This window comes from Zonotrichia leucophrys, chromosome 13 (assembly GCF_028769735.1).
Source record: "Zonotrichia leucophrys gambelii isolate GWCS_2022_RI chromosome 13, RI_Zleu_2.0, whole genome shotgun sequence".
Classification (NCBI taxonomy): domain Eukaryota; kingdom Metazoa; phylum Chordata; class Aves; order Passeriformes; family Passerellidae; genus Zonotrichia; species Zonotrichia leucophrys.
Genome location: NC_088183.1, coordinates 9,967,480 through 10,244,062, shown reverse-complemented (window position 1 = coordinate 10,244,062; position 276,583 = coordinate 9,967,480). Strand labels below are relative to the sequence as shown.

The following is a 276,583-nucleotide window of genomic DNA, read 5'->3' as shown; positions in this document are numbered from 1 at the left end:
TCCCATTTCTCTCATTTTATTTTCAGTGTTGGTAGTGAAGCTGGTGGAGGGGAAGCTCTAGGCTTCTGCTTGGAGGACCAAAAGAGTGATGAAGTGTCGCTGAAAATGAAGGCCTTTGTCGGGGATGAGCTACTTGTCGGTGAGGGGAGACTCAGACACTCAATATGAGTGATAAGCAAATTCCAGTTTATTGAAGAGAGCATCAGACACTTATACAGCGAGTAATAAGCTTATGAATATTCTGTAAGCTAAGCAATCTATTGGTTAAACTATACTATCAACTCTTCCTCATTCCTTAGGGGTTACATCTCTCTTTTCTCATGTCTCTTTCACTGTTTGTTCTTATACTACAGCTAAGCCTCAAGGACATGCTATCAACACAGGTGCAGGACTTGGAATTAGCCACGGTTTTGTACTTTTCTATTCTCTAGCAGCTAAATTCCCAACAATGAAGGACCTGGTTTTAGGAAGGAATTCTTGCCTGTGAGGGCGGTGTGGCACAGGGTGCCCAGAGCAGCTGTGGCTGCTCCATCTCTGGAAGTGTCCAAAGCCAGGCTGGACAGGGCTTGGAACAACCTGGGCTGTCCCTGACCATGGTGAGGGGTAGAATAAGATGAATTTTATGAGCTTGACATGGGAGTTGCTGTGCAGGTGCCATCTAGTGTGGGTTTCCCAGGCTGCTACTGCAGGCAAAAAATGTTTCAGAGGGTTTGAGGAGCAGCAGCACCCACAGCTCCTCATGGGTGCTGTTCAGGTGGATTTGCTGTTGGTTTCCCAGCTCTTTCATGGTGGGATGCTGAGAACTCTTCTTGCCTCTGCAGATTTGTGCTATGGTACCTGGTCAGGCTTTGTGCTCCCTGCACAGGTTGTCATCTCCCATGGGCCCCTTTCTCTCACCTGTATCATCGTGTGGCTGCCCTGACTGTGCCTTTTATCAACCAGCCTGGCTGATGCCTTGGCCATTGGCCTTCACTGTCTGCAGAGGGAAGTAATTAAATTTAGTAGAAGTCACCATCCATTTTACAGCAATAGTAATTAAATGTAATTGAAGTACGACTTCTAAACAAGGCTGTATGGTTTTTTTTCAATGAGATGTTTCACATCAAGAAAAACAAATAAGTATCCAAGGACATGCAAATGTGGTGGGTGATGTGAGCCTGTGCTCTTACCTGGACTCCCTTGGCAGTGTCCATTACCAGGGACACACCTTTGCCCTGGCTTAATTGAACAAGGCTGCCACTAACGGGAGGGAGAAATCTGCTGGTGTTCAAGCACCTCGTTTCATCAGCAAAGGAAGGTTTTAAAAATGAAGGCAGCAGCAGAAGGTAGGGAAGCTGTTGTATTCCGGATGCCTTGTCTCTGGAGGAGGCTGTTCCATTGCAGATCTCCTCACTGTGGGATGAGGAGGTTAGTGCTTCATCTCCTGACTTTGCTGTAAAACCTTTGCTATGCTGTAGAGACCTTCCTGACCAAAGCAGTTATTAAAAGTAACTTAATTGTCAGGAAATTACACAGTTTAAAAACCAGGCCTTCGGTGGGGTTTTCAGAAGTGCAAAAATATAGTCAGATGAAAATTACCAATTAAAAAGACTCAATTTGGTCATGGCTCTCCTCCTCCAGCCTAGGGAAAATATGAACCAAGAGATTCAGTGGCTGATGCTTCTGCTACCTGTGCCCTTTCCTGCCACATGGAAACGTCACCTGTGACCAGAGGGAGTTGTCCTGTGCTGATGGGAAGAGGGATGGCAGCACTGGCACCTGCTCTTGGGTGCCTTGGGTTGTTTGAATGCATGAATGTCACCCTGGAAGGTGTGAGCTGGGCCCTCATGGGGTGTTAAACATGCAGCACAGCCCTGGAGCTGTGGAGTGCTGTGGGAGATCAGACAGCTGCAGAAGCTGGGCTGGGCAGTGCGGCCAACATTTTGGCCTTGGTGCAGTGAAGGCTGAGGGAGAGATAAACTCAAGGCAAGAACAGAAGGGAAGGCATCATGTCTGGTGATGCTGACTGCTCTGATGAGAGGAGATAACAAGGACATTGCTGGAGAAAGAGTTTAACAGGGACATTGCTAGTGTAAGAGGGATTATCGAGAAGATTGTGTTTCTAAAGGGGACTGGGACAAAGGGATCTGAGTGGAAAATGTTTGTACAAACATAGTGACCTATAAATACTGGCAAACTGGTGTAATAACTGGCTTTTCTTTGCCGGCATAAGCACAGTCCGTGTCTGTCAATCCCCACAGGGTGTGTTTTATTTGCAGGATTTATTCCTCCATGGGAAGGGAATGCTGTGTGGCACCACGCTGATCCACAAGGGGCAGTGACGCTGCTGGAGAACCCACTGCTGACAGCAAAGGTGGGGAGGACTAGAAATGTGCTGGGTTAATTTTTTTTAATCTGAATTATTATTATTTCACAGATGGCTGAACAGGCAGATAAAGAAGTTCAGTGCTGTGATTTTTGTGCCAGTGGTTTGGCACCAGGTGTTTACACAAGTAATGCAAACATGAATGACTTGGAGGTGTCATTCTTTGTTTCATCTAATCCTGTCAAACAAACCAAGTGCCTGCAGGGGACACCGCAGGGTGCCTGTTAACCCAGATCTGTGGTGCTGGCACTGATTTTGGTTTTGGGTTGGTTCTGCCCTGTGAGCAGCCGTGTGCCAGGCAGGGGTTCCCGCTCTGTCACTGCTGGCTGCTGGGACTGTGTGTGGAGAGTGTCAATAGCCAGCCAGGCTTTTCACTGGGCAAATGATGTGTGGCCAGCTTGAATTCTTCAGATCAATAACCCAGTGACAGGCAGCTTGAGAGCTTGGAAATAGCATTAAGCCCGACACTGCTGTTTTGCGCATTGCAAGGGATCGAAGAACACCAGGGCCTGAATTGCAGAGCTCCATCACTGTGTCAGGCTGCAAGCGTGAATATAAAGTGCTGTGGAAGAATGTGTGGCCTCTTTGAAAGGTGAAAAGGAAATGTTAACATTTGGACTTACCAGCTGCTGGGGAATGGACTTGGGAGCTGGGAGCAATTTCCACCAAAGTGCCATATCTGGTCACTTTGCCCATCCACCAGCTGGAAGAAGGACAGGAATATAGAATGTTTGTGTTGGAAGGGACCTTACACCAAGTTCCAACAGCCTCCCATGGGCAGGGACACTTCCAGTCCAATAGGAATTGAGGTTCCTAATCTCCCTGGGTAGAGAATGCAATCCTTGTACATTGCAGTATCTGTTGTGAGCAGCAGGGAATTTTCTTCCCTTATGGGCAGGATCCACAGGAATTTCCTTTTCCACTTAGGCTGATAATATTTGTTATGCAACAGAATACTGTTTAATCTCTAGCTGGGATTTTTTTCATCCCCCAGAAGAAACACCTTTTTTTGCTCATGTTCCTGAAATCCATATGTGTAGTGAGTCAAGCATAAAGATCGTGTGGCACAAAAAGCTGATGTAGAGCTTACAGGGGTGTTCTTGATTTTATTCCAGGTCTTGCATTTAATCCAGTGTAGCTGGTTCTTAAATGCTGCCTCTTCTGAAAGATATCTGAAGAAATGTAAATTTGGAACATATTCTCTTCAAAGAACAAATAAAACTGCTGTACCTGCAATGGTTAAACTATTGTTGCAGCCTAGGGTTCCTCTCCCTCTTTGCATTTTAGTTACTCTGTTTACTGTTCTATTAAAAACTACCAGTGGTTTTAAAGCATCAATTTTTTGGCTATGGGAAGCAGATGCCTAGGGAGGAATTTTAATATTGCTTTTGCTAATTGCTGGGAAGAGAAAGTTAAGCAACATAAGCAGGCATTGAGTAGAGCTGGCAGATGACAGTCATTACAGACAGAAAAGTCTGGTGTCACTTGTGAGAAGGTTTAGTGTAGCAGTAGTAAAACCAGCACAGTGTCATTAGAGTCTTTATAGGAAAAACATTTCAGAAGCTGACTCTGAATCCCAGTGAAGTCTGTGCAAACACTCCTGCTCACTTTTAAAGCCTGAATAAAATCCGAGATGATTGCTAAGCTACTCGTAATGTCTCCAAGGTCAGAGGAAACTCCCTGTATGGGCTTATCCGTGTAAAAGGAAAAAGAAAACACTCAACCAAAAAGCCAAACCAACCCTGATGCCTGAAGAAACAGCATAGTAAAAGCCTGCATAAAAAAGGGAAGTTTGGGTAGTGAAATTGTGATGGAATGTGTCTGTTTTCCCCATGGAATGTGAGCTTCTCTACCCAGCTCAGCAGTTGAAATTACTCTATTGAATACATGTTGTCTTGTGTCCTTGTTATTTTGTCTTCACGCTCTGTCTAAATGTATACCTCTATAATTCAATACATATGTATTTGTTTGAGATGTTGCAGCATTTTAATAGATGTGAACAAAGGTTTTCCCCATCCCTACCGTCAGCAGCCTTTGCTGACTAATCAAGACGCAGCCTTGTCCTGCTCTGGCAGCCTGAGGGGGTTTGTGCAGCTCTGTGGGGTTTTGTCATTCATTTGGATGCTTTGCCAGTGTGTTGTGTACCTGGACAATGTCAAATACAGATTGCCCACAGCAGCATTTAATAGACTTCCTGATGTCAATGGAAAGTCAATAACTCGAGATCTTAATTGCAGGACATGTCTGGGTCCTGGCTCATGGATGATATTTTCTGTGTCAAATAACTTCAGATATTTGGAACAAAACTAGAGTATTGTTTTCTCTATGGCCCTAGGAAAGAAAAATAACATTTTGAGAGGCAGTGGTACAGAGTATTGTTCATTTTTTTCTGGAGAAAGAGCTGCAAGATGGGTCATTTTCTCAGCACAACGAAACATTTACCAAATTGTTTCAGTAAGTCAGTTTTGTAGAATAAAATGAAAAGCATTAGAGAATTCCCATTTGTGAGATCAGAAAGGAAAAGGTGATGTATAGACAAAAATACTGATTAAAAGCTACATTCATCCTTTTGAGAGGAATGCAAAATATGCTGGTGTGGCATGTTCTGTGGGGGAGTGTAACCCTTTTATGTAGTTGATTATTGAGCTAATACTATCCTTAATCAGTCTACAATTGAATGTAAAACTAGCTGAGGCTCAAATTCTCTGATTTTCAGAGCCCTGCACTAGAATTAAATCCTGGCAATTTGTCAAACCAGGGCTGGAAATCAGCAGTTTTAAATCCCCCAAAGCTGTTTCCTTGTGTGGAGGAAGGAGGGGCAGGAGTGCTGATGGCATCTGCCTTTTTGGTTTACAGCTGGAATCTCAGGCAAGTGAGACCCCAGGGCAAACCTGTGAGCCTAAGGTGTAAGTAAGGATGCAGCTGGGCATGGCAGGGACAACAAATAGGAGCCCTGATCTCCAGGGTGAGCATTCTTTCCTTTGCATATGTACTAAATCCAGAATTTATTGTGGTTTAGGAAAAAATAAGAATTTCAGAGACAGTAATAACCAGAGCTAAATCCAGCTATTGATGTGGCCAGTGGTTTTTGGCTCTTGACCCTCACCCATGATGCTGGCCAAGCTGCTCAGACCAAAAGATGGCACTATTTTTCTATTTCACTGCAAAGGAAATTCCTCTCTAATCAGATTCATTCACTGTTGAACCTCTCTCAATAGCACTATTTTCTGAGGCTTTACATACAGCCAAGTCCATTATTTTGAAGGCCAAATTGCTGCCAAAAAAATCTTCAGCTAAAAAATATATATCTATAAACTAATAACACATCATCCTGATGAATGATAACACAGGGGAGGACTTTTTCTCTATTATTAATGGCAAATGTTTGTTATATTGTTATGTTTAGTCCAAGAGGCCTTGATAGAGAGAGGCTTTTCAACATGAATGGTACTTCAACAGGCATTTTATAAATTTTACAAAAGAAAAAAGATCTCTGGAATATTGAAGCTTCCTCTTGATATTAAAGAATGGAAGCTGCAGGCTGTGGGAGAGGGATCAGATGTGGGATCAGTGCTGCCATCCCCGGGGACGGGAGAGCAAAGCTCAGGGTGCATTCAGGGCTCCCCCAGGTGGGAGCACACCCAGCACAGCCCTGAGAGTCCTTATCTTCAATCAATTCCGGTAGCAGCTAAGAAGACTCCAGGTCTTGCTGCAGGTGAAGGCTCCTGATCCTCAGGCCACTACAAAAGGTTCCTTCCTCTCAGCAAAAGGCAGGAGTGTGCACCAGAGCTGAGCACGGGTCCCACAGCACCTCACCTCTGGCTACACAGCTGGATGAATTATTCAGGGTCAGCACAAGATTTAGACACTCCATCATGGTGTGTTACTTTGATGCTACTTTGGCTGCCCTTCCTCTTCCCAGGGCAAGCACCACGACATGGTGTCATGGAGCAGGGTCCTCTGGGGGCACTGGGGTGTTCTGGTTGCTGCATTCCCTGGAGGACCAGCTGTGACATGGCATGGCTTTCCTCAGCATGGCTGGGATAACCAATGGCAGCATTTTTAGCTTATATGAAGTCCCTATAACTGCCTGATACAGCCCAAGAAATGAAAATTTAAAGCAGAAGGGAGTAGTAACACGGGGCTGAGTGATCAGAAGAGACTCCTGTTCCCTGGTGAGGTCACTTAGCCCAGCTGCTTAATTGGAGGTGATAATGCAGCATACATTTCATCTGGCAGTGTCTGTATTGCAGCTTATCAAATAGGCTGAAGAGCTCAAGAATAGCAGAACAGCAGACCCCAGCAAAGACAAAGGGATGAGAACAAAGTTCATTTCATTAAGAAAATGCAGGAATAAAGGAACAGAGCTTTTTAGACCGGCCTCATTAAAAGCCTAGGCAAATTAGTGACATTATGGTTTATTAAATATTATTATGCCGAGGACAAAAACCCTTCCTACAGAATGCTCACAGCAATGGAAAAAAAAGTAAAAAAAAAAAAGGAAAAAAAATCTATGAAAAACTGTGTTCTCACTTAAATGTTGCCATGTAATGTAACCCTGAGATCTCTTGGTTTTAGATTTTAAAACATTAGAACATTTACTAAACATAAATCTGGAATTGAACTGTCCATGCTGAACTTGAACATTTCAGCCAAATATCTTGGGAGGTCTCATAAGTTCAGAGAAGCACCAGCCAGTGAAAATATTTTCCAAGAGTCCATTTGTGGGGAAGAGTGTCACAGATTTTTCTTTTTCCTTTCTTTTTTCCTTGAAAGCTAATTTGCAGTGGTACATGTGCGAGTGCATGCATATTGATTTTATTAATTAAAATTAAGGATGTACAAATCTGCCTCTGTGGAGGCTGTGGGGTAGGGAAAGGGAAGGTTAATCACACTTAGCATTTCCTGCTGCCCATGCTCAGGATTCCCTGCACACAGGAACTGTGTGTCAGCCCTGATTGGGATGCAGAGCTCCTTCTGCCCATCTTCTGTCTCTAGACTGTGGCACACATTGCGAGGAAGATAAAACAGAAATAAAGATCCCTTGACCAGCTGATTGCAATGCAAACTCAGAGCTGTTTGGCACAGACCTGGGCTGGGCACAGACCCACTGTCATCAACTAGAAAAGGGAGAAGGGCTTTGAGCTGCAAACACAGACATTTCCTAAGCACAAACCAGGTACTGTGAGGTTGGTTTGGGGCACAGAGGGCAGAGAACAAATCTGGTGTGAAAAAAATGAGATTAATACATGTGAAATACATCTCATTAATATATGTGAAATCTCATTCATTTTAGCTGATTCTGATGACAATGCCTGCTGATGTGCTGGAGTGGAAGGGCAGTGGAGGATTTATGGTTTGTTGCCACCAAACTGATAAAGGGGCCATGAGTAAGTAGTGATTGTTGCTGTTTACCACACAAGGTCATAATTTCTGCTGAAGACTTGGACAGGCTTTTCTTAGAGCTGACTCACACATGAAGCTGCAGTGGGATTTTCAGGTCTTGTGCCCCACTGGAGTCACCTTCTGTCTGGCTCAGTTCAAGTGAAGTCTGTGCTGGCTGGCAGGAGGGTGAAGTAGCAGGTGAAGGATGATGGAAAAGGAAGGCAATGCTCTGCTCCATCTTGACTGGCTAAAAGCTGTCTGCATATCTGTGGATGAAATGAAAGGAGTCACAGTATTTGGTCAAGAGATTAACGCATCGTCAAACCACAGAACACCTGAACAACCTGGTCTAGTGGGAAGTGGAGTGCCCATGGAAGAAAGGTTGGAATGAAGTGGTCTTTAATGTCCCTTCCAACCAAAACCATTCTGTGAGTGAAGTACCTTGTGTAGCTGATGATCTGTATGTGCAATGTGCATCTTCAAGGGTTTCTATTTTACAGAGGTAGTGACCTCTCTGGTCACCTCCTGTAGAGAGGGTAAAGCTGGATGACTTTGCTGGATATGGTTGCTCTTATTTTCCCACCTTGTCCCCAAGTCATGTGGTCAGAGGACCAGCTGGACACACAGACACAAGCACACAGCAAAGGATAGGGCTGGAATGTGACAGAGATGTCACTTGTGCCACTGGCTGTTACAAAGCCCAAATGAATTCTTACAGAGGTTGACAAAAATAGCCTCATTTGCATTCATTTCAAATCCCATGAGGTGCCTGTCTTCATTTCTAGGCACCTAAATACTTCTGCAAATCTCCCTCCTAATGCTGCGTGAGCTCGGGACTGATCTGGCACATCAAACTTCAGCTAAAACAGGAGCTCCTAGATCTGAGCAGCTCCTAAAATGAGAAGCAGAACTTCTCTAACATATGCTGAGGTCAAAATTGCTCATGCTAGTGAGAAAGTAATTTCTGGAGATATGCAGATTTTTTATTTTTAAATGCATTTTTAAGGGCTTTTGTTGCAGTTGTTTTTTCATTTATGCTATGGCAAGAGGCAGAAGATATTTCTATCAGCAGTAACACATTGGGAATTGTTTGGGTCAAATAATTTCACCCTTTTGTTAAACATTGCTTTTGGAATATTATCACATCCATTGGTAATATTAGCAATCTGTTTATCCAGGTAACTGAGAGGCAAATAAGGCCTGCCAGCTTCTCAGGAAGACAAAGACAGAGTGGAGAGTGTTTATATGATCCTGCACAGAAATTTCTTATTTGTTTTGATAAGATATTACAGAAATCCAGAGGAGAGATTGGACATACAGCTGTAAAATACTTGTCACCATGAAGCAATGCCCACTCTCTGTGCCTGATGGGCTGCTGTTGGCAATTCCAGTCCAGATGGGTGGCTTGGCTAGAGGGATCCCTGTATCCCTCAAATCTTGATTCTCTTCTGTGCTGGCCCTGGGGGTGTGAGGATGCTTGAGTGGGTGCAAGGGCAGCTGTTCAGGGCCGTGCTGCCTCATTTTTTCTGGGGCGTGAAAGGGGAGGCTGATTTTTTCTTGTCTTGATCAGCATTGCAGTGGCTTTGCTCAGAGGTCTGAGCAGGTCTGCTGGGTACAGAGCTGGCTGTCCTTAGCCCAGCTTATTCCCACCTTGGCATCAACAGCAGTGCTGAGAGAACTCTGCCTTTACTTTTTTTCTGAGTACTTTCAATGTTGCTGGAAGCAGTGTAAAATGTGTTAATGAATTTGAACTCCACCCCTCCCCCCCAAAAAAAAAAAATCTAAGAATGAAAAATTGTGGCAGTGGTCACAGGGGTTTTCAGGTGAAGGGAGAGATGAGAATGTTGACTGTATGATCAGAAGGCTTGATTTATTATTTTATGATATGTATATATTACATTATAACTATACTAAAAGAAATAGAAGGAAAAGGTTTCCTCAGAAGCTAGCTAAGCTAAGAATAGAAAAGAAAAGAATGATAACAAAAAGCAGCTTTCTCGGACTCTGTCCAAGATAGCTTGGTGCTTCATTGGCCATTAATTATAAATATCCAAGATGGGCCAAGCACAGGTGGACCTGTTGCATTCCACAGCAGCAGATAATCAGTGTTTAAATTTTGTTGCTGAAACTGCAGCTTCTCAAAAAGAAAAATCCTAAGAAAAGATTTTTCATAAATGATGTCTACGACAAAAAATTGCTTAGAATCTCCAGTCAAAGCAGCAATGCTACAATGCCAATTCTGCAATTACAGAGATCATGTACGCATGAGTGATGAGACTTTTACATACATGAGAAAGAAGAAGAAGGTCTTTTAAAATACAATTTAGTTTTACTTCATGATTATGTAGAACCAGGATGATGCATCACAGAGATATCCCTATGCTCAAGTATGAAATTGTTTGAACATTTATTTTTATCCAGAAGCAGTACCTCGAGCAATTCTTCAGAAAACTCAGAATTGACTAGAATTATATTAGTCACATTTTTATTACAAAGACAGTAATTTATGCAGGTGATTTAGAAGGTTTTGATTTTCATCTCTGAAGACCTGAAGGGTCAAAACATAAATCAGAGTAGCACATGGTAGTGCTGAACATCCAGGTTATAAAAGTACTAATAATTATGTTTTAGTAAACCCTTAAACAGTGTTATGTGGAGTGGAGAGTCTGTAGCCCTGGAAAAAGAGGTCATGAAGCAACTGATAGTATGGAAGAATAAATAAATATTAATTAATAAAAATAGCATATTAATTCTTTTAAAAATTAACCTGGGAATATGAGTCACAATGTGGCCTCACCACTTATAAAAGCAGAGACATCATCACTTTTTGCAGCTTTGTCTGAAGGAGTCAAACCAGATTTTTACCCCTTGGAAGGTAAAATGTCCCACACATTTAAAGAGTTATTGTTTGCAAAGAACTTAAAATGTTGTTTCTTTTTTTTTTTTCCTGCAAAGAACTTCATATGAAAGGTACTGAATGTTGTAAACAGGATCATTATTCTGCAAACCACTGTGTAAAAGATGCAAATTGCCTTTTGTCTGGAGTGAAACAGGCTGTTCTTGCCAGTCACACCTGCTGACTCCTGAGACTGAACCTGGAGATCCCTGCCCATAATAAAAATAATAATCCCAGACAAGAGCTGTTACAGGTAAGCCTGCATTTTTCCACTGTGTGGAATGGCATAAAGACTTGATAGCCTCAAACATTACTCTTTTGTTTTTTCTCCAAGGCACAGGCTTGAAAATAACAGTTTTACAGAATCATGGAATCATAGAATGGTTTGGTTTGGAAGGAACCTTAAAGATCATCTCATTCCAGCCCCCTGCCATGGGCAGGGACACCTTCCACCAGCCCAGGTGCCTCCAAGCCCCATCCCAGGAGCCCTTATATTCATTTTGGGTGTCCTCTTCTGGGCACCGCTGACACAAACATGTGAAGACAAGGACGTCTCAAAAGCACAAATTGCTTACTGACAGTATTGGATTGCTGGGTAGCCATTTGCTTAGGGCAATTACCACTAATTATTTAACAGAATTGGGAAAGCAGAAAAATAATCCATAAAGGGTGCTAGGGACACATTACTGTGTGATAATGGGATTTTACAAAGACAGACAAAAAGTACTCTGTTGTAATGTTTGTAGATGTACAAAAACAGATACAGATTTTTGTTACTTCTGATATTTCATGATAAAAATCCTAAGTACTGCCTTGTATTGAGCATAAGATTAGGTTTTGGCTGATATTTATTTATGGAGGAAGATCTTCTTGATAATTTAGAAAGTATGTAAAGTGCATCTAATTTTATTCCCCCAGATACACACATGAGATTCTGTCTAAGCTAAAATTAGCTGAGTGGTTTTTGTCTAGACCATCTGTAGATGTAATTTTATCTTGCAGAGTACATGCACACCCAACTGTAGCATATAATGACTTGAGTCCCTTGTCCCCTCTGAGGGGCAGGAAGGAGAAAATGCTCCATCTCAGATCTGTGGGTTGGATTTTCCCTCTCTCTTGGTCAGGGTTTCTGCTTTCTACCCCAGTTACCTTCCTTGCCAAATGACCTGAAGTCAGGCTTATGGGGGCTTGTGACTTTCTTTTATTGTCCCTGCCCTTTTCGTCTGTAAAAGGAGTGTCATGAAACCCATTTAGATCACACAGCTGCTCTGAGGACTATTGTATTTAAAGAGGTTTTGGACTGTCAGTTGAAAGAATGTCCAAGTATTGACTGGTGTTAGTTCTGGTCTTTACTCAATTTTTGTAATTAATTAAGATGGCAGCTGTGTTTGGGGAAGAGTTTGATCCCATGAAGCTGCAAGAGCAGGAGTGGCTGAGCTGGTCCAGTACAACCCTGCCAGCCCTGCCCCAGCCCTGAGAGCCCACAGGGGTGGCTGGGCTGTGACCCCACACCACTCCTCCAGCCCTGCTTGTGCTTTGCTGGGGGTTCTCCAGGGGGCTGCTGGAGCTGTGGGTCACTGCTGGGCTCTGCTGCTCCCCATTCCCTCTCCCAGGGAGGGCTCTTGTCACTGAGATATTTTCTGAAAATCCCTTTGCCAGGATTTTTTCTCCTGGGAAGTTGAGAGGCCTCGGAAAAGAATGAAAATAATAATTATCTGATTGTTTGGTAATGTGGTCTGGAGATCATTTACCAACAGGTGCATCTTTGATTTGTTCTGTGTAAATTGTTTTTAATTAATGACCAATCACCATCAGCTGTGTCAGACTCTGAGCAGTCAGTCATGAGCTTTCCTTGTCATTTTTGTTCAGCCTTCTGATGTATCCTTTCTCTTTCTTTAGTATAGTTTTAGTATAGCATTTCTTTTAATATAATATAATAAAATAATAAATCAACCTTCTGAAAACATGAAGTCAAATTCTCATCTCTCACTTCACCCTGAGGACCTCACAGCACCACAGGTTGTCATCTCCTACTGCCCCACTTTCCTACCCATGGACATCATGAGTCTCACTGAGGTTTTTGACAGTTTCTTGCTGCACAGCTAGTGCCATTGCAGAGCCAAGCAAAGAGAGAATGGGTTATTTTAGAGCAAACCATGGGTTACTGATTGCTTTCTTGTATGTCACTCCAGCGATCCTAGAATCATGGAATGGTTGGTGCCTTGGGAGATGCCTTCAAGATCATGTAGCTCCAATCCCCCTGCCATGGGCACTGGCACTTTCTACTAGAACAGATTGCTCAGAGCTCTATCCCCAGAGAAGAAGGAGGCTCCAGTAATTATAATATAGCAGTAGTAGTAATAATAATAATAACGACAACAATGACTATGTAATGTTTTCTGCTAAATGGTAGCCTAATTGCTTTCAAAAGTTAGTTAACAAGCCTTAATTACAGCTTTTTAAAGCCATGTTTTCATAATTTGAATTGTCATTCCAGCAGTTCACTTTGTTGGAGTCTATTAGGAGAACAAGAAAAATCTCCTGGTTTAGTCCTGTTGGTAGTGAATGGAATGAAGCCAGTGGATTGCACTGTGTGAGGGAAGCTGATCCCTGGAGAAGTGTTTGTTTTTTGCCAAGATAGAAAATGCTGCTGGATGAGGTGTCTGTGGGCACTGCTCCCATATGTACAGGCATTTTGCATGAAGCTGGCCAAACTTTGTTTACTGAGCAGAGCTTCTAATGCAGTTATAGATCTCAACTGCTGTGCACCAGTGCTGGACAAAACCCTCTGATAATGATGATAATCTTATATTTATTACCTATTCCCATGATTCAACATACAAAGTCTTTACAGAATTGCAGCTAAAAAGACCATTGAAGTCATAATTTCAACTGTGGTTCATCTTTGCACCTTGTGCTTTGGACAGCTTGAGTTGCAGTGAGGGCACATGGATTGCCTGGAGTGAGACAGTGACACCACCTCAAGGTGGCAAACAAAGGAAAAAGGAGCAATGCAATGAGCTGGCCTAAATAAGGGGTATCTCTTCTGTGACTATTAATTAAGATTGTTGGCTTGATTAAGAAATCCTTGATAGAGGGATTTAACCATATTGATTTGATTTCTTTGTTTGAAAATTGGGGGTTTAAAAATCGTGTACTTAGGGATTTAATTCAATCTCTTGATATCAGGTGTTTCCTAGGTAGCACAATCAGATGTTTTTGACAGCCAGCATGTTGTCAGAATGCTGCCACTTTCTTCAGAAGGTTATGCAAAACAGCTACGTTACCAAAATTAAGAAAACTGAAATATTAAAGTGTGGGGATTGGACTCAGCTCCCTGAGAACAAGACTCTGAAATGCTTTTTATAACCTCCTGCTTCACTCTCTTCATATTGACTCACATCATTATGCAAATGCCATAAATTGCAATAAAATCAATTAAAGGGCTATTGAGTCTCATAAAAATATGTACCCATTAGTTTTCTGCTGAGACTGTATTTCTGCTCTGCTTCCTTTGGGCAAGGCAGAGAGGAGTGCCCAGCTCTGGGAGCCCTGGTGCCACCTGCCCCCAGTGCCAGAGCCCAGGTGAGCAACGTCCTGCTCACATCCTCTGGGCTGAGAATGCACACCTGGGAAAGGGCTTGTGCTGGGTGCCAGGGAGTCTGGAGAGGGATGTTTAATAAATGCATGGAGTGACAGGACAAGGGGGAATGGCTGCAAGCTAAGAGGTTTAGGTTTAGATTGGATATTAGGAAGAAATTCTTCCCTGTAAGAGTGGTGAGACCCTGGCACAGGTGGCCCAGAGAGGCTGTGTTTGCTCCATCCCTGGAAAGGTTCAAAGTCGTATTGGAGGGGACTTGGAGCAACATAGTTCAGTGAAAGGTGTCCCTGCCCATGGCAGGGGTTGGAACTGGATGAGCTTTAATGTGCCTTCCAACCCCAATCAGTCTGTGATTCTGGGATTTCCAGCCCTGCTCCAAAATCTGACCATGCAATCTCTTCTTTTCTAACCATGAAACTGCACCCTGAAGAAAGGACCTGACACACCTGCCTGCAGGCTGCAAGAGAAGCTGCTAGGAGCCATAATTGGATAGAAAATGTGGATTAAGAAGTAAGTCTTTAATATTTGTGTTTCCTGGAGAGTTGTATCCTGACAGTGCTTAGGGGTTTGTTCTGTTCCCTTCTCTGTAGTACCTTTGTCACAGAGAGCCCTGATTAATTTCTTAGTTTTTCAGGATCTGGCGTTTCTTTCATCACGCTAGGGCAAACTCTACCTAGAAAAAAAGAGAGCTCTGCAGGATACTGTGCAGAGTCTGGGTTTTACATTGCTTTGGGGAGAATTCCTGTAGCTAAAAACTTCACTGCCAGGCTGGGAAGGCTAATGCCTTTTCCTGCAGACCACAAGGACTACGTCACAACAACATAAAAGTGATGCAGCAAATCACTGCAGTGCTCTGCAGTGCAGAACTGCTGCCATTTTTCTGTGCAAATAAGGTTTGCATGGACCTAGTTGGTACCTGAGCTCAACAATATCCCCAGGCAAACTCTTCTATTCAGTCTTACTGTGCAAAGAAAGGAAGTCAGCTTTGTCTCATAATTTTGAAAATACAGAGGTCATGATACACTGGGAAATACCACCCAAAAAAGGCAATACAAATTCGATGAAGGGAGGTTTATGTAAAAAATGTCTGTGCCTCTAACCCAAGAACCAAGCAACATTGTTCACAGAGTGCTACTTTGAAGGAATGTTACTTGAACATGATTTAATGTAAAACTGTTGTATGCACCTTATCTTATTTGGATTTAACAAGGCCTTAATGTGAGTGTCCAAGGCCTGACCCGTCTGAAGGGTAGCTTAGGAGAAAGTGCAATTGCACTATAAATAATTCACTTTGGTGCCTTGGCTACCATCCACTATAGCCCTTTTGATACCCCATAAACTCAAATGTACCATGCTATTTCTCTCCATTTTAAACTGCTCTCCCAGGGAAAGCAAATGGAATAGCACCATCAGACCATATGCTGTGGAAACCAGGGAGGGCATGAAATTGCAGAGGTACTGACACGTGCTGGATTTTTCTGGCTGTTAAATTCATGTGATAAAACACAGCTCATTCCTCCACCTCTGTGTGATATGCATCGAGAAAGTTTTAATACCACAACTTCTTTGTGGGCTGCAATACCATCTGGAGTGAGGATGGAGAGTTCTCCCTGGATGTTTTGGTGAGCAAGGAGTGTGCTGGTGCTTGTCCTTCCTCATCTGCTGCTGAAATAGAGAGAAAAGGAGCCAGTCCCACCTGATGGGCAGCTGTCCTTGGCTCAATAACTTAGGCATGATTGTTTCTGAAGTCCTATGTTTGCAGATCTGGCAGAATTTTAGGAGAATGGTGAGTGCTTCAGACAAAAGATGCAGCTCTCTTTAAAGTATTGCAGTGTCCTTGCTTATCCCACATGGTTCTGCTCTGTGACAAAATTTTGGAGATGTTAAACCCAGCTCAGTTACTGTTGTGGAAAGAGAAGGGAGAGCTCAAGCCCTGAGCAGGTGTTTGCACCAGAATACTTTATCCATCTACATTTGGATTTGGTTAAAAAAGGGGGGGGTTCACCACAGCCTGTCTGCAGAGTCCCAAAGTTATCACCATTATCTGGTTTCTCTCTGCTCTTTCCCTCCTTCCCTCTCTCCCTCCCTTCTGCTTCGTTCTGCCAAAGGTTAGTGAATGGATTTTGGCTTATGCAGGAGTGAGAGGACTCTGGCTCGTGGGCACCTTGAATTTACTGATAAGGAATCTCAAATGAATTTTCCCCAAGTTATGAAATGCATGGCACCTCTAAGGCTGTTGTCCCATCTGGCAGGAGACCTGGAATCCCCACTCTGCCTTGTACAAGCCTCCATTAAGCAGTGTAAAATCACTCTATTTATAACTCATTTTAGGGTCTAAATCTCAGGATGAAGCTGAAATGACTAGAGCTTCCTGGAAGGCAGCCAGGATTTGTCTTGCCCTTTTCATTTTCCTCTTAAAGAATAAAACCCTCAATTAGGACAGAAAAAATAAGGCAGGGTGGGGAAGAAACAAGCTAGTGCTGAGAGGGAGAAAAGCTGCTCCTGAGCCAAAAGCTTTTTTTGAAGGTTTTACAGATAAGAGTTTGCCTTGGGGCCTGGTGTGGAGGGGATATCTTGAGGGATGATTTTGGGATTCGGTAATCCAAACCCCTTTCTAATCAGGCCTGGTATTCCTACTCCTACTGTACACTGGCCTCCCTTCTCTTACTGTTAAATTAGTTCTTTTTTTCCCAATTTCTTGAGTTATTAATTACTGCTAAAATGAAGTGTGAGAGCTGAGCTCCATGTGTGTCATTTGATGGCAAATTCCAGGTTAAGCTGAAAACAATTTCCAGACTCAAGGAGCTTCTAAATACAGCAGTGACTCAATTTCTTGGGTTTGCAGTAATTTCCGTTTGGTTTTTCACTGCAGACTGTTTTCCTCAGCTGATTTTCTAACTAGGCTCTGCCCTCCAAACCCTGAGAATCACATATTACACCACAAGACCCCTCCTCTCTCCACTGCAGCACCTGCATTTAGTGCAATTCTTTCTGGACTTACTCATTTGCCTTGGTTATTACTGAATAACGCGTTCTCTCACCACCAGCTCCTTCTGCTTCGTTCTGCCAACAGTGGCAATCCAATGTTTGTAAGGTAATTGCAGCTTCTGTGACCTGTGATGTGAAAAAGGCAGTGGCAGCATTGTGGAATGAAAGCAAGAGGATGAATTGGACACTGAGAAGAGAAAATGTACCTGTTTGCAGACAGTCAAGTAACCAAGAAAGGAGAAAAATGAAAAAATTGGGGGTTTAATAGTCTGGTAGATTGAGCAGTGTGGAGGTGAGTCTCTGTCCTCTGCTGCAGGTTCAGGCTGGGCTCCACCAGCATCCCTGGCACCCCCTGGCTGGTGGCCTCTCAAAGGCCACCATGGACATGTCACCTCTGAGTGGCTGACTCTGTTGATGTCTGCACCAGTTAGATCATCTTTGGAGACTGATGCTGATGTTTCTAAAGGAAAGCAGGCCCTAGGATGACGGGGATAATGATAAGGGACTTGAGAATTTTGCAGGACACTCCATCCTGCTTCTGACAACAGCATCACTTCTTAATACATTGCTTGCTTTACTGTAGCTTTCCTATAAGTTTTGGGATCAAATGGGCCCCAAATGTCCCTTGACCCAGTGTGCTTTTCCTCCACTTTGTGTCTCAAGCTGCAAATGTCACATCCTTCTGTTGCAAAGTGATAAATCACTGCTGCCTTCTGACCATGGAGATGGTGGAAGGCATGATTAAAATCCTGTTGTTGCTGGCTTGCAGCAGGTTTTTGACATGTTGAAGGAAGCAAGCTTTGTAATGGGTTAATGCCCCTTTTTTCACAAGCTTAACATTAAACACACACTTAATAACTTTGTTTTCTCAAAGTGGGGGCCTGTAGTGAGTGACTGAGAGCTGGACTTTTCCAGGCTCTTTGCTTTCACTGACTCTTGCTATAATGCTGTGGAAAGTCATTTAAATGTCTCCAGTATGTAAGTTTACCCAACTGTAAAATTGGGTATAATAAGGCTTGCTTACTTTACAGCTGAGGTTTAATTCAATAATGTTTGTTGTGAGTGTCAGATCTCATCTAGGAGGTATAATAGGAAAGGTGTTATAAATGGACAGCACGGGGGGATGTCCATTAGCAAAGCCATTGTTAGAAGGAAAATCTCGCTGGAACAGAACACAGAAATCAAACAGCAGCTGACAAAATCAGATAATGATCTTGTCTGTAAAACATAACCCTCCAGATAATGAGATGAAGGTGTTAGGAAGGGAGTTGGTGTGACAGAATGACAAGTGTCACTAAGTGCCTGGAACCATCCTGTGTGCCAAATTCAAACCCATCCCACCATTGTGGCTGCTGGGATGGACCTGCCTGGCCCTGCCCAGCCCTTTGCCCTCTGCACTTCTGCTCAACGTGGCAGGAAGACTTGTTAGAGTAAAGCAGAAACCACATGGTGGGTTGGGAAATCTGCCTGCTGCACATTCATCTAGACCCCAAAACCACCAATAAGAGCAATACACTTATTTTAGCTCAGCTGCCCTCTGGCAGCTTTGTTATGCTGAACACCCCTGTTGAACAGTGGATATAGTTTGTTTGAAATGCACATTTATCACTTTCATGGGTGATTTATAATATGAAGCACATTCAAGGAATAAGGATTGTGGTTTGTCCTGCCATAAAGGTTTTTGTTTGTGTTTGTGGTCTCAGTGCCTGTTCACTGCAGAGACAATGACGGGGGGGTTGTGGGAGGTGGTGTTCTGCTGGAAGCTGTTGGTTTTCATTAAACTCCTCTGTGTTATGTTAAAGGCTGGGGGACAGCCAAGCTGGCACTGTCTTGCTTGGCACATGGAAAAATTCATTGCATCAAGGTGACAAAAGTCCAAAAAATGGTAGTGATAGGGTGATGAGAGATAAATTGCTCTGAATAGAGGTGACAATAGAATCAGCTGTGGGCAGTGTTCACTGGGTGAAATCCAGCTCTGCCACACCCAGAATCTGGTTCCAGCATAGACAGGCAAATGTTTTCAGAGTGGTTTGGGTAGCCATCCTTGCTTTTCTTCATTACTCAGGTGTAATCATTAATCTAAATAATCTAACTAAGGATATGAGGACCCAATTTTGACTGTACCAGGGATGGTGTGAAACTGATGCCATGCAAGCCAATGTGTCTCCCCAGGACTGCTTCTGTAGAAGCAAAAGCCCTATCCAATGCTTTAACCAAGAAGTTTCCAATTTGGCTATAATTTGGCCAACAATTACTTTGAAACATGGAAACCCTGAGGCCAGATAGGCCTTTCTTATCCTCCAGCACTCTGTGGCTTTCCTGCCTTTGGTGTTTTCTTTGTTGTGTTTTGTTCACAAACAAAACTGCCTTAGTCCAGGTGAGTATTTTAGGTTTATTTTGTGAATCATGTGGTTTTCAAATCACTTGGTGTGAGTTGTAGTAATGTCCAGAAGCTGTAGCTGTTTAAATTATAATTATCAGATCAATCAGGCAATCTGGAAAAGGTGCTCCCAGAGAAAAAAAATCATTCTGGTTCTGCTCTTCTAATGAACTCAACAGCTACTTGCACTTACTGTATATTACAGACCTTTCTTTGACTTTTATATTTCATGCTTCCACTACATAGCTCTTTGTTTCCAGTGTTAGGAAAATGTGGCCCACTTCTCAAAAATTAAGGGCTTCTAAGGGCTTTAATTAAAGCCTGACTTTCTAAAGCATTTCCTCTACTAAGGAACACATCCTCTGCTTCTCTTTCCCAGCCTCTCCACAGCGGAGAGCTCTGCTGGGAAAGGGCTGTAACACTGACTTTGATCATTGCCATGTTACTCATAAAAATGTCTCCTCTGTAGATTAATCTTCCCCTTGCATGTTGACACAAGCCAGGGACTCAGTGACTGGATGGAGGGGGGAGTTCCCCTGTGCCTGGCTCTGCACTGGGCTGTGCTGGGGACATTACAGAGACCCCTGAAAGCTGCTGGCCAGGGACACACTGAAATGAGCCTGACAGATCCTGTGTAAATGCCCTGCAGCCAAGCCTGCCTCTCACACACACGGTGGGTAGGATAAAAGACAGTCAGTGGATAAGAGAATGGCAGGCTAAATAAGCAGGCAAAAATAACAAGTTTCAATTCAGCCAGAGCTCAGATTTCAATCTGAGAGCACAATGCATTTCATTGCATTAAGGGGCAAGGGATAAAACAGGTCTCATCTCTTTCACAAGTGTAGCACATTGGACATGGAGATCAGTCAGCAGCCCCTCTGTGTGTGAGGAAAGGGCTGGGCCAGCTGGGGCCTTTAGTGACACAGGGCAAGACCCAGAACAAGACCCAGAACTGCACTGTGGCTACAGGGACCTGGCACACATGAAACCTGCCCTCTGGGGTGATGCTGATGGTGCCATGGAGCTCCAGCTGTGTCTGCAGGCAGAAAGAAAGCAGGAATGCCTGGATATGCCAGAGGCATGGTACCCAGCCAGAGTGGTTCCCAAGAGATGGCTTAAAATTGAAGAGAAATCAAAGGTCTTGGAGATCAGGAATGGGCTGAATAATACTGCTGATAAAGGGAGCACCACAGAGCTCTGACCAACAATTCCTTAGCTGTTTCTCCTTATGCTGTTTCTCTCAAAACATTGTTTCTATCATGGCAATCTGTATAAAAGTGCTGCTGCTTCCCATGCTTTCTCCCTCCTTATTTATTTTGAATGTTGCCTAATATTTATCTCACTATCCAACTGACCTTTCACTTTTTCTCTTGTTTTAAGAGAATCTCTGGACTCCCTTTGTCCTTGGAATGGTGTTGGAGAGCCCACGTGTGCGCCCCAGTCTGTCTGTGCAGTTCATCCTGTTCCATGGGAGCACTGAGGAGCCTTCAGCTGCCAGCCCAGCTCTTTCCTCCTCCCAGCCTGGCAGGGACCAGCAATGCCCATGAGCAGGTTGTCAGAGGTGAAACACAAACTTTTATGCACTCTCTGTAAGTGTTAATGAACCTTGTAAAGCAAAAGCTCAGTGAAGAATATCAAGCCCCAGCTGTTCTCCCAGGGGAAGATAACCTGGCAGAAATAGCACTGCTGTTTCCTGAAAGATTCTTCTATTTCTAAGGCTGGTGTGGATATATAGGAGGTGCTTGCAGAGGGAGATGCTTGCAAAGGGATTGCTACCCTTGGAGCACAATCTTCCTTCCAACATGGTGATGTTTCCTTTTAAAATTGTCTTTTTTTCTCTCTTGCTCTTATTTTTCTTCTAAATTCCTAGTCACTGCCCTCAAGTGTTCTTTCTGATGTCCAGGAGGGGAACCCAGTTTTATCCACCCCACAGAGGCATACTCACAGAAACACAGGGTAGGTTGGAAGGGAGCACAGTGGCTCAGCTGGCTCAGCCTCCCTGCTCAGGCAGGGCTCCCTGGGCACCCTGCACAGCCTTGCAGCAGATGGTTCTGCAAGGGCTCCAGAGAGGGAGAGGCCACAGCTGCTCCTCCCACAGCCAGACTTTGGAACCAGTTTGTGAGCCTTTTCTGGGCAGAATCAGGTTTCCAGTAGTGCATCTCACTGTGCTTCTGGAGAAACTCAGAGTTTTGTTCCCTCCCTTGACTCACTAGAGCTGACATAAACACTGCAGCTGACATTTCTGAAGTGATCACAGAGAGCACTTGGAGCTGAGCTGAGCTGAAGGGCAAGGATAAGAGAATATCCATTGCAGCAGAGGATGCTGCCAGGTGCAGATGGCAAGTCCTAGGACAAAGGCAAAATGAAAGATAGAGGAATGGAGTGACACTAAAAGGAAAAATCTCTCTATTTTGAAGTCAATAACAGAAATGTTAAGGCTAAGCAGCCTCTCTGAGTTAGTTACTAATAACCTACAAATAACAATGAATTGACACTGCTAGCCTGGCTGCTTGCAGCTCTCTTGGTGAGTATCTGTTGTGTCAGTTCAGATGCACATCTTTATTTGGGTTAAGTTAGAAAATTTTGTACAGCTACCCACTAGTTCAACTGTTCAAACAAAAAATTTTCTTCTTTCACTCTAATACTTAAGAAAACAGGAACCCCTTTAAGTTCTTAGAGGAAAAAAAGTTCCAGCTTTAGATAAAATATTTTTGGCATCACAAAAGATCTACTATCATCAGTTATTTCTTTATAGTTATGAATTGTCACTGTTGCAATTTTTACATTGGATATTTCTAGAGCTATAGAAGATAATTCTTTCTGGTTCTGTTTTGTTTTACTAAATTGCAAGTTGTGATTTAAGTTTCTGCATTCAGGTTTATTTCTGTCTCCCACTGGGATAATATAATCAACAATAATTACTATCGCTTTCATTTTTAAGAGAGGATTGATGAACCAGTTCACCTACATATCCTGAATGAAGTTAAATTAAATACATATTTTAAATACATATTTTGATAGTTCCTTTTTTTTTTCTTTAACAGCAAAAGGATATTATTTAGTACAAGAACCAAAGATGAGAAATCCCAAAGGTGAATTTCTTTATGTACAAATTTCCAGGCAGTAAATGAATGATTACCCTTTAAGTGAGGATGGATTCTAATCTTTATTCTGCAGATGAAGTGCCCATAGGTTAGTCATGAGACTGAAAAAGGCATCTATGTCCTTCATCTTATGAAATCTTATGAATTATCTGACTGGGGATCACTAGATGGGCTTCAACACATCTTGAATGCGTTTGATGGCCCATATGTTTAAAATTTGTTCATGTAGCCATATGTTGCAAACTTCCCCAAATGCTGCTACTTCTTATTTTTAGGCTGCTTTTAAGTTTTAAGAAAATGACAGTCTAATGTTGTGACCCCTGTTACTTCAGGCTGTGCCAAACATATTGAAGTCAGCTACTCCACAGTGACCCCACAGAGATGGGAAGTGTAGGAGTGAATGTTAGGGAGGCAGAGAGAAAAGCCTGGCAAGTTACTGCAGTGAGGAAAATGGAGACAAGGGTTTGGAATGTGCTGTGATTATTATCTTTCTCTTCTCTTGCTAATAATTGTGCAAAAGGTTTTAATTCAGAAAGGGAGGATATTATAGTTGATAACCCAACTGTAATCTCTCTGTGTAAAATGTTGCAGATCATCAGCGTACAAGTCTCTCCATATGCACACCACTATAATTTTATATTCTCATCTTTAAGGCTTGTTCATGCTCTTGCATGAATTAAGTCTCTTTCAGTATAAATAATTAGATTATGGACCTCTTTTAAGGTTATCACCTTCCTTTTGAACAAAGCAGATTTGAGTTTAAACTCAGGAATTTTCAGTTGTCACTTCCAAAGTGGCACCCACAGGTGAGCCATGCTGGACCAATTACACAACAAACAGATAAAGAGGTGGTAGGAGCTCCCTCCCACACCTGCCTGTGCTTGCAGTGGCTACTGAAGCTGAATGAATAATGCAAAATGTGTGTCTTTTCTTCTCCATTTCCTGCTGAAGAGCACAGTATATGCTCATGTTGGGAGGGAAATGCCATTTTCCCATCTCTTTGTGCAAGTACTGAGCAACTTACACTGGAACTGAAAGGCAGCAACACAAAAGTGTGCAAAGGAAATCACTTTCTGAACTCAAATATTTTAGAATATGAACCATGGCAATATAAAATGTCTAATCCTTCTATTAGTGCTGAGTCTTTAATCTAAATACTAAGTGGAAATGCTGTGTGCAAAATTTAGACCAAGGACTTGAACCTGATAGGGGATTACCTATCTGATATGACAAAGAGAAATAACCAGTGTTACTAGGGTTAACAGTCAAAAAAACTTTCTGGAGGGAGATTTAAAAGCTCATGCTTCTGAATCTGAATCAGTATTTGTCCATGTCTGAGGTAAACAAACATAGAATCAGAGAATGGTTTGGGTTGGAAAGGACCTCAAAATTTACCTGATTCCAATGCCCTGCCATGGGCAGGGACATCTTCCACTATCACAGGTTGCTCCAAGCCCCTCTCAGCCTGGCCTTGAACACTTCCAGGGATGGGGCAGCCACAGCTTCTCTGGACAGCCTGTGCCAGGGCCTCCCTACCCTCACAGGGAAGAATTTCTTCTCCATATCTAACTTAAATCTCTCCTCTGACACTTTGAAGCCATTTCCCCTTGCCCTGTCACTCCAGATCCTTGACAAACTTCTGCACAGACACAGCACCTGGATAATGGCTTTGGTTCAAGTGGGACATCAACTGCAACACTGATTAAATGAGGTTTAACACAGCAATCAGTTAATAGGTAAGTGCACTGTGCCCTCTGCACTGACACCAGAGAACCAACACTCTGCTTTTGTGTCTGCCTGACTAAAGCAGCCTGAAGATAATTTTTCAGGAGTGAGTTAGAGTCACCATAACACAATTAGCACACTGCCCCAACATATCAGGGCCTCCAATGCTTTAAATATTTTGCAGTTTTTCTGCCAGTAATGTCAAAATACGTTTCTTTGATGCTTAGGCACGTTTCACACACTCGCCATCAGACGGATACATCTGAACAAACAGAGAAAATTAATTTATAGAGCTGTTAGTAGAAATGTTTGGAAAACATAAAACATGATTTATCTGCTATTTCCTATAGCAGAGTGAAGCTCTACATGTTCTCTGCTGTACTGCTTTGTTCTGGCCATCCCTCATGGCTCCCTGGGGCTTGGCTGGCCCAGGATCTGACTGCTCAGTTCTGACAAAATTGGGAAGAAATTTATTTTTAAATTTGAGTCATAATTTAAAATATCCTTGGGCAACACTATGAGGCTTTGGGGACTCTTCTGGGGTTAGCAGCTTTAAAAAGCCTAGAATAAAATTATATTTTATTTAACTCCATTTTATATCAATCAAACTATTTAAAGAACAGGTTTTGTTGTTGGTTTAGATTTTTATGCTGGAAAAACACTATTCAGACATCTCTAACAAAGAAAAAAATTGCTTCAGCTCCTGCTGCAGGTGAATATCTGCCATTTGAAGATCCATCCTGGGATGAAGCTCTGCCCAGTGATGGAGCAGGTCAGTCCAAGTATCACCACTCAACGTGTCCAACAACATGAAATCAGTGCTGTTCTCCCTCAAAGAGCTGGCTAAAGGTGTGCAGGTCTGCAGGTACCTTTGGAAATGAGGGCTCTGACCATAAAGGCAGAGAGAAAGAAAGAAGCGGCTGGGAACTGGAGGTGAGATGGGAACTCTCCTTCCTCCTCACTCTTGTGATGCATGGACCAGCTGGGTGCATTCTATTTTGGGTGAGAATTGTTTGAGATTTGCTGTGTTGACCTGAAGGCAATTTTTTTCTCCATCTCAGACCTGAGGGAAAACCCAGTGAGAGGAGTTCTGCTGGGAATTATATATTGGAATAAAGGTGAGTGTGTGTATATATATATATGTACATATGTATGTATGTGTATGCAACTCCTGAAAACCCTTTTGGCATCCTGCAGAATTTGAGCTGAGAACAGCCCCCCCAGACAGTAGCTTTGATTTATGCCTTGCAGAGGCACCACAGTGCAGCAGGAGCTCAGCTGAACCCAGGAGATATTTTGCAGGAACTGCTTGCCACAGGGGCACCTCATGTAGGCGTGCTCTGCAGGCCCCCCCTTCTCATGTGCCTGGGGTTTGTTTGGGCTCTGGGAGCTCTGGCCGTCATGTGCTTCCCTGCTTGGTTCCTGGAAAGTCCTTTCATGTCTCTGGCTCAGTGTGCTCAGGCACAGGACTGCCTAGTACCTCCTGGATAAGGTTAATGCAGCTTAGGAGGAGCTTCCCAGTGCCCTGGGATAAGTGGTGCCACACAAATGCCAAGTACTTTTATATAATAAAGCACTTAATAACTAAGTGTGCCTCTCAGAGAAGAAAATCCATGAGGAACTCTGCAGTGGAGAGGGCACTTGGTTTTCTATTGCTGTCAGTGCTCAATGAGTACCCTGGAGAACTGTTTGAAATGAGTGTGGTATCTTCCAGGGAGATCAGGGTACTTCCAGAGGGGTTTTGCTCAGAAACCTGTGAAGTTTCTGTTCCTGCAGCTTTTGACAGCTTATAGCTTTCTCTATTTCTGTCATAATCATTCATTAGGTTTTGTCAAACTGTTCCAATTGCTATAGCAACTCTAATGAAATCTTGCTCTCTAAATAGCCACGCCAATTTTATCAGGTCAGAATCTGCCCTTTCCAACTAATTCACTACCTTTTGAATGTACTTTTCTCTCTGTAGTGAGTTTGCAGCCAGAAGGAGCCAATTATTAACCCAAATATTTTTCTCTTTTCAGCTTAAACTAAATGTAGGGTTTTTTTTTTTTAAATCATGTGTGTAGTCCACTAATGTTTCTGGAAAGACAAACCCTCTGGAGAAGCAAGGCAAAGCCTGTCTTGTTCCTGTGATGCTCCTGCTGGCTGACCTGAGGATTTGGAGCAAGGCTATGAAAATTCACCATCATTACAATCCAGCACGAGTAAGATTTCTCTGAAATGCTCTATAAATCCGGGGAGAGGGTGTAGTGCGTATTTTATGATAAAATCTCTACTATTTCACTGCACTAAGACCTTATCTGGCTTGAATTCAAGGCCCCAACAAGGCAATCTATATTATATTTGCTGCACCCTGAGGCACTTAGCCACCCCTTTCCCATGAAAATCCAGGACAGAATTTTGCAGTACCTTTGTTGGCATGTGAGCAAGTCTATAATTGAATAGTAAAGGTCTCTTTTTACTACATTCCTTCTGGAATAATATCTACTGTGCAAAAGCAAGATTTTCTTCCAGTTTCTGCCAATGAATGAGCTCTTTAGGGTGTTTAATTTAAAATAATTTGTTTCAGTTTATGGGTTGGAAGGAATAAGATGAAAGTAAAAGATGAGTGGCACACTCTGCCCTGAGTTTCAGCTGCAGCCAAACAGCATCAATAGATATTACCCAGCTGGACAGAGATTAAATTATTCTCTTTGGCTGGACAAAGAGGTTTTTGCTAAACGAATGACTGAAGCCATACCTATAAATGACAGCACCTTAATAATAAAACCACCATATTTCACAAGTTTTGAACAGAAAGCAGGGAAATGTGGAATGAATTCGGCAGCTGAAATAGTCTGCCTGATGTGTATTGAGGTACTTTGAAAGGGTATTGTGAAACTTCCATTATATCTTCCTGCATTTTACATGAGCAGACACCTTCCTCTTGCCTAACTTGTATATGTTTCTCCACAAAAGGAAATGAAAAAACTTTTTCCTTGCTATTGGAGAAAAATGGTCAAACACCCTCTGAGACAGCTGCCATGTCCCCAGATCAGAAAACTGCCTAATAAGCACAATGCTATGAAGTCTGGGCTAAAGTACTGTTTTCATTTTGCTTGCAGACCCTCATCAACTTCAGCACTAGAATTTCATTAGGGATGGAATTTTTGAAGATATTTAAGGAATGGAGTGGAGGCAGAGCCCCAAGTTTTGCTAATATACCATGCAAGTTTCATGCTTCACTTTTCCCCCTGTTGCTCATATGCTGTACTGCCCTGCATGCCCTGCTCCCACAGTTTTTGTGGCACTTTGTGTTGATTGTGTGCCCTCTGACCCCTGTGCTGGCAGAAGACTCAGCACAATCATTTGGGTTCAGGCTGGATATTAGTAAAAATTTCTATACTGAAAGACTGATTAAACATGGGAACAAGCTTGAGAGGAAAACAGAGGGGTCACCATTCCTACAAGTGTCCAAAAAATGAGTAGAGATGACAATTTGTGATATGGTTTGGTGGGAAAAGTGGTGTTTTGTCAAAGGTTGAACTTGATGATCTTGGAGATCCTTTCCAACCTTAATGATTCTGTGATTCACCTACCCAGAGGATGGCATAACCCAAAATGTCTGTAGAACCTTGCCCTGTGCTCTCAAATAGGTATGAGGAGTTTGGGGGGCAGAAGCAACACTCATTTATAATGGTAAAGTGTGATCAGAATGCAGCAGGACTCAATAACAGAAGTAAAGTTGGGTTGGAGAAGCAAGGGGATGTTGGCATCCTGGTGGAAATGAGGAGTCGCTTGCCTGACAGCAAGAACCCCTCCAGCTGATAACCTTGTTGAAGCTGCCCTTGGTACAGCACTCATTTGGCTGCAGCTGTTTTTAATTGTTTTCCACTCTCTGCTAGGGTTTCCATCACCCACCCACACACTCTGTATTTAACCAGCACACAGAGCTTTCTGGAGACCAAGATTTGTGTGGCTCTGGGGACGCACCATGTAAATACCATCCAGACAAAGCCTGACTCTAGTGGAAGTGGTGCAGGTGAACATATGTGTTTTGTAGAAGTCCAGAGCTTAAGAATTGCCAGAACCATTATTATTTTACATTGCAGACCCATCAAATGAAAGGCAAAGGCTGCAGGCAGGGGTGTTCAGATTTCTCTGTGGGAGCAGATGCAGAGAGAGGCCTGCAGGGCAAAGTCAGGAGGATCATTCTGAAATCGAAGCGGGGCCTGATTAAAATGGGAATATTTTGATGCTGAGGGGTTTTAAGTATAGGACATAGTAAAAAGCCAAAAAAGATCTCCAGAAGCAATGTACAGATTCAAATGATGATACTTCAGTGACTGGAAAACATGGCCTGCAGTGAAAGACAAGAATCAGATTCCAACACCCTGAGGTTGGCAGCATGACAATGACTGGCATGGTTAAGCCAGACTTGGAAATTCTTCTCAGAAAATCACACTGCACTAAATTCTTTTTTCTCTACTCATGTGTTCAATCAGAAATTTGTTCACTAAATATTTTATAATAATCTCATGTCTCCTCAGAGTCTTACAGAAATATGTTGGCACTTGGGAACTTTGCTTCCCCACGTTACAGAATTTTGATTCCTTTTGTAAGTTTCCTGAGCTTATTATACATTTAATACGCTGCTCTGGCTGACTATATAATCTGAAATTTCTGCAGTTAGCAAATGCTGCTCTGCTTTAGCTTCTGCTGATCTTGACAACCAACCTGCTCACATCACTTAAATCACTAATCCCATGAAATAACTCAGTGTCAGTCTCTAGAGTACATAAAAACCCCAAACAAAACCCTCATCTAAAATGTAATGTCAATCACAGAGAACAGTTATACATTAAATTTTTGCTATGGGGAAAGAAAAAGCCCAAACCTCTCAATTTCACTCATAAAAATCTTTTTAGTTGCGAGTTTTTAGAAAATGCTGTCTAATTCAATGCATTTATGATGTTAAATTACCATTTACCTGTAACTCACTGTTACCCACAGCCATTAAATCTTCCTCAGCCTATGTCTGCCTCCTCAGGGAAGAAGGTGATAGCATTACTTCCCCTCCAAGCCAGAAAGCAATAACTTCTTCCCAGTATTTTTTTTTCTGAGAAAGGCACTACAGAGGAATTGAGACATTTCCAGTATTGAAGATTACTTGAAAATAAGTGTTTTGCTGGCTAAAATAATTCCCTTGGCATTTTCCCTTTGCCAAACCACATTTACATTTCTAGCCCTATTTAACTAGAATTTTTCGCACATCTGTTGCAAGAAATTAAGAGTTCATATTCTGGATATTGTGTTTCTGGAGATAACTTCTGAAACTAGGAACATTTTCCCAGACAGGAGGCTCTCCCCTGTAGACCCTGTCTCTCCAGGATTCCTTAGGGATGTAAAAGCTGTCTGGGGGTAAGTTTCTCATCATTAAGATTTCAAGGGACTTGTGTGCAGCTTCTTTTTTCTTCTTAAGTGTCAGCAGCTGAGCACAGATGTCTGATTGGCAACAACTCTGAACCCAATTAACCCAGTTAATGGCACTAGAGCCCTCCATGAAGTGAGGGATTTATGCAAGCAGAGGTGGCACAGCCACCCACCCCTGTCGTGTGCCCTTGTGCCACTGAGAAAGGATGTGGAGGTAGGAGCCACCAAGTGATTAACTGTTATAATATTGTTAATTAAGCACCAGTAGGAAGCTTGCCAGAAAAATAGAACTAATCTCCATCTATTTCTGTATACATCTATTTCAGTCCAGCATCTGGGCAGCAACTTCAGAAGAAGTGAACGTGAAGAAAGATGAGAGTCAGGAGGTGTAACCCTGCCACGGGGCATACACTGAAGTGAATGTGTGACAAATTCAAATCAAACAGCTCCAGAATTTCACTGGGTCACCCATTTCTGCACCCCTGTGGTGGTGGTTCTCATGGATTGGAGACCAGGACAGCAAACTGGAGCAGCCAGGAGCTGTAACCAGTCTGGCCAAGCAACTTGAGGTGTGCTGATTTGCAGGATTACACTTACAACCTGCTGTTGTAAATCATTGAATGGTTTCTCAGCTTCACATGGACTGCACAAAGAAGGTGAAAGCAAATAGCTGATCTTTTAGGGAGGTCTTACTGCAATCCCCTCTGTCCATTCTGCTTGGTTAACAACAGCTGCAGCTTATGTGTGTTACTGATGGATCCCTGCAGTTTTATACAAGTGCTTCATTTGATTTTCCCCAAATTAACCAGCTCAGGACTCCTGCCACTCTATTCTCCCTGGAATTAAACAGCTACTTTTTTTCTGTGCTGTTCCATGAGGCCCATTTTCCTGAGGGTTAACCTGAGCAGTGGAGTGCTGTGGGAAATGGCACAGTTAGGGAGCAAACTGCTGTTGCAGAAAGAAATGTTAAAGCCATATTTCAGAGGAGATTTTAAGAAAACTACAGATAATATCCTGACCTGTGTTATCCACTCAGATAAAATTGAATGTAATCCTACCCCTATCGCTACACCACTAAACGTATTTAAAGGAAGAGATTTATTTCCCCTCCTATCATCCTTCTGTTCTCCCTTCTTCTCGCACTCCATGCTACTTAGAAGTTCAGAAATGAATATTTTAGCAAGAAACTTCTGCTCACCCCCTCATCTCTGGGAAATTTCTGGGGTAATGTTCATGTATTTCAATGCTTCCTTTCCTCTACTATTATAATTCAGGACTTCAGGGATCTGTTTTGTAGGCAGGCTTTAAAGGTTACTCCCTTTAGTACCTCAATACCTCTTACTCTAAGGTTATTCTGCCATTTTTTCTCTTAGAAGTCTTCAATTTTTGTTTTAAATGACAAATTTCTCTTCTAGCCCTTTGAAGAAATCTTGTCATTTCGCCCTGCTTTTCCAGCTCTTTGTGTTACCACATCTCATTTTGATCACAACGAACTGCAGCAATTATTACAAATGCTTTAGATGTTCTGGTAATTTGCAACCAGCAAGGAGTGTCAGCCATGGTCAAGTAAGTCTTTCTGCATCTTCATCAAAATTCAGGCTGGACCCTATTCTTGCCATTTTGAATAAATTTTTTTGAATAACTGAGAAATTGAACCTTGCTAGGACAATAATGCTCATTATGTAAATTCTAATCCAGAACAGGCAGCATCATTTGGATTTTGAGTTGACAATTTTCTCTGATTCTCTGCTTTCAGGACAGCATGACCCAAGACTTCCTGCTGAACTGAGATCTCTGCATCCCTTATCCCTGTGAAAAGGGCAGAATGTAATAATTTTAATGTTTGAATTCATGATTTGTTGCTTAGTTACATATGTCATGAAAGAAAAACAGTAATAGTGCATGATTTATGTAACTAACTGACAGTCCAAATATTAAGGCTTGAACATTAACTATTCATATCATGCTTATATGAGCTATTATCTATGAGGGGAATATCAAGAATAAATTCAACATTTTCTCTTGAGCATTTTTAAGCAAATAAATCATTAGTTAGTCTGAATACTTGGCTGTGTTTTACAATTAAATCTTTAAGTGTCATTGTACATAGGGTAACTCTTGGCTTGAAATTTTCTCACCATGGTGATGGACAGATTCCGCTCTCTAAATTCTGCATATTAGAGTGAGAGTCTGTACAGGGACAAAGTGTGCTTCAGGAAGGGAAAGGATTAACTATTAAAGTAAAATGCCTTCAGTTCCTCAGGGGAATAGTGAAAATGCATTTTCCCTTGTACCCAGTACAAAATATCCCCAGCACAATAGGAAAAAGAAGAGCATATACTTGGGAAGCTGAAAAGAAATGCCTTCACCATGACAAATGTACAGCAGCACTTTAAAAGTACTGCCTCCTGAAATAGGGAGATTTGCGGAATAAAGAGCAAATGCATTTTCTCATTTCTTCAGATGAAAAGGTACTAAGATTTAAATTTTCAATTGAATGCGATAAATTCTTCTTTTTAGGAACTAATCTATAAATTGAAAAGATTTATCAATTCCCCTAAAATGTACACTTTCCCATAATATACCAGGCAGTCTGTTCTGAGCAATCATCAGAGACAGCCGAGCTGCTCTTTTGTGTCCATTTTTGCACAGTCTTGCTGTAGTCCAGGAGTTTGATGCAACATCTAATGAAGTTATTAAGAACATTTCAATAGAGACTGTATCAGGCCTTTAAACACTAAATATAGTTTCTAAGTGCAGCTTTGTACAACCTCCCATTTGTTTTTATTAATTTTAAGCTTGTTCTGTCCTGCATGTTAGGAAAGGATTTACACTAATCTGACAAGTACTGAATGATTTAGTTTAAATTTCTGGCTACTGCTTTAATGTCTGGAAAGAAGACAAATCATGTCAGCTTTGTTATGTGATAGAATTGAAAAACTGGAATTTAAGCAAAGTCTCAGCATTTTTCTTGTGATTTTAGTTACTTTACAAAGGCAATTACCCTTCTGCATCTTCATATATGTGTGAGAACAGTGCAAAAGCCTTCTTTCCTCAGCAGCGCCATTCTGAGGTGTGTCATTGAAGAGAATCTTTCTTTTCTCTTTCTTTCTTTCTTTCTTTCTTTCTTTTTCTTTCTTTCTTTCTTTCTTTCTTTCTTTCTTTTCTTCTTTCTTTCTTTCTTTCTTTTTCTTTCTTTCTTTCTTTTTTTCTTTCTTTCTTTCTTTCTTTTCTTTCTTTCTTTTCTTTCTTTTTCTTTCTTTCTTTCTTTCTTTCTTTCTTTTCTTTCTTTCTTTCTTTCTTTCTTTCTTTCTTTCTTTCTTTCTTTCTTTCTTTCTTTCTTTCTTTCTTTCTTTCTTTCTTTTCTGTAGATGGGACACTTTGCAGTATGGTTTATTGGACATGGAGTGTTAGGTCAGAGGTTGGACTTCATGATCATGGAGGTCTTTTCCAACCTTAGTGATTATGCAGTTTAACTTACTACAAGATGCCGCCTTGAGCATTTTTGTGCATGAACTGGAATATGTTTTTTCAGCCAAATGTAATTTGAACTAAGAGTCATGGGGTGGATAAAGCAATGGTATTTAAGGAATTGCGGCCTTGAACCAGTGCAGCCTGCCAGCCCCATGAGAGCAGCTCTGCTCATTCATCTGGAATTCTGGAATTCACATGGAGGCCTGAAGTAACATCAGTGTTTTCCAATGACTGACTCTTGCCTAAAGAGCAGAGTCATTTGACCATAATAATCAAACCTGATATTGACTTCATGATGAACAGGACTCTGTCACAGGGATGTAAACAATCTGGGAGCTGGTTTGAACAGATGAGCTCCACCATGATTCAGCAACAAGGAAATATACCTTACCTGCCAAAATACACATTCACACAGTTTCTGAGCTGGCATCATTCAGTATGATGAAAGATAAAATTGTTAGGGGAGCAGGCTGCCCTCAAAGAGCCAGGGAGGCTAGGACTGTTCTGCACAGCAGAACTTGAGCATGACCCAGAGTTGGGTTGGAAGGGAACTGGAGGAAGGAGGTGGACTCCCCCACCTTGCTTTGTGGAGCAGGGAGTGAAGGAAAGGACGGGCTGCCCTTTGACAGCAGGAGGTGAGAAGGACAAACACCTTTTGGACACTGTAATCTAGGGTGGAGAGATGTGTTTGGCAAAGAAAATCTGTTCCAAGATACCTATTCTCTCCATGTCCATCTGAGGGATGTTACTTAAGGTTGGAATCAATGAGGTTTCACTCCCTGTGACTGATTTCAGCCTCAAATGTAGAGTGAAGACATAGGGAAAATTCAAGGTTACTGGACAGTGTGAATTTCTTTTCTTGGCCCATATATTTTTCCTTGGCAATAGGAATACAGTACAGTATTATGTATTTTGAAGAAGTTACGGACCTGTTTGGAAGTATAACATAGAACTTGTCTGTGAGTGACTTAGGCTTTAGCTTCAGTGTCCTCAAAAGCTGTGAATCATGACTTTTTACTCCACTTCAAGGGTCAGTACTCTGTCCTAGTCTCTACTTCCTTCTTCAGAAAAAAATGGTGTCCTATCTCTCACCAGTGAGGTTTTCCATTCCTGATGCCATATTGCTTCATCCTCTTTGGTCTTGTAATGAATGTCTGTCTGTTCCTTTGTCTCATTTCCCCTCTTTGCTGTTCCCCCTTTTCCAGTGCTTGATTACAAGGGACTAAATTTGTGAAGTGTATTTAAATGCTTGAACCTTTTTTAAGCACCTGACTGACTTTTTTCCCCTACTGTGATGAGGATGTAGGCCTAAGTGATTAATCTGTCTTCTGGAATAATGACAAGAACGTTGCATCAGCATGAGAGGATCTAACCTTTGAAAAATTCCCCCAGGAACATCCACTTCTGCTGGGGATTTCACTGCCAGTCAGAGCAGTTAATCAAAAAGGCAAAGCTGATAACACTGCCAGAAGTTTTTGCCCCATAGAAGTCAGAGGATCAGTTAGAGACTGTCAAATGTAACATATGGCATTATTAATATGAAGAATTTCAGATCAAAATGGGGCTTACTGTCCCAGTGACTGGGTCGTGTGGAAGTGGCTGAGGAAAAGGGGAGCCTTCAAGTGGAATTTTTAGAGGAGAGTGCTTGGGCAGACTTTGCAGAGTCATTAATCTCAGTATTTCAGGAGGATGAGAAAGTGCAAGGTAGGAGAGGAGATATTCAATCTGTAATACTGGGTGTGTTTCAGCATGTGGCCTCTGAGCTGCTCAAGATGGGGGAAGCCTTTCCCTTCTGGTGAGCAGTGTGGGCTGCAGGTGCCTGGACAATGCTGAGGGACAGGGTAGGAGCCTACCCAAGCACCCATCAAGTCATCTTGGCTGCTTGCAGTGCCAAGGCACCAACAGCATGAAAGACAAACTTCTCAGCCTTGCCCGCAGTATTTTTTCTCCTCTTTTTTAAAATGTCACACTCTGAAAACATGGGCTCAAACCATGCAGGAAGTTGCAGTGCCTGCTAAGAATTCATTATGCAGTCATCATCTTTTCATAAAGCCACAGACTGTTTATTTGTTTAAATATTTGTTTTGTTTTTTTCATAGAAATGATCCCAATCCTTATTATCTAAACACGCTGTGTAATTTCATCTCTCATCTAGTGGGACAATGCTCTAGTACAGCTGCCTGGAAAGCTGGCAGCTTAGAGAAATATTCATAAGGCATTCTTAGGAGCCTAAAAATGGCTTGGTAACCTATGGAGCTTCAGCAGCTTCTGTTGAGTGCACAATTTGTTTGACAAATCCTGTCTTATTGTGTGTGAATTATCTACCAAGAAAAGTTGTTTTTAAAAGCATTGGTTAACTTTAAATAATTTCTCAAGTCTGTTAAGTTTTTCTTGTGGCAGCTTCATGTCAAGATATTTCTTTGAGTGCCGAAGGGATGTGCTGGGCTTCTGATAACCCCTTATTCCTTGATTGACCATAACCCTTGGAAGAAAAATTTGCTGCACATGTTTGGCTTCAGAAATGTCTTTGCATGAGTTTCCTGGGCAGGTCTATGCCTGTCCCTGGTACTCTGGGCACCCCAAGGACCTGGATCCATTACCCTGGCCCAACTATGGGACTGTGAGTGGGTAGGGAGCCACAACTCCTCACAGGGGCTGAGAATGAAAAGTGCAGAACTTGGTAATAGTTTTGCTTATATAAGCTCAGTAGCAGATTTCTGTAATCATTTTAAAGAAAAATTGATTCTTATTCTGCTGTGTTAGATGTTTGTATTTAACTTAATTTAATTTTCTTTTATTAAAGGCAGCTAACACACAAAAAAATGATGATTCAGGTAAAGTGAGCTGTTTCCATGTAACTTTTGCAAGGAGCAGTATTGCTGCCCCACTGGAGAGGAGTGAAGGGCAATTAGCAAAGTAATTAACAACATAAATCTCCATTCCTTTTTACCTCTAATAGCTGTTTTTGACAACAATACCAGTAGGTATTAGGTTTTGGTTGGCCATAAGGTTGGTTTTGTGGTGTTTTCTTTTGATGGACCAGATTTTATTTCTGTAATGGTATCCCTGCCCCAGCAGTATTAACTGGTCAGCCACAACTTTATTTTCTCTTATTACAAGCAGGAAAGAAGATCTGTGACAAAATATCCATCTGGAAGAACTCTTTAGTACCAAGACATGGATTCATCCCATGAACATTGTGACCTTTCCCTTCCCCTTCCTTTCCCTCTGTCCTTCTTACCATTGTGTCTCTGACCACTCTCTATAATTGAGCTATGAAATAAGAGAAGATTTCTCTTTCCAGGTAAAGTGAGATGAAGTGTTCCTCCCTAGAGTCCAGGGAATCGTTACTTTAATATTTTTTGCTTGATATAGATAATCCCTCAGCAGCAGAAGGGCACTGCTACAAGCAGCATGTGTGTCCTGGGCCATCTTCTTTAACTCCCTCATTGTGAGGGATCATTTGTAAGATAACAGGAAAAGACCATTTTCCCACCAGAAGGTTTTCCAGCTCTCAAATTGGTGATTTTTTTTCCTCATTACATGTCATGGGCTGTTCATCAGCTCCTGCCTGAATTGCAAAGTAATTTTGAAATGTCTCAGCAACTCACAGGCAGCGTGCCCTTGTACCAGGGGAAATCAGAGAGTATTTACTTCTTCAGATACTTTCCCTCATAATGTAATCGTGCAGCTTTTCAACAAGGATTTAAAATACTTGTTGACACAGCAAGGATGGTCTGTTCTGCTTTTCATCCTGATGATGCTTAGTGTCTTTAGGGGCTGCTGTATTCCTCAAGAGTCTAAACTTTCAAGATTTTAAAGCTCTTTGCGCTAATAATATTTGTCTTATAACACTGTATTTAAAAAGACAAGAGTGAAGTGCACCTGGGGAAGGTTGTACCTGGAAGATTGCTTCTGCCACACAGAGCAAAATACCAACTGTTCTTTATGATGTAAGACCACTTAACTAAAATTTGAAGTGGCAGATTGCATTAGATTTTCTCAAGATAAAAATCGTCCAGTGTGCTTTTTGTGATGTCTTTATTTCAGTAACATCAGAGCATCAAAATATTACTGCCTGCTGATCATCTGATAAAAATCATCTAGTATGTCTTGAGTGAGACAAAATTGAGTGCATAAAAATGTTCCTATTTTCAGCAAATCCTTCCAGTGATAGAGACACTAATTTGGTTACTTTAAACCTTGTTTCATTACAGAAAGGGTTTGGCAGCAGACCTGCAAGAACTAATTCAGTATGATGCAGGAGACCCACTCACAGTATTTTTAGTTAAAACCAATGGGGATCAAGAGTTTATCCTTCAAAGTGTGATGCACAATGCATAATGTGTGGCTCTGGTGTGGGACTGAACTCACCTTGGGTTTGCTGTCACAATTATCTGGATGATATATGAACACACAGGGCCAGCTCAGGGCTGTGTGCTGGCACTGGGAGGGGGCAATGAGACCCCACCAGGACTTCAGCACCATCACAGAACCATGACTGCATTTTTTTTACAAGGACATATAGTCACAGGACAGGGGGGAATGGCTTCACAGTGACAGAGGAGAGATTTAAGTTAGATATGGAGAAGAAATTCTTCCCTGTGAGGGTGGGGAGGCCCTGGCACAGGTTATCAGAGAATCTTTGGCTGTCCCATCCCTGGAAGTGTCCAAGGCCAAGCTGGGCAGGGCTTGGAGCAACCTGGGATAGTGCTCCTGTTCATGGCAGGCGGTTTGGAACTGGATGAGTGTTAAGCACCCTTCCAATCCAAACCATTCAATGATTCTATGATTCCCTGGGAAAAAGATATTTCCTGAAGCCCATGGATCAGTTTAAAATACATCTATTTTCTCACCTCACACGCTGCTAAGTGTGGCTGAAGAGATGTGGAGATCACTGTCTGACAGCTGTTCTTCCCTCATTGCTGTGGAAGATTTATAACAAAATTTTGCCCAGAAATGACTAAACAGCAATGGTCCATCCATCTGCCTCATGGATCCCAGATGGAGGGAACTGACTTGTCCCATCCTGTGTTGCTACAGTGATGCATAGTGTGAGATGTCAGACTGCACAGTGACTGCTAAGATCAGTGTTGAAAAAGGGAGATTTCAAACAGGGATTGCTTGGACCTTCAGTTAATATTGGATTCATGTCTGGAGCCATGGCTGGAAAGATCTGTAGTGTCTCTTTATGTACATAGAGGATAATGCTCAGAAAGTACAGGAGTGCTTTTTTTTTAAAGGCTTTCTGGAAATTATCACAAAGTTGACCAATATGGAACAATTAAGGTTTTTGCAGCTGATTGTGCTCTACAGCAAGAAATAGAAGCTGTTTTCACTCTGAATGTGTGATACCACTTTGGGGTACCTGGCCCTCTGCACATGGTGCTGAGGTCTGGATCCACAGTCATGGCCCTACCCACAGCTGCAACTGGTGATGGGCATCCTGTTTGTCAGAAGAAGAGACAAATTGTGGGATATTTTTCAAATCCTTCCAATGTATCTGTGAGCATGAATGACACTGTTTTTATCTCACTGGGTGTTAGAAGAGCTACCTTTTTTATATCTTTTGGTTTTCAGCTGCATCTCTTCATCTGAGCAGAGAAATATTTCTCATGCACCATTGCACAGAGATAAACCCACTGTGTCTGTGTCTGTGTGTGGGGGTCTGAGAGGTGCCAGTGTTGCTGGGAGCCTGTGTAATACATGATTTTTGTCTTTATGTGAAGACGCACCCATTTAAAATCTGAATTAAAATATGCTGTGCAGGGAATTAACAGAGGAGAGAACAGACTGGAAGCTCCTTCTTGGAGGCAACACTTCAAGTATTGGAAAGGAAGAAGAAATTGCATCTGTAGTGGTGGGACCCTGACCTGGTGCTGTTTGGGGAAGGGCAGTGGTGCCAGGGCTGGCACAGTGAGCAGGGCACAGGGGTGGGCAGCCACCCCCATGGGCACTCCAATGGCTTGTTTACTACTGGCCCTGCGGTCAACCCCAGTGACAAAACAGCAGGATGAAAAGAGGAAACAGGATTAACACCAAAACAAAATATCAGGTGGAGAATTAATCATGGAAGGAAACTCTCTGGGTTTATTACATTGAGCATAAATTTAACCTAGGTGGCATTACTGAAACCAGATGAGTAGATGGGTATGACTGGAATGTTAAAGTCCCTTTTTTTAGGATTTATTTAGCAAGATGTGATTGAGTTGAAGGGGAGGGATAGTGACATGGCAAAGAATCTGCTTCTTGTTGGACAGCTCAGAAGCAAGTGACATTTTGGCACTAAGAGTTAAAATACAAGAGGATAAAGTACAGCATTGGATACTTGCTATAGATGCTACCAACCCCGAATCACACCCTCAGAATAAGCTCAAGCGGCTCAGCTTCCCATCTCCTATAACACAGCCCCTGTCATGCTACAATAACATACAGGCCAGTAAAAATTAGAGTCTGCTGGGTTTTTAAGTGTTGAATCCCAAGAAAATGCAATATTTAGATATTTTTTTGACAGACTTGGAAAATATAGTCACCCAACAGCTATGTAGCACTGGCTGAATGAATGTCATTGTGATTCTGCCATTTCCAAGCTGGGTCTGGTGTATTTATGGGTACAAATTCCACAGCACATGTGTGTGCAGGTATCTGCAGAGCACACACACACACACACACACACACACACACACACACAGAGGGCATTGGCACAGCTAGGGTCAAGAAGCCGGTAAGGACTTAAAAAAAAAATCACTGTGAAGGAATTTAAACCATTCCAATCACCATTCATGTTCCTTTTATTTCAAACCTATTAGCAGACACTGGGGAATTAACAATTAGGTGTTCAGAGACTAAAGGATAGGTCAATTTAAGAATAAAGAGGTTGATTTTCCAGCAAAAGATATCAACAGAATCTCATTTAATTCAATTCAAACATTTCATTTTATTAGAGGTAGATTTGCTATGGTACATATCTCTGGTTATCCCCATAAAGGGACATTAAGGGCATTTTGCCATTAACTCTGCAAGGGAAGGTGAAATAGAAAATACAGCACAAGAATATCCTCTTGAAATTCTTATGTATCTGAAATGTTATATTTACAGATTCCAGGAAGATTAGCTGTCCATATGGCAACAAATTGTTTTGTGTGTATAAAGTATATACACGCGCAAAAATTTGAATACATTTGGGGATGGTGCTACTCCTGTTCTTCTCTGCCCTGTCCCATTTCCCCATGTGCCACTGGTCCCTGGGCAAGCCCTCCCTGGTGCTCACAGTCCCTCTGGCTGAGCACTGGGGAGTGTTCTCATTCACTAAAAATTGCATTTTTGTGTGAAATTTATTCCAGCTGTTTGCTCTTGTTGTCCTTATTTTCATTAATGAGGAGAAAGACAGGTACCAATCCTTGCTGTGCTGAATCAAATGTGAAATGGTAACTTGGGAAGATTGAAAGGCTTTCTAATGCTTTATCAAGTCTCAAACTGTTTCTGGTTCTGTCTTAAGCTTTAAATATTTGCATTAAAATCCAGATTGCAAGTAACTGTCTCAGAAAAACGTGAAACAGGAATTTTAAATGGAAATGTGGAATGGAAAATGTGGCATTCTGGAGCTGGGCTTATCTGAGCATGCAGCAAAGATGCAGTTGTCTGCTAAAGCAATGACTCTGCTCAAAGGACATTCAGCAGGGCAAGCTGGGTGCTTTTTTTCTGCCTGGAAATGCAGGCTGCCTTCCTGCCATCTTCCCTTCATAATGCATTTTAATCAAGTCACAGGATGGTGAATTTGCAGTCAATCCAAGCCAGGAATCTATAATCTTATTGAAAATTATTTTTAAATAGAAACAATTTAATATCTTTTTATAAATTTATGTCCACTATGTTGTTGGGATTTAATATGAAACCTGTTTTCTGTGCACCTGGATGGAAAGTGGATAGATAAAATCTGCTGGAATGATTCAATTTGTTTTTTCCTGGTCATGTGGGGTGTGTTCATCGTGTTGATTGCTGTTCAAGGCAAGCACATTAATGAAGCACCTTCCCTTGCATTCTCCATAGCAAAATCACATTAGTTGAAATAGCTTGCACACAAGTGGCGCTGTATCATATATAATGAGGAAATAATTAAAGAACCAGACATTCCCATCAAAATGTGTCACTGTGAAAAGGAGCCAATGCTGTTGAGGTCTCTGCCCTCTGGTTCCATGTTTTCCACCTGTGAGGTGAGCAGGCAGAGGAAAATGACAATTTTGCTTGTCATCCCCAAACCCCCTGGTGTGATATCTTGCAACAATAAAGCACTGGCACAATCATAGAGCACAGGCAAGGTGGGAGCTGAATGTGAATGTGTTTGATGAACTCCTTTAAATGATGGTGTGGACATGTGGGGTTGCCTGCAGCAATCAATGCTGCAGGAATTGTCTGTCTGAGCAGGGCCCTTGCACCAGCTGAGACAGGATACCCTGAGGGGCAGGAAGGACCAAGGTGAGTTCCCCAGCCTGCATTTGCCATTGTAAGATTTTAATTTTGTCTATATGACATTTGTATTCCTGAGGCAATGGCATGAAGCTGTGTCAGGGAAGGTTCAGGCTGGATAGTAGGAAAACCTTCTTCTCCCAGAGGGAAATGGGAACAGGCTCCCCAGGGCAGTGGTCCCAGCACCAAGCCTGGCAGGGTTCAAGGAAGATTTGGACAATGCTCCCAGGCACAGGGTGGGCTTCCTGGGGTACTGTGCTGGGCCAGGAGCTTGACTCAACCATCCTTGTGGGACCCTTCCAACCCAGGACATTCCATGATTCTATGATTTTGTGCATGTCCAGATTTCCAGTCTCTCCTTTACACCCTGGGGGCATTTTCCTGCAGTCCTGCGGGGATGACCAGCTGCTCTCATGGGTTAGTACTTCTGGTGTATGCAGACATGCAAAAATCAGACTTGACCTAAAGCCTAGGAGCTGGGGAGAGGGAGCAGAGGTGCCTGCTGTAACACAGCACCCACACTGCAGGGTAATGGGGATTTCTGGGGACTGTGGAAAGGGTAGAATGAAACCAGTGAGTTAAGGTCAATAAGGCTGGGAATAAAGCACAGAAAAATCATGGTAAATAAAAGAACTGCTGACAGCAATGGGAAATGAATAATTTCATACAGCAGCTATTGCTGAAAACTCTTCCAAAGGACTGGTGGAATTACTCATTGTGCTAATTCAAAGTTACCATCCAAAGTCCTGGCAAGTGCTGATAAGAGGAAGATCAGCACAACTCACAGCTACCTGAAAGCACTCAAAAAAGATGTGGAATAGCAAAGAGATGTGGAATATGTGCTGGGGCAATGTCAATCTCTGCAGCAGTGGCAGTGCTGGGCCAGGGGCAGTGGTTTGGTTTTAAGGTCCAGGCTGATTGGGGACAGGGTACAGGAGCTCACAGCCTGCACTGCCAGCCAGGGACAGCTTCATAGAAGAGTCTCCAGAAAACCAAATTATGGTCAATAGTTACAAAATCAACCTTTTTATTTCCACCCACTAAGTCTTTAAAACTGTCGTTAAAACAGCTGATAATCACTGCTGTAATTAGGTCATGCTCTACACCCTTGAAGACAAGCAGTAAACCTAAAAGAAAAAAAGGAGCAATTGTTTTGGGAGGCATTTATACCATGTGTTTAATAGAATCACAGAATGGTTTGAGTTAGAAGGCACTTCAAACTTCCCTTGTTCCAGTCCCCCTGCCATGGATAGGGACACCTTCCACTGGACCAGGTTGCTCCAAGACCCATCCAAGCTGGACACTTCCAGACATGAGACATCCTGTGAAATTCCAGCAAAACAACCTTAGCCAAAATGATTTTTTTTCATATCCCTTGGTTATCTCTTCCCTGGGTTCAGCAGCCAAACTGGGAATGTCTGTGCTGGTTTTGGTGGTGCAGAGGGAATAACCTATGTGTCATTGCAAATAGCTCCAGGTTGTCACAGTAGATAATATCTCCAGGTTTTATGTAAGTCATTTGCTTGTTATGATTTGGAAAAGTTTTCCACTAATTAAAGAGACTGTAGTTTTCCACTAACTAAAGACACTGTAGTTAGGATACATTATTCTTTGTATATCTTGTATATCTTGTCATTTACACACATATGTCTCTGTGTGTGTGTTACATACATATATACATATACACACATTCATGCATAAATGGCAGCTATTTGAAGGTAATGCCTAATGTATATTTATTTTCATTATGCTCTTTTTAACATTTTCAATTTAACCGTACAGGAAGCCCAGGATAAAGAGGCAGGGCTATGTGCAGAGCAATTCTTTGCCTCTCCTTTTGTGTTTATACACAAATTTATATAATGCAATTAAAGAATGAAAAAATGCCATAGTATGCAGGTAAAGCAGTATTATTTTTTAAAAAGCACATGCAGTAAATAAAAAAACAATATTCAGACTAAAAGGAAAGTGAGAAGGAATGTTTGTTTTTATCTGAAATACCATAAAATCTGAGGAAATTTTTTTGAGTTTATGTCACCCTCTCCACATATAATCAAGGATTTATGAAACAAAGCAGGATTTGGGGCAGAGCTTTTGTTTCATGTCTTCTTCTTGGCTCTCTTTATCCTTTTTCATGCCTCAGCAACCTATTTTTTATTTAATTTTCCCAGAGCAGTCAAAGACAAAATGTGGATTAGAGCCCTGAGAGCAGCTGAAGCCTGCACTTGGGTAATGGCATTGAGAGTAAAAGTGTCCAGACTGAGGAGATTGCTCAAAGTTTTACTAGACACATGTGAAAAATATAACTCCAGAGATGATAAATCAACATTATTACTGCTGGTTATTATTAATTTAGGTCGTTGGCCTTTAAAGAGGACGTTGCTGCCTAACATTGGATGTTGGAAGGTTGAGCTACAATGCAAAAATGGGATTCGGAATGGTGGTGAATCACGAAGGAATTATTATAGAGAAAAGTTTTAAAAGCATCCCTAAGGAACACTGATCTTTCCTCTTCTAACCAGAAGTCCTCACTCATGGCTAGACCCTTTAAACTCTAGACTGATCTACATTTGCCTCCCTTTGTTGTGACCTTGTTAAGTGGTCTGCAATGATAATGCAATTGCAGATACTTTCAAAGATAACAATAATTCAAAGATAACTGATTAATTATTGACAAACAAGCCCACAATAGCTCTCTGCAGTGTGGAGCAGCTCAGGCTGGGTATGGTTTTTCACTGGGAAGAGAATGTGGTGGTCTCTCCTGAGTCTGCCCACACTGCCTGTGCCCAGGGTTGACACCAAGTTTTCTTGTTTAGAAAATAAGTACTGCAAGTTCCTAACCTTTGTATTTTTAAAGTCACTTCTGTTTATTATGCTCATAACCACTAGACCAACTACATTTGCATTTTGGCCTTGGAGAAAAAATCTGTACATTTATTTTCATTAAGAGGATAATTTCGTTCTTGTACGAAACAATGCAGCAAAACATCAGAGTTACCCTGAGTGATCATTGGGAGTGTGGCTGCTAATTAGTGACTGATTTGAGGAACAAAAAATCCACTTGGGAAACATGATAATTACCCACATATTTCTTTGGGTCAGGCAGCCATGTTACATCAAACACTAGATTTATTATTCCATTTAAATAATTTTGAAATAATTAAAATTGTGTTGTGCATCTAACTGAGCAGATCCAAAGTACAAAATCATACATCTAAATTATGAACTGAATGGAGCATTGCCCAAAACTATGAGTAGTGAAGTACATTTCTACTTCTGAGGCAAAAAGAAGTAAATATACATTTTCTACATCACAATTTTCCAAAATATTTGCTGTTTTATTTCCATTTGTTTTCCTGTGCCTGAAAATGTGCTAAAATATAGGTCCAAGCAGTATTGGAAAAATGTCAGTATCTCTACATTGGTGGTTACCTCCATTTCCAGGTATACTTAGAGACAATAGCTGGGCTAGGGACAGAATTGCCTGATGACAGCATTGCAGGGGATTTAGTTTATTAATGCCAATATATAAAAATTTCTATTGATATCAAAGATGCATGCTTATTGAGTGAGAATTACCAAATGTGTTCAGTCTCAGAGAGAATCCAGTGACTCTCATCTCACCTCCTAAACCCTAATTCTTAGGATTGAAGTAATATGTGATTTCATTTCTGAATTTCTAAGGGATGAACAAAAAATGCTTGTGTTAAACTCAACAAAACAACATTTTGGGAAAATAGTTACTTCTAGATACTTCAAAGCAATCTGAAAGCTCACTGCTTTAATCTCATACCAGTAGAATGGCAATAATTTGGAAGATGTCCCAAATAGAGCCTTGTGATGAAATCACCAAGTTTGTGGGTTTAATCTCCATATAGGCCATTTACTTTAGAGTTGGACTTGATGATCTTTGTGGATCCATTCCAGCTCAAAATATTCTTTAATTCTACAAAATTTTCTTCTCTAATTTTCTCTTCTTCAATATATAGCGAATCCTCTGAAGACGCTTTTATAAAATACGTATTTTTTTTTTCTGGGTATAATCCACTGATCTGGAAGCACTGAATTTTGTTCTGTTTTCAGTGAAAATGGTATCAGTAATGTTTGCAGGAGAGAGCATGTGCCACATCTACTCATTTTTTGAACATTTCCAGGGATGGTGACTCCACTCCACCACTTCCCTGCACAGTCTGTTCCAATGCTTAACCACTCTTTCTGTGATTAAATGTTTTCTAGCATTCAACCTGAGTAACAGGAAACAAACCAGATGAAACAAATATTGTTTTAAGTTTGTAAAATGGATATCTATTATTGGTTTTTTAAACATGGTTGTGGGGGACACAGTCACAAACCAGGCTGGGCACAGCATCACCCACTGTACCCCCCTGTGGTGACAAATCCATCCTGTTCTCAGAAGTCAGGGAGGGCAGAGGGAAGGTGTGAGGAGATGAAGAGAGCAGAGCTTCACTGGTGCTCACAAGCTGTGCATCTCCAGCAGCCACCCCAGTGCTCCCTGGGGTGACCCACAGGCAAGGCACAGCAGCATCTTTCTCCCATTTCAGGATTTTGATGTTTTCCCCCCAGTTTCCACCAATTCCACTTTTCTGCTGCTCTGCCTCTCCAGAGTTTTTGCTGACAGAACAGAATGCTGGTAGCAAACACATTATTCATTGTGATTGAATGCCTAGTAATTACGTTATATTTTTTTTTCATTTCTCAAATTAAACCTCTTTGCTGTTATGAACAGATGTTAAATTCGGGACTGTTGCTGATTGTTAGTGTGACACACACATGAAATATTTTAAATGAGAAGGCTGATTGAATTTTAAACATACTGATCATACTGGTGGAATTGAAAGTAATTGAAACAGGGAATAGATGAAATGTTTCCAAGAAGAGGAGACAGAGGTGGGGTTTGCTTTTCAAAATCCTGATCACACCAATCATGTTAAATTCTGCAGACTAAATACAGTAATTTGCTGTATATTATAATACCAAACCTGAGACTTACATGGTTGTTACTTCAAAGTGGCAGTAGAAAAGGATTTTAAAAATAGGGCAAAATCTATTTTCAAATCAAGACTTCAGATATTACTCATGTGCTTGTAGGAGCTTAGGAGCTTGTTGGTTTTTTTGGGGGTTCTTTGTTTGGGTTTTTGTTTTGGTTTAGTTTTGGGTTGTTTTGATGGTTTTGTTTGTTTGCTTGTTTTTGTTGGGTTTTTTGTTGTTTTTGTTTCCTCAGCTTATTCAGTAAAGTCACATTTCAGGAAATCTGGCATTGCTACCATCCAGGGATATTGCCACCATGCAGGCTGAGCTGGCTTTTGGAGTTCTTTCACTTGCAGAAAGCCCCAGATCCCTTTCCCAGCTGGAGAAGCTGATGGCTTCACTGGGCTGCATGTACGTGTAACCTTTACCTGTGGAACTGTTTTTATTTTTTGTTTTTTACTTCTGTGGACAGATTTATTTGCACATGTGTTTTGCAGAACAAAATAAGCACCCTATCAATGTATTTATGAGAAAATTTTCTATTTTATTTGCAATGGAAAACTTTGCAGCATTACATTTTCCAGTCACCCTATTGCTCTGACACCTTTCTGCTGGATCAGTGAAAACTCTGGGGTGTTCATTGGGACTGACAGATGGGTTCTGCTCCCACACTTGCCCTCACACCCCACGAGGTCTGGCATGAAGTGTGCAGTGTCAGTCCCACCAGTCTATGTTGCACATTTTCCAGCTATTGGAAGTTGTTGAGTGTCTGTAGATCACTTTGCTATATTTGAATTAGCCAGATGCATGTGTTACATGTAGAATTCTCTAACCTGACTTTGCAGGATGTATAGCATACGAGGCATGAAAGATCTGAGTTTGGAAAGTAATGCACTAACAGCTACAATTAACCTCCAGAATCCTCAGGTAACCTCAGAGTGTTAGCTTTAAAGCACATTGCTTTTAATTAAGTTTAGTGGCCAAGTACTGCTTTTTCTAAAACATTTTACTGGCATTTTTTCTGCAAGAAATTGCTTGAAAGTCTGAATGCTGGTGCCAGCTCTACCCCGTGTGACCTAATGCCAAGAGGTAACAACTCAGGGAAAGAAAATCCAGATTGAAAAAGCCATTTCTGAGCAGGGATAACTTTTATTTGTGCCAAACCACTTTTGTGTATGCGGTTTCCTCTTATGCCTGATATAATTTACAGATTTATAACACTTGCTGTACTTAAAACAAGCAAACCCCCATTGAGACTGCAAATCGTTGTTGCACTGAGTGATCCTTGACAATCTATTGTCCCTATATGTGCCACATTAAAGCAGCCTGGCATTGGTACTAGAGAAAGTCTTCTGACACCCGGTGTCTTCTGGGGCTGTCATCCTTTATTATGTTCATGATCCATGGAGGAAAGGTTGCTAATAGCAGACATTGACCCACTGGTGGTAATTGCTGTGAAAACATTATTCAGGCTGATTATGTTAATGACAGAAGGATGAGGCACTGCCTGAAGAGTTAGTACAGCATCACCAGAGATGCTTTATTTATTTAACTGATTGATCACTTAAAGGTTTGTAAACTGCCTTCTCAGTATAATAACACCGCATAATCATGTACATACAAATTAAACAATCCAGAGAGCTAAGGCAGAGGGGTTGTTGCAGATCTGATTTTCATGTAAAATCTCAAGATTTTATGGGCTTATTTACATAACAAGTCATGGTCTAGTCTCCTTTACCAGCATCATCTTGACGTGGAATTGGCTTCAGCTATAAATTTTTATGGTTTGAAGCTAGTGGAATATAAGAGAATGGCTCACATATTTTAGTAATTTGAAATACATTTTTTATTGAAGAAAACAGCATCATTTTCTTCCAGCAGAACAATCTCTTCCCTAAAAATATGATGCTTTCACACTTTCCCAGGGCAAGGTTATGACTTTTCTCCTTCCCATTAATGCCTGCAGACTGCTCCTCCAGGTGTATTCTCCTCTTTCTCACCAAAAATCCACTGCAAACCTCTGGGTCTGAGCATCCCTGATCCCTTGAGGCTGGGGGTAAGTACAGGTCACCCTGCTCTCAGACTGGTGAAATCCAAGAAGATAAAAAGATTTTTCATAGACAAGGTGTAGGATTGACATGCCCTCCAGCTGGAAAAGTACAGTCAGAATATTTCTCAGTGAAAATGGTTCAGTAAAGAGATATTAGTGGTTGGACTTGATGATCCTAAAGTTCTTTTCCAACCAAGTAATTCCATGATTTTGTGATCTTGAAGGTCTCAACCAAATTTGCTGACAGCAGTCTCTAAACCAGACGTGGCTGAGTTGGTGAAGAAATTACAGAGGGAAGCTCTGAGCAAAGCTGGGAGAGTGATGCATCGCTGGCCCAAAATGATGGCCAAGCTTCTCTGCCTCAGGATCAGCCCTCAATGATCCCTCTAGGCTGAGCCTCCAGGCTCTCAGCTGCCCTCATTACACATTGACTGGACTTGAAATCCAAGGACAGCTACTGCAATGCCCTTTGTACCATCTTAAACTCATTTGATCACGGCCAGAGGGCTGGAGAAATAGATAATAGATTTTCATGTTCAGAGGAGGCCATTCCCCCTGTAACCTCTATATATGTTTCTACAGAATTCGACATCTTTTGAATATTATTGTGCTTGACAAATCTGACAAAATGGCTGAGACCAAACTGATCTGAAGAATTTTCCCTCTCTTTCTTCCCTCTTTCATGCTGAAGCATTCCTGTTCCTTCTGCTCTTCAACCTAAGGCAATTTTTGCATTTGCAACCCCTACAGAGTTACACAGAGGATACATCACAATACTACACTGTTTGACAAGTTTTCAAATAACGTGGCCAAAACTTACATCTATTCATACATCAGTCTGTATTAAATCTTTTCTGCACCTTTTTTAGCTGTTATGACTCTGAACTTCTATAAGAAATAAAACCACGAATCCTTTACAGATGACACAAATAAATAAATCTTTGCTTAAACATTCTTTAGAAAAATCAGTGTGTGATTGCAAAAAGTCTCTAATTGCATTTCTCTCTCATGTCAGAAAAAAAGACAAACCAGATGTCTGCTGAGTATTCAAAGGCTGAAAGAGAAAGCAGGTTTACTACCTTATTTTCCATCTTATTTTTGCTATTACAAAGCAGAATGGGGAAAAACCCAAAGCAGAAGTTAACGTTTTGCCTCAGTTCTCTGCACCTTCCCAGCATCTGTGTTGCTTAATAAAAAGAGCAGTCAGATGGACAGATGAGTTTTCATGGCTCTCTTTGTTCTACAGACTGCAGGGGGCAACATCTGTTTCTCCTGATCCTTTCTCCCCCTTGAACAGGAAATTAAATACAAATTACCCAATTAAAGTAACCTGAAGAATTAACTTAATTAAAAATGAGGAAGTTCAGGCTGGAGTCTTTTCTCCTCTGTCCTTTGGAAGGTTAATGTGGCTGAGGCTGGGCTGGCGGGAGATGTCCGAGGCTCTGACAGAGCTTGTGCTTGGGTGCACGTCTGCATTGCCAAAGCTATTCCAGTGCTGCCAGCTACTATTGATTAAACTGTGTTTGATATTGCTGTTGGGGACTGAAGGGTGCAAATCAGCTTCATCCCTGGCTTTGAAAAGGCAGCGATGCTGTTGCAGCTTCCCCGACCAGTCTCCTGCATGAATACTGACACAGTCCCCTCAGCTCAGAAAAGAGTAATTAAAAACCTAGTTAAAATGTTGGTAATTTGAGTATTTCTGGGGAGAGCCTGCTTCTCTGAACATCCCTGTGTGAGAACCACATTCTGGTATTCAGAGCACAAATCATCTTCTGTAATAAAAATTCAATAGCTCTCCCCAGAACTACCTGTTAAAACTCAGACAGTAGATTAAATATTTACTTGTTCTTTCTCAGGATCCTCTGGCTCAACAGAAGAATTTAAAGAGGTACTAAATGCTGAGGAGCAGCTGGGCAGCAGCAGAGCACCCAGGGCTGTGGGCACAGGGTGGTGGTGGCTCCCAGACAAGCCCACAGGATCCAGGTACCAAATCCCCACATCCCTTCTTTGCACTTAGACATTGTAGATACTGCATAAACCCCTCCTTGGGATTTGACACTATGGTCTGGAGGATCTGCTAAGAGCTGATTCAGCAGAGTGCTGAAGCCTGTATCTAAATTCCCCTTAAAAACCACTGCAGTGTGAACAAGAGCTCAGCTCATGTGGTGTGAGTGTGGATAGGTTTAGGTTTGAGCATTATACCTTGGGGTTATACCTTGGGCTGAAGAGCTTTGAACCAGAGACTGGTTTCCTACAGTTCCTACAGTTAATTTTTATAGGCTTGAGATACAAGCAGTGTGCAGGCACCTGAACTAGTAATTTTGCTATTTGAAAATAAAATTAACTGGGATTACTGACTTTCACGTTTTCCCCCATTTATTCTCAAGTAATATCTATGCAGCCATTGAATATTTTGTTCTATTTCAATTAATTCAAAACTGATGTGGCCAAAGCAATTGTTTATACTGTTAGGGCCAGCTAATGTTTCTTTGTATTTCCTTATTCATTGCAATTACTTGGCCTGAAATAGAGGTTTGATTGTCATGTAAACTACTTTTCAAATGCACTTCTGAAGCACAATAATATTGGAGTGGCTGGTACAATATTTTCTAGTAGTGTTAGTGCAAATGACAAGATAGAGTGGGTGTTAATAAGGTCAGACTTTCAATGGTAACCCACCTGAGTGGTGCTTTTTTGTGTGCCTTGTAAAGATGGATTATAAACACACACAACAGCATTAAAAAAGCAATTCAGATACAATGATCTGATTTCAGTCAACCATGTGAACTTTATATCTCACATCTTTTATTCTATGTACAGTTTCCCTCCCTCTTGAAGGGCTTGCTGTAACAATTGAGCAGTGTACAGAAAAGCCTGAGATCTGAACTAGGCACCTCCTAAGCTTGTTTTTGCAAATTAATATGAATTTGTTACAGGAGCTTAGGAGTTATGCAGGCTTCTTTGGAGATGGCTGGCTGAAGGTCAGTGGATATGTCGAGAGGTAATATAGGAGAACTTTGGTGGACTTGCTTTGCAACTCATATTTTTTATGTATTCTATTTCATAAAAAAAAACAACAAAAAAATGAACTTCAGTGCAATGTACTTTGGAAGTTAATTGGAGCAGACATTCAAGTCTTAAGTAAATCAGCTCTGTATCATTTGACACACAACATTACTTCGATTAGTATGACTTTCACCATTATCTAGACAGATGAAACGATGTACCATGCTAATCAGAATATTAAAGTGACACTAGCACTTATATATTATGAATATTTACTCAACAAATGAATGCATGATAAATGAGATTGGTCTAGAAATCTTTCTCAGTAGAGAAGATGTGGACTTTTTTCCCCCTCAGGAAATTCTTTTTTGTGCCTAATCCAGTTATCAAATTTTCAGTGCATCTTAAGCTGCTTCCTCCCTCCCCCCACAGAGTAGTTTGTGTCTTAGCTCAAACAAGGTTTTCTGCACATACAGGAATCATATGAACTGTTCTGAAAGGCCCATGAGGCTGAAAGCTGTTTTGAGAAGTTTATTTCTATGTATTTATATATATATATATATATATATATATAGTATTTATAGTCTATGTATATATATATATACTATATATATAGTATTTATAGTATATATTATAGTATATATTATAGTATGGATAAATAGATAGATAGATAGATAGATAGATAGATAGATAGATAGATAGATAGCATTTAATGTATTTTACATGTATTTTACACAGCACTTGACCCAATCACAGATAGTGGGGCCCAGTCTGGAGTGTGAAGTCCCACATTCAAGCCAATTTTCACAGTCAGATCATTGTGATCACAGGGTTACTATGTGGACCATCTAAAGCTGGACAAGTTCAGGTGCAATGTCAGTACAGACAGGCCTGTGCTTAGGGCTGTGGATGCACATTTTCTCCCAAAATGACTCAGGTTCCCTCTCCTTGGGGCTCTTCTTGGATGACACAGGTAAAGTACATGTCACCATCTGTGCATAAGGCTTGTACTTTCTAGGTAGGTGGCTGCCAGCCCTCAGAGTGTTTGCAGTTGTAAGCTTTCTGTGAATTTTTCTTGGCTCAGTTTTCTGGGGAAGAGGTATTTTAACTCAGAGAAGCTGTGGGTGGTGCCTCATGCCTGGAAATGTTCAGGACCAGGAGCAGCCTGGTCTAGTGGAAGGTGTCCCTGTCCCCAGTGGGGATGTTGGAATGAGATGATCTTCAAGATCCCTTCCAACCCAAACCATTCCATGATTCTAAGAACAACAGGATTAAAAATAGCCTAATGAGGACGAGATGAATAAAAGCACATTGACAAATGCTGACCTTGAGCTCCACATTGAGGCATGAAGCAAATTTTACTTTGAAAACTCATAGTCAGAATAAAAGTGAATTGTCAGAATCAGAGCGAATCCCACTTTTGCCCCATCTGCTTCTGTGGACACCACAGAATAGAGGACACCACAGGCTCTTCCCATCCACCAGGAAAAGGGGAGAAAATACACAGGGATTGGCTCCTTGGTGCTGAAAACCCTAGGAATTTTTACTAATTCTGGTCTAGCATGGAATAATCTTCTGGAGGTAAAAAAAAGGTCTTTTTATGGCTCATTTCTGGGCATAATCTTGAAATATTATCAAGGCCTCTGGTCCATAATCAGGGCTACAGCTTTCAAGGTTTCAGTGCATTATTCCTGGGTCACTTGGCCATCACAGGCCCTTGTGCTGTGCGTTGAAAATGCAGCTGGCTCCCTTGTTGGTGTACAGCAATCATAGCGACCTTGTACTAGCATTGTCATGGCCATTTCTCAGCCATCCATCATGCCAGGATCTCAGTGTCCTTACACAGAGCAGGTGACACCTTCCAGCAGCTGAAGAACTTGGATTTCATTACCTAGAGCTCAACTTGGACTGCATTATCTAGAGCTTGACATGAAGGGTAACTCTCTAGAAGTTCTGTACTTAAGGGTAAATCAAGTGTCTGCTGGATTTTTCCACCATGTACATCTTAGCGGGGAGCTTTGTTGTGTAGCTGGCTGTGATGTGGCTCCTGTGCTGATTTCTTTATCTTTGCTTCATGATGTTCAAGTTCGTTCTTCCCAAAGCCTTTAATCTTCTTGGATGGAAGACATTGGCTCAAAGTTGAAGGTGTTGACACAAACCATCCATACACTCAGTAACCCTCACTGGGACTTGCCCCAGAGGCTACAAAGAAGGAAAAAGAGATTTTAAGAGCTCATAAAGCTCAGGTACAAGATTCTTTCTTCCCTATTAACCTGCCAAGGACCTTCTAGTTTCACACACAGCAAACACATGGATGATGCAGCCCTGTGCTCCTGCTGGGTGCTGTCCCTCTTTCCCACTGTTATTACCAAACTTATGCCCATTAATCCTCTCTTGTTGAGTTCCTCTTAAACAAGAGGAATCAGAAACTGCAAAATCGAGAAGCAAGTAAGGCTCATTTTCTTGGTGTGTGATGACCATTGACAGGGTTTGCATGTGTGACTGACATGGTAGATTAATTTATAATAAAAATGCAACTTTCACATAAACGACATCAGGCGATATCTTCAGTGCTGCGCTCATCTGCCTGAAGGGACAATGTGGTTTTCTATTACTGCTAAAATGCACAGTAGTGTTGCTCGGCTGATTTGGTTTTATTTTTATATTGTGCTGCCAGTTCAGTCAGAAATCTAGGCAAGCTCTGTCAATGCCAATAAGGAATCCATCCACCAAAAAACAGATTTCTTCCTCATTCAAACCATGAGGGCACCTAAGGAATCACTGGCCCCTTCTGAACACAATGCATAGTCATGGTAACTTTGAAAAAGCTGAAGTGCATGGATTGACATGTGCCCTTTAATACATTCTTTTGCCCAACTGAAAATGGATTAATTGATCTTTCATAGCACCCTTTGGATCTGGAATTGTAACGTCACACCCACAGCAGAGTAGATACTTTTACAAAGAACATCCCTTTCTGTCATTCCTATTTGCCTAGTTCATTAAGTTTACAAATCTCTGGAAAAACTGCCATTCTCACATACTCAAGGCACTGAAGAATTTTCAGAAGTCACATTAACTCATGTTTTTGCCTACAGACCTGAGATGCTCCCTATAATTGCATCCCTGAGATAGTGAGTATGAAGAGATTGACTTTTTAGTGCTTGATTTTGTGACCTCAAGGATACCCTTTCAGAACACCTTCTGGTTTGCCATTCCTTTGGATGGGTGTGGAGATGGAGTTGTATTTCCTTTGCCACATGTAGAAGTGGCCTAGCTTCCATGCTCTGTCTTACCTTTTTTATTACAGTTATCTTGCCATGGGACAAGAATGCAAGACGAGCCGAGCACAAGTTGATTCTCCTGCTATCTCATTGTCTGCAGTACATAAATCTTGAAAAGTGTGCTTTGAATAGGAAAGGATACCAACTTAATGATACATTTACTCTAACTACGGCTGGGTGTGCACAGAATCCTAATGCCTGCTGCAGACTCTTCATGGTAACAGATGTTGCTCTCTACTTATAAAGTAAGTTTATTGCATTAGCTGCCTGTAAGCAGTTTACTCTCTAGAAGATTCACAGAGTAAATTAAAATTATCTAATTATTTGATATCTAATTTAATAGAGAAATGGTCTTGATCTTCAGATATTACACATATATTATTATATTACAAGGCAGTATGGCAGAGGTCCCTTTCTGAGCTCTGAGCTGCTAGTGAATAAGAGAAACTTGTACTCCCATACATGTATATCTAGACATGGGCTGCAACAGCCTTACCAGGGAGAACTCACTGGGCTGTGGCATTTATTTATTTATTTACTTTATTTGTATATATTTTATTTTGCTGTTCATCCCTGTCCCTCTGCCTGGTCACCAGGCAGAGTCCTGCTGCTCCCAGCAGCCCAGCTGCCCCAGAGAGACATTTGCTGTGACATCTCTGATGTGCTCCTTATCACAAGGTCCATCTCCTGCTGGGTCCCTACAGAGCCTTTGCAGCACAGAGCAAAAGGAATGCTCCAAGATGAGTCCAGCCTTTGTAGGCTTAGCTGATGGCTAAAATTGTGTTTATTTATTAATATTTAAGTAATTCTCCAACACAACAGACCTTTCTGCTTTCAAGCTGAAGAAATGCCACCTCTTTCCTGCTCTCAGCTCCTGGCTCTTGAATTGGGGTGAAGGAGGCTGGGTCCATCATTGGGTCGCTCCACAAACCATGATCAGTGTGGGTTCAGAGGGGGCTTGGTTTGGGGCAGAAAGTCCCACTTTTTCTTCATGGGGAGAACAAGTGAGCCCTCTTCCTATTGTCATGCTAATGTGTACATCTTATCCTGCAATTTTCTGAGTCATTATGACAAATGGCTCATGCTGATGTCACTCATTTCCCCAAGGATGTCTCAGCTCTCCAGCCAGCATGTAGCAAGCTGCAAACAGTATTTCAAAATGAAAAATTGCAGGTGTTTTCTGGATGTCATCCAAAGGAAGGAGCGTGGATTTCAGGCAGAAATCAAATCAGACCACACGGAAAGATCTCCCTGAACACCCCAGACAGCCAACAGATGGTAGTTGTGACATTATGAGTCAACCTGCACACCTGGGAAACCATGGCCAGGAGCTGCAGAAGTGTACATTTAAATTAAGTCTTCCATAAAATCTTTTAATAAGGAAGAGCTGAAACAGCAGAAATGCCTTGCCACAGACTTTGGTACTGCAGCAGAAATAAAGAACATTTTCTGCTTCATGCCATGTCCTGCCTGCTAAATGTAATGATTATCCATATATTTGGAGATGCACTTGATTATCTATCTATCTATCTATCTATCTATCTATCTATCTATCTATCTATCTATCTATCTATCTATCTATCTATCCTATTATTAAACTACAGTAATGGCTTTTTCTAGAGTCAATCAGAGGAGCATTTTGAGGTTATGTTAGCTGTAGTTAATACTTGAATTGTCTTTACCAGTTTATTCCATTCTGTACATTTGCTACAGATGCTGGGGAAGTCCTATATTTTCTCCTTATCCCTCTCCCCATCTGACATTAATATATCCTTAGCAAGATTCTTATATCTTTGGTTAAGCCTGCTGGATAAATATAATTTATGTAGCCTTCACTGACACTATGTGTTTCTGATGATGGAGAAATGAATAATGCAGTTATGAGAGGAGTAACTCATGGGTTACCTGTAACTCTGAGTGAGTGCAGAAATGCTAGTCTGTATTGGAGCCAGGGCTGACATAAACAAAAATTTCCAAAAATGAATATTTGAGTGTTTGGGTTGATGCCTGCTGATTATCCAACTTCTTTTCACAACCAAAATGTAGCTGCTCATAAAAACCGCATGAAAATCTGAAAATGTATATAAAAAATGGCAGAAATGTGGGAGGTTTTTATTGGGAAAAAAAGAGTAAATATAATTTGAATAAGGATTGTGTATTAAGGCACAACACTTACCCATTGCTGCTTCTTTTTCTTTGCAGTGACTACAGTTCAAATTCAAGTTTTATTTGTGAAAACACTGTCACAAGCTATTTTGGCTTTAATACAGCAAGGAACACAAATCCTACATTTGTAGGAGAATATTTTGTGTTTGGCTTGGCAAAAATAGCTGCATGGAAACTGTGGTCCTGGATTTTAATGAACCTTGTTGTTAATGACAACTGCTTAATATTTTACTCGTATATTCTTTTGGGTTCATTTAAACAGCAGCTCGCCTAAGCACTGCAGAAAGACATAATATGATAAATTAGGCTAGGTCAAAGAGGAGAAATTATTTTAAATGAATACAAACATCTAATTTGTCTGGGCTTCTAATGAATTGAAATGCCAATATTACTAGAGTTGACAGCAATGCATATTCTAGTAAATTCAGTAAATTCTATACTGAACTTTCCTTAATTTTTCCTATTCCTTTTCACGTGTTTAAACATCACATCACTGTGGTGAGACCCACTCTGCTGAAGTGGAACCAGTTTTCCTGTCCTGGGGTACCTATGGGCCACCTTTGGGTTTCAGTCACACACACAGACACCCCCTTCCTGGTGACTGAGGTGTCTTTGGGACCCCCACGTGCCTCACACAGTGCAGGAGCCCAGGTTTCCCCCTTGGTGCTGCAGCTCCTGTGCTCCCCCAGCTTCCTGCTCCAGAAACAGCCCCAGAGAGTCATAAGTTTCATTGAGCAAATATTTTTGTTCTGAGGTGAAAGGACTGCAAATTCCTGAAGATGCCAGGTTGACTTTATTGTGAGATCTGGGAACTGGCAGCCCGGACCAGGGCTGGGTGGCCCACAGCTTTTTCTGACATTGAGTTTTCAGCAAATTCAGAGCATGCTCTAGACCATCCCAGCCTTCCCAAGGAGGTGTGAAAAGAAGTGCAAATCTTTCCTTATGTCAATTCCATCCATCAGTTGGGAGGTTCTAGGCAATGGTCTGAAGGGTTTCATGGGCAAGTGGTGCTACACAACGAGCATTCATTAACTGCCTCTCTCCTGCAACACCACAAATACATTATTTGCCCCTCGTGAGCAGTAATGTGCATTTTCTCATGGGCCAGTTTGTATTAACACCATTGCCACCACAGCCCCTGATTTATCAGTCAAGGTGTGCTTTTCAGTGAAATTTACAGCCTGGCTTAATAGTGTGTCTGCTTTCTGTTTGCTGCAGATGATAATTCAGGGATTTTCTCGGCTCACTCAAAGAAACACTTGGAAACCAGAGCCAGTGGGTTTGATTTTATTACTGCAAGGATTTAAATAAACACAAATTGATTCAGTATCATTGCATGATGTTGTGGGATGACTGTATCAGCCTCCCTCCTGCTTTGTGACCTTTTTAAGGATGTTTGACACAAACCTGGTTATAGTTTCTAAAACCTGTGCTTTATTCAGAGTCATAGAGTCACAGAATCATTTGAGTTGAAAAAGACCTCTAAGATTATCCAGTCCAGCCATTACCCCAGCACTAAAGACCACCACTAAACCATGTCCCCATGTGTCACATCTACATGCTTTTTCAGTCCCTCCAGGGATGGTGCATTCCCAGCTTCTCTGGGCAACCTATGCCAGTTCCTTGCCTCCCTCACAGGTGGATATTTCTTTCTAATAACTAATCTAACCCTGCCCCCTGTTTGTTGGAAACAATTCCCCCCTGTAGCACGTTGGGAGTCAGCCTGTAGCTGTAACTGCAGTAAAGCCAGCACCTTCCCTGCTGCCCTTTTTCCTCCCACACTTGCCCTCTGCTATGCCTGGAAAAGCAGTGGATGAGTGCCAGTGGATGAAGTGCTGTGTCCTTTGCGTGATGGCTGTTACTCTCAAACATTTTTTTCCTGCTAATTTACCAGTGCTGTCACAGACTGATGTAAGAGCCGTAGCTATGGGGAGTTTGTTAGAGCATCCCTGAGCCCCCAGGGCCTCAAACAGGAGAAAAGAAGCGAACTGAGCTCGTTGACCGTTAACACAAATTGACTGCTACTTCTGCTGATGTTTTCAGCATAATTCATTGCAGCTTGAACTTGTTGACTATCTGCATAATTTCTCCTTGAATAATTTTACTGCCATATGGGATGCTGCAGACCTTGAGTTGCTGGCTTTGCACACAACCCCTCTGCACATTAACGAGCCTCACTTGACGAGCGGTGAGCAGCAACCTCCACATCCCTGGGACAGAGCCCATGACTTCTGCTGATGTGCTTCAGGGAGGGACGGTTTTTTAACCTCCAATCTGTTATGAGAAGCTCTCAGGAGTGGTGATAGTCCTGCTGACACAGCCTCTGTGCTCCCATATGCACCTCTGTGGGATTTCAGGTCTCTCCAGACCTTGGGGCAGGGCACAAAGGGCTGCCTGTGTTGATGAAAGGAGTTTTTGGGCTTCAGAGAAGATTTTAGCCTCCAAAGCTGTCAAATTGAGTGTTTTCATCAACATTGATTTAAGCTTCTAAAGTAAAATACTGTTCAAGAAAATGAGCCAGCTTAACCTTGTTATACAGGCCAGTTTAGGAATTTTTTCCAAAAGCTCCTGGCCTTTACCAGTTAGCCTTAATGCAAAACTTAAACTCTAGGAGTAACCTCTCCATTTAGCAGTGTTGACAAGCTAGGCTGTCTTTCAGTCCAGATTTCATGTCTTAATTAAATGGAATTTGTTTCAGTAAATAGTGCTTGTCAAAAGCAGGATATTTTTGCCTTAGGACTATTACAAAGATCATATTAGACATATTGATAATTAGCAATCTGTGTCTCAGCATTACAATGGCTCCATGTAACAACAGACTAATTTTTCCCAAGCCAAAATTATAACTATAAATTACACAGACATGTCCAGCTAATCTTAAAAATAAACCCACAAAGCAGCAGTACAATGTGCTTCAGAACACTGGGAGCTCACCTTGTTCAACTCTATTGCTTTTAGAAGAAGTTCTGACACCAGAATAAGCTGTGGAGGGACCGGTGCCAGGTGTGGTGATAGCTGGTTGCACCAGGGGAAGTTTAGATTGGATGTTAGGAAAAATTTATTCATGGAAAGAGTTGTCAAGCCCTGGAACAGGCTGCCCAGGGCAGTGGTGGAGACACCATCCCTGGAGGGATTTAACAGAAATGTAGATGTGGCACTTAAAAACATGGTTTAGTGGGGGCTTGGGAATGGTTTGGCTTGATGTTTTATCTGCCCTATTGGTGTTAAAAATTGCTACCAATGGGTGATTTTGCCACTGTGGTCCACATGTGAGGAAAGAAAGGGCAATGTATCTCATTCCTCTGTTAAGAAATAGAAAATTATGGAAAAATGAAAAATAAATTTTAAAAAAATCACATCAACAATTTTTAGGATTGAGAAAATGCCTTGCCTTGAGAGAAAAAAATATACATAGCAAATCATTAAGAAGCCAACGCGTCCAATGGACTGAAATAATTTTACAGAGAGAAAATACTTAGAAATTTTGGCTGTGGGACAAAGCTGGCATCCTATGTGCCAATGGTAGGATGCCAGAACCAGCCAGCTTCAAAGCTGAAGTTGTGTTTTACACAGAGCTGACTTTGTGCTGAGCCAGCTTGGGAAGTGGAGAAGTGCTGAGGGAGCAGGGCTGGCTGGCCCTTGCTGTCTGAGTCAGGGTGGGCACCTTCCTGGAGGAACTCAGCTGTTTGGACACTGCACGCGATGCTGTCTGCGCTGGGGCTCGATGTGCTCAGGGCTGGAGAAAGAGACCAAGCTGAAGCTGAGCTGCCTGGCAGGACATGGAGCAGTGCACATCAGTCACCAGGAAGAAAGGGGTGGGGAGAGGGCTGGCAGAGAAGTTTTGGGTGCCCCAGCAGGGCCAGGCTGGACAGGGCTTGGAGCAACTTGGTGTAGTTGAAGGTGTCCCTGCCCATGGCAGGGGGCTGGAATGAGATGAGCTTTAAGGTCCCTTCCCACCCAAATGATACTGTGATTCTATGATAATAAGGCAGTAATTAGCCTCTCTTTGTGGCCCGACAACTCATCAGATGTCAGCATTTTTGACGCTATTTTAATTATAATTATATTTGATTCAATATGAAACTAAGAAAATATGAAACTAAACCCAATGCAACATTCCAAATATAGAGGAACATCACATAGCAGCTCATATGAAACTGTCTGCAAAACAGGGCTGATGTCCAGCTGAGGAAAAATCATTGTTAATGCTCAGAACAGCTTTGACAGGTACAGAAGGAACTGGCTTGCAGGAGCAGCTGTGCCAAATAGGATGACAATTAAAAGTAGGAAATAGAGTTGTTCAAAAACCCCTACCACCCCAAATTCCTAGCCAATGCCTTATTTAAAGAAAAAGAAAAGGGAGCTGCCAGCCTGGTTCTCCTGCCTGACTCAGTTCAACTCAGGCTTTGCCAACCCTAAAAGCAAATCCTCTGAAGAAATGATGAACTTTCCGTCACAGAAACTCCAGCTTCTGAAAGCCCATTAACATTGAGTTTACTGTAGCCTTAAATAAAACATTAAAAACTCTGTCTGCAATACCCCTTGCAGTAAACTCCTCTCCAGGTAACTCCACACCCTGCTGTGACTGCAGGTGATTGCAGCGCCAGCTGTGGTCACACTCTCTTTTAATTGAAGAGAAACTGAGGAACACACAGCTCAGGGCTGGGTTATCTGGTGGCACAGGGGTGATGTGGCCATCAGGCCGTGCCTGGCACACCCGTGTGCAACAGTGGCAGAAAGCTGTGCTGACCTGGGAACTGGAGCCGCGCTTCTGGAAATGCCAGTGGTACCTGACCTTTGGAAATTGGGATGCTGCTGGTTTGATTTAGTGCTTGTCTTGTTTACGAGGCACAGCTGGCTCTCTGCTCTTGCTGTGCTCTCTGCCTTCATCTGATGGCTTTGGAAAAGTGTCAAAGACACCATAGACTGCCAAAGGTTAGTGAAGTGCTGAAGTGCTTAATTAAACAAGCCTCTGGGATGCGGCAATTTGCTTGATAGGAGAACCACACCAGGACTCTTTTTATTTATTTTTGTTTTCTTCTAAAGTTAGTACTGTGAACTGGATTTATTTTTTCTTTTTCATGCATTTTGTTTTCAGCTACAAGCATTTTGAAAATATGACCCACAATCCCCATATTTCCTAAACTCAAGATGAGACATGGAAAAGCCTTTTGTGCGACTCAGATAAGTTTTCATCTTTTTTCATGATTTTCTGGAATAAGGGGCAAATAAAATCACAAGGGAATAGTCCCCAAAGGTGGAAAGCTTCTTTAGTAGCCAGTCACGTCTGTGAGGACTGTAAGTCACCTGAGCATCCTGTGCCAAGGCACCGAGGGTCATTAACAGCACTGTGAAGGCACCACTACATCTTCCCTCAGGGCTGCCTGGTGATGACCTTTTGCTGCCACAGAACTGAGTAATTGGCATTAATTCAGCTGGTGCAGAGAGCAGATTGGGCCAAGAACTTAACAAGTTGTACTGGTCCTGCCCAAACCATCCTGCTCTGCTTGTACAGGCTGTAAATCTCACAGCACTGTACTGGGCAGCCAGAACTCAGGGTATGCTGGCCAATGCATTAAGCTGGGCTGCACAGCCAGCTCACATTGCATGGGATAAAAAACATAAATGAATGTAAGGTCTGTATTTGCAGGTCCTTCATCAGATGGCCCCAGCCCAAGCTCAGTCAGCCCCCATCACTCATACATGACTCCAGGTCAGCACCTTTGCATTTTTTGGGGCAAATCCTGTTTTCTAGCACACGTGAGCAGATTTAAGATTCCTGCCTGCCTGTCATTCTTCTCTGTTTTCAGGCTTATTAAAAAAATCTTTATAGCCTTGTTATTTTATTCTTTTAGAAACAAGTGTTAATAAACCAACCAACCAAACCCCCAACCCTCTTGTTGGAGGCAGGATAAAAAAGAGTGACATTTCAGGTGTGTTTTTCTTCCACTAGCAGAGAGGAGCAGTCCATTCCTTGGCTTGCAGTGCTTGGCTGGGAATTTGTCTGGGCTTCCACACCACACACCATCACATCACCTTGTGTATTAAAGAAACACATGAGTCTTCCTGGTCTCCAAATGGAGAGATGTCCCTGTCTTTTATTTCAGTCTACTTCAAAAAGTTAACAAGGGATAGAATATAAATAAAAATCCCTCTCTGCAGAAGAGGTTGGGGGAAGTTTGCAGCAGCCAGGTGAGTGGGACACCACAGTGATGGGCAGGAGCTGTGCCCACATCATGTCTGAAATGCCTTGTGCTACAGGTGCACAAAAGGGAAATCAGATGTGACAGGCAGAGAGGATGCACTTCTGTAGGTTGGAGGGGAGCTTGCCAGGCTGGGAAATGAGCTCCAGTGAGCAAACAGCAGCACTGGAAGAGCCAATTGCAAGACTGATGTCTGTTTCCTACACACGGACTTTGGTGGGGTTTTTTTGGTTTCTTTTGGGCCCATGAGAAAATGCACAAAGCAGAGAGTGAAGTGATGGGTGCTGGTTTCAGATGGGAATCCCATAAAGAAGGCCAGTGCTGCTGCTTGCCTTGCATAATGCACTTCCTTAAGAAAAGCAGGATTTACCCCCAGGTTTTCTAAGAAAGCAATTACTGGAGAGTGAGGCAGTGAGTCATAAGGGTACAGGGCAGAAAGGGAAATCCCTGAGTCCTGGGGGTCAGTGAAGGGTGGCAGCTGCACCTGTACCCTGAGAGAGAGTCACAAAGCCTTGTACAGGGAGGGACAAAGGTGGTCTTAGGGAAAAAAATACCAAGGCATTACGGCTTGCCCACATCTCTTATGAATATCCAGGTTAATGCATATCTGTCTCTCCAGCCTCTGTTCCTGCTCCTTTTGTTGACCTGCTGTAGGGTCATACGGGGAATTAGCCATTATCTCCTTACAGAATGAGATCTTGACCTGTTTTATCTGTTTTACACAGCACCCAGTGCACTACCAGGCACTCAGGCAATTAAGACCTAATCATGCTATAAATCAAGTAAATAAGTACCTGTCAACAGGTCGTCAGGACTGGTGTTCCTCTTGGGCAAAGCTGTGTTCAAGGAGGTCAAGGCAGCAAAATGGCCCAAGGCCTTCAAGGCAGTGTTTTTCAATAGCCCCTCATGAAATCTCTTTTGCAGGGGGCCCAACCCACGCTGCCAGTTCCCATCTCCCACCCACTCTGCAGACAAGCCCACCAAAATATATTGGTACTTCTACTGATTTTTTTAGTGGTATAAAAAAATAAAGTATTTAATGATAAGAATATGTCAACCATGGCAGATTCCAAATGAGGGACTTGAGAGTTTTGCTTCCAGTTTAAAAGTGGATGGCTTCTGAACAGGAACTTCCTTTAAGAAAGTGAAAATATAGAGAGAAATACTGAGACAAACCAGCATTTCTATCCTACTGCAGTTTAACCTCAGTGATGAATGGCAAATGCATCTGATCTTGACACTGCAGTCTTAGTGGGCAACCAAGGATTATTTTCCCCACGATTCTAGTGTCAGAACATCCTACTGACATATGAGTGTATAAGTTAATGAAAAGATCATTAATTCAATTTAGATCAATTTTGATTAATCACCATGATTAATTAATAATTTAGTAACTAGGAATTAAGTGTGAATTGGTGGAGAACAAAAAGGATAGTGAAAGAAATTGCCCACAAGGAAATGTAGTCTCTTTTTGACAAAGCTGAAAGGCAAATATGAGTTGAAACATTTTTTTGAATATATATAAAATTTCTGTGTTGTAAAAAAAAAAATATCAGAGTAACAAATGTGCAGCACTTTAATGTCAGATTTGACTGTCATTGGAACTGTTCACAAGTAGTGTGGACAATCTAAATTATACTTCATTTTCTAAGTATGATATATAACCATTAGGATACTTTAGAAAAACACATCACCGGAACTTGGGCTGGAGAGGGAACAAAGGGAACATCTTTGGAAGGTCCATGTGGGATTTTTTCAAGTGAATGTTATTCCAATACTTTGCAATAAACAGGAAAAAGTGAGGTCTGTTACACATCTTTCACAGCCTATATATAAACCAGCCTCAAGAATATTTACCTGAACATATATATACACTTTTTTTTTTTTTTAAATATTCTTAAAAAAGTAATATTTGCTTGATCTATGACACAATGAACATCTCTACAGGGAAAACTTACCATAGGCATAATAAAATACTCAAGAAGTCATAAAAGATAACACGAGAGCAGTGTTTGGCCTTGGTAAAACACATTTAGGATGGCTGCAATGTATGGATACAACTTTGTTCAAGAAAGGAGCTGTGCATATTTAAAGGTACTTACAAAGCTGGTCTTCTCCTTTCTTTGACATGGGATATGTTTTCTAATGGGATGAATACAAAATCATGGACACCATGCATTGCTGAAGGAAATCTATGCCCATCTGTCTCACATGTCTGTGTTGCAATGATAGAAGAGTCTCTTCTAACTCCTATGGCTCATAAGTGAAAGAAATGTAGGACAGCACACGGATGTTGAAGGACAATTTCAAGGACTCCATGGTTAATGAATTCATAGGATTCAGCTCCCCTTCTTTGTCTGTTGGAACAGATTTTTATATTCTCTATAGAACTGAAATGGTGTAAAATACCTCAGGTCTACAGCCATGCTAGAATGCTGCTCTTCTGATAAAGTTAAACACTTAAAGCAAAGATTGCCAGTGTTATTCTGTTTCCTTCTTGCTTAAAATCCCTCTGTGTATGTTGTGGAATGGGTGACTTAAAGCATCTGTGGAGGGAAATAATTACACCACTACCTATCACTGCACGTGTTCAAAGGCAGCTTTTTGCAGACTCTGGGCAACAAGGTCCTTGGCAAACAAAGCTGGGTCTGTCCAGAGGCCAATGGGTGGCTCCAATGCTACTGATATTTTACCTGCAGAGAGGTTTCACCCACCTGAAGACCCCATTATCCAAGTGATGGTTACAACTGCTTGGGTGGCACCACTTCTTGCCTGGCTCTGCTGCCACAGCTGCTTTTGCCCTCCTTACTTCATAGTGATGGATATAGAAAGTTAGAAAAATGCAAATAGAAAAGTTTTTTATATCTTCCAAGTGTGCAAATAAATGGCTGTATGTTTTTATGGGGACTCGACTGAAATTTCTCAATGCCAGCTGTTGCATTCTTGGATAATTCAGCTGCTTTTACATGAATGTCTTTGCTCATAACTAAAAGATAATTGACTATAAACAAGTACTATAAACAGAAAGGAAAAAAAACAAAGAAAAATTGTTTCCTAGTTGTTCTGAAAAGAAACAGGCAAATTAAGGCTATGACTAGAAAATGAGTGAGTTTTCTATTAAAAATAACCTCTGTTATTTTAACTGTTATTTTATGAAGAACCAAGTGATTCCAGTGCTCCTAAATGCTTAATGAGGGAAACCAATGATTTCTAGAACTGTTGCTGTCTCCTATGGGAATAACCATAACTAATTCTCTACCCCCACAGAGTAGATTTTGCATATTGTTCCCAAACTGACCACACTCATGAGCCGTTGAAAGACTAATGCCACCTTCTCAACAAAATTGTTTACATAAACTCTGACTCCCCCTGTCAGTATTTTCCAGCTTTTACCCAGGCCTGGATGGGTAATGGCCTGGATATTTCATGGCAAATTTCTCAAATACAATCACACAAATGTGCACTGGAAGAGGGGGGACTCATCCCATTGCCTTCAGTAGGACCAAGAGCAAAATGAAGTGCAGAAGCAAGCGAGCTGACAGTTACTATTTCTGTGATGCCTCCTTCTGAAATCACATCAGTGAACCCTCTCAAAGCCATCCTGCAGAGAAAACTGATCAGTTTTCATTAAATCGCTTTCCTAGGATTCTCTGGGTTGAAAACTGCTCTGATGTTTACTTTCCCTCATCATCCAAAGGTGAATATTCAAAGGTGAATAGTCCTCGCTGCTGCTGTCTCCTGTGCTGGGGTGGGGTAGTCAGTGCAGCCAACAGGCAAGGGATACAGGGAAGAAAACTGATGTTAGGACAGAACATAAAAGCTCCTCAGTAAGGAAAGTCAAAATCTGTTTTGTTCTACAGAATTATTAGGTTTCGTGGCTTGTATGATATCTCAGTGGAGATATTATTTGCTTCCCAGCATTTTTCTCATAACCACAAATCATACCCACAAATAAAAAATATCCCTTCAAAACCACTTCCTATTAGCAGAGCATACTTTATATTATAAAACTTGCAAGTAGACCAGTGTTGTACCATGAAGCCTATACAGCGTTTTTTGTCTTTTTGTTTTCCCAGTGTAAAAATATACAATGCTACTGCTCATTTCCTGCAGTGTAAAGGTCCAACTGGTCCTTGCCTGCCAAAGGCTCCACTGCTACTGCCCTTTCATACCTCCCCAACCCAGACCACTGTGTTTCCCCTCCTTATACCTGAAACCTCACAGCGTAACGTATTTTGCCTCCCATTTATAACAAACAACGAATCTTTAGCTGGTGTAATGAGATACTGTCCAAACAATCCACTGTCTTTCATAATTCTGTTGTTGCTGCTCCAGGGCCAGTCTTTGGACGCGATAGGGTCCTTTAAATTCTTCAGTACATTCATCCTCCCCGTTGACAGCTCCACAAAAAGCACATCTGTTTGCAAATGTGAAGTAGCGTATATATAGTACTGATTGCCTTCAGTGAACGAGGGCTGAAATGTCAGATCGGACACGTGTATGTTTGTTTTTAAGTCATAAATCAACTTGATTTCCCCCTGGACGCTGAGGGCCTGGACGGTGATGGCGCCGCTGGCGCGGTCGGCACTGACCAGGTAGCGCCCGTCGGGGGAGACGTGGGGCGCGCCCGCCACGCGGCCGTTGGGGCCGACCACGGCGTCGGTGACGCTGTCGATGACGAGCTGCAGCGAGGCGGCCCCCGGGCGGCTCCTCCTGCACTGCACGAAGTAGTAACCACCCAGGTGAGTGTAGGCCATGGCCTGAGGCACGCAGCCGTAGGCCTTGAGGTGGATGGTCTTGATGTGCGTCACAGTCTCCAGGTCGATCTTGTGGACCGCGTGCTTGGAATGGTTGAAAATGAAGCCAAACCTGAAACGGAAAACAAGGCACTGAGGTCACCTTTGGAGATGCGGTGACAGGCTTGAGCAAAGATAAAAGTCAGCAGAGTTGGGGACATTCTATTGGTTGGTTCTGGGAGCGTCTGCAATAATGGGGACCTTTTATTGGTTAGTTTTGGAAGTGCATGCAACAATGCTGTCTCTTTTTGTAAGAAATGTCTTGTTTTAGTGCCTCTAAAACATCCTAGAAGGAGGGATATATTTAAGTTCAAATTAGCAACCTGATCCTGGAAATTTGGACATTTGCTTAGCTGTTTGAATTTTTGAGAGCCGAAATCTTCTATTGGGATTTAAAGATTGGGCACAAAATGTTGGGATATGCAAATGAAACAGCAGCTTTATATTGGGAACTTATTGGGAAGACCAATTTCTATAGAAGTGAAATCAAGTTTTGGGTGTTCAGTCGGCTAACACTGACCAGGTTTGTACTTAATCTGTCTGAGATTACAGTAATGAAATTCAATATATACGAAAACATTCAATCCCAAAATAGAAAAGCATTTAAAACAAAGCATATTGGTTGGGGTCAGAGAGTAATTATATTAATAAATAATTATAAGTAATAAATAATTATAAGTAATTATATATAATAAATATAGCTGTGTACAATATAATGTATAACCACTGAATGAAGACCATATCTAATCTCATCTCTTAACTGACAGCACCAGAGGGAAGCTGTGGTGTGTGTTTGGTACCCGTGGTGCCTGGGAACCACTGCAGGAGATGGCAAGGCTGTGGTGCAGAGCAGACTCTTAAAAACCATCCTGGCAGCCCAGGGAAGGTGTAAAGTATTTCTTGAGGAACATAACCAGGGTGCCCTGAAGATAAGGGGTCTTCATTTTCTGTCTCAAGACAGGGCAAAAAACAGTGAGCAGAGGATAAATGTTCCATAAAAGATATATACTGCAGCACATCTGACCTTTGCTGAAGACAAGAAAAGGTCAAGAATAGCCAAGAAAGGTTTCTGCTTAATTTGAGAGGGAGCCCTTAGAAACAGCCTGCTTGTGTTCCACTGGATTCACTGACACTGACTTACAAAAACTAATTTTACATCAACTGTATTTTCATCCATTCAATGCAGACAGAGGGAAATGAAGTGAGTGCTTAGTGTTGTATCTCTTCCTCAGAAGATGTAAAATTGCCTTGTGAAATGTGGAGAACAACGTGCTTCTGTGCAGAAAATACATATTTTGCTTGAAACACTAGGTTTATTTCTTTATTCTTAATCCATCTGTCAATGAGACACTCAGCAATGATTTCACTTCTAAAGGATGAGCCAGTGTAGTGTGTGATCCCATGAAAATCACTGGGCTAAGCCTTTCATTTCCCCATTATTCTCACATCCATTAGAGGCTTCACAAAGTATCTGCAGTGGAGAGTCGGAGTGCACTGTGTGTGTGGAAATTGGATATGACACTTGTATTTCTCCTGGATGAATGAATTTTAAGTACACTTTAAAAAGTGCCTTCCCTTACAGCTCTTTTTTTTTTTCCCCAAGACTTCCTTAACACTTGGCCAAATGCCTGAAGAACTTAAGAAATTACCTTTATCATAAACTCCCGTTTAAAGAAGTGGGTCAGGATATATTTTATGTGCCCACAGTTGCAGAAGAGGCTCAGCCCTTTCATGAAATCTGTGATCTGAAATCTCAAAGCAAACCTTGTACTTAGAGAGTTTTTAATAGACAACAGTCTACCCTTGGAACTAATAAAAATGGACACATTTCTAGATATCCATCTAAAATAAGAGGCAGCTGAAATACATATGCAGGAGTATTTGCATACAAACATTATTTGGCTAGTGGAAGAAATTGCTTAAATGTTCACCTTCCTGGGAAAGGCTGGTACTGCCATTTATTGTTTCTGAGTGGAGAATTTAGAAAATCATCCCAATGAGTCCCATTAGCCTGCAAGCAATTATTTTTTTCTGTGCTGAGGGTGAGAGAGAACAGACAAAGAACTGGCCCCGAACAAATGCAACAGGAGATCAGGACTGCATCTGCAGCTTTGCATATGGAAAACTATGGACAGTAATCTATATTTATTATTTCAGCCGACTAATCACACTGAAGCAAAAGGACAATTAAACAAACAAAAATGTGTAACTGTTCCACCTTCCTGTCTTTGAATTCAATTCTCACCTTCTCAGCTCAGATTTTAACATTCAGCAGAGTCATTCACCTCCTAGCACTACTATTACCCATAATGAAATTGTGAAAGAAAACTGGAAATATGAAGTAGAGAGAAATTACAAATGACAGCCATGAGGCATGCATCATTATTTAGTGTTTCAGCAGGCAAAATTATTTATTTTGGAACAGATTCAACACATAATCATTTAAGTTTAACCCCTTCTCTCTCGGTGTTTCCTGCAGGAAACCTAAGATGACTGTAATGAGTTACATTATGTTTTTTGAGTGTTTAACTTAGTTAAACTATATAGAAGACAGAAGATAGTTAAACAGTTGTTATAACATGGAAATAATAGTATAAATTGCTGTGCAGTTATCATCAATTTTGATAATGTTAATGGGAGGCTTCCTGTGCCTGCTGGGAAGCAGCCAGTATTACTCCAGGTTATTAGTATGTTAGTTACACAACCTCATTAACCACTACATCACATTAACATTCAAAACTGATAGTTCATGGAGGTTTGTTTTTTTTAATCTGCAGTGCATACAATTTTTCTGCTCCAGCCATAAGGCTCACACAGAAATCCAATACTTGAACAAGCTGGGAGCATGTGAAAGAACCACATTTTATGCTTCAGGCAGAGTACATATTTACCAGTTCAAGCAATATATCCTTGACACAGATTTCTGCTCAGATCCACAACAGTTTTGTGGCAAGGAAGGTGATTTTTGGGCCATCAAATTCCTGGCACAAGTAAGGCAGGGCAGTGTGCCATAAGCTGCAAGGAGGGATGGCTGACTAAGGTGAGGTTTGAATGCTTGTGCATGGTCTAAGGGAAGTCCAGGATTGTTTCTTGCTGTTTTACTGATTAGCTGAATAACTACTGGCAATTTCCTCAACCATTTCTTCACTTCATGTGTGAAAATGGGGATAAATGTAGTTAAGATTCATTACAAATTTATTTATTCCTTCACTCATTCATTCACTCATTCATTTTTTCATTCATATCTGTAAAGTGCTTTAAGGTTATGTGAAAGGAGCAGCATGGTCACCATTATTATTCATTAAAAGAATTTCTCACCTAACATGATTAATAATAAGATTTGTAGGTGGTATAAAAAAATCTTCCACTCCTTCAAAGGGTGTGTGGATAACATGTGGATCCTCTCCAGTGCTTGCCTCTGGAATCACCTACAATAAATACACACAAGGTTGAGCACAGGATAAGCACTGAGTAAGGCAGAAAGGTAAATACAGATTAGAGACATGCACAGCACCAAGTGGCTCCTTCCAGGCTAGACTCAACTGACTAATGATTTCCAAACACTGTTTGGTGCGGTTGTCTTGAAAAGCTGTGCTAGCAAACAGTATTTGAGGCATGACATTTGTAAGGTAAGTATACAACTTGACTCCTGTAAGTTGTTTACATCTCAAGAATGAGCAGTCAAGCAGGAGCTGAAGCAGTATGACAACAGTAGGACAATAATAATTTATCCCTCACTGTCTAAAGTAAACATTCACTCCATGGTCATATTTATTAATCTCACTTAAATGCACAGTGATAATTTACCACCCTGAAGGATCAAACACTAACTCACAGCAGTTAATTATCACTTTGAAAGAGAAAAACTGTTCATCCATCAATATAAAGTCCAGGGAGGAGTGAAGAAGCTCCCTTTGGCTGTCCCCTGGTCCTGCCCTCCAGCACAGCACAGATCTCCATGGACAGGGGAACTCAGCTCCTCCACTGCTCCAGAAAGGAAAAAATCTCAAAAATTAAAATGTTAAATGCTCAAATTGTTTGCTGGGTTTAAGATGACTTTAGTCCATTCATTAGGACCTTCTGCTGCTCTAATCTGCAGCAGTTGTTGCTTTGAATTTATGGCTACATAACTCATGAAAGACATGCTAAATCCCTAAAAGGTTTATTTCAGACAGCTGTTCTGGTCATGCCATTTAGATTTCTTCCAATTAGATTTCTCAAGAAGGATGCCCAGCCTAGCACAGTGCTTTCAAGAGGCCAGAAATTTGCTTCCCACAAGCCAGTAATGGCCAAACAACAGCATCCCCTTAGCTGGCTGCACAGGCAGTTTGATAAATCCCTGACTTCCAGAGGAGTGGAAATTTAGATCAACCTCTGCAGCAGCATCTTCATTAAAAGAAAGTATTTTATTGCATTTCTGCAACTGAACACTGCAGGTTTTAAGAAGGAACTTTGCCCAATTAGTCACTGCCCACCTTTTAGGAAAAAAGGTCAGAAAAAAAGAAAGGATCTGCTGCTGATGATACTAATCTCATCTCTATGTGTGTAACTGCACATCATAAAGATAACAGAAAGGACTATCTGAGACCTGGAACCTTCTAACAAGTTCCCAACTGTGCAGATGGTGTGTTCTCCCTAATAATGACATGCTTGTGCCATCTCTCCTTTAATTACAGAAACTTCTCACAGCTGGATGGATGAAATTAAGTCAGAAAGGGTAAAAAGAGCCCATTTTGTCTCCTTATACCCTGTACAGGAAACTCACATCCCCAGGTGAGACAACTTGGTGTTGCTCCCCTGGAAACCTTCATTTATGTGCCTCCATTCTGATTTTGGCATCTTTTCCTGAAATTGCCTGTGATGAGTAGCTGGTCCAGTGTTTATTATTGACAGTCAGCACTGGATGGAGCATGTGGATGGTAGGGATGGCTCATCCCATCTTCATGGTGCACTATATCCCCAGCAGAAGCTTTGGGTAGCCCCACAATTAATGCAGACTCCAATTTGTTGGTTTTTAGGTCAGAAAGCACAGCCCTCTTTTTCTCTGCCTGCTGGGAAATGCTTCAATGCAGACCTAGCAGCAAGCACTTCTGGCAGAAGGAGTATTCATGTGACACCTCTTTCCAGAAAGGGTGGGCAGCAAGGGTGGGCAGCCAGAAAACCACCACCAGAGAATGGGATGTCTGGATGGATCAAATCAGATCCATCAGCTGGTGTCAACTCTGTCATACATCATACAACATCATACAGCAGCAGAAAAATGCCCCACTAGATGGCAATTCTCCATGTTCTCTGTGCTGTCAACGGAAGAGTAAATCTGCTAAGGTGATCCAGAAGTGGAAGGTGATTTGGGTGTCCAAACTCATGTGCAGTGCTCAGTCCCAGTGTCACTGCAGGTCTGGTGGTGCTGAGCATGGAGGAGTTCCACAGATATCACTGGCACCCCTAAAATGGAATCACTAACATCCAATAACACAATTTGTCCCTGAGGTTTTACTTCTCTTGGTTTGGCTTTTTTCCTTCATGCCCTAAAGAGCCCCTTCTTGCATTTTAGTGTGAGAGACTCACAGAATCACAGAATTGTTAGGGATGGAAAAGCCTTCTAAGATCATCAAGCCCAACTATTTCCCCAGCACCGCTAAGCCCAGCACTGAACTGTGTCCCCAGATGCCACATATACATGTCTTTCAATCCTTCCAGGGACAGTGACTCCACCATTGCCCTTGGCATCCTGTTCTGGGGCTTGAGAAAGTCATCAGTGAAGAATTTTTTCCTAATACCAACCTGAGTCTTACCATGGCATAACTTTAAGCCATTTTGTCTTGTCCTGTTACTTCTTACATTGGGGAAGAGACTGACTTTTATCTGGCTCCAACCTCCCTTCAGGGAACTGTAGAGACTGATAAGTTCCCCCTGAGCTCCCTCACCTGCTCCTTGCCAGACTTGTGCTCCAGACCCTTCCCCAGCTCTGTTGCCCTTCTCTGGACACATCCCAGCACCTCAAAGTTTGTCTTGTAGTGAGAGCCCAAAACTGACCCCAGGATTTGAGGTGCCTCAGCAGTGCTGCAGAGCACAGCACTCTTGTCCTGCTCACAGCCAGCTGCCAGCCCTTGCTGCACAACTTTTTGGCACTTGGCTCTGTCACCAGTCTTAAAACAAATCAGACCTTGGCACAAAGCAGCCCTGCTGTCAGCCTGTGGCACAGTCATTGCTCAAAAACAAATTAAACAGCAGGAAAAATATGTGAGGATGGACAGAGGAGGGATGAATTAAACACACTGGATATGCAAATGAAACAGCAGCTTTATATCCAGACCATTAAATGTGGCTAATTACCTGCAACCCACCAGCCACCAGTGTGTTACCAGTGATGCTGAGCCCAGGAAGAGCAAAGGCTCCAGGGTGTAAGGACTCACCTGCAGTGTGGGTGATGATTTCCTCATGTCCCCCCAGCTGAGCACCCACACTTGGTCGTGGGACTTGTCATAATGTAATTTGGTTGGTAATGGGTCCACATCCAAGGACTTAAAGAAACCCAGAGAGAGTTATTTACACAGAGACTCAAATGAACATAACAAAGATCACATCAGTTCCCTGCAGGCATTCTCATGCACCACTGTTATGTTCCCTGTGCAGCTTTGCCTTCAAATCAAGTGGGGGATCAGCAGCAGGTGAAAAATTTGGCTGTTTGGTGCCATTTTCTGGGTAGACATCCCTCCATCCTCTGCTGTTCCTTACAGCCAGAAGATCAAGGGCCAATTTCTGCCTGAATTGTACCCACACCAGCTCTTCCCATTTATAAGCATACTCTCCAAACTGCTTATGACCCAGGTCAGGCAGCTAAGCCAGGAATTCAACCCAGTGTTATTTTACCAGACTCACTGTGAGCTTGGCTGCAGAGGCAGCCCTGAGACTGTGATCTCCAGCCCACAGAGGAGTTTATTCTGCCAGTGAGGTCACACAACAGTGAACTCCATGTGATGCCACTGGTCAAAGCAACACAGGCCCAGCTCTTTACTGATCAGCAGATCTTTGCCCAGCAGATCCACTGGGCAAGGATCTGATTTTTTTGTCCTATATCAAGTCTTTTGTCATCAGTGAATAATGTGTTCACTTGTAAGTACCTGTATGGCTTTTTGAGTCTGGATATCAATTATCATTACTCTGTTCTGCTTTGGCTGTGTCACATAAATGTACTTGTCTCTGACATTGACTGCTGAAGCCCAGAGGCAGGACTGAGTGTCTTCACCTTCCACTCTAGGACAGATCTCCTCCTGAGGGGTTAGAAAAAGAGAAGGTTTAATTTTTACAACTTCAGGGCCTGGAGCAGCAAGAAGCTTAGTCTTGTAAACTGCAGGGAAAAAAAATCCCTGGGGATTCCATTAGGATGATATTTTTCCCCTTTCTTTCCTTGAAAACATGAAATAATTAATTTATCAGGTACCACACTGCAGCCTGGCTCTATGCAATGACATTAAACAGCTGGACCTCCTGCAAACCTATACTGAATTTAAATAACCACAGAGCCTATGGATTGATCTTTTGAAGCATGCTGTGGTTCATCAAGACTTGCAGTGCTGTCAGCATTTATTAGCAACAGAACTATCACTCTGAGCCTTGAAAAAACAGTGATTTACATTAATTGAGTCACTGATTTATATTTTTCATAAAGTCTTCATTTTCTGCACAGGAGTTTGAAGAGTCACTTTTGGTCTCACCAACAACTCCTGCATGTTTGCTACTTCTCATTGCTCTTCCTACTGTCAAGATGCTTTATTTGAAAGAGCAGTTGTGTGGGAGGAAATGGGGTAAAATGAGAATGAACACATATAAATTTCAGTGAGCACAACTGTTGATTTCAGACCTTGTGTTGCATAATATTAAATAATGGTCCAACCTACCTAAGGGAAATGTGATTGGAGCTGCATCAGAACTTGTTCAGGGAAAGAGGAGGCACAACAAAAAACAATGTCAGCATTGTGTCTGTACTGGAGGCATAGAATAGAATAGAATAGAATAGAATAGAATAGAATAGAATAGAATAGAATAGAATAGAATAGAATAGAATAGAATAGAATAGAATAGAATAGAATATCCTGAGTTGTAAGGGACCTACAGCATGTGCAACAGTTATGGATAGAAAGCTGTCACGTCCAAGCAGCACAGCTCTGCTGGCTGAGTGTCATGATGGAGACCATGAGTAAGGTTTGAAGATAAAAGACTCAATAACTTGGCTGCATTTTCCTTTCTGTTCCTCCAGCCAGGCTGGGAATCTATGCTAAAAGCGAGAAGATGACACAAAAGCCCAGACTGGGGCTTCCAGGAGCCATTCGTGTAGTCAGGCACCTGCCAGCCTTCACACAGCCCTCCTCATCCTCAGCTCTCACAATGCAGCGTCCACTCAAGCCAAGGGTGGATGTCTACTGTATGTATTTGCTACTGTCTATGTAGCAAACATCCAAGAACAGTAAAATGGAAAAGGGAGTAAAAAATGTCAGTTATCCCCAGACCAAGGGAAGGGTCCTTGGAGATCTGTAGGAATCCCTCATATGTGTCTCTGAAGAGTAGCCAAGTGATGTTAAAAATCCCTCTCATGCACACCAAAGTGCTGACACGATTTCCTAAGCGCCCTCTCTGTTTTGTTCTTTTTGATCTGTTTCTCCAGGACCACCTCTTCAATATTTACAGTTCTTCAGAAAAGAAACACAGGATTTCTGTCTTTGTAAAGCTTAGGTGTGGTTTAATAGCATTAAGTCTATAGACTAGCCTTGGGGTGAGCATCAGTCTGGATTTCCTCTAAGGTATATTAAAAACTAGTGGAAAAAACTCAGTATCAACCACAAATTTATTAAGATTTAGAAAATACTTCCTACACACCCATAAGATGCAGAGCTTGACCCGACCTGCAGGGCTCATGACAGCAATTCTAGCCTTTGATTCCTCCCAAAATTGAAATCAAGGCTGAGCCCTTTTTTTTAGAAGAGCCACATTCTTTAGCCACATTTTCAACTTCCCCTTTTAAAAATTAGAAAGCAAGGAAAGGAGTGACTAAAAAAGCATTTCTGGCTGTATTTCAGCACCTGTGTTTTTTTTAAGAACTGTCAGTTTCATGAGGATATGCCTGCTGTATGTTCCTGTGCAGGAGTACATAGCAGGTCACTGAGAACACTGACCTCTCAGAGCCTCCAGGCACGTGTTATCCCACTGGCCATGTTGAGCTCCACTGCCTACAAGCCAGTGCTTGACATTTCTGACACCTGAAAAAATGTTCCTTGTAATTCCTAAAGCAAGGGTTAGGTAAATTCAGTGCAGACACAAAAGTGCCCACAGCAAACACAGACAGTGCAGTCTCTCTCTCAGAGCAGAAGATGCAGAGGATCTTCAGGGCACAACCATTTTCTGGGCATTCTTATTTGCCTCCCTGCTGCAGTTTAACATAGCAAAGCACTTCCAAAGAGCAGAAAGTGGCCCAAAGTAGCTCACTTCTTTGCCTATGGAGCCATCAGTAAAAGGAGCACCAGTGAATGATGTGCTCATCTCTCTGCTGTTGACTTTTGTACCTTCCCTAAAGCCCAGTTACAAATTTGGGGCGTGGATAAGTAAACAGATCAAAAGGACAAATGAAAATCTTTGCTTTTGTGATAACTAGCCAAATTCTCTGCAGCGTGTCAGTAAATCCTCCATGTCAGCCTTAGAACTTATGTGGATCCCCTGATTTTCAAGAGAAGATGCGACACCTCAGGGATGCTGCATGAAGCGCACCAAGCTCCAACACCCCTGTGGCAAACAGGTCCTTTAGCAATAACAACCTTTGAAGAGATTAAGAGAAAGTTTCCCAGCTGTCAGCTGTAGCTGCTGGGTTCAGGACTTACATAACTTGAGAAAATCCTCTCTTCAGGCCTGATGTGTCTCCGGATTTCACATTCGTTTGGCTGAAGGACGGTGATCCCATCATCAGAAAAGACATAGAACATATTCCCAACACTCAGGCCTTAAAGGGGGATAAAGAAGAAGGAGTTGAATTTTTTTTTTTTGCATGCATCCATAGCTGTCAGGACTTTTTTAAAGAACTTGTCGTCCTTTCCCGACAAACAAAATCTGCCTTACATAAAAGTTGGTCATTTGGATGCAGTTGGAGCATTCACAAATCAAATTTTATGTCACAACAAGGGCTTCAAGGAGTGAAGAGGTACAAACACATTCAAAAATGCATTGCCTTGGTGGCGGTAGTTGTACCAAATAATTATGGCTGGGTCTTGTAAATAGGTACCAAGACAGGATTTGATCCCAAGAAGCCTCTCTGTTGCACTGCTACCCCCCTCAGATTGTTAATTTGTTTTCTTTCTATGATTTCATTAAAAACAGCTTGACAATAATTTGAGAACTGAAAGACAAGCTTTAGTTAAAAATAAAGTGGAGGTCATCCTGTTACAGGCAACTTGACCTGTGATGTTAAATGGAAGTGTTTAGCATCTGTACCATAAATGAAAATATATAGATTTCTTTATTTCCTTAAAATATAACTAACTACAGCCACCAAAATAAATACATTTTTGAAATCTTGCAAACTGTAATTCACAAATGTGGAGTAGTTCAGCATTGCATTAGCACTCATTTATCCAACCAGGGCATTCCAGGAGATTTGGAAAACTGGCTGATTGTCATTGCTTTGCCATTAGGAGATTGTCTTTTATCACTTCTGTCATGCTACATGGAATTGCAGTGACAAGATCTTTAAGAAATGTTCAGGATCCTTTCAAACCCTCTAGTTTCAAAGATCCAATCATTCCATTTTTTCACACCACCACCAGTAAGTGTTTGCAATGACCACTGTCACTCCTAGCAGTGTTGATAGCGTACTTTATCTGCCAACAATATGGTGATGCTATAATTTGTATCTTCTAATTAATTCCTTTTTTCCCATGGAGAAATAAAGTCCCCAATCTATGGCTCTGAACAGTGCTCAGTGCTAAAAATTCCCTTTGCTGGTCCTGTGGTGGCAGCTCTAAGTACTGCTCACAGAGACAGTGTTTCTCACATTTCTTAACTGTCTGCAAGATTGAGATCTAAATCATCACAGGAAATCTGACAGTAAAAATAGGGATAATTTTGACAAATGCATTTTTGGAAAATGTTGTAAAACACATTGTATTTAGTAAGGCTAGAAGGGTGTTTTTGTTGCTAAGCCCCTTTCTTTTGATGCCAAATAAGTAATTTCAGAGAACAATGTGTCAGCATGTGGTGTTTGCTGTACTGACATGGTTCAGGTTGAGTCTCTGAACCACAGCACAGAAATCCCCCAGTTAGGGCTCAGGTGGGTACAAGAGCTGTGATCCTCAAATGTGATTGCACAAGGCAGGATCATGCATGTAGGGAAAAAAGCTCCATTGAGAGTTATTTCATTGACTAAGGGTTATTTCTCCCCAAGTATATTGGTAATACATTTCATGCAGGCACTTTGGGCCAAAACCTGCGCTCCCAGCATTCACACATCTCCCACCTGCTTTAGTGGGGTTTGATGAACACTCAGAGGGCAGAATTTGATCCTGGCCTGGAATGAGTGCTGACATTTCATGGGTAAAGGATTTTAATCCTCAGAAGTGAAAACAGGCAGGCAATCAATTATGACTATTGTGAGAATGCTTATTATTATTTTCATGCACAAGAGCAGTGTGATTTTGTCTGATGATCCTATTACAATGAGGGTGTATTTAAGAAGACCATAATTACCCACAAAAATACTTTGATTAAAAATTTTACCCCAATAGGTTTAGAGCCAGAGACTTGGCAAGTTCTACTACTTATTTTACAGTAAAATGAGTCCAAGTTTTGTGCAGACTGATTAAAATATACTACAAATTCCTGAGAGCATTCAGTTACTCTCTTTTTAAAAAAGTTTGTCAGTTAAAATTAAACCACTTTTTTTTCCTCACAGATTGGTCTTCATATGGATATTTAGACCAAACAGGATTTTACTAGACAAACTAGGTGTTTTATCATGACTTATGAAACATTTGCCAAATCTTGGTTGGGGTACATCCTAAACAATCTCAAGGTCATCAGTAGAACAGACTCAATTTTTTATTATACTGATGCAACTCCTGGGTGCAGGGAACTGGGAATTGTTTCAGTACAGAGGTGGGCAATGAAGTATTTTGTGTTTTTTATAGTAGTGAGGCAGGTACTAAATTGGGAACTCAGGGACTAATGAGGAGTTTTGAAAATTTTTTTCCTTTTGAATTGAGGTCATTTCAGGTTAGATGACACAACTAGTTCAAAACTTAAAGGCATTATGAAAGGTAAAATACTTCACCTATATAGCAAAATATCTCTAATATAAAAAAAAAAAAACCAAAACCAAAACATTAAGAATGGGGAGGGCTTTCTAAACATAACAGTTCTTATTTGATCCACTCCAGATGAAGTTGGCTCTAACAAAAAAACATGGGGAGGACACCTGATATCAACAAGAACTTATTTGAGAAATACAGTGTCTCCATCAGTGTACATTTATACATCCCTCCTTTGAGATCAAAGGGCAAATTTTTCACCACAGAATACTCTCCTCTGATCTTATACTCAAATAGTTTTCCTCAACTTAATTTAAATACTTGGAAATATTTTAGAACTTACATTTGGTAATGAAAAGGCTTTCAGCTTTTTAAGTGCATACACTCACATAACTGCTGATTGCCTGCTGGCACAAAATGCCCCTTTTCTCCAGGTATTACGTAAGCAATGCTCACTACAGAAATGAACACTGTCATGAAAAAAAAAAATCTCTGCTTTGCATTTGGGCTACTCATGGTTTTCTCTGGACAAAATTAAAAACTATTTGTACATTGAGTAAATACTGCATGTGCTCCAGCCCCAGGTTTAACTGGCTGGTTGCCCTATGTGCATTCATTTCTTAGGGCATTGCTTGTGCATGGTCTGAAAGGTTCTGAGAACAAACTGACAGACTGACTTTTAAAATGACCAAATACTTGTGTAAAAAGTTTGACTTTCAAAAGTTGTTCTACACCATATTTTGTTTAGGCATTTTCCCAAGGTTTTAATTACTCCAGACCTTGTGGGGATGAGTTAGTGATCATTTTAAAGGAGCTCAAACCTACCAATGCATCTGTTAATATTGCTACTTGCACATAGTAAGGAATTGACCGAATATATTAAAATATAAAACCAAAAATGCAATTCCTGTCTTCCATTTATCTCTGTGCCAAGATTTCACAAGCTGAAGTATATTCTAGAATGAATGTGCCCATCACATACTACAGAACAACACAAGCAGGGTAATAAATCTGCTTTACAGGTGCTGAATTGTTTAGGAACATCAATAGCAGACCTGCTTTACTGGCCATGGTTTGCCTCAACATTGTTCATACTTTCGTTTAAAATGTGCAAGGTTGATAAGCAGTAAGTCCATCTCTTTAGCAAAATTATAATAAGACTTTCTGTAACCAACTTCTCAGCTGTTCTTTAAATATTCCTCTGCTTCTACATCTGGTAGGATTATCCAACTACTTTCTTTAAAAAGGAGCATAAGGAGCACTTTATATAAACAGCCATGGAGCATCGTGCAGGTGATGCTGCACTGATGAGATGCATTAGAGATTTCATTTCCAAGCAGAAGGGAAATAGCAGTTCTTAGTGCCCAAAATGCCATTTACAGGAACACCAGCAGTGGTGACTCCTCACAGCCCTGCACCAGCCCTGCAGGTGGGGTGTTCAGAAAGAAGTGCTGGGGAGCTCTCCTAGGTGACTGAGCCACTTCTCTGACCTCAGAGAGCTGCATTTGCCTAGGGTTGGAAGGGACTCCAGAAATAAAACAGTGTATTTGCTGTATGTGTCTGTGGCCAACAGTGGCCACAAAACCTGGTGACCAGGTTTTGTCACCATGCCCTGGCACCCTCCTTCTGCCCCCAAATCCTTTGTGCCAAGCCCAAGCTACCCAGAACCTTCCTGCTGAGGCTGGAAGCCCAGCTGTTGTTTAGAGGCACTACTGACAAAGGGGCTTTGCCCCCTCCAAAAGCAGAGTGAGCCTGAAGCCCTTCTTGGAGCAGCAGGGTGAGGGAGTTTGGGGGTTTGCAGGGGGAGCAGTGTGAGGGAGTTTGAGGGGTTTGCAGGGGGACATGGCTGAGAGCAGTTTGCCACTGCACAGCAACCCTTCCCACTCAGCTTGAGGGACACCAAGGTCTCAGCTGCCTCACAAGGAGCTGGCAGATGTGAGAACTGGTTTACATCTGCACCTGAACCTCAGAACCTTCCTCCAGGGAGTGGTGTCCTGCCCACAGCCCTCCAGGAGCCCAGGGTCACAGGGTCCCCTTGCACAGCTGGGCTACTCACCTACAGAGCCAGATGGACAACCTGTGTGAGAGCCCCTTGGGCTCTGCATGATGCTTCTTACTGGTATTTTGGAAATTATGACAGCACATGCATGTACAAAATAAGGTGATTTTAAGGCCCTCCATGATATCCTTGAGTCAATTAGCTGCTCAGGATGGGTTTTTGTTTTACTTTGGCTTCCAAGATACACAGTTGACGACCTTGTGAAGGGCACACTGTAAGTTTGATCAAACCAGAGCTCTTAACTGCCAATTAAAACAAGGGGAAATGGGGCAACCTTTACCCTGCATTGATTCAAAGGATAGAGGGAAGAAAACCTGTTGTGGTTTGGATTTTTGTTTTGCCTAACAGTCAAGAACACAATTTCTGTTGCTCACCTAGAAAACATCAATACATGCTATTGAAAAGAAAGAACTTGAATTGCTTGCTTAAAAATGCAGCATATTGAATTTATGCCTTACTTGTTCAATTATGGTAATTTGAGAGCACTTTTGACACTTGTGTGATTGCTAATGCAGCTTGAAAATCTCAGGCTACTCACATTTCTGGCATTATATATAAAATTCATATTTTTATATATTTTATGGTCATCTATTATTTTATAGTGGGAAAATGCAAGAAGTTATAGGTGCAAGAGTGACATCTCTTATTTGAATAATTTAGCTTTTAAAAGTCTGGTCTGTACTTAATCTGGTGACTGTGAAAGTTGATAGGGTTAGTGGCAAGTCAGTGGAGAATGGCCCATCATGGAATTATTAAAGCAGACAAGCACATTATCACTACAACAAAAGAACTTTACTGCAGTACCTTCCTCTCGCCACAGTATGTTTGCAACTGCAGCATCAGAATATTGGGAAAGCCAGAAAATAATCAGGAAAAGAAAAAAAACAACAAAACAATGTCAAAACTTTCATTGTATCAAGTAATTGAATAAATACTCATGTTTACATGAACTGTTCAATTGGTGAAAATTTTGTAACATTCATTCAAATAAAATACCAGGAAAGACAGAGAGTTCTAAACACATTTGCTCCTTCTAGAGACAATTAAGAAACTTTGACATGGGAAAAATCCTTCCTGAAATGAAGACAGCTGTGCAAAGATCAATGACCTACTAAAGAGGAGCTGTTACCTTCAAATGCAGCTGCAGGTATGGCACAGCCTGTGGTTTTCTGTGCAGGTTCAATGAGGAAACACAAGGTGGAATTACAGAATCATTAAGGTCGGAAAAAACCTCTAAGATCATCAAGTCCAACCATTAACCCATCTCTGCCAGGTCCAGCAGCATCTTTCAGAAGAAGCCTGAGGCTGGCAGCCACAGCAGCTCCAGCAGCTGCACCCTGGGCTGTGGTGTCTCTTGGAACTTCAGGCAACTGCATTCTTTCAGGATTCACACAAGCTTTTAAAGTACACCTGCGTTTGAATTTCTGTTCCAGATAGATCCAATTATTTCTCAACATACTGTAATTTCCCTTACTCAAGTATTCAAGGGAAAATGACCAGTATTAACAAGAGTATATAAATCTAGTTAATAAGGAATAGGATATCTTTTCCAAAGATTTTCCTTGAAAGCTCATATTTATGGGTAACTTTGTTTCAATTCTTGCTCTATATTAGCAGCCAGAAAAGCAGTAAAAATCCCATTTGCACCTAGACTTTTAGTATCACCATAAACCCAGGTAATCTCCCAGGCATTCAAGAAAGCAGAACTGGGAAAGATCAGGCCTCTGGGAGCTTTTCTATGGGACAACTAATCACCTCCTTCAGCAATTCTATTTTGGGGTCAGTGTGGTCAAGACAACGCGGCTGCACTCCTATGGGAGATGTGGGAGGAGCAGCTGGGAGGCTATTTGTCTTTGAGGTGGAAGATGATTTCACACTGAGGGAAACCTATTTTGCCAGTCAGTGATGTAAAAACAGGTAAAATAATTTAATCATGACATTTTTCAGATATCTAAATATTCAAGAATTTTGACTGGTAACTGGCTTCAAAAGAAGCCTTATACAGAAATCAATGAGATTTATAGAATGTGACAAAATATTACATCTTGGATTCCCTGATATCTGAAACTATTGCCAATTTGTTACTCCAATAAAGCTGTTACCCATCACACAACCAGTATAATTCTGGCACATCTTCCTGGACATGATTTTACCTTCTCTGAATGATTCCTACCCCCAAAAAGTGTCCAATCCTCTGATCAAAGTGTCATTACCTGCATGCAATAGCCTGAACTAAATTACATTAAATTAACTTACATGTATGCCATCACATTCCAACACTATTTAAAGAAAGAAATACATGGAAAATTGAGCTTACGGGTCTTTCTCGCTGAGTCTTCGATGAAAAGGGAAGAAATGTCCTCGTCCACTCCCACCTCATTTTTGGCAATGCAGGTGTAGGCACCAGTGTCTTCATAGCGAACACTGCTGATGTGGAGTTCACTTCCATTTGCTGTAAGAGAGACACTCATGGACAGTGCTCCTCACTGCTGCTAATTGCTGTCCCTGCCTTAATTGCCCTCCATCACCACAACCCCCCAGTGAAGGCTCAACAGGGTGGTTCCACCCCACTGTGTTTCCTCCTGTGCAACTAGAGGCTTTTGGGGATTCTCATGGGAGCTGGTGTCTTGCTCCTTTCCATCAGCACATACACCCTCCACACCAGAAAAGAACAAAGAACAATCTCAAGTCAAACTATAAATTTCCTCTAAAGAACAATCTCAAGTCAAACTATAAATTTCCTCTAATTTATTTCTTCTTTTTGTTAGAAAAGTGTTTTGGCTTTAGTAGAGAAAAATTAATTTTGGTTTTGCAGACTGTTTTTCGTCAGATCACAAAAAAACTTTGGTTTAAAGGGGTCTCTACAGTTTCTCCTACCATTTTTCTTTCTGCAGTGGGACCAATGGCTGAAACCTTTGGAACATGTTGAGATATTGTATGTGCCATGCAGCAATATCAGTGCTACCAACACAGGCTGAAGGGCACAATCTACCAAAGCCAGACTGGGGCATGTGTTGAGGATGGGGTTATAATTTTTACACAGAAAATTGCAAATTAATGTTTTTTCCTTTTGCTATGCCTGTTGCATCCTCATTTGAATGGGGACCTAGAGGAGTTAAAAGCCCAATTCCTTCAGCAGGGCTGAGTGGGAGAATGACTCTCAGCTGACTTGCATCCAGTGTGGGCTTAGACGTGAACAAATAATTTAACGAATTTCTCTTCAAATAATTTAATGCATTTCTTTTCTCCTGTGCTGTACACAAGAAGCAAGGCAGTGAAGAAACAGGCAGGCTGTCTTTGAACAGAATGCAATTACCACTTACATCAATCAATAGTGTATTTCCCAGGAAATTCACAGGAGAAAGAGATAAAAAGAAAGAACAGGGGTTTTATAACACGATTTCCAACAACTGTGGCTTAGCAAAGTACAAGAACTTCTGGTTTAAAGTGCAAAATAATCCTCCTTAATCCCTGCCTACAATACTTTAATTAATCAGAATTCTGTTCTTACCGAGGAGCGATAGCTGTTTGGATAGTTTTGGCATGATATCAATGCCGTTCTTCAGCCAGGTAATGCGGGGATTAGGGATCCCTTCGGCGTGACATTTCAGGCTGGCTGAAACACCCGGCTCCTGCGCCTGCGTCTCGGGGTACACGCGGATCACCGGAGGCACTGCGGGGGCAAGGAATGGGGAACTGAGAATTGGGGACTTGAGACTGGGGAATTGGGGACTTGAGACTGGGGAACTGGGGACTTGAGGAATTGGGGAACTGGGGACTGGACTTGAGGAATTGGGGACTTGAGGAATTGAGGACTTGAGGAACTGGGGATTTGAGGAATTGGGGACTTGAGGAAATGAAGACTTGAGGAACTGGGGGCTTGAGGAATTGGGGAACTGGGCACTTGAGGAATTCGGGATTTGAGGAATTGGGGACTTGAGGAATTGAGGACTTGAGGAATTGGGGAACTGGGGATTTGAGGAATTGGAGACTTGAGACTGCGCAGGGGCTGCAGAGCCACTGCTGTCCTGCAGTGTCACGAGGGGCTCTGAGCTGAGAACTAAGCTTGGTCTGGCTGTCAGTGCAAGCTACATGAATGATTTTTCTACAGCTTGACTTTGGGGGCAGAAAATAGAAAATAATGCTTTTCCAAGCACTGGCATGTGAGAGAAGCTGAGGATGCCCCATCCCTGGAAGTGTTGAAGGCCAGGCTGGATGGAGGTTGGAGCAACCTGGTCTAGTGGAAGGTGTCCCTGGCCATGGCAGGGGGTTGGATTGAGATGATTGAGATGGTGTCTAAGATCCCTTCAATCCCAAACCAGTCCGTGATCCTATGATTCTATAACAGAAAAGAGTAAACTAATATACCGATGCAGGGAGGAACCTTGTGATCCAATTCTGCATTTAGACTTTCACTGAGTGACTAACTGAACTTAACAGCTGGATTAAAACCTAACATGGGTACTCACATATTGAAAAATTAAAGCATAAGCTTCAGATATTCACTGAATCCAGGAGGGAATTTGAGTTCTTGCCTATGAAAAATAACTTAATCTTCAGTATTTAATTATCCATCAGGAAGTGGACTGTGTATTCATTACTTCTTATTCTGAACAAATAAAGTGTTTATCAATTACTTCTTTTCACTGAGAGGTTTTTAAAACATGACTTACCTTGTTCACAAAGGCACTCCTGAGCTGTTTAATATACTCCACTGGCAGAACTACTAATTATATTACAATTTCAGAGATGTTCATTGATTTTCAATCATCTTTCCTTCACTGCTCAAACCAACAAGGCTTAATACTACCCATTAACTATTTCTTAACAATTTACTGACTTGCTTTAAAAAAAAAAAATTGCAATACTGCAGCATCAGTGAAAGATACCAGTAAGACTCTTTCATCTTGAGGGAAAAATAAAAGGAAACGTGAGGTTGTCTCATACCATGGCTGATGGTATCTCTATTTCACAATGAAGCAGTCAACTTTTCTATCAGATTGGGAGATTTTGAGATTAATGATGTAGCTGCTGAAAGCTGCACAGTTTTATAAAACCATGGCCAGAGTCCAATGTGGATCTGGCCAGCCTGGATGGGATGCTACTAGTAACATTTTTTGAATGAAATGATTGAGTAAGTGAGGCCCATTGAAGGCCAACATGATTTACTTAGACTCACAGCTGAAGGACAGTGTGCCTCCTACAAATGCAGAGGAAAAAGATTTACAGTATTCAAGGCCTGATTCTCAAATCCTGAAATCAACTGACTTGGCTGAGATCTCACATGGCCACAGGCACCAGAGCAATTTCACTCCAAGCCAAGTGTCTTCTCACCCACCAGCTCTCAGAGACAGAGCCCATCCCAGTCATCACCTATTTAATCTCTCAAAACCACTGTGGGTTGTTATTTCCTTAATATTGTTTGCTTTAGGCTTTCCTGCTCATCTGGGCAGCTGTGTCAGCATTTCCCAGGCTGGCCACAGAATCAGGGCTCTGCAAACAGACTGAAATTTCATCCCTCACATTTTTGCCTCACACCTTGATAGCCTGCACATGAATAATCCACCTATTTTACCTGGATGGCTGCAAACACAACAGATTTATACTGCCAAAGGTAGCTCACAGGTCCTAGACACTGAATCAATGCTCTGCATGAAAATTAACTTAAAATTATAGCAAGGTATCTTTTCAAGAGTGATTAATAAGGAAACTGTTTGTTTTCACCTACAAAGAGTATGTGCTTCACCTCCATTTCTGCTCTCTTTTCCTTTTCCTTCTATTTTTAAACTTTTTATTTCTTCTCCCTTGTCTTACATAATTCACTGCACAGGTAAATTATTTCATGCAAATGCCTTGTGATAACAGCAAACTGCAGAATATATTTTTATTGTCCTTGCTACAAATTAATACATTCCAAGTAAGCACATTAAACTTGCAAAGATTTCAGTTCCAGACTTTGGGATATATGGATTACCTTTTGCTTTTTCCCTTGGTGAATATATATCATTGCTAACCATTACTGTGTCTGCAGCCAAGGGCAATATAAAAATGCCATTATCTTAAGCAAAGTAGGAAGAAAGAGGCATTGAAACAAGCATGAGATTGGGTAGATTGCCTACCACTGCATACTGAGCAGCACCTCACTGGTGAGCAGACCAATTCATTACTACAAAACAGCTCAGGTGATAAAGCACACGATGAGCACAGATGGTGCCACCAAGGCCCAAAGACATCCATTGCTGCTGTAGGAGCTCTATACTCCAGGGTGTAGCAATAATTAACAGATTAATCATTTACTCGAGATGTTTTACATTTATGATTTGAAAGGAGCTTGCAGCATTTTATGTTTTCTCCTGAAAAGCCACATTAATGAAACATCTATGTTTGTAACATCTTCCTTACTGGAAAATTTGTCCTATTGGACCCTTATAATTGGGCTGAGGATCAAATGGCTTTTTTAAAACTATTTCCAAGGAATACAATATTCTGATTTATGCTGATGTTTTCCTGAGTGCAAGGACCAAGGAAAATGATGCCCTACACCCAGCAATCTCCTACACTCAGTAAATCTCTTGATTTACCAAGAGACTTACCAATTTTCATAGTTGATTACTATTTTATGAGATTCTTTATCCTCAGGACCTCTTTTTTCCTTTTGAAAGTGCTAAATTGCTTCCTCCCAACAGTTAGTGTACATTGCACACATTTCCCAAGCAATATCCATACATGGGAGAGAACAAAACTTTCCTGCTGTTCTTGGCTCCTCCTGATCAAAGATACCAGAATGCAAGATGAACTTTTCAGTCTTAAACTGTTTAAACATTGCCTTTCAGCACTATTGGAATAGGAATCCCACAATTTCTTTTCCTCCAAAGATGTTAAGGGCAAGCTGCATAAATACACTGACTTAAATTTTACCAGTAACTGTGAATCCTAAGATTGATGAGCTCAACCAAACCTCTCCCATCAAACAAACTGAATTTCACACGTCCAGATGTAAGCCAGCAGGTTGGGGCATTCACCTGGTGACCTTCATATTTTCTGCCAAAGAGGATTCTCATCTCTGCTTGTCAAAATAAGCATCTGGATCTACCCATGTTATTTGGGATATCCTGAACCATCTGAAATAAAGGGAAACACTGTATAGCATTCAGCAGTTGAGCAGTAGTAGAGCTCCAAATCTCAGAAACATTTAATGTTGTCAAAATTGGGCTGCAAACTTTCTATTTAAGCTTGTATTTCCTTATTGTCTATATTACCTAATCAATGTAAGAATCTAGCCTAATGTTCTAAAAAGAGACAAAGAAAAAAAATAAGCTAAAGAGCATTTAATATGTTGGATAAAAGCAGAGGAAGTGAGCACATGTAACTAGGATCAAATTCTTTTGTGAGATCACTGATGTGTCTCAGAAGGAACAGTAAGACAGGGCCCAGGTGGTCTGGAAAAGGACCAAAGGATGCTGGAAGAATCACTCCAGCTTTGAAAACACTGGATTATCTGAAAAACATTCTAAAAGTTATAACCTGCCTGTAGAGACACAGCAGTCTTGGGAAGGGTGAGGGATAAACCCTTTTACTTGTAGTTGGATCTTCTTTCTCTATTCTCTCCCAAAAGCCAATGGGAGATGTGAAAAGAAAAATTCTGATAATTTTCACAAAATAAAAAGCCCCCAAGTTTTTGATGTTGAAAGTAGATCAGTGCCTCCCTAGAGGAGACAGGCGAGCAGATACACCCAAGTTCTGGCTGATTTGCTTCTGTCACATTCTCTTACCATTCTAGTCCAACACAAGAAAGCAACAAAAACCCTTCCATGCTGAAGATGGAGTTTTTAGTTTGATACAGACAGACAGAGACAAGCCCCAGTGCTGAACAGAGCCCATCAACTACACTTAGAGTCTCAGCATCTTCACTCAATTCAGCTTGGCTCAGTTTCTTCCCTCTACTCCTGTCAAGAGAAATTCCTCAATTTGTCCTTTAAGTTACTAAAACTGAGGTTTCTTTCCCTGTGAAAGGCTCTGCCTTGGGAACCCTCCAATGTATTTGAAGGCAAGCAATGTTCTCCTGCCATCAGGGCTGTCACCCCTGCATCAGCTGCTGGAGGAAACTGTGACACAGGCAGAACAGGAGGGAATAGACTGATGTGGGCAGCCACATCAAGAATTGCAAAACCCCAGCTTTGCAAAGCCTAATGGCTCACAAGGGAATATCAGATGCTGTGAGACAAAGATTTCTAGACCCTGCAGTGTTTTCTAGCAAGCCTGAGTTGATACCAGAATGCAGGGCTTTTTATTCTGTATTTAGTGAATATAGAGCATATTAAAAAGCCCACACAGATAGTGTTTTTTGTATAACAGGATTATTCTTTTGGTAAGAAAGCCCCCATGCAGCTATGGTATGAAACTACCACTTAAAAAGAAAATGTGATCTTTCAATAACAAGTTAAATCTAAGTGGCAAGCGTGAGCATGGAACAGATCACCCCCTCCCCACACTCCATTAAGCTCTCCTCTCATTCTGGTTTAAGTTTCAAAGCCTTTGGGCCTTCTATTCTCAGTGCTGATAAAGTCTACATTGTTGTCTGCCAACTAAACTCCATTCAGGCCTCATAATACATCACATAATAGACATGGGATTAAGTTGTTAGCTGGCTTTTCTTTCAACTGCCATTCATCAAACAAACAGCACTTTGAGGAAGGAAACCTATTTTCTCAGCTGCAGCAAACACGACTTAGTTATCCAGGTTGCTGAGATTTACAGTTTACTTTCTCAAGAAGATGGCAAATTATTATGTAGAGACATTTAGTCAGCTTTCATTCAGATCAGCCAGATACTTTGTGCTCTCCTCCAGGTACTTGTGTGGTGGGGGGAGCACTTACACACGTCCAGAAGACCTGAGCTGAAGTCAAAACAAAACCTCAAAACAAAACCACCATGGCTCCTCTAAAGATGCACAAATATCCCTCTTTACTGTTTCTCCTCTCACTGCTGACCTCTGTGTCACCTTTGTGACCTGCTCTACCAGCTGAAAGCTCTCCTTTGTGCAGGTCAACACACATCTAGAGAAAGGAATACTAGTTTTCCTTATAATATATATACCCTGTAATAAAGTTACTGTATTTTCCTTAAAAATAAATGCTTTCATACCAGAGTACATCCCAGAGTGTACATCCCATTTCACACCAGAGTGTAACCACAATTAGTAATGGTGCCCCTGTCCCGTGTTCTGTAGACACTGCTGAGCACCATCAGCACATGTGAAAAGGGGTTGGAAGCTGGAAAATGCTGTTGCTGCTGGGGAGGTGGATACTCTGAGGGCTGGTCCCTTGATGAAATGCTGGCTTAATCTAATGTAATTTTAAACTACATCCAACTGAGTGAGTTTGAGGTCAGGAGATAGATAGTGAGCACCTGAATATCAGTTCCACCAGGCACAAATGCAGTCCAGGGGATGGAGGTGCACGAGAATGCTGGAATTGTGTGATTCTCTCACCTGTAAAATTATTTGCCCTTATTTTGCAATCCAGTGAGCCAGTGTAAACAGCCCTCAGCAAACCAAGCTCAGTACAACCAAGTAATAACCTGGATATACAGCTGGAAGTTAGCTGCTTTTGGAAACACTGCTGTATTTATTTAAATATCCTGGGCTATTTCATGCAACAGAAACGATTTTCTGGAAAAAGAAATTATCGAGGCTACACTTCTGTTGACAAAAGTAGTAATTACTTTAAGAGATGCTTGGAAAGGCTGCTCTTAACTCTATGAAAATGTCACTGACAGCTTGTTTAACAATGAAGATACCTCCTGAAGCCCAGGTAATTATACACATCCCCCCTTGACACTTTTATTTTTGACTGCCTGTGTGACAGTGTGAGTGAGCAAACCCCAAGCTGCATCTGCTCTCGTGCACAGATAATTTGGGCTGTGGCTTTACACATCTCTGTGTGAATGAGGTTAACACACAACTTTTCTCAGGGAATGTTTTCATGGAATGTCACATATGCCATTTACTAACCATTCACCTGAAGGATGTGGGTCTGATACAGCTCCTCATAGCCGTAGGCATGACAGGTGTAATTGCCCATGTGAATTGTTGTTACCTTGGTGATGTAGAGGGAATCATCTTCTCCAAAATCCTGAATGGAACAAAAGACAGGAAAGGTGCCTTATTATTTAGTAGCAACATTTTAAGCACTACATGAATGGATACTACCTGCACAGAGGTTTTGATAGCAATGCAGCCTGGGGACACAGCTTGAATTTTGAACAGTAGGCTATAAAGTTCATAAATCAACACACAGGGAGAAAATGAGCAGCGATTTAAGAGTAAGGTAAAGTGACTCATCTGAGAATATGAACTTTTGTGCTTTGTTGCTAACAAGGCGCTTTTTGCACATAAAAAAGATGGCCATTTCCAGCTGTTTAATTTATGGGGGAATTTAATATCTACCTGTTAACCTCAGATGCATAAAATGCTAACATTTGGGTGGGTTAAGGTTTCCTTTATCTGTGCTGGTTCTTAGAAAATGCACTGCAGCTTTGAGACCTGATGAAAAAGAACTGAAGCTCTTTGTTACTTATCTCAGACAATATCCTAGGCAGGAGACAAGGAAGAAGACAAAAAGCCTTTTCTCAAACATACCTGTTTAGTTCTGTAACTGCTTAACAAGTATCTTTATTCATCCCCTTCATCTTTCTAGTCCTGCTCTTGTGTTGTTTCAATTTTTGATTACAGATGGGAAGGATTGAGTTATTAGACACATTTTTGGCATTTGATTATGCTGTACAAGCACCCTGCTTAGGAATTTATTTGAATTCATTATTTATTTAATAATTTCAATGTTTATTTACTGAATTATAGCTAAGAGAACCATAGCATTGATGGCTAAATGAAGCAGCTTCTCTTGTTACTCCACCAACCTTCAGACTCTGCATCTTCAGAGTGTTTGTGTTTCTATGCAAACTGTGCAGGATACATTTTGAAACAGCTCATGAGCTGAAAGAAAGATTTTTCTGTAATCATCCTCACGTGTGAAGCATGTCAAATTGAACTCTTTGAGTAATTTAACTACAATATTATGGGAAAATTCAACTTTGAGTCAGGGTGGCACAAACCCAGTACAACAGGGTGAATGCTGGAGAGTGGTTCTGCTTATGTAAACACAAGGATTTGTTTTCAAAGCTCCAAAGTGCAGCTGGAAGCAGCCTGCAGCCCAGGGTGTGCAGGGAAGCCCTTCCAGGAGGTGCTGCCTGCTGCCACCCCGGTGTCTGGGACATGCAGCAGTGAGGAGGTGACAGCTCAGTGCCTGCTCTGCACGGCAGCACCCACCAGGGGGGACAGACTAAACAGGAACATCACTTTGATCTGCTGGCTCAGAGTCCAGAACTTGGGTGCTGATTCCTTTGTGCTGGAGGAAGGGAATCCACACACACACACAAGTTCTGATGCTGCTCCTTCCCTGCTCACCCGTGGTAGCTCCAGCTCTGTGAGGAACCATCCACATCCCCCTGCTGCTGCCAAGCCCTGCCCAGGACCCAGAGATCACAGGCTGGGGCTGTTTGATCAGCACATGGGCTGATTTCTAAACCCAAACCTCCTGGGGCTCCTTACATCTCACATTTGCTGCCTGCTCAGGGTGCATGTGCTTTGCAGTTTGAACCTTCCTTTCCAGACACCACACTTTGAACATTTTTGACGGAAGCTGTGATTGTGCAGCAGACGTGCAATGCCAGCTGGCTCCCTTCAAGAGAAGCACAAAACAGCCCATCTCCTGCAGCATGGATTGATCTGGCACTACTTCTGTCCGCTCAGGAACCTTCTCCAAAATCCTCCGTCTGGCATTAAGAAGCACATTCATGCCCCACCTCTCAGTGGCAGGTCAGCACTGGCAGAGGGGAGAGAATTCTGAGAGCTTGCCTAGTTTTTAGACAGGCAGGTTGAAAGTGAGCACTGAGGAATAAGGAGTTTACTGGCAGGACACAACCCTTCCCAAAGCACAGACCTTCACCTGAGAGGGCACAGACGCACCCACAAGAATAACCTGGTTCTGCTGGTTGTGCTGCTCCCATGGGCAAATGTGTGAACAATTATAAAGAACCAGAGTAAATCCACAGATTATCTGAAATGCATTATCTATAATCAAAAGCATCTAAGATATTATTGTCACCTTGGTCTCAGGCATCTATGCTGTGGGATAAGCTGGTTAAGTTCTCCAATACATTCTTACAAATATCTACTCAAAAATCCCCATTTCAAGCATTTGCCTGTTTTTTGGTCAATTAGATTTTTCCTGATGGAAAGCAAAGATGCATGAGTAACTGCTAATGGAAAATACACCAACTCTGTACAAATGATACTTGCATGAGATACATGAAATTCTTGCACTGGAGGGGACTTAACAACAGTTTTTGTAAGTTGAAAGAAACTAAAATTGAGTTTTGATTAAGAAAAGCAGCATGGCTACTTTAACAGAATAATTTAGTCCAAGGAATTGTGGAAAAACAGGATAATATAATATTCTCTATTTAACTATGCTACTTCCTTTAAAATATCACAGAAAAATATTCTGAATGCTTGGTTTGTGCTCTGTAATTGTCTTTTTAAGGATGATTTGTTTATTTCCAGTGCATACTGGAATTATATTATTATATTATAATTATGTATAATTATATTATATATTATAATCATATTATGCATACATAATAAATGCATTAATATAAGCAAAAAACCCTTGCACAATTAAATAGGTGCAACAATATTGTATTATTAACTTCCTTTCCAAAAGTGTTTTTCCTGAAAAGCAGGGCTTATACTGGTAAAAGCACAGTTTGTGACTTTTAAAATCTATTTTCTGACTTGTGGTGTTTAAAGAAAGTTATCAAAGATGATTTAGGTCAGTACCATATCACCATGTCAGGCATAGAAGGGAAACCCTGTATTAGAACCTGCACTCAAAGAAAATTCATATATAACTACACAATTGTTAGGAATTGAAAGTGTTTAGGAGTGGGAAGGAGAAAGTGATGGTGGCATTAAATGTTTAACACTGAACTTTTTGTTGCTGTAAAAGCAGACTGAATTCTCTAACAAATTAATGACTTTCTGTGTGTTTATTGCAGCTCATGGTTTTCTCCCCGTGTTTCCCTGTGGATATAGTTAGCACATTAGGATTGCACTGTTTCATTTTATATCTATGGATGCATTCTTATGCACAAGCACTTTCTTTGTGTATTTCATAAGGGTGTATTTGGAAGTGCTGTAAAAACCCAAGCCCTGGAGCATTAAGAAATGATGAGTCTTTGATTCCTTAATAGCCTCTAACTCCACATTGTGCAGCCAGGAGTGCTGTGCTGCAGCTGGAAGCTGTGGGATGTGTTTGGGATGTGCCCTGTATCCCCCTCCGTGCTCCAGTGCCCCTGGGAGCTCTGGGAGCTGCTCACAGCCCCTGCCCTGTGCTAACGGGGTGTGAGTGAGCACTGACAGCTGCTGAGCTGCTGCTCTGTGTGCCTGGCACGTGGATGGGGTGGGCAGAGGGAATGGGAATAATTCACCATGGGAAAAAGCAGAGGAAATAATTTCACATGTTTTGACTCAGTTCAGATGGCTTTTGCTTGTTAAGCCAGTTCTCCAAGTCACCACAAGCCTGAAAGCAGACAGAGCAGAACAAAAACATCTATAAAACTGATGCAACATAATTCTTCTCTCCCCAAATCTATCCCAGCTTTAAACAGTATTATCAGGCTATCAGGGAGGCTCAGCAATTGCTGCACACCCCAGGGAGTTGTTATGCCCTACTTGACCCCAGTAATGCCCCACAGTGAACTGAAAAGACATTTAAATGTATGATCCCAAGAAGAACAGGTAAACAGTAGAAAGGCAAAACCGGAAAGCTCTGAGATATACTTTGGTTTTCCTCATTTACCTGGAAGGTGAATCATCATGGAATCATGGAAAGGTTTTGGTTGGAAGGGACCTGTAAGCTTGTATAGTCCAACCCTCCCTGCCACCTTTCACCAGACCAGGTTGCTCCAAGCCCTGTCCAACCTTGAACCCTTCCTGGGATGGGGTGTCTCTGGAATGGATGTGGATGCTCAGGGATGAGGCGTCTCACCATTTTCTTGTGAAGAGGAAGTAGGAGAAATGATGAAACTGGAGGGAGTACCCATCTAACCCCACAGAATCATCAGCCCTAAATCAAAGCAGCCAGATAAGGGCAGGGTGTTCTCACCTCTACCTTATGAATTTCATTATAAAGTAATTTTTCAAATAAAAATAATTCAGAAAGCTATGCTTATAATTTCTCATAATTGATAAAGACAACTAGTGGCAGCTGATAAATTGACTTCTCTAGCAGTTTGCATCACCATCTTTCTCCCTTTTTCAAATAAAAAGTTCTCTGTCCTTCATGAACTCTTTTCATGTCTTGCATTTACCCTTCAACCAAATGTTTGATTACATGACCTCAGAATATGTTTTATCTTTTCAAGATGTAAAAAAATGCATCACCCTGCATTTTACATTGATAACAGCTTGGTAATCTATAAAATATATTAAAAAAAAAGTTGCTCTAAATAAAAAATAACAAAGCAGATCCTAGAAAATGGATATAATTTTTTTTTTGGTACAGTATTGCCTTTCCTCTCCATCACTACTGATTACCCAAGGCATTGGTCTTTCCAAACACAAGATTTTTCATATTTATTTATCCCATTCCCATTCTAATGCATTCCCTGGTCATGCACCCTGCTGCAGTTCAGGGACACCGTGCTCAGAGATGTGTAAAACATTGCATATTACTTGTAAATCTCGTTCACATTCTGTCTCAAGTGAATTCCAGCCTGTGATTGTAACAGCACAAATCTCCTGCTCTGACACTCAGGAAGGAGCTGGCAGAGAGGAGCCACATTAACCCTGGATGCTGAGCTGGCTGTGGTGCCACAGAGTGCAGGGCACTGCCACCCACCTTTGGCCTGTTAACATGCTAACATGCCTTAGGGTTGTTCCAACATTTTAAGCCCTTTAAATTTTTTGTCAAAGTTTCCTGGTTTTCAGGAAGTTTGAAGAGGAGTGAGCATAGATGCTTGTTATTTTTTTGGTTAATTTCCAGTTGCTTGAGAAAAAAACCCTAAACTTGACATCAAACCGTAAACAGGAAGAAGAAACAGGAAAGTCAATCCCACTGACATGAAGGCAGAGATTCCCCACATCCCCAGCTCTCAGGGAGGGCACACTGGCACCAGGCACCCCCCAGTATAGCACTATGGGTTACACTCTCCCTTGCTCGAGCCCTTTAGACCCACACAGTGATTTAAATCCATCCAAGTTAGATGCTGAATGCTCCTAATAAATACTGGCCAGGAGGGAAGCCCTAAAGACAACCAATACCCTCTCACCACGATGGTTTAAAGTGTTCATAGCAGAAATAATGGCAGAGGGAATGAAGTTCCCTGTGTGGTTCCTCTCTCAGGAGATTTGCTTTCCTAATACTATTATTACTCCTACTACTAATAAAAATTCACTTCATTTTAACCCCTTGCATTCCAGCCCAAGGAAGCTGGAGACCTCAATGTGGTTTCAGTGCCTACTGACAAAACCAGTCCTGGCAAAGAGACTTGCTGGTGCCACCAATTTTCCACCAAAACCCCAGAATGGTTTGGGCTGGAAGGGACCTTAAAGCTCATCTTGCCCAATCCCTGCCATGGGCAGGGACACTTTCCACTATCCCAGGCTGCTCCAAGCCCCATCCAACCTGGCCCTGAACACTTCCAGATGAAGAAAAACACCATCCTGATCTCAGAATCACCAGCAAAACAACCAGTTTAACTAGTTCACACTAAAAAAGCTTGCCTGATCCTCAGTGTCCTAGAAATCTCTCTCTGATAATGTTTACAGGATTTTAAAACAAAATGTACCCAAGCATTTAATGAGATCATTATTATGCAAAATCTACAACAATGGCTATCACTTTGGAAATGATTTCTCCTTACTAATGAAATGCCTCTGATCTTTTTTACAATAGATTTATGAGTGATTCATATAAAAATGATAAAAACTAAATTAATCATGGGTCCTTAAATCACTTTCTTTGATGCTTTTAATAATTCATTTCTAGAGACAAGCTGAAAACTTATGCTTCATTAATATTATTTGTTCTTGGTTTTACACATCACTTTAGTCATTTACATGGAGAGAAATTCAGCCTTAAGCAAATGCTAGAATACTGTTGCAAACATAGCCTGATGGGGCATTAATTTATCTTTTCTTGTTTTTCTGCTCAAAAAATTTAACACAACATGCTGCTGAATCAAAAATTTTTTGCCTTGAAAATATGGACATGAATTTCTTAGATAGTTCTGTAATTATAATATAACAAAAAAATGGGTATGTTTTACATCCTGAGAAACTCAGAGAAAACACTACAAGAAAAATGAATAGTAGGTACATTCCTCTAAAAATGCAAGTGGATATAATTTCTGTAATCTTCATTATGACAAAATGTGAGACTATATATTTAGAATATACGGTCAGTAGTAATTTTGCACTTAACCTCTATTTTAGAGCCTGTAAATACATTAAGAAACTATAAGCAATTTTGTAAACTTTGATTTGAAAGAGAAAAAATTTGGTTGTAAATATCCAACTTTGTGTAACTTGCTCCCATCACTGCACCACTGCAGTATCTAGGATGGCCCAGGGTTTGATCATTTTAATGGCCCTAATTCTATTAGAAGGGAATTAATGGGGTTATTCACACATGAGCTTTTTATTATTTAACAGTGAATCTGCATGAAAAGAATCAACATGAATACATTGTCTTCATACAGACTATTTTAATGAGAAAACTAATCCCAGTGACTTGCACCTTAAAGGTTGGCTGTTTGCTTTGGGTTTCAAATATTATACCTGGAAAGGGGACATTTTCATGAGCATGCATGAAATGTGTCTCAAGACAGGTGGGCACAGCTCCTGTAAGGGCCATGGGATGCACATGGAGGTGATTTCCCAGGGGATGGGGAAATCCAGCAGTCAGGGCTGTGGTCTGGAGCTCTGGGCTTGTCCCTGGGTGGGATGTTTGGTGACAGCAAGGCTGTGCTGTCCTACCTGACACAGCAGAAATTAAGAACTCTGTATTTACACAATTTATATTGTGTAAATATAAATATATGAATTCTATTTTTGAACTAATGACCCAATGCCAGTGTGAGTTAAAGTGTACAGATAAAACTGAAATGAGTAATTAAAGACACTAATGAGTTTAGGCTATAGCTACCTGCACTACACTTGTAATTCACCAAATTCTTATCTACCTCTTCACCATATTTGTTTTCTTATGGTAATCTTCTCTTTCACCATGCTTCTGAAGGAGCAACTTATATTTATAAATTATATCAACTTGCACATGTTTCTCTGGAGATAATGCCAAATCATGTGAAACAATACCCTATAAATACTATATGCATTTGACTCCATGAGGAGTTTATTTTATTTTCAAATTGAGGAATGCTTTCATAATCATATACTTGAGAAAACATATCACTTGTTCCTAGGAGGCAAAAGTATATTATTTTGAATGATTACACATTTTAACCACTTCACTTTTGTAGTCAGAAATCAATTTATAGCTATAACAAATTTATCAGTTTCAGCTACATTATAGTTATTTTCTGCATGAGAAAAGTTGATGTGACTTTATTAAAGTGGAACTGCAAAGGGACTTCTAATGGATAAATAATATGGATGGGTAATTTATGGAGAAATAATATTTTTATGCTAAAAGCAATCTTAAATGTTTGCAAGAGAAACTGTTTAATTACATGTACCATTAGGATGCCTCTTTTGCAATAGCTATGTGACAACTCATTAACAGAGCTCCCATAGACAGGACATGACAAATTGTTACTAGTTGCTTATGAAAGCTTCTGATTAAGAGAGCAATGAAAAATAATAAATATTTTGTTGCCAATCAAGATATCACATAAAAGTGATTTAACTAATGCAGTTAAACAACGAGGCTTTATAGTTATTCTCAATCTTTCAGTTCAGTGCAAATTTAGGCTTATCTAGGTTTTTGTTGACTATCTCAGTCCCTCCCAGTATTACCCTGAAATGCAGGTCACCTTCTCAGATCACATTTGTCATGAATCTGGAGAGAATAAAGCAACAAGGGACACTTCAGCAAAGCCTTTCCTCTGATGCTTTTACACCTGGCTTGGCAGGATTCTGTTTTTTCAGACTTGAGCTTCTAATTTCATTTGATTTCTTGAATTAGCATTTAGAAGAGAAAGAGTTTAATTGAAATATAATACCAGGACTTTTCCAAGTGTGTGACTATCCTGTAGGTCTGTATGTGATTAGCAATGTGCCAAGAGCAGGGAGGATTTTCTTGAAGTTAAAAAGGTACAATTAATCTCCTGTTGCACTTCCAATTAGCCAAATTGCCAACCTTATTGTGAAAAGCAGAAATGCAATTGAGTTTCTGCTTGAGGCGTACTAAAGGAAAACTGGAGTAATTTAATTAACTACCTTCAAGTACATTAAGAAGCACACTACTTTCTGCTGTCAGGGCCTTTAAATGGATTATTGTTTAATGTGAGTTTGTGTACCCACGTAAGGCTGAAGCTTTGAACTGTCTGCTGCCACCCCCTGACCTGAGCTGTTTGGTGTTTAGGAAAAGACCAAGATGAATGGAGGGATGGAGCCTCTCTGCTATAAGGGAAGGCTGAGAGAATTGGGATTCTTCAGCCTGGAAAATAGAAGGATTAAGGGTGACCTAATTGTATCCTTCCAGTACCTGAAGGGAACCTACAAGAAAAGTGGAGAGGGACTTTTAAACAAGGGCATGTAGTGACAGGAGAATGGGGCATGGATTAAAAGAGAGTAGGATTAGATTAGATATTAGGAAAAAATCCTACCTGTGAGGGTGGTGAAGCACTGACACATTTCCCATAAAAGCTGCAGATACCCCATTCCTGGAAGTGTCCAAGGCCAGGATGGATGATGATTTTGGAGCCTGGTCTAGAGGAAAGTGTCTCTGCCCATGGCAAGGGGGTTGGGACGAGATGATTTTTAAAGTCCCTTCTAACCCAAATCATTCTGCGGTCTATGATAAATAAAAGGCTGCATTCAGCAGCTGAAGGACCATCCCTGCTGCCACCAAGTGCTTCAGACATGCAGGGGCCCATCCTCAGTAGCCAGAGAGTGGACATGCCTGAGCTCAAGCATCCTACATAACACCCACCGTGGAAGGGGGAAAATAAAACATGGCCAAATTGTGCCTACTCAAGCAATCAGACCAGAATACAGACAGCAGTGTATATACAGAACATAAAATATTTACAGAGTGTAATTAAAGATGAAAAAGTTGTGGAGGTGTTCATTAGACTAGAAAAGTTGATGTTCACTAGTAGCAGGTGTTATATGACAAGGTGATAGAGATCATAAACTGATATGTGGCATATTCAAATTGAGGCACAAATCTTGTTTTTTCTCCTTGTAACAATCTCAGAGTCTCTTCTGTTATAGTTTCTCAGTGATACACTAGTTGAAACCAATCAAAAAGTGATGTTTTCTTTGCTGTATTATACTCCATGGGAGTGGTGAATGATTCAGGAACCATCTCATGTGCAAGGACATAACTCTGCCTCTTAACATAGAATCACCAATAAGAAACAAAATTGCTCTAAGCAAACTAGAAATCCACTTGGGCCGGTGCTAAATTACGTGAGGAACTGCCATTTCAGTCTGAAACCGTATTCAACATTCTGTTTAAAACAGTAGGAGTTGCAAATGAACCCTCAGAGCCAACTACCATGAGTCCTTCAATAATGTGTTTCTACTCAGGTTCTTGGACTGTCATTTTATGTCCAGTTCACACAGGAACTTTAATTCTTTAAGATGTCATCATAACCAAAATTTCCTAAATGTAAACTAAATACATGAAATTTTCATTATTTTTGGCCAACAAATCCTAAGACTACTCTTTAGCCTTCAAAGGCTCTGTTGCATTTCCACGTCAAGCTCAAAGCAGTGACAAGAAATACAAAAAAAAATTAAAAAGATAATACTTGCTGTGATGAAAATAAAAAGATGTTTAGATCATTTTAATTACTAAGTTTGTGCACACAGTAATTGCCTATCCATGGTGCACATGATTTTCCTGCTAAGGAAGAGTCAACAAATAAAGCACTGAGATTCTGTGTGTATTTCTGTCCCATGTGCTGTAATTTTCACATTTTACTGCAGAAGAATAAACCAAAGATTTTTCCCATTTCAGCAATCCTGGATTCACAACAATTTAGGGAGCTATAGTATTGACTGCAACAACTCTGAACTGAGTGGTTATCAAATTAACAAGAACTGAATAAAAATATAAATCAACTCTTGCTGCAGTGTAATTAAAATAAAACCTGATTTACCATATACTTTAATGAAAAGAGAAATGAAATACAGACCATATTTTTTGTACACTACTTTTCACTCTCTCTGTAATTAAATGTTATTAAATAAATGAGTAAGTTTATACCATCATTCAGGTATTGTCTTTACTACCAACTATGACTCAGAGATCAGACCAGCACTGTGAATTAAAAGAGATTCATCTTCCTTCCTGTGAGGGCATCGCCACACCCTGCTGAATAATCCCATTTTTAAACCGCTCGTCAGAAACAACAGCGAAGGAATGAGAGAGGAGAACTGACTCAAAGGCAAGAGAAACAGGAGGATCTGAGATAAAATGGATTATATGGTTTAAAGAGAGGAGAGATCCATAGCCACCACAAATGTTTCATCTTCTTGATGAACTTGTTTCATTGTACTGGGAAAGATACCCCTGAGGTGTGAGTGGTCTCTAGAGCTGTTTTCCCCTGAGTTTTGAGGTCTTTGGAGCACAGGTTCAGACCAATGAAAGAAGCACCAATGAAAGAAGCATAATTTCAATTAACTTATTCCAAGTACTCCTGCTCTCCCCTGCGCATACTCTGCTTTGCTTTTATTCCTGAGACATACTCACATAAATCCTAAATATTGCACCAGCTTCCGCTTTCCATAACAACAAGACAAAAGCTGCACCCTTACAACCACCACCTGCTAAAGGGGGCCATACTCAGGGTTGTGATCAGACAATGACAGGAGAGCTCAGGACGTACGTTGATGTCCTCCAGGTCGAGGAAGTTGAGCACGACGCCGTTGCGCTTCCAGACGATGGGCGGCCGCAGCGCCCCGCGGATGCCGCACGTCAGCACGGCGCTGAGGCCAACGGTGATGGTGGTCACGGTGACCCGCTGCTCCTCGGGCAGGCTCAGCTGGACCACCTCTGCAAAAGGCAAGGGAACAGGCACAACATCAAACACCACACAGGGAAGCTGCTCCTGCCCTCCCCTCTCGGACTTTTGTTCTCATTCTGAGAATAGCTTTGGACGATTTTGGCAAGGAGATGGGGTACTTATGCTACACCAAAAAAACCCCATCAAAAATAAAGCCAAGTAAGAGACAAATTGAATCTGTCTCAATGAAATTCCCTGCACCCCTCTCCTGAATCATTTTAGCTGTAGAATAAGGGCACTACGATGGTCAGCTGGCCAGCCTGGCTGCTGTACTTTATACTTAGTAGTTTATACTTAATAGTTTAAAGCAGTCAGAAACAGAAGGACAAACAAAGGCTCTCCAGCTTGAGACCATCTGGGCTTGTTTCTCTACAGCACTCCTCTCTACAACACTTTTCACTCCACTACCTCTCTTTGGTAGGAAAGCCTCTCAAAGGCTCTCCTACCAAAAATGGTACCTCAAAAGGTACCATTCTTGTACTTTTAAAAGGTACAAGGATGAGTCATGTTTGTTCCTTGAGGAAGAATTAAGGTTAGACTGCTGCCACTGAAATATAGATAAACGTAGTTTCAAACTGCCTAAACACTGGAAGTCACCAAGCTTGAAGACTTGTTTACCAAACACAGCCACATACGGCACCTGAGATACAGATGTCCTAAATATAAAAGCTTTCTAATATTTTATTTAAATTAAAATCCCAGTTATTTTGACTTAAGTATGCCACACAAAAGAAATTCCTGAGATAGCAGAAAAAACTGAAAAACTCACCACCATCTCTCTGAAACCATACTATGTCACATAGTTTCCTTCTGGCCACTGACATGAGATGCGGCTGCACCTTTTGCCATGTGTGGTCACACAGAGAGGTCAGACCTGATACCAGAACTAGCCTGGGTGCAGATTGCCTTTATGTAGCATTCTGGCAGCAGTGACAGTGCCTGGGCAGTCAGGCCACATTGTCCAGGCTCCCCTAACCACAGCTTTGTAATTCACAGCATGGCTTTTGCTTCCTCTCATTCCCAAGCTCTGCAGTAAGTAAACTATCTTACAGGTAATTTATGAAGACTGGTCTTTTAAGGTAGTGGCCCGTTGAGAGGAACAGGGAATGTTCACAGCTGGTGTTACTTTGCTTTAGCCAACTCTAAAACCTGGGTTGGGGAATGAAACAACCTGTCCCAGCACCAACAGTACTCCTTCCTCATCTCCACTGGCAACAGCAGCAGCAAAACATAAGAGAATGATGCTGCCTCACTCCAGGTCATGTGCTGTGGGGAAAAAAAATCCCCTTCAAGCAGTGGTAACATTGTAAAATGACATACAGGGGTCAGGTTACTCCCTGCCATCAACTGGTAAAGTTACTCTTCATCCTGTCCACTTACCTCACAACTCTGTCATTATATCCAACACAAGATCTGAATGTCACTTGCATGGAATAAAAATGAAAAAAACCCCAGTATCGACATTTGCAAGCACAATTTTCCACCTTTTCACATATTATCTAATTGAAAAATTGCTTTAACACCTCTTGAGTAGCAAACCTCTTAAATCTGTCACTAAAATATTTAGTGTATTTCAGCATCCTTGGGCAGCCTGGACAGAGTCAGTGCTCTGGTACAGCAACTGATTGTGAAGAATTAGTGCAAAACCTGCATGTGAAAACATACTCCAACAGCTCAGCAGCCCTTCTCTTCTGCTTCCTCCACCTAAGTGAGAAGCTAACGTGCCACAAAGTGTTCACCACTGTGGATCTGAGGCTGACTTTGGGCTGCAGTGTCCATACAGCATTGGTGCGTCTGCCAGCAGTGAGCACTTCTCCCACTTAAAATTCCCAGTGCTATTTCAGGAAGAGTACAAGCTGCTCCAAATAAAAGGCAACTACAGTTTTGATAGATGGTTGATCAAAATTAAGAATGTTTGGCTAACGTGGTGCTACTATTTGTGTTATGGTGGCTCCCACAGGCATTACATGAGAAGACTGACACAGTCTGACCATCAAACCTTAAAAAGCAAAAGGGGAGATGAAGGAATATTGGGAAGACAACATTTAAGATCACTGAACGGGTTAACTACTAAGCTGGGAAGACATAACTTGTGAGTAAATCACACTGCCTTTGGGTACCTGCAGGAAGAAATCAGGGATGTGGCAAGTCAGGGGCAGTGGGCCATAGGAGCAGAGATGCCCCAGGGAACCACTGAATGGTTTGGGCTGGAAGGGACATTAATGACCATCTTTGCAACCCCTGCCATGGGCAGGGACATCTTTCACTCGACCAGGCTGCTCCAAGCCCCATCCAATCTGGCTTGAACACTTCCAGGGATGGAGAGTTCATCCCACCACCCCCACCCAGCTGCCTGAGGCATGTAAACTGCACATAGGGGCTAATAATGTAGTTATTTTCTACATAATGAAGAGCTTCTTTTAATGAATAAAATATTTGGAGTGCACTTGACAGGATAAAGAACTGATAATTACAATAATTTGTAGCATGCAGTAGGGCTAATGAGGACATCTCCTCTTGAGGAGGAATGAAATAGAGGGCCATTCATTTACAAGAGAATTGTTTTTTCATCTTACTGCTGTTTTCCTTAATTCCCTCTGCTGTTTTTCATGGTGCCTTGAGTTCCCTGGCACATGCTGGGCTTCCATAAGCTCCTTCTTCAGCAATGGATTTTCAGTGCTCTCTTGCAGTGGAATTTAAGGCTTCCTGCCCATCTTACAAACAATTGCTAAAGAGGCTTTGGCTTTTGCTTTTTAGAAGCACAGTAATGAAAAATACATTAAGGTTTAATTAAGAAGACACCTTGCACAGCTGCCATTTTTGGATTAACCATATGAGGCCAAGAGATGAGTTTTTTTATGTTAAAGCATGTAATTAGCACAGACCACTTTAACAATACAAACACACTCCTTTTTAGAGCATTTCTATGGAGTATATTTGACAGCATCTTATTACCAGTACATTTGAGGGACTCTAATTAACATCTAAAAGCCTTTCTACTAATACAGAATTATTTTGTGTCGTTTCAGTTATTGCTTTTTTGTTTTCAATAGAAAAAGATTTCCTTATACAAGCAGGTATATTGGGGAGGAAACAGGGTTCCCTAAGATGATGTGAGGGCTGAGCTTTTTAAAACTCTTTTAAAAGATTCAATATTGTATTAAGTTTTAGAGCTTAGACACTGCTGCTGTTGGTTTATGTGCAAAAATTATTCAAGTCACCATAATGATTTTGTGTAGAGCTTCTAGATTAAGTATTGAACACTGTTCATTTTATTTTTAAAAACCTTTAGGAGATAAAAGGATTTTTACCATGGGTATAAAACTGAACAGAATAGGCAATACTCAAAGGGTGCTCATTTGCAGAAGAAAACAAGCTGGAATTGAATTTGGTACTAAAATCAAGCAATGTTACGTTCATTTAGAAATCCTGCAGGATGAGGCATCCAAACCATTTTTCTACATTCCACAGGTTCAACCAGTATCAGTCCTTGCTGACCCTGGTTACCAAGCTGTGTCAAACCTCATACTCTGGGATTTCAGATGAAGTAGCTCCTCAGCTCATTCCAGCTGGAAATAAGTTCCTGCCAACTGTTCTGCCATCAGACATAGATACTATCATCAGAGAATGGGGTGCTATCATTCTTCACTCAATTTTTAATAGTTCCAGACAGGGGTAAAGCCTTTGTAATGGTCCCCTTTAAAAGGGAATTGGTGTAAGGATGTGCCTGTGTATCAGAGGACTGTGACTAATCCCTGATCATGTAGATGAGACACCAAATGTGGAACAAAGTCAAGGTCAGTGAAAGGCAACCAGGACACCACAAACTCTCCACTGGTGATGGCAGCAGCTCAGTGCCTGAACACCTTGTGGTTTGGAATTAGGGCAGTGCCATCTCCAGACCCTTATTCAGAAGGGTAAGGGATCCCTCCCTGCACGCTGGGGGTTAGTGCCAAGGGGTTATTCAGGGGAGGGACCACTCTTGTCCATCCTCTCCCACCTTTCCTGCCTGGTGTGATATTCAGCCCGAAGCACTGAGCACCTCTGGTGACCCAGCTGTCACCATCTTGATGCTCTTACATTAAACTTCTTGCAATACCAGGTCCCACAGTGACATGTGAGAATGTGAAATCTTAGTAATTCCTTTCCTTGTAAAAAAGTGCCAAGATATTGCTGAACATTTTCCTCTGTCCCTTCTCTCCAGTGTTATTTAAGCTGGAGTTACACTGCACCTTCACAAGCTCTGCATACTAATGCAGCAGGTATTACCTGTTGTGCTGGTTTATCATGGAAATCTTTTTCTCTCCTGTCATTTGCAGCCCACCAAAGGCAATAATAATTTCACAATGAAGACATGTATAATTGAGGTCATTACAGGGAGCAGCCTGGAATGAACATTTATGGAGAAAACCTCACTGATGTAGCATGGCATGGAGATAATTTACCTGGTGATGTTGGGCACCTGCCTTTGCTTGTGCTGCACTACCTACAGAAACAGATTTCACACTTTAAATAGTGCTTAATATCATGAATTAGATATCTTCCCTTAAATCTAAAGAAAATACACATTTCAATGCATTGCTGCCACCTTCAATCATTGCTACAGTTGTTCATGGATATCTTGCCTTGCTGAAACAGAGTTTCATAGAATTGCAGAATGGTTTGGGTCGGAAGATCATCTCACTCCAATCCCTTGCTGTGGTCAGGGACAGCTTCCACAAGACCAGGCTGCTCACTGCCCCTCCAGCCTGGTGTGGAACATTCCCAGGGATGGGGCATCCACACTTTCTCTAGGAATCCTGTGCCAGAGCCTCACCACCCTCGCAGGGAAGAATTTCCCCATAATATTTAATCTACTACTGTTCTATTGCTTATGAGACAAGGCAATACTTTTAAAATCCTGTAACTCATCCTCAGAAGGGAGACAATGAACCAAAACTTAGCCTTGTTTGATGTTCAACAGGAGAATGACTTTCAAAGAAAGTCTTTAGCACTGATTCTTGCCCCCAAATTAATGCAGAGAGACCTGTTGTTTGTGAACTGAAGCATGGGTAACAGCCCTAAATACATCGTGTTTCTCCAGCAATGGTTCAAGTCAGGGGTGATTTAATGGGATGGAAACTTTAGTGTCTACTTAATTCCCCAAGTCCTGCAGCTGTGTTTATGCACTGCATTAGTAAAATCTGTTTATTGCCTTGTGGCCATGAAGGTCAGTGGTGATTTTAGCATTTGTTTCAACAGATAAAAGAGTTCTCCAGCTGAACACATTCTCAGGTGAGGAGCTAACCGAATCCAGAAAATGAAAAAAATAATAGAACATAGTTAAAAACAGGATATACCTTTTATAATTACTCTTTTCTCCAATAATTTTGATGAGATGTATTTGGCTCTGCATAGAGTTTGGAGAAATTTTAGACCCTCTTAAAGCTAAGCCAACTGCAGCGAATTGATTTTAAAATGACAATGTTATTTGTGAGATGCATTTCTAAACATGAAAGTGAAGTTTGGCCAGCCAAGGAGGGACTCTGGTGATGCTGTTGGGGACACATTGGGATGGGATGTGGGGATAGACTGGGATGGAATGTGGGGACACAATGGGATGGGGTGGGATGTCATCTGATTATTCACAGCAGGAAGAGGCTCAAAGCAATGAAGGATGATTCACACTGAGTCTGAATCTGTACAACATTGTATAATATGCTTATAAATTGCTCATATTAGGATTTGATTTAGTTTCTACCCTACTGTACAGACCAAATAAATGAATTAGTAACAACCTCAGTACACAGATTACCCTGGGTTTGCATGCCTTTGCAAACCTCTTCCACTGGCTGTTTTTAGGATTATCTCCAGAAGAAACATTGCCATGCCATCACATTTTGCTGGTAATTAAGGTTCAACAAGCCGGTTTTACCCAGACACATTTGACATCTTCTCACCTGCCCAGAGTCAGGTGAAAGGATTATCCATCACCCAGTGAAAAAACTCCATTTTCTGAATGCCAATTTAGAATTAGAGGAAAGCCAGTCATGCTACTAAAATTGTTTATGTTATTAATTAACGCCCTTAGAGTTGTTAATGACCATGATTAAAGTAGTTCACAATTAATGAACCCAGAGAATTCCTACAGCTCCCACGTCAGTTCAGTGCAGGTGACTGGGGATGAGGTTTCTGGCTTTATAACCTGTGAAAAACACCACCAGGAGCTGGCTCTGCCTCTGGGCACCCTTGGTGTGACCCAGCCCTGCCCAGCTGCCACTGTGGAACATCTCAGGAGCTCAGTGTCCCTCATAGAGACATACCGCTAAGGATTGCAAGCTCAATTAACGTGAACAAGAAAATTATTTCTAAAGCTGAGTAGAAATGTTCATATCTCAGCTTTATTTTGTAGCTGCAATTATTCAGGTTCTTAATGTAATTTATGAATCCTCAGGACTTTTTGTGGGCTACTTCAGAAAACATTTTACTGTAAATTCTCTACTAAATTACTAATGCTGTTTTTTAAGTAATAAAAAGCCATAATTATATATCTAGCAGAATTTAGTACCTGAAGCACTCTTCTGTCATTACTCTTGATGGCCAAGGCTATGACTCCCCAAGGTAGGTCCCAACCTTACATTTGAAGCTAAACCCCATCTTGTTGTTGAATTCAAAATAAATTTGTGCATGTCTGCATGACACAGCTCTGGTGTGGTGGAGAGACACTGTCTCTCATCTAGCCCATGTCACCGTGACTTTGAACAAATGTAAGAGAAAAACAGCCATTGAAATAATTAAATATTATGATACCTTTTACTTTTCTTCAGCAACTGAGTCCATAAAATACTATTGATGACATTTCATAGAATGGTTTGGGTTGGAATAGATCTTCAAAGCTCATCCTGTCAACCCCTTCCCATGGGCAGGAACAACTTCCACTAGACCAAGTTGCTCAGAGCAGCTGATTATTTATATAATATGTCACAGAAAATAAAGCATAATTTGAAAAAAATATTTAATGTAAGAGTTTGGGCCAGCTTCTAAGGGGATTAGAACTTCACAGAGACCACACTGTCCTGTTTCTGTGAAATACCTGCGTGTTCCTCTGGAAGTGAAGGAATGCCCAGGGGAAGATGAGCATCATTTCCAGCAGCTGGATCTGAGATTTGGAGGTTGGTGCCATGCCTGAGAGGGTGCCCCAATCCCCCTCTGAGCCCACCTGGGACCCTGGGTCACCCTGCCTGGCTTGGGGATCTCTCCCAAGAACTGAGTAGAGAGAATCTTCAGGTGAGTAATTCCGAGCCACCTGCACTGGAAATGTCACATCTGGAGAGCCAAACTCTGTTCAGACAGCTGCTTGAACAATTATCTAAATTACACACAAAGTCCTCCCAAAATGATACATATCTAAGAAAAGAAGTCCAGTTCTCTCATATGAATCTGAATCAAGCATATTCACATTGCTAATAAATTGGCTAAAAACTGTTTATATTGACTTTTAACCAAACACAGCTTTTTTATGTACTTTATTCTAATGATCAATTTGTTTTTCTTTTTTTTAAAGGAAACAAGCAACACACTTTCCATCACAAAATCCCATCACTGTCCTCCTGCTACTAATCAGAGGGAGAACATTGAGTTTGTGCAGGAAGGGATAATTAATTCATTCTTGAAAGTACATGAATAAATATAAGTTGTTCAGTGCTTAATTATCTAATCTCCTGAGGGTAGTGATGGATTCATTATGTAAATAGGCATAAGTAGTCTATTTTGGAAAAAAGTTTACATAAAAGCATTTGTTTTTATTTTAAATTCCTATTCCCACAGATTGAGAGCAATGTTGATATGATTAATTTCTGATAAAATATTCCCATGTTGTACCAAGAGCATCCTGCTGAGACTGCAGCAGCCATGCATTTCCCCAGCCACTTTATTAATCTGAAAAGTAAAATTGCTAATGGTCTAACTGGCTCTCAGAATTCCTTCAGGGAGTCATAGAATCACAGAATGGTTTTAGCTGGAAGGGACTTTAAAGTTCACCTCATTCCACCTTCCCTGTCCTGGGCAGAGACACCTTCCACTATTCCAGGTTGTTCCAAGCTCTGTCCAGCCTGGCCTTGAACACTTCCAGGGATGGGGCAGCCACAGCTGCTCTGGGCAACCTGTTCACACAAGTTTACCATGAGACTGAAAAGACTTGTCTCTTTTTCTTAAAAACAGTTAAAAATCACACTACAGGGTCCTCCTCTGACTCTTTCCAAAAAACTGTGGGAGAGCAGAATTAAAACCTCTCACTGACCCCACTAAAATATAAAGAACATTATGAGTTTTTGGGGACAGATGTGAAGCATTGCAGCTACTCTCTGAGTTTCACATTTTCTATCCTATTGAGACTGTAAGACACAATTAGCATCAGTGGTTTCATTGCCACAACAGCATTAGTTGTCTCTTTTAAAAGGTTTATTTCAGCATTTTCAGGAGTTAAAAAGTTTCTCCAAATCCAGAAATTCCTTAGCTTTGAGACTGGGAACTCTTTCTCACAGGCAGGCTCTGTCAAAACAACAAGACTTTGAACAGCCACTATCTATATTTAAACTATGGTATTTCAGAGTTTCAGAAAAAAACCCCACTAAACTTATTTTTGTAACTTTTCTAAGTTACAACATCTGAACTGATTTATATCTGATTTAAGGCAGAAGATGATAGCTTCTAGTGGAGGATGTGGCATGCCAAGTTTCTCCCTGGAGTGAATTTTTATGGATGCTCTATAAACCCCCAGGGTTTATCATGGAAATACTGTCAGAACATTAAGTTCAACATGACTCGTGGGAACCACTAAGATGTGTACAGAAATTACTTCAAATATAGAGACAAGTCAGGCCATAGGATATTTGGGGATCAAGAAACATTCACCTATAATTTACAAAATTTACAACCCCTGAGTCATCAAAAATTGCCTTATCAAACTGCTCTGATATTTCATTCTCTGTCCATTTTCCTTTGAGGTCCTGGCCAGCATTTTGCAATGAATGTGATGCATGGAAAAATGGATGAACCAGGAAACAAGGATTCTAGAAACTAACCCTGCACTTCTTCTAAACCTCAGATTAAGGATTTGTAAAGAAATCCCAAGCATTTAAAATCAAATATGCATGTTTCTTTCACATTCCCACATTTATTGTGTTCCTAAACAACCAAATCAGGGCAAGCACACCTTTGGAGTTGTAAATAAGCATTAGTAATGTTTTTCATGGAGCTTTCACTGCTTTCTATGGATGAGTGCAAATTTAGCTACGGTGATTATCTGGATTTTGCATCTTTCCTGACTAAAGCTACATTCAGGATCCTTAAATGCAAGGACTCTGCTCTCCTGTGCTCCTGCCAATTCCAAGACACAACCTACATACTTCAGGTGGGATGGGGCTTGGAGTAACCTGGTTTAGAGGCAGATCTCCCTGCCCATGGCAGTGGGGCTGGAACTGGATGATCTCTGAGGACCCTTCCAACCCAAACCAGCTGTGATGCATTTCTTCTCACCCTGAGGTGCTGCTGGTCCTGCCTTGGAAGGTGACCAGTTTAATGTGTGTTGCAGTCTGGAGATGGCACAAACAGCACAAATTTGGCTAGTGGTGATCCTGCAAGGTTACAGCAAGGTTGCTCTGCAGCAACATTTATCCAGCTAACATCTTGCATTTTCAAAACATTTTAGTTGGTAAAAACTTTGGCATCAGCACTCTCACCATGCCCTTCCCTTATTCAGACTGAAGTTAAGGAGAAAGTCAGGAATGTGCAGAGGAACAGCAAAGAACCAGGTAATTCAATGGCATTCCTTTCAGGAGGGGATGGTGCAGGGAAAGCAGATAGTAAAGAACAGTTCCTAAAGAAAATCCCTGGTTTCCTGCTATCAGCAAGAAACACAACATTGTTTTTTGAGGGCAGGTTTAGTCCTGCTTAAAGCCTTCTCTGCAGAAACCCCTGCAGAGAAGACCCTTTAACTGGTTAATTCATCAGAACTCCAGTGCAATGCTGGGCAGGCAGCTGGACCTTGGGACAAGATTTGGAATCAAGGTGGACAACAAAAGGTATGGAAGGGACCAGTAAGGAATGGGTAAGTACAGCCACCAAAGTGGCTTCTTCAGTGGAGCAGAAATCTCTGCAGAGAGCTCCAGATAGTGTCAAGCTGTAGTCATAGCAGGAGAAGCAGATTTAATCTTTGTCTAGACAGTTAAACCCTACTCTGCCTCAATTTCCCCCATGTGAAACCTCTCCAGGACATTCTAGGAATAAGGTGTCTGAAAAGATTTTTTGGAACCATGATAATAGGTGTCACACAAATACCCACAAGCATGTTGGATTTCTTATTAAAGCCTCTCTGAGGTTCACAGATAAAATCCACATATGAAACTGAAATTTAATTACACAAAAATACTTTGAAGCTGAGATTTGAAGCCTCTGCTGCAAGAAACTTGAATTCCAGTAAAAAAAAAAAAAGATAAATGCTGCATCCTTGAAAGTAACTGGAAAAACAAATCACCTGGACTACCATATTAAAAAGCATATTGAAAAGCAAGATATGCTGGCAAAATGTGGCCAGCTGTACTTTGTGTACCAACCTGACACCAGCATCTTGAAACTTTTACATCTGCAGAGCAAAATGATTTATGGAAGCTGTTCTTTATCATTCAGGCTTATAAGTCTTATGTCACATAAAACCCCTTGGCACTGGAAGAACATTCTGATTGTGCTGGGAAGCGGCTGCAGGAGGGGGAGCAGTGACAGCCTCCATCACCTGGGCTGCCCAGCACCCTTCTCATTCTGCTGGCATACACCAGGTTTGCACACAACAGGCAGGATTTAGTTAGAAAGCAGCTATTCAACAATTTTATTTTTCTTATCTTATATCCTCAACCTTATTTTCAACTATTCAAATGCAGCTCGGAAGGCAGAAATGATTCATTGCTCCCTGGATTTTTCTGTAACACCCTTCACCATTAAATCGTCTTCAGAAATGCTCGTGAGCACCTTTGACATGTTTGCTTTAGCTGAGTTATGTGGCCTCACAGAGGGATTATTTGCCAAAAAAGAACTTTTTAGCCCTTCTGCCTCATTGCTGCTCAGCATGCTCCCAGCTCTGACCTGTCCAAAATCTCCCATTCCCGCTGAGCTTCAGTCACCCCACCTCACTGACTGGAACTGTGAGTGACAGCCCTCACCAGCCATCCCATGGACAGCTGCTGCCCCTGTCCCTTCCCCACAGCCCCAGCAGAGCTCCTGCATCCAGATTTGATGCCTCCCAGGTCCAGCAGAGGCTGATGGAACAAAGCAAGGCCTGGTCCTGCTCCTGCCTCTGCAGGGACAGCCCCCACCACTTCTCACCAAAGGAATTTCTCTGACAAAACCAGAGAAGCTTTTCCCCGAGTCTGTGCAATCTGCACCTGAGTTTGCATCTCAGAACTTGGCCCCATTTGTGCTGTGGGCCCACCTCTGATCTCCAGACCATCAGCCTGCTTCAAAACATGTTTCATCAACTCTTCCAACCAACGGCATTTAAAATCATAGAAACACAGAACCACACAATGGTTTGGGTTCAAAGGGACCTCAAAGAGCATCCACTTCCACCCTCCCTGCACCTTTCACCAGACCAGCTTGCCCCAAGCTCCGTCCCACTTGGTCCTGAACATTTCCAGTGACTGGGCCACTACAGCTTCTCTCTAATGGGCACATTTCCATTCCTTCTTCCTATGAAAATGGTCTTTTAAGTATTTCCTATATTTTAACTGTTTCCTTCTCAACTGCCATCAACTGTATCTCATTATCTCTTTCTGTGTGACATTAAATGGCTCTATGCTACCCACACCTTCTCCCAATACAAGCAAAGAATACAGGGATTTCTCTTGTACTGAAAGAACAGGATCCTAGATCCCACCATTTTGGTGAGGGCTGCTAATATTGACTTTTTAGGCCGATTGCAGTAGATACATGCCTTGTTTACATTTAATGATTACAAATTAAAATCAGCTCAACGAACATTTGAGGAATGCACAGTGCACTATATATAATGAATTACTGTTGATTAGGTCTATAAATTAAATATCAACACAATCTTTAAATATACATTTAATTTAAAACACACCAGAAACCCAGTGGGCCAAATAAAAGACTGTTTAATGCTAAGTTATTTGCCAGCATAGCCACCATATGCCAAACACCACAAATAACAGCATTCATCACATCAGGAGTCTGGAGACAGCTTCTTTTTAAGATCTTTAGCACAGCACTCATCACAAATATTGTCAGCCAGATGCTCTGTTTTCCCAAGAAATAATGCATGCCTAATGTGAAGAAGAGCCCAGAAATTCTTTCAGAATGCATGACCATGTGCACATCAGAACAACCATACCACAGAAATGGTTAAACATTGTCCATCCTCAGAGATGGTTCCTGGCTGAACATGAGCCTTCCTCACCTGCTCCAACCAGCCCTTCCTCTGGGTCTCCTTCATGAAGAGACACAGAAACAACATCCACAATATATTTATTTACTCACCAGATGTCAGATACAAATTAGTACATCATAAAGAGCCAAAACATCAGCCTTGATGGCTCAACTGCTTTTGAAATATCTTATTTAAGTTAAACCTTGGTGACAAGAAAACTACAACATCAACATTAAAGGTAGTTACTGCTCACAATGGTAATGTCAAAGTTAAAAATTTCCAATGCAAACCCCTCAGCCAATACAAGTATTAATAAGATCAGTGCTTGACTTGTAGATGCCAGTATTTATTATGCATTCTGGAAATTATGGCTTTGCTAATGAAATGATTTTCACAAACACAACATGACATTCATTCACTCAGATATAACACATACCTGCAGGGCATGCAGTGAAAAGCCTTCTGCTGTACTTTAATTGAGGCATAGTCCTTTGTGGCTTATACCCCTTCAAAGTAATCAAATTCTACATTTTTAATTGGTTCAACTGTGTTATTATTAATTTGGTAAACAATTAATGGTAATTTATGGAGCTATTATTTCATTAGTCCCAATGCTCTTATAGTGGCACACATGATACCTGACAAGGTTTGGTTTGGATTCTACATGTGAGCCACAGACATAAAAAGGGCCCAGCCATGGCCAGGGCTTCACAGAGCAAAGCTGTGTTCAAAAATATATTAAAAATATTTTAGAAATGCAGTTCATGCCCTGGAGAGCTGCAATGAAAATATGCAACAAAGCCAGAAGATGGAATGAGAAATCAAGGCATAGTTAGAGAAAATTACTTGTGTTGGGCAGAGCAATCCTTGTCTCCCTACTTCTGAGCTGTACTGACAAACCCCCAAAAGAGTCATAAACTAGTGTGGGAAACATTGTTTCTTCTTGCTGAATTCTGATTTTGTGTCTTTTCACTCTGAAAAGTGAAACCAACTCAGTGACCAACTCAGCTACCAGTATCTGGGATTTCTCTGTCTCTGGCAATACCCCAGGTGAATAGGAATACACAGAGTGCTCCTGTCAATAATTCTAGATGGAAGGGATTTAATAAGCATTACCTAGATTATAGTATTTAAATAGGTGACATGAATATTCTCTCATTTGTGTTATGTCTCATCTTTTGCCAAAACCCTAATTTCTCTATTTTTTCTGCTGTTTTTTCCCTTCCCCTTACTAAGACTACACTGAGCAAGACAGCAAAATGCCAAGACATGGAATTGAAAAGATTGCCTCTGATCCTACAAAAAGGGCATCCTGTAAGTGAAAATGCCTCCAACTAGCGCCAAAAGCTGAGAGACACTGCTTTTTAGTCCAGGTCAGATGAAGGAGGATGTAATTTTCCACCCTGATTTCACTATAAGAAGGAGATGACAGTGCTCCTGCCATGAGTCAGGCAAACCTCACCTCCAGCCATGGGCAGGGTGAACTTTTCAGGAAAAATCCCTCAGACATTCTGCAAAGCAGTGCTTGGATTACACAGGCTCACAGCACAGCAGGGCTGTGGTAATGCTCGATAAACCTCTCCAGATAGATTGGAACAAAAGTGTAGGATGAAGCCTGTACTTTTTCCTGAAAATGAAAAGCATCAGTGGTACCTCAAGGTACCACCAAGTTGTGCCTGTGACTTACACAGGCATCCTTGCTCCTTCCTCTACCTAAAGCTATTGCTGTAATTTTAAACCCCCCGCTGAAGATTTGACTGTCTCACTCAATGCACTGCAAATCAGGAAAACTCAGTGTAAATCAAGAGCAATGTGCATACAGGAAACATCAAGGATGAAGTCAGGGACATACTGTGGAAAAGGGCTCTTAATGATTCAGAGTAATATATTTCAGATGTTTAAGCAGGCAAAATATTCAAAAACTGCAGTAGAACTGCTCCTTTCAGGCTGAATGGGGCCTCTATTCCCAAGTTATGGAAGACAGCAATTAAAGGAAGGAGAAAAGCCAAGGACACTAACACAGAGCCAACACTGCTCCCCAATATTTTCATGCAGAGCGGCACAGAAATGCTGATCTTTCGTGATGCTGCCTACTGTGGTGTGGATACATGGTTAACCTATTTTTCCCTCCTTCTTCTCTTAGCAATATCTGAGAGGGAGTGAATTGCTCACTGGAACTCGCTGTATGTTTGAGACTAAACCATCCTTATCTGCTGCAGGGTTACAGAGGCTGGTAAAAGGCACAGGGATCCCTTCTTCCCAATCTCCCATGAATGTCAGGCACATCAGCCCTGCACATGCTTGAAGACCACTCCAAGGTGAAGTCTGGCTGCCACACCTGCCAGAGCACTGCTTGGGCAGGAGAGGAGAAACCTGCATGGAACAGTATCTTGGGGTGACAGTTTTGGGGACACTTCAGGTGTAAAGCAGCCTCACTTCAGGACTATGTGGATTACATCACTGAATCTTATGGTTTGCTGCAACTTGCACTGGGAGACACCAGTCTGCACATGCTCAAGGCATGAGCAGCATCCAGCGTCCAAGAACTCAAAAGAGTATTTCATGAGAGAGGAGGATGTGAGTTGTTTATGCTTGGTGATCAACACCGAGTGGGAGAAGCTGGCATTTGCCCAGGATGTCAAGGTTAACAACACTTCTATTACAAAATATTTTATGGGTGAATCTTAAATGACTACAGATGGTCAGGTGTTGATTTTGCATGTCCTTTGAAAGACACTACTGTCAGCAAAACAGTGCCTTCTAACCAAATTTTGAAGTTCAATACTCTGTCAGCAAGGAAGAGTGTTGGCTCTTTAACTGACTCATCAAAATACTGTTTCTTTAGTTACCTCTAGTGACTTTCCATTTGAGTACTGCTCTGTGGCTGGCTCACCAGGACAAGAATATCTGCACAATTCATAGCTGTTTTTTTTTTCTCTCCCCAGTAATATTACTTTATGGAAAGAATGTAAAAATCCTTGCTTTACAGATGGTGAGGTGAAGCAGAGACAGACGTTATTTAGCTGCAGTCACACAGCATATCTGAACCAGAACCAGACACATGCCTTATTTCCCAAGGTTACTCTTCCAGCCTCTCCGAGATTACTTTATAATCCCATTATGGGTGGAAGAGCAATGTACACACAGCTGCCTCCTTGGATTGCTCCTCTTGAAGTGTGAGCAAGGTGTGAGTGCTCAGTGATCGTCATGCCCTGCTTTGGCCACGGCTCCTGTGGGGGTTTGCAGAAGGGCAGAGTGGGGAAAGTTACCACTGAACCTGAAAAAACAGCCTCAGAGGAGACTGGGGCTGGGCTAAAATACACAACCACTGAACTAACAGCCTGACACCACAAGAAATGTCAGCTCAAGACTTTCTGCACCTTCACGCTGTTACATTACAGTTATAAGTCATCTGAGCTGGTATTGCTGGAGTCTTTTGATCCTTGCTCAGCTTTTCTATGTGCTCTGAAGAGAAGCTCCCCCTCCCAAGAGAAAAACAGGATGTGCCATCCCATGGCCATATTGTCTATGGGACAAGAACAACAAATCACCTTCTTTGCTGTGCTGCTGCCTTTCCTGCCTGTTTTCTACTGCAGCTGGAAGCTCTCCTAGGTCCTCAGTTCTCATTGAGAAGAGGGCCCTGTGTCCTAGGGAGGGTGGGGTCCCAGCAGCACTGCTGTGGGGTGCTCTGCTCCTCCTGGGCTCCCTCCCAGCCTCATCATCCCAATATTGGTGTCACATTTATCTGAGTGATGCATACAAACAGAAAATACAATAGACTAACTCATTTATTTCCACTTGTTATTGATGACCTTTCATGACTTTCACAACTCCGCCTCGCTCTAACACTCATGAGTTATGGGGTCATCCATAACTCAAGGAAATAAATGAAGTATCCATCAGCCTTTTGTATATCCCCATTTATTACCTCTTTTATGACCAACCTTTAAAGTTTTATCCCCTAGTATCTTGTTTTACAGTGGTGTAACATTCAGATGCAGGGATATATATGAATCAGGCCAAAGCATTTTCACTGGGTTGGGTTTCACTGGAGAAGAGCTGTGGTCATCCACAGGTACAAGGGCTACTTTATCCACACCATCAGACCATGTCTGAACCTCTATAATGCAATTATGCCAATGCTCAGGCTCCTTTGTTTCTACTAAATGACTAATTCACCTCAAGATCATTTGTGGAACAAGCTTATCCATGGAAATAACAAGATGCATCATATAAATTATTGGTTCAAAGGTTTGGAGATGTTTGAGAGCTACTTCTAGAGGGTATGATGTGTATACAGGGTTGCCTAAAACATGGTGAATAATAATCCTTTAAAAAACTTCAGCTGCAGCATTTCTGAGCAAGTGCAGTGCTGCTTTACAGAATACCTTTTGTCTTTGACCTGTCAGTAAAATGCCAGAATACTTAAATCAGATGGCATAGTAAGTCTCAAGGTAATAATTAAAATTCTTTGTCTGTATTTATCACAGGAGGTGCTGTGCCCTAGGTCAGTTCTGCAGGACAGGGCTGCCTCTGTGTACACCCTCATGGCTGTGCCAATTCCCACAAAGGTGCTGCAGCTCCTTTGGGACCATGATCATAAATCATGAATTGAGCCATGGCCAGTGCTGTCCTGGGGACAGCCATCTATGAGGCTGTGGGCAGAAATGTGGAGCTGGATTTGCTGGACTTGGGGCAAGTGATGTCCTTTCTCCATGCAACAGAAAACCACTAAGGTCTTGAATAATAGAATTGTCAAATTGGAAAAGACCTCTGAGATCATCAAGTCCAAATGTCAACCCAGCACCACTACAATATTTACCACTAAACCATGTCCACCCTGTTCACATGTTTTTTGAACCCCTTCAGGAATAGTGACCCCACCACTTTGCTGGGCAGCCTGTTCCAGGGCTTGTCAACTCTTTCCATTAATAACTTTGCTCTAATAATTCTAATAACTAACCTAAACCTTTCCTGGCACAACTCGAGGTCACTGAGGTTAAGCAGTTTCCTGAAGAATGGCACAGATTAAACCATGAAGAAGACTAGAGCTGTCTCCAGAAGTTTTGTGTGACAAAGAAGCTGCAGGTGCAGAAATCAGGGGTTGCTCAGTGCAGGCAAAGGTGAAATAACCAGCCCCAAGCACAGACCCATGGCAGGAGCAGCTGCTGACTGAGGCACTTGTGCAATTCTCGGCAGGCCGTGAGGGTTAATTTATTCATCTATTTTGAACAGAAACTTGTAAGACCACCAGTCAGTGCACAGCAAGAAAGTCAAAGCAAAGCTATTATGCCATAAGAAGACAAACGAAACCTTGTGACTTGTCTTTTTGATTGCTATCTATAGGTAGTCACAGCAAGGAGCAGTGTCACTGCTCTGTCAAACAGATACTACAGCCCCAGAACCAGCCCAGGATCAGAGAGGTTGAGGGTAGGGCATAAATAAAGGACATTTCCTCTTAACTTATAAGGAAAATGCTGAAACTGCCCACTGAGGCTTTCAAAAAGTGAAAGAATGGAGACCTGATAACACTGATATATTGCTGCACTTCCAAGGAGTAAGAGAGTGCTATAATAAGGAAATATGGTCAGACTTCAGAATCCAGAACAGCCTCACAAAATAAAACAAACAGACCTTCAAAAATATTTTTTTCAGGCAATTAACTGAAGTCAAGAATATGAAAGGAGCACTGTCTTCTTTTTGAAGGGAAGGCTAGAAAAGAAATTGAAAAGACAAGAAATTGTCTCTGAATCAGCTCAGGGGACTCCCTTCTGTTGACTTTGTGGAGAATAATTTACTCTACAAATTCAAATGTAATGTCCTTCCTTAGACCCAAATGAAGGTTCACCCTGCCTGGACTGCAGGGAGCTCCCCCATCCCAGTTCCTGCTGAAGAGCTTATTCCACACAGATCAGAAAGTGGAGGGAAGAGGGGACAGGGGACTTGTGCCAACCTTGAACCATGCCTGTGACCTGATCCTAGAAAAAGAATGGAAGAACCACGATCCCCTTCCTGAAAGGATTGAAAATGAAAGAATACCATGTGCTTAAATAACCACAGCTCTTGGGAACAAAGACGAGGAATACAACCCCCTTCACATAAGAAATTCCCACTGCAGACCACACTTGTTTCACTTGAACTGGGAAAAAGCATTTCCTCAAGTTCTGTGCAAAACTATTCCTTGCTTTGCCATCCAGCAGCTTCCCAAGTAACATTTCCCTGCAAGTCCAGGGAGCAAAGGTCTGGAGGAGCTGAGCAGTGGAGGACATGGCTTGCTGAAGACTTTATTGGCAGTAGGGTACAAGTCTTTTACAACCCTTTACAGGTGAATGGGGAAAACTCAATAACACTCACTGTCATTATTGAGTATAGTTATTAGCTTTGAACGTTTTCTAAAGTAAGCCTGTCATTAAGACGAATATCTTGGTAATGGTAGGAATTTCCCAACTGAAGCATTAAAAATCCTGCAATGCCTGCATCATTAGCTGACTTGGAAGGCTCCTCCACCCTCTCCAGCTCCATGTCACAATGATCAGAGCCACCCTCATCTCCATTCATCTGCTCCACATCCACCCTGGAGCCCTCCCCATCGTGATTCCTACTCTCCACAAAGCCTCTCATGGCTCTGCCTGTGTGGGTCCTTTCTGTCTGCAGACAAAGAGCATCTCGGCACTAACCTGGAGTGAAGGAGAACAACATCAGGAAAACTGTATGACCCCCACAACTGAACTTCCTATGTAAGGAAAAGACAACCAGAAAAAACAGGGAAACTGGATAAAACCATGCTCTCCTGAATACAGCCCAATCATCAGCTAGATGTTATCCCACTCTGTGCCCTCTGCAGCTCTAACCTTTTTCTCAGCCTGCTCCTGCTACTCCTCATAACAATATCCTCAAAATTCCCATTTCCATATCCCAGTTTACTCTGCCTTCATTTGCTGTCATTTATACACCAAAATTACACTATCCAAAACAACAGAGTAGGTGACTGCTACTGTGATCTACACAAAAAATGTGATCTACAAATCAGGATTTTGAAACTGGAGGTGTCCTCCATAATGAACAGAGAAAACAGTTGGAAGCACCCATTTCTGACTTGTGGAGGCAGTGAAAGCCCAAAGTAACCAAGGTATTAATTTAAGCCCTTCAGTCAGATGTCCTGGATAAGGTGGGATGAAAAACAGGTGCCTCAGGACACACTTACATCACCTTTCTGTAAATAAAAACCCACGTTTTCCATTACAAAATGCAATAAAAGTAAATAAATATTTTATAGCCCTGAGGGGAGCTGACATTTTTTTCTCCCTGCTAGGGTGATGCCAGCTTTGTACTCCCTGTTTCAGTACAACAGAAGTAAATATTTTCAGTATTTGTATATGCTATCGATGGAATTCAGGTTCATACCAAATGTTTGCCAGCACGTATCATAGAATTGTGAGCATTAGGGAAAAATTATGACTTACTGAAATAATTTAACATTTTAAACATATAAGTCATGATTCCTATTTTTCTTAGCTTGACTTTTAAATTTATCCTGATAATCAAAACTTTAATTTTGACAGAGATATCAGTCTCTGCTCTGGTAATACCACCTGGGGACAGCAAAGATCACCCTGACGTTGAAATGACCTTGGCAAAGTGACTTTTGTTGAAATAACTGGGCTTCTCAGGTTCTTCTCAAAATAAAAGAAATACATCTTCTGTAATGTAATTTAAGAACTAGCTACTAGGCTGTGGGTAGTTTTGATTTTATTGATATTAGTTTAGTGAACACTGTATATTGTAAAACTGATAGAGTGGGAAAATGACTTCACTAGATTATCAAATTTGATGGAGCTGGTTGCTGACTGCAAACCTAAGTATAGCAACTATCACCTAGGAAGGTACTCAGTATTTCATTGTGGATTTTTTAATGTTTCATATTCAGAACAATCCAAAACACTGGCCCTGAAAACAATAAAATATGCTTGTGCAATACTGCCATTTATGTGCAGTTACACTTCATTATCCCTGTAATCTAACATGGTGGCTCAAAAGGAGAAGGGGAACATTTTCTGAGTGATTTAGCAGGATGCTTTAATGATGTATTGAAAATGAACATTGACCCTATGTAATAGGTGCTAAACTGACACTCTTAAAGCACTCCATCCGTTTCACTCAGACTGACTATCCTCCTTAAATCATCCCTGTGTCATTTTTATGATGCAGATCCATCTACTGAGACTATGGGACTGTGAAATGTCATGAAAAAAAGCAATAAGAAAAAAAATAAAATTAAGTTGCAGGTGGCAAGTATTAGCATTTCAAATATGTTCTGTTGCATTACACTATTATTCCATCTCTGTCAAGGGGCAACAAGATTCAATTCTCACCTTGAACAGCCCGAGTTGTTGAATGCATTAGCTCAGGGCATGAGAAGCTCCTGTGCTAGCTGAAGGGCATTTAAAAATAAAGGTAAAATATATTTAGGACTAAATTTGATAGTACACAAGGGTCAGCCTCCCCCTCAGAGGACAAAACCACAATTCCTTTTTTTCTTCTCTGTTGTGTTCCTTAGCTCCCAGGCTTTTTACAAATTAAAGCCTTGAAACTTTCTGCTCACCAGAAAAGCTGAAATAAAAGGCAGAGGGTCAAGGAGTTAATTGTAATCCTAAAGGTCAGGCTCCCCAGCTGGCAGGGCTGGCACTGTTTATGCAGTGCAGACTGAGGACACCAGGACAGCACAAAAGTGCATCCCTTCAGCTCATTTCTAAATCCAGCTCTAAGCTGAAGGGAGATACCTGACTTCAGGTGCAGCCCAACTGCCAGGTTTAAATCCACTACTGCAAAACATCCAGTATTAAACTGTAGCAGTAATATTTTTTTTTTTTTCTGTAGCAGGGACTAAACACTGGGCATTTTTCTAATCTTGTTACCAAAAGCTTCTGAGCAATTCTTAATGCAATTTTTAGAAAGCAAATAAAAACTACAAATTCACTTTCAGCAAGTTCCTGGCATGGAGTGTTTCAGTGCCAATGCATTTGGATTGGCAAAGGTGGGACTGGAAAGAAAGCCTCTGTGGGAAACATTGAGTGGATTCTGCTCCCAGCCTCATGCACAAGGCACATGGGCAACCAGAGCCCCACAGCAGTTGGGCAGGAATGGAAAGCTTCATCTTTTTCCCAAACTCTCCTCTTTTCTTGCCTCATTTGCCCTTTCATGGCACCTTCTGAAACCACGTTATAATTTCAAACCCTTGTCCCTATTCAACTCCTAAGAAGTCTTCTCCTCCCATCTCAAGTTTTGCATCTCTTCTCCTTGTGACCAACACTGTTCATTCCACAGAACTCATCACAGGCTGAGAGAGTTGGGGTTCTTTAATCTGGAGAAGAGAAGCCCCCAGGAAGATCTTAGAGCCCCTTCTAGTACCTAGAGAGCTACAAGAGAGCTGGAGAGGGACTTTGGACAGGGGCATGGAGTGACAGGTTAGGGGGAATGGCTTTAAATTGGAGGGGGGTGGATTTAGGTATTATTGAGATATTTAGAAGAAATTCTTCCCTGTGAGAGTGGGGAGACCCTGGCACAGGGTGCCCAGAGAAGCTGTGGCTGCCCCATCCCTGGAAGTGTGCAAGGCCAGGTTGGGCAGGCCTTGGAGCAACCAGGTCTAGTGGAAGGTGTCCTTGCCCATGGCAGGGGGCTGGAATGAGATGAAATTTAAGTTTCCCTCCAACCCAAACCATTCTGCAATTCTGTGACCTTCAAGGAGGCAGCTGGAGCACAGCACCTGCTGCTCTCCTCTTGGATCCTACAGCCTCCTGCTGCCCCTGTGCCTCCAACAGAGGCAGCTTCAGTGATCTGAACAAGGATTCTAAGTCTGTCAGCAATCAGGGGATTGGAGCTATTTCCACTGCTCACAATTAAATTTATTTTATTTATTTCTAACAGTAAATCTGGCATACTATGATTTTCAAGGCCTTGAACTGGTAGCCTCTGATGCTCCCAGTTTATGAATGTGTGAATTCCTGTATCTATAGATGCACACGTGCTTACACACTCCTAAGGCACACATCAGTTTAGACACTTCCCCCTAAACCTGTTCCATTCCCAGATGGAAATGCACAATAAACACTTTTGCTTTGCCTATTTGTGCAATGACTGAACTGGGAGTGATTCACTCCTACAGTAAGGAATTTGCAAAACACATTCTAACTGTTTACTACATCAAACAGCTTAAATTATGACTGCACTTTATCTTTCCATTCACAGAAGGCTGGCTCTTCCTTCACAGGCTTTCATCTAACAGGATTCTGAGTGTGCTGCTTCTCCCGTGACTGGGAGCAGGAGTCTTCAGTCAGCAATTTCTCTCCTGGAATAGTTTTTATTTCTGTGGGTTCTGGAGTACCAGTTACTCAGCAGTAAACAATCACTAACCAAGCTGGGGCGATTAAAGATCAATTAAGGCACAATAAATTTTATAACAGATTGTGGCAACACAAGGCTTTTGTGCTTCTTGGCCTAAGGACTAAACCTCATAGATGGAAAAAGACTGGAAAAGTCAAATGATGAAGAGTTTTTCTTATTTTCCTGGATTACTCAATGGAAGATGGTTTATTTGGTTACAGTAAGGAGGAAAAATGTGAAGAAGGAAGGCAGAAGGTGGGAAGAGACCAGTATTCTCCATTCTGTGCTACTAGCACAGTATGTTGTCCTTGAGTTCCCTGAGGAATGCAGTTAAAGTTGTGTCCTTTACTCCTACTGAAGTCAAGCAGGAAAAGGCCATTCCTGGACTTACATAAATATAAAATATTATATATCTCACATATAAAATTACTTCAAAGGCAGCTGCATTTCTGCTTACAAGAAGCTGACAAGGCGCCTAACACAAAGCAGGCTCAATGGCCAGTGTGATATTTGTCTTACCTGAACTTTCCCAGCAAATGCTTTACCTGTCAGTAATTAGCACAATGGGTGATTGAATTGTATGAGCTCTACAAAAGCACAGGGCAGGGCTGTTTAAGTGAGCCATCAAATGTCCAGGGCAAACAAAAGTAATCTCCATCATACTGGAGTCAACCTGCTATAACCACATTCCCTGCAGCTCAGGTATGCCACCCAGGGAGAGTCACCAGGGCACATAAACAAGTTTAACTCATTCAGAAATACCAACAAAACCCTCTCACTCCAGAGGATTTTAGCTCTGATGCTGAGTACCCAGTCCTCTCCCAGAGGAAACTGGGGTGGAACTAAGGTTTTTCCATGTGACCATTACCTGAGTACTCTGGTAGCCTTATACAAAATATATTCTAGCTAATGACTGCACTTAAGGAGGTCCCCAGTACTACTGCTGTTGGGGAGAAACATTTAAAACTGGCAACAAACACTTCAAGCACACATCAGAGAGGAGCTTTATGACTCCACAGAGCTAAACAGCAGCAAATTACTTGCCCGTTTTTGAGAATCTATGGGACATATATACATATGGGCCTTTTACCCAGCACCAGTATTAGTATTTCAGATGACTCAGGTTTTAAATATATTTTATTATCCTAATATTCTTATTATTGTAATATATTAGTCAGATTAGATTGCAATTCAATTAAAAATTTCATCTGGAGATAATTTATTCCATTCTCATTACTAATGGAATATTGTAGCCTTGTTAGCATTTTCATATAGTAATGCAACTTGCTGTACTACTGCAGAAAAATATAAGTTATATTTCATCCCTTGACTGTCATTGGAAGAGCTGGATATATCTTGCTTTGCATTTTTTCTGCCCTGTGCTGAGGGAACATTTAAACTGGGAGTTTGTTAATGTATCAACATCATGTGATAGTGCTGGGTGATGCACCCAGGACCAGCATCAGGGTGGAAGCAGAGTGGATGGACACGGGGCCCTCCTGGGCAGCTTACATTCATAATGACCCCAGGAAACAGCAGGATGTGTAGGCAATAATAAGAATATTAGGATGATAAAATGGTATTTAAATATTAAATGCTTAAAAGCAGTAATGGATAAAAGGCCTTCAGCAAGTTATTCTAAGATTTTCAAGTCTTCTGGTTATACAGGGGGTTGAGGGACAAAGTGGAAATTGAAGATAGTGCCTGCTAGGTAAAGGCTGCTGATAGAAGTGCAGCTGTGATAAGCCTCAGCAGCAAATCTGCCTTGTCCACATGCCATTTATAGGTGCATAAAATAAGCTTTGCTGCTACAGCTTATAGCAGCCCTCAATGAAATACCTATCCTGGCAAAACACAAATGTGCTGAGTCCAATGCATCGATACTGAGGCTATTTCAGGTATAAAAATATTACAAAACCCTGGAAGGGCAGAATGTGTCCTGATCAGTGGTCTCACTCTCTGCAATGAAAAATAACCAGAGACAGCTTCTGTGCTGGAATAATTTCATGTAAATTACAGAAAGAAGAAAAGTGCTGGTTTTAATTCCACTTAGCAAGTCAGTGGCATCAGATCATGTCCCTCAATACTGGCTGGACATCCACAGACATGTGGAGGCTGGACAGAGGGGCGAGCAACACCTTTGGTCCCCGATTTTGAGAATCAATCACCCAAAATTTCCACTCAGTCATCAGCAGTGCTCATTGCCTCTTCACCCTGGGTGTGACTGACCTATGCAGTGACTGCCTTGTGTGACAACACCTGCCCCAAGTGACAATGGCTCGTGGTGCTCCCCAGAGCAGGGGTGCAGAGCACCTGAGAGCCACAGGGCAGCCCAGCTGCATCCCACAGCAGGTCTGGAGGGTGAGGATGTTGCACAGCTTGAGCAACAAGATGCACACACTCGCTGTTCTTAACTGATGAAGGGCACTTCATGGTAATTTGCATCAGATATTTAAAAAATGCAAGTTTAATGAGTTTCTGTAAGCTGGAATCTTGCAGGTGTCAGGAGAGAAGCACATGGATTGAGCAGAGCAATGTTATTTCTGCTGCTGGGGTTTAGACACAAGGCTAACCAGACCTCCTCCCATCCCCACCCCTCACCTGCTGTGGTGAACAGGGCTGAGATATTTCCCTGCTCTTTCCTAATTAGAGGCAGATAATCACTGTGACAGTGATAAATGTTACTGAACATAGTAAATTTAATGTTACAAATATTATGGTGTGGTTTTTACTGCTGGGTCAGAGCCCTCTGTGGCAAATTTAGCACTTGGATTATGAAGGAAGGTTTTAAAGATTTTCCTTGTAAAAAGCAACAAAACACCAGAAAAGGTTACTCCAAGGCTCATGGATCTAATTAGCAGACTGCTGCTTAAGCCAAGCACACCTCCAACTTTCTGGTTATATTCTTGCATGGTGTTTAAATTCCAGCAGTACATGTAAAGCAGCAATTTAGCATTAACACCCTGCTGGATATTACAGACTTACTTTCATTTAGTTTGCATGAATACAGAGAAACCCCAAATCCAGGAACAAATACTGCACATTACTTGATAGGTAAATTACAGATTTTTGGAGGCTTTTTTTTTCCTAATTACATGGCCATGAATAAAACGATTTTATAACAAAAAGGGATGCAAGATCCCACAGTACTTGAGTAATGCCAATGGTGCCAGTGTGATGCACTGGTGTTTGCATCCCACAGAAGCCTGTGGATGTTTCCTCTAGACATATTCAACCCACATCAGAGAAGGATAAACTTTCTCCAGTTCTTTGCACACAAAAAGACCAAACACCAAAACCAAAAGCTTGCACAGCCCAAGAAAGATTGGGGAAAAAGTGCACACTGAGCAAAAATGGAGTAAAACTCCAAATTACCAGCAAGAAAATAGCACCCAGGGGTAGCACAGGATGGGAAAGGGAAGTGCTGATAATGGCTCAGTAAGGAAAACATCACAAAATCCTCTCCCATATGGAAAACAGGAAAAAGCATGGTTTTACTTTTACAGCACTATATTAAGACCCAAAGCAGGGATCAATAATATTTAATTAACTAGCAGCACTAGAATTCTAAAATTATTGAAGTTAAGGTTTTCCTTTAAATATGGGCAATGTCACACTTGCAGGAATACAATGCCTCTCACTGCTTGATGGTCCCAACTTAATAGTCCTAAATATCCACTTTTCTATCAAAATCCTTGAATCATAGCTAAACACTGATTAAGGGACCAATTTATGTCTTTCTCTACATTATAATGCCATGTATTAGACTGTTGTGAACAGAGAGAAAAGATTACTCAGAACCTCCTTAGGTTCTGTGGATGTTACATACAATTTTAATTTCCCAGACCCTAAGCAGCTCATTTCCTCTGCCCAGGACTTGCACCTGGGTTAGCAGCAGACCTCTGAAAACATCTAATGAAGGATCAATAGCAAAACCACATCAAATCTTAGCAATTATTTCCTTTCTCACTGTAGTTACACTATTAATGTCCACCCCTTGGAAGGGACTGTACATGCTACTTGAATGGACAATAAGGTAATGCAATTAAATTGACAGCTCTGTGTGTGGCTCTTATAGACTAGAATAGTCTAAATTTCAATTATAATAATTTAATGTAGACATTACCCAAGCTAGCTTCACCTTCTATAGTTATCTCTTCATTTTAAATTACTGCAAGGTAACATATACAGATGTTATCTACATGCTAGCGAAAACATAATTTTGAATAAAAACCCACTGTAGCAAACCTGTGCAATGAAAGCTGGTGTCACTGAGAAAATAAATCAGCAGATTGATTCATCACGAGGCCAGGTCCATATCAGGTATCTCTTTCTCTAAAGTTTTGCATTTTTAACTGTGGTACATCATCACCATCCCACCCCCCCATTGAACTTGCCTTTCTGCCTTTTTACTATACCTGCCTTTTACAACAGAACTTTTACAAAGTGACCTGCCTATTTCATTCATTTAAAGTCCCCTTTGCTTATTTTCTTAGGAAAATAAAACTTTCCTGGTCAGTACAGCCCTCCAAGTGAAATCTGCAGCACAGCATGAACCCAGCAATGCCAACAGCAATAGTGAAGCAACCTCAGGCTGCCAAAGAACGCACACAGTTCCAATATTCAAATTATGGTTTGATTTTCAAGTTTTAACGAATTTCCCAGTTAAGTTATGCGCATACAAAAAATACCAAAAGGCACTGTTAGACTTTGGGATGGAAGATAACTGCAAACACATCTACACATCTTTTAGTCAGGAACATATTTCCCAAATAATGACGTGGTAAGAAAGCTAATGTAATTAAAAATAATGCAATATAAATGGTTGTGGAAATTTAATATTCTAAGAACACCTTATTTCTTACTCCACTGGAAGTGGTTTGTTGCTTGATTCAGATCCAGATGGCACAAGGTTTGCAAATAAACCAAAACACACAGCACTGGTATTTCAATAAATAGCATGATACAGAAATAGTATTTTGGGACTATTAATACTGTTGAAGCAAAAATATTAGTGTTGGTATTCCACTAATTTTTTTCTGGAATGCTTTAATGATTTCCAGGTTTTCTGTGATTTTATCTTGCTCTTTTTTTGTTTAACTACCACTTTGTACAAGATACATAATAAACGTGTGACTTTCCAATGAAGTCCCTGCCTGGCACAGAAAGATGTTCACTTAGGATGAGTGAACTTAGTTCATTAGAATTCAATTTTCTTTAGACAGCAAAAGAAGCAGGAGGGCACAGCAGCATCCTCTGACTGGTCTGCTCTATCCAGTTCAGAGTGTAAATTTTTACCCCATCAGCCCAGCTGGCAAAAGCTCTCTCAAGTTTATACCACCTATATGTATAGTAATCACTGATACTGGAGGAGAGCACTTGCCTTCACTCCCCATGGTAGGATTTTTGCCCCAGGCAGCTTTTCCCACTCTTTGCAAGAACAGTTCTTGCAGTAGTGGCTCTTTAACACCTCAGGGTAGCAATGAAATGTTGGAAAGGTCATCTTGGCTCTTGGCCAGCCGTTATTACCAGGAGCAAGAACTCTGCCATGTCCTTCAGATGTGTGTGCTCCTCCCAGCCTTTGAAGGTTTCTGAATTTTAAATTACTACAAGCCTGATTTTATCGAACTGGAGGAATTAGAAGAGATTTTATGAGATTTACAGAGGGACCACAAGCCACTTGGGAAATAGGCCACCAGGAACTACACGAAGTTGAGCAAAGAAAATTGCCAAAGATGGAAAAATGATGTTCGTTCTCACAGGACAGAAAGACCTGACTCCCTCAACCCAGAGACTGTGCTCTCTTTGGGCAGTTTCAAGGAACAGCTTAGGTATAGACTCATGGCAGCTTCTGACAGGCTCTGAGACCTTGTGTTACCCTTTCCAGAGCAGCCCTGCCACATCAGCACCCACTGCTTCACCAAGAGAGAAGAAAGCTTTTGTCCAAACCTGGAGTAAAGTGATCTGGTTAAAAAAGAGGAGGTGTATCCAAAGGTCTCTGCATGCATTTCAGATATGCAGTAAATTTCCCATCAGCACCGCCATTCATCTCTCCCTTGTCATAGAGCTGTGTGCATTCTTTACAGATAAATGAGAATGAAATGTAAACTCCTCTCAGATGAGTATGATATACAGGCTGTCTCACTGGGGCTCTGCAGCAAGCATTTTATATAAAACAGCCTGTGAGGGGATGGAAGAGCAGCTACTTCTATTTTGTGGAGACACTCATCCCTGTCTGATACAGAAATATTATTACAACAGGGCCCAGCTAGAATTGTTCATAAAGTTCAGAATTTTATTTCAAGTGCACCAGTCTAATTTCACAGATGTACACATGAGTATATGAATTTCTGCAGAGACATGATGTTAGCCCAGTGATATTGAAATTTATTAAAGAGGTTCTAAAATAGCAATTTTAGTATTTCTGTTCCTGCAGGAATGCTATCAAATGTTGTCAGTATGAATCAGTTGGTTGACCTGGAGATTTTTGTTGATGAAGAATTCAGTGAAGTGTGCACCCCCACCTCATCTACTGAGCACTGTGCTCCACATGCTCAGCTCCTACCACCAGATGTAGGGACAAAGATTTGGGCAGCTGGGGACACCCATGGATTTGGGGAGGGAGCACTGAAAGGCCCACAGGAGGACTGTGGGGAGGTCCCATCAGAAAAGGATGCACATCTTAAATAATTGGCAACTGAGTTCTTCTCAGAACTTCAGAGGAAAGACAAGCAGGGTGCTAAATAACCAAACTGCCATCTCTCCACTCCTCCAGTTGCAAATTGAGAGCTTTCCATGGCAGCCCCATTATTAACACTATAAATCTGTTACACGTTTTATTCAAACATGCAGACAGGGATCCACAACCCTTGTGACAGGTAATTTACTTTAAGGGACCTTAGAGGAGAAGCCTTGTAAATCAGTTTGCCATTTTAAAAAGGTAAAACTCTCAGCTGAGATGGAATAACTTAAATTATCTTTCTATGTATCTTAGATTGGTGAAGAATTTTGGGTTTAAGAATTATGCTGAGATTTTATTAGTGCCTGGGACACTAGGATAGTTTGCTGCACTTCAGTGCTCCCTATGCTATGAGAAAAGATATCCAAAATAATTTATCATCTGTAATGTTTGCACCAAGCATTTGTTCTCATTGATCCTTTTCACGCACAAATGGAAAATAAAGATATGAATGCATTTTTCTGACACATGCATTTTTTTATTTCTGATCACTGAACAAAGAAATCTGATTTCTCTCTTCAGTCCGCAGAATAAACTCCTGAACACCAGGCTTTCCTATTTAAAGATGGCACAGCTCTTCATCCTGAGCTGGAATAAAGACATCCTGGGCATTTTCCTTACTTGTCCCTGGGTTTGTACCCCGGAACCTACACTTGATTTGCAAATTTAATCAGTGTACAGCACTTACACACCTACAATTTGGGCTCTGTCTCCCAGTGTACCACAGCAGATGATCCATATATTAAGGCCCTAAGCAGGATTTGATGAACTTGCCACAAATCAACAACAGCTGAAAAAATAGGGAGGATTTTGTGGCTTCACTCCAGGCAGAATTGTGAATTGGGATGGTCCTTCTATTTTTTTCCCTAGATCTGGCTATTTATTCTCATTTGGCTATTTATGAACAGTTACTTTTTAGTATCATTTGGATTTTTATGAAACTTCAGGGATGCCCAAGCAGATCTCCATCTCCCACTGAGAAACCACTTAAAATCTGCTCTCACTTCCGAACTCCCATCAGATATTTACATCATTTTGAACGTCTAAATGCACATGAAAACATGATCTGTATCATGTGGTGCTGCCCTCTAACTCTTCCCAGAGCAAAGAGTGACGACCAGCAAGACGTTCTGGTTTTCAGAACTATATATAAAATGAATTCAATAATTATGCTATGCTGAGAAACTGCTTGGCAGGCAGAGCCAGGCAGGTTGCAAGAGAAAATGGATATAAACCCACGGTGTTGAGAAGAGCAACAAAGGTTGTTCATGCAGAATATTCCTGTCTGCAAAACAACTCGAAACACACCACCAGCCATCACCCAAGGTCAGAACTTAGGCCATTAGGACCATCTTTTTTTTACCCTTCTACATAAAACAGTAGGGGTAGGTAAACCTTATGATCTCAGCCTCAGAGTAAACAAGAACAACTTTCATTTCAATAATCATATTTTGTGGGTTTTAATGGAAAATGGAGAAGTAAAACCTTCTCCAGCTCAGTGCATGCCTGTGAACAGCTCTGCTCTCTGCAGTGTCATTTCACATTCATGAAATAAATGAAATATGTAATTGGAAAACTTGAAATGAATTTTAAACCCATTAGCAACAGCATAATATTTACCCTAAATGACAGTGTTTCTCATGAGATAAGAAAAGGCACAGGGTCCTACAGCAGTGGTACTGTCCTGGAATGAATGAGCAGGGAGGAAGCAGCTGTGGGTTACATTGCAGGCTCTCACCATCAGGGCTGGGATCCGGAGGAGAAAACAGCTTGCAATCCATACTTGGCAAAGAATTCCTCACCAAAGAAAAAAGCAATTTATTTCTACAAGTTCTACAGCACTTCATTTATGAAAAGACAACGCCACCAGATTGCCAGAGTGCTTTGGGTCTGTCTTCAGAGCTCTTGCCTCTACATCAGCAAATGTTTCTAAGAGAACACATGATACAGACACTTGAAATAGATCCATGTTTGTGTAGAAGGTTTAAACAGGCTGACTTGGAATAATATGGAGGACTGCTGTATTAATATTATGAATTCTTCAAGTACCATAAGAAATGTACACACACAAATATGTACACATATATATGCCACTTAGTAAATACTTATCTTCCACTGTATCAAGGCATTACAAACAGCCCAGTGCTGTGTGCGGTGCAGTGGATGTGACCATCCTGCTGTAAATAGTTCACATTTGTGCCACCCACAGAAGGAACTAACAATCCCACTAATTACATCAGGAAATTAATTGTAAGGTATTTGTAGTTCCATACTGTGGCTTTGTGCAGGTCAGACCACCTGGAAAGAGAGTGAGCCACCTGTACAGTGATTAAGGGATGTGCCCAGGAGTAAATACAGACCAGCTCACAGGATGGATGGGACAGTGTCCAGAAAGGCTGTGACAGGAGGAGTCAGAGCCAGCAATGCTCAGTACACATGAATTTGGCTGTTGTGTATCAAAAATAAACCCCACTATGCAACAACACCCTAATGTGGAGCTCAAGAAACCATCAGCTGAGTCTCACAGAAGTAAGAGGTGGAAAATTAAATCTGTTTCTTCTGAAAAGATCTCTGACCTTTTAGACTGAGAAGTTTGGATGTTTGGGTTGCACACAGAAGCAAGAAGACATGAACTGTACATCTGCATAAAGAGGTATGGGTATTAGGAGAGAAAAGGGCAAAGGTTAATGTAAACCATATTTATAAAAAAATCTCTTTTTTCAAATTAAAAAATATATTTTAATATTTTAATAGATTTTTAATAGATCTGGTTTATGGGTGATGGGCAGTTAATGCCATATACTCATAGTAATAAATATTCCACAATAATGTTAAAAGGACAGGATGAAGACACATGCTCCAGGGCTCCATCTGAATTTCTAAAATTTAAGACTAAATCAATTCTCTGTTTACAGCAATCAGCCCATTCCTGGAGGGACAGAAGTGTTCTAGCAAACTACAGCTGACACACACAATGAACAATTCAATTTCTTCAAGATTCAATAAAAGATAATCTGAAGGGTGAAGTTCCCATTGCTGACAGCTGCCAGGTGAGAGAAGGGATTTACTTTTATTAAACACAGACAAAGAACCAACAGGTTTTTATACACTGGGATCTAAACAAATATATGCTGACGAGTTTAACATTTTGGAGGGGGTTTTTTGTTATTAATTTTTGAGTATTGTCTTGGTTAATTTTTCCTTCTTTTCTGCAAGGTTATAAATCAACAAAGCCAGGTTGGATGGGGCTTGGAGCAGCCTGGGATAGTGAAAGGTGTCCCTGCCCATGGCAGGGGGGTGGAATGAGATGAACTTCCAAGATCCTTTCCAACCCAAAACGTTCTGTCATTTCATGATTTGCTATTGACAGTAATGAGCTGCTGTGCCCAACAGATCTCATGGCATTGACCTGTAATGTTCACTCCTGTCTTACAATGAAACCACAGGCATTTCCCCACAGGTAATCCTATTCCAGGCCTACACAAAGGGCTACTTTTATACAATCAGGAAACTCACACTTTAGTTTTCCAGAATTTTTTTCCCTCCACTGCCACAATGGAGAGGTTGTCCCTCCTCACCCAAACTTCCAAGCAAATCCTTGCAGAGCCAGCGAAGAAATAAAATACCATGAGGATGGGCAACTTTATATTAGGCTGCTATTAATGTTAAGTCCATGACAAATCCATTAAGTCCTGTAAAGCTCCATAAATAGCTTGCCAGGCTGTAAGAACAGAATGGTCCAAATACCTTGTGCAGCAATTTATACTCCTATATAAAAGATCTGCTTTTTGTGTTAAACCTGTGACTAGAATGATTTAAAACTACATTGCAAAATACACTGTTCTTCCCATTTCCCAGCTACTAAAAATATTGTTTTTAAGGTATTAATCTCTAAGAAAAAAAGGCAGATATTTTGAAAGTTCTCCAGCAAAAACTGTGTTTGTAGCAATTAAAAAAACCCCCACAACACAGCAACAAGCCAAAATCAAAACCTCACTTCAAAACTAATAATATATAATACTTGGAAACTGGCACTTCACCCTTTTACTCAAAATATTGCTGGACATCTGGAAGTTATTAGATACAGTAATAATTTCTACTTTGCCTCCAGTCTACATTTTTCCTCTGGGTCACTCATGAAACATTTTTAATCCTATAAAATAGAAGCCTAAATCAAAAAGTATCGATTCCAGGCATCTTCTTTTTTTTCTCTCCCTGACTGAAAGCACTCTCTCTGCTGAGCCTGTTCCCTGCATGTCTCCATTGCAAACTCAGGTGCACACCACGATCCAGATGTGCAAGACACAGAGGAACAGAATCCTTGGACTGGAAGGGTCCCTAAAGATGATTTCATTCCAACAGCCCTGCCATGGGCAGGGACACCTTTTACTGTCCCAGGTTTCTCCAAGCCCTGTCCAACCTCTCGTTGAACAAGGGATGAGGCAGCCACAGCTTCCCTGGGCGACTTGTGCCAGGGCCATCACCTTTTCACTTTAACCACCCCCAAACTTGGCTGAAATGTTACCCCCTTAAACAAATCTGTAGGTGACACTTCACAGACACAGAAATATTGGAAAGAAAGTAAAGTTTGAAGGTAGGACTCACAAAGTCCTAAATCAGTCCTACAGTATTAACAGTGAGCAAAAGGCAAAATATCATCATCTGGATTAATGTGAAACTAGGGTAGTTCTCAACCAACTATAAATATTAAAATTCTCATACATCTTCTCACAGTCCAGGTATAAATTATGACTACTTGGCCAAATTCCAGTTTAGTTAATTACAATATCACATAAAATAATATCCTGTCTAATTTAATTGGAGTATGACATAATAGGGGATTTATATTAATCAGAAAATTCTGGAATAATAATTCATTTAAAGAGCAATTTCATTACAGAATTCTATTAGTGGTAGTTTTCACCAAAAATGTAAGCTGTAACAACCATTTTATTATATTTTTGCAGCGATCTGTCTTTGGGTTTTATACAATCCTCATTCCTGTAGCACTTGAGTATCTTCTATGTGAAATCAATAGCAATATCAAACCCCATAACTGGATAATGAAGTTTCTAAAATGACAGCAGAGCTGAGATCTCTTCTCTAGCACCCATACTCTCTTCTGCTGTCATTTTAATTTCAGGGTTTTGCTTGTGTGGTTTTCCTCATGTTGTTTTTGTTGGTTTTTTTTTACAACCACACAAACACTTGTAAAAGAAGTCTTGCAGAATCTGACACCAGATCTGATGCCTGGAAAGCATTGGGATTAATTTCTGTCAGGGAGCTTTTAACAAGTGGATCAAATCCTTAAAAAGCAATGAAATCACTGCTGAAGCCAAGAGAACAGGGTGATGGGGTGAGAGTTTAATGGAAGGAGGAGAACATGTGTTGATAATACAAAACTGGAAATTAGTTCATGGCAGCAAAAAGAAGCATGGAAGAGACTGCGTGGCATCACTGTCCATGAGAGCAGCCTGGTGGCCATGAGGGCCTCCCATCTCCTGGTCATGGAGAGCATGGCAGCCCTGTGTCCATCCCACACAGACACTGCCTGCACACCAGAAAAGCTCCACCGATTCCAACAGCATTGCCAGTTCAGTTATGCTACATGTCCCTTTGCAATTAAACACCTCAAAACAGCACCAGTGCACCAAGTGATGCTTTTTGGGCTTGGTTCTGTGGGGATGGACAGATGGATGCCAGCTCTGATCAGGGCAGCACCAGACCTCTGAGATGTACACTCTGCTGCTGGGCTGCCTATGATACACCTGACACACCAAACTGGGGCTCCAAGCTGAAATTCTGAAGCACATGAGGTTATTAACCCTTCTGTAAAACATCTGGCCAAGAGATCTCCAGTGCTTTGGGCAGTTGGTTCCCTCCTGTGCCAGGCTGGGCTCAGGCATCCAGCCTGAACGAGGCACAAGCCACAAGCTGGGTAACAAAACCCCAGGATTTGTGTGGCTCAGGTAAATAAATGCAACCCAGAAGAAGTGGCTGCTCTCAAAGGTTCACAGGTGAAACAAAAGCTTGGTGACAGCAGGTAGCAGCACAGAGTGTGCTGGGAGTGGCATGGCTCCCACGCCAAATACAGATATTCCCCTTTTTTTTAATGCAGGCAAAATCAACTTTATTATAGGAAGAAGCTTAGATAATTTCTTCACTGAGGTTAGATGCTTCTTTGACTACACTGACTGCTACCTCCAGCAATAATGCCTTCAATCCCCCTGGGCAGGGTTTGATGGCACAGTAATAAAAATGTCTGTGCCCTGTTTATACCTCAGGGGCTCCCCCTGCAACAGCAGTGATGAACAACATATTTGATTTTTTCCTAGTATGGAAACACTCTTGCCTGTCATCCCTATTTGCTCTTGGTTTCTTTCCTTTATTTTCATGGCTGGAAAAGCAGATTTTACAGTTTGCTGGGTGTGGCTGGCACCTCCCAGAGGGTTTGCACATAGCCATCAGCACTCTGGTCACTGAGGTACCTCTTTGTGCAAGGCTCTCTGCATATCTGTCCACCTGAAAGGGAATTCAGACCACATCTCTCCAGTGAAGAACCCTGAACATCATTTCTCCATCTTGATTACCCAGCTCTAAGGCCCATCTCATTTACATCAAGTAAGACAAGAGGATTCTGGCCCCCAGGGAACCCAGAGCCCAAATTTCATTTCATTTAGCCTGCAGTCATAAGATTTTTTTTCCTGTTGAATTGTTACTGTTAACATTAAGATATATGACCTACCAAATATGTTTAAATGACTTTTTCGTCCCCATCATCACCAGGAGAAAGATAACAGGATCTGTCCAATCTATCTAAATAGAGATGGGAGGGAGCTGGGAGGAGACTGCAGCATTTAATGAAGCAGCAAAGAACTGAGGCTTTCTATAGAGGTGATAAACACTAAATAAGTAAATAAAAAATGGCAACAGTAGCCTGAATGCCTAATTACATCATCACCATAGGCCTGTTTAAATCAGTTGTATGGGCTTATTCTCTCTGGTTTCTAGGCAGACACAAGTAATCCTTAAATGATGCAGTCCTCTGACTGAAGAACAGCAACATTTTATTAGAAATATAAAAATCTGCCAAAAAAGCTGCACAGGCCCATAGGCCACCTGTTACCTGCCACCAGAGCAGATTGCTACATCTGAAACATGTGATGAAGGATGTGGCAGAAGAAATCCCACCTCAGCCTCAGGACACACCCTGCAGGTTCTCACCATCCCTTAGCTTGGAGTCCAAACACAACTGGTAAGTATTTACTTCTTCTTGTGAAATATACACTTAATATGATTAATCAAGGCCACAAAACCTTGATGGGAAAGATGCTACGTTATTTGATGAGATAATGGACAAAGGGAACAAAAGACAGAGAAAACCATCTACTGCTGTTGGATTTGTAGAAGTAATGTATTTAAGAAAGAATAGGGAAAACATTCTTGAATTTCCTTGTTAGACAATGCTTCAGACAGCCCAGACCCCCACTGTGTGCATTCTTTACCAAAACAGGGGCACAGACCCAATCCTTATGCAAGCCAGCATAAAATGGATTCTGAGAAGACCACAGAAAGTTGTTCTACCTGAAATCACTCAAAATAATTGGTTTTAGCTTAACTTCAATCTACCAGAACATCTCATGCCTGTATTTAATCATCATATTAACCAAAACAAAGTAATGAAATAAGAACAGTTTCATACTTATTTCAATTAGTCCAGCCAGGCTGAATCTAAAAGGTTCATGGAACCAGATTTCCAACTTTCATTCTTTATTTTCTGCATGAGATGATGCAGAAATTCTGAATGTATCGTCACACAACACTTAGCATTGAACAAATTTAGATGACTCAGAAATTTCAATCAACTTCTAAGAACACAGGAGAGCATCTGACTGTAGTGTACAGTTTAGCTTCATACAAGAATACCCAAAGTCAATTGGCTTTCCCAACTCCCAGTTTTCTCTACACCATGTGAACAACCAGGGCACAATTCTTGCCCTGGGGATTCTGTGGTGTGAAAGACTTTGCCATGTTACAACACACACCAATTTAACACAACTGTGTCTGTTTTATTTTTCTCTTTGTGGAGAGAAATATATGGAAAAAGAAAATGGTTTGAATTGTATTTTTATGCAAATGCAGTAAAGATAAACTCCATGTCCTCTCTTAACATATTTCTGCTGGCCCACAGGTGTAATAAAGAGCTGACTACTGAAAGCTTTCCATGCCCTCAAGTAAAGAACAGACTAAAAGAGAAATTATTTCTCTAAACAATTCTAAGCAGTCAATTTGTTAAGCAACAATGCAAGGTCCCTCTGCTTGGAGCAACAGAGAAATATCAACAAGGCTGCAAGCTGCCACATAGGCTGCATCAGGATTAATTGTTTTATATTACAATCTCTGGAAGTAGGGAGAGCAAAAGAATTAAATGGGACTTTATGTTTTCAGCCAGCAAGGGTGCTGTTCAGCCTATTGGCTTCTGTAAGTGAAGAGACAGCTTAAAGGAAGATGAGTCTGCCTCCCTGCCATATGTACCCTCTTGGAATATGAACAATCAACAATAGGCAAAGCAGAGCTGAACAGTTTGAAACACAGCTGTGGTGAGACATGTTTAACCTGGACTGGGGGAACTGCTCAAAACCCTGTTTTCAAAAATCTTTCAAGAAACAGGAACAGATGATTAATAAAAGCCCTGTGAAAAAACATCATGTCCAACCAGGAAAAGTAAAACATGGGTTATAGCAAAGTCATTCTGCTCTTACTGTTATCACAAACTAACACAGTGAGAAGGGAACTTAACAAAAAAAACCCCAAAAACATCTGAACATCTGATTATGCTGCTGAAAGAGCATGTCTCAGCACTGGAACTGAAGCAGTTCTGATTTATCCAGCAGCAGCCCAAGGCAGGTTGGTTTGGCATCTAAGATGACGAGAGCTCCCAAGGATGCTCCCTGCCTGTGGGAGGTTTGGCAGGACCTCATCCGTGTGTTCCCCCATGTGTACCCAGGCAGTGAGCTTGTTCTTCAGTGCTCCCCTCACCTGGGATAAAAATGCAATTTTTTATTTCCTCCTCAGTTGCTTTTAATGATATTTGGCACACTTTAAATTTTTGCATCTCAAGAAATGTGACTGGAACTAGTACATAGACCCAACAATTTTAGGGGAAGTGGGAAGGAGAGATGAAGCAAATAGCTACCTGGCAAATGCATTAAAGTGATCAATACTGAAATACTGCTGCAAGATCCTGGACTGAACCTTTCCAGACAGCCCATCAAGTTGGAAATGAAGGCTCCTTCCTGCCTCCTATAGGAGAGTTTGCTTAGAAAAAAGTAAAATCTTTCCATTTGCTGTTTCCAGCCAGGTAACATGATGGAAAAAGACCCCATGTACTGCCCTGATATGCAGGTGATGTAAAGGAATATTGCTGCTTTTGAAAAGAACCCACTACAAGGCAAATGACAGGTGGTTCACTTCTATAAATTCAGGTTCACTGATTTAAGGACACAGAGCCTTGGAGCACAGATGCTACTGTGTTCTCTTCCTTACTATGTTCTGCAAGAAGTGCTATTTTTCTGGGAGATAGCCAGGACAGTCCCATATTCTGCAGGGCAGAGTTACTCAGTTCTACCTCTGAGGTTTTTTCCACAGATCCTTTCTTCATCTGCTCCTGCCACTATTACAGCAGATTTAGCTGCAGAAGAGGGTAATACAGCTGTTCCCAGACACCACAAATATCACCCTGCAACAATCAGGGGAGCCAGGCAGCTCCTGAGTGGCTGCAGCCAGCTGCCACCAGTACCCAGTGCAGGAGTGCCACCAGCCCACCTTGTGCCACAGCTCTGCTCCGACAGAATCTTGCTTAGTTATGAACACCAGGAGCTGCCTCTTTGCCTTCTTCCACACAACCAACCATGCTCTCCTTGCTCCAGCCCTGTCCTGTGAGGCTGCTCCTGTCCTTTCCTGAAGGTGCTGTCTGGAGGCAGCAGTCCCCACGTCCTCCTCAATGCTCCCAATCAGAGACATGCCCTAACTCTTGGTGTCCATCCAGGACCCAACATTCATTTTCTGCATGCTCTGGAAGATGGTTATAAACAGTCTGCATCCTTCTCCATCAGTAGAGCTGCTTTGTTCCCAACACACGATGAACAGGTCATCCTTTTCTATAGAAATGAAACAATACCTTCTCTTGTAAAAAATTTCTTTCATGGTCCAGGGCCCTCTAACTTTTATGATCGCAGTTAGGTTACTTATTGCAATGAAATGATGGCATTTAAATAATTGGAAAATCTGGCACTTCTGTCCTCGGGTTTTTTTCTGTACTTGGCGAAAGGGGGGACTTTGAGAGGAACAATCCACAGCAAACACACTGCTTTTAAAAATCCAGAGCATGATCTTTTACCACATTTGTAAATCACTCCTCAGTACTATCAGCATCTCAGCTTTCAAGTCACTGCAGTCCCTGTGTGTGGTACATGGGTGTGGCTGTCTCACTTCAGGCAGAGATGAGCAGTGGTGCTGGCAGTGATTCCCTTGGACCCTCAGCTCTCACAGCAGCTTCAGCAGGAGACAGAAAGGTCAGGCTCTGGGGAGAAGTCACTCTGAGGCACAGGAAAAATGAAGTATTCTTCAAAACTCTCATTTGAGCTAGAAGGCAGTTTGGGCTTTAGCCAAGAGGGGAAAAAACTGCGATGCTCAGCATGACAACCCTCTGCAGCAGCGAGTGACAATGTCCTTGTGAGGATCTGTGCCTGCCAGGGCCACAGCCAGCACTGAGCATGCCTGGGCACAGTGGCAGCTCCCTGGGCCCTCTCAGGCACTGGCCCTGCTCTGACTCCACTGACAGATGCCAAGAGCTGCCTGTTGGGTGCTGGCTGCAGGGAGGGCATCTTTATGCCCGTCTTTATGGCTTCTAAGGTCATTGTTGGAGGGTGGAAAAACAAAAAGTCGAATACTATTAAAAATCCACACAACAACCACTTTTCTGAAAACTGAGAGGCTAAGTCAGACTGACTGGGCACCCAAACCCTTCCCCTTGTCCAGCCCTGTCCTGTGGAACAAAGGGAAGCCTGAATCCCATTTAACAGAGACTGATTACTCTCAATTCTAGGAAAGCATTAGGCTCAGTGGAGATGTGTAAGTGGCTACGGCAGAGAAATGGTTAATCCCTTTGCTGCATTGAAAAAAGAAATTGAGAAAGTAATTCACAAAGATAGAAAGACCAAGAAATTTCTCAGGTAGTATAATAAATAATTCCCAGTCATAGTTTGCAATTTTAGAAATTAAATCTTCATAATAGAAATTGTAAGGAAGTTACCCATATAGGTCTTGTTATTTCCAGAAGTTTTTCAAATTCAATTCAATGTGTTTGCTCTACAAACTCAGACTCTAACCAGTTTCTTCAAGTGATGGGCAAAGTCCAAGGAAATGTCTTGTCATTTTGGTTTAACTAAAACCCTGTGATCTGATGAGATTGTGATGTCGACATTGTACCAGTGCTCAAGCATACAAAATGCTGAAGACTTTATCTAATATATGGATTATTCCCTCCTTCACCTTGCAGAGGACACATATTTCTGCCAGGAAACACTACTCCCACAGCTACAGACCACACAAATCAGCACTGAACAAAAAGACCCTGCTTTCTGGCAGGGGCATTTCCATGTGGCTGACACCAACCTCCACCATGGGACAGGCCACCAATGGGATGAGTAAATAATAAAATTAATAATTTAATAAATAATAAAATTAAATAATTTCTTTAATAATAATTAAATACTATGGCACAGGCTACCAGTGGGATGAGCAGTCATAACAAAATTAAATATTGCAAAATCTGGATATAGCTCTTGATGTGCTGCCCAACTAATTCAGAGAAAAGAAACTCCCAAACATTGATGCAGCAGGGAGATGCTGTCCATCCACTGGAGCAGAGATATCTCCCAAAGGAATCCCTCCTTAGAAACCAGCAGAGCTTGCAACATCTAATTCACTTGGACAAAATCCCACTATTATTTCCACATCTAAGGCTGATATGGATGCATCTAAGGAGTTTGTAGCACAGGAATGAGCAATTGTGTAACCTTTCCATGTGTAGTGCCAATGTATTTCTTTCTGCACTGGAGAGCACAGGGACATCAGAGCCAGCCCATGACCAGAGGGGGAGGGCACAGCATATCCTGTGATAGATATGCTTAGAAGGATTTAAAACGGTGAAAAAATGGGGTTTTTTCTTACTCTGGTTAGAAGAGATTTGTGAGATGAGAGACAAAAGTTACCCTTGACTTTTCCAGCTTTTCAGCACCCATGAATTGAAGAGAGATGCTGTAGCCCCTAACAGCTGAGACCCATCTGCTGCTGACCCAGAATAATTTCTGAGCAACAAAGGAAACATCTCTTGGACACCCATAGTCAACCTTTTCAAGAGTTATACAAGGACAAGGCTTAGAAATACAATAATTTGCCAAAATAGGAATTGTTCCTGTTCCTCTTGTGCCTTAATTTAAAAACCTTTCCCTTTATTTCCATCAGACTAGAACGAGGCAGATAGGAAAAAATAGACTAATTGAGAAGAGAAAGCTAGGTATGTGAGGATGGGAGTGGAGATCCTGGTGGCTATGGGCAGTCAACCTCTGTGGCCCTGGGTGGCAGTGAGCAAGCAGGGAGAGAGTCAAAAAAATATAAATTAGGAGCTTCTATTTCTCCCTGGGCTGTTTTTCCTGCATCACTGTTACTGGTTTATTTATTTATTCTTAAGGCAGGCTGCCTTGGTGATCAATGTCTTGTTGATTTTATGGAGTGGGCAGAAGAAATGGGTTAAAAGAGAGTGCAAATATGTATAGACAGGTGAATTGTGACCCAGGAACAATTCCACTTACAAGTAAATGAGCTTTTAAAAATGATTAAAGTTACAGGCAGGGACAACTTCCACCATACCACATTGCTCCATTCAAGTCCCATCCAACTTGGCCTTGAACACTTCCAGGATTGGACATCCACAACTACTCTGGGCAATCTGTTATTCCAGCTTACAACTGGAATAGGCAAGGACTCAGAGTGTGCAGAATTTGTATTTCAAACACAAACCAGATACATAATAGATTTACAAGAAGTAACACACTTCAAAGTCAGACACTGCTGGGTTTGCTGGAGACTGGGCACGTCAGCTGGGGTAACCATGCAGCCTCTGCATAACCTGGGGCTCACTCAGGCTCTGACAGCACAACCACTCACAAGACTAATTAGATAAAACTTCAGCACAGCAAAATCATCTTGATTACTCTGACTGATTATTAAGTAATTCTTCACAAGAAAATGAGAAGAGAAGCAGTGAGTCTCACACAGCACTTCCACTGTCCCTGTACAGGTGGAACCACAACTGCAACATTTACTGGGCTGCCTGCAGAGCCCAGCACCAGCCACCCCCACTGCACTGAAACACATCTGTTATTTCAAGCAACTTAAAATGGACTTTATCTGACAGCTTTTGATGCTGGAATTTTAAATTAGCTGGGCCTCACAATCCAGTTCCTATGGGGCATCGTCCACAAAAACTAATAACAAAAGCAATAATAACCATAGGAAGTCAAACATCCCCACAAGTGGTATAACTGCTTCATAAGATATTTCAACCTCTTCTACGAGCAACTTGTATCTATTCTTCAGAGTAAATTATCCAGTGGGCTGACACGAGACATGTAATGAAATTGCTTTGCCACTGGCCCTGTTGATTTCTTCAAAGTTTCTTTCATTATAGGAAATTAGTGGATCACTAACACTTACTAAAGCACTTTTTGCTTCATGGGGCGCTTGCAGAGCCTGATGGAAGATCTGCCCCTCAGAGAGTGACTGCACAGGAGGATGAAGGTGATGGCTCAGCACAAGGTGGTGCCAAGCCCCCCAGCCTTCCTTCTTCCTTTCATTCTTCCTTCCCTCTTGCTTTCTTCTTAAAGGAAATTACACCTGCCTAGCCTTCTCTTGCCTAATGTTTAACAAAAGGAGCGCTGATCAATGATGGCTCAGAGCTGTTGATCCCCTCCCAAGAGCCAGAGGGATGAAGCTAACCTGCCACTCTCCTTTTTTGTTACTTGTAAAGCTCTTGGACACATGATGCCTGGTGCAGGGGAAATCTTTCATTCCTCAATGTCCGCTGTTAAAGAGCTCTCACAGAGCAGGAATCCAACAGTTCATTACTTCTATCTGCTCAACAGACTTTTGACATAATTGTATTAGTGCCTCACTGCAGGGTTTGAAAAGTGAAATCTGAAAAGCAGCTTTTGGATATTGGTTTACGTGTTTGCTGGAACCCTGTTTATGTACTGGAATACAAACCACATTATTTGCAGCTCATATAATTTGTTCAATGCATTGCATTCAGAGGCTACCTGTGCTAATGCATCACAGCAGTAAGTGGGTTACTTTCACTATGTTTGAAAAAGGAAAAAAAAAACCCCATATTTTCTGAGGCAAATCCTTCCCTCAATGCAATTGTTTTCACTGAATTCAACTCAGCAGGATAAGGGATAGGTGGAAGAGGGGGCAAGAAGGAGACACTAGCTGTGCTCACCTGGATAGCAGCAGTCAAGTTTGCTCTTTTATGTGCTAAGCATCCCTCTCATTCATGGATAATGCTGGAGGGATGTGCTGCTCTCCAGAGGAGTTCATGCACTAGCAAGCCCCTCCAACACCCACACTCTGTATTTCTGCCAGGTCAGTATGTTTTGCTACTGCCAAAAAACTCCTGCTTGGCAAAGAAAACGCATTTCCATTCTTTTTGAGAGGTCTTTGACTCGGTGGGTGTCCATGGAGCACTGCAAGATGAATGTACACTCTGTCCTAAGACTAAGCTGTTTTCATCTTCCATTCAGCTACAGTCACTGCATGTCAATGTATTAATTACAGTCCACAGTGCCTGACCATCCCATTACACTGAGGTATTCAATAAATACTGATTAACATACTGGAGTCTTTCCATGAGTGCATCTTGGAGTGAATGGGTTCATAAAAACACATCTTAAAACAAAATAAGGAGGATAATAGCAATTCTGTAACAAATTTAGCCTCATATACATCTCATATTTTAGCAGATGATTGCTTAGCAAATTGCATTAAAAGCCACACAACTCTTTAGACTTGCCAGAAGACACGCTACACCTCTCAGCAGACTGCAAGCCAGTCTACCTAGGAGACACACTTGTATTCTTTGTGATTAAGACTGCACTGAATAAATATTAATGGTGAAAAACCCCAATAATAATTAGTATTCAAATAAGTGGAGATGGGCTAAAACAGCCAGAACATATCTCCATTTTATACCTTCTGGAGCCTGTAAATTACCATATGGACTGCTCCAAAGGCTGGAGATGAATTTGGTGGCTACCAGTGTTACAGGAATTAAGGATAGACAGGGCAGACTTTTATGCTGTTTACTGTGGGAGAATCTGGCACAAACACTTTTTTTTCTGTAGCTACAATAAACTGGAGTGCCCTGAAGAGAAGAGACTGAAGGCAAATGCCTCCACTATCCATAAGGACCAAATGCAACCAGATGCTATCACTTGTTCTCAAAGAACTTTGCCTCCAGGTCCTACAGGAATGTAAACCCTATCTAGTGATGCCTACAGGAATGTAAACCCTATCTAGAGATGCCTACATATCAGCTACAGATTCCAGGACTGACAGTTGCTGTTTGAGTATTTAGGGCAGAAAAAGGAGTTCTGGTTCCAGCTGGTTTAGTCTGTTGATGAATCTGGGTTTTTCTGCTGCAGGAGGATGGGAGATTCCCACCTCCCACCCCAGCCAAGGGGTCCTCAACAGGAAACCAAAGTGTCTTGCTGCAGAACTAGCAGATTACAGAAAACATCAGCATTCTAAGAACAATAAAGAAATGAGACTTCTGTCCTGCAAATTAGGTCCTGAACAGTGGTTATTTTTAAGTGCACTGTTGTAAACTGCAGGAAATTGTAACTTTATGGGCTTGTACCCACAAGAGCCATCCTCTAGAGGAACCTTTTCCCAGATGTGTAAACCTCTGGGTTCTTGGGCAGGTGCTGAGTACCAGGTGACACAGCATATCATTCTATTTCATCACACAAACATTAACAAATGTCTTTCCTCCACCTCCCAATTTTGTTACAGGCTCCTGGACAGGTTAAACACCACCACCAACATTCAGCATGGACCAGCAGCAGCAAAATGCATTTCCTCTCTTCACCTTGCTAAGTACTCCATGCACAGCTCCTGCATTTTCCTGGCAGAAATAATGTCTTTTCCCCATCCCAGCAATGGGTTCCTTAGATCAACAGCCTTTCTGGAGTGAGCAGAATGGATGATGTGTGCAGAAAAAGTTTATGAGTTTAAGAGCTATCAAATAATAGCTGTGAAATTATATTAAAACATGCATATATATGTATAAAATATATGCATGTATTGCTGTAAAGGTTGCACCTGATGATCTTGAAGGTCTATCCTAACCTTAATGATTCAATGAAAAACAAACAGTGCAGTGACAGGGCCTGACCTTGCCCATTCAGTGTCAGGACTGGTGACAGCTCTTGGCTTTCCACAGATCAGGGTCAAACTAACCTGGGGTTCTTTTGCTGCTACATGTGGACAGCAGGACAGCACCCCTGGCTGCAAATGGAGGTTCAGCAAAGGGCTGTGATTGATGATGTCACTTGCGGCAGCCCAAAACACTGGAGAAAGCTGAATTTTCTCCATTATTACAACAAAGCATGAACAACATGGAGAACCAGGTCACAGAGCCAGACAGGAGAACAAAACCACAGGGAGAGTCTGTCTGGGCAGCATCTTTCAGGAAAATCTTCAAAATCAGTCTGAACCTGAAAGCAGTTCCAGCAGCCAATCCATCAGACCTGAGCCCTGCCCTGACTACAGGAAATCAGGATATGGGAGAACCCTGTGAAACACAATTCATGTCAAAATACAGTCTGAAAGGGTATTTGAAATGTAATCGTGGTCTTTCAAACTCTCATTTCTTTCATTTAATTTCATATTTAAAGGGTGTATATATACCCTATGAAATCCCAGGGTAAGGATACTTTCATTCTCTTTTCACCCCATTATTTTTTGGTGTTTTGCTGCGTAATCGTTGTCATTCTCACTCCCTGTTCCATCACCTTCTGCATTCCCACCCCCCTACAATTTCTGGGGCTGTGGTAAATGGTGCTGCTACTCAATGCTGGGTTTCAGCTGGCCACAGAGCAGGACACCATTCCAAGTGTCCAGGACAGGACTTGTGATCTTTACTAATACATTATTCAGATTTGTATGGTGAACAGAATGACAAATGATAAACACACACATATATTTTAGCATATTTCCTTTTCTTTTTTCCTTCTGTTAAATCATGGCCACAAATTACTTCCCTAAGCAGCAAGTTTCAAATAACACTGCTGGAATATCAGTGTCTGAACTGCGGTGAAAGCTACAGGAATCTAAGTGTGGCATAAAGCAAGAGTTCAGTAGTGCCTGTACTTGTTTGCAAAAAGAGAAACAAAAATTCTGCAGCTGAATTTTATGTATTGCAGATGAAAAAGCTGACAGCAGGAACAGTGCTTGAGAGGCACAGCAGGGCTGAGCTTGCCCTTATTTATGTCCATCGATGGCTCCTGATATTCCTTCTGAAGTTTTCATCATCAAGAATTATGAGAATGAGTTTTTTATGGTGGTGGTAAAGACAGATATTAGCAACAGCCGAGTTTCAACTCAAATTCTGGTGCCACTGAAGCATCTCTGAAGCTTTCTACATTTTTTTCTAAAGGCTAGAACCCTTTTTAATTCTTTTTGGGAGTATTAAAGCAGAATCAACCTTTGAGTTCAGCTTAGTTCAATTTTCTACTGCTGTTCTTATTTAAAGTTTCTATCTGGGCATCCTGGATTTGTCAAGGAGATTTTCTCCTGTGAAGAACATGAAATAAAAACATCTCAGCTGTGGCTCTCCATAAATTGTATCACTGCACTGGGAATATGTACTGTACTCAATAATTTTCTGATGGCTGCTCTGGCATTTTGATTACAAAATTAGCACTGCAGCTCTGTAGTGCTGTACAGTGTCAATAAAATCTGTCCTAAATGAACTGGATGATGGGCAGATCTCTAAAAGCATTTCTCAGAGGGATCTATTCAAAAAGGAAACCAGATGAGATCACTAATCTTGGATAAAGGGTCAGTAAGTGACCAAACACACAACAGCAACACGATCCCTGCCTGGATGCTGAGGGAAGTAACATGGGAGGGGAAGGGTAATAAAGGAAGTTTTACTCTCTGCACCTACTCTGGTGAGACTGAGGCTGTGTTAGGTAATTTTTTAATGTATATATATAATGGAACATTTTTGGCCTTAAAAGCTAAGAATCTGCTCCACCAGTGGAAGAAAAGATGAAGAACATGAAAATGGAGAAGCAATTCAAAGCATCCATGAGGTGCCTGTGAAGGCAGAGAGAACATTCACAGCAGCTCTGCTCAGGTGAAGGCAGATTTTGAAAGAAAAGTAAAACTCTAGCAATTACCCACTTAGAAATACAAGGAGAGAACACAAGAAAGAAGAGGAAAACTGCCGCTAAAATGTTCTGGACTGGATGTAATAAAACAAGATCTGTCTCAGGATCCTACCATATCATGTCTCTGACTTCACATAAAGTGTTAGGCATCGTAACTGTAATTTTGCCCATTTTTAACCAAATGCCATTTTTTCTTCATTAAAATATTGCATTTGCTTCAAAAATTCCTCAGAAAGACAGAATATGTCTAAAAGGTTAAAAAAAAAAAACACAAAAAACCAAAACCCAAAACAACACAAAGTTTGGGTGCAGTATTTATTCAGAAATGGCCTCTGGTTTTGCAAGACCATAAGGAAGTCATAGAAACTCCTGCAATTCTTCATTCCCAACTCATAGAAAATGAAAATTATACTACTTTAGACCCCTAACTACCTGACTTGAAGGTGCACAGAGAATCATAGAATCATTTAGGTTGGAAAAGCCCCCTAAACTCATTAAGTCTGACAGTCAGCACTGCCAAGGTCACCATTGAACCATGTCCACAAGTGCCACAGCCACACATTTGTTTAATGGTTGGTGGTGGCTCAGCATATGTCTAGGACTGTCAGCCATTCTATGACTTCAGCAATATTTGTGTTTGCTCTTCACTGACATAATTCTGTGTTTGCAAGTAACCCAAAATACTATTATTTGTCCATGTGGAATTGCTTCAGTGAACAGTGCCAGCGCAGATCAAATAATTTTTTGAGTAATGGTATTTGCCTGGCTTATGCGCCAGTGAGTCACTCATAAATACTGATAAATATTTAAATATTTTAGTCCTGCTAGAGTGTGTGCAGACATTTGATATGGTTTGTACTACATCACCTCTGAAGCACTACTCCACATGGCAATTTCTTGCATTTAAAACCAAGATTAACAGATCAATGCAGCCTGGAAAACATTTTAAGATCAACAGTACATTGTCTTCTAGTGAGTTTTCTTTGCAATTTGTAGACAATAGATTTCCAATAACAACTTGTAATTAAATCACTTTCTCTTATTCAGTCGTTGCATATTAAGAGTGTTGACATTTTACAGATGGTATCTTTGGAAATGAACAAGGGGGAATGGCTTCAAATGAAAGACCCTGGGTTTAGATTAGATATTAGGAAGAAATTCTTTCCTGTGAGGGTGGTGAGGCCCTGGCACAGGTGCACAGAGAAGCTGTGGCTGCCCCATCCCTGGAAATGCTCAAGGTTGGTCAGGGTTTGGAGCAACCTGTCCTAGTGGAAGAGGTCCCCATGGCAGAACGTTAGGACAGGATGAGGTTAAGGACCATCCCAGTCCAAACCATTCTGTGCTTCTCTATTGGAAAAAATACTGGAGTTTGGCAATTAACACCTGAGTGTGTGGGTTCTGACATGGGAACAGTCAAATCTGTGTCAGGGATTTTCATGGAAATCCCTCCCTGGATTTCCATGAAATAATCTGGCCTCTATTCTTGACATGAAACCACAATCACTCTAACCACATCTATGTTTACGATTAATTCTGCTAAAATTTTATTTGAGGAGGCTCTCTTAATTGAAGTCATAATGCCAAAATACATAAAGTGTGTATAGTACAAAGCTGAGCAGCACCCCTGATTAAATGAATTAATGTTTGATCTGGAAACCATGTCTGAACATGGAAACATTTCTCTTTTTAGCCCAAGGCAAAACCATGTCCCTCTCTCCACTGGCAAGCATGCATCCACATAGAACATAATTATTCTTGATCTGAGCACTTTTAAATTTTTCTCTGGGACCTTTTTGAAGCCTTTTTGCTTAGATTAAACTTGTCTTTCTTGCTAAAAATTAATTCTGATTTTTCTCTTTTTCTGAGAAGATAAATTTTGTTCAAAATGCAGCAAAACAATTGAAACTACACAACAAACCTGATTCTGACAGCTGTTTTGTGGAACTGCAAACAATGCAGGGCACTTTGCTGGAGCCCTGAGATATATTTTAGACTTGAAGTGCAAGAGGTTTTTCACAATGAGAAGAGCTTTAAAAGAGAGACAGAAAAAGAAATCAACTCCTTTTCTTTGCAGAATGTGTTTCTTTGATAGCAAGGGAGGAAAAAAAGAAAAAAAAAGAGAAAATCCAAGGAAGAAAATTTTCAACATTCAAGAAGTAGCTGCCCACTAAAATGCAGTACAGATGAACTCACTGTGATCTCCCCAGCTGAGGCATCCTACCAGGCAAAAATTACATTTCCAGATGCAGCAGGATCATTCCCAGTGCTCAAGCCAAGCATCTTACACTGCATTTATGAGTGAGGCAAGGAGTTAGGTGCTTCTAAAAATGATCTAAAGTCAAAACATATTGAGCAGGGAGATCTCAGGAACTGATCAAAGGCTTCTCCATCCTCGAGCACGTGCCCAGAACTCAACCCTGCCCACTCATGAGCCTTTGGACACTCTCCCCTCTGCTGAGCTGCTGTGTGTCTCCAAAACACATTAGCTCCATTCTCCAAATGCCTAAAAATCCAGCATGATGTCATGGCTCAGCCATGGGAATGCTGGTGACAAAGGGCTGTTGCATTGACTTGGGTGCTTTTTGGGTTTTTCTGTCATCCCTGTTCAGCCACTTGGCACTTTCTGCAGGAATCAAGCTGAATTGTTTTCAATTTTTGCTTTTTCCCTTGACTTTTTAATATTTTTAGTTTTGTTTCTGCTATAAGATTACATTATTACAATAGCAATAATATACTAATAATGAAAATAATAACAGTGACAATAATAGCGAAATATTACTACTAGTAGTACTAAATGCCCAATAAGTTGCCTTCATCCTCAATAACACACCTGCACACCATTCCTCGAGGCAATCAAGAATGGGCTGCTTTGGCCAGCTAAAGAAAACCTCATTTCTTTGCTGAGTAGCTCCTCTAACACCACATCAAACCAAAAGCAGAGGCTGCTGCTCCCCTGCTTGCCCAGCTGTGTTTGAAGTTGGGCTATCACATCACTCACAGAAGCAATCAATGCTGGTAAGCTAATGAATTATTTCCAAGTTTGTACCAATATCTGCAGCAACATGAAAGAAAAATCACATACCACGGAGATGACAGCGGGAGAGGCAGAGCATGGGGCACAAACTGTCAATATTTCAGAGCTATGATTTGATTCTGTAGATAACTGTTGCTACAACATTGCTCAAGAAAACACTGCAAGCAAAACATTTTATCTCACAATATACTTGTCCAATGTAATTATCTGGGCTGGACCAATCCAGCTGGGAGGAAACAGCAACAAATACCTGACTGTAGGTGCTGTGCCACCAAGAACAGCTTCATGAATTTGTGAATAAACGCTTCATTTGCACGTGGATTTTACAGGCGCAATTGCTGCTGGAACAGCTGGCTTGCCACAGGTGTGTGGAGTGCATATACAGACACACACACAGAGCAAATAGGGGTATTTGCTTTCCTCAATAGTATTTATTCACCATTATCACTTTGTTTATTATGAGACCATAGAGTTGGCTATGCTGATATATTTACCAAGAACCCTGCTGAAAGCTTCTTCCTCACTCAACACCTTCCTCTTCCACTTGACCCTGCAAGTCCCTTTTTATGTTTCATTCCATGTTTCTCAACGTAGAGCTTTGCTTTTACCCAGTCAGCGCCAATCCCCACAATTTTGGGATAATTAAAAGCTCTGCCTTAAAGTAGTTTCTAGTGAATCAGAAACATGCACTCAAAAATAAATTAAAAAAAAAATAAAATAAGTAAATAAATCTCTCTTCTAGTCCACACTTCTAATGAGCCTCTGGAGGATGGTGGAGGAATCAGAAATAGATTGCCCCTTCTCCACACCACATAGCTGTGGGGAGTACAGCTCCTGGAGATTTCAGGATCACTGCAGTGAATCTGGAGCCAGTCCAACACTGCTCCTCTACATTGGCAGTGATTTACCTGACACCTATGGCCAGCCCAGGCTCTCAAATTCATTTTTTCACCCAGTGCATTCAAATTCCATCTGGTCTCCCAGCCCCTGGGGCTGGCACCATCCACCCTCCCTGGCATTTCCCTGACCTCCTGCTGAAAGTGTGCACATCTCATTTTCATACTTCTTCCTTGTGCTTTTTTGGTTAATATTAAGGACATTAAAAAAGGAAGATTTGACCTAAAACAGAGTCAGAGAGTAAAGAAAAACATTGTCTTATACTACTTAATTGGAGTTAAGAGAAGAGAACATTAATCCTGCTGCTGCTGCGTTTATTCCTGCATGAAAAATGTCCCTACTTGTGTTTTTTAGACAGCAATATATCCATGGATGACATGCCTCTCATCTTACAGAAACAGCAATCTTCTGTCTACATGTAACTTATATGCAACAGACCACGGCAAATAACAACTGGACTGAAAAATAACAAATCAGTATTTTTCTTTCAAACTTCATTTGTCGGTTGTTTTGATCCAGCTGTGATATCAGGAAAGTACTTTAATGGGCCATGATCCAGAATTTAAGGGGATTTTATTGTTTGTTTAATAACTCCTTATTAGCTAAACAGTGTTGACAGGATAAAGGCATTTTGATGGGATGCATATTTTCCCTCTCCCTCAATTATCTGTATTACAAATTGACCTGTCCATATTGATGATGATGATGATACAGATCTAGAAGATTACACAGATTTTTTTTTTTTTCCCCTTAAGTTGGGCTTTCACATCTGCCAACCTGCCACTTGCCCATTAGGGAAGACAACAGGAATGCCAGAAATGTCATGCCTAATTTTAATGACCTCCAGTCAGATACAGTGCCAGAAGTTATATCCAAAACTCACCCATCTGAGCACTCCTAAAAGTGTGACTCAGCTGGGTGATGTGCTTGCCAACTCACCAGGCTATCTCCGTGCTGATTAATTACATCATGCACTGCTTTAGCTCTTATGCCATCTAAGCCTTTCATTTATTAGTCATGTATTGAATCTTCGTGACAACTTAAAGAAAAGACAACAGACAAATAATCTTTCTAGTACTCTATTTTTGGTGTGTGAAAAATCTCCAGATCATCATATCAATTTTTTTTTAATTACAGTCCTGAGACTCCTTATGTAATAAAAATTTATTAATGAGGAATTAGAAGACACCTACAAGTGGTTCTTACCAGATCTGCCAGGAGAGCGTTTCATCTGTCTTATGCACTACTTGTGTATGATTAAGGCAATTTGAAAATTGACACTTTAATCCTGTGTTAACAGATTTCTAGTCATCCTCATAGATGCAAGAAAATGCTTAACAGCTTAATTCTTGGGATTAAGGAACAAAAGAACTTTCAGAAAGCCAGAAGAAAGATGGTAGGTTTAGAAGGAAGGCCACTATTTCTGTCCATAATCCAAAACTGTGCATTAAAATGTGTAAGAAAACTATTAGCATGGTTAGAAGTTATGATTAAAAACAACACCTATTAGATTTAGTGCTTGTTCTGGCAAAACCACATTTCAGAAAATGTAAGACTGGATTTCTCTCATTCACGCACTTTTCATTTATTTACAGATGATCAACATGATGAGGAAGAAACATAACCTTTGGGTCCCTGAGGGTCTTAGAGAGAGAGGATGGGTCAAGGGAAAGCAAGAGGCACACATGGAGTGAGAGAAAGAGGCCATTTTGTGGCTCTGTGAGTTACAGCAAGGCCACAAGGCTCTCTAAAAAGAAATACAACTTGTAATGCAGCACAAGAATGTCAGATGGGGAAGCTCTTCACATTATCAAGGTCATTTTCAAACCTTTCCCACACTGCGACACTCCACCAGAGCACAGAGCACCAAAACAGATGTGACAGAGTCTGAGAGGATAAATTAGATTGAGACTTTCTGATGTCACTGAATTCTGGTAATTGTGTTACTCAGCTTGCCGTGCCCATACCTTGCTGCCAGCCTGTGGCAGCCACAATTCATGGCTTGGGTGAACTTCAAGCAACAAAAAGATCTCTCTAATAGGCAAAAAAATAGGGGAAATGTACAGGATGCACATTTGATGTTCCTTTAAACTAGTGCTGCAAGCCAAATTCTGACTCATAACAAAGCAGAAATCTGATAAACAAAATTTTCATAAACCAAAGTGTGCCCTTAAGTGTTTAAAGTATTTTTTCCTACATCATTTAATAAAGTAAAGGGAAAAAATATACTTCAACCAGGCATTAAATTTGCTTCCAGGTTCCCCAAAATTTCAGAAGTTGCAAGCAAATTAACTTTGGTTTTAAATTAAAAGCTGGTGAGCCATTACCTGTTCTTGATAAAAAGTCAGGGAAAACTGAAAATGGAGAAGTCAGTCTAGTTTTCAGCTTCACTTGGTGAGCAATTCTGTTCAGATACCAAATTCCTCTGACAAACAGTCATTGTTACACCTTGTGTTTTGTTAAGATAATTGTGCAGTTCATCAATATTATTGCTATTAATTGGTTAATATTTTGTACTTGTCTTATTTTCATTGCCTACTTAAAATTCCCTGAACCAAAACCCACAGAAATAATTCTTGGAATTTAGGTTTAAGTTGATGTGATTTTGAGAACCCATTGATCTAAATATGCTCCCAAATAACTGCATGTCAAGCCTTTATAGCTGAGTTAATACACTTTATGCCTTCTTAATGTACGAGATTTTATGTTTTACTGTATATCTGCTGTGTTGAATTAAATGCCTGTGGGGTTCAAACAGGTCCATGGTGAAAACTGGGGCTAATCTTAAAGCACTTTAAATACCTTCCAATATTTGAAGGCTGCCTACTGGAGAGCTGAAGACGGACTTTTGAGAAGGGCATGGTATGACAGGGCAAGGGGAAATGGGTTCAAACTGACAGAGGGCAGGGCTAGACTGGATATTTTATGAAGAAATCCCTCCCTTTGAGGGTGGGGAGGCCCTGGCACAGGGTGCCCAGAGCAGCTGTGGCTGCCCCATCCCTGGAAGTGTCCAAGGGCAGGTTGGACGGGGCTTGGAGTGACCTGGTCAAGTGCCAGGTGTCCTTGTCCATGGCAGGGGATGGAACTTAATAATCTTTAAGTCTCTTTCCACTCAAACCATTCTGTGATTATTATCTAAATTGGTTTTTTTTAAATTAAAAACTGTAGATCAAGAAAACAGACATCACCCTCTTAAGAAAGGAATCCTGCTTAAGAGGTAACCAGATTGTTATTGGCCCTTTCCCTGCACTCAGCAGAGTCAACGGTTGAATCCTGCTTCAGTTTTAGCCACAATGTCTTAACCACACCCAAGTTCTCTGTAGCTCACTATCCTGATTAATAAATAACCCTGCCCATTTCCCTTTTTCTTTAGTATCCCAAAGGAACAGACAACAATAAAACTTTTTATCATGCAGATGAAGGAGACAGTGTGGGCCTTTTCCAGGGAAGGACTTCAAAAAATGCTTGCCTTAAAGCAAGAATTATTTATAAAGATAAATGGGATAACAGAAATATTGATTATATCCCACTGTTTAAGCAGCTTTGTGATTCCCAGATCCTTGCACAGGATGCTGAGATTTGTATTAGGATTGCAAACTAATACACTCATTAACATGGAAACAACATGTAGAAAACATAATTCCCAGGCAAAATATTCAGTAAATACCTTCCCCACAGCAAACTAACTCATATTATCACAGGGCCTTTGGACAGGTTTCCATCTTGTTTCTTTAGGGTTAATCAAACCATGTACTCAGGTCTACAGACCTTGGCCAGGCCACCATCTCTCCCTTGCCATCACCAAGAAGCACAACAAAACAGAAGAAAATAAACCTGACACACCTGTACCAACCTCCTGCTCCACACTGTGGAGAACAGACACCTTGGAAACAAGCCTTGCAAAGTGTTTTCATGGCAATAAAGACAAAAAAGGCATCATCTTGGCTGACCCTGTCTAGGAAGACAACAGTGCCCTCACAGGTATTGCCATGCTTCAAAAGCCAGGAGAGAGCAAAGCAGGGACTCACGGAAGGCTGTGTAGAGCTCCTGCAGGGTCAGGTGGCCATCGTTGTTGTAATCATCAAACTGGAGAAGGTCTTCAAGTGTACAGCCCAGTAAATCACCCTCCAGGTCCTCCTTCTTCATCAACTGCAGCAAAGAGAACAGGTGACCTTACACAGAATGCAATGCTACACACTGCTGGCCTGGCTCACCTGCAGATTTTCCATGAAAGGACCTTTGGGGACATAGATAAGAGACAGATTATCATATCTAACATTATATATTTGCTTTCTAACAAGATATTTGTATTCCTGCAGCACTTCATGGACCATGGATTGAAGAGCCCCTTCCTTACCAGCAGCGCAGAAATATATTTTTGTTTTGAAAACAGACTGAAAATTAAACATTCAACAGGGAAAAAGGAAAGCCTGTTTCTCCTTTCTCCTCTGTAAGGACAAAATAGTATGCCCTGATTTTAGGACTATTACAGGCAACAGTGGATGGTGTACTCAACACTGATGTGCTTTTCCAACCCCTGAGAGTTTTCTTCTTTTGTTTTTTCAGCATTTCATTTGGGTTCTCTGAATTTATTGCAGAACATGAAGAAAACTGCTGAACTGTTGCATCTTCCAGACAGGAAAGCTTTTTCCTGTAGGCCAAGGATTCTTTTATTTACTATTCTAGTCTTGACCCATTATGTTGAAGCAATTTAAAGTAATAATGCTAAAAAGATGACCCTTCACCTAGCAAGTAAAAAATATTCAATAAAAGTGAGATCAACCATAACTTCCAAGATCAATCCTCTAAAGATGGAAATTTCCCTTTGTCTACCCTTTGTATAGAAAATTGATTAACTTTTCATAAGACTGACAAGTTTTTACTAGTCCTTTTGATTTAATGTCAGGGAAAAAAACAGTGGAAAACACTTCAGCTGTGACACACTTAGCAGATTTATGAATCTGACTTTAAAATACATTAAAGATTTAAATGGAAATAATATTCCAATTACCACCATTGTTAATAGCCTTACATATCCATGGTTGCAAAACTACATGGTAATTTCACTGTTGGGTCCAGAGGGAAAATATTGGATAGGGTCTACCAGCAGACAGGAGGCAAACCAGCTGTAAATAGAAGGGGATGGGCCAACTGCTGCCATTGTTTTGCTCAAAGCAATTCTGTTGTGGAGAACACACAGACGGGTGCTGAATCCATGAAGGACCATCCTCCCTGGAGAGACTCTCCTTTGGGGTGAACCCCTCTGCAATGAGCCTCCTAAAGATCCACTTCCAGGTCTTAAAAATCTCTTGTTACTGCAGCAGTGCAAGTTACCTGCCCTGAGTTTTTTGCTTGCAGACAAAGTTATAGTGCTCGAGAGACTATTTTTCTTTTAAATAAAACCAAGCAAAGGCACAGCACCAGCTCATCCAGCAGTCAGAGAGAACAAGATCTCACTGCATCACATTCAGCTCAGCTTGCTCTGCCCATGGGCAATGAAATTCCCACCTTTTGGGGAAATTAAAGTTGCAGAGAGCTTCAAAATAGAGAGCTAATGCAAATCAATTACAAGTCTACCTAAGAAAGAGGTAAGAATAGTTCTGTTAAGACTATAACCTGGGTAATGAAAAATTGCTCATTACCTAAAAAAATGTCCATTGAAACTCTGGTGGATAAACTGGACTTGTAAGAGCACATAAAAATCATCTTGTTAAAGAGAAAAACAAAGAATTGGCATGCTACAAATAAGCTGTGAATCCTGCTGCTGTGAGAGCCCAAAACTGCCCACAGATGTGTCCCCAGCCTGGCTGGGACTCAGCCATGCTGCCACGAAGGGGCTCAAGACCAGAGACACACAGCCCAGGATTAAAAGCACTTGTGGTTTATCTAAATTGTGCATTAATAGGTATTATTTTGTCTTTTGAGAGCTGATCCCACTGTCAGCTCAGCCATGCTGGCGGCCAGATTGTGTGGAGAATGGTTGGGTGAGAGGGCGCCTGGCTGATGCTGAACTTACTCTGGTCCATCAAAATGTAGTGGGCTCCAGATGTTCAGGGACACTTCCTGATTTTGATAACAGTGAGAAGAATTAAAATAAGAGTAGCCAATGTCTGTGTTTGTACTTGTGAGAGAGATCTGGGCTCCAGGCACTTCTCAAACAAAGCCCAGAGGAGCTTTGAGGCAGACCTTACAGCACTGCCTGAGCTCCTTTGCAATAACAATTGCTTAGACCTTACAGCACTGCCTGAGCTCCTTTGCAATTACAATTGCTTGCAGGATGCCAAACCTTTATTTCCATGAGAGTTTTAAAATCCTAATAAAATAAGTTTCCTGTAAAAAGGGCAAAAAAATTGGACAATAGAACAGAATATTTTTTACTTAGATTCCACTATGTAAAATCCGGCTTTGAATTCAGATAAAAGTGTTTTCTTATAGCTACCATGTCTTTATGAAAAAATCATTGCCTTCAGAGGAAATATTGCATATATTCATAGCCCTGAGATCTAAGGGAATTTACACTGACACTTTGCATTGTGTGGAAAGGATCAAGCATCCTGTAAACAGCCTGAGGACTAAAATGCAGCACAAACTGTCCTGGAGAGGAGTGAGCTCAGGGAGGAGCAGGCTCGTGCCTGTAACATGCTCTGTGTTCCCTGGGAAGGCAGAGTGGGATGAGCCACTCAAATGTGAATTTACTCTGAACAAGCTGGTCTAGTGGCAGGTGTCCCTGCCCATGGCATGGAATGAGGTCAGCTTTAAGGTCCCTTCCCACCCAAACTATTCCATAATTCTATGAAGGAACAGCTTTGGAAACTGGAATAGGTCCTAGATAGGACTGGTTTCCAAAGGCTATTAGAAGGCATTTGCTTCTAATTCTTCTCATGGATGACATAATGGAAGGGAAAGATATTTTACAGGACTGTTTTCCCAGGTCTGCATGTGCAAAGAGCAAGTTGAGGACACAGAGTACTCAGGCTGACTGTTTGATTCACTTTACCAAGGAGATGAATTCCAACAGCACAGCATGCCTGAAATTAGAAGTAATAGTTTTTTCAAGCTCTTACCTTTTCTATCAATTTCTGCTAATCCACAATGCAGCATCCACCCAGGGATTTTAGGACAATATACCTGCTGACAAACACCCAACTTTGCTGTCACATTACTCTATGCTAATGCACAGTCCAGAATGCAGGGAGAAGAACTGAGAGATTGCTGCCTAACTTACATGCACCTAAAAAATCTAAATTGATTCTCCCCAAGCCAGCTAACTGGAAATACTTCAGAAGATGTCAGTCAGCACAGCAAGGATTATTATCTATTTTGAGAAGTATGGATGGGGCTGGAAAACTGCCATGTTTTTTGTTTGGAGATGAGCTTCAAATGTTTGAGACAATGCTCAGAGACTCACTGACTGTGTTAGACTTTCCTCCTGTACTTGCTGCTGACTGGACAGGTACAAATGACCATTCCCACCCGAGTGCTGCTGTGTTACATTCAATTCACACTTTGAATGAAAATCCACCTCATAATTCCATTCTCACTGAACAATAAACCTACCTGAGCCAGTTCAGAGCTGCTGAGGTGCCCATCACTGTTGAGATCCAAGTGCTTAAAGAGCTCTCCAATGAGGAATCGCTGCTGGGCTGGCCTGTCCTTGGCCAGGCTGCCAGGGGGGCTCTGCCTCCGGGCCTGCAGGTCCAGCAGGATGCTCTTCAGCCGGCTGTAGTCTGCCATTGTGCACCGGTCCCCTGAGAGATAACACAGCATTACTGCACTATCTCCATTTACCCATATCTCCTCAAAGGACTGAGGTCCTAAAAGGAAAAATTAGGCACACATGTCTGCATATTCAGCTCCGCACTTGAGGAGCTCCTGTGGTTGTTGCCTTTTGTAATAGCTGGCAGATTTTCTAAATCCTGCTGTCAGGGATACTCTCCAGCATGTTACCTTCCAGATTTTACAGGGCTTCAGTTACAGACTGCCACACTCAGTTTTGTAACTCCAACAAATATTAAATTTGCTCTATGCTTTTCTATATGAATAAATATATCCCATAAAGTAAAAAATAAACCTGGGGAAGCTGATGTTTAGAAAGTTCCACTGATATAGCTGGTACCTCAGACTGCCAGCCTGTGTCAAACATGGGGCTGATCTCAGGGAACCCCCAGAGGCAGCCTGGGGTGGTAGAAGGCCAGAGGAAGGACAGTGAGGAGTGCAGGGCTGTGGGGAGCCCCTGGACAGTGAGGAGGGCAGGGCTGTGGGGAGCCCCTGCAGCTGTGGTGTCACTGGTGCCTGCTCTCATCACCCCGCTGCAGGCTGAAATAAACACTGTGCTGTCCCTGACCAGGGAAAAAGGTTATTACCAGGGAAAAGCCCTCAAGCCACTCTCCCTGAAGTGGCTCTGGCTTGGCTGAAGAAATCAGATTGAACCCCCATGACCCTGAAAGCTCATGCTGTGCCTGCAGCATCCAGCTCTTCCCCTCCTCGAGGAAATGCATCCACATGCCAAAGTGGTACGAGATATTATGATCCTTTTCTGCTCATCTGTTGGCTGGCAGAGCTCAGCAGAATGAGAAATGGCAGCTGTCCTTCTGTGCTAATCTGTTTTCTTTAGTGCAGAGCACAGTGGCTGGTGCCTTGCAGGGGCCTTGGGGCAGAGCCTGGAGCAGCCTCAGGCTCCAGATGTCCCACACTCTGTGGGTACCAACCACACCCCACCAACAGCATCAGCACCTCCAGCTGTTTCCCTCAGATGTCCTTATGTCTATAATGTAACTTCCCTATAATGTAAAAGCCTTAATCTGTGCAATACTGGGTTTAAATCAAACCTTTCCTTTATATCCCATGACTCATCCTCTTGGATTAAATCTAAGATTAAATCTTAAATCTAAGAGAAGATGGTGTCACCTCAGTTTAAGGGACAGTACCCTTGTAGATCAGCTCCCCAAAGACTCTAAACATTATTCCTCTGAAAAATAACAGAAGACTCTGGCACAGTGACAACTAATGTTCCTGTCCCTTTCTTGCTGAGCTGCAACATTTTGGACCTCTTGGTCCCACTCCAACTGAAACCCAATTAAAATTCCAGGTGGGAGGCACTTCTCTGATAGCAAACCCATCTACTGTCAAGGGGTCTTTTTCACCCTTCATATTTTGTGCTCACAACTTCAAAAGCATTATGACCTGAGAAGGTGAGAGAGGACACAGAGGCTGAACATGTGCTCACCAGCCAGGTCAGTGCCCTCCTGCTACATGAGCAAGAACTGCAAGACAAAGCTTATTCCCTGCCCTGAACTCAGTCCCATCTAGTTTGGAGAGCTTCCTGCTGCTCAGGGATATTAAGCAGCTGATAAATTTTTCCTTCCCTCTAAACAACCTCCAAAAGCACTGGGTCCCACTTGGGATCAGACTTGTTTTGCAGAGAAAACAAGGCTATTCAGCTACTATGAGTTTATTATTCTTGACTTCTTTATTCCAAACCATGTCATTTGACGGTTTGAGAAGGCAGTATATATTTTCTTTATTCAATCACTAGCTTATTTAAGAGAAAACCTGATTACTGTACCCATTTAGTCAAGCTATTCTGTTGTATATACTATTTTAGCTACTGCAATAATATTTTTTCTCTTAGCTGGAATTTTATTTTCAATCAAAAGTTAATCCCAGAAATGTATCTACGGCTAATGAAGACAGGAAAGCGATTTAATTTTCTTTCACTTCTGTTTCTGCTTTGTGGTTCCATTAGTGAGCACCAGCAGTGCTACAGGCAAGGTAATGGTGACACCTGGGTGGGCTGACCCAATTACCTTGTGCTCCCCACAAGGACAGGCCAAAGCAGTTCTTACTTTACACCCTCCAGGTTTGTTTTCAGCAGCTGGCACTTTTTTTTTCTAGTTATTTGCTGTTACCTGGGCAAGGCTTTCCCAGCCTTCCTCCCTCAGCACTAACCCAAGTGTCACATCTACAGGGATTTTTCACATTTGTAGGGATGGGGACTCCACCACGATCCTGGGCTGGATGGAGTCAATCTAAAAGAATTTTTTCCTAATCCTCAACCCAAGCCTCCCCTGGTACAACTTGAAGACATTTCATCCATTTCATCTCATCCTGTCATCTACTACTTAGGAGTAGAGATCGACCCTCTCTTGGCTACAACTTTCTTCCAAGTAATTACAGAGAGGGAGAAAGTCCCCCTGCCTCTTTTCTCAGGCTGAACCCCCAGTTCCCTCAAGCATGTGACCAGGGGACAGTGATCTCCTTCACTGAATTACAACCCTCCTGGATCCTTCCATGCTCAGAAAACAAAGCCACCACAAAACTGCTTTTATTGAAAAACTGCACACTGATCTGGGCTGCCAGCCAGCCCAAGGTAAATGTGCCCATTTACCTTGGGGGTCACAGCCATGCTGCAGCTTCCAGGCAAGTGTGATGGGCACTAAGGGTGAAATAAAGAAAAGCACAGAAGGACAGAGCTGGTGACAGCTCTGGCAGCAATTCCCAAATCCTGCTATAAACTCATAGTACATTTTTTCCCATCTCACTGTTGCTATGTTCAGGGTCATGGATCCAGCAGACCCCCATCTGCACAGCAGGGTAAGGCCAGTCCATGGTGAACACATCAAAGAAAACCAGCAGTAAGACAATTATGTCTCTTATTTAAAAAGTAAGTCCAGTTTCACACGTTGCTAACATATGCTGCAGGCAGAAAGTCAGAAGGTGCTTCTAGCCCCTGTCAAATCAATACCTTTACTTCCTTCTGGAGAAAATCACACTCTCCAGCTCTGCTGGAAGTGGATCCCAAGCCTCTCTCCAGAGTGGGGATGTGCCAGACTGCCTGGGTCTCACACCTTTGCACATTTTCCCTGACATCCCAGACATCTGAGGGTTGCAGTGACACAGAAGCAGTTGGGCAGAGCCCAGCAGTGCTGAGCTGTTCAGCAGCACACAAGTAAAAGCAATAAAGTTCTGTCCCAGGGTGTGAGATTGATAATTTGCTCCTTTGACTGAACTAACAGATCGATAGAGAAATGCACTACAACTGTAATATATATATGCATATAAATATATCATTTATATACTTATTCTTACTGTAGTGGAAGATCAGAGGGAAAACCTCTCCAGGTCATTTGAAGTTCTCTGACCTGAAATTATAACTTTACACTAAGTCTGTCCAAAGCTCAGAAATTATCTGTGCTTGGGATGTCTGAGCTGATGTGCTGCTGCACAACCCAGACCTAATGCTATTTATTTCAAACAAAATAAGGCACTTTCAGTAACCAGACATGGATGTCCTAGAAAAGACATTGCCTGCTCAGCCAAGTTATGGAGGAGACACATTCAGGCTACTCAAAACATCTGGAAAGTCAATACCAAAGACAGCAAGATTCTCCTGCAGCAAAGGTCCTTCCCCTTATTTACTAAGCATTATTATTGCATCTTTTAACCTAAGTTCCTTAGAGACTGCTGACACTGAGCTGGTTTATACATCTTGGAGAGCAAGCTCTGTATTTCCCCTCCTTTCCTCTCACTCTCTCCTGCTGTCCTGACATCTGTAATCTTCTTACACTGTGCCAAGCATCTACCAACTTTATCTACTAAATACTGTCTCTTTAAGCTTCTGCCACCTCTGGTTCTGTTCTTCCAGGTATTACAAATCTGACTGTTAAGCAAAAAGAATGTCAGAAAAGCTGTCTGTGTGCCCTCTCACTTATCCCCACTCTCCTCTCTCACTGCTGACTGCCCTCAGCAGTTTCCTTTGCAACACAAACTCATCATTAGCAGTTTATCTCATCTCAGGCTGCTCTCCTTGGTAGGTCTTGCTAATGGATGTCTCTCAGCTTGGTTTCCTTGTTAGAGCTCCCCAGGGACTTGGATTCTGCTCACAATTGCAAGCTGTGTTGGGAGGTTTAGGCTGGATGTTAGGAAAAGGTTCTTCCCCCAGAGGGTGTTTGCACACAGGAACAGCTCCCCAGGGAAAGGACACAGCACCAAGGCTGACAGAGCCCAGGTAGCATTGGGACAATGGTGACACTGCTGGGGTTATCCTGTGCAGGGCCAGGAGCTGCACCTGATGATCCCTGTGGGCTCCTCTTAACTCAGGATTTTGTGATGCTGTGATTTCAGCTGACCACCACTGCTCTTCAGAGAGGGGTTTTGAAGCATTCCTTCCCTGCCCTGTTTCTGAACATCAGAAATGCCCCCACATGTGTTCCAGGTGCTGTGTGGTACTGACAGCTGACCCCCTGTGTGCACTCAGGCACCATCCCCACCACTCAGCTGGGAGCCAACACACACAGAGACACCCACACAAATTCTGGAGGAGCTAAAATTGCTATTCTGCCATGCCCTAAACTGATTCTTCAATTGTAGTCCATTATTTCCCTTTTCGTGCTGGGGAAGGTCTCCAATGAAACAAGCCCTTCTTATCAGTTTAGAGCATTTTCAAACCCAGTGAAGCCTAGAACTGTTTGAATTAAAAAAAAAATAGAAAAACAATAAGACAGAAGAAGAGTAAAAGAAAAATCCAGCATTTTAAGGTGTGATTGCTAAAATGTGGCAAATAACTGTCAAATTTACATGCTCTGCTCCAAGCAATGCTGCTTCTTGCTCTGTTTTGCTGCAGCCACGTAATTCATCCTGTTTAGCACTTCTGCATGCTTTGGCAGATAAAATATTGATCAGCCTGCCAAGGAACACAGAATGCCATTATGTTTTTATGTCAGAACTCAGTAATGATCTACATTTATCAAGAGCATCCTCCCTGTGAAAGGTCAGTGGTGAATGTAGCTAAATTGTGATGACAGATCATTAATCCAGCTCCCTCAATAATTGTCCTCTTTAAAAATTTTACTCCTGGTTTCTGTGAATTGCTGCAGGATTTACACTTGGATCCCACAGTAATCTTCAACCCAGTTCTGAGTAAAAGCAGATAACAGAGGAACAGCAAGGCTGGAGATGAAAGTGTCCTTCAAAGGAATGCAGGGTACAAAATAAAAATAAACTGAGGAAGCAAAGAGCTTCCTTTGATGGGGAAACGAATCTCCCAGTGAAATATTACTGTGCAAGGTGCCCTACAATACAATGATTACTCGAAATGTCAGCACTTCTTTAAATATCAAAAATGATCTGATAACACCTACAGAGCACCAATCCCTGAGACCTTGGTGTGCAGATCACCTGACAGCAGATGTGAGCCTCAACACACACAGGAGTCTTTAGGGGATTTGAGTCCCCCTGGCTCCTGAGCTATTTCTCAGCAAAACTACACGGGCTGCAAGAATGGCAGGGGGCACCTGCAGCTCTGCCTAAAATCCATGAGAGAAGCTGTGCAGCCATTAGCATCCAGGCTAAGAGTGTTTGATTACCAAGAAACACATCACAAGGCATCCAAAGAGGCTCAAACTTCTTGTGACCCTTCAAAAACTCTCCAGAAGTTTCCCCTGAGTGGCATCTCCATACAGCTGGAGCACAAGTACCCAGTCCATATGCTCTTAGCCCTTGAAAATCTGAAACTGTGCCGCCACTCCCAGCACAGGGTCAGACTCAGTGTGGTGTTATCCCTGCAGGTGAGATAGGACATAACAACACAGAGCTGCCAGCCCTGTTTGGCTCCTGGATCTCAGCATCACCTGCCTGAAATCCACCCACCAGGGCAGGACAGTGCTCCTGCTCACTGTCCCCGTGGGGGAGGATGGTAACAGCCCAGTACAAATAACCCACCACTGAAGGGGGAACTCCAGTGGCACTAATTCTCTAGGCAGCCCTTCAGCACCACCATATGTGGCAATAAAGAGCAGTTTGGAGCAGGCTGAAGAGTGTCATTTCTGAGGCAGGAGGCACTGGAGGTGTCAATTTATTTGACAGATCCTCTCAGACCATGCTGACTATTTTCAGCTGTTCCTGTGGCAGTTTTCAAGCTCCAGGAAGAAATTCAGTGCAGGAGATGAGAGCACTAAGATTTGTTTTCTCATCCATATCTATAGGGCAAAAAAGATATAGTTACTGAAAATATCATTTCTAGACAAAATTAAGGGGTTGGAGAAAAGTCCTGTTTTCAAAGCAGCCCTTTCCTGTGTTTCACTCAGGTTTTAGCTGGCATTGTTAGAAGGATCAGAAAATGACTAAGCTAAAATGCTATGAATTTATTCCTGAGTGTGGCTCTTTAATTCTTGTGCCATTTATGGCAAAATTCCTCATCAGCACCAGCCTATTTTCCTACATACAAAATGAAAGTGTTGGCTGAACAGTGGAAATGTGGTCCCAAAAGATCAGACAGCTGAACCTGAGTGAGACATTATGTGAACTCCTTACCCCAATGATCTGCTGCATTACAGCCTGCTTGACTCCACAGAACAAGTTTACATGGGGACAGGGAAATTAAAGATGACTTCAGTTCTTCAGGGGTCTCCTTGCAAATCCCCATTCTGCCATGCAAATTTTTTACCTGTCTCTTTCTATCTATCTTCCTCTTCCTTTAATTGCTTGTTTCTGCACATGCATGGAGAGTTTGGCTGGACTTTCCTCCCAATTTTCCTGTGTGGTTGGAAAGAAGAAAATAACTGCTTTTCTCAACAATTTACATAGACAGACTCCTCTGAGAAAGTGCAGCTGCAGGAGGAGAACATCAAGAAATCTTTTTGGAATTGACAATTTCTTCCAATTTAGAGATTTCTGTGAGTTTTGAATCTTCCCAACTCTGATTTTTATAGGCTGTAAATACTACAGGTTGGATATCAGGAAAAAATTCTCCATTGAAAGAGTGGTTAAACCTTGGAAGAGGCTGCTCAGGGAAGAGGCAGAGTCATCATCCCTGGAAGAGTTCAGACAATGAGCAGATGCAGCACTTTGCAATGGGACAGTGGTAATGGGGATATCTGGCTGAAGGTTGGACTTTCTGATCTTGGAGGTCTTTTCTGACCTTAATGATTTCATGATTCTATGCAAGGTCTGAGCAAACCAATTTAGGATGAAGAGAAAGTAACCCAAATCTTAATATATAAACATCAGGGATAACAACCACTTAACTTCAGATCATTCAGAGAAAGCTTCCTATAAACCGCCAGGCTGTGTTCTGCAGCAATTGCACTGCACATAACCCCACTGCAGTGTTCCTGTAACACCTGAAAATGACACAGGGAGCGTTCTGCTGCCTCCAAACATCACTGAAGACCATCTCTGTGCACAGAGGGAGCCACACACCACAGATGTCACATTAAGGCAACGCTGCTAATTACATCCTGTTCCCTCACAGCATCACCTGCCTGCCTCTTTCACACACAACCAAGCCCCTCAAAGGCTGAGTACCTGCTTTATTCCTGAGTTGAATTTACAGGTTAAGTGAAACCCTGGTTCAGTTCCTGCTAAGAGGAGCAGATGTTTAACTTCATGCAAATTCATGAACATCCTTCAGTTGCCTCTGCTGAAAAAATTCAATTAACAATAAAAATCCAAACTAACTTGCTTATCTTAGGGATGTGTTTCAGCTAATAAGATGTACATTTATCAGGTATCCATATATAATTTAGCAGCAACTGGGAGCTCACCAAATTTATCACAGAAATGGAATGGAATATATGCTATGAAGTAGATACTATTAAACAATAGACATTTACAACCTGGAAGAGTTAAAGCTTGCCTCAGTGTATATTTGTTCCAATATTTCATTTTATTACAAGAAAAAGCACCCATCTATTACTCTACGAGTTTTAAAAATATATTAAAAACTTACAGGATGAGAATATTAATTCCCAGTTCTATAAACAAAAACTCTATTCCTACCTTAAACAATTACCTTCCAAACTGCATAAAGCTAAATGAATCGTATGCCTCAGCCCCTAATGTACAGAAAGAGGTGGGTGAATTTGCAGCCTTTCTTGGGAAGCCCAAGAATTACAACTTGGTTTGCCAAGTCCAAAGGCAAGTTCTAGATTTGTGTCCTGCCTGGAATGGAGCAGGAGCAGCCCCAGGGAGGGAGGCAGGAGGAAACCTGCAGGTGGGAAAACACACAATAAACCTAATTTATCAAGTGCCTATCACCACCTAGGCAGCGTGCCACAGATTTATAGATTTTTAAAGCCAAGAGGGATTATGTGCACACTCTGACCTCCTGCCCCAAGTTCAACAAGATTTTCCCTGCAGTAGCTCCATAATTTGTTTGCTCTATAGCACACCACCCAGGAAGGCTTCCAGCCCTAATTTAAGCATCAAAGAGCAATTTTTTCAAATGATTACTTAGTCTCAGTGGGCAAACACATTTTATTATTAATTTTTTTAGCTTCAATTTCCATCCACTGAATTTTGTTACACATATTATCTGGCACATCACACTAAGTCTCATATTCCACATCACCTTCCCAGGGCTGCTCTGCTGTTGTGCTCATCTCATGTTACACCTGTCCTCTCCAGGAGCTGTGGGATACAATGGCTCTCACTAAGGCAGCTCACTTTCTGAAGGACTGGATTTTCTCTCTTTTTTGGGAATTTTATCCTTCTGTGGTTGGCAAAAAAATGGCTGTGGCCATGTCTGCAAGAACCTTTGGCTTCTAGTCAGCAGTGGGTGGCTTTTCCAAAATTGAGTGCCCACCCCTGAGCAGGCTCAGACCCTTCCTGGTACTACAAAGTGGTAGTGGGCACACACTACTTTGTGGGCACTGCCCACAGAGCCCAAACACATTCCCAAGCCAGGGATTTCTAGATGATTTAGTGGATGATTGCTTTTATTGCACCAGGACATCTCTCCCAAATATCCACTCAGACAGCATTCCCATAAACTATTCAGCATAAAGAAGATGTAACTAACAGCAATGCCTGGGCTGGGAAAGCACAAAAGCAAACAAGGCTATTCTGATTATATTTGCTGCCTGCTGAGTATTAGCTGTTATTTTTGTGTTAAAAAATTAAAAATTATTGTCAAACCAGAGGGAAGAAACAATGTCATGAACATCAATGCAGATGAAGGAACACCACACAGTCAAGGCAAACAACTCATAACTCCTATATTGCTTGTCTCAACTATTAGGTGAGTGTAAATATAACAGAAATCCTGAGTGAATTATGCATGAGTCCTGTTTCATTAGAAACTGTCTGTTTCTAATGATTAATTTACTCAAAACACAGCCCACTCTGCTGTAAATCTATTACTCCCCACAGAGATGTGATCTTACACACACACTCTCACACACTCAGCTCTCTGTGACTGTTGTGTACTCTCTCTAAATTATATTTTGTATACAATAAGATTATATTGTTCTGCTTTTTAAAAGCTATTAAGCTAAACTGGTGATGCTGCATACTAAGGTGCAGATAAGGGAGGAGGGGAGCAGGAGAGGTAAATGTCCCTTATAGAGGTCTATTAACAACAACAACAAAAATAGCTTAAGAATGTCTAATTACTTAAGAATCCCATCCCAAAACAAAGAGTGTAATGAATTGCTTCAGTGATTTAGAAACACTGTACTGAAAGAGCCTGGGAAGACAGTGAGGGTAAGAAAGAGAAGAAAATAAGACAAGAGAGGTGAGTGGGCAGGTACAAGGTGGGTGCTGAGGATTCTCAATATAAGGGATACTGCATAATACTGCTTTCCAATATGGAAAACAAAATGAAACAAAATAACCAACAAAAAGGTAAATAGATCTATTTGTGAAAAGACACACTCCCAGACAGTAACAGCTGAGCAGCACTCCTGAAAACAGGGATGTTCTCTGTAAATCCAGGCTTGAATTTCTGTTTAATCACTTCAGCAAATCAAAGGCAATTAAAGGCAAACCTACTGTGTATGGCTACGTATGACGTCTCCATTTGTGTGAGTTGTACTTTCTGGGGTCAGTCATCCATCCCAGAGCCCTGATGCTCCATGACAGCACAATGGGACACTCCAGGAACCCCCACACAGTCTGTACAGAGTGGTAAAACCAAGCACTCTGCCTTTAGAAAGAATTGACCAGATGGTATTAATTTTACATATTTCCTTGTGCTTTTGCTGTAAGGATGGTTGGATGACAGGTTTCTTTCCATGGGCTGGACCTTTGGGCCAGCAGCAATGGCAGGAAGGCTCTGACCAGCACAGTTTCATTGTGATGGGCTATGAAGGAGGACAGCTGTAGGTCAGCAGGGAATTTTGGGGTGTTGGGAGCAGCCTGTACTGATCTACAGACTTCTCCCTGTCCATGTCTGTCCAATCCATTTAAAGGCTCTGAGATAAGGTTCTCAAAGTGCTTTCAGAGAGCTCCTGGCATGGCTTTAAGGCATCGAGAGCTGCCAAAACACAAACAGCAGAATAAACACAGCACAACACATCTGCTGGGACCTTTCTATCTCTACACACAGCAGCATTTGATGCTGTGTCAGTGATGGATTGCAGCCTCAATACAGAGGCAGCAAAAGCAGGAGATGGACAAGAAGTTAAGAGCTATCACCCTTGGCTTGATGCATATCACCACAGACAGGGGAAAACCCAAACCAAATACATCAAGCAGAGGAGTTGTTTGAAAGCCAGCAATATCTTTCGCAATGTATCTGCAGTAAGCACCAGTTTACACCTGATGCTGTGCTTTAGCCTAATTCTTCACACCTGAGATTGCTATTTTTAAATGAAGGGAATTAACCTTTCAGACCATTAATGTCTGGGGAGTGCTGCTTTGTTAGCAACAAAGCCAGATCTCCCTGAGTGATCTGTAGGACAGAAATAAATAAACAAGGTCTTTCTGGCCATTTGAAGCACCCAAAACCATATATGATAAAACCTGTCATTATGAGCTGGAAGAGTTAATTAATGTACAGTGATAATTAGCTTCACTCACTCTTCACTTCAGCAGTTATGTGAGGAAGAGTCTCAATCCATCTGAGTGTGCAGGAAGCCAGACATGCCTATCACTGTAGCCAACACTTATTCTTCATTTCTGTATGTAAAATGTCTTCAGTACTTTAATTCAGACACCCTTTAATTTAAAATAACCAAACCAAACAGGCTTTTGTTAGATAAACAGGACGTTTGCTCATTGTGCCTGCTTCAGTTGGTGATGCTACACAAGCTGCAGTTTGACATTTTACAAACCTCTACCTTATTCCTATTAGAGAAAGCAAAATTGTCTGGATTCCTCAGGGAAGTAACCAATGCTCACTTTTTTATGGCTGACTGGTATATCTATCAAATACTTCTAGATAGCAAATGTGTTATTTGGAAGCTTTAATAAACGTTAAAGTCCTCTGGCACTAATGTAAATTTTGCAGATTCTGTTCTGCTCTGAAACACCTTTCCAAACAATTCACTGTCTCTGCTGTCAGAAGGAATGCTTTACTATCCCTCAGTGCTTGAGATTTCATGAATCTGACTCCTTGGTAAAGGTATTTTTCATTTTTACTGTCTGGAGTCTTATCTGTATGAAGTATGCACAGGAAAAGTGGCAAGCAACGTGTACTACAAAGGCCACCGTGCACCATGCTTGGTCAAGAACATTTTTTCTTTTTCTTGGGTATTCGTGTGCACAGGTTTTCTCTGATACCTTCTTGTAGACACTTTTACTTCTATCACAAGACCACAGAATCTGACACAGGTCAGCTTCATCTTCTACCACAGAGATTTTAAAGCAATTCTGAGCCCATTGCCTGTGGTTACCTGTTCTCTCAAGAACATCCCTACTCTGAAGGTGTGTGATTTTTACAACAGGGAGAGCAGAGAGTATGTGCACACACAGGGAAGCAGTTCTCGTGACATTTTCAATCCAAAAGCAAGTGGAAAACACCCTAATTCTCCAGAAACTGTGTGTCCTTCCACATCCTCAAAGGCATTCAGAGAAATCCTCTGCAAAACTGGTGATTTACAGCACTTCCCACCTTGCACTTGAACTGTGGAGTCTCCCATATCCTCTTGCAGAGCACTAAAGGGCAGCACATGTAATTACAGTAAGCAGGAGTATTTATTATTGTTAAGGACGTGTGTAATGGTCTGATAACGATGTGCTGTGCCTGTTGTTCAGATGTCATTAGGAGACCTCTCAGGCATCTCATTAGCAGACCGTAACATACACCCTAAAGGGTGTTACTGTAATTATAAAATGTTAACTTCTGAAGAGGAAAACATGCACAAGGGACAGAAAGTACTTCTAATGGGGAAATAAGGCATTAAAAAGGAGTAAGAAACTTCACACAGAAAACTCTTAAATTAGTCCAGAAACAACAGATTAAAAGGAAACATTTACAACATGCACATGTAGACACCAGAGCCTACCTACTCCTCCAGAATTTAATGAGGTCAAAAGTACTCCATTTAGTAGATAAAGAATAGCTGGATTTTTGTTATTATAATCACACACATATATAGTGTCTTACACATATGGCACTCCAGAACCCAATACAGTTGGAGAGTGAAATTGTGCCACTAATGACTCAATGGCTCTATGCTATGTAAAGTGATAAACCCAATGCTTTCCATGTGACAAACAGTGCAGATGAGGACTCCAATCCTTATTGTACCAACCTGCCCAATCAACCAGAGCATTCAACTCAACCTCTGAATGGACCCTGACCTGTCTATAAAAGGCACCTGCAGCATTACAACTCTGAGGGCCCCAACAGAGAGAAAAACACAAATTCATCTGCTCTAACTTCCCATTTACACCACAAACCCACATCACTGCTTACTGTCCTCTCCCTTCAGAGACCAGGCAACAGGAACAACAAGATTTTATTTCTCCTCTAAATCCATGTTATGAACAGCAAATACAGCAGATTAAGCAACAGAATGAATAAATAAAAGCTCACCGATGTTACAGGCTGAATTTTGGGGATTAATTCCTCTCCTCTTTCTTTGTGGGATTTCTTTTTAATATTTTCTCTTAAGCACTATAATGATGGATGATGAATGGGACAGTTATCTGAGCACTGGGAGTGCTTTGCTGCTGACTAGTCAAATAACCTTTCTGCAGTTCAGGGTACCAGTTCTGGAGCAGATCTGCTGGAGGCCTGTCAAGATAACAATATCCCCACACCAACTGCTGGCAGCGGGATTTTTCATTATATATTTCACTAAACTACAGAGGGAAGCTTCTTACCACAGTAATAAGGGGATGAAAACATGTTTTTTCCTGAAGATTTACAGCACTGAGAGTGTCATATTCCAGGGTAAAGCATGAATGACAAATCACTGTGTTTTGATCCATGAGAGCAACACATCGAGAGGGAATTAGGACAGTTTAAGATCTGGGACAAAGGGAGCAATGTCCCCAAGGGAGGAGCCTGTCCAGGCAGAGCAGGGCTGGCACTGGCACTTCTGTCCCTGCCTTGCAGGGCAGCAGCTCATTCTCTGCCTCAACAGGCTCCCTCCAGACCTCCCCAAAGAAAGGGGCTCCCCAAATTTCATCTCCCTGGGCTGGAATGACCTCTGTCAGAAACACAACACAACATTCAGACCATTATTTGATAGCTTTGTCTGCATCCACATGATCAGAATGAAAACAAATTAACCATTCCCTCTGTTGGCTGATGCCCTCTGATAAGCAGTGGCCAAATACATTATTGGAACAAAGCTCCCAACTCAAACTTCTCCAGGCAACTAAAGTAACTTCTTGAGTTTTTTTTTATACAATGGTAGGCAAATATCTGAAAACTTTAAAAACTAATATTCTTTTTATGAATTTTTATGCTTCATACGCTAGAATTTGTAAAACCACAAAATGTTTTGAGCTGCAATCACTGAAGTAGAAAATATATCTATGGCTGTCAGATGAATTTGTTTTCAGCTATGAAAAAAATATATTGCTATCTCTCATAAAGCAGTATCCTGGCATCCCAAATCTATCAGCCAACAGCTCCTTGGTCTAATTCCTATTTCAAAGATATTGCAAGTGACCCATACATGAAATGTGATGGTGGTATTTGTGAGCAGATTTGTAGCAGCAGTGTAAACCCATTGACTTTTACAAAAAAGAGACAGAAAGATGACACATCTGGATCTCTGCTAAGGGGTGCAGAAGGTCACCAGCAATGCCACCTCTGCAGCTGCAGATGTTTGTACCACAGACACAAATACAGAAATGCATTCCCACACAGCAGTTCCCTTGCACATCACTGTGCTCAGCACTTATCTCTCACATCCATGGAAAGCACAACACACACACCAGGGCCCTGAGCAAACCAGCAAATGTCAGAGGAGCAGCATCTTTAGTAATATTCAAAATCTGATCATTGTTTCCTATGACACACAAAGAACCACACTGTTCTCTGGCTGTGCCACTCCATAGGTCACCTTTTTTTCCATGTCTTTGAGAATGCTATTTAATCCTTTTGATTTCCAGTTCATTCACTCCCTTCTGAAACAATCTGCTGTTCACTCCATACATCCAGACCTGAGGAAACTTATAGTAAACTCTGGGCATTGAAGTTTCAGGAGAAGCCATCCCAGAGCCTTCCAACCCTGCCTTGGGAAGCCATGCATGGTCTCCTCCTGCTAATGAACAACCTTCCCTGCGAGGCTTTATCAGGATCTTTTGTCTTGGGAGCTTTGTGGCATATTATGGCATAATTGCTTTCTGACTGATATTCAAATGTAAAGTCTTTAATTCATTACATCTTACAAAAGAATTCAATTTTCATGTCAGGTAGAAGATCTCCATGGTGTTTTAGGTTCCCTACCCAAGGCATGGGGCTGGAATGAAAGGATCTTTAAGGTCCCTTCCAATCTAAACCATTCTGTGATTCCTTGATTCAAGGTTAAAATACATTTTAAGGAAGCTAAGCCTGAACTTTGAAAAAAACCCCATTATTAGAAACCAGAGATACACAGAAATAAATTTGTTTTCCCATTTTTAATTTATTAACTCCTCAAAAGCCATTTAGGAGAAGGCTTTATCTGAGAAGGGGTCATGCTCCACGAGCACATTTTCCATGAGCACGTATTTGTAATTGAGGGAGGTGTAGTTAACACAGTTTGGCCAATGCCTCATTCCAGGGTACTTCCCTCCCTTGGCTGTTCCTCTTCGAGGGAGGGATGCAATGAACACCTCAGGTAAAAACCAAATAGCACTGCTCAAGATGGTGATAATGGCACATTTAAAACAACACCTGGCAGAAGCACCTGCAGATGGGACTGAGTCATAACAGACTGCAGCTACAGTATTTCCTTCAAGGAGTGGAATGCTGACAAAGTACAACTGCAGGAGCCTTGGCACTAAGAGGGTTGACAAATCAGGACACTTTCTAGGGAAGGATGCCACCAGCAACATCCTCCATCACTCCACCATGATGGCACTGCTGAGAGACAGTGTCAAGCCTTGTGGAGGCTGCCCTAGTAAATAAAAAATGGGATCAGTCCTCAGCATCGAGCATTAAACTAATCCCTTGGCTCCAGCCATCAGCTACTGCTTATCTGCACGCCAGCTTTTCTAATACACTGCCTATGAGCTTGAAATATCCCAAATCTGTATCAAGGGGTAGGGGGAGAAGGAGTTTGCCTTCTTTAAAGGAGCACCTTTTAACAGTGCTTTTTCACAGCCATGCACTATGAGACTGCAGATAAAGGTTTTGACTATAAAACTTACAAAAATGAAATAATCAGCTGCATCTCTCAGAATCTGGAACATACATTGATCTACATGGCTGGGATTATTTTTATTCCTTACAAGTTTAAATATGAAGCATAACTAAACATCACTCAAGCACACATCACGATACAGACAATGGAGACATTAAATTCCATTATTCCTTCTATCTGCTAAAGCTGGAACTGAGCATAATGACCTAGAAACCTGGGAATTCTTTATTCTAAACTATTCTGACCTTGGTGGCAGCACATGGCCCCATATTCAACCATCTCAGCAGGACATGCATATTATGATAATACCTTTCTATACATTTATGTACATAATGCACACACAAGGACACAGTGCAGCACTAGCAGGGCCCAACTCTCCATGGCTCTGAGACAGCAGGACACAGGGGAGCTGCTTGCTGGCAAATTCAGCACTGGCAGCCTTATGGTCAAAAATCATACCCTAAACTGTGTCAGTCAGATCCCTAATAGGAGTAAAGCTTGGGACATACATCTGCCTTTGCAAGTGAGTATCCACTGCATGGGAAAGCTTACACTCTCAGAAAAACCCATTCCAAATTAGAAAATAAAAATTCTAGGAATGGAACTGTACTGCTCTTCTTTTAATGCTGTATTACAACGGAAATATTAGTATTTTCGGCAGAAAAAAAAAAGGTATCTAATGAGCCAGAACCAACAGCTTTCAAAACATCCCCAGCACCTGGTTTGGACTTTTTTACTTCATTATTTTCTTTCCCTTTGTAATGTTTAAAATGTTTCCCTTTGCAGTGATTTAAATGGTGTTCTTTAGCAGGGATCCATCCCTTTCAGCTCATTCAAGCATGTAGCTCTACTCATGCCATGGAGAGATGGTCATTTTGTCACCCCTCTAGCCTTAAACTCTCCTAAACTGAATCCTGGCAATGCCTGGAAATGGATGTCCTGGCAGGAGAACTATTTATGTTTGACACTTGCTTTAAATGCAGAGCCAAAAGAAATTTCTTTTCATTAAAATATCTAATTAGAGATTCTTTTTAAACATTGGAAAAAAATCCTGTCTTGTTTTAGATGAAGAGTTTCTGCTTCTTTGAATTGAAACAAAAAGCATCTGCTTTGGCAATCTCCCACCACAATCGTACATCAGCTGTTAAAAACATCTTGAAAGGCACAAAATTAAATGAAACACATCTGGAGCCAATTTGGACATGTATTTGTTTTCTAAACAGTATTAAATTCAAATCAGTATCTTGAAATGATAATATAAGCACATCAAAGTCAATAGAAATAATGAGAATGGTCTTATTCATACCATGATTACTATCTGTATATTCTTATCAAAATACTGGTGATCCTAACTCCTAAATAACTTAATGGAGCTAACAGATCACAAAATGAGACTGAAATTAAAACTAAATATAATGGCAAGTCCTTCAGTGACTCTACCCAGCCTACCTGCAAGAGGGGCAATACTTCAACGTCCACCCAAGTCACGGCTACTTGGAGCAGACAGGAAACATCCTTTACTTCTATAAAATCTATAGGCTATTGATTCCTCTTTAGTGCAATTATTCAGACACAGCAAACATGCTAGACTGTAAAATGCAGTTCGTAGACTGTAGAGCTGTGTTTGCAATCACAAGCTCTGTTCTCTGCATAGTCCCTAAAACATAAAGAAGATTTTATTTGATACTGAACACAGCACAAAGGCAACAGCTCAGCACGTGATGCCTGTCAGTGTCACCATTCCCATCTCTGATACCTGAGTAAGCAGGTGTGCACATTGCTCCAGACCAACCCCACCCTCCTCAACACTGCTCCACAGGCTCATGTGCTGAGGAAGAAGAGGATGTGATGGGGGCCACAACATGGCACTGGGACCCACCACCACATTCATGTCCACATGCACAGCCCCTGCTTCCCCCAGCCTGAGCCTTGGGGTATCTTCAAATCATCAGGACCTTCTCAGAGAGCTGCCTTTGGTTTTAAATGGTCATGACTTTTTGGAGTGGAAAAAGCACAACTCATGGGCTGAGTCAGTCCTGATGGTTCAGGAGAAAGCTGTGATGCTGTCAAGTGCCCTTCCAAGGTGCTGGAGATGTGGAAAGCATAAAACAAATCAAAACATCCCCCAGTAAAAAACTCTTTCCTGTGATGATGGTTCCTAATGAAGTTCAGAGCCAGCCAGGGCTCCAAACACGTTAGAGCAAAACCTTCTCTCTCACAGTCCCCAGATCACACTGGGCTGGCTGAGAAACAAACAGAGATGACTCAAGTTCATAATTTGGTCTGCAGAAAACATCAGAAATAAAACAACAGGATGATAAAAAGAGCAAAACTACAGGTAAGGCAACAAAGTTTTGGAAAACATGGTTGGCAGTACAGAACGAAACATGACAGAAGTAACTAATATTGGCAGTGACACTCTCTAGTGGCTGGATACTTCCTGCAGTGCTTTTCCCCACTGCTTACAAATAAAACATTAAATTAACAGAAGAAGAAAAATGCACAGATCAATTAAGTGTCTGTTCACATTAATCCAGGGAATTGACATGTAGGGATTCAGATGATTTGTGTGGATCAAGAGACATTTCCCAGCCCCATAGCTGCAATAAAATTTATCCAAAAATATGCTCCAGTCTTGCAGGGTAACAAACTTCCAACAGTTTCCTACAGAGACTTTTTCCTCCCAATTATTCCCAGGGACATTGGGCTTTCCCTGATGCAACCAGCATCAGGGAACCATGAAAAGACAGAGCATCCACCCCTCTCTGTTGCTGGCACATTTGTGCTAGAGCAGGGGGTTTTACAGAAGCCAAAAATGAAGCAAAACAAGATCAGGAGGATCTAGTCCACATACTAAAAAGTCTTCAGAAAGGTCTGCTGTTCTTCCACCTTTATTTCCAATTCAAGAGCATCTCTTTTATACGGACAATGAATAAGGAGCCATATAGTAATTCACAGCTGCCCTTCCTGACCTCTGAAACAAATCTGCCATTAGAGGAAATCGGATGCTGACTTCCAGGGCAGCAAGCAAGACCTTGTTAGAGGGTAAGTATGAAGGACCCAGAACTTGGCAAGCTTTGAAATGACCCTGACTCACTGCAAGGAGGCTGCTGGCACAGGCAGTGAATGCTGAGCCCAAAGAAGAGCCAAGGCCAGTGTCACATACAACTTCCTAGTGCCTCCCTGGCATCCTCAGAAAAACACACTGCAGTACAGTTCCCAGAGGATTTGGCTTCTCTCTCCTTCCTGGACAGGAAAAGTGTTAAAAATATAGAGTATAAAAATATTTTTAAGATGTATCCATTTTCTAAATAGGTACCAAAATGCTGTTTCTCTGGGGTTCACAGGAATCAAGCAGCTGATATCCCTAGTACAGGTAGATGATCTCCTTATCAAAACCCAAGGATAATGTCTGCTTTTGAGAGAAGACAGAACAACATCCCCAGCACTGTTAAGGATGAATTGTCCATGTCACAGGCTCACAAAGCCCTGTGCCACCAATGCTGATTGAGGTCTTAGCACTGGCAGAGATTGCCCAGAGAAGCTGTGGCTGCCCCATCCCTAGAACTGAACCAGGCCAGGCTGGGTGTGGCTGGTCTAGTGAAAGGTGCTCCTACCCATGGAAGAGGGGGTGGAACTGGATGCTCTTTGAGATCCCAAACCATCCTACAATTCTCTGTAACTGGCCATTGAGAACCACAAACCAAGGTCACACCACTCTAAGTCCCACTCTAAATCCCACCTCCCTGCTCAGAGCAGAGCACAAGTTATTAAGGGACCGTTGTTCCCAAGCCGTTCCTTGCACTGGTATCTCCCTGACAAACCAGTGAGATAAAAAGCTGATAAGGATATGGTTCCCATATCAGTGTGTGCATTACCCTGCGCCTGCAAGGAGCCAGCTATTGCTTTGTTTTCCACTTAATCTGGAGCTATTATCAATAACTTCACCTATTTGTGGCACCAGAAAACAATGAAGGGTCAGCACTGAGCCTCTTCCATTGATTATCTATTCATGGGATCGTAAAGAGAAAGTCACACAGGCAGGAAGGGAGAGCACTTCTCTGGATGTGATTAGAAAGATGCTATTTCCAAAATTACTAGAACACTGAACAGCAAGAGAAGATTGTACTTTATCAAAGAAATAAAAGAAATGCTACTGTGGCCATTCCTTCTGTGTTTCAGAACTCACTTTATTCACAACCACCCACATTTTCTCCAGAGATTATGCATGTAGGCCTTACACATGCTCAATTCAGATAATCTGAGAGATCTTTCTTAAAGTTAAATCCAACCTAAGATTTTTTCAGTTTTCCATTCAGTGAAAGCAGCTGCAGGTTGGCACCACACAAAGCACATAAACAGCTGCCCCCCTCCTGAAACACAGAGCAAAATTCACAATACTGAGAGCAAAACTGAGTTAGAACTGTGCTCCTTGAAAGATGCATCATATGCATAAGGCACATCTATTTTTACCCAGCTTTAGCACTTGCATTCAAAGAATTAAACTGTCCAAATCTCTTCAATAAAACTAGCTTTGCACAAAATGGGTGGGATTTCCTTGAGGGCTATTTTTCTGTTTCCTGAATGCTTATTTTTGTTTGTTTAAAATCATGGAGGAGATCCAAAGCAGAGCACACTGAGAAACAAAGAGTCATTCAGAGCAGACTCTGAATTTTCAATTTAATATTTTAATTAACCCATAATTCTCTTCAAGTTTTTTAAAACAAAAGGATAGCTTTTTATGAGGAAGGTTACTATTTAGAAAATGAAAATATCATCAGATGTCAGACATATGCATGAATTTCACTGAATGAAAACATCTAAAAATTTTTGAAAAAGTTATCACAAAACACAAAACAAGGTCAAGTGCTCTAAAATGAAAAACATTTAAATCTTTACTTTGTTTTGCAAACAAAGGTGACATAGTGTGAATAGAGATGGTTTCATTATCAGTAAAACCAGCCTAAGTTTTACAATAAAGCCAACATTCTTCTTTCCTTTAAAAGATATTAATAAACACCCCAGGCTACCTTACTGTTCAGATTCACAGAGCAACCCAACCTTCCCCACATCAAGACTGCCAAGAAAGGTATTAACAATTTGGGTGTTGATTAAGAAAATCAACAGATGAGACAATTAATGCAAACCATCCTATTTATAAAATTATAAAATAGTTTGGGTTGGAAGGGACTTTTAAAGACCATCTGGATCCAACACCCCTGCCAGGGCCAGGGACACCTTCCCCCAGACCAGGTTGCTCCAAGCCCTGTCCAATCTCGACTGGAGCACTTCCAGGCATGGGAAGTCCACAGCTTTTATGAGCAACCAGGGCCTCACCACCCTCACAGAGAGTTTCTTTCCAATACCCAATCTAAGCCTGCCCTCTGGCAGTCTGAAACCATTCCCCTTGTCCTGCCACTCCAGACCCTTGTGCAAAGTCCCTCTCCAGCTCTCCTGTGGCCAGTTAAGGCACTGGTCTAAGTGCCTTAAGATCTCTCCAGAGCCTTCTCTTCTCCAGGCTGAGCCACCCCAATTTTCTCAGCCTTTCCTCACAGGAGAGGCAAAACGCCCATCTGGCTGCTGGTGACATGTCCAGGTGCACCTGAAGGGCTTCAATGCCAACTGGGAAGCCCAGCACTGTGCAGACTCATGGAACCCTCCCACCTCATCAATTCATCCTCAATACACTGCAGCACTCCAAAACAGCTTTCCATTATTTCACTCTTGCCTTGTTAGACTTCAAAACCAAATGACAAAACTCTGAAGTAAAACAGCCTCTACCCTCTGCCCACAAATATAAATCCATTTAGCTGAAGACAGAGTGATTCTGATCCTGCAAACATCCCCCTTGACATTACCTCAAGCTCCCTGAGCCCATCTCACAGGGACCAGAGCATCAGTGCTGCCCTTTTCATTTGGATAGGCCTTTATTCAATTAGCCCTAAGAGCCAGGGAACAATCTTTTTGATTTTGCAATATGCTCAAACCAGTGTTTGCCCTGGCACAGGTTCTGAACATTCCCAAGCTGAGGGGGGGCAGGGATTCTGTGCTAATTGCAGCCGCTCTCTCAGACACGTTGCAAGACAAATCTTTGTGACTAAAAGGTTTATTTCTGTCGGCAGTCTTGAGAGGGCTCATTATAAGTGATCACCAGATGTCACCAATTCTTCATAAAATACAACAGAAAGAGCTATTTTTTTCCCAGCAAAAAACAACCCACAACCATCAAAGTGTAACAAGAGCCATAAATACACTGTTCAGGAGTATCTTTAGTCATAGTATAGATTCCCTTTTTCTGTTATATATCTAAAACAACACCTACTGAAAAAGGAATGAGGCATTCTAATAATGTCAGTGCTGATGACAAGCCCTCATGAGCAGATAGTGACTTCACCCCTGCCTCCAACACGATATTTAACACATCTACAGCAGCACACAGAGCTGCAGGCCCCAGCACTGACTGCGAGCCCCATCCATGGAAATGGAAAGGACCAGAGGAAATGGCCTCAAGTTGCACAAGGGGAGGTTTAGATGGGATACTGGGGAAAATTTCTTCATAGGAAGGGTTGTTCAGCCTTGCCCAGGGCAGTGGTGGAGTCACCATCCCTGGAGGCATTTAACAGATGTGTGGCACTTGGGTCATGAGTTAGTGATGGCTTGCCAGTGTCAGTGCTGGGTTAATGGCTGAACTTGATGATCTTGCAGGGTTTTCCAACCTCAGACTTTATGAAGTAACACAACATTGCAACCCAAGGGTGCAAAAGGACAGCTGGGGATAGGATGCACCTTCATCTCTCTTTAAAGAAAACATTCAAGAGGGTAAAAAGAAAAAAAAAAGGAAAAGAAGCTCATCACACAGACCTGCGTGCTTTACCAGGGGAATTCCCCAAGATGAATTTATGTCACACTGGTACAAATTAAAGGTAAACTGCCCTATAAACATTCACCCTGCAGCCCTGGTCACACCCTGGCATCTCCCCTTCCAGGGGGATTAAGCTGAAGACTGGAATGTGTTTTCTCTTGCTAACTTTCCCTTGGCAATCCAAGCGACGAGGCTTCCTGAGGTAAATGATACACTTCAGCTGCCTATATCACTTCTCCCATTTTCAGATCTCAAATCAGATTTGGGCACTGTTTTCATTATCAGCACAGAGAAGTGTCTGAGCTACTGCCATCCCAAATCCATCAGGACACGTGTCACTCATCCCTGGCGCAGTGACACATGCTGTGGGGATGCAGGCTGCCGCTCCAAGCGTTTCATCTCTTTCTGCCTCTGGGTTGCTTCAAATGAAAAATATTCTGTGCACAAACGGTGCATTGCTGCGTGCAGAGCTGTCAGTTATATTTATTTCACAAGCAGTTTAAGACATGACGTGAACTGAGTTGCTGGTAAGATTTTACTACAAGCTATCAAAGACTTAAGCAGACACCATCTATAACTCCTCGCTTTCATCCTCACCCCCACTGTCTCTCACTCCCTGTTCCAGCAGCGAGCACAGCCACAGCTTCCAAACCCCCCCAGCTGTCTGCAGAGCCATCATCTCAGCACTGATAGAAACCAAAATTCACTAGGAGAAACCCAAACTTGTGATGGTCAGTCAGCAATCCCAGAAGGAGTTCTCACTGCACAGGGGACACCAAACCCAAACCCATGTCCTGCCTCCCTGTGGGAACCTTTGGCCATTGGCAGAATAACAAACACATCGATCTGAGGAAGTACCAAAGTGTCCACAAGAATTTGGGAACAGCTACTAGGACCCATCAGGAAAAATCAAGAGCTCTTCCCAGACTTACTCCTGCCAAGTAATTCCATTTTAATAGAGGTTGATTTGGGATAAGCCTAGAGAATCAAATGGCAAAGCCCTGCTGTTATACTGAGGCTTACAGAGATTTTAGGAATTATCAGTACTCTGTCTGAGCTCACTGGGAATATGGCATTGATTTCCAGAGCAAAATATGACACATCAGTTACTTTTTTTCAGGCTGCAGGGACCTGGGGTGCAAAACCCAAGGGCTCCTCCGTGAGCATCAGCCCGTAGCCCTGGCCTGCAGCTTGGTTTGCTGGACCTGTACTCCTACTCCAAATGTAGGGAAAATGCTTAGCAAAAGTGCTTTAGCTTAGGCTATGACCCCAGCAATTTCTCAGGATATCAACAAGTCCTCAGAAGAACCAGGAAAAACCACCTTCAGCTGTGGCTTTCAGCTGGGGGATATGAGCAATTAAACCAGAATCCATTAAAATGATGATGCATTAGACAGAGTGCATTAGATGCTGTAGAATTGTTTTGTATTAAGAATATATTTGGTTATTTCTACATGTGAATCCAGTCTGAAGATTTATTTATTTAGTATTAAGGGACTTCTGCAGATGGTGCTTCAAAGCAGCTCCTTAAAAATGTAAATTTGCTTGCAAGATATGAGGACACATCTTACACAAATAAACATATTCACATTTCATTTGCTAAGTTCTATTTACATTCATTTTTTTTCAGATATTTACTGCAGTGCAATTGTTGAAGGCTTCAACAATTAAGGCTTCATCCAATCATAATAACACCCAAAAGCAAAAAATGAAACGCCAACTTTTGCTAAAGATGTGTAAGGCTGCAAAATTCTGAGTGCAACAAAAAACCTACATCCTTACAGTATGTAAAATTTACTTATTAATATCGCCTCCTTCCCTTCTCACTCTATGATGTTTTTAAAACATGTGTTCAAATCCAGCTGCTGAGATTCCTATTATTTATATAAAATTTATATAAAATTATATAGTTATTCATATAAAATTTTGGGTGCAGTTTGTGTGTCCAATAGATGATGGGAATAGAAAGAACACACTCCTCTGAGGAAGAATGAAAGCACCATCTCCTAAAACATCCCACTCTCTCCTGCACGTGCAAGAACTCCTTTCTCCCTGAGCTCTTTTGCAGGAGCTAGGCAGACTTTGATGTCAGTCAGCACAGGTGATTTCCAGCACCCTGTGGATGAACTCCAGGATTCCCTGCTCCTGAGACTCCCCACAGCCCTGCTGCTTTCAACACCAGCCCCACATCTGCTGCTGCTTGCTGAGCACTGACAAATTTGGCTGTGCTGAGCCTGGCAAGGAGCTTTGTTTCCAGCTGGGATTTCTTCAATTGCTCCTCACATCACAGATTTCATGTTGCTCCACAATCAGCACATGTCTGCTGTTAAGCTTCCCCAGAATAAATTGCAGCTTTGTGAGTTACAGAAAAATAATTTAAAAAGCAGAGTGAAAAGATGGGGAAGAGAAGAAGTGAGGAGGGAAGACAAGGAGGAAAGAAGGAATCAACCAAGCCACTATTCCTTCTCTATGCCAAGCATCTTGGATACACCTTCTTGTAGGTAATTCCTATAAATCAGGAAGTACAAGCCATCCCGAAAGGAGCCAAAGTGACCTCAGACACTTGCATGTGGTCTGTGGGGGCTCTGCCCAAACAAGATGTGGTTTGGAACTAACTAGAATAAGCAGTTGCACACACATTGCACTAACATGGTATTACTTTACATCCAGTCTTGGTATTACTCTGATTTCCTACCTGGAAACTTCTACAGAGTAGGTGCAAGTTTGGGCTTTTGGAGTTTTTTTTTCCAACAGATGGCAGAAAATTGGGAAAAGTGCCAGCGTTTCCTTTTCAAAAGCTGGCTGCTGAAGCTTCCAAAGGCAGCTCTGAGCATCTTCACTTGCAACTGTCACAGCAAGAAATTACACAAAATGTACATAAAGGGGGTTATTGAAGCATGCATGCCTTGGAACTCACAGAGGAAAATGTACATGCTTTTAAGAACAATAAATAGGATGTTTTTAAGTTGCAGAGTTGATTTGCAATGCTCACCTGCAGCTTTTAGAAGCTTTTTCATTGGCATAAAAGGAGAATGTGCCTCCTACACTTCCTCCTCCTCTCCTTGTCTTGTAAGGAAATTTTGATTTTTGCCTTAAGAAGAGCTGTAGTGCCTCAAAGCCCCCAGCTGGGCTGGGGATGCTCCCCCAGCAAAGCACAGGATGCTAAAAGAAGTGGCAAAAGAAAATAAAACCAACGTGGAGATGGAGAAAAGAGGTCAATGAGGTAGGAGGAAAGCACAGGCTCTCCATGGTGAGCAGCAGGCCAGAATCCCACCTGCTGACCAAGCTGCTGAATCCTTGCCACCTGTCTGCTTACATAATGCATCCTCCAGCTTACATCCAACAGCTTGAAAACTGGTATAGAACATCAAACCCTAAATCAGTGCCTCATGCTGACACACCATATGTCAGCGTGTACTTAGGTAGTCACCAAAAGTGTTAACAGCAATTATTTAAAAATTATTACAGTTTGTTCATGCAGAGAATTCCTTCTTGCATTGACTCAAATACTTCAAGACAAGCATTTTCTTATGAGCTGCAGTTTCCCTCAGTTTTCAACCTGTGGTGTTTAATTATTTGGATTTAATTTTGGTTTAAAACAACGTACTTATTACTGAGGTATTCATTTACAGTGCTGTTTTTAGGAGAAATTACTTAATGAAACTAAAATTAAAAGGTTTTCCTCCAAAGCATGGCACCTTTTCAGTGTTCCCTGGGTTCTGCAGAAGCAAGGACACTGTCCTGTCTCCTGGTGCTGCTGTTCAGAACTTCTGACCACCACACCTGGGAACAGCACCCACAGAAAACCAGTAAAAAAGCTCCTTGGTGCCCTTAGGCCCTTTACCTGAGAGCCAGGTGGAAAAACAGCTGCAGAGAAGAGCCTTTTTCAGTGTGCAAAGTCTCCACTACCCAGCTTGATGCTTATAAGTCAATTGCTACAGCAAAAAAATTGAAGTGCATAAATCTACACAAGGAATTGAAAATAAAACTAAGGGAGCAAAAGAAAGCCCATTCCCATGGGTTTTTCTCCAGTGGCACAGGCAGACCTGGGAAGCTGAAGTCAGCACTGACACAGGCTCTCCCTTGGATGAAGACAGCATACATTAAGAAAAAAGTAATTAGTGTGATCAAGTAGGAAACTATTTAGCAGATGATTAAAATACCCAATCGATCATAATTTCTTCAAAACAGTGCGCTGAAAATGGGTCTGTAACACCCAAAAAGAAAAGAAACAGCCTATTTTGTCTTCATTTGGTGCCTTGCACTGCACACCTAATGCCACCTGCCTGACAGAGTGTCCCTGATCCCTGAAAGAGATCCCTGAATGAGATCCTGGATCCCTCAGACCAAACTTCAGCCTGGTCTTGCATCAAAACTGCTGAGCCCTCGTCGCACAAATAATACACAGAAAAGTGTAAACCAGCCTAAAACAGGGGCATGGCAATTCTCCTCTCTGTTTCACACTAATAAAATCTATTTTTCCATTTGTCAGCACCCTTTCCTGTAAAGATCAGCAGTGCAGGGCTGGAGCAGAATGAGTTTTTATAGAAGCCAGAGGGAGCCACGGTGCAAAACCCTGCTTGTGTCACCTGTCATCCTTCCAGCTCCTCCCTACTTCTGAAATCTGGGGAGAATTCACAGGACTAAAAGGCACAGAAGGAAAAATTCTCCCTCTGGTTTCTATCTGCTACAGGTACTAAATTCCTACCAAAAAGTGTTATTGGCAAAAAGCTGTTTCCATCATTGGGCTTGTGCTTCCCTCATCAAAGATAACTGTGAGGTGATGGTGGAAATAAAACAACAATAAATCAATAGCTGCTTTTTACTTGCTCTGTGCTTTTTGTTATTAAATATTTGGGGTGTTGTTTTTTGCTACTCTAATAAGCATCAAGCCAAATGCAATAATGAAAGAAAATAACACCAACATTGTCCACAGTGCTTGGGAGCTTCCTCACATAGAATCACAGAATCATTAAGGTTGAAAAAACCTCCAAGATCACTTCACAGTATTTAAAATTAATGTCAGAGTAGAAGATATATATAAATATTTTTTTTTGTTCAACTTTTTAAAAACATGAACTTAAGTGCTAACATGCATCTTAGAAACATGCAAAAATTCATGCAGCATAGAAAGGCAGGACTTATCAGAGAAACTAATTCATAAATAATGTTCCTGTTTACTCAGGATTTGAACTGTCTCAAGAGGGATACACCTCACCTGGCTTGGCTTTAGACAGCACCTGCTCACTCAAAAGCTCATAAAGACCAAGACTGTTAATTAGAACATTATTTCTACAAGACTGTTAAGTATTTTTTCAACACACTAAATTAGATTTTTTTTTTACCTTTCTTTGAGCAAGTTTTTAGAAGGTTTTCCAATGCCATAATTCAAAAGCCATGACAGTCCTGCCAAAGGATACAATGAAGAAAAAGCACCTGCAGCGCTGGAATATAATTTCCAACACCCCTAAAAATGCTCTTCCTGCATTTTAATTAAAAATTGGTATTTCTTTTTTGAAAACAACAAACGTTCACAATCATATTCTCAGCTTTCTCTGAACTTATTGATTGCAGATGCCTGTTGCCATCAGGCACATTTCTGAATTTGGGTAAAGCCACTGTAGGTTTTTTTATGCTTCAGGATACAGCTGAGGAAGACCCTGAGCAGCCTGATCCTTCCACTGCTGAAGCTCTCCTACGCTCTGCACTGATTTTTTAAATTCCAGCTTCCATTTGCAGTTTATCTTTCCTGACTGGTGCTCCAGCAGCAATGCTGAGCTCTGTGTCCTGACTGAGCAGCCCCTTTACACAGGCACCTGAAATATGGCTAAAAATGTCTGTGAGGATCACCGCACTTCTCAGGGGCTGGCTCCAGTTGATGCTTGGTTAGGAAATCCCATCAAAGAGCATGGCAGCCTCCTGCCTGACACTGGGAGTATGGAAATGTCTGCTCTGGGACCAAAAGGAGGAGAAAATTAGAATAACAAATGGGGAACCCACAAAAACTTTAAAAAAATATCAAGAACTATGATATCCCATTTGATTATCCTATAAATAGCCTATACCTTATCCTATACAATGCTTTCACATTCCCAGATCAAAACATTTCATGAAGCATTTTGCAAATGTGGCTCCAGGCTGTTTTCTGATCCAATGAACATTATGAGATGATGTGAATGAAATGTCAGTAAACAGGTTAAAGATATCTGGAGATGCAGTAATTCTACCTGATTACTTTGAAATGTCAGAGTTCTCCAGCTCCTTGTTGGGGACAGTGGCTTTGTCTGGAGCCTTTCCAAGGAGGAGGAAGACAAGATTTGGGGATTCAATACTGCTTCTTTCCTAAATATTTTTAGTATTTTATGTCTGTTACTGTCAGTAAAAATAAGTTATCTTCATGATACTGAGTTATTGCAAAAGGACACTTGCCAATGGGAACCTGACTTCAGAAGGAAAGCATTCCCTGAGCTCAGGTTACCAAAGGCTTGTGTGAACAAGGCAGCACAGATGAGATGTCAGCACAAACTAGACCCACATTCATGGGTGTAACAGCATCAAACAGGATAATGAAGCATTCCTTTAACACTTCTCCAATTCTTCACCTTGACTGCAAGGAAGTAGATAAATGCACCAAGATTGAAAAGATGAAAGAAATAAAAAAGGAGATGTCAGTTCACATAGTAATATGGAAAACCTCTCAGCCCAGTGCAAAAAAAAGAAAATTAAAAAGAGGCACTGTTTCTGAAAATATAAAAAGAAGCAATTTGAAGAAATTTTATCTATTAGGAAATTGCCATCAATTTAAGAAAGTGGTGAAATATGACTTTAAACAAAGACCTGAAAAAAAATCCCATCAGGCCAGAAAGAGGATGGATTTGGGAGATACCTGCTCAGGAGGGCAGGGCTCCAATGATTTTCCTGGGCTGGTTGTAGCCGGAGCAGCCCTGTGGGCTGCCTGTGCCACCTTTTGCAAAGGAAAACAAAGCATTTCTGTTTTAAAAGAGCCAAAGGAATTAGCTATAACTGACGAGCCCAGAACAGCAGCCTGCAACCTGCTCACATTTCTAAAGTGAACCCAGAGTAACTGCACTCCAATTTTCCCCAACTCATTATGTAAAATAAAAGCTAGCTGAAAGCCAGTGTGGGGCCACCAAACGCCTTCATTAGCTTTCAATTTTGTTCCAGTAAAAATGCAGCCAAAATCTACTGGGTTCAGAGAGGCTGAAATTTTAGCCTTAACAGCTTTTTACTTCCTCAACACTGTACAGCTCCAGCAAGATTTTCTGCCAGTTAGTTTGGACCTAACAAGCCATTTCCCCATTAACACAAAACACAACGTGTCCAGGAGTATTAAGCATTTTCCACAAGGCCCTGTTTTACAGTCACTCCAAGAATGACAATGCCAAATTATGAATCTCAGACAGATGTTTTCCAGATGTGCTGAGCACCTCACTTAAATGCTGGATGCAGAGCTTTTCCAAAGTGCTGTGAGGGCTCTACCAGCTGCATTTAGATAGGATGACTCTTGAGTTTCTGCTTATGAGAAACTATTCCTAAGGCAAAAACTCTCAAGAAAATGGGCACATCTCACACATGCCTACAGAGGATGAGGGAAGAAGTCTGATGGTGACCATTGGAGGGAACAAATGGGAAAGGAGTGGGAAGCCATGGATGGAGAGGTGCAGCACTGTGAGCATGACTTCACAGAATCATCACAAAATGGCTTGGATTTTAAAGCTCATTTCATCCAGTTCCAGCCCCCTGCCATGGGCAGGGACATCTTCCACTGTCCCAGGCTGCTCCAAGCCCCATCCAGCCTGGCCTTGGACACTTCCAGGGATGGGGCAGCCACAGCTTCTCTGGGCAACCTGTGCCAGGGTCTCACCACCCTCACAGGGAAGAATTTCTTCCTAAAATCCAATCTCTGTCCTCACTGATGGCATTGAGGCCACAGGAAGGAGCAGCTCCCTCAGCCTGCAGTGCTGTGGTGCCTGCACAGCTCCACCAGTGGAGGGCTGCAGACAGAGATGCTGCTCCACCTGAGGGGACCGAGGTCTCTCCCCTCCCTTCGAGCCCCTGAACATCAAACACCCACCCCAGTCCTGCCCTGCCACAGCCCCTGAGCAGCTCACAGGGAGCTCACAGCACCTGCAGTCCTTGACCTGAGCAAGTATTCATGCCACTCCATTTTTTTTCTAGTTACTCTAGAATTCAAGTATAGCTACTTGAACACTGGCCATATGAAAACAGCTCCACAGCAATTTTCTTTCAAGACTGTTTTACAACTCAAGCCAGAAGAATGCAGCAGAACCCAGAGCACAGTTACCCTTCAAAAACTTACACATTACATGGGGCACACCAATCAAAAATCTTTATATTTCAAAATCTTTCCCTCAGGACAGCTCTGATCCAAAAAACAGAGCAAATATAAGAGGTTCCTACAAGTCCTCAAGAAATTCTGCTATTGCTTCCAGTTTACCTGCAAGGCACCCAGATGCTGTGCCAAGGGTGAGCTGCACAACCTTGATCCAGCTGTCTTTATACAGAGACAGAGCTCCTTATATCAGTTTATCATGGGCAGGTTATGAGAATCACATTTCCAAACAAGATTTGCTTTAATTGGCTACGCTGGTCCTCCCAGAGGAGCATTAAGATGGGGCTTAGATAATGCTCCCACAGCAAGTAACTGCAAACTCAAAGTTAAATCTGCTTTTCTACAAATATTCTGGAACATTTGCTTCCAGGCAACACTCCTGTTAGTAAACCAATTTGCTAAAATATTCATGAATAGCAAACTACAGGGCCATGGATACAGCAAAATGCTTACATGTGACAATACAACTAAATATTCACCACAAATGTTTGCACAGTATTTGGCTTGCTCTAGATTAAATGAAAAGAAACCCAGCCTATAACAATGATGAGCATCCAGCACCATGGATTCCATTGGAAAACTGGTGAGGAGATTGGCTGGTTTTGGACAAGGATGCCCAGGATTGTCCTGTGCCCTCAAGGTTCTTGTACATCTCCAAACTGCAGAGGGACCATAAGGCACCAATATCTCCAAATCTGCCACAAAACCTCCTGGTGAGCTGCTGTGCCAGAGCAGGTAAATAAGAATTAATAAATAAAACTCCACTAAAATTTCATACTGGAATTTGAAATAATTTGAAAAATAAATACCCCCTCATTATTCCTGAAAAACAGCAAAACTCTCAACTAAACTGCCAGGGTGGCAGATTAAAAGCAAGGAAGGAAGAGGAAAGCCCTGACAGATCCTGACAGGAGACTGCAGTCACTTGCAGAAGAGACAAACCCCATACCCACCACGGCAAACTCTTCCAGGTGAGCCTTTGCTCAGCCCATCAGGCTGTTCGCAGTGCAAACAATCCTCATTCAAAAGGTAAATAAAAATGTCTTCCTTTGGACACATCACACCAATCAACTTTTTACTACAAAGGTTACATTTAAATATTTAAATACTTGGATACATTTCAATTGTGAGCTCCCTCTCCATTGCACTGCTCAATTTTTTAAATTAAAGAGCAGAACAGACTAAGCTCTGTCTTCTGCTTTTACTCCATCACATGGGCTCATTATCATGGGGATATTTTTTTCACGAAGACCATTATGAGCTGCAAATCCAAACATGGGCCTGTGAGGGTGGTGAGGCCCTGGCACAGGTTGCCCAGAGAAGCTGTGGTTGCCCCATCCCTGGAAGTGTTCAAGGACAGGATGGATGGGGCTTGGAGCAGCCTGGGACAGTGGAAGGTGTCCCTGCCCATGGCAGGGGCTGGAACTGGATGACCTGGAAGGTCCCCTCCAACCCAAACCAATCCATGATAATTCTGTGATGCTCCTACACACTGCCAACCCCTTCCCTCCCATTCCTACAGCTGCACTGATAATTAACTCTGTACTTTACATTTGACATTAATCTCTATTAATAGGATTTTTAGCAGGGAAAAAAAAAAAAGTTTCTATCCAAAGAGCTTTCAAGCCATGAGCAGACAGAATAAATCTGCAGATCACTCATTACCTCCCCATGTCAAGTTTTATTATTTGTGGGAGCAGTTGCACTTCAGGCAGGCGAGCAAAGGCAGATAACCTCACCCCTGGCACTCCGTGAGCCCCTGAGGAGAGAACAGCTTCAATTCTACATCAAAAAAACAACTGGGAAATTACAAGGGGCTTTATCAGTACCCCATGCTGGGGAGTGCTCATTTCAACTTGTATTCCCATGACTTCAGGACATCTCTGGTAGGATTCAGCCCTCTCAAGCATATTAGCAAGAAGTGCCTGTTAAATCCTGGTGGACAGAGGCAGGAAGGGAGAGAAGGCTGGGGGATGCTGGACCAGCTTTTTCCTTGCAGCTACCTAATTGAATCTGCAGCATCCAGCCTGTTGGTATTCCCAGGCACTCCGAATTTCAATTTGCTCCACACATTTTTATACTGCGCACCCAGAAAAATTAGCATTTGTGCTGAATAGCTTTTAATCAGCTATTTTAATCAGTTCTTTTTATCTTAAAGGACTTCTAAATCTCCCTGCCTCAGTCTCCCCAGCCCTAAAATTTATTCCAGCCATTTGTTTCCCTCCATTCAGCTTCCAGCACCCTTTACCATGATCTAATCATCTTAATCTTTAATGCTCATCTCTACCTTTTAACCTTTTCAGTTTTCATTTAAAGCAATCTCTCTATCTCTCTCTGGTTTGGAGCTTTTTTATTTATTCTGAAATTAAGGTTTTCCCTGGCTCCTGTCTCAGCACAGAGCTGGTGGTGCCCTATGGAAAGTCCCCTGGCATAAAGCTGCGTGTTGCTTCTCAAAAGGTGGGGGCCTTAAGCAAGTCAGCAATTTTTCTATTCATAAAATTTATGTAATTTTAGGGAAATAAAGGTGACTTCAAAAGTATTACAGTATTTGTTGCCATTCATTTGAAATTACTTGGCATGTGCTAGTCTTTCCTTCCACTGGGAAAACTATGGATGTAGAAACTTCATGGAATATTTTAGTTTGGAAAAGACCTTTAAGATAACTGAGTTGGGGAAAAAAGCAGACAAACTTTTGAGCATCCAAGCTCTTTTCAGGGCTGTGAGAGGTTCAGCAATGCAGGAGCTCAGTAGATGTGTCACTTCTTAATCATGACTTTGTAATGCCCCACTTTGCTGGCATTTCTCCAGTTTTACACCACTCAGAGCGTTTTGGAAAATTGCTGACGGAATGGTGAGAGCTAATATTAAATTTAACACACTAAAAAAAGCAAAAACTTCTCCTACATAAGGCTCTTCAATATTTAAGTATGTTTTGAGCTCTAAAATGAATGTACAATAAACATGAACGTGACTTGCAAAGAAAAGTGATATGGACACAGTGAGTTCAGACTGCCACCAAATCGCAACAAGCACGTGTCAGATGCAAAGAGCACACAAAAATAGATAAAAAAAGAAAGAAAAACACCCCCTGACATAACGAGTGTTGCAGAAAGCAGCACCAAAGTTGGCACAGGAACTTCCACTGGTAAATACAAACCACCTCCCTGCTTCTCTTCCCACACACTTTAATTTGATTCTTCATCCTCCTCCTCTGCTCCGTCCCCCATCACAACTGCTAAGGCTGTGCTTCAAAAAAAGCTTCATTATCACCTCTCAGCTTTCCTGAAAGCACTTCAGTGAAGGCTTTGCAGACCCAGGCTTGGAGCAGATGGCTCCCTAAAGCCACCTGCATCTCATTTCCTGGCCCTCAAGAACATGAAGTTGCAGTGCTTCAAACTGAGACCACCTCATGGAATATTGTCTTCCTCCACAGCATGGAGATTTAGGCTGAGCTTTTCTACTTTAAACATGTAAGCAGTTCCTCTCATTCATAGAGAGCAGGGATTGCTACACAGAGCTGGGTGCTGGTGTGGTCCTCCAGCTGCCCATTCCATTAACCATGGGCTTCAGTGACTCCAGTTCAACCAGTACACCCTCAGTTACAAGGGGGAAAAAGATTAGAAAGATCAATTCTCACTTTTCTTTTTCAAGATGTTAATACTGCTGCTGAAATATCCTTTAATCCCTTTGTTCACTAGCTGATACATAATATGAAGCTTTTTGGTTTTATGGGAGATATTACAGCCATACACATCAAGACTGGCAACTGGAGAAGATTAATAGACTGAGCCCCAAATAAGATGAGATGGGTAACAGTCACCAAATAAATCTGTTCATGGAGGTCACAGTCATGAGTGCTCTAAGCAAATGTTACACAATTTCATATCTAAAAAATAAAAAGCCACATCACAGTTATTCCTGCACTCCCCAAATGGCTATTGCCTCAAATTGGAGCTATAAAACCACCAAGAATGCTGGACAGGGATCACATCAGATAACACCACTTTTTCCACTACCTTCATCCATGGTGTGTGTTCCTCAATTTTGGCTTTACTGACTGGAACTAAAATCTGTCACTGGTCTATGCAGTCCCAGCAGCAGGGAAACAGATTTTTATTTTGGCCAAGCAGAAGCAGGTAATGGCCCTGCTGTGAGGAGTTCCAGTGAGCATAATTCATCTTTTGATTGACCATGTCAAATTCAGCATCCATCGCAGGATTCCAGTCCCACTTTCCCTCCCACCTGTGGGATTCCCATTATGGCCATGAGGTCCCCAGCAAAGGTTTTCTATAACTAATATGTAATCAATATTTAATTAAAGATCTCTTTTTGTTAGACTTTATGATCTCTGCTATTTTTGATTATTTTGCTTATGCCTAGACTTTTCCCACTCTTGCTATTGGCATTTAATTTCCAGTGAAAGCCCACCTATACCACAGAGTTTCACAACTGACCGTTAGCCAAGATTTCCCTTCCATGAATTTCAGGAATGTAAGCATTCAATTTTCTCTTAAAATGGAAAATACTTTTCAAGATCCTAAACCTATTCCTAGAAAATTTCTATTACCAAAGCTAGGAGCAGACTAGCAGTCTCTTATTCGTATCCTCACATAAATCAATGGAATTTCCATAATTTACCCCAAAGATTGATGCAGTCTGTTTATTAGGTGTAAAGCTATAAATCACATTTAAGAGCAGTCAGCCTGAAAAGCCAGGTAAAATTGATCCCTCCCCAAAAGACTAAGTGGAAGGAGCTGAAAAGGCAGGGTGAGAATAGAAAGGAATCCCTCTGGAATTCAGTTTATTAAGAACTGCATCAGCTCTACTGACAGTAAACACATTCCTTCATTTTATATAGGACTTATCTCTCTTTATAACACTTTAAACTCCTAATATATTTACACTGGACACTGAAATGATGATTAGAGGCTTGACCTGCATGTCAAAGCCCCCAGCCTCCTCCAGCAGGGATTAATTGCCTTCCTCCCAGCCGCCCCTGCCCAGCCCGCTGCCACCGGAGCAGTCTGGCAGCACTGCTGCAAAGTTAAATCAGCAAATATTAATTGCCAGCTGGGAAAAGTGCCATTAGTTCACACTCAGAATTTTTCCAGCTGGAAAGACAGAGAGTGTTAAATGGAGCAGATTTCCTTCCAGTCTGCAAACCAGCAATGGAGCGGGTCTGCCTGTGCTGCAAGCACATAATGAGCAAAACGTTCAACACCTTCCCTGAGATGTTTTGAAATGCTATTCCATAGAACAAATTACTTCTGGAAGTAACAAAGCACAGAACTAACACATGGACAACAAATAAAGTACAGAGAAAATAAACTACCACCACCTGAGGCTGAATTCATATGTATTTGAGATTACTGCAGTGATACAAGTTATCAGCCTGCTTGTTTGGTTTTTTTCCCAGGTTTGTAATTTATTTACATTCAAGCATAGAAAATTTTCTGTCAACTTGCAGAAGATTATCATTTTCCTTAATTAGAAAAAATCTTTTTTGAGAACTGGAAGAAAGATAAGAGTGGTTGAAAATGAAAGATGCCATTACCTAAGGTCATGAAATCATAAGATTATGGGATGATATGGGCTGGAAGAGACTTCCATCAAAACATTTAGTGAAGGTCAGACTAGGTTGTTCAGGGCTGTTCCCAGACAGGTTCTGAAAGCTCTCAGAGATGGAGATGGCACTTGGGCAGCCTGTCCCAGCACTCAACCAGTCTCCAAGGAAAAGCCATCTCCTTATATCAAGCTGAACATCTCATTTCAGCTGTGCCCTTTGCTTCTCATTCTCTCTCCATGCAGATCCAGGTTCCAGCCTCTGCTACACTACCTGTGCAGAAATGTCCTGAGAGAACACATAATCCCAGCTCTGCCAATGTGCAAACTACCTGTGCATAAATGTCCTGAGAGAACACATGATTCTGGCTCTATCAATGTGCAAACACACTCACATGTGTGCACATGCACAACAAGCCCGCACACAGGCATGCACACTCCAGAAGATTTTATATATAAATTCATGGCATGAAATATTGTTCTGAGCATCAGCATAAGCCTCAAACCAAACAGTGTGACTATGTGTGTGTAACACACATAGTGTGAGAAAGGAGAAAGGCAGGTGGTTTTCCACAGATTTCTTATAAAATTCTGTACAAATTATGTACAAATTATGATTTATTACAGGACAAGAAACGACCTTGTATAAGGAGGAAAATTACTGCCAGATAGTTGCTTAAAAGAAAAAAAAAGACATATTTTAAGCAAGGGGACAAAATTATTGAAAAATTAATACGGACATTTCAGTAGAGAAGGAAGGAAGAGAATGGGACTGGAATACCAGACATGAACATGCTTTTACAGCACACCATCTCTCTGCATAAAATTCTGTCAGATTTCATAAAATTAGAGCTTTTGTACAAGTGGACCAAATGGACAAAAAAAATATATTAAGTAGTCAACACAGGTATAGTGCATTTACATTTACATAATGGAAAGTTCAAGAATCTGGTCATCTAAGTTGGACTGAATTCATGCCAGAGCACAAACTCAATCTGACCAGCTGCAGCACAAAGCTGATGTACAGGCTGGCAAGAAAAGCTGAGCTTTTTATAAAAAACCCAATCCACCTGGATCAAGAGAGGATGTCAGAACCACAGAAAACAACGAATGAGCTTGAGCAAGCAAACATGGCTGCCTCCCTCCAGCAAGGGCTTGGCTGATGCACAGGAGCTCTGAGATTGCTGATCAAGCAGAAAAAAGCAGGAAGAGAAAGAAAGAAAGAAAGGGGACTATTACTCCTAAATCCTGAAAATGGAAAATCACAGCTCTAAACAGTATTTCTGTAATGTATGCAAACTGCTAGGGAAGTGCATTGCTCTGATGTTTCTGGTGGAAGGATGAAGGTAAGGGACGAAAAATTATTGAACGATGTCTGCACAGCTATCTCTGGCCAAAAATAATAAGAGAAAAGTGAGGGAAGAGACAGAGTGGGTGTAGACAGTCAAAAGGAAAGATAAATGAAAAGCAGTGGAAAAAAAGAGGACTACTGTTATGAAAAAGCAAAGCATAGTCCAAAATACTGTGCTGAAATGATATAAGGCAATTATCTAAGGCATTTATTCAAATAGGAACATTTTCAGGCCAAGTGCTCATTCTGGACATCCATAGGACAGTTGTCATTCTGAGCACAGCTATCTTTCCAGTCTTCATAAGTATTGGGAGAACTTTTAGGGAAGAAAAACTTCTTTCCTGACCAGTTCAGCACACAGTAAAAGCACTTTTATATATTTTTTTACCTAGTAAAAATCACCAACACCTCAATCAAATGACTACAGAAACTCACAAAATAGTGAAAACATAGAAAATGAAAAAAACCCTGCCACATGGTAGAAAATTCCTAAATAGAACATTTTCCTATGGGAACACCAAACTGTATTTCACACCAGGAAGGACAACTAGATCAAGGAGAATGTGAAGGGCTATGAGTGGGATTGACATTTCTCCTGAGATCTCTGAGTTTAGGGCTTCTGCTTCACAGTATTTCCCTTGTGACTTAAAACTCCCAAATGAAATTTCCCACCTATTTGCTTTATCAACTGAGGAAAAGGGACTGCATGGTTTTGTGTAAGGGGAACTGAGCTGCATCAGAGGCTGAAGGATAAAGCCTGGGGAGATCACTCCTGCTGAGATCTCTCGTTTCCACAAGCTTTTTCAATATTTTGGACTCTCAAGATTTCAAGGAGCCATTTTATTCCAGGCTGGACCAAAGAGAAATCAGTAATTTTTCCAGGGACAAATTTTCTTCTGCTCTTCCTAATACTATTGCTGGTACAGAATGCAAATGCTTCTACTCACACAGGAGTATCTGCTGTCCACTAGTATTTATAAAGCACTTCACATCTGATAAATATGCTAAAAGAGCAAAAAATCCTTTCCCAAAACACACAAAAGAAAACAAATCCCTGCTGTTTGCTTTATTGTCAGTTTACTGTAGATAGGCCTAGCTCAGCCAAAGTAGAATCAGGGTATTTGATCTCTGTCTCACTTTAAGTCCATCCAGTTTGTCACTGATAACTGGGCAAACTGGCAGAGCACACACAAACATCCAGTCTGCAGCATCCCTCAGCTCTAAACAGGAATTTAAATCTTAATTGAACAAGTCAACAGGGACAAAAAACCATGAAGCAGCCCACTCATCAGTCTGAGTGCACCCAAATAATTAAATTATCTACTTGGTCAAAAGCAAACAGAAAACACATGCAATGTGTCCCTGACCACACCAGTGGGGCTGGAACAGAAGGCTCATTAAGGGCACTCCCAACCCAACCCATTTTGGGATTCTGTAATTTTGCACCTTAAAGGTTTTTCCCCAGTCAAAGTCTTACATTTCATGTTACACTTTTAATGATGCTTAAAAACCTGTACTTTAATTGCTGACTGAAAATTTTGATTTAAGAGAAACCACTATCATTCTTGATTTAGAAATAGGAGACTGAAGTACCAATAAACAGAGCAATACACAGAAGGTTACTCAGGAACTGCATGGTAGAAAAAAGGGCTGAAGCCAAGTATTTCTATGGAGTCCCATTCTGTGGGATTATTCCCCACTTAAGGTAAACTTTTTTTCTGTATGTTATCTCTGCAGACAGAGGTGTGAAGTACATTTTTATTTATTCACGTGGGAAGAGAAGTGAGCTTGTTCCTTTCTTCCCTTCCATAAAGCTGTTATTCTGCTGAAAAGCAGATTTAAGCAGTGCTCCCTGGCAAGAGTTCGAGGGTTACTTTAAACTGGGACACACAACTCCTACTTTCTGACATCATTTCATGGTGTGTTCAGGGAAGTATTCAAGCGTGACATTCTATCATTAGGCATAATGCAGCCACTGCAGGGGCTGATTACTGCAATAAGAACTCATTTTCTTTAACACTATATGTGATAAGGAACAAATAAAAACCCAGGGCAGACACACTGTCATAAAAAGGTGGGTGATGTCAAGAATGAAAAACCCAAGGTATGTTCTTGGTAGTCAGGGAAAGAAAATCCCCTGAACTGAGTGGGGGGTTGCTGAGCATCTCTGAAATTCAGACTTTAGTTTTCTTTGCAAGGTTTCTCATGCTGTAGAGGCCCACCTGCATCTTACTCAGGGATGGACACTGTTTCCAGCTTGATCCACACCCTGATCTCACCTGATACCCAGAGGCAGAAGCACACCACTTGGAGCAAGGCACAAGTGCCCTTTTTAGATGCTCCTTTTTAATGTGACAAGCCAAAAAACCCTCTATGCCTTGATATACTCACGTGCTTGAAACATGTCTTTGGGTGACCCCTTCCATGATTTACTTCCTACAAGGTCTATTGATCCTAATTACTTGCTTTGGTACATTCAGAGGCTGCCTGTGACAAACTAACCCAGCGTGTTCGCCAAATCAATGCTCTGACCAGCTGTGTTGTCCTCTCCACAGCCAGATCTTCAAAGCAAATGAGACTTTGCAGTGCACTGCAAAGCAGTGCCTACATACCACTGGAAAATTTTAGTCACAAAAAGACACAATGTCTTCTCCAAGACACAAGAATGGCACTACTTTTCTATCTCCAAAGGGTATCACAAGGACATATTAATAAGCTCTTCAAATGGGCTCCTGTTTCTAAAATAGGCTCTTCTAGCATCATGTTAGCAAAGAAAACTCAGGATGGATAGCTCTGTATACAGCCAATCTCCTTGGAGGCTTAAGTGAGCTGAAGATAAAGGAATTATTTTCATATTTGATCACGTAAATGTCACTGGATATATTTGCAACAACCCACTCAAATCTTCCTGTAGGTATACACAGTCATATTTGACAATGAGCTTTCAAGATATACTCGAGTGAGGCCCTTTGTGAGACCTCTCATTAGAAGTAAAATAATTTACAGCTTCTTCCATTCCCTGGCATTTTATCACATGCTCCTACTCCTGCAGTCTCCCTTGATGGCAGGATGGTACATGGCATACAAAACACTTATGGGAAAGATTTGGGACTGGCTTTGGTGCAAAGATGATAATGAAATTTGCTACTGAACCAGTAAAAGAGCTCCAGATGTATGCATCCCACTGGTAACCAGAACTGTCTTTAAAGTTATTTAAAGTCTGTCCCCATTCCTTATTTCATTTAAGCAGTTCCTTCCCTTTGCCTGTGTCATTTGCCTAACTAGGTTTTTGTTTCTCAATGTTGCAGCAAACTTTTGTTTATACCATCTATTTTTTCTTAACATCTTTGTCTTGTTCAAAGCCTTTTCAAATGAATTGGATTGTAAAAAGTTATTACACTAGCAGCTGAAAGTACTGAGCAGCACAACTCCAGTGCACACAATGCATACAGTGATGTTAATTATTTACCAGTTCCCAGTATGATTACATTTTGCATGGCAATGGCACTCAGGGGCTTAATAGCTGCATAAAACATTGTGTATGTTCTCTGCTGTCCTGGAATAAATCATCCCTGAAAAATTTAGCTCTTAGAAATAAAACACACCGTTCAGCCATTTACAGGATTACGACGAGTGATGAAAGCCCTACAGAAGTATTTATTTTCAACAACGCCCTACCTTTGAAGAAACAGTCCTTGCTGTGGATGATGTAGATTTTCTTCCTCTGCAGGCACGAGGCTCGATGCAGCTGGCAGTGATTCTCGTAGAACCTGCCGTCAGAGCCACAGACGGGCATGTAGGTGGCCTTGCATTCCTCCAGGCACCGGCACTCGGGCTGCTGCGTGTCCCCGTTGAGCACACACCGGCTGCCCCGGCCGCAGAACCGCCTCTGGCAGGGCCCCTCCTGCCCCTGCAGCACTGGGGACAGCAGAAAATGAACCATGAGCCACAAGAGCCTCAACAGCCCACACAGCTGCTGCAGCAGCACAGCCCCGGCAGGAGCAGCAAAGGTGCTGCAGGTACAAAGTGCTCCCCTTTGAAGAGCTTGGAGAGCGCTCAGATCTGCACTCCCAGACCTCCAGCTCTCCCTCGTCACAACACTGAGTGTGTGCTCAAAGAGCTTTCTTGGAAAGTGATGGACACAAAACCCTTTGTTCTGTTAGCTCTTCACAGAACTAGAGCCTAGAATAAAGCCCAGCGAGAGCATTTCAGTGCCCACACTTTCAGAAAGCAATTCTGAAACCCTGCACTACTCCAGGCACAAAACTCAGCCAAGTGCCCCAAATGTCAGCACTCAGCTCCTGGGCACATCCAGAGTACAGCTCTCACCCTGGGAGCCAGAAGCTCCCACCCAGAGGCAGAATATCCTTCAGGCTAAAATTCACACAGGTTTCAAGGACAGCTCACACAAACAACTTCAGTTTTGTTTTTGAGAGCTTTTGAAAAAATAACTCCAAAGAAAGACTACTACTGAAAGCAATGTTACTGACTATCACAGAAGGGAATGAAATGGGGAAACACCAGTCATTGTTACAGGGACCATCAGTATCTACTCCTACACTCTGAGTAATGACATACAGTGAAAAATAACTTTCTACTACTTCTAAGAATTCACTGGATATGATATTTTGAATATTACTGTGGTCTTTGATATTATTAAAAGGGCTGCCCTTGTGCTATAACATTTTCTACTTATGAAGTTTCCTCACTTAAAGGCTTACAGAGGACATGACTAAAATTCACACAGGACAGGGCACTTCCAAACAAGCCACTACTCAGAGCAATAATTAGCATTACACGCAATGAAGTGAGTTTCAGGAAATTAGATCATTCTATGCTAACTGGAGTTCACCGAGTTGAGCATCACAAAGGGGAATTGCAAAAGGCACAATTATACCAGGATTAAGCCTTTCCTTGTGCAAAAACCCACAGCCAGCCTTGCACAGCCTTTCAACAGCCAGACTCTGGACTCAGTCTAGACCAGCAAGATGCTTTGGAAGCAAATCCCTTTTCTCTACATTTACCACATGGAGGTTTGGCTCTTGGGAAGGTTTTTGTGTGTGCCAGCTCTCAGAGTATGTTCAAGTGCAAGCATTACTCCAGATGTGCTGCAGCACCCAGTGGAACCCACCCTACCACAACTGGGGTGCCACAACATCTTCTAAGGTACACCCAGGGCTTTTCCCTTCAAAAATTTTTCCAGCAGCCAAACAGTTCAGTGTAGGAGCACAGAGCAGATCTCATCCAGCTTCTTATCACATGCAAAAAAAGATGTGAGAAGGATCAGCACCAGCTACTTCAATCTCATTTTATCACGTTAAATTCCCTGCTAACATCAACACAGCCATTGCCTGCCCAGCATTTCATGCCAATGCAAAATGTCCCAGTGCTGAAGCTCCATTTCATCTACTTGTGGTCAAGGGGTTAAAAGCATTTGCTCAGAGACAAGCAAGAGTTTCCAACAAAACCCCATTTTTCCTGGTCCCCATTAAGCCTTTGTTTTTATCACAGTAAATCTGAAAGGGAAAAAAGGTCTGTTATTGGAGGATTACCTATTTGACTCAATAACTCATTAAAATTCCTCCAACTTGGCAAGCTAAGAAATATTGACTTTTCCTGACTTGTAATAAACTAGAAGGTCAAAGCATCTCTGAGCAGTGCAGAAAGTACAGCTCATGGAGGGAGTATCTGACTATTCTTTACTTACTTCAGTAATTGTTCCAGAATTTTTGCAAATGATCCTCAGAAATGCAAATTTTGTGACCTCAGGGAGACCTCACTGTAAAGGTCATATTATTTCTCAGTGCCTGCTGTAAATTAGAGCAGCCCAAAGGAGGAGGACTTGAGGAAGCTCAGGTTGAGCATCCTCTTCCTCCTCTCAGTGGCAGGACCTGCATCAGTACAGGCATTTACCTTTTTCCATCACAATGTGCTTCAAAAGACATGTTTTGGAGGCTGTGGTTGATATTAAAGTTATTTAAAAATCAAGACTCAGCAACTATTATTGTCTATATAAATGTAATTCAGGTACAACTACAGCAAAGACCTTCAGGGGCTGCCTTGATCACTACAAATTGATCTCTCAGAGCTTGCACCAGCCAAGGACTGTGTTATGCATCTCACTGAAGGTTATTGCTGCCTCCTCACTCAAGGTACTGCTCTGATTTAATGCACCAGGTCACATCTGAGCAGGTGACAGCTGCACCCTGCCCTGAGAGCCGCAAAAATGTTCCTAAGAGCCTCAAGTAATTCTGGTATTTTGATTTTTAATATAAAATTTGCATAACTAAAGACAAACATTTTTATTAGAATGTTATTTTTAAGTTTTTTAATGATATGTCAAAGATTTGTTAAAGAACAAGCCTACAAAAATTTATATAAAATACTTAATCTTTCTTCCATCTATCCCAGTTACTATGGAAAAACCCCAGAAAAACTATGGAAAAACCCTGGCTATATTTATGCCTTATTCATTTTGTTCAGAGTTTAATTTACTCTGTGTTCCCAGATGGACAACTCCTGGTTAAACAGCTTAGTTTGGTAAGGGGTAAGAAATATACCCCACAAAGAGCCAGAAAGGAAATATTCAAGTATTCTGGAGTCCTGATGTGCTTCTCCTGTCCAAGTCCACTCTGAAATCCATGTGCCTGCACACAGAGTGCTAACATCAGTTATCTTTGGCAGAACCTCGTAATGTTGACAGCAGCTCTTTAATTCAATTATTATTTGCATAATCCTGTGAAGAACTAAAGCTCCCCACGAGCTCACTCAGCTGCACCAAAGGACCCCCTGCCCAGCAAGGACAGCAACAGGGTGTGGAACAGAACAGGGCAAATGGAGAGGAAAGGAAGTGTCTGACTGCGCAAGCACTGCTGTCTTTATCCAAGTAACTGATTTATCTGGAGCAGCACCATGAGCCATGGAAAGAGGCTTTCCTTGACTGCATCAAGGTGGATTCCACAGGCAGGACACTGGTGTGCAGCTCACAGTTGTGAAACATGCCTTCCACTGCTTTTTGGGAACTATTAAAAGTGACTGAACTTCCCATTCAAGGATTATTAAAAAGAGAAATGGGAAAGGTAATCAAGTGAAACTACCAACTAGCTGCACAATGAGCCCCACTGTACTGCATGGAGAAGCATAATTTATTAGTTGCAAAGAAAGTAATTTACATAGGTAAAAAGTCTATCATCTTGCAAAACAAGACACTCTTCAACACTAATTAAGGATGCTCACCATGGCCAGTCTGAGGTGTTACATTGCCCTAAGGCCAGAAGGATGGACAGAGGAAGCCCAGTCTCATCATACATCCATGAACATACTTGACTTCTCAAGATTCTGGTTGCCCCTGAGAAATTTGGAATTCCGCTGGAAAACTGACAAGAGCTTGAAAATAACTGAGCTCAGGAACTTCATAAGCTCAGGCTGCTTGCATCTCAAAGCAAGACTTTAATGAGGAAATTAAGATGTTCCTGCCACGTTAGAGAGCGCACATCCTCTAACTGTGCATTAATTCTTAAAGACAGGGACCTCATCTACCTTTTGCACACCACTAAATGTGTTACAGATCAGACACAGGCACACATAAGCATGGAATTTTTTCTTCTCTCCCAAATACAATCCTATTCCTTACTGCCTCACAATTCCCAAAGGAAGGTTGGGTTCAGGACAAGCACTGAACTAAGTTGGTTTCACTTAAGACCAACCCGGCAAATCCACTGCAGAAAGCAAACCCAAAAACCAAACAGCTCTATCACATCACTGTTCACAGCTCACTGCTTATACACAGCAGAAATGTAAATTATTACATTTATATGTTAAAATGAAGTTTGCCCTCAAGTAACAAGTGAGCTCCAGCAGGCAGCTGGGTATCCAGGTTTATTGCTGAAGGAAAAAGTTTAGACATTTCATCAGAGCTAGGGCTAAAACTAGAAACTTTAATTATATATGACTGAAACTGTAAGCTTCTACACCAAGTCCTTCCAAAGCAATGATGCACCTTGCAAATGTTGTATTAAAATAAAAATAAAATCCAACCCCCATGACTGTGATACACACAGAGGTATAGTTCAAGTGTGTATTTACACACATCCATTCACACACAGATTATGCACAACCACACACTTCCCATGCACTTCCTTTGCCACAACTCATTTTTACTGGCGACACAAAGTCAGAGGCTGCAGCACAGCTTCCTAGACCTTCCTTATCCAGCACATCTTAAGTAGATTCTTGAGTAACTCATGGTTGGAAGAAAGCAAAGTTGAGCTACATATGGAACCTGGGTTATGATCAGCAAGCAAATTGTGTGCTGCACGTCCTCACTGCCACAATACAATAAGAAAGGAAACAAAGCAGGAATTTCATAATAGTCTCTATGATGAGAGTTTTCTAAGAGTTCCTGGGTCTATCACTGTGTGCCTGACATGAGAGCAGAGGCAGAGAAGCCATGGTAAATCCCCTGGGCAAGGCAACAGCAACTTCATTGTCTCTGTTACCAGCCTAATATTGCTATAATTTATTTATTTTTATAAAGCAAAAATGGTGACTTAGTCCTGGAGAATAACACAAAGAATAAGATGTGTTTCAAGCGTATGATCTGCTATAGGTACAAACTATATTCTTTCAAGATCCATGAGACAACTCTGTGGGTTTGTGCACATCTTGGAGCAGGATGGAGAGGGACACATCAGCCTTGGAAGAGGAGGACAGAAAATCAATAATTTTCACCAGTTTGGATGGTCTACATGAAACAAAAGGCAGGATAAAATGGACAGCCACCTCAGAACAAAAGATAACATGAGTATCTGGGAATTCTTGCTATTTCAGGACTTTATTTACAGACTTTATAAAACAAAACTGACCCAAAATGAATGGAAAATAGACTCTGGAAAGAAGGGTTGTGACAGATAGTTGTACCAAGGACACCAGAATGAAGGGAACTGCTGAATCTGCATCTGCAGTTTAATACCAAATAAAAACAAATTGTAATTCTCAACAGAAGCTCAATAACAGCAAGCAGTTACCCTGCAAACAACACCAAGAAAGCACTCAATACTATAGAAAAATGTTCTGTATCAATTTTTTACATCTGAAAATGGGAATGAATGTTACTTTCTGTATCTGTCAGAACTCTGCAAACCATTGGAGGTCATACCATGAAAAGGCATTTGAAAATCAGAAGTAACTATGCTATTCTTAGTGTGATTAGCCTAATTTTGTCCCATTTCAAATCCATCTAACCACTGTGAGATCAAAAGCTTAATCAAATATTATTTTTGGATAGTATTGTGGTCTGTGAGGGTACTAACAGGAAACAAAGAGACAAAAGACACATAGAGATGAAAAGACCCAAACTATGTAAAGCATATACAGAGATTACTGAGGAAGAAACACCAGCACAGGTATGAGACCATATATATTTAGACCCTTGCTGTGAAACTTTACTGTGCACAATTTTCCTTATTGTTCTCTTCTCAAAAGAGCTGATGAAAAGGTAATTAATAAAATTGCTCTTTATTAAATGTTTATCTAAATTTATCTTTGATAGCTGCTGCATGCTGAAGGCAATTTTATTACAATACTCCTGTGCAGCAAGTATAGACACAAAGGTAAAATTCTGCAGATCCCATTGGCATCACACCTCTCCTTGCATTTGTGAGCTGCTTAGCAGGTCCCCACAACCAGCTGGACAAGAGACAGCACAATGCTAGCAGAAAATTAATATATTTCCTGCATTGGTCACAAGGATTAAACGTTTGGGACCAGGCTGGACACAGTTTGATGCAACCTGGTCTAGTGGAAGGCATACCTGGCCACAACAGAGAAGCTGGAAAAATATGAGCTTTTAAGTCCCTTCCAACCCAGTCCATTTAGTGATACTGTGATTAAATTCAATGTTTCCTTAAGCACCCATATTTCCAGTGCTGTGAGAAACCCAGTGCAGCATAGTAGAAACATGCATATGCACGTGTGCACACACATGTATTTTACTTGATTGTGATTTTAATTTTCTCAGTATCCCACAGCCAAAAAAAAAAAAAAAAAAAGCTGAAAATTTCAGCCTCAGATCTGGAGGGAATAGATCACATTAATACTTTGGTTCCTTTGGCAAAACTCCATATCAGAAGAACAGATTCTTCTGAAGGAAGGCAATGGAATTCCTACGGGTCGCTGCTCAAACTCAGTCCTGCTGCCTTTAATCTTGCTCATGAATCTTTTGTCTGTCCTGTTTCTTCACTCCTACTCTCAGAACAAGCCTGGCTCCCCTTCCTTGTTTTCAGTGGGCTTTTATCCTGTGTGTCATGTATCTTTCTGCTATTCCTTCGATGAAATTCTCGTGGTAGAGACCAGGGGGAGGTTACAATCCAATAATAAAATAACTACAGATGACTTGCCTGTTTTCATGTCAACTGCTCCAACTGCATTACCAGTGGAGCTCCTGGAGGGAAGCTGAACACTCTGCGTCTTTCCCAGCTGTTAACCCTTAAATCTGTCCATGGATGCTGCCTTTGGCTTTCTCCCTGCTCCCTCTGCCCCTGGACACACAACCCAGGGCTTTTCCCCCACACCTCCCCTGGCTCCTCCATCATTACCACGAACCCAGAGACCTTTGCACAGCTGCCCCGAAAGCTCCTGGGAACCAGGCAGAAATCTCCCACTTCCACCTATTTTTCAATATCTAATCCTAAAATTTTCACCATTTTACCCTCATTTGGAACATTTCTGCTTGGTGGAGGGTGAAATCAATAAACCAAATGTATTGGGACATACTGCACTGGCAGAGAACACTCTTGGCCATCACTTACAACACCTGTGTAAATTGCAATATTACCAATTTTTCAAGACCAAAACACTCCCCATTTCCATCTGAGGAGCATTCTTCAATCTCACAGACATCTCTTTTTTTTCTATTTTTTGACTCATTACTTTGCAATAAGACCATTTATCAGAAAATAAATCAAATTGTTTACTGCATGCCTATTTTCCCCTTACATATGCACAAATGCAATGCTATTTCAGCTTGGATAGAAAGACTTATCCAGTTTTCTATTTATTTTCTCATTCAGACATCAGTTTATAAAGCTCATTGAAGCCAAAGAAGAGAAGCAGAAAGACATTTCATCATTCTAGTAACAAAAAAACCCCCAACATTATTCTGATTATTTATTTTTAATTGGAAGAGGAATAGATAAGCTTTTATAATTAATATCCTTTCAGTTTCCTTATTACGTTACTCTTGAATTCAGCTCTATGTTAATTTAAAAATCATCTGACTTGCACCAAACTGTTTAAATGCTACTGGAGGAGGTTTCATCATGACAGGTTAGAATCCTCCATTAGTGTCACCACAGTGTCAGCACTTCCAGAAGCATTTAATTTTCTTCTCTTTAAGAGGTGCATGTCACACACTTCAACCTTACAAATGAAGTCATATTCTTGATGAACATCTTTAAAGCTTTGCTTAAAGACAACCCAAAAGTCTTTAAGAGGTAGAAACGGCAGATTAGAAAATGATGGATGTCAGCAGGGGGTACAAGATAAATATACAGTAATTAAATCACAGGATCACAGAATGGTTTGGATTGAAACAGACCTTAAAGCTCATCTCATTCTAACCTCCTGCCATAGGCAGGGACACCTTCCACTGTCCCAGGTTGCTCCAAGCCCCATCCAAGCTGGCCTTGAACACTTCAGGGACGGAGGAGCCACAGCTTCTCTGGGCAACCTGTGCCAGGGCCTCACCTCCCTCACAGGGAAGAATTTTTTCCTAATATCTAATCTAAATCTGCCCTCCTTGCCTGATCCCCTGGAGATAAGGAAGACCAGGCATGCTATGAAGGGGGGAAAAAATCTTTAGGATGATAATATCAAAGAACAACTCAGGTCAATCTGTTGAGAAAACGAATCTATAGTCTCTTTTCCTGTCCCTTCCTTCTCCTGCCCCTTGGTCCCAAGCAGATTAATTTACAAGGGTAAAAGCTTCCAGATGGAATCTATCAATAGCTGCATCTATGTACAACTTGCAGTGCTTCTGTCATTTACTACTACACATAAAGGAAGGCACAGAGCTCTATGTGAAAATTAGGGACTGGATTCATTTTGTGAGTCTGTTTCTGAGAAGTGATGCTTTTCTATAAAAGTTAACATTCGCTGGAAGTAAAAGGGGAAAAAAATATTAAAGCTATTAAGTTGTAATGGGATTTGTGTTAGTGCAGGTGTTTTGTGTTTGGGTGGTTTTTTTCTCCTGGGTAAAGCCAAACTTGTATTTGACTCATAGACATTTTTCTTGATTGAGGAGCAGCCCTAGCAAGAGGATTAGTGCCCTTCCTGCATCACACCTAAATCAGCATAAACCTCCAGCCTGAAACTGTTGAGGCTGCACAGTGTCTTTTCACATTTTTTCCCCCAAGACATTTCATTTATGTTTTCCCAACTAGATGCCTTAGAGCCTCATAGATTAGGAGTTCAGGAGTGTTACCACACAGCACAAGTGAAGCAGGAACCAAACAGGTCCATTATGGGGAGAATTACAATCCCACAAATACTGAAGAAAGGTGCGTTATATCTGCACTGGGACACAGAAGAAATGATATCTTATAAAATAGTTTTCCTAGAATCACAGAATGGTTTGGGTTGAAAGGGCCCTTAAAGATCATCTTGTTTCAACCCCCCTACTGTGGGCAGGGACACCTTCCACCAGACCAGGCTGCTCCAGGCCCCTTCCAGACTGGCTTTGAGCACTTCCAGGGATGTGCAAGGCAGACATGTGAGGCACACTGCTGGCAGCATGGCAGGACTGCATCCTACCTTGGGACTGCCTTTAAAACTTAGCAAGAGCAGGATGTGTCTTTAAAATGCTCTCTACATACATTATGTAGTGCTCATCTGTTAGGGTTCAGAAAAACTCAGGAACAAAGCACATTTAAATGATAGCAAATCTAAACAAACCAAACATCCTCCAATGGGACAGTCCTGAAGACAAATGTACATATTGCACTGGGACTGCAGATAACCCTGAGATTAACCCAGTTCTGCTCAGCAGCCCAAAGGCTGGGCTCAGCTCATTGCTCAAGTCAAGCCATGGAGCACAAGCTGCACTCAGGTGTGTGCATGGCCAGGAGGAGCAAGATGCTTTTAATTGCAATGTTACCAACATATATAAAAAAGTACAAGCATCCCCCCAGGCAAATTCCTGACTCCAGATGTGCCGCAGCAGCTGCCCTTGCTCCAGCACAGGAGACTGCAGCACCCCAAGCTTTAATTCAGTGCTGGTCAGTGGGAGTGAGCAGGATATGCTCCAGGAGCTTGAAACCAGACTGAAACATCTCCACAGCCCAACACCAATCAATAGCAATTTGCACTCCCCTTTCCCATTCTCTGTTATCCTTAATGAACTCCTTTCCAAGACTAAGAAATAAGGAGAAACACTATTTTTAAAAGCAACTGCACGCAAGTCTTCTGCACCTAGTGCTAATTTTGTAATTCTCCACTTGTTTAATTTTCTATTTATTATCTAAGCCAGGACACCTGTATTTTGTGGACACACCATTTTGTTTATCTCCATCTGAAGCCAATGTTAACACATGGAAACCTTCATCTCATGATGAACAAAGCCCTTGAGCCTGTCAGATCCAACAGCTATTGTTAATACCCAGAATTTGGAGGCTCTGTCCCCAGGGCAATCCTATTTCTCAGCCCCTCCCTGAGGATTTTACTTTTGCATTAATTATGGAAATCACTCTGACTGTGATTAAAGATTTATCTCTGAATAATGACATTTCAAGATCTCTTCCTACTCCTGAGGTAAATAACCCCAGTACTTTTCCCTGTGCTGTTCTACAAAGGAGGACAGCAGAATTAATGCCATTTCTCCTGCATTACAAACCTTTTACTCTCTCTGTATTTGTTCTATGCTGAAGGAAGCATTTTAAAGTGCATTTACCTGATGGAAGAGTTATTGGCTACTGAAACTCCTGAAAGGATAACACAGTAAGATGAAAAAAAAAAAACTACTAAAAAGCTATTTTGAAAGTGAAAAGCCTTTAAACTTCATATAATGTTAAAACTGGCTCTGAAGGTACCAGTGCAGAAAGGGAGCATTAGCACCAAAATGCTAAGATTAGCTGCTTTTCATTTTTATTGTGAGGAGTAGAATGTATTACTGGTTTCTCAGGTTGAGACTCACAATCTAAAAATAAAAATTCAGAAGAGATAAAAAATAGACAAAAATCCATAACTAATTAAGGGTTTCTGCAATGGTGGTATTTTTGTTTCAGACGGTTTTAGTTTAATCTGAATTTTCTTTATTTGTAAGGCCGGGCATCTGGTTTGGGAAATTGCCAGGAGAGCAGAGCCCCTTCCCTTCACCCCCACAATGAGCTTTGTCCCCTCCATGGCATCAATGCTGGTCCATCCAGGATTTATCCTGCTGCCAAACAAAGAGAGCAGCCTGAATTCAGGGTGTGGGAGCCCTCCCCAGTCACCCAAACCAGGAAAGATTGGAGAGAGCTAGATCTGAAAGGGTGGTTATAAAATAAGAGTATATGTATTCACTCCCTTCCCTTTGAAAGTGCTCTGAACACGGAATAGAAACAAGCAACAACTGATAAAATCAACTGAACACTGTTTCCCTTTGAATACAAAGGCACCAAATGAAAACAAGAGGGTCACATTTAATAGCAGAAGAGAAAAAGCTTGAGATAAAAAGCTGGAATAAGCAGCAATCATCAGTCATCAACATCAGAGTATGCTGGGCAAAGGCAGCATTATGGGGCTTTTTATTCTTTTAAGAAAGCGAACAGAACAAAAGGCATTTTGGTGCAGGGCATGTTGTGGGGCTGATCCACATGCATACAGCACAACTACAGTGAGAGGAGGACAAGGACAGCACGGACACAGGGAGCTCAAAGCTGCGGGTACATCTGCACACAGCTGAGATGAACACCATGAAAGCCCCAGAAAACCAGTGGCACCAGTTTAAAGCACAGACGTGAGATGCCCAGCATGAGCCAAGAACAGGCTGGCGCCGTATTTTGGATAGGAGACTGGAATTGGGCTTTTACAAGCTCATTCCCCAATGTCTTCAGAAAAATGAAGTAAATCTTATCATAAAAAGGGAGGACAATTCAAGAAAACTCCCTGGTCTGTCACCCCAGCCTCTATCATTGCCACTTGTCCCTTCGGATCAGCACACAGAGCTCTTGGGCAGCTTGGAGGGAACAAGGGAATGATGAAACAGATCAAAAGAAAGGAAAGAGGCAGCATTTCCACCAGTCTTTTTGGATGACTCACCAGAAAGGAAAAAAGGTAGTAAGAGTCACTATATTTTACTCTGCAGGAGTAAAGGCAATAAATAAATAAATACAAATAGTAAATAGGAGTATCCTGTGCCAATGACAAAACTCTCTTCCATAAGCACATGGAGCTCAAGTGATGAATTACCAGCAGAGAGGCAGCAGGTACTTCCCCTTGACAAGGCACCCAGGTCCCCCCACTCTGCAGACCCCATCCAGTACCCACCAATGCCTCCCCAGCAGCCTGGTGTGCTGGAATATTCTGTAGCTCAGCACAGCAATGCAGGAGCCTAAAGCTTGCAAAGGAAACACACGAGCAGCACAACAGGGATGAGTGCAAATGACTGGGGGAAAAAAAGTTCACTTCCAAAAACATTTACTTTAGAGACAGAAATTGTGTTTGATCCCCTCCAGCCTGGCTCTTCCCATCACACCATGACTTGGAAAGGGCTGACAGTCCCTGCCAGTGGATGGGCAGTGTGTCCCTGTGTGTGGCTCCATCAGATCCACTGCAGCACAAAACTGCATCAACCCATTCACAACAGAACCTCACACCCAGCAGCCAAAACCCAGCTGGCATTTTGTGCTCACAGTAAATAGGATTACTGGCAGCAATGAAAAGTGAAGTCCTCTGCTGAACAACACACTGGGGATGGCAGCTGCTTTCCAGTCTTAGACTGCAAATACCACCTTGCCAAAGCTTTCTGTACTAATGGGGCCTATTTTCTCTATAGGAAAGGAAAAGGCAGGAGAGAACTCAATTTTTATGCTTCCGAGTCTCCTATTGATGTGCATGTGCTCAACTGCTCCTGTTCCCATTAACACCCAGCATGGGAGATTCAAACAACTTCAGAGCTGCTACAGCTGGGCTTGGCCATGAGATACAGCTCATGTTTAAGAAAAAGAAAAAAAAAACTAAGACAAAAAAGGTACTATTTGAAAATTTTCTTCACTAAATAATGTAGCACAGCTTTGACTTTAAAACCTGCATTTTTCAATGGAAATATTTGTCTCTACCTAAAGGACAAACCAGAGCTGCCAACTATTCATGTTCATAATCCTCGCTGACACCAATGGGAGCTGCGTTTGCAGAGCAGGGCCCCACAGGGATCCTGGAGGGTGATTTGCTGCCTCCAACAGGACCTGCAGGCACTAAATGGCTGCCTCCAGGTTACTCAGGTGGAAGAACATGCAGAGTGCCCATTTTGGAGGAAAAAAGGTCTGAGACTGTCAATAAATAAAAAACCCCTTGGGTCTCCCAGTGAAATGGAGTGAATGACCAGCTGGCAAGGAAGGGAATGGGGAAGAAAAAAGAAAACACGAAACAAGCAAATTGCTCTCTGTGTGATGGAATGATCCTGAACTGCAATCAAGTTCCCCAAAGTTCACATTTAAAGTCCTATTTGCCTCAACAATGCCCACTTTACTGGCTAAAACATATAAAACAATTAAAAATTACAGCATCCCTTCCCATGTAAATGATGGTCCATTAGAAAGAAGGCTCATATTCTTAGGAATGGAGTTTGAGGATGAGGAGAATGACCATTTTTCTTGGATTCTTTAGTGTGAAAACCCAATGCATGCCCCTGATCAGTAAAAAAAGGCACAACCTGGGACAGGGGCTCAGTGTCCCCAGGCTGGCACAGGCACCATTGTGGACCTGAATTCCCTTATAGGACCAGAGCTGCTGGGCTCCAAAAGCTGTCCAAAACCTCCTCCCACTGGATTTGTTACACGCATTTGTACTGGCAATTCCAATTGATTTTATACTGAAATATTGCTTTGGGATTAGATACCATTGTATGAGGCGCAGATGTGTTTAACATGATCAGTAGCAAATACATAGTTATTAAACAGAGGGGTGGGAATATGAAAGAATCATATTCAATATTCTTAAAGCAAATATTGCATTTTGAAAGGAAAACCAAGGATCTCATTTTTTCCCTTCTTGGGCATCTCTGCCAGCACAATTATTCCACATGTGCAAACTAAAATAAAAAACAAACCTGGAAATCTTGGAAGGCATAAACTGGGATATAGAAAAAAAGTTGCCAACACCTTGCTTTGTACCAGAGGGTCCAAGGGGAGTCCACAGCAGGGACATGGTAGAATGCATTAAATCTCAATTAGATCATAGCACACAACAAAGCACAGAACATTCTCATCGTATTTGCTCACCCAAGGATTAAGGGATTTTCTCCAGAGAGGTCGGTGCTAGCAAAGCATCTCAGGGACCACAAGGCTGTGGGAAGGGAAGAACAGGAACCTCTCTCTCCTGTCTTAATGAACTGCACCCATTAAATGGTCTCATAATGGTATTTTACACATATGTGTGCCAGACATGGAAGTGCTTCCACAGCACTTTTGGTAAATATATCTTACTGGTGACTGCATATACCAAAATGTCAAAAATAAAAGTGTGGAAAGAAAAAAAAAAGAAAACAGAAGAATAAGGAAAATATGGAAGGAAATAAAACTTTGCTGGAATACTTTCGATTTTAAACATTACTGTAATAAGGTAATGTTCCAGCCACTTTTAAAGCAATGATTTAGGCAACAATATGAAGTCATCATTTGTAAATGTGTTCATTATGCAATACTTACTATTAATAAGGCCTCATAATCATGCCTGTAAACAGTATTACAGTATTAGAAATGCAGTATTGGCCATCCAAGTGCCCTCAGAAGCCTGATGTGCAGCAATGGGAGCAGAGCTGGGAGCAGTGCCCAGCCCAGACTCCCACTGGCTGATCCTGCTGCATGAGCTTCTACAGCAGCACCTTGCTCTGCAAGAAGATTAATTTGGCCACACTGAAGAATTTTACATCCCATCCCCATCTCCATCTCCTCTGAGCTAAACTAAGATTTGTTTCCATATGGCTTCACCAGTCTAAAGACTTTTCCTATGAAATCACAGAATCACAGAAACATTTAGGCTGGAAAAGCCTGCAAGGCCATTGGGTCTGACTGTTCCCCCAGCACCGCCAAGTCCATCACTACACCACATCTTCAAGTGCCACATCCACATGCCTCTAAATCCCTGCAGGGATGGGGACTCCATCACTGCCCTGGGAGCCTGTTCCCTGACAGTGCTGTGGGTTTTCCTGAAACAAAACTTGCCCCAGCTCCTGACTACACCAATTTCTCCCACCCAGCCATTTGCACAGCTCTGAGCTCTGCTGCCCCCACTCCCAGCACGACTCATGTCTAACACCTTCTAGCACTGGGCATTTCAAGTGCTCTCAGCAAGGACAGGCTTCACCCAATGCAAACAGTTTGCACTTTCCTCCTAAAGATCAGTTAATGAAGTGCAACACTTCAGAGCTGTTTGATTAAAGTGCTAATGCTTGTAAAATCAATATGCCAGGGAGTGAAGCTTTCTTCATATTTAAGCAAGAAAAAAAAAAAAGTCTTAAATTTTATTTGAATCCAGATGCAGCAACAGGAGTGCAGACACACTGTTTATAGCTGCCTCATATAATTTACAAACACCTGCTGTTAGTACACCTTAAAACACACATTATTCAATAAATGCTGCAGAAATTATCTTAAAAGCAGCAGTGCCTTGACTTCCTTCTACAAAAGTCCTACAATATCCACGCAGAGCACCGACACATTTTAAAAGGTTTTCCTTGCTGAGGAGCAGTACCAATAGTCAGAACTGCAGCAAGGCCAGCAGCTTGGCAGGTCCCCATCACCTTTGGAGTGTGCTGCTTTAATTTGCTCCAGGCAAACCCATTCCCTACCCACACAAGAGTATTCAGTCAACTAAATGAATAGCTGAATGCACTCCACTGCTCCACATTTGGGCTGGAAAACTTCAAAGCATGGCAATCATAATATTTTCATTACAGACAGGAGCTATTATTCCTCCCCACAATGAAGCCTGGAAGACAGGCTCTAATCCCCACAACACAGGGCTCTCTTGAAAGGGAACATCACACTGCCTTTCAAAAACCCACCAGGGATGTGGAGTTCACAGCTCTGAAACCTCCCAGCCTCTGCAGGTCAAACCTGGCATCAAAGCACCCACCCCGCCCCAAAATAGCTCCAAGTTTCAGATGTTGTAACTCCCTAAATGGTAAGGGAACAAGCTACATGGTCATAGCCCAAATTATGTTACACATCCCCTGACTGCACACACTGAGATTATGACTGCTCAGCGCACTCAGCACACACACACAGCCACAAGGGAACACTAAAAGCAAATTCTGGCCCTGTCTATCATCCATAATTCAAGAGAAATCAGGGTTAAAAAAAGTGCATGAGCAATTGACATAATTTATATGCTGCAAGTGGGAGAGTTGGCAGTCTCTTGCATCATAAAGTTTAAATAATGGTAGTTTAACATCAGATGTACCCACAGCTGTAGTGCCATTAGCTCCATTACGCCATGGAGCAACTGCTTCCTGAGCTGGGTACCCCCACCTTGTCCCACCAACAGCTTGCTTCACACAGGATTTCACCAGGAATGATCAGTCAAGCACAAACCCCTTGGTACTAACAGCAGGGAAAAGGAAAAAAAAAAAAACAACAACAAAACCAACAAACCTTGAAATGTTTAGTGATGCAGTTGGTATTGGAAGGTACCTTTAAAGTGAAAGGAGGAAAAAGGAAAAGAGCATTCAGCAGTGGCAACAAGTTGCCAATTTTTGATCAATATCATGACATTTACCATTTCAGGATATGATTTCTTCTTATTGTATACTAACAAAAAATATTCTTTACCCAAAGAATTATCAAATTAATTCAGTGTGTGTGCATGCTGAGGGACATTAATTGATCACTCAATCCAAACCAGTCAACATTTCTTATGGAAACAAAAGAAAGCTGGAGCAGTGACTGCTTTGTCCCACCATTCTCAGGCTCACCCATAGCATACTGTTATCAGTGGAAAACTTAAACTCACAGAAATAGAAATCCCTGAGGGATCAGGCATTGGGAATGAGGGTGGCAGAAGTCCCACCTGAAATCAGCTTTTTCAACCAATCCATTCTCTGTCTCATCAGTCTCTCTGCAATTAGTAACAGGATGACTCTGAAGTGGCATAATACAACTTATGCTATCCACAAATGTAGAATTGAATTGAAGGAATGCACAACCTAGAAAGCCCAAGCCAAGTCTACAGTCAGGCCACAGTTCCTGTTATTCAGAAAAACTCTTTTCAACAGAGGAATTTTGCAGAAATCAAATGAGAACTTGAAGACAGGAATCCCTAAGGTAAAAGGAGTTGGTGAAAAATCGCCTGGTTTCACAGCACCCTGAACTTATCATGATACCATCACCACTCTAAGTACCACTTTTCTGCAGTTAATGATGTAATATCAGATTTTCAGTTGTTTGTTTTTTGGTTTTTTTTTTTTTGCTTCCTTTTAGTTGTGCTCAGCTGACAAGTCTGGCTAAGCTGTGCCATTAAAAAAAATAACATTAAAAAAAAAAAGAATCAGCACAGAGCCTGAATCTTTGGTCCAAAAGTCCTTTGCAATCCCATGTAATGTAATCCCATGTGCAGATTCAGAACATCCATGTCCATGCCACAAGGAGGAAGAGACACATCCCAATTTAATTTTGAAACACAGCCTGGTAAACAGAAAGCAGCAAGAAAAGCTGCTCCCTCTCCCTCTGATTCAGCTGACAACATCAGCAAAGTGGAGCAGGTATGGTGGCAAGAGGAACAGCTGCTCCCCTTGGTCTCTCAGAGCAGAATATGGAAGTTTGGCAGAGAGCTGAAGCCTCATGCAAGAAAAACACAAAAGACTCAATCTCTCATTTTTACCTTCAGAAGCACCAGCACTTCCTAATTTCACTGCTTCCCAGGAGATGATTCTCCATCCCCAGGTGTGCTGAGCCTGCTCCATATTATCTGAAGGAACAGGAAACCCTGACTTATGGGGGCTCTTTTACCCTTTTTTTCTCCCTTTTCTAGGTCATGATATTCTTATCTGAGCTTGCAGAGCGCATCATCCAGACAAACTGCTGTCTTTCTCTCCCAGTTGCACCCAGGAGCACACTTGCATGAGGAAAATAAAAGGTGCCCAAGATTTGAAATATGGCAGTGAGCATCCCTGTAATGCAGCCACGGGAGCTGCCAGCAAAAAGCACTTCACAGGGGATTTACAACATGGATTTTTCTGCTACATGAGGTGGGGAGAGAAATCTGCAAAGAAGGCAGATCATAATTTAAGTTTATTTATGATTTATTTCAGTAGCTGGAGAAGAATTTAAAGAGGCATTTCCAGTGCTTCTTTGAACACCTGAACCACCACACACCCATGAAGCTCAGTAAAAGCCCTGGACTATGTTACCCCTGACTATAAAACACAATGTATGCAACCCTACTGCCCTCTTACACTGACAGAGTATTAAAATGCAGGGCACACATGGAACTAGCAAAAAATTTCAAGGAAATTAGTAAGATGAGTGACTTGATAAAATCCTTCTCTCTGAGCTAGACAGCCTAAGGCTGAGTCATAAAATCATAGGGGAAAAAACCACCAAAATCCCATACTCCAACTTGAACATCCAAACAGGACTTCTGCAGCCTCCTTTAGGCACCAAAGGGTTATCTCTGCATGAAAGCTTTAAAACCTGCCTTAACTTGTTCTCTATTGAAGGATCCCATCAGCCTTTCCCAAGTCCTCTCACAGCCCCATGGAGCAGCAGAGCAATGGGTGCTCATTGCCTACAGCAGCTGAGGGTGCTGCAGTGATCCCCTGGGCTCCTCGAGGGCAGGGGAGGGTACAGCATCCAAAACCATGCTCAAGAGAGAGCAGGGCATCCCTGATACAGAAGCACTGCTCACTAGCCTGGGGGGAAAGTCCTTCATTACAATTACAAATCCAAACTACTCCACAAAGTATTTTGACCCCATTTGGATGTGCCCCCACCAGGCACAAGCCAGGCTCTGCCCCACCTGGTTGGGGAGCACAAAGGAGCGTAGCCCAGGCTGCACAGCTGGGAGCCTCCAGCCCCAGGCTTATTTTGGGTTTTTAGCTGAGGGGAGCAATATTAATGCTTTCCAGCACACAAAACCCATTTCTGTTTTTTTGCCGCCATAAGGAGCCTGGCATTGCCTGTGCCCTGGAGCATGGAACAAATGCACATTTGATCTTGCCATGCCACATATTTTGGGTGAGCACCAGCCCTTGCAGGGGATCCAGGGCCCCCATTCACACTGCACACCTGGCAAAGTTCTGCTGGGTCAAGCCAGACAACATGAGAGCACATGAATTGTCTCACCAGTGCTACCTTCAGAGCTTGCTCACCTGGCACATCCACCTCTGCCTGGTACATTGCCTCCTGCTCATGACTCCCTCCTCCATACTGTCTCGGTGAGACCATGGAGAGGCACACCAAGGCAGCAACTTGAGGGAACAGAGATTTACCAGCACTGAAGGTTCCCCTCCCCACCTCCCACCAGCACCACCAGGTGTGATGCATCAGCAGGACTCAACCTTCCTGCCTGCTCCCACCCACACCTGAGCCCCATCACACTCATCTGTCTGATCTAGGTCCCCAGGAGCCAGGGTGTAGGCAGGTTACATGGCAAAAAGGGTTCTTTCACTTCAAATGAAGCACAAAAAACTGAAACTTTGGAAAAAATGTTCACTTTTTCTTTTAAAAATTTTTATTTAAAAAAATTAGAGCTATTAAATCCACAACATTTTAGGGACAAAGCAATTCTACTCATGAAACCCTTGTTACTAACATGGGTTGTCTGAGAACCACCTTGTGAAGGCTTTCCCTTGCTGATCCTTACAGTCCCTTTCCCCTTCAGAACACCTGGAGATCACAGCCCTTCCTCAAGGCCTCAGCACAGTCCCCTGCCCAGCAGGACTCAATGTTCAGGTATGGGCAGAAAGCAGCACCAGCAGTGCCTTCAAAGAGAGGGCAGAATTCTGGTTATTTATATAAGACTGTATTTAATACCTCTGCTCACCTTCACCTGCATTTTGCCCCACATACAAATCAAAATTTGCAGTTTGTAAACTGGAATTTAATGACAGTGGAGTCAAAGCATGAATGTGGATAGCAGATGCTGCACTTAACACCTACCACGATGAATTATAGAATACCCTGAGTTGGAAGGGACCCATAAGGATCACTAAGACCCAAGGGAAACTGGCCTCCCTTGCCCCCTTTTTGTTTTCTGGAAGCATTACTAGGGTCCCACCCTTAATAATAATTTCAGAATTCCATGAAGTAGTGTGGGAGTGTCGTCATTAAGATGGTGCAAACACAACTCCTGGTTGCATGTATTCCCTCTAGACTGCCAAGCTATATTTAAATCCCTTCCCTCAATCGGAAGGAACTGAACCAAGCTGGAAAACAACAAATCAATGCTACTTGCCTTGTTTTTCATGTCTGACTCCACATTAATGCTGTGTCAGACACCATCAGCATCAGAAGAGGCTGCACCAGCCTTTGCCAGAAGTGTTGCATTTTCTCAATGAAAAAGGGAAATAGGTAAAAGGGATGAGAAAATTATTAATTTTACAGGATCTTTTTTGTGTCTTACCTCCCCTGTAATTTGGGCAGAGCTCCTTTCTCTGAAAACAAGAACTGGGAGAGAGAAGATGTGGCTGCTCTGTCCCTGGAAGTGTTCAAGGTCAGGTTAGATGTGGCTTAGAGCAATCTGGTCTAGAGAAAAGCATCCCTGACCGTGGCAGGGGTTGGAACAAGAACATCTTTAAGGTTCCTTCCAACCCAAACCATCCTATGCACCCTCACAGAGAACAGGGATTTCCTCACAACACAATTGGTGGATGGAGAATTAGTCTCCTCATCAGTGAAGACGATCCCAGTGGGAGACTCTGCTTTCTGCACCAGATCAGGACGATTCCAAGCAAATATCGAGCCAAAACTCATCATTGTGCTGTCAAAGAAAATTCTCCTAAATGCAGCAGCTACTTCCCCATGGTCTTCAAAAACCTGATAGCCTGTGGCATGTATTTGCCATTGTTTAATCAGCTCTGGTTAATGAGTGAGACTTGTTTGCAGCATATTCAGGGTCAAGTTAACTAATTTCAGAAGAATACAATTGAACTTACAAGGAAACATCAAAAAACAGGCAGTAAAAGCATAGAGGGTTTATGCACATCCTTTCCTGATGTGTTTAGCTGCATTTGAAACTGCTTCAATTGCAGATCTACACAGTTATGTGAGCAGATCACTGCTGGGCTCCCTGGGAATCCTGCAAGCTGGAGGGCCAAGTCAAAGTGTCACAGTCAAGAATTTATAGACAGCCACAGCAGAAGCCACGTGAGTGGAATGACTGAAGGCCTTGCTGCTGAAAACTAATTGGATATAGGAAGGGAGAAGATGCATACAGCTGTATGCAAAGGGAGAGGAGTATGGAAAGGCTCCAAAACGAGTGCATTTGGTAAGCTAATGTTATTCCAATGAAATTCAGAAAAGTCTGCAAACATATTTTACGTCTTCTTCAATAAACATTCAGTAGACTATAAGGAATAAAATTAATTCCTTTGTACAAAAGATGATTTAAATACATTCTATTACTAAAATTTTGTGCAACTAAGAACTTGTAGCAAAGATTGAAAAGAGTGCTCACAAAAGCAGTGAACATTACATACGCAGTAAAAATACAGTGGAGGTCTGCAGACCAAGGTCTTCCATCACACCTAAACTGAAACATAAACCCATGGCAATGTGCTCTCCCTGTGAGCTCTCCTGCAGCCCTAACAAGAGTACACTGCAATAGTCTGTGAAGAAAGGAATGTCTCCTCAAACACAACAGAAATAGCTTTGCTGGAGAACAGGAGAGGTTATGGCTGTTTCATGGACCTAAAGAATGCTGATATTTAGTAAACTTTAAGGACAAATAAAGAACAAAAATTATTCTTTAAAAAAAAAAATACCTACAGGGCCTTTAAGAAACCATAAATAAAATTCCATGATCTTTTCAGAGATTTATAGCCATCAGCTTGGCTGTGCATAAGGGGAATCCCTCTGGCCACAAGCCAGAGCCTCATCCCTGGGGCCCAGCACCCCAGCAATGCTCACAGGTCCTGCTCCTGCTGGACCCGCTCCCAGCACAGACCCTGCAGGAGCTGGACACCTCAGCAGCAGCAGGGGCACCCATCTCACAGCAGGACATGCAGAGTCTCTGGCCTGGAAGCACTGCCAGGCTGGGGTCCCTGCAGGAGCACAGCCCCGACATTAGCACTGCCAGGACCTCCCAAAGCCCAGCTAATTCACACAACTGGGAATGCAATCTGGACAGGTGAAGCTTTAATCCTCTCCCAGAAGCTCTGCAGCCTATCAAAGCCCTGCATCTGAGCTGGATTATTAGAAGGATGAGATCAGCCATTATAACAATTAATTTTTGTGTGGCATTCTTCACTTCTGAATATTTGAGCAGTGCTATTTTTTCACCAGATAGGCTTTTGTAGCCAAAAAAAAAGTGCTTGAGTGCATTACAGCATCTTTGTTCGCACGCAGTACTGAACTTCTTTGAAATATTCAAAGTTCAACAGATTGATTTTGCTTCTGGCAAGTCTCCCTGCATGTAGTTTTGCTGAGTGTGTAGAGCTACACTCTCAAAGAGCTACTTATCACCTACATGATCTATTTATGGAAGAATGGACGAATATCCATTAATATAAAGTCTAGGAGAGAGCGCAGTCAATATGAAGCAAAGAAATCAGAGTAAAGAGCAAGAAACTTTCTTTGATGTAGAATCCCAACTTCCACTGCCTTTGCTTTCCAATACAGCAGGAGCAAGAAGGATAAACGACAGAAGGGACAGGGTTGCAAAATGCTAATATCTTTGTTTTGTTTTTGGCTTGTTTATTCATGGATTTCACATTAAGTTTACCTCTGGAAATACATGTAGGAATTCATCACCATGCCCATTCAAAATGCCATGTAAATATTAACTACTCTTAATTGTTTTGTGGTTGGTGTTAATTAATGTTTTCCTTGATAGAAAGAAGTTTCTATGTGCAGACAAAGTGAACAAATCCTTCTAAATCCTTCATATTTTCATGTCACATCATCAAAACTGTAATTTTGGGCTGTTCCAGAAGAAGATGGAGGACAAGACTCAGATAATGGAAGAAGTGCTGATTTTTTGAGACAACAGACTTAACCTCCCAGCCTCATGCATAAACATCTCATCAAAATTCAGTGCTTAATAGTAACAGGGATCTTGGCACAGTGATGAGATTGGAAATCATGATCTAAAGCATTACATATGGATTGCTTCTCTCATCCTGAACTATTCTGGTGCCCAGACTTTGGGGTTTTTTTCCATGTTGAAGCAAGAGAAAAACATTAATGAAGTAAACATAAACACTGTTCTTGGCAGCTGAGAGAGCAGGTCTCCATACCACATTTTCTACTAATGCTGTAAGACTCAGCTGTCTCTAAAGATGTGTTTTTTGCTTTCTAGTTCCACTATGCCCCGTGACAATGGATGGCAGATGTCACATAACTGACACTCCTGGATCCTGACACTGCAAAGCAATGGGACAAATGGAACCTTCTGCAGAAGGTGTGCACAGCTTCCCTGCTGGTTTTCTGGGAGAGAATGCCAAGGCTGAGCCCTCCCCACTCCCCAGGCTCAGGGCACAGCCAGAGCTCCTGCAGCACATGTTCCACTGGGCAGGTTCGTGCCAGCAGCCTTGGTGCAAGGAAAGCACAGAGACGGAGACCACAGCACTGAGCGTGTTCACTTCCAGAATGCAAAAAGCATCACAAAATAAACCTAACATCCTAATCATTCTTTTTAGTAAGGACTTTGCAAGATAAATGATTGCTCTGGTTTTTTTTCCTTAATAAAAATAGTTACATGAAGAGACATCAGTAGTCATATTTATGATGCCTTAAACAGACCCAAAAGATTTTCTGTCTTCAGTTTAACTCAGGTTCTAATAACCTATTAGCATGAAAATGACAGCTGAGCCAACGTAAGCTTAGATGCCTTTTCAAGATACAATTTCCTTCACATTGCAGAGATACTCTTCACATCAAACCAAGCTATGAAAAAAACAAGCTACCCCTTGAAGTGCTCCAGAACGTATCAAAATATTTGAATACTTCTCAAAACACATCCTGGCACTTTTCTCTGAATGCAATTAATACCTTTCTCTTTCAATTATACACATGGTTGCACATATTGAAGTATTAAAAAAAAAAGCCTCCAGATGGGTTGTCTTTTTCAGAACTTGATGAACTTCACAGGACTCTCTCTGCTCTGTTCCTCTGTCCTATCTTGTCACCTCAACCTTGTGTTTCTGTTGGTGGGTGTTGTCACCTTATTGCAAAAGTTTCATACCTTCTCAGTGATTTCTCGTGGGCAGCTCCTCACAGCACTGACTCTTTCTTCTTCACAGCAAACAAACTCCATCTCCCCTCACAGCACAGCCAACAAACTCCAGCTCTCTTGTAGCACTCGTCTTCTTATTGGACACAGCTGTGGCCTATTAAGGCCAGGCCTGTTCCTAATCTTTGGTAATTAGTACAGCTGCAACTCCTCAGGGGTAAGATTACCTTCTGCATTCTCTTCATTTTCTTACATTCTATCCCTCCACAGGTGGGGATTTCCTGTCTAGGCTCAGTGACAGCAGCAATGGATTGCAGCACGAGCACCTTTCCATCCCAGACTGGCCCTGGTGGCTCCTAGTCACACCATGCCTTGGGTCCAACTTCCAGCACAGCTGGGTGCTGCAGGTCCTCCCATCACAGCTTCATCTGCTCATCTCAGCTCATCTGATGCTGCTGCTCTTTGTGATGCAGGAGTGTTGCAAGCTGCCTGCAAAGCTTTTTCCTGTGCTTGCATGTCTCCTTTATTAATTCTCACAATTTTGATGCAGTTGTATCTCAAAAAGAAACATTCACAGCCCAATTGCCAGGTTCACAGCAGCAATAATTTGTGTGTCTCCTGAAAGGTTTCTGAATAAACAGAGCCTTCAAATGCTGATGGTTATGAATGCTCCTCACTCCTGGCAGAGCTTGGTGTTAGCTCAGCAGTTGAACTGAAGACTTACAGAGCAAGTGGTGACAAGACAAACAGGCAACTGGTGACAAGACAAGAGAAAACGGCATCAAGTTGCACCAGGAGTTTAGATTAGGTATTAGGAAAAACTTCTTCATGGAAAAGATTGTCAGGCATTGAAACAGATTGCACAGGGGAGTGGTAGAGTCACCATCTCCAGAAGTGTTCAGAAACGTGGATATGGCACCTGGGGACATGGTTGAGTGGTGACCATGGTGGTGGTGCTGGGTTGATGGTGGGACTTGATTTTAAAGGTCTTTTTCAACCTTCCAAGCTGATTCTACGAAAGTGATATAAACTTTTTCCACAACAATTAATTAGCACCATTGTGATTTACCATCCCTTTATTCCCCTGAACAGATGCAGCAGATGCATTCCTGAAGGAGTCATTTAAACCACACAAGGCAGAGCCTGGCTTTGTTGCAGGGATTTTGGCAAGCTGCAGTCCCAGACCAGTAAGCTAAAGCTGCTCACAGGCTGCCTGAGCTGCAGCTCTGTGCCAGCACTGTGAGCAGCACCCCAGCCAGGCTTCTTGCCCTTTCATCCACCTTTCCCTTTCAAGGACATCAATTCTTCTGCTACACCAACATGTAGGTTAAGCCCCCAGCTCATCACCAATCTCAGGTACCCACAGGACAGCCCAAACAGGATTTTCTTCTTTCCAGAGGAATCCACACCCTGGGCATGTTACTCATCACCCCCATGGCATTTCCAACCATGCACACCCAAACATCCATCTGCACATGTTGGAGTTTGCTTTATCAATACCTTAATCCTGTGCTTGACTCCATTAATGCCCTAGAAAATGTCTATGTGCCAGCTTTTCTACTTACTTGGAGAGTTAGTGCCATCTCTCAGGGAGAAGGAAGAGACTGTATGCATCAGCAAAGAGAATAAATGATACACTTTCAAGCCTGACACAATTCCTTCCAGCTCTTTGAATGCATTGCAAAATTAATTGCAATTTCTTCTGTGATTTTCTATTTTGAGTTTATAGTTAGATGCTCTGGGCCCACGAGGAATGATGCTATGTAGTTACCCAGTGAGAACGTTGGAATTCATGTCCTGAAGTTGCTTCATTAGTTTACTTCATGCTTTCCAAATGATCAAAGCAGATCTAAATTTTTCATTAAGAGGAAAATTGCACCTTTTGCATGGTAGAACAACTGGGTTAATTGCCAACATTAATATTGTATTTGTTTCTCAAGAAGTCACCAAGAATTTTTATCGTAACTTAATAAATATGAATCAAGGCATAGTCAATTCAGAGAGCAAGGAAAGCTGGGTCCTTCCTTCAAGCAATTATACATATTACCAGCAGTTTGGACCTGCTATTTCAGTTCTACATTTTGGGATGATCAAGCACCTTCCTCCAACATCTCATTTTTGCACAGAATGGGAAATCTCAGAGCACTGCAAATATGGAGGCTTTTATTGGTAAGGGACTCTTATCCAATTTTCCACATTCAGTTTGAATGTTTTATGTTTTAGGGAGAAGAAACTACGTCTTCCTTTACAGCTATAAACATGTAGCATATCTTGAAGCCTTTAAAGAAGCCTGAATTTCTTCCTAGAGTTTTCCTTAGTAGTTCAGTAGCCTGTGGGTCACCATATTGATGTCCAGATTAGAAAAGACACTATAGGAATCACCAGGCAAAGTTTCACACACTGGACTTAAGCAATATTCATTAAGACATTCATTAAGAACACAACTCTAAACAAACCTTCCACTACAAACATGTACTGAATTTGAAATCTGGCCTTGCTGAGGTGATAGCCACGGCTGCTTTCTGGCAAGTCAAATGGAAGATGTGGGTAGGGAAGAGAAGGATGCTTTGGCTCCACAAAGCCCACAGTTTCAAGCTCAGATGGTTGGTACCAGTCAAAATTGCTGAGGGGTCTTAACCTGTGTAGTTTTAATCTGAACGTGAATCAGCTCCAGCAACGGGAGGGGAACATCAGACAATGTGCTGATATCATCCATTTCTTTGTGAATTGACAACATCAAAATAATGCAGCAACCCCACTCCTACGGACACCCTCCTTCTCCCTTGGGCAGAAGTGACACATTACATCTAAAAAGGGAACTTTAATGAACAGAAGTGAACTTCTAACGAAGGCAGTATTGATAAAACGTCAAGAGCAACGTTGGGAGCAAGAGCTCTGCTCCCAACTCATTTAAATACACAAGGAGAGAGAAACAAGTAGTTATGCTTCCCAGCTTCCCCAGGGCTGTGGCACATCTTCCTCAGCCCAGCTCCAGGGCAATGGCAGGAAGGGGGTGCAGAAACAGGAATTAATTGCTAGGCACAAGATCTATCTGTGCTGCAGAGCGTGCGAGGCTGCCCGGGACAGTGCAGTGAGCCTGCACACATCAATGCTATCCTAGCAGCATCCTGCACACTTTATGTCTGAAACAAGAGAAAGAATAGAAAGGATGAGTGTGGTTCCCACAGAAGAAGTAGAAATAATGAGAAAAGAATGATAAAACCATAGGACTGCAGCGGTGCCGCACTGCGTTATTCAAAGCTCCGTTAACACCATTACAGATGAGGACGTGCAGCAAGGGATGTTCATGCACTTCTATCACAAAGTACACTTGAAGAGACTGGGCTTTTAGCGGTCTCTGGTTTCATCTGCCTGTGCAGTGTACTTGGTGTTCCAACCTCAACTCCTTTCGACCTTGTTGTATGGAGAAAGTCCTCCAAAAGCACAAAGTCAGCACTTGCCAGCTTGGTGTGCTGATGGTTCTGACACCTCTCCCATGAAACCCAACTCACAGCATCTATTTTGTATGTAATGAGGAATTCTGTCATTTTTGATGAGCACAGCTCTGTAGATGGCATATGGGCTTCCTATTAATTGGGAACTGGTCTGGTCAGAAAATCAGCAAAGAAACTTAAGCTTTGTTCCCACTGTGGAAGGCAGAGGTGTTTGAGAATCAGATGTAACATCTCAGTGGTGATTCCACAAAACCATGGGACAACAAACCGCTTGTCCAGTGGGAAACTGGAGTCTGAGCATGACTGACTAGATCACCCTCAAAAAATAAAAAAAAGACACAAAAAAGGAGGCAAGATTTACATAGAGGCAGTAGAGTAGTTTTGTACGGTGAATACAAGTAGCAAACTCTACTGCAGTAAGGCAGAAGACCTGGGGCTTTCATCAGCTCTTCCAAGTTAGCAACTCTAGCAGGAACTGCATCGTAAGACAAGTTTTCCTCTCTTGGAATAGAATCCAGTAATTTCAAACAATACAGAAAAACGGAGCATAACCATATTAGCAAATACTGGATCAATTTAAACATGTTTTGATGTTTTTACAGAAAATATCAAAAAGAGAAAAGAAGCAATCCTCAGAAAAAGATTTACTGCCATCATGACCATAACTGTTTGACATCTGTGACAACACACTTATTAATCCTTCCAATGCAAGCTGTATTTTCATTTTATGGAGTTGTGGGTATTAGCCAGGTTTCCTTATGGAAAACATGCTTTACTTGCAATGTTTTAACTGAAAATAAGAAGGACAAAAGCCCTGACAAAGGCTTGGACATCCCTGAATCAGTTTGAAGGCATTCACAGAGGTACTAAAACATTTATCAAAAGGACATAGTAATAAATGTGTTTTGGAGTCTTAACTATGTGGTCTGCCAACATATTAATTTTCTGTTTTCATTGCAATGTGATGTTTACAACACTCCTTCATTCAGTTTAATTAAATGTCTCCCATCATATTTACTCCAATCACACTTTATTTAGAGATGAGTAAATAAATAGTGAGATTTTTTTATTGATCATGATGTTTGGTTTTACTGTAACCTCATTACAGGATGTATTTTACAGCCTTCTGTCTCACAAATGATTGAACATAACTGCTGCAATATTACAGAGCAAGTAAAATTAACATCCCCTTTTACTTCTCATCTTTTTCATTAACCATCAGGTTTTAAAGTTATATCCAAGCCACTGTACAAGCACAAAACTTCACCTGACTTTAATCACCTGTTTTGTGCTAAAGAAAAAAAACCTTAAAAATTGCCTTTATCAAGAGGAGTACAACCTGGCGTGCAATGTCACAAGGGGCAGTGTCTCACCTGGTGTATTTTAAAACCTACTTTCCTGCCACACACAGGGACTGCAGTGACTGACAGATGTACTCATTTCATGTTGCTATTGGTTTCCAAAGTCATTATTTAAATTTTCAGCAACATCCCCAGTCCTTCCTTGAGACATGTGGATGCACAGAGGAGTTTAAAGTCATTGATTTCAAATTCTCTTGATGGAATTGCTTTAAAAGCAAAGCAAGAGGCATAACAGGAGTTCCTCTGTCTTAAATCATTGAATTGCTCCACATATTGTGCATTCTCCCAAGTTTCTGACTTTGACAAGATTTGAAATGGTTTTTCTAGAGGAATGAATGACTCCATGTGGAGCCACAGAGACGTGCTCAATGGAATCAGGTTTGGTAATTACACTGCCCCATTGAAAAGTAAGAAATTAATCTTAAACACTCCTATCTCCAAGGAAAAGTGTAGATTTGGGATTTGGAATTGATGTTACAGTTAAATCACAGAATCATTTATGTTGGAAAAGACCTCCAAGATCATTAAGTCCAAACTTTGAGTTCTTACAAACCCTGGCTTCCACATGGCTGAACCAAGTTAGGGATGCTGTTGCAGACTGCACAATAGGATCAATTAGTAGAGTTAAACATTTGAGGGAAGAGAATGTATTAGCTGGTTCAGCTGCAGGTGTCAATTGATTCTATTAATTAAGTTTACCTTTTTAAAATAATTAAGTTTTAAAAGTCTGCAAAAAGACTCCATTTTACTCACATCTCCTTTGTGAAAAGATCATTAAGATTTAAGACAGCAAGACCTGAGGCTGGTTAAGACCTTGCAGTAAAGCCTTAATGTGTCCTTCAAATGTGGGCAAGAAATTATAAGACGTCATATACTCAAATTTTATTATATGCTAGTTTGCTATATTGCTCAAATTATTTACAAGTTTCTTTTTTCTCTGCTCTCTGTCACTCTATCTGCTTGTACTGTACTATTTCTATCCAAGAAGAACAGGAAGAAACTTCCCATTAAACTTTTATTCTTTGAGACTCTCTGGAGTTCCCAAGCAGTCTTGCTTTGCCAGCTCCCCCATCAGTATCTCCTCTCTCACCTCTGCAAACAGGAAAGCAACATCTCAAGAAAGACTCGTAATACTCTTAAAACATCCTGTGAAAGGATGTGATTTAAGAGCCTTATGCACTGATCAAATTTAAACATGCTTGGCTGGCCAGAAATAGATTAGTTTTGGAAAAAATTATAAACCTACCATGGTTCTTTCCCTGGCAGGACTTTGAGAATTTTCCATTACAAGACATTTCCACCACTTTTACACTTGCCTGGTCCCATACTCTCAAAAAGCTGCTGCTACCTCTTCAACATATCAGCTTGATATTCCAGCCAAGTGTAGAAATTGCACCATCTCCAAGTACCCCCTTTCCCTTTCCATTCTCACACTATTTACATCTTTGTGTCTCATCTCATTTCTAGTAAAGTTTCTGAAAATGAGGAGCAGCAACCAGGCAGCTAAACTGATGAAATGAAGTCTTTACTCATTTTAAACTTAAATGCTTTGGTTTTGCCTTTACTGGGCTTTATTCTAATAGAAAAGTCTAAGATCAGTTTTTGTCACAATAGCAAATAGCCTTATAGTTTGAAAATCCATACTGGGATAAGCTGCCCTTATCAGATAAAAGCACATTCGCATAGTGACTTTTGACTGTCTGTAATTCTTATCTTAAAATCCAACTGAAAAAGCACTTTCTTCATAAGCAAAAATTTCAATCACCAGAACCAGAGACCTCTGCAAATGTGTGGTCAGAGCTGCTGGCTGGACAGTGGGACCTGCTGCCAGGGGTTTAGAAGGGGATTCATAACCCTTGAGTGAAAGTGTCAGTGCATAGCTGCTATTGCATTTCATACTGAAAATATCATTCATCTAAATCACTTTATCAGGTGATTTTTCTGAGTCAGTATGGTTATTCCCAAACTGATTGCATGAGAAAGTACTTTGCCACATCAGTAAACTCCTGCACATATTGTCAGATCATTTTTCAAACTGATCATGGGAAAAGCTTCTCCTTATTTTCCCTGCCATCTGAATCATCCCAGCACATCACTGGGGAAGGCTGAGCAAAACCCCCCAAGAAGGATGCAGAGTGAACTAGAGCTGCACATAGTTATACAAACATTTGCAGGAATACACGCAGCAAACAACAGCATCTAATCCCACAAAATCCTCCGAGAGAGCGGGAAGAGTTTTCACTCTCTAAAACGTGATAATGAAAAAACAATTCCCAGATGCTCCACCAGATGAAATCATCTTGTTTCAAAGTTTATAATCATATATGTTAAATGCATCGGTCCACTTTCAAGATTAGTGATAATGATCTTACATTTTTAACAGAGCCCTTCATCCACGAGGATTTGATGTGAGCTTACACTGGCACTCCAGGACTGCTGCAGCCACCTCTGCCTTGAGATGTAGCAGCTGTTTAATATCACTGCATATGCTGTAAACAACACACTGTTGTACAGAATAAATAAAGGATACTGTGCTGGTTTTGCATAGACTGGATTTTTGCAGCAGGGGTCCACAGAGATGGCTCCTGTAGGAAGCTGCTGGAAGCTTCCACCATGTCCAGCAAAGCCAATCCCTGATGGCTCTGAAGATGGAAATGCTCCTGGCCAGGGTTGGGCAATGAGAGAGGTTGGTAACACCTCTGAGGCAACAGATTTGAGAAGAAAATCAAAATGAAGTGAGACATGCAGAATTTTTCTTCTAGTCAGAGAAGAGGAGGAGATGAGAGCATGTGAGGGAACAATACAGAGACACCAAGGTCAGCGGAGAAGGAGGGACAGGAGGTGCTCCAGGGGCCAGAGCTGAGATCCCTCTGCAGCCCGTGGGGATCCACAGGGGATGCAGAGATCCACACAAACTGTTTGTAAGGGCTTATTTTACTTCTCATTATCCTCCTCTGATTCTGATAGTAATAAATTCCCTTTGTACCTTTGAGTTGAACCTGTTCTGCCCCTAGAATGTTTTCTCCCAGTCCTTATCTAAACTCATAAACCCTTTGTAAATTGTTTCTCTCCTGTGCCCAGCTATGGCAGGGGAGGGTGAGTGAGCAGCTTTCATGGGTGCCTGGAGTTTGGCCAGTGTCAAACCACAACAATTCTCTTTTTGGTGGAGAATTGCAGGCCATCATGACTTTGAGATAGGGATATTAAATGGGAGAAACAATGGGCAAAGCAAGCATTGACTCATATTAAACAGAATTATAGTAGGAAATTTGTACCATAATTGCAGCGAAGGTCCAAGGGTGTATTTCTGTATAATTTGTCTTTTTTTGTTCTGTGCTGGGATTATTGTTGGATCTGGTATGGGGAACTTTTTTCTTCTGTTCAGTTTAGTTGTTTCTGTTGTTCTCAGTGAAGATTGTGTGTTTAATGTGGTTTTGATAAGTCCCAAATGTGTTATCAGTGTCAAACCACGACAGGTACTCATCAGAGTAAGGAGGTTACAGAAGAGCCTTCCCTCAGCCCTTCCCTTTTCCATAGAAGAACAGAAAAAGGTGACGTGCATCTCTAGAAGAGACGAAAACCATGAGGACCCACAGTGGGAAGCACATGTGGCATTTGAGGCAAAGACTTGAAAATGCAGCTTCCCAGACCCAATATAACAACCACGGAGTGGTGCAGAGCCCACCTCCCCTGGCTGGGCAGCAGTGGGATGGCAAAACCTCCTTAACTTGGTCACAGGAGAGAGCTGACCACCTGAAAAGCCCATGTTCAAATGGGCTGCAAACAAACCCAGTGCTGACCACCTGAAAAGATGCCCCAACCTTGGGATCATGTTGGCTTTCTTCATTTCCAAAGAGAACAACTGTGATCAGAGAAACTACTGCAGAGCAAAAGAACTGGCATTAAAGGCTTCAAGATAATTTCCTCACCTCTGGACATAGCTTAGCAGGGTCATGGCAGGACAGGTCACCAAATACAGACTGTCACTGTGGGATGAATGGAAAAGCAGGATCACCCCTTAGGAACACTCCGCAAATTGACCTTGGACTCTAATTTACAAACAAGAGCTTTGTCTTCTGCTCTCAAGTGCAGCCCTTGAGCTTTATCCCAGGTAACTGGAGATGGTAGAAGAGAAGCCATTTAACCTCTTCATCTTTAAATCATGAAGAGCCAGCAGAAAGCGGCAACACAGAGAAAAGCCAGGGAGTCATTGAAGCTACAGCATGAAATGAAATTAAATGAAAGAGGAAGCCTTATGATTGATTTTAATAGGTTTTGAATTAAGCTCTTAAAATTGGAGAGCAGAACTGAAGAGATGCACAGATGAGCAGACTGCATGTCACCACTACAGGTGATATTACCAATTCCCAACAAAAAGCTGTAGTGAAGGGCATGTCTGAACACTCTGATGGAGGTACAAAGTGGGAGATGTATTGTAGTTATTCAGTTCTGCATTCTTTACTTTATTCTCTTTTATCAAGATAAGCTCAAGCCAGAGAAATTGTTCAAGGGCTTTGACTTTCCTTACACACCTGCAAGTCTTCATACATTTCCAAAGAAATATTTCCAGAAAAGTAAGTGCAGTTTGCTGTTAACATTCTGGGCTGAAGGCTTAGCATGGCACACAGCCACACTCCTCATCACACAGTTTGAGGCCAAACTAATCAATAGCAGGTTCTTAATGCCAATGAATTCCAACCAGCAGCTTGTTTTTAAAATGAAGTTACTGAAACAGAACTAAATATTGCCTAAATCAAATTAGCTGCAGTAGCAATAAATAATTAAAGTAATAAACTAGTTCATAAATAGAGAACATAATTTCATTAATTTTACCACCATGTACAGCAACATCAATACTGCAGCGAGATGGAGTGCAGGGAGCTAAGGCAGTTTTGCATCCACACACAGGCAGCACAATAGCAAAATGACTGTATATACATAAAAATCAAATCCAAGCAGTAATAGAGTACTTTGGAAGAATAAGTAGCTGTTGAGAGGCAGATAACTGGCTCAAGCAGGGAGACACTGTGTATTTGAAATACATTTTGCAAGGCTGAGGGAGAGATAAGAAGGACAGAGCAGGATGAGTTATTTGTGGCAAAATCTTCACTAGCTCTAGATAAAGCACAGTGCTCATGATCTATTCCTGCTGATGCCACCATGTGCCCTTTTCTGTGTTCCCCATGACCACAGACAAATCTGTAAAGGCTGCAGACTTCTCTCACCTCCTACAGGTAAACAACCAGGAGCAAAATCCAGGACAGTCAGTACTGAAAGTGGGATGAGCTGGTGGGTTGCAGCCATGCCCTCCTGGTTCAAGCCCTACTGCATTTACACTAAATGCATGCAGAGGCTCCTGATCCCTGCACTCCCAGGATTTGGGGTCCCCTGGTTTAACTGAATGGAGGATCACAGATGGCCATGAAATAAAGACCTTTTTTTATTGTCTGAATCTCCTAACTGAAAGAAAAAGCAAAGGTGCATACCCATATTCTTTCATGACTCTGGATCACAAGTACACATCTGCTTTTCCTTTACTAAAGCAAAACCTTTAGGGTTGAGTAAGATCTGTTCAAATAATGAAATACAATGAGAGATTTTGCAAATGTCAGCTGCAGAGTGTTGCTTCAGTACTATAGTATTAACAAAGCCTTGCTCGATTCAAAGAAAGTAGTTACAAAATAGCAGGATAACACTTAGTCACCTCATGCTGTTGAAATGTTTATCTGTTTTTTAGGGAGGTAAGTGCAGCCCTTGCAATCTCATCTCTCAGTGGAAAGCACTGCCTTCCCCAGAGACCGCTCTGAGGAGCTGTTTTGCAGAGCTGTGTATTACAGAGTCATTGGGGGCTGGTCCGTACCACAGAAATAACAATCCAAAATAATTCAGCACAGCTAAACAGAGCAGTCATACCCACTCTGACAGCAGAGCTCTCCTCTAAAGATAATTCACCTCCAGCACCCTTAGTGCTATTTGTTAAAGGCAGGGAGGGTTTCTGGAGGGGCACAGTGATGTCTGACAGACAGAGGGGTGCTGCTCTGGGAGGTGGTGGCTAGGATGTGAAATCCTGCACTTTTGCTTTCCTTTTAAGCCTGCCCTTGCTTCAAGAGAAGCTCTGAACACAAACACCATGAAGGTTCTCTTTCAAACAGTGCTCAAGCAGCAGCACAAACCAGGCATTTCATTGTTATTCACGGCACACAGTCCCATCCCTCTGTATGTTCTGTATGATCTCTCCAGCCGTCAACAAAACGAGAGAGCAAGCAGCTAAAGGCCAAATTTGCAAACACAGCCAAGCACACAAGTTCCACTGCTGCCACCAGAGACACACAGTGAGCAGCATGGGCTGGGGGGAGTGAAGGCATCTCAGCAAGCAGGCCTGGCCCACAGCAATGCTGCAGGGTCATGGGAAGGAGGCCCTGACTTCCAGGGAAATCTGGGGCAGAAGGACAGTTTTCCATGCAGAAGTGAGGCCAGAAATACCCTGTGGACCAGAGCACATAGCAAGTTTTCAGCATTGAAACATGCCAGCATAGAGCACATAGCAAGCTTTCAGCATTGAAAGGATGCCAGCATCTGTCAAGGCATGCCATGCTAAAATGCCCTGTGTTTCCCTGCAGAGTGAATTTAAGGATGTCAAGCTTTATTCTTTTGAGTTCTTCAACAGGAAGACCAAATATGGCTCCAAATACGCACACAGGAAAAGCACTGGAAAGCACCAGCAGCTGCCTGGCAAATAATTTTTACAGAAAGCAAATGCACCTCCTAGCATCCTGTAAATCACTGCCTCACCTCCATGAAGTCAATCAGATTTTAGGTTTTTAAAGCAGACTAGATCTGGGGCTTTTGCATTCCCAAGCACTTGCTTCCCTTTTGTTCCACTCACTCTTCCCTCTCACCCTTTCTAATTGTTACAGGATAGAAATTTGAGATCTCCCTCACCTTCCTGCACCTCCCTCCAGTAAGCAAAGTCCCTGGCAGCCTTTTCATTTTGCTGCTGTTTTCATGGGGGATCCCATCAACTTTCCTTTAGCCATTAGATTTCCTTCCAGAGAAGAGTTTTGAAGCTCTTTCTTAAGAGACTTGAAGAATCCATTCCCTGCCCACCTGCAGGAAACAGAGACACTTCAAAGAGGTTCCTAAAGATATCATGCCCCCATATAATTTGATATTTAGCATCTGACAGTATCAGGCACACTTTAGTCTGAGCTATGCTGCAGAAAGGAGTCCTACTGTATAAGAGGCCAGAGAAGCACAGCAGATGATGCCCTCACCAAGCACAGAGGTCCCCACTCTGAGCTTCTGATGGATAAATCATGGTCCTGCCACACACTTGTCCTTCTACACATCCATCATGGGGGACAACAGTCTGAGTGACAGCCTGTCCACCCTCCTGTCTCAGTAACTCCAGTAAGGGAGAGATGTCCTGCACACCTTGCAAGGGATGCTGCTGAGCTATATTCAAACCCCACACACCAATACCAGCAAGTTCTGACCCCACTATCACAGTGGCCCCCAACCCATCTGTAATTTTAGCAGGTTTCTGTACCTGGCTCTACCACTGACTCACAGAGTGTCATCAGCTGAACCTGGGCAGAAAGCAAAGTACATTGCTGACACACACACAGAGAGCTTTATTTTAAAGAGACCAAAATACTTCAACCACCCCACGCAACAGTTCTAAGTTTACCCAGTGTTATCCCCACTTCACACATGAGAAAGGTTACTTGCTATGATTAAGATAACACTGTGACTTTTAGGGTAAAAACCCAAAAGCCAATAAAATTCAGTATAAAGGGCTGAAATCCATCTGAGAACATACATAATATAGTCAATATAAATATACAAAGAATTCCTGTTATTTTCAGAATTGTGTGACTAGGAGTTAAGTTATTACTGCATCCAAGTCATTTGATACATCCTAGGGTGTCCAAACCCACTAAGACTAAACAACACGCTTAGCAGTTACACCCTGACTTGCAAAGTAAAGCAACTTTTTGCTGAAATAATGCACACAAACCCAGTAAATCCATACACTCAGCACCAGCAGGGCTGACACAGGATAAAGCATTGGAGCAGCAGCATCCCAGAGGAGCCAGCATCCCCCTGTTGCTTTTCCCAATGCTATGCCTGCGTTTCCACTCACAGCTTCTATTTAGGTCAATTGATGTTACCTTTGCTTTACACCTCCCTCACTGAAATCACGACAAAGGCAAAAAATAACAACTGAACGAGGTTTGCATAGAGAAATCACTGAGACTAACTAAGCTCCAGGAATCAATAAGACTATTTTTAGTCACTCTCATAAAATTTCTTCTTTGCTTCTGCTATTGGAAGTACCAGAATAGAGAATGGAGCCTCTTGGGCATCAAGAGTTTAGTTCACAGTGTTTTGGTTTAGTCCACAGTGTTTTGGTTTGCTTCCTCAAGAGCTTTAGTAAGACATGACATGTCAGGGATGGGGTCTTGGCTCATGGCCTTCAATGATCAGCCACTTTGCTTTGCTCCTATTCTTAAAAACAAAATACAAACAACAGCAAGAAACAGCAGCAGAAGCTCCTTCCTGTTCATTTTCCTCCTCAAAGTGATACACTAAAAACATGCTCCACATTAGTCCCACCTGGAGAGGAGAGCTTTCTTCTCACCGTGTAAAAAAACCCTCACTTTCTCAGACAAATAATTATGTAATTACACAAATATCTGTGGGACTCCATATCTCACTAATACCAGCTTACCTCACTCAGAGGGTCACATCTTTCTTGCAGATTAAAGACAGCAATTAAGAAGGAAATGCTAAAAGCTACGCTCCAGTGTTGCAGGATATTCTGCTACTGAAAGTTTCTTACCTTTTTTTCCCAATATAAGCACACAATTTTAATTATTTAGAGCTCATAGTCAATAGAGTTGGATCAGCAACAATGACAGACTGCCACTGTCAGGCAGGGAGACCTAAAGGATTCACTAAGGAATAGTGGAGGAAGGAAGGAAAAAGGCACATCATGACTATCAGTTTAAAGGATATTGACACTTGTGATAGTGTCAAAAAGTTAAATATTATCATAATTAGTTTTCAGCTGATTTTATCTCTGAAATCACACCAGCTTTGGTTTGATTCACTGATGTTTGCACTTCAGTGAACCCTGTTTTCATGTGTTTTTTCCTATCAAAGGATGCAGAAGAAGGAAATGTTAAGGGAAAAAAATGTATCACTGAGAAGTGATCATTATTTTTTAACTTCCTCTATCATACTTAATCTATATTAAATTCTGAGCAAGGTCGCAGTGCAAGAAGCAAGTAGAGAACTGCAGCTAAACCCCTTGGTGCCAGCTGCAGCCTGGCTGCACCCACAGGCAGAGAGCTGGGATCTGGGAGTGCAGCATCACACCCTGACAAACGTCATCTGCTCTAAGTATCTGCTCCATGAATTTTAATTTCTATCAACCCAGCTCCCAAATAAGGTCTTGGTCTGGGCAAAATAACATCCCAGACAGCTAATGCAGAGATTGTGCCACACTGGGCATTCAGCTGCAAACCCCATGGTGTCATCCACACATGAAGCACAGAAACAGAGAAATGTTTAGGTTGGAAAACATCCCTAAGATCACTGAATGCAACCATTGCCCAGCAGTGCCAAACCCACCATTAACCATGTCCCCAAGTGCCACACCTACACACATTTTAAATCTCTCCATGAGAATGTGGGCTCCACCTCTGCCCTGGGCAGCCAGGGCTTGACAACCCTTTCAGTGAATAAATTTTTCCTAATATCCAATCTAAACCATTTCATAAGACAGCAGCACTCCTTATGGCACACATCATCCCTACACAGATGGAAACCTTGGCCCCCCTCTCAAGAGGACAGAATGAACTCAGAGCAGGACTGTAGGGGACACTCACAGCAGAGTGGCCACATCCATGCCACCACCACCAAGAAAATTCCAATACACCAAATCTAAATTGTAAGCTAGAAAATAAATAAAGGAAAAAGGTAATATGCCCATCTCAAACTTCACTGTCATCCTCCCCATTACAGTGTACCTCCAAAGCTTTTGCTGCCAAATCACACTCTTATCTAAGTCCTACAGTCAATTGGCATCACAGGACACGCTCTTCAAAGTTCTCTCTAATTTTTCCTTCAAAAAGGAAAAGACAAAAACCCCAAAAATCCAAAGGAGGTAAGAATGGGAGACCTGAAAGCCATTTTTATCTTAATAGCTGGCAAACACACATCCTTAGATTCCAATAACAAGTAAAAAGACTGTGTTTACACTAACCTTAAAACCAGCAAATTTTGTTTAAGTATTAAGGGAGTGAATTCACTATCTGACAGTTGCCATTAACATTCTAGACCCAATGAACAGCTCCTGTGCTCATCAGCTTCCCACATTTCCTTCTCTCTTAGCTGGCCTAGTAAAGTTACTTCTTCTCCCTACAAACCATGACCTTGATATTCTAGTGCCTGATAAATTAGCAGCATAGAAAACAGATTTTTGTCTGACCTTAAAGAAGAAAGTTTGTGTGCTCTCTCAAGAACTAAATGAAGCTTGTGAAACAAAACCCAACCCTTTTGGCTTTAGAAAAATTTGCCTGTAGCTCATGCATATGTTCCTGGAAACCTCAGACCTTCTTTTTGTCATATGGCATTGCCTGTAGGAAACAGGGGTAGTACCAGCAATTTTTCCAGTAATTAAGAGAAATACTAACATAGTATAGTGGTGTTTGTGGGAAATAACATTTATTTTTACTGCAGCATGTGTAGCATCAAGTAGTAAGGAATTTGTTTCACTGAAGATCTATACAACGTTTAGCCTTATATCTGTTCATGAAGAGGCAAAATCTGAACTCATCCTTTCTTACCAGAAGTAAATAAACTCAAAAACCAAAAAATGTTTGTTGTATTTAAGCCAGCACAAATCCTAGTTTTAATAATTATTAACTCATTTGATCTTATTCTCGCTCAAATACACTTCATCTATAAGTAATGCTAGAGGGTGCCTGCTTACACATTGGAGATGGGATTTTGCAAGTGAGCCAAAAGGATCTAGTTTGGGGTTGAGTTTCTGCCTGTTTATTTCAACTGCAAACCCAAGAGAGCAGTTCTCACCAACCACCTCAACTCCTTAATGACCTAAAGCCCTTGGAGCCCCCAAAGACAAGCAGACCCCTCACCCCAGAAGCGACCAGCCAGCACGGGTCAGCACAGAGCTTGGGAGAGCTCCCAGGAACATGGCAGTGCCAGGTTCAAGCCTGGATTTGATGATCCTAGAGGCTTTTTCCAGCCTTAACAATTCCCTGTTTCTGTGACCACATCCCCCTCCAAGCCCTTGCCAAAAGTTCAGGCTTGCAGACAAAAGCTCCATCCGCACAGCAGCCGAGGAGAATTTTAAGCCAGCAAAGGAGTGTTTGTTTGTGCTAAGAAAGAGATTTAACGTCTAAATTAAATAAGTGCACTATGCTTAGCTCCTACTGCCAGAGCTGCTGGATATTAATGGCTCTCCCGCTGGAGCTGGCTGTCCCTGGAGAGCCCTGCTCACAGCAGCCGTGTGCTGATCAGCACATCAGCAACGGGGGCACGCGCGCACAGCCGCTGCCCCCTCCCTGCTTCCACCCAGCCTCCTGGAAGGAACTGCTCTGCTGCTCTGACAGAAATCCTCCCGGCCCCTGGGAACACACGAGAGAGCGAACAACAGGTTTGGTTCAAGGAATGTTTGAAAATTATTGCTGCAAAATCAGGAAAGTGAAATGGAAACTCCACTGGTAGAGGGCTGGGTCAAAATTAGCTCCTGGATGCAAAGGAAAATAGGCTGGATACTTTAAATTATTTTCATCATCATTCCTGTTGTTAAATGAGTACAATGAAACGTTTCGGTTATGTAATTCCAAATACTAAATGCTGTGGCATTTGAAACTGAAAATAATCCCACAGGTTGTTTCCCAAAGAAAGGGAGCTCCATGTGCTGTGCAGAGGTGCTCAGCGAGGCCAGCAGCACCGTTCTCCCGACAAGAACAGCCTCTCACCCTCCACTGAGCAAACAGCATCCTCAGAAATAATCACATTAGAGCTTCTGTCTGCTGGAAAGGCAGAGAGGTGAAAGGAAAGACAGAGGGCTGTAATGATTATTTCTGTTTTAGAATACTAGGGGGTGCTCAGTTAAAGATGTGTGAATGATGATGGGATCATTGAATCAGAGGGAACACAGCCCAGATGTGATGAACAAGGCCTGATGAACACGCTTCCTTTGAGGAGGGAATTGCAATGCCCAGTACACAGATCAGGCAGGACTTGTTCTGGTAGTGTTATTTATATTGGGTGAACATTACAAGGGTGAAAGAGTCATTCTCAGCATTGTCTCACAGTCAATCAAGAAATCGTTTTCAAGTTCACTCAGAACCCAATTACTTCACCAGCACCTCCACACTTCCCAGGACATGTTAGGATGATCCAGTGATAATACAAACTCTGACTCACCAAAAATGATCACTTAGCACTCTCTCTAATCCAGCTGACCTGTTTGGAATATACTTACAGGTGTCATCCAAATGCAAACTTCCCCATGCAGGAAGCATTTATTATAGATCCAAAAGGAAAAGAGTTGTCTCTCCTTCTTTACTGCTACCTTGATGTGAAGCCTGAGTTCTGATTGGGACACCTTGTAGTACTGAGGAGGAGTCAGGGCTTTCTGGATAATTTAATGTACTGGTAAGGGCTTTGACTTAATCCATATGCTCTGCCTTACAGTAAAGAGTTGCTCCTTACTGGTTTTGAGACTCCCAGCCCACTAGAAGCTGTTACAGTCCTCCATCCAGCACACACACTGCAGCCCTGGCTGGCCAGTTCATCATCATGATGGCAAAACCCAGCTTGGTTTTACAAGCATGTAAGAACCTGCACTTCTTTCCTACTTTCCTATGACTCCAGCTGCTCATTCCAAAACCAGGAACAGGCACGTTAATCCAGCCACCCTGAGCAGTGAGACCATGAGCCCCTCTCTGACAGACCCTCTCAGGATCTCATCCTGTCACTGCTGAGGGTTAACGTATTATGACAGAGTTAGGAGAATGAACTTTAATTGATCAGAATTTTTGTGGGTCACACAGTTATTTCATCAGGGCACAGTGCTCAGATGCAGCCTGGATCCCAACTCCTGCACACCTGGGAAATCCCATCAGCATCCAGGAGTGCACACACAGGCACCTCCCAGGCTGGGATACCCACTCCAAGCACAGCCACCTCTCTGTTCACAAACTGTTGTTTTCCCATGAAAATGTCTCTGGCAATGGATCAGCCCTCACTGACACTGGTGCCAACAGAGTTGGACACACTGATAAGAGCAGAGAAGCTGCACAGGGCTGCTTCCAATTTCTGGCTTCACTGATTCTATTTCCCAGGGAATAAGGGTTGCCACAATGTTGATTCTGTTAAAAGCAGCTGATGAACTTCTGTATTTAACAGGCAATAGGAGTTTAAACCTAAATATGGCTATTATATAATTTAGGGAAAACTAATAATTTTTGAAAAATAATTATGAGTAAAGAAGAAATAAAAACCAGGCTAATGAAAAAACCTAACTTCAGTAACTGAGAGACAAATGATTCTTTAAAGCATTCAGATATGAAAAGTAAAGAAAAAAGATCCTGTTATAGGCAATTCACATCATAGAATTTCAATGGGAAAAGCAAAACAACTAGAGGCAGGAGCACTGCATGCCACTGTCACCTACTTTGCAGTTGCAATGAGAAAGTAAATTGAAATCTTGTAAGAAGTGACATTTTGAAAAATTTCCAAATCTGCAGATGGAAAACACAACACTTTTTTCTTGTATTTTTTTATTTTCCAAGCTAGAGCATAATTTGATGCTATTATCTGCTGGCTGTGCAAGATAGATTTCAGCCTTTTCAACAACTATTGTGCACACAAACCCCAGAAACAGATACAATAATAACCAGACATGGTCCCCTGTGCTGAACAAATTTAAAAGCCAAAATCCAACTTATGCCTTTGCAAGGAACCAGCTTTGAAGTCTATAGGTCCAAAATCACTTTTCACAAATGTTAGTTTCACCCTGCTTAAACATGTTACTGGATGAGTTTTGTGATACTTGAAATGAGTCAAATAGTTTTACCCTCAGTTAGGAAAAAAAAAGGGCTGATATTAAGCCCTAATGACTGTCACATCACTGGAGACACTTTATCAGACAAAAATTCAGCAGAAAGAAAGCACATCTTAACCTCACTGAAACTGAGAGAGTAAAAAGAATGACAAAAAGACATAGCACCTATGAGGAAGAGGCAAGGATAATAATGAGGAGGAGATGAGGACGAAAATACAAGGATCACTCTCGTGCTACTACATAAACACACAGTGCCCATTATGCTATATGCAAAACAACAAACCTGCCTAATATTCTTCAAAAGTTCTCATCAAACATAAGCAAGCAGCATGGCATAGATAAATAACTCCTGTCTCATGACAAACAAGGAAATATTTATGGAAGGCTATTAAACTTGGATTACTGAGACCTTGGAGCAGTTGCACAGTGGCCAATCAGCTCTGTTGACTAAATACATATTTATAAAATGCTTTACCTCTTTTATTTACCCAATGGCTTATTCATTCTGCTCTGGTTTTATTTGGGTCTATCAAGAACAGTAAATGTGCAGTTAGATGCATAATAAAAACTCCTTTAGAAAAGTAATTACATTACCTTATACAGAGCAGATTTTTCTTTCCCAAGCACCATGAACTGGACCATTTCACAGGCTCCTACGTTCTTATTAAAAATATACTGACACATGCTAATTACTGAAATGAAATCTTGCCTGGAAATGTGAAGTCCAAAAGGACCATTTACACACAAAGTGGGGCTCTTTGAAAACCACTCACTTAAGCAGAGAATGTGCTCTAACAGCAGCCAGGGATGTGGCTATGGCCCCAAACACCTGAATGGTTCATTCTTCACATCCTATTAGGAAAAAATTCTACCCTGAGAGGGCAGTGAGGCCCTGGCACAGGTTGCCCAGAGAGGCTGTGGCTGTCCCATCCCTGGAAGTGTTCAAGGCCAGCTTGAACATGGCTTGAAGCATCCTGGGATAGTGGAAGGTGTCCCTGCCCATGGTGGGGGGCTGTAATGAGATAACCTTTCAAATCCCTTCCAACCCAAACCATCCTGGGATTCTGTCAGTCTGCTGGGTTTGGCTAGAGCAGGATATGGTGCAAGACTATTACAGCCCCACAGTTAAGCACTGCAAGAATCACTGATGGCCTCAGCCACTGTCCATGGCACCTCCAGAGGTCCCTTAGAGCCTCCCCTGCCTTAAACCACCCCCTCCCAGCTGGGCAAACCCAGTGACAGGCTCAGCACCTCCATCTGCACAGGCTGAGGCCATGACCACCTGGGAGTAAGTACCTGAACTAAGGGAGCACAAAGAGGGTTATTCCTCTCTTATTTTTAGCTCATATTTGAGCAGTGAGTTGAAGCTCCAGTAATATTACCCTAATTGCTCTGCCTCACAGTTAAAGCTCAGTTCAGGAAGAAATGGCATGTTGAAACCTATTAAGTCTGAAATTGAAAATGCACCATGCTCTTACACATATTAAGTAGACTAGTAGCACGTTCAAAAATCATGACTCAAAAATCTGACTGGACCCAGAAGTGATCCTGAACTTTGGATCTTTTGTTTGAAAGTGTGAGCTTACTAATTTTTCTAATATCTAAGACATGCAGGATAAACTGATTTGTTAGACAGTGTTCGCATATTACATTATATTGCCATTATCAGAAACATCTGCTGCCAGTTTTTTATTCAACCCTTACAAATGAGTTTATATGTTATAGCTGGCCTGAAAACTCTGGGTCTACCATGCATTTGCACCTTTCAATATCATGTACAAGCATCACATGTCTGCTCCATATGAGAGGGGCTTCCACATCATGCAGTGATCTCTGTAACACAGCATTTCACCAGAGTTATGTGGCTGGACACAACAGTAGAATTTCACAGAAAGAACAATGCGCCACTGAAAACAACCAAATAAATCAAATCCAACATGACTTCAAACTTCACTGTATTTCAACCTGGCTGCTGCTAATGATACTTAAGTCAAGAAAGGCCCATTTGCCTAAAAATGTTGGTTCTCTTATTCTTAAAGACAGGCTAGCTTAGAAGACCAGTGCAAACTAGTCCTGCTTTACAGCTCTGGGGCAGCTGGAGAAAAGTGCTTTGGAGCACTTTTGAAGACGAGGCCAAAACAAGGTTTGTAGGACAAAGCAACATCTTTTAAAAAACTTCTCGGTTTAGATGGAAAAAGTAGAGAAGTTTGTGGACTCAAGGGCTGACTGAAGCCAACACCACACGCAGCTTTTTCAGCTGCCAAATCAGCAGAGTTTGTTCTGATTTCAGATGGAAAAAGAAAGATGCCTTCAGGCACATCCAGCTCCAGCACTCTGAACTGGGTATACTTATTTATGATGTACAGCGGTATGGATTACATATATATGTTATTTTGTATCTCCCTGTACATCCTCACAAGGTCTCCTAGATTTCTGGCTCACCTCCATCTTCTCCCTCTTCCCACACTAGGAACTGAAGTTGTCCACTTCCTAAGCTTGTCCACAATCTGCTTGATCCAGCTGCTGCTGGGAAACAGTTTCCTGATTTCCTGCCACTCAAGAAGTTTTGCACTCCAGCTCTTTCAGGTCCATCAATCTGCTGCTCTAGCAAAGCCACACTCTATTTTATTTACTTACTAAACAGTCATGTCCATTCTGCCATGAAGAGAATTCATTCCTCCTGCTGCCCCAGAATACTCAACTACACAAACTGATGGATCCATTTTACAGAAACCTTAACTCTGCAACACCACTCTGTTTGCACCAGTCAGAGAGATGGGCATGCAAGGGGTTGGCTGTGCCTGTGGCAAAGCTGGGCTAAGCCATGGCTGCATTCACATTTTCAGAAGTGTTCCACCTCTGTGAGCAGTCATTTATCAGTCAAATGTGCCCACCAGGATCAGCTCTGTTTGGTTCAGGAGCTGCTCAGAAATTCCCTGGCTAAGCTGCAATTCTCTGCCCCTCATCTCAGACACATGTGCAATACAAACAGCAATAGTGACACTGCCCAGGAGCATTCACATTCTTGTTAATTTACTGCTGTGCCCAGCACTGGCTAATGTGTTGATTATTTGAGGTTCTTCCCCCTCCACAGGGTTTTACTCCCTCTTTTAATTCCTGCCACTTAAGAGCACAAAATATGCCAAGTTATAATTAAACACCACTGCTGATAGGTGTGTGGGAGCAAACAACTTTGCCCTTTCCCAACTAGGGCTAGGCTGTTCAAATGGGATGAAGTACAGAAAAACCTGAGAAATTGTGGTTTCATAACCTCGGAAACACAGGCACTAAACAACAGATTAATATCTTGATCCAAACATCCTTACCTGAGTAACAGATTTCAAAGCATACATAATCAGTGAATGGCAAAGCCAGAAATAATAAAACTTTCTATGAAAAAATAAAGCAGCTGAGATGGGCAGAGACAAAAAACTTTGTTTGAAGTAAAGACTGAGTAATTGTTAAAACTAATATAACAAACATGGAAAATATTACAACTTGTAATTCAACAAAACAGGGATTTTTAATGTAAAAGCTGTCCTTCAGACTTTGGAGAAATGTCCTGAAATTCAGCCAGTGTGTTTCTGAACACCCAGCTGAGTACAGAGCATACGCATATAAATATTTACTTTCATATTATATCATCTGGATGTAACTGCGATAGCCAGAAAAACAAGATCCTGGTGGCACAGGTTCTTCTAAAGAGCAATATAAGCACAGCTACTGATTTTTGGAGGGTTTTGACTAAGTCATAAGGAAAAAAACACAGATTTTTTTGGATTCCAGTAATGGGAAAAAGCCAACATAATGGGAAATTAATAGGTGATTTACTATAAAAGTAATTACAGCTGACCACTTTGTGCTCCCAAAGGATTTCAGGAGAGCAACTTATCATTCCTGCCAATTTTGGAATGCCTGTCATCTTCCATGGAGAGACAAACATTTGAAGTGGGCGAAAAGAAAGGACAGAGTAAATAGAATTTCTGAAGGGTATTACTGTTTTATAACCATGAGTCAGTTTTTCATGTAGGACATAAAAATTCATGTCAAGTGAAGAATAATGAAATATTTCTTAAGCTGTTGGCTGGATCCTCTACCATTGCTAATTGATGCAGAGATTTTTCAATAAAACTCTTGAGAAACTTGAGAAAGCTCAGGGTATACTACATTCTATTGCTCCACATTGTGATTAGGGATCACAGTGTGACAATGACGATTGTGTATCTGTAATAAATATATACAAATAGGACATCCACAACACAGAGCTTGTGAAAACTTGAGACAAGTGTCAATTCAAAGAAGTTTTAATTCAAAGCAGATATTTAAAGTTTGTATCTTTATGGCGGTGTGATGTCATCTGTCTGAATAAATCTAGAGTTGCATCTCATTTAATAAGATTATATGGTCAGAGCAGAAGCAATTTACTTGAACATTTCTTGGCTGAATGGTTTCAAAAGCATCTTTTGACACTAATTTGTTGAACGGATGATTGTGAACAACATAAAAACAAATTAAAAGTTTTAAGTGCTTGGGTTAGGTTCTCAGCTAGTAAAAAGCAAAGGTGGTCCATTAATTCAGCAGAGCTTTGCTTATTTCTATCTACTGAAGACCTGGCTCTTTATGCTTAATGTGACTATACATATGCTTGGGCACAGTTCTACTCAGCAGACAATTTGTTCTAATACTCAGCATCCTTCAGCCCCACAGTGCCAACTGAAATGGGAACATTTGTTAGCTCCAGAAGTTGCAGAATTAGCTCCTGTGTTCTTGCCATTAAAATAATTGGGGAAACCACTGGAGGCTCTGTTCTGCCAGACAGGGGGAATTTGATAGACACAAATGTATGTGGCTTTTACATATAGAAGCTGTATGGCGTCATTTACAGCACAGGTAAGTATTATGCATTCATGTACACTCATTACACAGGGAAAAGTCACCAATCTTTAAAATTAAACCCTGCCACTGTCCAGCCTAATGTCTGCAGGTGCTCTCTACAAGCTTGGTCCCATTTCTTCCAATCTAACACACACCCTTCAGTCTCCCAGTTTCCTGCACAGGGACTTCCCCTCACACTATGTAGATTTTAAGAAGAAATTCTCCCCTATGAGAGTGGTGAGACACTGGCACTTGTTTTCCAGAGAAGCAGTGACTGTCCTATTCCTGGAAGTGTCCAAGACCAGGCTGGACAGGGCTTGGAGCAGTCTGGGAATACAGAAGGCATCCTGCCAGCAGAAGATGCCAGGAGGTGGAATGGGATGGGCTTTGAGGTTCCTTCCAACCCCAACCATCGTGACACCTCATCCTTTTCACTAAATGCCTCTGTGTCCACATGATCTGCACAAACTGCTGCTTTTCCCAGCTCCCTGCTCCTGTTTTGCTCTTCCCCATCTGCTCTCCTGCAGTTTTACACTGCCCTGGACAGCAACAAGGAATGTGCAGGTTATTCCCCTTTCCTCTGCACTAAGGGCAGGAAAAATTATCAAAAAATTAACACAAAAATGAGAAAAAAGATTCAGTTAGTGAAAAAAGATCTGAATGCCCAAACTTCCCCTGTGATTTTAGTTCAATAGAGCAATAGAGAGGGATGGTATTGGAATCCTGTGCTTGTTTATCACATGCTGGGGTTTCTTGCGTTTTGAGATTTTTTGGCTGGTTGGGAGTTTGTTTGTTTTCAAAGCACAACACCAAACCTGGCATCCTATCCCATATATTCTGGTTACCATTGCATGGGCATAATATGGATGATAATATAATATGACCCACTACAGTGGGTCAATTGAGTGACCAACTCAGAGGCAAATTTCAAGTGAATTTAGAAAAATATTCCTGCATCTTCTAATCAAATATCAGATTGATGGTTTTTTTAATTAAAAAATTATTTTTAGTCAAAAAGGATAATATTTACACACCAGTTAGACATCCCAGAAACAAAATAGTTCTGCAGCCATTTCCATTTCAATTGAGAAGAAAATCAGTCTCCAAACATCACTGAGAGGTGGCTGCCAGCTGCAGTCAGGGAAGCTTCTCTCCTCCATACCACAGCAATTAAAAGATCATGTAATTACTGCTGATCTCATGCCATGGAAGTCAAAGGAAAACCATTCATTGACTGTAATGGGCTTTGGAGCAGGTTCAGAATTTCTCCAGCATATGTAATCCTGACACTTGGAAACCAAAACCTCACAGTTTAACTACACTCATCCACAACTAAAAAAGAAAAAAGTGTTTTCATGCTCAACAACAATCAAGGCTTTGCTCCATTTGAAAGAAAAGCGTCTGCTTTAAATCCGAAGGATTCAAACGTTTTGTCCCAAAATAAAGAAAAACTGAAAAGTCTAAACCAGGATTGCCCCTCCTTTCACCAGCTCTTTTTTTAATCATCTTGGATCATCCATAAGCCTGGGATAATAAAAGCAGATACAGAGTAAGTCTGCTGAGCTCCCACATTTGTGGGTGTTTCTGGGAGATATTTTTTAGTTTTTCAGCTTTTTATGAAAAAGCCAAAATTTCTACCAAGGGAATAGAACAAGGATAAACCCACAACTCCCAATCTCTTCCAATCATCTCATTTCCTCAGGTAAAAAACATTATCTGCAAAAATTACCATTTTTAGGGGGAAAAAGACTTCATCAAAATCACCTCAAACCATATCACAAGAATTAGAAGAAATCCTTTTGTGTGCATAATAAACATTCTGACCCGCCTGTTATTTTTTTCCTAACACCAAATGATATCTGCTCTGTGCACATTTTAATACTGAACAGGTTTCTGAAGGAGCCTTTCGTTGAATTATTTTATAGGCACTATTGAGGAATAACTCCAGAGAGGAAGATACTTAAACATTGCTGAAAATCCCCAGGTAGCTCTGCAAATCCACAGGCTTTTGTTATCAAGAGGTATTTACCATGTTAGCATTTTCTTGACTTTTGAGGAGTTTGCAGTTCTTCAGACAGGTTTGATAATCCACATATTGCCTTGCTGGGCATAAGCCAAATTTATCTATACATCTTAACTCCCTCAGTTTTCCACCCCCTTCACTCCAGCCATGGATCTAAGAAGCTTCTAACAGAAGTCCATTACATTGAATTCACTTCTGAAAAAAAAAATTATGGTTTTACCCCTCAAAATAAAAGTTAAGTCTTGCCCATCCTCTGGAAGCAATCAGAAATGAGCCTCACTTAGCCTGGAAATTTTGTGTCTTGAGGCACTGATCTCCAAATTCAGTTATTGCTCTGCAGTAACATTGTCCAAACAGAAACTGTAAACTCAAACCTGATTTCAAGAACTGCTATCTTTAAGCTCTCATATGTGTTGGTTACTTTCACTGTGAAGAAAGTTTGGAAGCAGAACTCGTATCTGAAAAAGGACTGGAGGTACATCCACAGGACTGGACCCAGTCTCTGTGCCTAAAATGAACTACACCAAAACTACAGCCAGGGGATGACTGAAAAGTGTCCACACCCACAACACCAAGAGGTTTTCTGCACCCCAAAGCAGCCCTGACCCACCCAAGAGCCCTCCTCAGTTTCACACTGAGGGAAGTACAACACGGCTGGACTTCTTCATGAAGAGTGGCAGAAGTTTGATCAAACACACACGTGCACTGGACACCTAAACCAAATAGATTTCACCTTTAGCAATAGCTGCATTTTTAATTAATTCAAGCCTCTCTGCTGCCTCAGCCTCACAGAATAAAAAAAAAAAAAAATCAAAAACTACAACAAAAAATTATTTGCCCAAATGACAATTTACCCTTGGACCTGACCTTCTTTGCTTATGCAGTAAAACCTTGGTAGTTACAACCCCTTCCCAACATATGGGATGCCTGAAACAATTCAAGAAGCTCTGGAAGGGAACAGGGAATGCATTAATCCATTGAACAGCAGAGTGCCACCTGCTTCACATTCTACCAAGACAGATGAGAAAAGCAACTGCCTGATCCAGAAAACATCTGCTGAACAAAATCAAAATTAATGATAACCAGAATGAGCACTCTGATGGCCGATTCTCCCCCAGCTGCCAGGAGCCATCAAAGAGCCTCTCCTGGCAGAAGGCAATTGTTTCTGAAGCAGCAGAGTGCCCAGGAGCTGAGCTCAGAGCACCCTTGGGTGGAGCTGTGCTGGGCAGAGCATGGAGAGCATCATCTGCACCTTTTTCTCCCTGAAATTCTCCAGGTTTTGAGTTTAGCACAGAATGTTTTGGGTTGGAAAAGAGCTTTAAATCCATCCAGTTCCAACGCCCTGCCATGCCTTCCACTGTCCCAGGCCTGATGTCACTATAGGACATGAAACAACACAAGCACACACACACTGCTGCTTTCAAGGCGAAGAAAAGGAAAATCTGAGTTTAACATTTATAGTTTTCCAAAAGTGACAGTGGATTGGAGGGTGAAAGTGCCACCTCTCCAATGACACTGGACAAACTAACAGTCTATCAAATTTCTCTTCTTCCATAAAAGAATGTAAAACAATGACTGATTTACAGGAAGTGTGTGAGAAAGTTCGTTACAAGAATGTAAACATCAGAAGGCTTAGAAAATCTTTTAAAATCAGAACAACAGCCCAATCCAGCCTGGCCTTTAACACTTCCAGGGATGCCCAGCTTCTCTGGGCATCCTGTGCCAGGGCCTCCCCACCCTCACAGGGAAGAATTCCTTCCTAATATCTAATCGAAATTATCTTCCTTCAGCTTAAAGCCATTTAGGTGCCCTGCCAGCATCCAGACCTTGACATACACACCCAACACCATCATGAAATTCTGTGCTAAAATAGCAGCTTTTCATTGGTAAAAAAAAAAAAAAATCTACAATTTGCAACACTAAGAACTGTCAGACAAGCACCAGGCACAGACTGTTGGAAAACCCACAGCAGCACAACCTTTCAAGTGTGTGAACTCATGCTTATTTTAAAAAGTTACTGCAAGATACTCAACACCAACACACACACTGAAAGAAAACCAGTTTTCCTACCTTTTCTTCTTGTAACTTCAAACCTTCTGGAGTCCTATAAGGAAAAAGAGAATTTTTTGTGGTGTTTTTTATTAAATGCAAGAATTGTTCAAAGGCAGGATGAACAACCCCCCCCTAAAAACATCAATTACTGACCCAGGGAAGCATCTGTGAAGCTCAATACAATAACTGAGGAGCAATTACAAGCACACATTTCAGTTTGTCCACAGATATTTAATGGATAAATATAACACCTAAAATGACTCATCACTGTGTGATAAATTACATTGTAAAGCACAACATTTGTCTTGAAAATTGATTTTTTTCCCCCTCTCTTTATGTTAAAAGGGAGCAGTTAGGAGGGTTATTATTACTACACCGAAGATTTGGGGCTGAGGAAGGAGAAACCATTACAGATATTTTTAGCAGAGACTTCTGCAAATATCTGAATAATTTCAAAGCCACTGGACTACCCATGCTGAAAACTGAGTGCTCATTTCAATCCATGCACACCTACATAATATTTTTGCATATAATTTTTTTTGCATAATTTCTTTGCAAATCATTATAACAATCTCTAATATAGAAACTTGTTTTAAAACACTGTTTCTAAAGGTATTGCATTCCCAGGCAACACTATCTGCTTATACTAATGGTGAGGCTTCAGAGGAATAAATATTTAATTCCACGCAGTAACACTATTTATGGGTTAATTACAAATACGTCCAAATTTCCATCATTGGAGCTATTTCTTGCAGCCAGTATTAGAACTGGAGGAATTGTGGGGACCATCTGGAGTGCTTCTGTAATGAGAGAGGTAGGGTTGTTCAGCCTGGAGGAGAAAAGGCTCTGGGCACCATAGGCTGCTGTGCTGCAGGTCCCCATGGACTGACACAGAAATGCCTCTTTCTGCCTCCTACCCCCTCCCAGAACCTTCTGGAAAGTCCCAGGGCAGGACAGAGCCACAGCTGAGGTCTCCTCCAGCCCAGGGGCCACCTCACATCACCCATGTCCTGCCCAAACACAGTGACAGTTTGTACTGTCCTTTGTCATCCCCTGTGCAGGCAGCAGATGCTGCTGCTCCTTCCTTCACACACCAAAGCTGCCTTCCCCAAAACAAACCTTCCACCACATCAGAGAAGGATCAGAACACCAGGAATGGCCTCCTTGGCACCCTTCAAGTCAGCTGAAGGGGATAATAAAAAAAAAGGGTATTTGCTTATAAAAATACTGTCATTATTCCCTGTAGGATACCACCTCAGTGATCTCCAGCAATATATAAAATGGCATTCAGGATTAATACAGACTTCAAAGCATTTATCCTCTTTATGTAGCAGAGCTCTGAGCTGTGCAGGCAGTTATACTCCAGGGACCTCTCTGAGCTTTTCAAAATATTAGTTTGAGAGGTGGGGCATGGGATAAAAAAACCTCAGCTACAGCTGCTATCATTAGGGCTGTGTACATGCAATATATGCAAAAGAGAAGAATACTTTTAAAGTTCCCCAGAGCTCCTCACACTAACAAGCTGTTTGAATTCTCTGCAGTTCAAAAGCTTAGAACTACTAAAACTAATTACAACTATTATATTGATCAAAAGGAAATAGACTATCAAGGCTCTATTAAACAAACATCCAAGTCTCATCTCGCTTTTATAAAATGCCCTTTTGTTATTTCCATGTCCGCACAGACATCATGAAAGACAAAGGATGGTCTTCAAATTTCCCTTCTTTTATTCTGCTCCCCTTATAATTGTAAGCTCTGATGAATATAAACTATCTAAAAAGAAGAAAAGCTTGTTAGAACTGCAGTGGGAGAACACGAGGTCAGGCTGCAAGGCACCACTTCTTGTTCCTGGGAAAACAGCAGCACTTGGAGTGTCCCCCAAAACATCCCTTCCCCAGAGAAACCCCCAATGACACTGAGAATGCTCAAGGTTTCAGGAGGGTAGACAAAAAATAAAAGGGAAAAATGCCTGGCAGCCACAGCAGGGCTTAAAGTACAGTACAAAAAGGCAGCAGCTCCAGGTAGGCTTCTCTTGAAGATGATACTGATCTCAACTTAAAAAAAAAAATCACATAGAGGTTTCAAAGATTTTAATAGTGTTACCCGTAGAGAACCAAACTATTTTGATAAAAATGACACCAAAGTTCTTGAATGCATTGCCTGAGGAATACTTTCCTGCAGAAGCCATAAAGCAGATGGTTATAAATGAGACTTATTTCATGGGCACCATTTAATGACTACAAATTCCTTTAACTAAAAATCTAATTTTATCAGAGCATAAATCATCTGCTTTGAAGGAAAAAACTGTTTTGGATTTTCCATTCCTTCTAAAAAGCTTCTTCATGTACTGCTTTAAATAGCATTTCATTAGAGCAATACAACAGTTTTATTTGTCAAGGTTCACTTTTAGCACCTATTTCCTACTTTTTAATGCTAGTCAATTGAGCACAGAATGAAAGGTCCTTCTGTTCTGTATCTCAAGTGCCTAATCACTATGTGGAAATCAATGCAGTATGTTTGCTTTAGGATTGCCATTCACCAGACATGTAGCTACAGAAAAATTGCATCTCCAAAAGACCAACACCCCAGAGTCATCAGGTTTCTATTTCTACCTGGATTAGGAGGGATGAAAATCAAAATCAAATAAAGTTCAGTAGCTGCTGTCAGACTGCTTCACTGCCCTGTAGCTGCAGTGTGTTGTACCAATGCCACTTACCAAATCTGTTGTACCAACACCTGTGTGAACCTGACTCCATTTAACAACTGCTTTGCACAAAGCCCTTTTCTGCTCTTACAAAAGGAATGCCAAGGCATAATAGTTGTTTTATGCTATATCTCCTGATTAATGATGAGTCATGGGTCCATGGATGAGCAGAGCACTAATGATAAATCAAATTTCATTCATAACAAACACAGAGCATTGGGAATTTCATTGTGCAGAGTTAAAACACAACATGAGGGAATACACAACATGAAACAGTGCTTGGCAGCCAGTGTGCCACAAACAGGTTTTCCTGTGGTCATTAGCAATGGATGCAAGCAGCAAAAGCACTTTGGGGTTGTTATGTATAGAACCACAGAATGGTTTGGGTTGGGAGGAACAATAAAGCTCATCTTGTTCCAAACCCCTGTCACAGGCAGGGACATCTTCCACTAGGTCTGTTCAAACTGCCTTTGAACACTTCCAGGGATGAATTCAGTATTAAGAGATTTTCCCATGACTGTGCATTTCCCATCCCTGTTTGTTCCTGGCCTCTGATCCCAGTAGGGAATGATGCTGAGCATACATCACCAAAGCAGATACCAACTGTAAAAAACACAATATTCCATCAGATAACCTTGCAATGATTTCACTCTCTTGCCCTTTAATATTGATTTAGATGTAGTAAAAATGCACCCCTTTTTATAACTAAAATTTAATATAGGAGACTTGGCAAAAAACCCCCAATACTTACAAAAAAAAAAAATCAAAAAACCCCACAGACAGCAGCAAAATACAATAAAACAATTAATGCAGCAGAAGAAGAGATGCAGAAGAACAGCTAACACTCCAGATCCACAAGTTCCCTGCATTGCTGGCCCTACCAGACCCTTTGTGGGAGACAAGGCAGTGCTAGCAGATAAATCAAACCCAGTCCCTGCAGCTGGGCTCAGGCTGGGTCTCACAATAAATCAGATGTTACCTCTGCACACTCCAGGTCTCCAGGGACCTGCTCTCAGGATCAGCCTAACTGCTGTACAATTTCTAAATATACAGTCCTAACTCATTTAGCAAATTAATAAAGTGGCTGTTCCTATTAATAGATTACCATGCCATGGATTTTTTCCTCCCTTCAGAGCCTTCTCCTCCTTCTCTCCAGTGAGGGGTCATGCAAATAAGACAGATTTAGATCAGATGATAGGAATAAATTCCTCCCTGTGAGGTGGTGAGGCCCTGGCACAGGGTGCTCAGAGAAGCTGTGGCTGCCCCATCCCTGGAAATGTTCAAGACCAGGTTGGATGGAGCTTGGAGCAACCTGGGATAGTGGAAGGCATCCCTGTCTATGGCAGAGGGGTAGAATTAGACAAGTTTTGACCCAAACCAAACCATTCTATGAAATGACACTCAGTACAGGGCTGCTGGGACACTGCATGGGGACTGAAGCATCAGCACAGTGTATGGCTAATACACAGCTTAGTCTGGCAATCAGCATTTTCTCCCTTTTGTTTTTTGATCAGGCATGAGGGAAAAAATAGATCACATGCTGCTGTTTGGAGAAAGCTTGCTATCTGTGCAGACAGTGGCAATTTAGATTTGTACTGTCTGGTATGAACACAGAGGAACTCTGATGTCTCACATCACACAGCATCATCTGCTCATCCATACGGCAGCTAATTGAGATAATTACTGCATCTCTGATTTTACTCACTATTAGTTCTGGACTCCAGATGAGAAACCCAGGTATTGCTCCATAAATTTCCACATTGTGATAGGGAAGCCCTTGGGACAGCTGTTTTAGAAATCCCAAATTTGTGGATATGCTCTTTCTAATCTAAAAGCTGAGAACTGCCCTGCTTGATGCTCAAAAGTACTTCAAGTAAAATTGTCTTCCTTTAAAAACTAATGCTACAGCCTTTGTTTCAAATGGAGAATATGCTACATTTGGGAAAAAAAATTGCTCAACATTTAGTCTTTTAAGGCAGAGTGGCTTCTGAACAGAATATCAGAAAGTTTAACCCTCTATCACATCAAAACCAACTTAAGATTGCCTTGATTCATTTTTGCAACATGATTTACTCTGGTCTTATTCTCTTCTTCAGAATCATACCAGCATTTCCCCATCTCAGTATGATTTTTCACAGTTGCTCAACTGTGTCATGAGAAAAACTTCCTGAAATTTGATTCCTGCAGTCAGTGAGTGCCACAGCTCAGCACAGAGCCACGAGCCCACATCCCTCTGCTCCCAGACAGCATTCAAGCATCCAAAATCCAAGGTCAGTAACACCCAATGCAGCACAAACTGCTCCATGCAGCAGCAGGGGTTCTGTTCTCCTGGCTGGGAGGTGACAGCCCCCAGGAAAATGGGAGCACCATGAGCTATCTCACACTGCATCCTACCAGAAGCTTAAAAACACAAAAAGGAAGCAGGATTTCTGTTCTGTAAGGGACAGCAAACAAGCGGGTTCCATCTTCAGATTGTGCTTTAGATGCATCTTGACAATCCCTGACACTATTGAGCCATAACCACTCACGTAAACCAAAATTCTTCTAATTTTCTGCTGTCACTCCAGTGTACAGTGACTGCCTTGTTCCAAATTTCACATTTTCTAGTACTTCAAGAGCATCCTGTAAGATACAACATTTATTAAGCCCTCTGAGCATACAGAAGAAAGTGGAGAGGGAGGTTGGGGATGCAGAGGAAGGACCTCAACACACCTAATATAAATATTATCAAAACATTCCACAGCACCTTGAGCTGCAGATGCTCTGGTAACCAGCACTCAGAGCAAAAGCTTCTCATCTCCACAGGGACAAGATACCTGTTAAGATTTAGGATGCTCTACAAAAAAGCAATTACTGCTTGTTAGAGATACCACATAAATGCAGGTAACAAGGAGTGAACTATCACTACATACCAAAGTGATAGAAAAATGAACTTAAGTCTTGTCTCCCTGTACTTTCATTAATGCTTGAAGCAGCAGCAGGCTGTAGCACAGTATAGATTTAAATTTAAATCTGATTTTCTTCCTTTCTCCAAACTGAAAAGCAGGAAGAACACTCAAATGGCAGACAATACATTACTATTATTAACAGTTAAAATAAATATCAGGATATTAGATCTTCAACTGTATATAAAATTTATACACTATGCCTGTTTTATTCCAAGCTCATCCTCTGAAATTGTGTCTGTACTCGAATTAGAAGCAAAAAGTTTTTATCAAAAAAAGCCTTTGCAATTTTTTAACTTGCTTCAAAAAAAAAAAATCCCTTCCTAGTCTGTCAGATTAGGAAACATGACTTTGCTGGGGAAAGGAGCCCAAAATCATCCCTATGAATCTTTTGCTGCCCAGAATAACCTACTGTCATCTTCAGATGTAGCAGTAACTGATGCAACATTTAAGAATCTGAATATAACTAGAAATTTCAGCAATAATTGATACTCTTAGACAAGCAGGGTTGAGGCTTGTGAGTGGACTCCAGAGAAAGGTTGAATTCCAGCAGGGCGTGAGGGCCCTGAAGGGCTGGTCTGATCCAGCTGTTTGCTGCACATTTATACTTGGAGATTTTGAACTGTCCAGGTGCCAGAGAATCACAGAATAGTTTAAATTCAAAGGGACCTGAAAGATCATTCAAATCCAACTCCCTGCCAGGGGCAGGAACACCTTCCACTAGAGCACAGAGCCCCATCCAACCAGGCCTTGAACACCTCCAGGGATGGGAATCTGTGTTCTCATTCAAGGAACAATTAATGAATAAAACCAATGGATAGCAAACAGAGCCAACACCTGCCAAATGCCAGCAAGAAGGTTAAGGTGCCTTGAGAAATGAGCCCATGGAGCATCACCTGTGAGCTCTGTGCAGAGGAGCCTCCCCAGGGACACAGCTCCTCTCCCCACAGGAGCGTGGGGGCCCTGCATGGGCTCCTGAGACTCCTCAAGTAGGAGGATGGGTGGCAAAAATAGCACAGCATGAAAGGCAAATTAAAGCAATTAAGTATTTCTAGAAACCACAGAGCAGTTATGGTTCTGTAGCCCTGAACAGACCACAGAATGCCTGCCAGCCTTTACTGTCACCACTCAGGAGCTTGGTGACATCCAAATACTTAAAAATGCAGCACAAAACAACTCCCCATGTACCACAAAACACAATTATTCTCCACTTTCACACTATCAAGCTAGGACAATATTATTCAAAGCTACCCACCAGCAGTGCCCCAGAAAACATAACACAGAATTTAAATTTCCAAAATGCAGCTCTGTGATGATGTGTTAGAGGAGCTCTGCTCCTGGAAGGGCTGATGAAGACCTGCAGCAGTGCTCTGCTCATTTTAGGTTCACAGAAGGAGATGCAAGCTCTGCCCTAAGAACCATGGCAAAACCAGCACAGCTTCAGCATGCACAGGAAATCAGCCTCTCACAGGGAAAGCAGGGAATGGGAGAAGCTGGCTGTTAAATTTCAGATGCTTTGCAAAATACCCCAGGAGGCTGAAAAAAAACCAGCCCGAGCTACTGGTGTGTATTACCTAGCAGAGACTGAGCAGACCAGCACTGCTGGCTTTCCATCAGAACCTCCTGGCCAAGTTCTTCTCCCAACCCAAACTCCAGGGTTATTTCAGATCCAGATTGTTTGTCTCTTTTCTGCTCATACTGGAAACTCTCTTCACTACCACTGGCAATGACTCAGAAAGCTGCATTTTTTTGAGAATTCTATTCTAGAAGGAAGAGGTGACCCCAGACCACATCACCTGGTGTGTCATGGACCATCCAAAGCCCTTCTGAGCCAGCACAGAGCTGCCCATGGATTGTAGCCACCTCTAGAACATCCAACTTGAACATGCAATCAGACTTGCTGAAGGCAGAAGCAAAAACTTGTCCAAAACCAACACTCCAGAGCAGTAAGTTCTATATATCTGATATTTCAGCATATATTCCACTGAACAGGATTTCATCTCATGATGGTCTAACCCTGAGGAGCTTCACCCAAGTCCACGTGCAATGCCCAGAAGCCTCAAGAGCTTCCCAGCAACCACTGGAACCAGCCTATGAGATATTCCACACAACACAGCAGTAGTCTCCAAAATTAATACAAACCAGGAATGTTGCAGCTTTCCAGTCAAACACTAATGCTGTCTTTTCTAAATTAGGTTTTCTATTTTAGCTCTTTCATTGAAACTGGAATTTCATACTGCATATACACATTTATTAACTGTTCTAATCAGGACTAAAAATACTCCAGAAAATAAACCTCTTCTCAGGGACACCCCATAAACTTGAGGGGTGAAGGGCTGCACATCAAGGAAAACACACACCATTGTTATATTAGAGGGTTGGTTTCTGATCAGAAAGCCTTGTAGTCTTATTTTCTTTAATAAATTCAAAGCACAGCTGCAATAATTCTACCACATACCATGGAGAAATTGATTTAGCAATCTGAACATAAATTAAGCAATGTTTTTGATTCAGTAAACTTGTTCCTATGTAGATCAGAACAAGTATTAGTGAAGGTCAGCGACCCATACCCACGTATTTGCTTTGATGAGGTTCACAGGAATTTTCCATCAGAGCAGACTTCAAAATTATTTGACCTGCAAATTAACATTTTACTCATTTTTAAAGCAGTTTTAGTGACTTGCTAGGAGCATTTCTAGTTGTGATTTAATATTTTTAATGCATGTTAATGGATCTATGTATTAATCAAACCATAAAATTTGGAACCTAACAAACTTCTCATGAATAAGGAGCTCCAAATCGAACAAAGCCCTATAATGCTAGAAAAGGATTTCAGTGACTAGAAAGGTATTATGGATAAACTATTTTCTGAAAGAGAAAGTAACTGCTGCTTACTCTCAAAAGGTGATTATCTCACTTTCACTGACCTATCTGAAAGTTATGCTCAGAGCATTCAGATTAATTTTGGTGTTTGGTGCCACACTGTATAAGCACTATTTCTTGTGGAAACAAGCTTTCTGTAGAGATACTTTTTTCAAAAATCTGATTTATAACTTACATTTCTTGAATCTATTTTAACTGCATTCTTTGTACATTCATGATTTTAATATTCACATTTGTTAAATTCTGTGCAAACCTGAGCAAATACATTCTTAGCTGAGATCCTTCCACCTCAAGCAAGATCAAGTAATTGGTACAATATCATTATGGTCTTTAGAGAAAGATCAAATGAATTAATGTCTTTCAAGTAATATAATAATTCTATTATTTATGTTAAAGTAAATTGAGTAATGAATTTAATTCCTCAGAGCAACTTTCTTAAAAATTCTTTACTAATGTGCGTTAGTAAAGAATGAGACTTTTTTTACCTGCACAAGCATGCAAAATATTTAATATTTTTTAATAAAAAAGGAAAATTGAGCAGAGATTCTGCAAGAACAGGTTAAACAAAGTGCCAGTGTACTACCTAACCCTACAAAGCAGCAAAATAACAGAGGAGGTGTGGAAGGGAGCTGTTGTTCACTTTCACAGAGCAGAGGTTGGAAACCTCAAGGACAAAATACACCTAAAACAGACCTCACAGCTGTAGAGCATCCAACACCACTGAAATTACTTTTGAGCCCTGCTAAGCAGCAAAAAGCACTTTTTTAATTGGCTAAACTCTAATGCAGATAACTGGGTATTTGTAGAGAGAGTGTGGCTGGGAGAAATGGGATCCTCCAACTACAACCAAATCCCGAGGCTTAAATAGATCCAATTGCAACATGAATCCATCAAGGGCTTATCATTAGCCTGGCACTGACTGATGTGTCTGCCAGCACATAAGTGTTCAAGGCAATGGCAGCTAAAAAATAGCCAAGTGTCCTTTTCCTGTCCTTCTGCACCATCTCTCACTTTCAGACATTTGAGCAACCATTTAGGGAACATACAGGAACTAATTAAATAGCTAAAATTGTTTCAGCATTCATTCATCATTTACAGCTCAACAAAGTCACAGTTCCAGATTTTTGTGGCTTTATTCCCATGTCTCAGCCTGAGACTTGTGACAATCTGAGCGTACATCGGTGCCACAAGCAGTGCTGAGCTCTGGCTCAGAAATCCAGAGTCCTGCTGGGACAGGGACTGCTCCATGCACACCCCTGTGACAGCAGCCAGCTCTGTCACCTTCAGCACTGGGAACAAGCTCAGCTGCTTCTGCACTCCCTGAGGGCACCACTGAGCCCCGAGGAGGCAATGCTGTCCTGCCCCAGCAAGATGGGCTCTGGGGTGGAAGAGATTCCTACTCATTACAGTCACTGTTCCTTGCTCCCTTCCCCATTCCTCTGTGCTTCACAAAGGTGTCACATCAGGAAGTCTGGAGGAAAACACTTTGGGCAGGAATTTTGCTGATTCTCTCAGAACCACCTATGGCTCAGCTTTCCTTCAAAAGAGCTTTTTTTAGGTTTCACCTAAATGTCCACTGACCCAAGCGAAGAGCCAGGACAGTTTGCTTGTTAAATTTAGCTTCACTGATGTCAGCAGCCCCAGGACACAGCACACTGTAAAGTCTTTGGGGCAAAGACAGCACTTCCACAGCAGCCAGATGCACAATTTCACTCCCAGATGATGTCAATATACCCAGTAAGTGTAAGAGTTTCTGTTTACTGACCTCCTCAGGAGGTGTTTAATACAAATACATTCAGATAAGCCCACACTTGTTTTCTGTTTGCAATATGGAGAGCCTGCCCACCGCCCAAGAACAGAAATCCAAGAGCTGTGGCTGCAGCAGCAGGTGTACAGTACCTCTTGATGCAACCTCCCCACATCTGAATACAGGCTCCTGCTCTGGTCCACATCCATCCATCCCCTTGTGACCAGTGGGAAAACTCCCAGCAGCACAAGAGAGCACCAAAAGCTCCTTGGTGGCATCATTTCGAGTCTGTTAAAAAAAACAAAAAAAACAAAAAAAAGGAACAGTTATAGAACATTCATCTTACAACAAAACCCAGCTCAGGTTTGGTAACACAGAGGCTTCAGCTGACAGTGTCCATCCACACTCAGTGCCTACAGAGCTATACAGTCTCCAGTGTACTGGCAATGAATCCCCATAATGTAGTTGTTTTACCCCAAAAATCTCTTCCTCAGGGCATGCTGTTCCCAGCCTGCTGCCACACAGCACCTGTAGAACCAGAGTCCTGGGATTTCTGTAGCTACTGTGGCCAAAAGCAAACCACAGCAAAACATGGTCTTGTGGAACTGCAGAAGCCAAAGGGTGAATTTCATCCCTTCTCCAGAGCCCCCAGCAGCACAGGATCACTCACAGTCAGGGACTCACACCTGCACCCTCAGCAGATTTTCAGAAAATGCCAGACACACACCTTTGCTTCTCTGACTGCTGGAGGCTCCCAGCAATGTGACAGAAAATAATATCATTATTCCCCTCAGACTCAGAGGGGGACACTGCCTTGAGCAGACACAGCCACTGGCAGCTCCCTTGGCTATGATCAGGTGTGTGGGGTGAGCAAGGACTGACACCAGCACACAGGGACAGTGTTCATCCTCCCAATGAGGATCCTGCCCAGATGGTCACCAAACACACCCAAACTTGAAAGACACAAAACAAATCCTGTGTTGAAGAGGGCTGATGTGTTTCTCCAGCCATGACAGAGGTGAGTCCTACCTGGGTTTGATTTCTGCACTCCAATTCCTCTGACCCAAGCAGAGACATTTCCAATCCCTCCCACACTCACTCCACTCCAGAGCAGCACCATCTCCCTGGCAAAAGCCCACCACATCCCACATAATCTGTGGGGAACTGGAGGGATTCTCACTAAATCTGCAAGCACTTTGAGCAGTGGTTCTTGTCTCATGTTGTTTTTAATTAATTTGGAAAGAACACCAATGCAGTTATTCAAAGTGGTGTCAGAAGGAGCTCCTGTGTTTCACACACCACAACCCAGCTCAACCAGGAGCTGTACTTCATCCATAACAATAACACAGGATTGTGTCATTACTTTCTACAATTAAAATACCAAAGGAATATTCAGGCCTGGAACCATTTCTGAGATTGCTGAGGAAGGCTAAAATGGACCCGTTAATGAAGCATAATGACCCTTAATGAAGTGACAGCATTTCTACAGGCTGCTGCCTGGCTGGAGCCATGCACATCAACAAGGAGGGTTACCTGCTAATGGCAAAATCCAGCCAAGCTGAATTAACTCACCATGACATACCTGGTCTTGACATGACTCATTTTACAGTGTTTTCATGCCATGGATTTGCCACAGGGTACATCCAAGCCATGGTGCATCACTCCTAATTTTGGAGCTGTGGCCATTTACACCAGCAGTGACAATCTTAGGTATTTTGTTTGCTCAAAGACACACCATCAGTAGATTGAGCACAGCAAACAGCACCCACAGAGCTCAGGCAATGCCTTTTCTTGGCACTAATGTAAACACACAGAACGAACAGCATTCAGGATGAAATCAAAATTTATTAGTCTTTCTAAATTCCAATTATGAACCTCAGATGTAATGTTACTGGGGCTACAAATAAATATTTAATAAACTAAAGTCACTGCATCAATAAGAGACAAGTACATTGTTACTTTATGAATTGCTCTTGCACAGGAACATTGTTTCTCACAGGGTTTCGGGGGTTTTTTTCCTGTAATAGAGATATTTTGTGTGCTCAGTTGATTCCATCACAACAAATAACATAGCAGTTCTAGAGACCTCTGAATCATATCCTGCCTGAAATTACAATCCTGGAGCAAAACAAGGAAATCACTAGTTTAACATATATTTAGTAAACAACTGACAGAAAGCACTAAGGTATTTGTATTAGGATCTGTAACACTGATAAAACTGAAAGGGCAGACTCTACCTGATACAAACTCTGCTTGCTTTATAAATAGAATTTCTAGATCATCTTTAGTCAGTTTAGAAATTGCTTATTTTTATTGCATGCTGACAGCACACTAATTGCTCTCAGTCACAGTAAGAGGAGGACACATTAATACACATTATATATCTTAATAGCCTCAATCAAGCAACAAATATGCAGCATAAATATCAACAGAGAGCTTACTCTGGAGTCACACAGCATTTTCATGTCACTTGGTATCTAAACCAGAGCTCAGCACTGCCCTACCCTGAGCTAAAGGGAAGGCTCCTTGCAGAACCCAGTCTGCAGCTGCACCATACAATACACTGTCAGACTGCAGGCTCCGAGTTCCCTGAAGTCAACAGAAAAACTCAAATTGATTGAATAGATCCAGACCACCACTGTAAGCTCAGGCAAGTTTTACTGTCCATTTCCTTTCCTCGCTCGAGGGAGGGAGAGATTTGCTGGATTTGAGCTTGTAAGGAGATCACTGTCCAGAGAAATCAAAGCTTGCATATGGAAATGTCTGCATAAAACAAGCAGTTGTACTCAAAAGAAAGAATAAATATTGGCTCTTGATAAAGAATATACTATGCAAAGCCATGAAGTTTACCTGAAGGTTGTGGTTTCCTCCTCTGAGCTAGAGCAGCGTTCCTTGCAGTTGGCACTGCTCTGGCAAGAATCACAAGTGCAGCAGCACCAGGCTATGCACTGTCATCTGAAGCAGCTCAAACACGATGGCAACAGCAAAACACCCATCCCAAGGCCAGATGGGTCTGGGCAGGCACCAACACACAGGGAGAGCCTCGAATTTCAAGCAAATGGCTGCAATGTCTCCAGTGGAAGAGCAGCAAGCAGATGCCAGCCAAAGACAAGCACAGGTTGTAGGGTACAGGCTTGGGAGCTACTCAAGCAAAAAGGGTCACCTTGAAAAACAACAGGGACCAAGCATCTTGGCCGTTTGAGTGGAGAACAGCACAAACTGTTTAAAGCATTTCTGTGACAGGCAACAACCACATCCTGCAGTGATCCCACAACTTTCTCCTCCGTAATGCAAAAGCTTTACAAATTCAATTACAGTGACCACAATGAGATTAAAAAATTTGCCAAAAGCAGTTATTGGTTTTGCTTCAGGACTACTTAAATTGCAGCTTATTTGAGAAATTACTGGTTTGCAATGCCTTTCAATAATTTCCAACAAGCTTCACATCAGAAAGAGGCTGAACTTAATTACGTGAAGTTCTGACTGTTGCTATAGCAAAAAGAAAGCACTTGGACATAACTATTACCTCCATTCAAAGTGATGCTATTAAAACCAGATAAGAATCTGGTCCTTAGTTCCTGCCATCAACCTTTCAAATTGCTCCAGCCTTATCTAAGCAGCGTTGCCACTGCTGGCAAAATAATTTCAACATCCATAATTTCTTGTTAAATGCTATAGAACTAAGCCACAAAATTAAGCAGAAAAGCCAATTGTTTTGGCAAGACATAATGAAACCGAATAATTATTCAGTCAGCTGTCTGCAGTTAAATGCCTAAAGTTTGGATGCATTAGGAGCTCATTGGAATCAGCTTTGATGTTCAAGTACAAACCGGACTTTTCATTTGAGCAAAAGCTACTTAAAAATATTTCTTTTTATTAAATTTAATAAGATTTCATTTCATTGAAATTCTCCAAGAGACTTCAGTGCTCCAGAATAAATCTGGGCAGCATCAATCCAACAAGGATGCAGGACTACCAAGAAACTCCTGAACCACGCAGAGATTTCGCCTCGGTTTTCAAAGCTGGCCCCACGGCACGTTTCCAGACCGCTTTGTTCCGAGGTGACACACGGAGGGATCGCACAGCATCCCTTGCTGGGGCAGCGCTCCCCGAGCTCGGGCCGGCCCGGGCCGCCACCGCCGGCCCTCGGCGCCACCCGGCGGCCGAGCCGGGAACCGCCGGCCCCACTCGCGACCGCGCCGGCACCCGCGCCCGAACCCGGACCCGAACCCGCGCCCACCGACGGCGGCCCCGCCGGGCGAGCACTGCGGCACCGCGGCCCCGGGGCGGCAGCCGCGTCCGCCCCATCCCATCCCACCCCACGGGCGGCACGTCCACGGTGCGACACGCGAGGCACGGCGCAGAGGTCCCCGCTCGCAGCGCAGCCCGTCCCGCCCGCTCCACCGCCTCCCGGCCCCGCGGCGGGCACACACACCTGTTAGCTGGCCCGGCCCGCGGGGTGAGCGCTCGGCGGCACCCAGAGACCCCCGGCCCCCGAGGAGCGGACAGCGCAGGGAAGCGGGGATGGGGACGCGGCGCTGCGCGGGGCGCTCCGGCCGCACTCACCTGGGCAGGAGCCGGGGCCGGGTTCGCTCCGTTCGGGCGGGGCGGAGCGCGGCGGGGCCGGCGCGGGCAGTGCGCGGCGCGGGCCGGGCCGGCCCTATTTCTGCTCTCCGGGCCGGAGCCGCCTGACGTCAGCGCTGTATTTGCATATTCCGCCCAATCCCGGCACCTGTGCGGGCGGCGGGACCGCCCCGGGCTGGGGGGGCAGCGGGGCCAGCGGGGCCGGGCACCGGCACCGGGCGGGAGCATCCCGGAGCCGTGCCGGGAGTGAGGGGGTCAGCAGCATCCCGGAGCCGTGCTGGGAGCATCCCGGAGCCGTGCCGGGAGCGAGGGGGGTCAGCAGCACCCCGGAGCCGTGCGGGGAGCGCGGGGGTCAGCAGCACCGGGGGATGCCCGTGGGGCCGGTGGTACCGCCGGGCCGCCCCTCGTTCTGATCGCCCCCCGGCAGCTCCGCGCTCGCAGAGATGCTGCGGGCCCATGCGTGCCCGGAGCTGGCGACACGGGACTGCTGTCCCCTCGCTGCGTGGCCGTCAAACAGGGGAGAAATCGTGGGACAGCGGATTGTCTGCGGTGGGACGCCGTGACTTGCCGCAGCAGGCACTGCGCGGCATTGGGCTGTGCTGGAGGTGTGCCTTCTATTCCCACGTAACCGTGTTTATAAAGAGAGGCAAACATTAAAATTAATTCACTCTCCTCTTCTTCATCTCATTAAAAAAAATCAATATAATAATTTCTTATCTAGCTTTTAACAAGGATGTTTGCACGAGCAGGCGGCATGGCAGGACCACAGGACTGGAATATGTGGGTATTTGTACCAAAGGCTGCAAGGAGGTTTTAGGTAAAGGTGATGGAGCGCTCAGAACTAGCAACAGGAGAGAAGCAGTCTAAAAGACCTGATAAAACATGTCAAATTTTGTGTTTTTTCCTGTAAAGAATCTTACAGCCTTCAGAATTAGTTTGGATTTGCTTCAGCATGAAAAGGACAGGATCCTCCTCATGGCTGGTAGACATGGGCTACTCTGGGAAACTGGGTCTAAGTCCAGGAGAAAATGTGCTTTGTAAAAAATCATTCCACAAAATTTGGCATAAAGTTGCAGAAGCGGCTCTTTCATGACTAAATTTGGGGGATTTATTTTCTATTTTCTTTTTTCTCTACAGGAAATACCAAGTGATCAGATGGGTTGATTTTCCAGAACCTTTGTTTCTGGCCTGTTAAATCCAATACCACTAAAATATTTTCAGTGTTTGCAAATAAATGGAGCTTTTTCTCCTAAACCATCACAAAGGCGCATAGGGATTTGTTATTTTGTGGTTACCTTCTTTAGGACTATATGAAATTGCAGATTTAAGGTTTGGATTTTAAAAAGAAATCACAAATGCAATTTAAAAAATGGAGTATCCACAGTGAATTGTGCCCAGGCAACATAAGAGAGGTCTTTGCAGAGTGTCCTGGAAGAAATGAGTCTGTATTTCATAGATGCCCTATAGGTTTAAGAGATCTGAGATTTTAAAAAAATAACACTGAAATCTAATCAGCAACAAATAGGGTATCTCTGGTGAGATCTTTTTTCCTTTCCCGAGAGAAAAAAAAAATTGGAAATAATACCAGTGCAGACAATTCTTCCCCATTTCCTGAAGGGAAGGAAGAAAAGTCTCTCCACTTACCAGCATCATTTATTCTATGAAAATATGTCTGTGCTGTCAATTTGAAGTATTTACTAATCTCTCTGTATCTCTTCAAGTCGGACATAAATACAAGATGCATTAGTAGACATCTGAAGTATCTGCACAGCCTGTGCTTATTTATATCCGCACACGCTGGAGGATACAGGGTTCCTTCCCCACCAGCAGCTTGCCTGGGTGATATTTGCCACCTCACTTTCTTAGCAGGAGGAACATTTTGCTCATTTTACATCATCTGATGCAGTTTTCAATGCACGGGCTGGGGCTGCTGTGTTTCTCAAGAGGCTGGCAGAGTGAGCTGCGGGCAGTGCCACGAGCCTGCCAGGACCTCCCCGTGCCATCAGCTGTGTTCTCCCAGTGAGGGGCTGTGGGGTCCTGTTGCCCTGATTTTTAAATATTTTCTAAGCCTTCTGATGTTTGCATTCTTGTAACAAACTTTCTCACACACTTTCTGTAAATAACTTATCGTCTTGCATTCTTTTATGGAGGAGGAGAAATTTGATGAACTGTTGGTTTGTACAGTGTCTTTGGAGAGGTGGTCACTTTTGAAATCTATAAATGTTGGAGTCAGAAAATAAACTTCCCTTTTCGTCACCTTGAGAGTGTAGTTTCGTGTCCTGTAGTGACAGGGTCCCTCCCTGGAGCTCTTGGGGCTTGTGAACCTCTAAATAAGCACCCTGAGCATCTCAACAGGTAAATAAGGAATAAATTTGCCCTGCACAGTGTTGGACAACTTAGCCCAACAAGATCTGTTCTTCCATCAGCTCCCAGGTGCTGAGGGTGTCCGTGTTCCCAAGCCAGATGTCCCTTTGCCACCACTGACAGAAGTAGGTACCTACAAGCATTTTTAGTGCTTCCTCTCACACATTTGGGTCCTGTACATTTCTCCAGTATTCTGGTTCAAAATCTTTTGTTGTTTCCAACCTTTTCCAAGTCCTGTCTATAAAAAGCAGATGGAGGCACTCCTCATCACATCCTCAACTCTAGCTCCATACCCCACTTCTGCAAACACTTTCAGTCTGTCCTGAGACCTTTAACAGCCCTGTGGAAGGGTGTCTGCATCCCAAGAGGTGTCTTTGAGCAGATGCTGTGGGAGCTTTTCAGGTAGGGAGTTGGTTGTCTCCCTGCTCTGGTTCATCCACCTTTGTGAAGCTGAGCAAAGCAAAAAGCTTTCTTAGAGACCTGGAGAAATGAACTGAGCAGGCTGGCAATGAAAAGGTGATAAATTCCTCATCTTCAGGGCTGGATGAGTTTGAAGCAAAATAATTGTTGCTTTCTTTCGAACTGGGAATTGAAGAGATCCAAAAAAACAATGATTGTACTTAAAAAGAAGAGAAGAAATGGATGGTTTTAAAGACAGACTTGAGCACCCAAAAAATCTTAGGCAGACAAAAGGGAGAAATAAGCTTTTTTTTTTTTTCATCAAAACACAGGATAACCTGTTCATTGTAATGACATTTAAAGCATCATCCCATTCCTTCTGTTTAAAAAAATAGATATTAGAACCAGAAAACTCTGAAGTTTAAAGGATTGAAGCTGCAAGAGACAGTAGATTAATATGATGTGGGCAAATTTGAGGACTGTGAAGAAGGAGAGACTTGTTCCAGTCCTAGCCTTGTGTACTTCAGTGAGAGGAGCTGGAAATCTGCAACCTCTTGTTAGCTTTGACTGATGGGACTTCAGGAATTTGTTGAGGAATTTTAAACAGATTGGAGAGGCACAGCTCTGTGTCACTGAAGATATGATCTCATTTCAGGGTGACCATGACAGCTGGTTAAAGGAAAATAGTTTTAAAGAAGAGATTATAATTTCTTACACAGCTTTTCTTTCCTAATTTACAAAAAACCTGCACAACAGAGCAATGCAAATAGCCAAGGCTCCCTGAACTATACCAGCAAAGGAATTAACTTGTAACCATGTCAGCCATTTGAAGTACTTCCAAAATCTAGCAATGATGTTGACAAAAAGAGAAGAAGGCTTCCTCTGTGAAAATTCAAACCTTTAACATCAGCACATCACCCACCTGCCTCACTTGTCCAGTCTTTCTAGCTTAATGCAGTAATTAATAATGATATTTCAAAAGAACATTGTATTCACTGGGAACAAGAAGCTGAGGAGGTAATAGGACAACAAGATTCATGCTCATCACTTGGAGTTATTTGAACCAAGAGCCTAAATCAGACCTGATTAAGATCGGAACTCAAAACAAGATTCAATCAAAACTAGAGATATTAAACAAATACAAATGTGACAAGAGTCATGATTCAATTATTAGAAGTCCATATTTTAATTACTCATTAAGATGACAGTGTGTATCTTTGCCTATGTACATTTAGCAAAGCCTTTTCACTTTGACAGTGCATAAAATTATCCCTGCCTGCTGTATTTCTCTTACTTTTTATGTCAACTCTAGAGTTACCAGTTTTTCATTATCCTCTTGCTCACAAATTAACAAGGAGAACAAATTTAATAGCAGCCTCAAACCTTTAGAGATTATGTCAGCCTTGTGTATCTGTGCCAGTTAAATTACCATTTATTTCTGCTTAAATTTAATGTGGTCATCTTCATACAAACACACACATATTCAGAGCCTGCTCTCGGGGTACAGCAAGCACAAAATGAGGGGCTTCTCTGAAAAGCTGTCATGGAGCTTGGACTTGAACTTTTCTAATCACATCACCCTGTTAAAGATGCAGCAAATGGGGAGGACCAAGGTCAAGAGCTTCAAACACTCAAGAGGATTCTCTGGGTGCTGCTCTCCCCCATCATTACAAGCTGGAATATCTGTGGACAAATGTCTGCAGCAGTGGAATGTTCTGTGGGTGGTCAAAATGGGTTGAGGCACAGATCTAGGCAAGTGGTGACCCATCCTCTGTCTTTGTTGTGTTTTCCTAAATGTTTGGTGGGTGTTCTGTTGCAGTGCTTCATCCCTGCCTTCATAGCTATAAGTCCAAAATACAAAAAATTATAATATTTTGTTGTAAAAGAA

General features: G+C 41.8%; 1 protein-coding gene across 4 annotated transcripts; it reads right to left on the bottom strand.

The window, feature by feature from the left end:
* Positions 1-64,933: 64,933 nt before the first annotated feature.
* On the bottom strand, positions 64,934-272,009 carry FSTL4 (follistatin like 4). 4 transcript variants are annotated; one of them, XM_064724985.1, is made up of 16 exons: positions 271,915-272,009; positions 267,501-267,636; positions 257,088-257,121; positions 205,290-205,529; positions 163,495-163,685; positions 159,966-160,086; positions 103,778-103,944; positions 92,649-92,769; positions 86,148-86,309; positions 84,954-85,088; positions 83,441-83,467; positions 78,160-78,278; positions 75,412-75,561; positions 74,704-74,811; positions 71,606-71,715; positions 64,934-68,360 (listed from the first exon to the last, which is right to left on the bottom strand). In XM_064724985.1, the coding sequence occupies exons 2-16, from the start codon at positions 267,627-267,629 to the stop codon at positions 67,658-67,660; spliced, it is 2,517 nt and encodes an 838-aa protein (XP_064581055.1). In that variant the 5' UTR covers positions 267,630-267,636; positions 271,915-272,009; the 3' UTR covers positions 64,934-67,657. The 4 variants fall into 4 exon arrangements, with proteins under 4 accessions (XP_064581055.1, XP_064581056.1, XP_064581057.1 ...); XM_064724986.1 differs by lacking the exon at positions 271,915-272,009 and adding an exon at positions 270,199-270,264; XM_064724987.1 differs by lacking the exon at positions 83,441-83,467 and having other exon boundaries at positions 64,935-68,360.
* Positions 272,010-276,583: the final 4,574 nt, after the last annotated feature.

Excerpts from the sequence above, each read along its gene's own strand:
- FSTL4 (XM_064724985.1), bottom strand. The coding sequence starts at position 267,629 with ATGATGCCACCAAGGAGCTTTTGGTGCTCTCTTGTGCTGCTGGGAGTT. Across the intron at positions 83,468-84,953 it reads AGACTCAGCGAGAAAGACCC|TTGCAAACATACTGTGGCGA; the intron begins GTAAGCTCAATT and ends CTGATGCTGCAG. Across the intron at positions 68,361-71,605 it reads CTTATTATTAATCATGTTAG|GTTTGGCTTCATTTTCAACC; the intron begins GTGAGAAATTCT and ends TTTCCGTTTCAG.